At 39.7% G+C, this 213,950-nt stretch overlaps 21 protein-coding genes and 5 long non-coding RNA genes across 32 annotated transcripts; 12 read left to right on the top strand and 14 right to left on the bottom strand.

Moving 5' to 3' along the window:
• Window positions 1–22,286: 22,286 nt before the first annotated feature.
• Window positions 22,287–22,759, bottom strand: LOC120320754. Its single transcript, XR_005560295.2, has 2 exons — window positions 22,547–22,759; window positions 22,287–22,490 (listed from the first exon to the last, which is right to left on the bottom strand). It is a non-coding gene; the product is annotated as an uncharacterized LOC120320754 (long non-coding RNA).
• A 1,823-nt stretch (window positions 22,760–24,582) lies between these two features.
• LOC26534627 (uncharacterized protein DDB_G0292186) lies at window positions 24,583–25,600 on the bottom strand. The gene is made up of 2 exons (XM_015199043.2): window positions 25,346–25,600; window positions 24,583–25,290 (listed from the first exon to the last, which is right to left on the bottom strand). The coding sequence occupies exons 1-2, from the start codon at window positions 25,562–25,564 to the stop codon at window positions 24,583–24,585; spliced, it is 927 nt and encodes a 308-aa protein (XP_015054529.2). The 5' UTR covers window positions 25,565–25,600.
• A 25,724-nt stretch (window positions 25,601–51,324) lies between these two features.
• LOC6528972 (proteoglycan 4) lies at window positions 51,325–52,557 on the bottom strand. Its single transcript, XM_002089968.4, has one exon. It carries the CDS (start codon window positions 52,443–52,445, stop codon window positions 51,372–51,374), a length of 1,074 nt encoding a protein of 357 aa, XP_002090004.1. The 5' UTR covers window positions 52,446–52,557; the 3' UTR covers window positions 51,325–51,371.
• Window positions 52,558–54,097: 1,540 nt separating this feature from the next.
• On the bottom strand, window positions 54,098–54,997 carry LOC6528971 (phenoloxidase-activating factor 2). The gene has a single exon (XM_002089967.2). It carries the CDS (start codon window positions 54,995–54,997, stop codon window positions 54,098–54,100), a length of 900 nt encoding a protein of 299 aa, XP_002090003.2.
• A 14,245-nt stretch (window positions 54,998–69,242) lies between these two features.
• On the top strand, window positions 69,243–70,724 carry LOC6528970. Its single transcript, XM_002089966.4, has 2 exons — window positions 69,243–69,364; window positions 69,416–70,724. Exons 1-2 carry the CDS (start codon window positions 69,361–69,363, stop codon window positions 70,627–70,629), a joined length of 1,218 nt encoding a protein of 405 aa, XP_002090002.1. The 5' UTR covers window positions 69,243–69,360; the 3' UTR covers window positions 70,630–70,724.
• A 176-nt stretch (window positions 70,725–70,900) lies between these two features.
• Window positions 70,901–73,120, top strand: LOC6528969 (tektin-4). Its single transcript, XM_002089965.4, has 3 exons — window positions 70,901–71,389; window positions 71,475–71,749; window positions 71,815–73,120. The coding sequence occupies exons 1-3, from the start codon at window positions 71,030–71,032 to the stop codon at window positions 72,935–72,937; spliced, it is 1,758 nt and encodes a 585-aa protein (XP_002090001.1). The 5' UTR covers window positions 70,901–71,029; the 3' UTR covers window positions 72,938–73,120.
• Window positions 73,121–81,730: 8,610 nt separating this feature from the next.
• On the bottom strand, window positions 81,731–82,309 carry LOC6528968. Its single transcript, XM_002089964.4, has 2 exons — window positions 82,047–82,309; window positions 81,731–81,981 (listed from the first exon to the last, which is right to left on the bottom strand). The coding sequence occupies exons 1-2, from the start codon at window positions 82,155–82,157 to the stop codon at window positions 81,841–81,843; spliced, it is 252 nt and encodes an 83-aa protein (XP_002090000.3). The 5' UTR covers window positions 82,158–82,309; the 3' UTR covers window positions 81,731–81,840.
• Window positions 82,310–82,350: 41 nt separating this feature from the next.
• On the top strand, window positions 82,351–83,140 carry LOC120320766. Its single transcript, XR_005560308.1, has 3 exons — window positions 82,351–82,433; window positions 82,799–83,000; window positions 83,062–83,140. It is a non-coding gene; the product is annotated as an uncharacterized LOC120320766 (long non-coding RNA).
• Window positions 83,141–84,613: 1,473 nt separating this feature from the next.
• Window positions 84,614–85,238, bottom strand: LOC120320640. Its single transcript, XM_039370901.1, has 2 exons — window positions 84,960–85,238; window positions 84,614–84,894 (listed from the first exon to the last, which is right to left on the bottom strand). The coding sequence occupies exons 1-2, from the start codon at window positions 85,068–85,070 to the stop codon at window positions 84,763–84,765; spliced, it is 243 nt and encodes an 80-aa protein (XP_039226835.1). The 5' UTR covers window positions 85,071–85,238; the 3' UTR covers window positions 84,614–84,762.
• Window positions 85,239–91,473: 6,235 nt separating this feature from the next.
• LOC120320781 lies at window positions 91,474–91,884 on the top strand. Its single transcript, XR_005560334.1, has 2 exons — window positions 91,474–91,694; window positions 91,755–91,884. It is a non-coding gene; the product is annotated as an uncharacterized LOC120320781 (long non-coding RNA).
• A 6,183-nt stretch (window positions 91,885–98,067) lies between these two features.
• LOC6528966 (aminopeptidase Q) lies at window positions 98,068–101,919 on the bottom strand. Its single transcript, XM_002089962.4, has 4 exons — window positions 101,287–101,919; window positions 101,078–101,233; window positions 99,666–101,022; window positions 98,068–98,727 (listed from the first exon to the last, which is right to left on the bottom strand). The coding sequence occupies exons 1-4, from the start codon at window positions 101,790–101,792 to the stop codon at window positions 98,614–98,616; spliced, it is 2,133 nt and encodes a 710-aa protein (XP_002089998.1). The 5' UTR covers window positions 101,793–101,919; the 3' UTR covers window positions 98,068–98,613.
• A 3,018-nt stretch (window positions 101,920–104,937) lies between these two features.
• Window positions 104,938–105,477, bottom strand: LOC120320692. Its single transcript, XM_039371073.2, has 2 exons — window positions 105,301–105,477; window positions 104,938–105,235 (listed from the first exon to the last, which is right to left on the bottom strand). Exons 1-2 carry the CDS (start codon window positions 105,409–105,411, stop codon window positions 105,077–105,079), a joined length of 270 nt encoding a protein of 89 aa, XP_039227007.1. The 5' UTR covers window positions 105,412–105,477; the 3' UTR covers window positions 104,938–105,076.
• Window positions 105,478–110,889: 5,412 nt separating this feature from the next.
• On the top strand, window positions 110,890–111,993 carry LOC6528964 (phenoloxidase-activating factor 2). The gene is made up of 2 exons (XM_002089960.4): window positions 110,890–111,137; window positions 111,201–111,993. The coding sequence occupies exons 1-2, from the start codon at window positions 110,922–110,924 to the stop codon at window positions 111,963–111,965; spliced, it is 981 nt and encodes a 326-aa protein (XP_002089996.3). The 5' UTR covers window positions 110,890–110,921; the 3' UTR covers window positions 111,966–111,993.
• Window positions 111,985–117,962, bottom strand: LOC6528963 (CD109 antigen). Its single transcript, XM_002089959.4, has 9 exons — window positions 117,813–117,962; window positions 115,996–117,186; window positions 115,672–115,933; window positions 115,385–115,610; window positions 115,309–115,329; window positions 114,502–114,561; window positions 114,334–114,442; window positions 113,184–114,282; window positions 111,985–113,105 (listed from the first exon to the last, which is right to left on the bottom strand). The coding sequence occupies exons 1-9, from the start codon at window positions 117,872–117,874 to the stop codon at window positions 112,068–112,070; spliced, it is 4,068 nt and encodes a 1,355-aa protein (XP_002089995.1). The 5' UTR covers window positions 117,875–117,962; the 3' UTR covers window positions 111,985–112,067.
• A 3,589-nt stretch (window positions 117,963–121,551) lies between these two features.
• Window positions 121,552–123,129, top strand: LOC6528962. Of its 6 annotated transcripts, none has more exons than XM_039371100.2 (5): window positions 121,552–121,772; window positions 121,836–121,882; window positions 121,942–122,340; window positions 122,391–122,719; window positions 122,788–123,129. In XM_039371100.2, exons 3-5 carry the CDS (start codon window positions 121,970–121,972, stop codon window positions 123,072–123,074), a joined length of 987 nt encoding a protein of 328 aa, XP_039227034.1. In that variant the 5' UTR covers window positions 121,552–121,772; window positions 121,836–121,882; window positions 121,942–121,969; the 3' UTR covers window positions 123,075–123,129. The 6 variants fall into 6 exon arrangements, with proteins under 6 accessions (XP_039227034.1, XP_039227029.1, XP_039227033.1 ...); XM_039371095.2 differs by having other exon boundaries at window positions 121,826–121,882; XM_039371099.2 differs by having other exon boundaries at window positions 121,812–121,882.
• Window positions 123,130–124,924: 1,795 nt separating this feature from the next.
• On the bottom strand, window positions 124,925–127,120 carry LOC6528961 (retinoid-inducible serine carboxypeptidase). Its single transcript, XM_002089957.4, has 3 exons — window positions 126,521–127,120; window positions 125,458–126,369; window positions 124,925–125,272 (listed from the first exon to the last, which is right to left on the bottom strand). The coding sequence occupies exons 1-3, from the start codon at window positions 126,594–126,596 to the stop codon at window positions 124,977–124,979; spliced, it is 1,284 nt and encodes a 427-aa protein (XP_002089993.1). The 5' UTR covers window positions 126,597–127,120; the 3' UTR covers window positions 124,925–124,976.
• A 16-nt stretch (window positions 127,121–127,136) lies between these two features.
• On the bottom strand, window positions 127,137–128,558 carry LOC6528960 (retinoid-inducible serine carboxypeptidase). The gene is made up of 2 exons (XM_002089956.3): window positions 127,564–128,558; window positions 127,137–127,493 (listed from the first exon to the last, which is right to left on the bottom strand). The coding sequence occupies exons 1-2, from the start codon at window positions 128,528–128,530 to the stop codon at window positions 127,183–127,185; spliced, it is 1,278 nt and encodes a 425-aa protein (XP_002089992.1). The 5' UTR covers window positions 128,531–128,558; the 3' UTR covers window positions 127,137–127,182.
• A 2,862-nt stretch (window positions 128,559–131,420) lies between these two features.
• Window positions 131,421–192,116, bottom strand: LOC6528957. 2 transcript variants are annotated; one of them, XM_039370384.1, is made up of 8 exons: window positions 191,686–192,116; window positions 177,683–177,823; window positions 169,115–169,832; window positions 134,311–134,522; window positions 133,165–133,300; window positions 132,849–133,105; window positions 132,618–132,789; window positions 131,421–132,116 (listed from the first exon to the last, which is right to left on the bottom strand). In XM_039370384.1, the coding sequence occupies exons 3-8, from the start codon at window positions 169,182–169,184 to the stop codon at window positions 131,971–131,973; spliced, it is 993 nt and encodes a 330-aa protein (XP_039226318.1). In that variant the 5' UTR covers window positions 169,185–169,832; window positions 177,683–177,823; window positions 191,686–192,116; the 3' UTR covers window positions 131,421–131,970. The 2 variants fall into 2 exon arrangements, with proteins under 2 accessions (XP_039226318.1, XP_002089989.1); XM_002089953.3 differs by lacking the exon at window positions 177,683–177,823.
• Window positions 135,794–142,254, bottom strand: LOC120320536 (phenoloxidase-activating factor 2-like). Its single transcript, XM_039370385.1, has 2 exons — window positions 141,524–142,254; window positions 135,794–141,408 (listed from the first exon to the last, which is right to left on the bottom strand). The coding sequence occupies exons 1-2, from the start codon at window positions 141,704–141,706 to the stop codon at window positions 140,647–140,649; spliced, it is 945 nt and encodes a 314-aa protein (XP_039226319.1). The 5' UTR covers window positions 141,707–142,254; the 3' UTR covers window positions 135,794–140,646.
• On the top strand, window positions 144,844–145,630 carry LOC6528959. The gene is made up of 2 exons (XM_002089955.3): window positions 144,844–144,998; window positions 145,162–145,630. The coding sequence occupies exons 1-2, from the start codon at window positions 144,926–144,928 to the stop codon at window positions 145,464–145,466; spliced, it is 378 nt and encodes a 125-aa protein (XP_002089991.1). The 5' UTR covers window positions 144,844–144,925; the 3' UTR covers window positions 145,467–145,630.
• LOC6528958 (phenoloxidase-activating factor 2) lies at window positions 153,142–155,056 on the top strand. Its single transcript, XM_002089954.4, has 2 exons — window positions 153,142–153,387; window positions 153,449–155,056. Exons 1-2 carry the CDS (start codon window positions 153,175–153,177, stop codon window positions 154,886–154,888), a joined length of 1,653 nt encoding a protein of 550 aa, XP_002089990.1. The 5' UTR covers window positions 153,142–153,174; the 3' UTR covers window positions 154,889–155,056.
• LOC6528956 lies at window positions 171,310–172,746 on the top strand. The gene is made up of 3 exons (XM_002089952.3): window positions 171,310–171,966; window positions 172,028–172,323; window positions 172,382–172,746. The coding sequence occupies exons 1-3, from the start codon at window positions 171,410–171,412 to the stop codon at window positions 172,591–172,593; spliced, it is 1,065 nt and encodes a 354-aa protein (XP_002089988.2). The 5' UTR covers window positions 171,310–171,409; the 3' UTR covers window positions 172,594–172,746.
• Window positions 187,038–188,781, top strand: LOC6528955. Its single transcript, XM_002089951.3, has 5 exons — window positions 187,038–187,188; window positions 187,240–187,344; window positions 187,394–187,792; window positions 188,051–188,382; window positions 188,434–188,781. The coding sequence occupies exons 1-5, from the start codon at window positions 187,154–187,156 to the stop codon at window positions 188,685–188,687; spliced, it is 1,125 nt and encodes a 374-aa protein (XP_002089987.2). The 5' UTR covers window positions 187,038–187,153; the 3' UTR covers window positions 188,688–188,781.
• LOC26535593 lies at window positions 189,843–191,465 on the top strand. Its single transcript, XR_001454403.3, has 5 exons — window positions 189,843–190,129; window positions 190,187–190,276; window positions 190,351–190,495; window positions 190,569–190,709; window positions 190,783–191,465. It is a non-coding gene; the product is annotated as an uncharacterized LOC26535593 (long non-coding RNA).
• A 9,197-nt stretch (window positions 192,117–201,313) lies between the features above and the next one.
• On the bottom strand, window positions 201,314–201,881 carry LOC120320693. Its single transcript, XR_005560216.1, has 2 exons — window positions 201,556–201,881; window positions 201,314–201,496 (listed from the first exon to the last, which is right to left on the bottom strand). It is a non-coding gene; the product is annotated as an uncharacterized LOC120320693 (long non-coding RNA).
• A 9,307-nt stretch (window positions 201,882–211,188) lies between these two features.
• On the top strand, window positions 211,189–211,898 carry LOC6528953 (dynein axonemal light chain 1). The gene has a single exon (XM_002089949.4). It carries the CDS (start codon window positions 211,292–211,294, stop codon window positions 211,838–211,840), a length of 549 nt encoding a protein of 182 aa, XP_002089985.1. The 5' UTR covers window positions 211,189–211,291; the 3' UTR covers window positions 211,841–211,898.
• Window positions 211,899–213,950: the final 2,052 nt, after the last annotated feature.

Here is a 213,950-nt window from a genome sequence, read left to right as displayed (position 1 = left end):
GAACAAAGAGGACAAGTCATCGACTTCCCGCTTCTGATTATCTCTACTCCTCCATTCACTTTGCGTCTTGTGGTATAAAAATTCCAGCTGTTTTCCTCCACACATATGCATGTGTATAATCATCCGCATACGCAGGCTCTCGTCGGAGTTTTCCTTAATGTGCGGTTAACTATAATGAGCCTGGTATATAGAAGCGAACCATTGGGGGATTCTGGTTAGGCTGAGCTAACTGAAATCTTTTACGATATCAGTTTGTTCTTAAATAGGCCAATTTATTATGTTGGAAACTGAAATTATCTCAGCTACATAAGTCCTTTTGACTATAGAAGACTTGGTGTATTATTTTAGGTGCTATCAGTTGAAATAAAAACGTATATTGTCAACATTTTAATTTAACTTTATTTAACTTAAATAAATGTTAAAAAACTAAATTAAAAAAAGTTTTAAAATTAAGAGAAGACACTGCAAAGGTACTTGTAAACTTTTTTTTCATCTCTCATGCAAAACGTGCTTGCTTCTAACCACAAACCACGGTCCTCCCTTCGTAATACCTTCGGTAAATTAACTGCTCCACATTTGCAACTTTATTTGAAGGGGTTGTTCGCCCAGCCACGTGGCGCATATGTGGGAAAAAATTTGAGCGCTGTGACCGCAATAAATCACAATTGAATATGACACAGGTAAGTTGACTCTTAAAACACTGTGGACCAAAGACGGTTTGTTTGTGGGGCTGCTATGCACGCTTGTCTAATGAGTTTGGAAGTCGTGAGATATAACAATTGTGAGGCATAAAGTATGCAAGAGCTTCCACAGCTTAAAGTGTTTACCTTCAAGAGGGCGGACAATCAGCATAAACTCCAAACGCAATCAAAATGTTGAAATAAACTTAACAAATCCCAAGTAAAGTTTGTTGTTATTCTATTTCGCTGCACATTTTCTCCACCTGTCAGCGGGTAAATTTGTTCGCCATGTTTAGTTCGCCAACGCGTTGACTTCGCATCTCCTCCACGAGTTTCTCCGTTGTACACTGCGTATACGTTATAAATTTTACAATTGCCAGAGGAAAAGTGTCCGCAAAAGTGTAATTGTAATGTTTGCTCTCTGGCTGCCTTTATCTTAGACCGTGTGCAAGGTTTTAGTTGGAATTTCTTGTATTTGCCGAGGTCTTGGAAATGTGAGCGAGGACAGGTCCTTAATCTATGCTACGCATTTTTTGTCACCAAAGTAGTGTGTGCGCAGTGCGCAGTTATACGTACACGAAATTGCCAGCTTTAGTTTGTAAAAGGGTGCCAAGTGTTGACTTGGGGGTCCATTGATTATAAGGTTGTTTCAAGGTGTATACACAGGAATTGAGTATCAGAATCGCTTGAAATGAAACGAATTCTCAGCCATTGCATTGGCCCAACCTTTTACAAGTCCCCTTCGACTGTCCAATAAATGTCAGGCATACATCTTGATATCCAATTTTAATTTTCTTTAATCACGCACTTGATGACATACCCGACACGTGTCTCAAAGAGAATTCATTAAAAAAATTTTTTTGATAAAAGTACTAAAATCGGTTTGCAATTCATTAAACGATTGGAAAAGTTTCACTTGAATTTGACATGCGAAAGTGTCAAATTACATTACGTTAATTTGGATTCCTTTCGCAGGCGCACATTTTTTTGAGTTGCGAGCACTTGGAGATTTTTTTAGTAGCAGGACAGTTACAGTTGTAGAAATACGTTTTTTAATACATGTTCTTCTTCTTTTAAATTAAAGTAAACTAAAGTAAAGCGAATATTAAAGTGAATATTTATTCAAAAGGCTATGAAACTTAAAATATCCAGTGCTGAATATTTTCTGTAAAAATTGCATTATTTGTGTCCAGCAGCTCTTATTGCTCGTTGTACTGCCCAATTTATTTTCATTTTTAATATCCTGACGTTTGGGAGATTATTAAATGTTATTAGCTTACTAGTTTATTGGATTTCATGGTTTGCAGGCACGGTGTTTCTGTGTCATATTGACAGAGCTGGTTTGGTTGCATTTATGTACTGCAATCAAACAGAATTCTAATTTCGAATCCGCCTTTTAAAACGCAAACCCCAAAATGGTGTCCAGACTTTACATTTTACATTTTTAACTGATATAGAGTTCATGGTCTGATCAAATATCCTTTGAGTTGTGTTGCTAGCGTCGTTGCCTGACTAATTTTCGCTAATGCAAAGAAGAAGCGGCAGCTGAGTGAAAATGGGTAGGGGTGGCATAAAAAAACTAATAAAATTTACGTTTATCCCTGAAAAGGCACTCGAAAATGCGCGCCTAATGCGCCGCTCTTCGGATGACGATGATGCTGATGGGGATGTTGGTGATGATGATGACGCGAAAGGCAGCTGAGCTTGGAAGACCTTAATATAGACAAGCACAGGACATGCTCCAAAAAGGCGAGACCTTCGCCCCTTCCATCTATCCATCCATCCCAATCCCAGCTAAAGTGCCATCGAATTTCAATTCAATTTGCGAGGCAAGGCATTCGCTAAGGGTGCGAAAAAATTTCTATAGCATATTTTTGCGTGCCGCGTTTGACTTGAGCTGAATGAAGGTCGTTTGGAGGGGGAACGCGTGGGGCGTTGGGCGTCCTGAGCATGGGGGCGTGGTCCAGTGTATGAGTAATATTTGCGCAAAGGGTTAGCGAGATATTGATAGTCGCGAGAATAAGTAAGTCCGCTTTTGAAGGATTCAGGGTTTTGCCTTACAATTTCTCGTCTTTTCGCCTGTTTTCCTTTTTATTATATCACGTTTTCAACATAAATGCGTTAAGTGGGGACTTGGACTAACGGTTTGGGGGGGTGCTCGAAGGCGTATTTGAAAAGCGCTTAAATTCAGTTGAGCGGTCTTTCTTACTTATTTATTTTTTTCTAAATAATAAGTCTGGAGAATCTTCTGTACATCCTCTTAAATATTATGGGCGTGTGGGAGCCCTTCTCTTTGTTGGCTTAAAGTCATATGAGCCCTTCGGGCTTTCAATCGTGTTACTCTGGCGCAATTTTGATGACACTTGGGCCTGCTTTAGAGAGTTTGCTCTGCTCATACTGACAGGGCTTATCCTTCAGTTTATATTATAAGCTTCGAAAGTGAAAGAATAATTGAAAGGAACTTTCGTGAGTTGTATTTCAATGGAAATGGGATGCCACGTTGAAAACCGAAGAAGCCCTATAATGAAAGGTAAAAAGTTTTTAAATTATTTATCTAACTTATACTATTTATAAAACAAACAAAAATGTCAATCTTTAAGGATATGAAAGCATTTCAAACATTTGTCTTAAAATATTTAATAAATGACATAAAACTCTTAAAATTCATGTATAAAATGTAGTTTTTGGCATTGGTTTTAAAGTATTCTTTTTTGCTTTCATTTGGTGTAACGCCGTATGTTTACCTTCAACATTGCCGTTTGCCATTCCTATCCAGCATCCATACTTTTATTGTGCCAGCTGTTCCAGATTTATATGAAAAACTTGCAAGAAACCCAAGCATCGTTTTTCCAATTTGGCTGGCGATTTTTTCCGTTTAGTTGTGAGCAAAATGTGTGTTTTAGTGGCTTGGCATTAGCATGTTGGTTATACATAAAGCTGAGAATCTGGCACAAAAAGTCTTGCAGGGGGCATTAAAAAAAGGCTTGCAATGCTTTGCTTCGTATAGAGAAAGAAAAAAGGTATCAAAAAATATGGTGAAATTGGTATGTTTTCGACTTTTGGCGTCGCCAATTTATGGTCCCCAAGTATGTGGCTTTATTTTTTGGCCACACCTTTCTTGTTCCTCGTTCCATATAACTGTGTGTGTAAAATTACCATTTAGCGGCTCTTAAAGTTGGTTAATTTGGTTGTTAAATATGTTAATTTATATTACATTCTGAGCACACTACATTTTCGGATGGTGCCGTCGTCATCGATGTGTTTTGTCAATTAAATTTAGCAATTTTTCCTGGCCGAATTTAACGCCAAGTTGTCAATGCGTTCTGGACTAGACAAAAAAAAAACCTTTTATAAATATATTAATTAAGTTCTAGATTATTGTTTCAAAAGGAAATTCTTATTGCCGCTGAATAGCAATAAATAGAATTTATATTTCTTACCTTACCTTTATCTATTAGCAAACTAAATTTCAATGATTAGCGAATTCAGTTACGCTGGTAGTCTTGTCGAAGTTTGCGCAATAAAACCAACTTCTTTATGGGGAGTGAAGAGCACTTTGCCTTTGGAGTAATATCGCTACCATTATCGTCTCATTTTTCTTAGTTTTCCAACATTTTTCCGGGGCACCGTTGGTGGGAATAGGAGGAACTCTTTTCGCGCTTCGCCACTTCGACATTAGTTTCGCTTAGTGCGCAAAACTTGACCACATCGAACTGCAAGGCGTGCTGGAAAAACAAAACCACTCGGCAAACTCAAGTTTATTGCCATCTTCTCAGTCTTAGTCTTTCCAGGAGTTGTGCGAAAAAAAAGAACTTTTCTACACACGACTTTTCTGGACATTTTTTTTATATATATATAAATATTATATATGTTTGTACATATATGGAAAAGTTCTTATATTTGCCCAGCTTATGTTGGATACAACTTAAAAGACTTCATTCTGTTTTGTTATAGCTTAAAAGTATTATCCAATGTTTGGCTTGATGGTTAAGAAAGTTTTGGGTATAGAATGATTAGACGTTGAAAAGTATGTAACGTATAGAAGGAAGCGTTTCCAAACCTGAATAGTATTTACATATATTCTTAATCCGTCTGTTCGTCCATCTGTCCGTATGAACGCCTCGATCTTAGGATCTCTTTATAAAGCTAGAAAGTTTAGATTTAGCATGCAGATTCCAGACACATCTAGACACAAGCAGCCAATTTTTTTTTCTGATGTTGCCACGCCTACTCTAACGCCCGGAAGCCTCCAGAAACCGCCACCACCATACTTTTGAAAAGTGTTTTTAATTTTTTTGGTTTTATTATTTGTCTTTCTAATTTCTATCTGTACACAAACCGCCCAAAACTGTCGCAACCATTCTTTTGAACATTGTCATATTTTTATTTGTATTGCTAATGTTTGTTGATATGTCAGAAAATTGTACATTTTCTCGCTCGCACGTTCTTTTCTATCTTGTTGTCAATTGGAATACATGCATTTCTGAGCACACAAACTGGTTATACCCGTTACTCGTAGAGTAAAAGGGTATACTCGATTCGTTGAAAATTATGTAACAGTCAGAAGGAAGCGTTTCCGACCATATAAAGTATATATATTCTTGATCAGGATCAATAGCCGAGTCGATCTGGCTATTGTCCGTCTGTCTGTCCGTATTAACGTCGATATCTCAGATTAGGCATACAGACTCCAGAGACATAGACGCAGCGCAAGTTTGTTGATTCATGTTGCCACGCCCAACCTAACGCCTACAAACCGCCCAAAACTGCCACGCCCACACTTTTGAAAAATGTTTTGATATTTTTTCATTTTTGTATTGGTCTTGTAAATTTCTATTGATTTGCTAAAAAACTTTTTGCCACGCCTACAAACCGCCCAAAGCTGCCACGCCCACACTTTTGAATAATGTTTTTATATTATTTTATTTTTGTAGTCTTGTTAATTTTTATCGATTTGCCAAAAAAATGTTTGCCAAGCCCACTCTAAAGCCCACAAACCGCCAAAAACTGTCAGTATGGAAATTTCTCCTTTGCACTTTTACCAGCTGAGTAACGGGTATCAGATAGTCGGGGAACTCGATTATAGCTTTCTCTCTTGTTTTAATCTATTATTTACATGTTTAATCCATTTTTTTGTAAATTTAATTTTTGATGTTTTCAGTCCTTATTTTAATTGAGAAAAAATTTTTTTTAATTTTTATTTTATATTTTCCACGCATTTCTTTTTACAGTTTCGCATGCCATAATAACAACATTAAATTTTGTAAATCCACACGCCGAGGAAAAAAAATGTAACCCAACCTGGTAAGCATTATGACCAAAGCCGCTCTAAAGCGCTTTTGCATAAAATTCATATTAGGCACAAGGCCGGCAAAAGAAGATATGAAATAAGTATGAATGAACACCAGCGAAATTTTTATTCAAAAATATAATGAAAAGGAATTAATTATATGACTCGGCGAGTTGAAGAGAAGGGTTCCAGTGAAAAGAATGATAATATTTTGGCTCATAAAAACAAAAACATATAAAATATGAAATTTAAAAATAAAATATACATACCTCATGCGGATTAACACAGAGCTGAGTATAGTTTTAGCTTAAAGTCGAAATGAGAGTATGCAGATTTTGTTGCGGTTTATAATGCTGGAGTGGATTTCAAAGAATTTTAAGCGAGCTTTGACACAATTTCAGTGCGTCTTTTGTTTTCGCGGACTAATTGCTAAATATTTTTCATTAAAAATAAAATGCAATTTCGAAAAAAAAGTCTCAAATGCCACACAAAAAACAAAAAAACCGAAAATTAATTAATGCCAATTTGTAAAAGCACTGAAATCGAAAACTTTTTGTTCGCCAGCACTTTCATTACATTGCTGGCTTCAAACAAAAATGACCCAAAAAGTGAAAGAAAAAATTCTTTTCAACAAAAATTGTTCCTAAAGTTTTTAATAGAAATTACCATTTTGGACGCTTGGCCGTTTGGTCAAGTGTCAATAATTGGAGACCGAAGGACGCGTCCTGCAAAGCGCTATTCAAGGAAAAGCCGATTTCCAAAAGCCCAACCCCGCAATAATTTCATTTTCCCGCACTGCTTAAGTCGCCACTCTTGATTTCAATAAATTGTCAATGCGTTCTGGACTAGACAAAAAAAAAACCTTTTATAAATATATTAATTAAGTTCTAGATTATTGTTTCAAAAGGAAATTCTTATTGCCGCTGAATAGCAATAAATAGAATTTATATTTCTTACCTTACCTTTATCTATTAGCAAACTAAATTTCAATGATTAGCGAATTCAGTTACGCTGGTAGTCTTGTCGAAGTTTGCGCAATAAAACCAACTTCTTTATGGGGAGTGAAGAGCACTTTGCCTTTGGAGTAATATCGCTACCATTATCGTCTCATTTTTCTTAGTTTTCCAACATTTTTCCGGGGCACCGTTGGTGGGAATAGGAGGAACTCTTTTCGCGCTTCGCCACTTCGACATTAGTTTCGCTTAGTGCGCAAAACTTGACCACATCGAACTGCAAGGCGTGCTGGAAAAACAAAACCACTCGGCAAACTCAAGTTTATTGCCATCTTCTCAGTCTTAGTCTTTCCAGGAGTTGTGCGAAAAAAAAGAACTTTTCTACACACGACTTTTCTGGACATTTTTTTTATATATATATAAATATTATATATGTTTGTACATATATGGAAAAGTTCTTATATTTGCCCAGCTTATGTTGGATACAACTTAAAAGACTTCATTCTGTTTTGTTATAGCTTAAAAGTATTATCCAATGTTTGGCTTGATGGTTAAGAAAGTTTTGGGTATAGAATGATTAGACGTTGAAAAGTATGTAACGTATAGAAGGAAGCGTTTCCAAACCTGAATAGTATTTACATATATTCTTAATCCGTCTGTTCGTCCATCTGTCCGTATGAACGCCTCGATCTTAGGATCTCTTTATAAAGCTAGAAAGTTTAGATTTAGCATGCAGATTCCAGACACATCTAGACACAAGCAGCCAATTTTTTTTTCTGATGTTGCCACGCCTACTCTAACGCCCGGAAGCCTCCAGAAACCGCCACCACCATACTTTTGAAAAGTGTTTTTAATTTTTTTGGTTTTATTATTTGTCTTTCTAATTTCTATCTGTACACAAACCGCCCAAAACTGTCGCAACCATTCTTTTGAACATTGTCATATTTTTATTTGTATTGCTAATGTTTGTTGATATGTCAGAAAATTGTACATTTTCTCGCTCGCACGTTCTTTTCTATCTTGTTGTCAATTGGAATACATGCATTTCTGAGCACACAAACTGGTTATACCCGTTACTCGTAGAGTAAAAGGGTATACTCGATTCGTTGAAAATTATGTAACAGTCAGAAGGAAGCGTTTCCGACCATATAAAGTATATATATTCTTGATCAGGATCAATAGCCGAGTCGATCTGGCTATTGTCCGTCTGTCTGTCCGTATTAACGTCGATATCTCAGATTAGGCATACAGACTCCAGAGACATAGACGCAGCGCAAGTTTGTTGATTCATGTTGCCACGCCCAACCTAACGCCTACAAACCGCCCAAAACTGCCACGCCCACACTTTTGAAAAATGTTTTGATATTTTTTCATTTTTGTATTGGTCTTGTAAATTTCTATTGATTTGCTAAAAAACTTTTTGCCACGCCTACAAACCGCCCAAAGCTGCCACGCCCACACTTTTGAATAATGTTTTTATATTATTTTATTTTTGTAGTCTTGTTAATTTTTATCGATTTGCCAAAAAAATGTTTGCCAAGCCCACTCTAAAGCCCACAAACCGCCAAAAACTGTCAGTATGGAAATTTCTCCTTTGCACTTTTACCAGCTGAGTAACGGGTATCAGATAGTCGGGGAACTCGATTATAGCTTTCTCTCTTGTTTTAATCTATTATTTACATGTTTAATCCATTTTTTTGTAAATTTAATTTTTGATGTTTTCAGTCCTTATTTTAATTGAGAAAAAATTTTTTTTAATTTTTATTTTATATTTTCCACGCATTTCTTTTTACAGTTTCGCATGCCATAATAACAACATTAAATTTTGTAAATCCACACGCCGAGGAAAAAAAATGTAACCCAACCTGGTAAGCATTATGACCAAAGCCGCTCTAAAGCGCTTTTGCATAAAATTCATATTAGGCACAAGGCCGGCAAAAGAAGATATGAAATAAGTATGAATGAACACCAGCGAAATTTTTATTCAAAAATATAATGAAAAGGAATTAATTATATGACTCGGCGAGTTGAAGAGAAGGGTTCCAGTGAAAAGAATGATAATATTTTGGCTCATAAAAACAAAAACATATAAAATATGAAATTTAAAAATAAAATATACATACCTCATGCGGATTAACACAGAGCTGAGTATAGTTTTAGCTTAAAGTCGAAATGAGAGTATGCAGATTTTGTTGCGGTTTATAATGCTGGAGTGGATTTCAAAGAATTTTAAGCGAGCTTTGACACAATTTCAGTGCGTCTTTTGTTTTCGCGGACTAATTGCTAAATATTTTTCATTAAAAATAAAATGCAATTTCGAAAAAAAAGTCTCAAATGCCACACAAAAAACAAAAAAACCGAAAATTAATTAATGCCAATTTGTAAAAGCACTGAAATCGAAAACTTTTTGTTCGCCAGCACTTTCATTACATTGCTGGCTTCAAACAAAAATGACCCAAAAAGTGAAAGAAAAAATTCTTTTCAACAAAAATTGTTCCTAAAGTTTTTAATAGAAATTACCATTTTGGACGCTTGGCCGTTTGGTCAAGTGTCAATAATTGGAGACCGAAGGACGCGTCCTGCAAAGCGCTATTCAAGGAAAAGCCGATTTCCAAAAGCCCAACCCCGCAATAATTTCATTTTCCCGCACTGCTTAAGTCGCCACTCTTGATTTCAATAAATTCTTGTAATTAGCGTCAGGCGTTCTCATTTCTCATTTGGAGCAACATTTTTTACTCTTCAGTCGATTCCGCTGTCAAAATATGCAAATTGAATTTGTTCCTCACAAAAACTCACTCAAGTGGAAGTTCTGTTGGCCAAATAAAAGGAGTTGCAAAGGTGAATTGGGAATGGGTTGGTCGTCAATTCAAGTGACCTTTTCTTTCGCTACCCTAGCTATAAGCTGTGAGACTCTGGAATCTCTGTCAGGAATTTGGCACTGTGTTAATTAAGAAGCAGAGTGTATTTGATAACAAAGTTCTACAGTTCTTATGCTTATGCTTCCCTTTGGAATGTTCAATTATTTTGGGAACTCAAAAATAAAGTTATGCTTATCGCTATAAAAAATATGTTGCTAGTACTATTTATTAAAATATTAACCACAAAGCCGCAGATGTTTATTTAAATATCCTTGGGCAGTATTTTTGTTGGTCTGCTTCACTTTTATTTAAGGCAGAAGAAATACAAATCACAGAAAAATCATGACTTAACTAAACAACAAAGAAGGAATTACAATAAAAAGGGATGGAAAATGCAAAACTGATGTCAACTAGCGTCAACCTAGAATACAATCCATTCCTCCAAGCCGTTCTAACCCAAAGCCCTTTCCTATATCAAGTCAGACTGCTGGGTGAAATTCCTAAGCAAAAGACAAAGAGAACGACATGAAAGGGAAAATTATGCCTTTGGCAGTTTTTAAAACATTTTGCTGGCGATTTCCTTTGGTTGCTTTTTGTTCTTGTTCTTGCTGCCGTTGTATCCTTTTATCGCTGCTATTACTCGCATATTTGTTATAGAATGAATGTTTTCGCCTTCGCCCCTTTGCAAAACAATGCTCTTGTTTGTTTTCCATCTGAAGGGGAATCCCGTCCACCACAGCTTGTTATACGTGTGATCTGCATATGTAGCGATTTCTGGCAGTGTAATTATATATGTGTGCGTGCGCTTGTGCGCGAGATGCGGAAATGTACTGAAATGAGAAATTTCCGTTTCTGGTTCCGCCGTCGGAAGTAAAACAAACGCCGATAAAACAGTCCCATGACCCGAGCACAAGTGAAATGGGCAAAAACACTCGCAATGGAAGACAACTGAAAGGTATAAATGATTGCCACTGATAATAGAAGCATGCAAAATATTGAAACCAGTTGCATACTTTTCGGCGCACAACCAAGAATTTATGAACCATTTTAGCAGCCCCGGTCGGAGGGCATAAATCGCGACAAGAAAGGGGAGTCCTGGCTTCTACTGGGCCTCCAAATGCGTTTTGGACACTAACTAATGGCACATAAATAACAACTACTAACAAGTGATAGCGCGCAGCACGATCTGGGCGCCTTTTGTGTTCGAAACACTTTTTGGGGCTTTCGATTATTTAGGTAATCATATTAACATAATAAGAAAAACCTTAAAAAGTATATATACAGAACGAAAATTGCAGTTGTTTTTTTTAAGCTCTTACCTTATTTAAAATAATGTGGAGATCTACTTCGGAAATAAAATTAAAATTAAAATTTGTATAGTAATTAGTGATCACCCGAACAAGGATATAATTATTTATGTATAGCAGTATAAAAATTATATAAATTTCATTTTAAAACTTGATTTGTTTGTTTAATTCGTTAAAGTTTAATTTTTAAATATTTTTTGTCAGTTAGATTTTTTTGGATATTTAAGAAGATGAACAATTCAAAAACTTGTGAGTTCAGTACTTTATAGAATGCCAAATTATTTATAGGGTAATCTACGGTGGCGATAGTTCCGTTCATTAGTTTCATGCTTGTTGTTTAGTTTTCTGCGCAGCCACTTACAACTCACATTAAAATTATGTTTGCAGTAATGTAGTCCACACCTAGTGCCACCCACAATACGAACATAAATATAGGAGAAAGGCAACGCGTTCCAAGTGGATAACAGGATTGTGTTGCTTCTCTCGTGGACAGGGGACACTGGCAATTACCGTTGCCGCAGTTGTCAGAGTAACGCATTTCCTGCTTCTCCAGGACACAAGTCCCTGGACATCATCGCCCACTTTCATAATTCGCCTTGACTTGGGGTCCCCTCTCATAAGTATACCACATACCGCCTGCTTGAGGATTATTTGCGGTGCCTTTGGAATGCCAAGCTACATTGCGTATACGCAGCGTGTGACCATGCCGAAATACAATAACTGCGAATTTGATTGCCCCTGCTAATGTGTGCTCGCAATAAACAATCAATTTGTTAGAGAGCTGGCTGGCTATTGCTGCATTTGGCTTATGGTAATTAAATAATAAACAATACGTTACGTGGCTGCAAATTTATGTGTTTTCCTGTGCCATGCCAATTAGTTCAATAAAATATTATTAATTGTATTCTGAGAAGGAAGTTATTAAAACAAGGCTAAAGCCATTTTTCAGTTCATTTGGGATGAACTTTTCCAAATTAGCGCTCAGTTCTAAGCAGAAAACAAGAGAGAACGCTATAGTCGAGTTCCCCGACTATCTGATAACCGTTACTCAGCTAGTGTAAGTGCGAAGGACAGTTTTTGGCGGTTTGTGGGCGTTAGAGTGGGCGTGGCCAAAAGTTTTTTGGCAAATAGATAGAAATTTACAAGACTAATACAAAAACAAGAGAGAACGCTATAGTCGAGTTCCCCGACTATCTGATACCCGTTACTCAGCTAGTGTAAGTGCGAAGGACAGTTTTTGGCGGTTTGTGGGCGTTAGAGTGGGCGTGGCCAAAAGTTTTTTGGCAAATAGATAGAAATTTACAAGACTAATACAAAAATGAAAAAATATCAAAACATTTTTCAAAAGTGTGGGCGTGGCAGCTTTGGGCGGTTTGTGGGCGTTAGAGTGGGCGTGGCAAAAAGTTTTTTTGCAAATCGATAGAAATTTACAAGACTAATACAAAAATGAAAAAATATCAAAACATTTTTCAAAAGTGTGGGCGTGGCAGCTTTGGGCGGTTTGTGGGCGTTAGAGTGGGCGTGGCAAAAAGTTTTTTTGCAAATCGATAGAAATTTACAAGACTAATACAAAAATGAAAAAATATCAAAACAATTTTCAAAAGTGTGGGCGTGGCAGCTTTGGGCGGTTTGTGGGCGTTAGAGTGGGCGTGGCAACCTGAATCGACAAACTTGCGCTGCGTCTATGTCCCTGGAGTCTGTATACTTAATCTCAACTTTCTAGCTTTTGTAGTTCCTGAGATCTCGACGTTCATACGGACGGACAGACGGACAGACGGACGGACAGACGGACGGACAGACGGACATGGCCAGATCGACTCGGCTACTGATCCTGATCAAGAATATATATACTTTATATGGTCGGAAACGCTTCCTTCTGCCTGTTACATACTTTTCAACGAATCTAGTATACCCTTTTACTCTACGAGTAACGGGTATAATGAAAAACAAGAGAGAACGCTATAGTCGAGTTCCCCGACTATCTGATACCCGTTACTCAGTTAGTGGAAGGGAGAAGGAGAGTCTTAAACACAGTTTTTGGCGGTTTGTGGGCGTTAGAGTGGGCGTGGCAAAAAGTTTTTTGGCAAATCGATAGAAATTTACAAGACCAATACAAAAATGAAAAAATTTCAAAACATTTTTCAAAAGTGTGGGCGTAGCAGCTTTGGGCGGTTCGTGGGCGTTAGAGTGGGCGTGGCAAAAAGTTTTTTGGCAAATCGATAGAAATTTACAAGACCAATACAAAAATGAAAAAATATCAAAACATTTTTCAAAAGTGTGGGCGTGGCAGTTTTGTTCGGTTTGGGGGCGTTAGAGTGGGCGTGGCAACATGAATCGACAAACTTGCGCTGCGTCTATGTCTCTGGTGTCTGTATGCTTAATCTCAACTTTCTAGCTTTTGTAGTTCCTGAGATCACAGCGTTCATACGGACGGACAGACAGACGGACAGACGGACAGACGGACAGACGGACAGACGGACATGGTCATATCGACTCGGCTATTGGTCCTGATCAAGAATATATATACTTTATATGGTCGGAAACCCTTCCTTCTGCCTGTTACATACTTTTCAACGAATCTAGTATACCCTTTTACTCTACGAGTAACGGGTATAAATATCAAAACATTTTTCAAAAGTGTGGGCGTGGCAGCTTTGGGCGGTTTGTGGGCGTGTCAAAAAGTTTTTTTGCAAATCGATAGAAATTTACAAGACCAATACAAAAATGAAAAAATATTAAAACATTTTTCAAAAATGTGGGCGTGGCAGTTTTGGGCGGTTTGTGGGCGTTAGAGTGGGCGTGGCAACCTAAATCGACAAACTTGCGCTGCGTCTATGTCCCTGGAGTCTGTATACTTAATCTCAACTTTCTAGCTTTTGTAGTTCCTGAGATCTCGACGTTCATACGGACGGACAGACGGACAGACGGACATGGCCAGATCGACTCGGCTACTGATCCTGATCAAGAATATATATACTTTATATGGTCGAAAACGCTTCCTTCTGCCTGTTACATACTTTTAAACGAATCTAGTATACCCTTTTACTCTACGAGTAACGGGTATAACAATGTAACAACAACCTAAAAAGTGAGAAACATTCATCTGCATTTCATATTTCGGTTTATATGCCTACTCGCCCTCTGGTGACAAATAACACTAAATTAAAATTTTATTAGGGTCTTTATTGTGCGTCGCCAACGAAAAAGCACACAGAAGGGAGAGCCAGTGGGAACAAACGGGGAATATGTTTTAAATGTTTCGCAAAAGCAAATTTTTTTTTGGTGTCTGCCGTCTGTGTTTGCCTTTTGGGACTAACAAACAAATGACAATCACAAAGCTAAAAGAGAGGGACAAAGAAAGACTGCGAGAATTCCCCAAATTGATTAAAACTTCATAAATTTACATTTTTATCGCTAAAGCAAGCAAATGCCAAACGAAAAAACACATCAGAAAAATGGCACAGTGGTCTGAAATCAACCCCAAAAACCGGAAACAGAAAAAGCTAATTCAACACCTAAGGAAACAAAAAGAAAAATACCCCGATACCAACATGAATATTTACACATGCTCTGGCATTGCAAAACTCCATACGATGAGGAGAAAATGTTTGTCACCTGTTTTAGGTCTCTAAGCTGATTTGGATCCAAAAGCCAATGAATATGGCTATACCCGTATACGGAACGAAAAGGAGTCATTTGGGACCGAGCTTGGTGTTGGAGTTTTTGGTGGTTGGCCTTCTCCTAAATGGGCGATAAAAGTATATTTACATCATCACAAAAATTATTAAGCAATCAGCCTCTGTTTTTGTCTCTGCAACCCCAGTTTTGGGCATGTAAAACCTCGCTTTTCAAGGCGTTTGTTTACCTGTGCAAAAAAAAGGATTCTGATTAAGCGAAAGTGATTGAGTGCCACGAGAATTTTGAAATTAGGGGTTCAAAGCCTAATTTAAAAGTGTCCGGTTAAGAAGGCAACATGTGATAAAACTTATTTTCGATTGCTTAAATAAACTTTAGCTTCATTAATTTATTTATTGTATGCTGTAAGGTCGGCTATAGCTACTAAGACTTTTAATTCTAATAACATAATTGTGATTCAGAATTGTACTTAAAAATTGGTCAAATTAAGATTCGCTAGCAAAACTTTGAGGTAAATGCATTTGATGAAATTTCGGTCATGAAGGCCATGAAGGGAGCTGACATTTTGGGAGAGCTTAACAAAATTAAACGACAAAGTCATTAAAAGCCAAGTTGGCATTTTACCTAAGTTGACGGGTCCGAAACTCTAAAAAGCTTTCTTAACTTCCGCTGTAATTAAAGAGTCCTCCCAAACAAAAGGCTTAAAATATAGTTTTAAGCTTATCAAGTTTGTTCGCCGATTAGTGACTTTATTTCAGGTGTGGGTGGGGTCGATAAGGACTTTGCCTTAAGGGTAGCGTTTGGAGGTGAAAGCAGCGTAGTAGAGTCAACAGCCATTACGGCTATTCTGTTAAATGCAATTCAGGAGCACCACACACACACTCACTACTATTTATACGCACACAAGCAAACACGCAACCCACACACATTACAAAACATAGGCATGGCAGCAATTACAGTTTTTTGGAAAAGTGCCCAAAGGACACGCTTAGATTTGAATAGGCAAATTTTTGATACTCTTGAGCAAGTTCGATTGGGCAGTATTAATATTAGTTGAATCCAATAATTAACTAACAAAGTAATATTTTCTTTATAAAGTGAACTTTTTTTACAATCCTTTGGTGATTATTATTTTGGCGTACATATTTCTTATTATCCTTTAATTCTTCTTACGTGCTCGGACTTCTCACTACCTCTGAAGAGTACCCTTCAAAAGGAAGTGGGCCCAAAAAGAAATGCAAACAGAATTCGCATGAGGCAAAGTTTTCCCTGGATAACGAGATACTGCACAGTGTCGCACTGTGAGTACTAACCCCTCCTAGCTACATAGATTTCGGGGGCGAAGGCGGCTGAACAAAAATGCAGCCGATTCCCCGTTCCCTGGCAAAACAATACCAATGCGCAATGACCCAAAACCTAACACCGAAGACACTAAAAAACAAGAAAAAAAAGCTGCCAATCGAGTGAGCGCACGTCAAAAAACACTACGGCCGTGCTTTTCAGTTTTGTTTTTCTGGTTGCAGGGGCATCCGAAAAAAAGGGCGGGAATAGAGCCATATGACGACGTTCATTGCGACCGTTTTGCTGTTGTTTTCTGCGTCTATCAAGTCGGTTCCAAATTTCAAAAACTCCTTTTAAATTTTCGCGGTACCAAGTATATGCACTGCGTCTAAAAAAAAGGTATTCCTGAGTTTTATATTTATATTTTAAATATTATATATTATTTTTAAATTTTTGTAGATTTTATTTTTCGATTTTTCAATTTCTTTAAACAGTATCGATTAAATTGAATTTCAAAATCGGAACAGAACAAACTGTTTCTTTAAGTATGCATGTGGGTGTGCTGGCATAATCAACAATATTTTGAGTGCTTTTTGTGTGAAGTTTTGTGATTTTTTTCGGATGTTTGCTTTTTGTTTCGCGATTCGTTTTTAGCAGTTTTCCAGCCGCTGCTGATGTTTGACTATGTTTTTGTTTCTATTGCTATTTCTACCGCCGAAGAGGGTAACTTTTTGGGCATTGTCTGATGACTGTCAGCTTACTGACGAATTTTTTTCAGCTCCTATTTTCAATGAGTTGAGATCGTGTTTTATTTTTTTAAATACCCGACGAACGACCTCTGAAGTAGAATGTCGTGTGACATCATCCGGAAGTCTATTAACTGTTCCAGCTGATCAACTGCACAAAGAAAATATATTATATAAATATTTTTAAATGATTGGCATTAATTATTATTTCTGGTATTTGACCCTAAGTAGTTCGACTTGTAAACTTTTTTTGGTTACTATATTTCTTAGTAGGTTCTCTTTTAAGAGCCGTGGAAAAAGTTCTGGCCACAGTTTTTCATGCTGGTTCTTGTTATCTTGTTAAAGCAAAACTTTAACTTTGCCAACTTGTCTTTACGTTCACACAGATACTTAATTCTTTATCTGCGTGTGGGGTGCTTGTGGGTGGGATTGCGATTGTGGATGTGGGTGTGAGTGTGGAGGGCTGCAGCGATGCAACAACAAATGGCCAGGACTTGGACTTTGGGCTTAGGTCCCTTGTCTGGCACATATCAAAAGCAACATTTGCGCACCAATAGCCTGGCAGCTCCTAAGAACGGGAAGAAAAACAACATAAATTTCCACATAAGTAAGTGTTTAAAAGAAAGATTCAGCCGAGCGAAGACAGCACCAGACCTCTGATAAACGATGTCTGAGAAAATAAGAATGAGAGGGGTGAGGCCAGCAATGAGCTATTCCATTTTCCAGCACCTCAAAGGCGTCAGACTTACAGAATAGCAAGGGTTACTTTCTTAAAGGATTAGTTAAATCTATATATCTTAAGTTTATTTAAATTAAACATATTATATAACACAAATTTGCATAAAATAAGTATTACACAGAGCAAAGCAGTTATAAGCAGAAATTTTTTTTTTATAATTTTTACATTAGTATTAAATTTGTCAAGAAGGTATAGAAGGTATTCGACCTTCTACTTCGCAACTTCTTCTGTATTTTCCCAAAGCGTACTTGTCTTTCGCTCTGGCTAAGCAAATGTTTCCTGGTGTTTTGCTCCTCAGACGATCTGTGTGTAACTAACCATTTGGGTACCACCCTTTCGTCTTACGTATTCCTCTGTGGAAATATGCAAAAGTGCCAAGGCGCTCAGTTTTGAAAGTTTGACGCCACTTACTGGGTCTGGGGTCCGGTCAGAAATTTGACTTGGCGCTGCAGTTGAAGTTTTGGTTGATGGCTGAACTTCTGCGCTTAGCTAAAAAAACAAATAAAGTATGACGCACAGCAGCATTGGGGATCCGGAGTTGGAGTTTTATCCTGCTCCCATTCCGTAATGAGTACGATCCAATTGGGAGCGGAGCGGTACCTGAAGTGGGCTTAACTGACCGTCGAAATAACGACATGGACAAATCCGCAAGTAATCCAATGCGAACAGTTCGAATATTTGGCTAAAACGATAAGCAAGAAGGGGGCGGGGTGCCAAAGGGAGGCCCGCAGGCAACCCAAAATAGCAGAAAAATGTTTTACACCCCAAACTCAAACCCAGCAACGGATGGTAGAAGTGAAAAATCAAATGAAAAACTTTCTTGCAGTCAGGTAAAATGGCAGAGCTGCTGCTGCTGCATTTGAACTTTTAGCCTTTTGGTTGTGCGAGCTTGGTTGAGTTTTCTGCTGAAATGGCGGAAAACCCCGTGCAGAAGAAAGACGAAAATAGTGTAGAATGGGAAAAAATGGGGCAGAAGGAGGCGGCTGAAGCCAGAAAAGATGGGCAAACATTCCTTGGAGTTGAGTTTTGGGTATAGCTTTCCCATCCTAGCCATTCCGGCTGCTGTAAAGCATCGTTCCCCGAAAATTCCATGGCGTATCCACCGGCTCGGGATTCTCCGACTTCGGGGATTGGAAAGTTGTGGCGTGGAAACACATGCGTTAAATGGGCGGCCATTTTAAGGTTGCTGGTTGGGCATCAGAAGAGGCTTCACTGTGAGTGTACTTCCGCTGCAGCAGGCTAAACTTCCGGTAAGACAGCCCAAGCAAAATGAATGTGCGAGCATTTACCTGTGATGCTGCCGAGTCTTCAAGCCATTAAAATGCTTTTAATCAAATTAGTGCAAATATTAGCGTGTACGGTATAGAGTTACGACGTAAACCACAATTGCCTGAATACCGACGTTGAAATCAGTTCGAATTTTTCAAGGAAGGCGTTCCAGATTTCTTGTGCTGATAGGCAAAGGAGTACTGTAATTAGCCAAGAAAAATCGCCTCCAGAGTGTATATTCTATTAAACTAGATAGAAGGTAAAACTACATATCAAGCAGTTTTAAAAAAATATTGGAAATTGATTACATTTTTGGACAGAAAAGATAATGAAAATAAAAGCAGTGATAAGGAATACACTGTAGAAAAATAAAAGCAAGAATGTTATGATTACGATTATTATGAAAATTATATTTACTATTTTAGTAACAAAAGAGAAGAAATAAAAAGTTAAGCATGCATTTAGTATTTTTATTTATCTGATCCTACAATAATTATTATCAAATAAATATTATCATTCTAAATAGCCGTAAATTATTATGTAAAATATAACTAGAAGGTACATGATTACTTTAATTCAAATTTAATCCTATTAGTGGTTAATGTTTTGTTGCTTGATGCCGTTATTTCTCCAACAGAAGGTACAACGTAACATTTCCCAGTGTTTTCCATTTTTGGGACAATTTCCCAGTGATGTGGGACATTATTGTGCGAATTCGAATTCACCTTAAAAGCTCTGATTCTCTGTTTTGGTTGTGCTCCCTTTGTCGAACCTATACTCTCTTAAAAGCAGATTTTGCCACTGACCTACTACGACTGTTCTGGTAACAGGCCATGCCCAAGTACTGAGCACAAAGACCGATTCTCGATTCCCAATTCCCGATTCCAAGTCGCGTCTGGTTCGAGTCGAGTTACATACTTCAGCAAATGTTGTGATAGGTTGCGGACTGCTTTGGGCCTCTGAACACGCAGCATCTCTTTGGGCCAAGTAGATACGAACGCAACCAAGTGGGTTGTGGCTCAGTCTGTTCGCAATGAGTTGGCTAAAAGTTATAACTGAAATTTGATGGAAAGCGCGACTTTCATGCAATTTTTCTTGACAGTTGTTTTGGGCATTATGTGTTTTAAATTAAATTTAAATTAAAGAAAGTGTAGAAATTTAATTAAAAATGGGTAATAATAAAAATAATTCATACATATTGACTAGCATATAAATATAAAGCATATACATATGTAAATATGCATTTGCTGTAGGTCAATATACTCTGTTTATGTTTATTATTTTTTCGTATTTTTCGTTAAGTAATATAACTGCATATCCTTTTTCGTCGCATTACTATAAATAATCGCAATCCATTCGGGGACATTTGTTATATGGGCACATGGATATTTGGATTCTTTCTCTTGACATACCTCAAAATGAGTTTTGTTTGCAAACTAAGCGTGGATATAAAATAATTCAAGCTACCGGAGGAAAAAGTGAGAAGCTCATTAAACACTTGCCAAATCACACTTATGCCCCATTAGAGCACAAAATAAGCGAAAAATTGATGAACACACTGAAAGTGGGGGTGGCAGTGCCCATCAGGAGACCCACAGGCCCGGACTCAGATGCAGACCCACAATCCCAATCTCTGTCCCCGATCCCAGGGCGACCAGACTAGACCCGAACTTTGAACCCAACAAATAACCTGCGGCGCGGCAACTCTGGCAAATGGAAATGAGGCGAACCATGAACAGCATGGGTTTAATGCCAAAGCTGACAAAACTAACTCGGCTACTTTAACCCCTGCTGACCAAAAAAGCCGCTTGTGTGATAAACGGGGCAACAATGAAAAAATTTATCCAGCAACACCGAAACTGTGGAACACCGAAGCCGGAGTGGCTGGATCCCAAATAAAATTAAGCACATTAAAAAATGCTTCACAAATTTACAAATCTCAGGGAGAGATAAAACGCTCGATTAACGAGGAGAGTGGGTAGAATCCAGGGAATATAGAGCAAAACAAGAAAGAACGCTATAGTAGAGTTCCCCGACTATCTGATACCCGTTACTCAGCTAGTGGAAGTGCAAAGGAGAAATTTCCATACTGACAGTTTATGGCGGTTTGTGGGCGTGAGAGTGGGCGTGGCAAAAAGTTTTTTGGCAAATCGATAGAATATTACAAGACCAATACAAAAATGAAAAAATATAAAAACATTTTTCAAAAGTGTGGGCGTGTCAGCTTTGGGCGGTTTGTGGGCGTTAGAGTGGGCGTGGCAAAAAGTTTTTTGGCAAATCGATAGAAATTTACAAGACCAATACAAAAATGAAAAAATATTAAATTATTTTTCAAAAGTGTGGGCGTGGCAGTTTTGGGCGGTTTGTGGGCGTTAGAGTAGGCGTGGCAACATGAATCGACAAACTTGCGCTGCGTCTATGCCTCTGGAGTCTGTATGCCTAATCTCAACTTTCTAGCTTTTACAGTTCCTGAGATCTCGACGTTCAGAGAGACGGACGGACAGACGGACGGACAGACGGACATGGCCAGATCGACTCGGCTATTGATCCTGATCAAGAATATATACACTTTATATGGTCGGAAACGCTTCTTTCTGCCTGTTACATACTTTTCAACGAATCCAGTATATCTTTTTACTCTACGAGTAACGGGTATAAAAAGGTTAACAAGGGCAGAATATTTGTGAAAAATCAGGTGGTTTGCAAGGTTTATGCCCTGCTTTCAATCTCATTTTCAGATGTATATATTATATAAGCTCCCCCCACTCATGCATACAGTTGAATCTGCGCTGTTACAATCTCATTACTCCCCATACTTTAGTTTTAAATCCCGTCACATTGCTAATAGTTTTGACCTCAAAAACCGAGGCCCTACCACACAAGCATCGCACTTGCTTTTGCTCAAAAAAAAAATACATTGGTGTACATAACAGCAACTCAATTAAGGACTTTATTTACTCCGGCTTTTTTTTAGACAGCTACAAATATGCTTCGAGTAAAGAAGGTAAACATGAAAAATTAAATTTTGATAGTAGTATTCAGAAATGGGAAAGGTAATGTATGAATATAAAGTTGTTAAGCGTAATTTGAAGCTAAATTGTCAATCAGATTTGTTGCAAAGGTAACCCAAAACAGACAGTCACCCAAAGTCCCAGCAGAAATGAAATCAGTTACTCCGCACCAGAAAAGCTCGCGGGAAAATGGTATTGCCTACCGGGATTCCTTCATCCCACCCTGTGCACACAAATTATGCGTAATAATTTTATTTGCATGTTTTATTTAATTTTTCATGCCACTCTGATTACGAAATTGAATTGGCAGCTTAGTTTTATTCGCTCAGCTACTTGAACGAAGAAATGATTTCACGGGCCAGGTGGGCGAATCCCATCCCCCGTTGTCATACAATTAGCAAGGTCGGATGAATATTGCCAAACACCAACCCCAAACGCTACCCCCACCCCCAAGCACTAAACAAGGAACCGGCTACAACCGAATTCCACCAACTTTCTAATGATGTTCGTCCGAAATTTCGCTCTGGTCTCATCTTCAGTTTCATTTGCTTTGACATCGTTTCATTTTACTGATTTTCTTTGTTGCTGTTGGTGTTTCTGCTGATTTTGTTGTTTCTTGCCTTTCTTCAGTCACCCGAAATTTAATGCTGAATCATTACCAAGGAGAAAAAGTGGGCCGAGATGGAGAAAGCGTCCTCCTCCTCTCCTCCTGACTGGCAACTTAAATGCGCTTAAAATTAAATCTGATTTCATGAATATTGATTGATTGCTTTTACCTTGAATGAAAATCCGCTTCCGTGCTACTTTTTCTTGGTGGTTTTTTCTTGTTGCCTCCTCGTACCTGGCCGCACATCCTGTTTTTCGGTCCCTCTATCTCGGTATTGTTTGGTCTGAATTTCCCACGCCCACTTGGTTTCCTTTTTGGGTAAGTTAAATTAATGAGCTTTAGTTGCCGCCTAACGGTAGCTTTCTTTTATATTTCGGCCTACTTTTTGTAAAATATTTTGACCAGAAATAAGTTGATTTTATTAAGTGTAAAGTCTGCATCTTGTATTTAAAATGATTTTAAAACAAGAGAGAACGCTATAGTCGAGTTCCCCGACTATCTGATACCCGTTACTCAGCTAGTGGAAAAGCGAAGGAGAGTCTTCAACACTAGATAGAAATTTACAAGACTAATAAAAAAATGAAAAAATATCAAGACATTTTTCAAAAGTGTGGGCGTGGCAGCTTTGGGCGGTTTGTGGGGGTTTGAGTGGGCGTGGCAAAAAGTTTTTTTGCAAATCGATAGAGATTTTCAAGACCAATACAAAAGTGAAAAAATATTAAAACATTTTTCAAAAGTGTGGGCTTGGCAGTTTTGGGCGGTTTGTGGGCGTTAGAGTGGACGTGGCAAAATGTTTTTTGGCAAATCGATAGAAATTTACAAGACCAATACAAAAATGAAAAAATATTAAAACATTTTTCAAAAATGTGGGCGTCGCAGTTTTGGGCGGTTTGTGGGCGTTAGAGTGGGCGTGGCAACATGAATCGACAAACTTGCGCTGCGTCTATGTCCCTGGAGTCTGCATGCCTAATCTCAACTTTCTAGCTTTTGTAGTTCCTGAGATCTCGACGTTCATACGGACAGACAGACGGACGGACGGACAGACGGACAGACGGACATGGCCAAATCGACTCGGCTATTGATCCTGATCAAGAATATATATACTTTATATGGTCGGAAACGCTTCCTTCTGCCTGTTACATACTTTTCAACGAATCTAGTATACCCTTTTACTCTACGAGTAACGGGTATAAATATTGTTAATATAATAGTATATTTGTTACAGAGATAACCATATGCAGCCAACCCTCAAATTTGACCCCTCTTAAATATAAACTAGTTAGTTTCAATGCAAACGATATTAAAAATTAAATTAGATTTAAAACTGCTTTTAGATGTACTAAGTAAATTTAATTAAGATAAGTTTATTCATTTAGTTTACAGGCTTTTGAAGGGTTTTTGACTGCCGATTTCCCCAATCAGACGCAGAAAGTCGAAAAAAAGATGAAGAAAAACTGGTAACACAAATAAGCAGGAAACAAAACAACAAGGAAAACGAATTTCCTGTTGAAAAACAATAATAAATAACAAAGGAAGGACAAACCACAAGAAGACTGAGAAACACATGCAAACAAGCTTTGAATTAAACTGGGAAATACGGAAGAGAAGAAATGACAAATTCTCGTTGAAGGGAAACAGCTGGAAAACGCACTCGGAACGTCCTTCTATTTTCTATCCCTGTTTTCCCTTTTTTCTTATATTAAAATTTCTTTTGGTTTCAGCAGCTGGCATATGTTGGATAGATGAGAAGGATGGGGTAAAAAATATTTTATTTGTCTGTGGAAATCAAATTTCGGATTTTATTTTCTTATGGATTTTTTTTCCGTTATTTCTGCCATGCCTTGATTTTCTTTTCGGATGTCCTTGAGGCGCCTGTGTGAGAGTGCTTGTTGCTGTCAGTTTCAGTTCTGCTTTTTGGGACGCTAACTTTTCACTTCCTTTCAATAGTGACAGCTGCAGCGGTCTAGCTGACCTTTTCTCCATCGCTTTCCCCCGAATTCAAGACTGTTTTCAGACCGTACTTCTCTTTTCTTCAATCAAGCAGTAGACCAAGTCTTTTAACCAGACTAACCAATAAATCACTCTTATTTGCGTGTATTTGTTTAAATTCTGAGTTGCATTTCTGTATATACCTGTACGCTTAAGCACAGTATTAAAAACTAGAACGTCGCTGCCTAAGCTAGCACTGGGATTGTAATTAAGATTTTAATAATGATGGTGCTGTTGAAGATAAATGGTATTATATGTATTTTTAGTATTATCCGTAAATTGGTTTCCTAACTTTGTTTTTGCTGAATTATTGTTAAGATAATTATGAGCATGATTTGGATAACGATGGAGCTGTTGAAGATCACTTGGATTATTTGTATTTTTAGTATTCTCCGAGGATGGGTTTCCCCAAATAGTTTTTGCTAAATTATTGTTAAGATAATTATGAGCATGATTTTGATAATGATGAGCCTGTTGAAGATCACTTGGATTTTTTGTATTCTTAGTATTATCCGTAGATGGGTTTTCTAAATTAATTTTTCCCGAATTATTGTTAAAATGATTATGAGCATGGTAATTGGTATTGTGTGTAAAAGATTTTCTATCTGAATCGATGGGTGCCTTATTACTTGCAGTATTTGTTTTTCCACTCGCAATATTCAAGGGCTTACTGTACATCGTATAAGTAGGCGTTTGACTATTTGTTGTAAAAGTTTTATCTACCCCATTATTTGAATTTTGAATGTTCGTTACAGATGACAATCCACCCTTTTTTTTCGAGGGCGCGCTATTGCCACCTGCATTAACAGTTGGCTGAGTGTTTGTGCCAAAACTTGTTCCACTTGCATTGCTGATGGGCTCGCTGGTTTGTACATATGGACCTGGCTCATATTCTCCTCCACTGTATCGCATTCCAAAAATTATCTGAAGACAACATGTTTTTCAATGAAGTGCCACTCCAAAGGGAAACTAATCTCACCTTATTAACGTCGCAGCAAGACTCAAACGAGTAGCACTGCCTGTTAAAATGAGCAGCGGGATTTCTTTGCAGGCTGCGATCATCGGCACAAAATTGAGTAGGCACACACGCATATATCTTGTTTGGTCCACAATATGCTCCGGCTTGGGCGGTACTGAACAGAAATAAGCTCATTAGGAGAACTTCCCATTGCACTGACATGGTAACCCGAGAACTCATAACTGAGATCGAACTCGAGTAAAGATTCCCATTTATAGCGCTTAATGTGTTATCTCTTCTTGGAAGTGATTGCTTTGGGTCTATCAGCTTTAAATTAATCAGAACTTGCGTGCAATATTAATGAAAAACAAGAAAGAACGCTATAGTCGAGTTCCCCGACTATCTGATACCCGTTACTCAGCTAGTGTAATGCATGGCAAAAAGTTTTTTGGAAAATCGATAGAAATTTACAAGACCAATATAAAAATGACAAAATATCAAAACATTTTTCAAAAGTGTGGGCGTAGCAGCTTTGGGCGGTTTGAGGGCGTTAGAGTGGGCGTGGAAAAAAGTTTTTTGGTAAATCGATAGAAAATTACAAGACCAATATAAAAATGACAAAATATCAAAACATTTTTCAAAAATGTGGGCGTGGCAGTTTTGGGCGGTTTGTAGGCGTTAGGTTGGGCGTGGCAACATGAATCGACAAACTTGCGCTGCTTCTATGTCCCTGGAGTCTGTATGCTTAATCTCAACTTTCTAGCTTTTGTAGTTCCTGAGATCTCGACGTTCATACGGACGGACAGACGGACGGACAGACGGACGGACAGACGGACATGGCCAGATCGACTCGGCTATTGATCCTGATCAAGAATATATATACTTTATATGGTCGGAAACGCTTCCTTCTGCCTGTTACATACTTTTCAACGAGTCTAGTATACCCTTTTACTCTACGAGTAACGGGTATAACAAGAGAGAACGCTATAGTCGAGTTTCTCGACTATCAGATACACGTTACTCTGCTAATGCAAGTACGAAGGAGAGTCTTCCACACTGACAGTTTTTGGTGGTTTGTGGGCGTGGCAAAAAGTTTTTTGGCAAATCGATAGAAATTTACAAGACTAATAAAAAAATGGAAAAATATCACAAAATTTGTCAAAGGTGTGGGCGTGGCAGTTTTGGGCGGTTTGTGGGCGTTATTTATACTTATACTTATAAAAGAATGAAAATATATCACAACATTTTCCAAATTTTTGGGCGGTTTGTGAGCGGTAGAGTGGGCGTGGCAACATGAATCAACAAACTTGCGCTGCTTCTATGTCTCTGGAGTCTGTATGCGTATTCTCAACTTTCTAGCTTTTGTAGTTCCTGAGATCTTGACGCTCATACGGACAGACGGACATGGTCATATCGACTCGGCTATTGATCCTGATCAAGAATATACATATATACTTTATATGGTCGGAAACCCTTCCTTCTGCCTGTTACATACTTTTCAACGAATCTAGTATTCTCTTTTACTCTACGAGTAACGGGTATAAGAATATAAAACATTTTCCGTCTAGATATACAAGTCATTTTTTCTTGATCTCAGGGGCGAATGGTTAATGATCGCAACAACTTACACTTGTTTTAAGGTACGCTTGAGGTCTTTAAATAGTGCCTTACATATGAAATCTTTTATATTAGTATATCTACCGTAAAATTGTTTATTTTTTTTATCAAGCCCTGAAATGCAGTTGCGTATGTTTAAAATGCAATATCAAATACGTCTTTGGCCCAGTATGAGATACAATTTTTCGTTTCTTCAAAACAAAGCTAATATAGGCTTAAAAAAGTAGAGCAGTAAAGGGCATCCAGGCTCTGCTTTGCACTTTTGCGACACACAAATCCATCTCTTAAGGTACCTTCGTTAACCTAGATTGCATGGCAACAGAATTTCCATAGGGGTGCATTAAAGGCGAGAGTTTGAAGTGTGTGGGTTAGTTAGGACTTGAATGGAATCCCGAATAGAAACCCAAGGAAATGTAATGCACGCTGGCCACAAAAAAGCAGTATACTCTGGCGGTGCACTTGACTGTAGCGGCAATGCGTTTCGGATTGTTAGGAAGCAACAGAAAACGGCAGGAACGATTTTACAATCGAATCGAACAAGGGTTAACAATAGGAACTAAAATCACGGTAGTTGCTCAGATAATTTTGGTTAAGATTAAAGAATGTTTTACGTAATTTATATGAAAAAAACCGTGAGCCGCCGTGCAAACGGAAGAAGAATTAGCCGAATACCTAATACACCGAATATAAATCAGCTTAGAAGTCTGATGCATGGGTCAGAAAACTCCGTAAGCTAACAACAAAAATATGAAATAGAAATACAGAAATTAAGTGCATCAAAAATGGGAATTCACGAAGGCGCAGAATACGTTGGGACACTCACAATTTGTTTTCAAGTTTTGTCAGATTGTTTGATTTTTGTTCTCTGCTGGGCAAAAATACAATTTCCGTATAAGTTGAAAAACAAACAAGCTTCTTTCGTCTGCCAATTTTTAACGTTCTGCCAGACTTAACACAAAAAAGAGACTCTTTCTGCCTTGCTCGTCCTTTCTCGATGAAGCAAAAGTAAATTTCCACTTGCAGTCAATAATCAACTAAGCATAAAATAGTATTTGAACTATTGATGCAGCAAAAATGTGCTGTTTCCCTTCCCCGACTTATAGCCGAAATATGGCAAAAACAAAACTCGGAATCCGCTTTAACTTAAGCTTGAACTCTGCCAAAGTTGGGGGAATCCAAAACATTGTTTTTATATACAGTCGGTAATACGTATACTTGAAATTCTGCACATGCTCTCACTCAATTGAAGTTCAATTATTTTCTTGGCAAATTTCTTTTTGTTACGCACAGGTGTACGTAAAAATACTAGGAAAAGCTGAAGGCCAAAAAATATTCGGGTAAAAAAGTGGTAAGTGGTCGAATGGAATGGAAAAAGGGACAGCGGTGACCTGTGGGCAAAAGATTTCTAGCTAATTTGCGGCAATAACATCAAAGCTGCTTTTTGGCCTTTTCAGTTTCCTTTTTTTATCCCTTTCTCAATTGGCCTTCTACGCCTTTTTTTTTGGGTTATATGGACATTTGCTGTGGTACGTACAACCGATGGTTAAATGTTGCGATAAACATTTGTTGCCCCTTCCAGAAACGCACAGCTTTAAAAAGGCCTAATTTTAAAAGGCTCGTGAAGCAAAAAAAAAATTTAAATCATTTTGCTTGTTCGTGATATAAATCCGAGTTCATTCATTCATTCAGAACAAAAATAAATAATAATATCTTTATAAAGGAAATAAATAGATAACTTTATAAGTATAATGGGTCATCTTAGATTTTTCTGCCGCCTACCAACTTTAATAATATTCTGACACATGAATAGTTTGAAACAAGAGAGAACGCTATAGTCGAGTCGACTATCTGATACCCGTTACTCAGCTAGTGAAAGTGCGAAGGAGAGTCTTCAACACTGACAGTTTTTGGCGGTTTGTGGGCGTTAGAGTGGGCGTGCCAAAAAGATTTTTGGCAAATCGATAGAAATTTACAAGACCAATACAAAAATGAAAAAATATCAAAACATTTTTCAAAAGTGTGGGCGTGGCAGTTTTGGGTGGTTTGTAGGCGTTAGGTTGAGCGTGGCAACATGAATCGACAAACTTGCGCTGCTTCTATGTCTCTGGAGTGTGTATGCTTAATCTCAACTTTCTAGCTTTTGTAGTTTCTGAGATCTCGACGTTCATACGGACGGACAGACGGACACGGCCAGATCGACTCGGCTATTGATCCTGATCAAGAATATATATACTTATATGGTCGGAAACGATTCCTTCTGTTTGTTACATACTTTTCAACGAATCTAGAATAACCTTTTACTCTACGAGTAACGGGTATAAAAATAAAATTTAATTTTAAATAAATATACATTTCTTTAATTTTGTCTTATTTTATCACATGAGCTATTTCGCTTCCCCCTTGTCATTCTATTTTTTTTAACTCCCACATTATTTTTCCTTCTTTCCTGCCTTTCGTCTGTAAAGTAATAACCTTAAATTTTTGGGTTGATGGTAGGCTTGATGCCTCTTTTGGGTTCTCAGATTGAAACATGTAATAAAAAAGTATCCTTAGGGTGGGAAGTTCTTAGGGAACTTTATTTTAGAAGAGGAAAAATAAATTTAAAAATATAATTTTTTAAATTTCCTAAATTTTAATTTAACACCTATTAAAATTAGCAAATGACAAATCTATACACTCGCGTTCCTTATAATAAGCCGTTTACAAACCTTAAGCTAAAAGAATTTCCTAAATATTTTAGCGGTATTGCTCGTTGAGTAAACGAAATTTATAACGACTAGAAAAATACAAATCAAAATAAGCGGAAAAAAGGCAAAGGATTATTGGACACTGGCAAACAGAATACTGAATGGCACACAAAAACCAAATCCAAAATGCAATGAAATGAAATGGAAATGCAAAAAAGGAAAACAGAAAATCTATTTGCGAAGGGTACATCTGCACATATGAAGTTGTATAAATCCATGGCTATGTCCTATCCAACTCTATACGATAATTCATTAGTGGCTTCAACGGTCCGTAAAATTGAATTATGCTTTTGTTGATGATTTCATTTCGTTTTAGCCGTTTCACAATTTTCATTTTTCCGATTTTCATTTCGGGGCTCAACGAACAGTTGTATAATTAGAAGTTCGGTTTTTCGGCCTAGTTTACAAACATATTTTCTTTAGCTATCGGGAGCATTCATTTATACCTGTATGATAACTGATACCTACGTGGTATCTAACATGCACTTTATAATTTGCGTAAGTAAAATACTTTATGATAATTAAATGTACACCAAAAATATTTGGTTGGGCTATTTATTTCTAAATTTATCGTTTCAGATTAATTTAGTTTCCTTACAAGAGATTATATTACACTGTGGCTTCTTACTTGGAAGTCTTAAGCCTATAAATCTAGCTAAACACATTACTCACCAATTGGGCGCCGCCAACCAACAAATAACGGCGTAGACAGTATTTATAACAACTGGGGCTAATGACACCCCAGAGAGAGGCAGATATCTACCCCATTATCCACCACTCCTAAGGTAAGGTTCCTTTATTCCACTCCAGTTGTGCTCATGAAAACATTGTTGTTTACCTTTCTGCCGATGGTCGATGGCAACAGGAAGCCAAGCAGTGCAGCCTCAGAAGTGCGCCAAAGTAGCCGGTCGACTCCACTGGCCTCGATTCAATTGGGTTCCGGTCAGCGGCAGATACGGATACAGATACGCAGATACAGTTGCGGACATAGATCCAAGGCTAAAGCCAGATCCAGGGCGAAACTCGTTTGCAACAGGAGCGATTTAGGGGATTTTCACGTTAAGCGTTGGCTGTCAGCGATTGGCAAGCGGCTTACAGGTGGTCCGCCACGCCCTTGGTTGGATTCAGTTTTGTTCTGGACTATTTTCTACGTTCTCGGCCTGGTTTATGGGCTTAGACAGGAAGTGACCTTAGCTAAATGAATGCTGCACGAGAACAGAATATCACAGCAATATATACTCGTATGTATAGAAATTCGTTTTATTTAAATACTAATTTCAATACGTGCTTTTACATTTTACGCAGAGGTGAATTAACACTGAATAGCCTTTCAATACAATAATATATTTTCTATTGAGAAGCTATTGTTTTTGACAGTCCGCTGTTTTCTTTTGGCACAGAAATCAGCTAAAATAATTCTATAGGTTTATCATCTCCTAACTCATCTCCGTTTCGGTTTTTTCGGGTTAAGTATTGAATACAGCCGCCTCGAGGTTGCAAAATGTCAATCAATTTTGCCGTTAAAAATGAATAGCCCGGAATAGGAGAAAAATGATATACAATCTATTATATACTGTGCCGCCGAGTCAAACAAAATGCCAACTGACCTTCAGTCAAGAGTTAACCCTTTCGCACATTTGCATATAAAGAGGGGCCCGTGGAATGGGAGCAGGCTGTTAAAAGACACTTTATGTTGTCAAGAAAATTCGAGAAGGAGGATACTTTATCCCGATTGTCATCTGGCGGCCATTGACTTGTGTGAGGTGGGTGTTTGCATATGGGGACTACACACATTTATCAAGCATTATCTGTTTTTCACCCGCATCCTTTTTATTTTTTGTATTTATACTTATTTTTTTTATTCTTTTTTGTCTGCCGAAGAGATAACAGCTGCACTCAATTTGCATAACACACGCTTTGGCTGGAAAAAGTGTGAAAGCGAAAATGTTCAAGTTTATACACTCAAATGTGCGGGGAATTCTGCACAAGGACATACAAGCAATATAAATTATGAAACTTTTTAAAATCAGTTTGTAAAGTTGACGCATGTTGTCAGAGAATCAGATATTTATTTTTGTCGAATTCTGCCGTTGTCAAAATATTGAAGTATTGATAAAAATTAAATGTGATGAAGGTGATTTATATGAAGTTTCTGAAACGGTCATATCTTGGAAAATGTAAAAAGTTGTTGATTGAAAATTAATACTATTATGCTTTCATTTGCATGTGACGACTTGTATTCTGTTTTTTAGAATAGATTATCATATATATATGTACATACTAGAATGTTGAGAACTATTTAAAAGAGTTAATGTGTTTAAATTGTTCTAAATTTATTATTTATCTAAAGGGGTTATAGTACAGGTTTTCTTAATTAATAGAGGGTGGTTAAGTTCCTGTTCCCCAACTGTGGGTTACACCAGTTTTATCGATATTCGTAAGAGTTTCCTGTTGAAATAAAAGTTTCACATTTTCTGGATTCAAACACTCCCCTAGTTTTATTATTCTTTTCGCCATACTGCTATTTGTTGTGGACTTATATACCACGAATTTGTTGCGGCTACAAATTACAAATTGATTATACGTTCAACAAATGTGTTAATGTGACTTTGCTGGCAAACTTTTCTGGCCATGCAGGCAAAGGACATGGCGAGATGAAGGATGGAACTCTCCACTGACCAAAATATATTAGAACAGATCTGGAAAGCTGGCACACAAACACACCAGAGAGTGATATGTATTTCTGCAGGAGGGAAAAGTTTTTTCGGGCTTGGCCAGTTGCAAGCTTTTTAAAACACTGGAAACTCAAATACATGGTTACACAACAGTGCACACATAGCTAACTCGCTGACAAGCGCCAAACTTTTACTCAACTCTCACAATTTATTATAACGAAAGCCGAAGGTCAGAGCTGTTAAAGTTTAAGTTGCCTTTTAAGATTTTTAGAAGGTTCGATCTCGGGGACAAATTATATAGCCGATTGAATTTGCGATTTTTTTTCGATTGGTATTTGCGTCATTTAATTATTATTCAAAGAGTAAAGTGCGTCATTTTAATGTATTGTTTAAATCTTGTGTTTAACGTTGCATGGAAAGCTTGATTTGACTAAAAGATCTTATTCCAGTTTATTTTAGTAATCTGGACCTGGGTCTTGGGAAGCGTAATCATAATTGCCTAAAAATGGGTGTTCAATTGCTATTCAATTCCCACAGACATGGTAATTATTTAAAGGTACCTACCTACATATCTCTAAGACTCCCCTCCCCTCTGCTTAATCACAAAGTTCAACCGCAAGAACAACAAGGACATGCTTTGGTTGCTAAAGTTAGCTAAGCCAACTAAATCAAGGCAACACCTCATTGAGCTTTAACCACCATGACCTCGCAGTGGGCCATGTAGCACGAGCCATTAACGCACCGCATTTGGTTCTGGTGATTCTGAGCCCCAAAGATGGGTGGCCATTTAAAAATTTAATATGTAACGGGCCGATTGCTTTGGCATTAAACAGAAAAGGACGAAGACTCTTCAAATAAGCTTGGCTTACAAGAAATAAAAACCGTAACGAGCATACAAAGCATAAACATGAGAGCAGCAGACAAAAAGTAGCAGCTGAAAATTGTAAAAAAACCCTATGTCAGGTATTCCGACCCATAAATACCGTCTACTAATGCGTTGGAATTAACTCAAAGAGAAAAAATGCATTTATAATTATATAAGCTAAAAAAAAAGTTTAGGCAAACCGTCGGGGTACCATTTTTAAAACTAAATCTTTTCAATGTTATTTGAATGTTATTTAAATGTTAAGGGCTTTTAAAATAAAATGATTTGACTTATACTTCTCTGAATATACATATATGTAATTCTCTTTTGAACTAAAATATTCCCTATCACATTAAGAATATACCCTGGTACTGCAATATTGCACAGTACACAAAAAGAGAGACTGTTGAAAAAAGTGAAAAAGTGCACCAGGCTTTGGCTTGCAAGTCAAGTTGATGGCGACACTACGTCCCTACTACAGGAAATTATTTCGCCTTACTTATTTTCCAACCAAAAATGCAGACGCCAAAAGTCGTCGGCAGTCTTCGTTCCGCCGCCCAACTCTATGATGGATGCTTGGCATTTCGGTTTTGTAAGTGTCTTTGGGATCAACATCAAAATGGTTCCCGAACAAGGAGGACGACAAATAAGCCGGGCAGCATTTTAACAAATTAGTTTTCCCAGATAAGCCGGAAAACTGTCGAGGCAACTTTTCCCGCAGGAAAAATTGATCTGCAGCTTTGGTGAACATTTTTCCGATTATAGCACATACAACTCAATGCGCTTGACTAGCAGCAGCTAGTTTGATAAGTAATGACCTTAAATATTTCTTTGGCTTTAGAAATTGTAGTTTATTGCATGAAATGCATGTCGCCAAATAATGTTATCATCGCTGCGTCATCGATTTAATATTTGTGTACATTTAAAAAGAGCTTTTAGTTCAATTTGCCAAAATTATATTTTCGTTGCGCATTTCGGAATCTTGTTTTGCTTGTGTGGTGGTACGACCTAATGAATGTATTTAAGATTATAAATGCGTTAATAATGTAAGGCCTTTCAGTAAAAATGTTAATGTTTATTTAAAACCGCATCCTGTATTTAAATAAATAGTTCTGCCGTTCAACGGTCAAGAAAGTATTCCACCATACCGATATTCTAAAGAATGCTTTCCCTTTCATTTTACATCGCTTTTTACGAGGCGGCGGACGAATGAAAAAAAAAGTGACACTCAACTTTTCCATGTGAAGCAAATAAATCATCGTAAGTTTTCCGCTGGTGTAAGAGGCATAGTACTCCTCCCACCAGGTCTGCTCTCGAGTTAATTCAATTTAAAGGAAAAGAAAAACTTCACCGTGCAGTTTCATTCTTCTTTTGTAAGATGTTTTTCTTTTACGTTTTTTACTGTAAAGGTTTCGCTTTGTCGCTTCATTTTGCGCAAAGTTTGCAGTTCCACAAAAGTTGACACGTCATCAACACAAAGAAATTGTTGGCCCACCCACAGTGGCTGTTCGTTCCCATTCCAAAAGGCTATTTTTTTACAAAAGCTACCGCAAAATGTCCTATTGAAAAGGCCCATAAAACAATTAGTATGGTAAAAACAAGGAAAAGCGGACGGTGGAAATAGGAGAAACTTAATCTTGCCCATGAGATATATACTTAAAGTCTCTTAAGGTTTTTTTGAAATAATCATATTTTTAATATGACAAAAATTATTATTATCTCTAAGCTGTCTTATTCATTTGATTTAATTATTACGCTCTAGGAAAATATTAAAGCATTTCTATTTATTATTTCCCATCTTACAAAGGCGTATCTGATTGCTATTACGCACAATATTCCTTATCTAGTCGACAGATACCTTTTGCTTGTACAATGTACAAGGAAAAAATGTTGTGTGCTAAACTAGAGCTTGAAGTTTGTGATTCTTCTTTATGACTTTGCTCCCCAAAAAGCTGTGAAGTACTATTATAAACCCACAATCCAGCAATTTTCTGTGGCACTTTGGAGCTTTTTGTTTTGATTTGTTTGGCACGCATGCCAACCTATAACCCACACATCACTCCCGATTGATGCGAAAGTTATATGAAAAGTTTTGATTTGTTTTAGTGAATTTATTTCAGAATGAAAATTCCTTCCTGCTCTCCTTCTGCTCCGCTGTGCTCGACAAGCCGGAAAACGAACTCCTCAAATTAACGGAAATTCGAATCCTGTTCGCATTTTTTTATTTGTGTCAATATATTGTTCTCACAGTTTTCAGTTTACAGTTTATTGTTCTGTGTTATGTTCTGTATTTCTTTTCTTTTTTCGGCGAAATGCGTTTAAAGCTTTTCCATTTAGCTAGGTTAATTCCTGGATTTCCTGTTTCTATCTCCTCCAATTTCACTCACAAGTTTTCCGTTATAAACTTCAGTTATAATTGAAAATATTGCTACGAGTGTCTGGGCCTTCCCGTACTTTCCTTTCCTTCCCGTCAAGTCTTTATATAACACTTTTGTTGATTTTACTGGGGTTCTGGCTTACTTGGGGAGCAGCTGTGTTTTGGTTTTAATTAAATTTTCCTGTCCACAAAAGTTTAAATAGGTAACATGTTGAGAAATGAGTGTGTAAACAGAATCATTTGTTTACGTTAGAGGTGCTCGAGCACCACAACGTAGAACAATAGGAAACGGAAAATATAGATTTGACAAACGGCATGGAGCGAAATAACCACAAGGATCTGAGTAATGCAAGATATTGTGGGAAGTAGATTAATAGCTTCGGCTGTCCAGTTGTATACCCATTACTCGTTGAGTGAAAGGGTATACTAGACGTGTTGAAAAGTAAGAAGTAGCAGGAGGAAGCGCTCTGGATGGAGACCTCGTGCAGTCATTTAAGCAGTCTTTCTGCTGTTTGTATGTACATCTTTTTGTTACTTTGATTACTTAACTTACTTTGTTACTTAATTACCTACTATTAGATATACAGCTAAAGGAAGTGCCAGAGTGGTGGTAATATACACACGTACTACGTACAGCAAATCGAGTACTGTTGTAAAGAAACGGCTCAATTTAACAAACTTTTACTTAACTTTTAATAATAGAAACTTACTCCGAAACTTACTAAACTCCGAGCTGAATAATTATTTCGCACTTAGATAAATAACCCGATTTAAATATCAATTTAATACCTGCGAATATTTTAAACAAGTTCTAGATGGATGCATGTTTAGTGTTAGCTTTCGTGTTTTGGATCCATAATCCAAAAAGGCAAATGCCTTCTAAACTCAGTGGTTAAATAAGAACATCAATTAAAATCAATGTGTATTTGACATTCGAACATACACTATTATATGTTAATAAATTGACCGCATTGGATTCATTTGTTATGTCGTTCTTGAAAGAAAATAACTTGGACTGAGGAAAAAGAAAAGGTGCTTTGGTCTTGCACCTAGATGTAATATTTCATTTAAGAATAGTTATTCATATTACTTCCTGAACGTACACTGAATGTAGACGCTTACGAATTAAAGCACATATCCAATAAAATAGCAAATACTTTATTGCTACATTCAATTGGTTTTCGCAGTGGATGCATCTCGCTTTGTTTGCAGAGATATTTGGTTTACATATTTTCTATTCACTTTAATTAACACTGATTGAAATTTCAATTAGGGCATCACCACCGTTAGATTTCAAACTATTTTCTTAAGAATAAGGCTTTATTAAACATTTTAGGCTATGGCTACCGCCGCCTGGGGCTCTAGTTTTTGACCCGCCAGAAATCGTTTTAATAAAACTGCAGGCAGACAAACTTGCAATAAAGAAATCTTCCTCAAACTGGAAAAGTAACTAAAAACCCAGCCAAAAACTAAACTAAATGCAGACATAAATATTTTATGCTTAAAGCAAGAAACTTTTGCAATTTGACTGCTGCTGCTCCAGCAACTGCAAGTGATGTTGCTCCTGATGTTGTTGCAGTTGCAGTTGCCAAAAAAGCCCAAAATACAACCGGGCAAACAATGTGGCAACCGGCTTAGTTGGTTTGGCCCTTTTCCCTGCACTTCCACTTCCTGCATCTTTTTTCCGTTCTTCTGGATTGGGTAAAATCTAAACATAAGTTAGCATTTAAGTTGGCGCAGGGCGCAAAAGCATAAAACACGCCCAGTTACACACATGCTGGTGAAACGCAGATACACTTCAACAAAAAATATAAATAATTTGTATCGTAATTTAGGTTGTCAAGATGAAGAAATAATAATTACTGCACTCGTATAAAAATATTAAATATACAAATGATTTCTTATGTAATGCTAATTAGTTAAGTGAATTATGTTTTTGTTTGACCTTTAAGTTTGTCGGTTTGTTTTATGTTTCCAAATATAGTGTATCGCATTATGCATAAAATCTGACAAAATTCTAATATATTCGGAAGTTCTTTATATTCAGTGTGGTCATATCGCTCATAGCAATTGGGAAGCTGTCCGGGAAATTTGGGTATTATTTATTTCTTGGCTCTAGCCTGGAGTTATTAACAGTGTCTGCAATTGCACACAACAGGTACACACAAAACAATTCCGCATTGGGCAAGTCAAATCAATCGTTCTCCCCTTCTGTCTGCGGCTGTGATTTCTCAGGTTGAATTTGGAGGACAAATTATTATACCCGTTACTCGTAGAGTAAAAGGGTATACTAGATTCGTTGAAAAGTATGTAACAGGCAGAAGGAAGCGTTTCCGACCATATAAAGTATATATATTCTTGATCAGGATCAGTAGCCGAGTCGATCTGGCCATGTCCGTCTGTCCGTCCGTCTGTCCGTCCGTCTGTCCGTCCGTCTGTCCGTCCGTATGAACGTCGAGATCTCAGGAACTACAAAAGCTAGAAAGGTGAGATTAAGCATACAGACTCCCAAGACATAGAAGCAGCGCAAGTTTGTCGATTCAGGTTGCCACGCCCACTCTAACGCCCACAAACCGCCCAAAATTGCCACGCCCACACTTTTGAAAAATGTTTTGATATTTTTTCATTTTTGTATTGGTCTTGTAAATTTCTATCGATTTGCAAAAAAACTTTTTGCCACGCCCCCTCTAACGCCCACAAACCGCCCAAAGCTGCCACGCCCACACTTTTGAAAAATGTTTTGATATTTTTTCATATTTGTATTAGTCTTGTAAATTTCTATCTATTTGCCAAAAAACTTTTGGCCACGCCCACTCTAACGCCCACAAACCGCCCAAAGCTGCCACGCCCACACCTTTGGAAAATGTTTCGATATTTTTTCATTTTTGTATTAGTCTTGTAAATTTCTATCTATTTGCCAAAAAACTTTTGGCCACGCCCACTCTAACGCCCACAAACCGCCAAAAACTGTCCTTCGCACTTACACTAGCTGAGTAACGGGTATCAGATAGTCGGGGAACTCGACTATAGCGTTCTCTCTTGTTTTTGTATTAGTCATGTAAATTTCTATCGATTTGCCAAAAAACTTTCTGCCACGCCCCCTATAACCCCTACAAACCGCCAAAAACTGTGTTTAAGACTCTTCTCCCTTCCACTAGCTGAGTAACGGGTATCAGATAGTCGGGGAACTCGACTATAGCATTCTCTCTTGTTTTTGATTTACTTTTAACTATATTTCATGTCAAAAATGTAGTTATTGCAGATATGGCTCCAGTGACCAGCAGACAAGTCGACTTTAGTAAAAACAATATCCTTTTGTATTTATTCTACCGATATGGAGTTCTGTATCTTGACATATTAATAATTAATTAAACTGAAAATAATGCGTTTATCCGTTCATATAAAGAAAACTCAATACTATAGAAACGAAAAAGCTTAGCTACTTAACTTGGTTCGATTTCATTTTCTGAACAATCTATGTACCAAGATAACAATGGAAATAGAAGGGAAGAAAATCAAAAGGCAGAGAGAAAATCCATTATTTTGACCCTCGAACGACGTGGCTCTGAATAATTTATAGCTAGCGAACTAATTAAAATTGCATGACCACGTCTCGAATGAAATTCAATGAAAACATTTGATTTCGATGCTGTGGTGAGTTCGTTCTAGTCTAAGAATTAATGTCGCTGTCCTGAAAACTTTACTTCGTTAGATTGGTCGAACCATTTAGATAAATATTTTTTTTATTTACACGTATTTATTCGCTTATATGTATGCATCTCCGATTATTTAATTTTAATTAAAGATATAAAAGTTAAGAGATCTGTTTTCGTATCTATGTAACGAAAGTGATTTTGCTTAGACTTAGCATTTAACATTGCCATATTTGCAGTATTCAACAATGATTAAGGTCATCCTGCGACAGAGACAGCATTTAACCTACCTATTCACGGAAAGCTGGCCAATCAATTTCAGTGCCCGCAATTTGTCCGGCCTTGTCATAAATGGAACTAATGCCCCGCTATGGGCTCTCTTAGGGATTGCCCCAAAACCACGGCCACCTGTCAATTATTTTAACAAGACGAAAAGCATCAATGGACTGTGTTTCATGTGGTGTCCGACGGATTGCCTCGATTGATCTACAGGAGGTGCAGGGATCTCCTTATATGCGAATATGTGTTTAATATGAATATATACTCATGTATCGAACGCACATACGCACATCTGGCCAAAAAAGCTATCAGCCAGCAAAGAAACTGGAAAAAGAAGAAAAGGGCAAATCCCCTTAGCGTTGAAATGGCTTAATGTCACTTTGTTTCATCCGGTGTTGTCACGTTTTCTTCTTTGTTAAGTACAAGTCGGATCGGGAATATTGTTTTTGGAACCATGTAAAATAAATTTGTTATGTTTGTATATTATTATATACGTATTAAAAATAAATAATAATAATTAATAATAATACAATAAATATATTTAAAATAGATTTTATGTCGACTTTCTGGGCCATTAGATACGATTGAGAAATTGCATGTCGTTCAATTGCGCCTTTGAATATTTTAACGCACATTGTGCTCTTACATTTTTTAATAAAAATAATAATTATATTTACTGTTTTAAAATATCAATGCATATCTTATGCCGAAGTTTCAGTTTGATGTAAATTTCTGTTTTCAGTACGTCTATCAAATAAATAATTTTTTTGCTTGGTTTTAATTTCATTTATTAAGAAATGATTTAATTATCATTCTATTAAACCTCTAGGTGTAGACTTAGGTGTAAACTTAGCCATAAGCAGCTGGACGACAACTGAAGTGAGAATGGTGTGATTTCGTACAGTGTTTTTTCTTCGGCTGGCCTTGTAAGCGATGTCCATCAGTCAAATGTACGAGTATATCGATTTCCCGCCGCCTGTGTCACCCAGTGAAGCGTCCTGCTGGCATTAGTTTTTGCCAATCAACACGCCCCAAATAGCTTGTCAATTATTTGCCAATTTCGAATGCCCAAACCGGGTGACAATGGGATTTGCTCCGTTTCATTTAATATTTCTGATGCCAGCAGACAGAGAGCTGGGGATCTTGGTCGGTAGTGGATAGGAGGTGTAGTTGGTGGGGAGCAAAGTTCGCAGCTCGCAGCTGTTATAAATAAAGATTTTCGACGGCCATTTAATTCATGCAAAATACTCGTTTCCGTGAGCTTTTGGCCCCCGGCCCTGTCAACCCATTTCAATTAAATTGCCAAACTTATTTATATTTCGCTGTCCAATGTAATCGTCGTCGTGGGGATCACCATCAACCGCCTATCGATGGCAGTTGTAGGTTGGGTGTCATGCAAATTGAAAATTAGTAGCACTAAGCCTTTCACCCCGCCCACTATGGGAGTATTCAGTGCCAGGACTAATTGCCATGCCTCATCCCGTCTACCACCGCCCACTTTAGTCGGCAGGCAGAAAGGATTGACATTTGTGTGTTTCGTTTACAATTTTTTTCTGTTTTTGGTTTTTGGGGACAGGAAAGGCTCTTCATTCGACTGTTGATTTATTGAGTTGTTTAGCTCCAGTATTGCTTGATGTTTATGGATAGCAGAGAGCCACGTGATCTAAATACTAAAAAGAACTCTTTATATGAATTCGCTTTATCACTGACTTTTAGATAGCTAATTATGAACTGATAACTTGCATGTGTATGTTAATATGTAAAATTTAAAATAAAACAAGAGAGAACGCTTTAGTCGAGTTCCCCGACTATCTGATACCCGTTACTCAGCTAGTGGAAGTGCGAAGGAGAGTCTTCACCACTGACAGTTTGTGGGCGTTAGAGTGGGTGTGGCAAAAAGTTTTTTGGCAAATCGATAGAAATTTACAAGACCAATACAAAAATGAAAAAATATCAAATTAATTTTCAAAAGTGTGGGCGTGGCAGTTTTTTGCGGTTTTTGGGCGTTAGATTGGGCGTGGCAACATAAATCGACAAACTTGCGCTGGAGTCTGTATGTTTAATCTCAACTTTCTAGCTTTTGTAGTTCCTGAGATCTCAGCGTTCATACGGACGGACAGACAGACGGACAGACAGACGGACGGACAGACAGACGGACGGACAGACGGACATGGCTAGATCGACTCGACTATTGATCCTGATGAAGAATATATGTATATACTTTATATGGTCGGAAACGTTTCCTTTTGCCTGTTACATACTTTTCAACGAATATAGTATACCCTTTTACTCTACGAGTAACGGGTATAATTATTACAACTCTTTCGAGGAGGTTCAATAAAATATAGCGGTTGACATCAGTAATGCTATTTTGGCACAATTTGCACTTCTCAAAGTCTTAAATATTTGTCCAACTAAAACCTAAGCCCAACAAATCACAACACCTAGGACTTCTAATCTAGTCGAGTAAACAATGGAAAGGGCAATCTGACCACAATGCCAGTTTCTTTATTCAGTCTCCACGTCTCCCCGTATCAACAGTGAAGTAATTGAAAAAATAACTCCTACCATACCGACGTACTGGCGTTAAAAAATATATGCCATAGAATGGGCCTGCGAAATGCGCAAGGACAGGCGACAACGGACTTGACCGGCAAAAGGATCTGGAGCAGGAGTAAAAGCAGTAGCGGCAACAACAACTGGATGTCGGTGGCTCGTTGGTCACTTTGGCTCGTTGAGAAATTGACATTTAAACATGAAACTCCAGCAGCAAAAGTCGATGCAATGACAATGGCTAGGGCACTTTTGGGAATGTCCTGCCTGTTGTCCTGGCAATCCGTGCCCCGGCTGCAATCTCAGCACAGCAGACAGCTGCAATGGTGGGCAAACTTTATGTGCGTTCTGCTGAAAAAGAAATTGAAAATATATATCCCGATGTACGACTGGTTCCCATATGACTGTCTATCTAACTGTCCAACTACTACTCCACCCCACCCCCACCATCGCCCTTTTGTAACCGTCTGCGTGCACTTATCGATTGCTTATACGCGCACAGCCGAAGTGTTTGAAAAGAAAACTTGAATCGAATACCGCACAAAAAGGAATAAAGCCAAAAATCACACATTTTTAAAGAAAGCTGCTGGGGGGCTGAGGGGTGGAACCCATTAACACTAATCGCTTCCCCACAGACACATAAACAATTTATTTGACACACTCGCACACATACATACGCTCGTATGTGCCTTTTCTGCGAGGCGGCCGCAAGATCGAAGCCAGACTTTGGGTTTCTTCTTTTCTGTGGGATATTTTGCTTACGCTGCCGGAAATTTATCACGTTAACCTTTGGGAAATGCTTATATAATTTATCTTCAAGCGAGTGAATTCTACCCAGGAAAAGAAGGCAGTGGAAAAGCATCCACAACAGCTTTGCAAAGGTAAAAAGGAGCGACTGGAGAAGTTTTCCAACTGTGGCTGATTCTCTCACAAATACACTCGGGGGTCTAGGACCGCAGGTTGGTCGGTATGTGTTAGTAAAAAATTGCCAAGCGTTTGAAAACAAGGCGATGGGCTAACCTTTTAACTCAGACCTGTTTCTCGCACTCCCCAAACATTGAGTGGGTAAAAAATTAGGTTAATTTTGGGTCTGCTATGGATTGATGGGTCGCCATTTAAAAGCACTTGGCAAATAATTAATAAACATTAAACGTGTACAGAGGGAAAGTTATTTTTGTTAGCGCTAAAAAGAAAGATTCAAAAACTCGATTCACGTGATATTTTAGTGTAACTTCAACTGTTACTCGTAGAGCATTAGTGGTATACTAGATTAGTTAAGAAGTATTTAGCAACAAGAAATGAAGCTAGCTTCATAAAAATAGTACCCCTTTTCTATGTATATTAAAATAGGCTAGTGCTAATCGAAATGAAAATGAAATTTTTTTTCAATATTTTTATGTTATTCATATGGCAGCTATCTGAAGAGGTATACAAATATATCATAAATAAACAGAACACAGAAGAATTTATTTAGACATATTTTATCTTTTTAAGTATATAAGACTTGGACATACATACATATATTTCCATAAGAACATTCATAACGATTCACTTTCAGATTTACTTGTTTTATTTGTCTCTTGCCTTTTTTCTCAGAAATGCAATATAATATTCCCGTATTAAAGATAACAAGATTCTTAGAAACCGTTGTTTCCGCAGAATCGTCAAGTCTACTTTTTATTAAGGGCAGCTAAATGCAACGTACTTGATAGGCGTTCATGTGATGACTGTAAAAAGCAGGCTCAATTTCCGATTGGTTCAGTCGTGTCTTACAAACTTCGCAGCAAATAAATAATCAACATGAACTACTTCGTCATTTTGGCGCTGCTCTGTTGTCTTTTGGAAGGTGCTTTTAGCTTGAATAGACCGCGCATGGTATTTCTGCCAGTGTAGGAATATAGCCACGAATTAAAAGCCTGCGTTGGACTAAACAAAATCGACTGTTCGAAGTATCATAGTTATTATAAAAGCCGTAACGACTGTAAAATGTTTAATAATAGACTTGTATAATAATTATCGTCAAATTATTTCTTTTATAAAATAAATATAATAAAATGCAAGGCATTTTCGTCAAGGCTACTATTTTATAAGTGCAGCTAAATTCGACGTAATTGATAGGCGTTCATGTGATGACCAAAAAAAGCAGGCTTAATTTCCGATTGGTTCAGTTGGTCTTACAAACTTCGCAGCAAATAAATAATCATCATGAACTACTTCCTCATTTTGGCGCTGCTCCGTTGTCTGGAGGAAGGTGCTTTTAGCCTGAATAGACCGTGCTTTTAATATAGCCACGAAATAAAAGCCTGCGTTGGACTCAACTATATCGACTGTTCGATGTATAATAGTTATAATAGCATCCGTGAAGAATGTGAAAAGTATAATAACTTGTATAATAATAAATAAAAACAAGAGAGAACGCTATAGTCGAGTTCCCCGACTATCTGATACCCGTTACTCAGCTAGTGTAAGTGCGAAGGACAGTTTTTGGCGGTTTGTGGGCGTTAGAGTGGGCGTGGCCAAAAGTTTTTTGGCAAATAGATAGAAATTTACAAGACTAATACAAAAATGAAAAAATATCAAAACATTTTTCAAACGTGTGGGCGTGGCAGCTTTGGGCGGTTTGTGGGCGTTAGAGTGGGCGTGGCAAAAAGTTTTTTTGCAAATCGATAGAAATTTACAAGACCAATGCAAAAATGAAAAAATATTAAAACATTTTTCAAAAATGTGGGCGTGGCAGTTTTTGGCGGTTTGTGGGCGTTAGAGTGGGCGTGGCAACCTGAATCGACAAACTTGCGCTGCGTCTATGTCCCTGGAGTCTGTATACTTAATCTCAACTTTCTAGCTTTTGTAGTTCCTGAGATCTCGACGTTCATACGGACGGACAGACGGACAGACGGACAGACGGACGGACAGACGGACATGGCCAGATCGACTCGGCTACTGATCCTGATCAAGAATATATATACTTTATATGGTCGGAAACGCTTCCTTCTGCCTGTTACATACTTTTCAACGAATCTAGTATACCCTTTTACTCTACGAGTAACGGGTATTGTACACACTATAAACTAATTCGTACACTTAATGAGTTCAATTCGGGTGTTTGAATCTAACTAACTCGCTACTGCGAGGGCATCGCCTTTTATTCATTCTTACATAGGTTCTTATCATCTAATTATATAATGCAGCGCTTGTAAGACGCTGCAGTCTGCGTTGGTCAATGCAGCTGAGGTTTATCTTAAATCTATATTTGTGACCTATGACCGCGCTAATCACCTCCCGCGTGATCATACCTCTTACCACTTCGGCAATAGACCCCTGCAATCGTACTTATCTGTAGTTGCCACTTATGTTGTCCCATGCCATGTTTATTGCAGCCCATAAATAGAACATATTTATAGTTTGTCTACTTATCATGTCTAAACACATCTTTAGACAGGTATAAAAATAATAATAATAATAATAAATACAACTTTTATAACAATAAAGTACAACTTGATTTCCTATAATCTAATGTTTGCTCAGTTCTGATTTATTTTATATATATTTGATTTTTTTTCACAGTAGTTGGTATAAAACTTAGTCGCTCTTTTTTAACGAAGGGAATTTATTTAGCTACATTATTATTTTTAAGCGGCGTACATTGAAATAGTTGGGAAATCGACTAAAGCGATATCTAAGATTTAAATATATATTATATATATTTTTTTTTTGCTTTTTATGTGTTGGCAAAAGTAATACATTAATATTGTTCAACAAATAAATTAACATTGAATTTAAAATGAAATGAAATTATTTTACAATTCACCCAATATAAAATTGTTATGAGTTTGAAACTTTTTTAGCCATTTTCTTGACTCACTGGGGTACCTCATTTAGTATGCCTTCATTGCAAAGTTGTGCGCTTCTTGGGCTTCAGTAGTGCGATTTTTTGCCCACATTTCTTCATTGCTCACCACATTGTCGTCGCTTCATTAAGAAAGTTTTTCTTTACAGTTTTCCTAACATAAATGCTGAAAACTTAATTTCTTCTAAGTGAACTTGTTAAGTTTTACTCGTCGTTTCCCCCATTTCCCTCTCCATCTCTCGGTAAATTTTTTGTAACCATATAAGAGGGTGAGTTCCACGACGGGTTGGGGATAGTTGGGTCTGTTGTTTTGTGGGCAACTTTTATGTTATTCTTCGCCCTTAGCTGTCGCAGACACTTGGTTGCCCACTTTTAAATATTTTTCTTTTCCGAGACCAGCTTTAAGCGTATTAAAATAAGAGCACATGGAAGTGGGATGAAAGTGCTGCGGACTTAAAAATTAAGGGCGTTAAAAAATATATTTTGTTTGAAAATGATATTTCTTTTTAATTAAGTGACTGCAGAGAATAGTCCTACTTCAACAACTAAATATCGCGTCAAACTGAACTTTAGGTTTACATTCTCCTGGTGCCATATTTGTTTAAAACAATATTTGGTTAAAACACGCCATTGTAAATACTAATATACTCACATGACCAGCTAATCAGCAATTGCAGGTAAAAATATTCGCATCCCTTCTCTAAGTCATCTTAAAACAAATGTTTTCCCCAAAGTGTCATAATTAAGTGGTTAAACATGACTGATGTGTAGTGAAACACTTTTGCTGACTTAGACGGCATACATTGAAAAGTGCATCAAATTCCAATTAAATCAGACACACATCGGCACTTCATAAACACGAATTGAGTTTGAGGCCATGGTCGAAAAGGCTGAAACCCGATCCGACCACACTGCCAAGGAGACAATGCGAACGGAGGCAGGTTAGCAGGCGATGCACATTCAGTCAAGTTAAATGAACCGCATCTATTGACTATCTCCTTCCCTTTTCCGGCTATATACCTCTCTCCCTCTGACTCGGAGTCGCACAGTGGTATAATTTATAAGGATTACTTCTGACCCAATATTTATCGTATATGTTTACTTTTCATCAGTTATCTTAACTAAGTTACCCTTAATTATCTTGTTTAGGTATATCAAAGTATATCTACAAACTTGGCAAATAAATTAGGCCTATATTTAAAAAATATTCTATTAGATAGGATATTAGGGATATAAAGTAATAAAATTACAAAAAAGCTTTTGAAATTGTTTTACTATATAGGGATATAATAACATAAAACATACAATAAGGCTTTAAGTACTTATTAGGCACTATTCGGAAGATTCCAAAAATTAACAGATCATTTTAGCAATGTCTCACCACTGTGATTGCCTCCAATGCCGAGAATCAAACGACGGTGATGGCAAATTTTGCTTTTGAAGGCAACATAAATTTTTCAAACGATTGACTCAGCAAAATGACCATGAATGTGTGACATCAGCAGCGGCCAGAGGCGGTGTTGCTTGCCCCTTTCCCCGATTCCACCAGCTTCAACTCCCTTCCCCGGTTATCGTCATTATCGTCCTGCGACAGGACTAACAGACAGAGACAGACTGAGAGTGGGTGGGTGGGCGTCAGATGTTGAGGTGGCGGGGACATCCTTTTCCATGGCAGCCGGCAAATATCGAGAGGTAAACACGTGCATTGCCAGCTTCCGTTATCAGTCTGCTTGTTTGCCAGACAGCCGGGCCATTTCCATTGGACGCGCCCACCTGGTTTAGCTGGCCAACATATCTCCCCCTTCCCCATCCCACGCTATTCGTCTATATTTGTCTGCTTATTGACGCTTTGAAGTCGTACAATTTTCTCGTACCTGAGTAGCTGTCTTGACTCCTCTGTGTTTTCGTGTGTTGAAAATTAACTTTGAAAGATTTTCGCTGGCATGAAATTGCTTGACGTCGCATTTTCGGTTCAATGGGTCTGAATTTCACCTTCTGTGTATCGATCGAAGCTCCGTTTATGTTAAATGATGTCTTTCTTGGGTACACAGCGCGTATGATTGATTTAATTTGACATCAATGACCAAAGCGAAGTCAACACATGAATACGAGAACATCGAGCTTAGATTGGTAGACATTCCATCTAAATTTCTGTCAAATTAAATTACGGAATTTACTAGTTGGGTTGCATTATATACTTACTTCAAATTAATTATTGACAATGGCATTACTGTTCGAAGGTAAATAAATAAAACACTGCAGTAGAATACTGCAAAATGTTAAAATATTCGATATTTAAACTTGATTTTGATCCAAATTGTTTGATTTTTGGCTTTCTACATTTTCTTTTTCATTTATTAACAGTGCAGTATGTATTTTAAAATTTAAAAAAATATTAGTGGTAAAGTATTAAAATATGCTTCAGTTACCTCAGTGATAGGCCAACGTCGCCAAGGTAGTAGAAACTAATAAAACGTGCAGTAAATATTTATGAATTTTTATTTTATGACACCTCTGAAGCATACCAGCTGCGAAAATACGCTGTCCTCTGAAAAAACAAATATACAACCAAAACTGGCCATTTGAGGAGCTCACAATAATTTAAGCTAAGAAACAAGGACAAAAAATTAACATAAACCGTGAAATGTTGTCTACCAAAAAAAATAGAACTAAACAAAAAGAAAATCACGTTTTGTAATTATACAAAAGAGAATACACGGTCAAGGAACGCGCAATGCCATCCTCGAGAAGCCCGTATTCTTTTTCCCCATGAAAAACAGGCGACCATTGGACCTTGTTTATTCGGGTAAGCAAAACAAAGCACAGAACTGAAATGAAATGAAAATGCAACAAAATAATTAAAAATCGTGTGGTGCCGAGGTTGATTTCCCAACATGGGAACCTCCACTCGCCTTGTCGCCAGTCCGAAATTGCTTATGAATTGTAAACAGGAAGGCCTTTTCCCGTTCCTTTTCGGCCACCGCAGGTCCTGGCCAGTTGTTTGTGTTACGTGTGAATTATAGCATACTTTCAAGCGCGTGCAGGAAATTATTTTTAAATGGAGAGACTAAATGTAAATGGCTGTGCACAATGAACAGAATCAAAGCAAATTCATATCCACTTATTCGTGTCGAGAACCAGTATTTTCAGTTGAAATGTAGATGTTCATATAACTTTTAGTTTCATTTCATCATGTGAATTATACTAATAAAAACTTAATACATAATTATAATAGGTTGTATTCCATAAACTATGAAACTATAACTTAAACCTTTGAATACTATGGGATAGTTTGTAAACTTTGTTTTCCCAGTGTGCAGCTGTGCACTTTGGTCCACAAACTTATCCACTGCTCTCAAAACAAATCCCTTTGTAGTTGCAGGGCCAGCATAAAATGAGGAAAAACACCACGGAGCAGCCGCAAACAAATTGGGGGATCCCCAGCGTAAGCCTACCAAAAACAAGTCACGTTTTGAGGAGCAGAGCACACACATACAGTGCTGCACACATGCAAGCGCCGAGTTGCAGGCCTGTTCGCATAATTGTATTGCATAATTTTAGCACGCGCTCAGTCCCCAGCCCCTGTCACGCCTCCTATCCCCATCGCCCTCTTGCCCCCTCGCCCGCTTAGTCCACGACAACCATCATGCTATGTGACGGCAAACTAAGCGCAACCCATAAATACGCCTAGAAATATGCTGCAATATTTTTGTAGCTACCGCGCACACAGATGCACAGACAATTCGCACTACTTTTCTCATTACAAATTGGATTTTGCAGTCACATTTCGCTTATTACGTTCAAAATCCATGCAAATTTCTTTACATGCACCCAACCATCCCAACCCAAAGTGTTTCTCCCATTGAACCGCAGTTCTTGCGCCTTTTTTACCGCATTTTCATTGCTCACTGAGGAAAATTTGTGTTTTTTTGCAGCGATAAATTATAGGCACAAGGATTTATTCATTTGGAAATATCAATCTATATTGAATTAAATTATTTAAACACGTTTTTCTATCAACCACATGCACCAACAACATATAATTCTTTTTCAAGAAATGTTTTAATTTATAATATATTTTAATTTGACCAGGGATTTATTTTCCATAGTGTCATTTGGCTGGTGGGAACTGAAAATTGTGTAAAAGGAATGCTTGGTGTGCTTGCATCTTATTACTATTGCCCACACAGAACACACAGCTACAAACAAACAACTGGCAGAATAATAATATAGAGAGACGGCGGCTGCCAAGTTTATTGTGCAAATATAATTCAGTTTTGTTTTCCCTTTGGCCGATCTTTTTGTACCCCGTTCCCGTTCTCGTCTATGACTATATTCCACCTCCTCGCCCGTTGCTTGCAAATTAGCTGTGTGCAACGTGATAATGCCATTTCTGTGCATTTTGCCAGCTTACAAAGTGAGCTGAAAGAACTTTATTGTCTGCAAAAGTGTAGATTATATAATCAGGCTAGTGCTAGAACTCGGCAAAGGAATAAGTTGTTTAGGGCCTGCTGCGTCCCATTGATAATCTTTACTTAGGAAAACCAAAAACAATGGTTGTGTTGTATCGAACTGATTTAAGATTTGTGTGAATGCCCGACCAAAGAGAAGACAGAGTTTCTTATTAGAATGGCCTTTATTTAGTCACGCTTGACCAAAGGGAATCCTGCGATCCTCACCTTCGGATGCGCGTCGTCGCTCCTTCGTCCTCCTACTTCCGCGGGTCCCGCGTCACTCTCGACGGCGTATTCGTGCCGGCTGTCAAGCTGACGCTCTTCCCCGAACCACCTTTGCCGACCACTGACTCCACCGTCAGTTCTGTGTATACCAGGCACTCGTCGCTTCTGCCAACGGAGCACCTCCTGGCTCGTACGGGGCTTAGGATGATATGGGGGCAGGATGTATAGTCCGTGAGTTAAATTAGCGCTCTCGAACTTCGACACTCACTTGTCATTCACATGTGCCCCGTATCGCTCCGCGTACTTTCACTGTCTCACTGTCGACCTCCGCGAACTATCTCTGACTTACCTTATAGATCTCCGAGTACTATTTCTGACTGACTGTGTCCACACCTTCTGAATCTGCTCAGACTGTTCGGCCGCACGCCCGTTTTCTGACTGCGCGACTTGCGCCCGTACACTGCGCTTGCACTTATGACCTACGAGTGTTTAACAGACTGAATGTCCCGAGCTGCGCCCGCGCCGTCCCTTTATAGGCCGCGGGGATCCCGCTTTTTCCCTTTTCCCAGTCGTCTTCGCTGTTGCTAGGCCGATCTCCTGCACCCGGATTTGTGGGGAGTTTTAAGACTCCTGGAACCTACCAATTCAGAATATTGGTTGGCAATCTTATAAAAATCTTATTATCCTCCCCAACCAAGTGAAAAATAATTTTTTCGCTTTAAATCATGCTTTTATTTAGTAAAGCTTTGATGGCCTTACGAAATAAAACATTTGTTGTTCAACTTTTTTTTCTCTATTGTAGAACATTCGGCGGTTTCAAGAGACTTCATTACCACACTTGTGTTCATTTGGCTTAGATTAACAGGAGGAGCTTCATATGATTCTAGGTTTTTATCATTGAGATCTACTGCTATTGACTTAAGTTTCTTGCTGCGCGTCATCGAGAATGGAGATCCCAAATTGACTTGCAAGATATGCAGACGAGCCTGTTTTGGAGCTGGTTCCGATATATCTTCAGCATCGGAATTCTTCTTATTGGATACCTCTTTAGAGAAATGGGTGTTAGGAGAATTTTCTTTACTTGACACAGCTCGCTTAAGTGCGGACTTCACCGACTGCTTTGGCGAATTCATTAATAATGTAACAGGTGCTTCGACTGATAACACTTTCGGGGATTTCGATGGGGACATCTTTTGGGTTTCTGTTGGTAGTAAAATGGGGAATACAATTGATTCTTTTGGTGACATCTCGGTTGATTCAATCGGTGATTCCAATGTGGGCGTTTTTGGCTTCAATACTGGTGAGGAATTAAATGGATTTGCTGATTTTAATGGTGATTTTTTTTCTGTGTTTTGCAACTTCGTTGAAAAATTCGGTTGTAAAGATTTTGGCGTCTTTTTTGGCGTTTTCGCCGGAGTTTTCTTTGTGGTTTTCTTTTGAGCCGGGGTCTTTGGCTTACCAGAATTCCGAGGGGTGTAAAAAGGGGTATTTTTACTTGGGGTAACACGCACTGGAGTATTCGGTAAATTACGGGCTCTAGTCCTTGGGAGCTTAGGAGTATTTGGAGTACTAGGATCATGAATACCCTTTCGGCCTCGAATATGCCTGAATGTTGGTGGAACTCGATTCACCAATGACGAATTCCCTGATGTGAATGCTTCAGAATCCATCTGGAGCGATAAAAGCCTTTGTCGGTTGCGTGTCATATAAGTTGGCGTAGATGTGGCTACCGGATGGTCAGTGGATATTGAGGACTCCTCGGGGATCTTGCGAACGGCACCCTTAGCAGCTGAATTTCCTGGTGAAGTTACATTGTTTTTTGAACCCATTTTTTAATTGTTATAATTTATTTAGCTTGAAACGACCGGTTTACCAGCAACGTGCAACTGATTCTGAATTAAGATCTGAATTTCCGCTGTAATGTCAAAGTGATTCTAAATTAAAAGGCAAGGCTAAACTGATTAGAAATGCGAAGAGAAATTACAAAACAACGTTTTTGGCGGTTTGTGGGCGTAAGCGAGGGCGTGGCAAAAAATTTTTCTGCAGATCAATAGAAATTAACAATACTAAGAGAAAAATGAAAAAATATCAAAACATTTTTCAAAAGTGTGGGCGTGGCCAACAGTTTTTCTGCAGATCGATAGAAATTTACAATACTAATAAGAAAATGAAAAAATATCAAAAATATCATTCAAAAGTCTGGGCATGGCAGTTTTGGTCGGCTTATGGGCGTTAGAGTCGTCGTGGCAACATGAATCGACAAACTTGCGCTAGAAAGTTCAGATTAAGCATACAGACTCCAGAGACATAGATGCAGCGCAAGTTTGTCGATTCATGTTGCCACGACGACTCTAACGCCCATAAGCCGACCAAAACTGCCATCTGAACTTTCTAGCTTTAACGGACAGACAGACGGACGGACAGGCGGGCATGGCCAGACCGACTCGATCAGGAATATATATATTTTATATGGTCGGAAACGCTTCCTTCTGCATGTTACATTTTTTTCAACAAATCTAGTATACCCTATTACTCTACTAGAAAAGGATATAAATATAGATTTTAATAGCACAACATATTTTCGGAAGTTCTATTTCAGATATCCGCAAATCGTCTAAGGAAAAAAGTGTCATCTAACGTTTACAAGGTTTGCCAATTATATTTTCAAACATTCCCAAAGACAGGGGTGAGAAATGCTTGAAAAAATAGCGTCTCACAAAACAAGAAAAAACAGCGAACGGTATCAAATTTTTTTGAAGACCGCAGTCTGTTAAAAAACGGAAGATATTAATTAAATTTAATGCCTGTCTGGAGAAGCGACGACGGCTACTGGCGGGCAAAAGAGCAAACAGTAACAAGAACCCAAGGAAATAACCGCTGCAAAAAGTTTGCCAGCTGTATTGCATTACGCCTTTAATTTCATTACACATCCAGGGGGAAGGAGAAAACTCCCCCCCAAGTTCGAAACTGGTTCATAAAATCCAGGGAAACACTTGTGAAGTCTGCCGGGCGACCAGAAAGGGAGCTCTTTCCTATGGTTTCATATTGCATGGCGCCTCATCTCGACCGACACTGCAGCTCAGCAGGAGCAGGAGCCCGAGGAAGATTACGTTGAGGGTGGAGTTATGGCGGGGAATCGGGAAAAAACAGCGGGATCGAGAGGCTCCTGGAGGAATAGAGTTTATTATTTAATACTTTGAACGCCATGCGTTGAAATTAGCATCCATAAATCAATGAAACGACCCCAAGTCCACAATTAGCCGAAAGTAGCAGAATGAACGCAGCTTGTTATATGAACTAGCTGTTTTAGCTAATTAATACCCAACATCCCACGCTGGTTGATATTGGAATTAAATGTTTTCGGACGAACGGTTCGGAAATATCCTTATTTTTTTAATAACGGATGCTTTTACTTTCCGGTAATATGATCACTACTCTAATTTTAAGTAAATATCTGTTATTTTTAAGAACAGAACTTATATTACAAGTTTCTAAGGTATTCACTTCTTAGTTTTTCTCCATCTTCTGCATTTAGTTGTTGATAAGCGAATGCGTTCTCTTGGATCTGGTAGTCAATCCAGGGCCGCATTTTTGAAACATCAGTGTATACAGCAGGAACAGCACTTCCACATCCTAATCCATAGTTGACGATCCCCACCTGCTCATATCGATAAGGATCGCTTTGGAGGGGACAGGCCAGTGGGGAACCTCCATCGCCTTTGCACGAATCCTTGCCAATCTCTCCGCCGGCACACATCAGGCTGTTATCGAGATGGAAGCTTGCGCCCAAGAATCCTTTTAGTTGTCGCTGGCAACTAGATCTGTCCACCAATGGCACATAAATTTTCTTCTGAACATTCATGTAGGCGTTGTCCTCTAAGTTCTTCTTACCCCAGCCACTGACAATGCAACGGTTATAAATAAAGTTGCGATTCGATGGTGGAAGGCAAATGAGGTTTATATGGTGGGTCAGGTCCAGCGGTCTTTTGAGAAATAAAAGGGCCACATTGTTGGCTCCAGTTGTCCTATTGAAGGCAATGTGTCGTACAATCTTCCTGATGGGCACATCCTCATGTTTCCCTTGCTCTTGTTTGGTTAGCAAGTCCCATTCGCCAGCCCTTACAACTAGCTGGTCTTCGTTTAGTTTTTCTGTGATGGAAGTCGCTGTTAGCACAACATCTGGAGCAATTAGGGAGCCGCCAGCAAAATAAAGATGATTTCTAGCATACAGAAGAGCCACCATCCATGGCACTTCCGCCTCTCGGGCTGTGTATTGATTACCCTTCATCATGGAGGTCAGTTCTGGACTGTTAACGTGGCCACATTGAAGTGGACGCGAGGGATCAAACTTCGGAACTTGACCTATAAGCTTAAAATGCATTCGGTTATTTTATGTCACCAGTTTAGCTTAATCCATTTTACGACTATTACCACATTCGATTTGTGACAGCAGATTTGCGTAGGAGGACATTCCCAGTATACCCTGCTTAGATGGCGTAACTGACAGACGGGGAATTCAGTTTCTGCGGCGATCCTGCAGAGTTGCCTCGCCACACACGTGTTTTTCATAAAATCCCAGCAAGGAGTTGCACCAGAATCATACAAAGCCAGGAGTAGGCACAAAATAGAAACTTTCCTGTACATGAGATCCATTCTCGTCACTTGTACAATGCAAACTGGCTTCAAAAGAGTGATATTCCACAAAAACAAATAGTAAAGGGTTCTGATTTCTTTAAAATTTTAATCGCTGACGGATGAATGGATTGCATTATATACGTTTGTCGTTGTTTTACCAGTAATTCGTAGAGTAAAAGGGTAAACTTGATTTCGTTGAAAAGTATTTATCAGGTTGAAGATAGCGTTTCCAATCCAATAGAGAGCATATATATTTTCGATCACGATTGCAAGATCGACTCGGCATCCGGCCATTTCCATATGTCAGGTCGAATGGCCGTTTGAATACTCGATATTCACTCTTGATTTGAGCTCTCTGAATTGCGCTATTATAAAAGATTTGAATTTTACGTTTAGCGGAACTTTACCTAACTAATTTTTATGGCCATTTCAACGGAAATGAGTTAAGCAAACAAAATGGGAGCTACTACCCCGGCACACATTCCGATGGAATGGAATAGACAAGACAAACAGCCAAAGCCAGTTACAACAACGTCAGTGTAGAAAACTTCAACAAGACAAGACACAACACAAGGACAAGGCTACCAGCAGCGGCTGGGAGGTGGGTGGTTGAGTGGCTGGGTGGTTGGGTGGCTGTTTTGGTTGGAGAGTGGGAGCTGGTAGGGGAGAAAGCGCTGGGCTGTGGGTTATGGGCGGTACCACTGGCAGCATGTTGGAGCGTTCTGTGTGACGGTTACAGCATGGCAAACAAGATGGGGCCACTAGTCGTACTGGTAAACTTCTACAACTAATCCTGACTGATGTTGCGACAATATATATACAAACAGGCATCTGGATACACACTTTTATATAGTACACATCTGTGTGTATATGTGCACGTGGAGTGGCACAACACATGCTTCGACTGCTTCGCAGCTACGCTTTGCTGCCTTCTTTTCAGCCCCTGCCCTGCTTGTTTGCAATTTGTGCTGAAGATTTATGCGTTAGCGCAAAAGTTGCATTTCAAATGGATTTATATAAGAATAAGAAAATTATATCAAGGCGAATGCGCCGTTCTCTAATCAGCAATGGGGGATTTTATAAGCAAAACGCTGAGCGAGCAAATCTAATAAAGTGCATATTGAATTTTGAGGATTTGTATTGGATTACCTTTTAATCATAACGATGAGTAACTCATGCCTTCTGTTTAAGAAAAGTGTATACAATCTTATTGTAATGCATTTAATTAAATAAAAGTGTTTTTTCAATGGTGAAATACACGGTTAAAATAAAAGAATTTATTTTACATGTTATTAGTTTAATTATCTATAATTAATCTTTAATTAAAAAAAAAAGGGTTTAAGGCCAATATATCGGCAATAAATAAAATATGCTTTCCTCAAATTAATAATTTGTGACTCTTTTATTACATATACACTACTGTTTTGTATTAGTTTAATCTCCAATTCTTTTAACCTGCTAATTACTTCATGATAAAACCAAATTGGTTTTTTTGCCCCGCTTGGTGTAACACTAGCAATGGGCATTTTATTTTTCGCAAGAAATATTATTCGCTAAATATGAAATTAATTTATTGCTGACAGCCACAAAAATTAAACCAATTGGTTGTATTAATTAGGCGTGAAACGCATCATGACCTGGGACCATTAGGCAAATTAGACTGTTAACCTTATTTTGAAGTAAACAAAGCATAAATTGTGCATGGCTGATTAATAAATATACATTTAATTAGATTTACTTTGGACGAGGAGGGGCCGTTCTCTCAGCTGAAAACTATAAATAAAGTACGTATCCGGGGAAACTTTCAGAAAATGATTGAATGTATTTTCAAAGTCACAGCTGTGGGTACAAGTTCACCACACTTTCCACATCCTTTCCTTGCAATGCATGTGTGTGTGGGTGAAAAGTTGAGTTCGAGTTTTGAGTAATTCTGCGACACATTTTACGTCCACCCAACGAAATGGCAAACTTTGTTCCAGGGACCTTAAGGCGAATGTACTCGAGCACCCCTATATTTGTTCCACTCAACACAGTTGTTGTGTCTACTTCTATTCTATATGCACTGTGAAAATCGATTAAGTTACATTTTAGTGCGGACGAATTGACTAAACAATGAATGTATAAAACCTATAGTGAAATATAAATTTTAAGTTCTGCGCATGGTTATTTTACTTTTTGTATAATAGAGCGCACCTTTCTATTGATTTATGTCAGTGAACCATTCTCGAGTGTATCCTCTATGGTAGCTGGGGCTTAATTAAGTGCATAAACTTCTGGGCGAAAATACACGAATGTCGTCTCTTTCTATATTTGCCACTTTCCTCTACACACAAGCACACGTTTTCTGGTTTATGTTTGGGTCGTTTTACTGGTTTTTTAGCTCGTCATCAGTTGCTGTTGTCGCCGGTTTCTTTGGGGCAAGTTTTTGGGTCCGACGTATAAATTTGAAACGCTTTACATTGTTTACGCAATTTGCCTTGGTTACATTCACAGTTAGGAAGTGTGCAGGTGTAGGTGAATTGAACTTTATATCGTATACGTGGCACATACACTTGTGTGCATGTGGGTGTGTGTGATCCCGGCAAAGTCCCTTGCTAAAGTGTTGCAATTATATTGATTGAATTTTGCGGAAGCATCGCAAGAGCATCAGCAATATTATCCGTACACACCGCCCAGGGGAGGAATTTCGCAGAGGGCGTGACGTGGACGTGGCGGTACTTAACGCCAATGATAACCGATTCACACCTTTTGGCATCTGGGGCTTTATTCTCGTCGCAGAACGCTCCATCGACTCAATGAGTGGAGGGATTTTTGGCCAATTAACTTCGAATATAATTGGCAGGGATATCGAATTAATCAGGGGACTTAAGTGGCTAAGTCACTCGTTTTGATCGTCGAAAGTATAATATTATTACTATTTTTAAAATTCACTCTTTATCTTTATTCATTAACCAAAATTTATTTACATCATATACTCGTATGTCACTGGTTATATTATTTTAGCATTTAGACATTATACTTGCGACTGCCGGACTGCTGCAAAATGTGTGAAAATGCTTGATATATTTTTACAGCTTTTCTAATTAAAATTTTTATGCGTGTAAGCTTGCTGTCACAATGTTGACAGGGGCCACCGGCAAATAAACGAATGACTGCCATGCTGCAAACATGAAATCCATGTGTATAAAGGCGCATCGTAATTTGCATACGGTCACTTATTATGCCATATGTTTACATATATGCGAAAGAGGCTCGAACGCCCCATACATACATATATATTCGATAAACAAATAAATTAACAGAATTTTCAACAAATCAGCGGCGTATTTGGTTAATTTCCCAATATGCAAGCTACTGCGCTGGGCCACCATATGCAAATTGCCACAGCTAAAGTGCCAAAACTCTGTATTGGAGTCCGTATAATAAAGTGATAAAATATTTATGCAAACACAAGCGTTGTCGGTTAAGAGTGTATCGCACGACACTTTGTTCCTCTAATCCGTTGGTTTTAAGTATGTTATACCACTTTGTAATACATTGTTTTATTTCTAAAAGAACTAAAGGTATACTACTGCAAAATGTTTTTTAGGTAAACTAAATGTTATTTATTATAAAAATGCAACAAATAAGAGTATGGATATTTTATAACTTCATTACTGTTGTGGAAAATATCAAGGTTCATCAGGAACTCGGCTACCTCTTATTAAAGAGCATACATTATTCAGATTGTGAATTCTGCTCAAGGCTGCAGCTTACCTGGATGTGATATTTGCATAGGCCGCGCATTTTGTGATTAACAGCTTCCCAAATATAATTACGAAATTCCTGATTGCATTTGTATGTGAATGGATATGTGTGTATGAGTGCATTGTACGGCTCAATAATTACATTGTATTTATTTGAAACAGTTTTCCGATAGTTGCCGTGGGTTATTTCCCCACGAATTCCAAACGCTACCATTTCCAGTATAAATTGGAACAATTTATTTTACTGCTAAAATCTGCGCAAACTATTTGCACAACACACAAGCCTGCACACCAATATCGAGTATACGCATATGATGTTTAGTTTGATTTGCTGCAAATTGCATGAAGTGTTGTCGATTGGTCGGAATTGGGTTCGAAATCGTGGGTCGGGTTACTTCATTATATCCAGTTTCAGCCCTGCATGGGGTTTATCAATCAAACTGCATTGCCGAGTTCATGTATGAACATTTCGATGAGCTTGCAGTTTAATTTTATGGTTTGATTTGGCTCAGTCCACTGATTATACCTATTATGTTTTCGGCCGGCTTAATATTGCAAGAGTCGTCTAATTAGTCCCATGTCGGCGTAATTCCGGATATGATATGGTTTTAGAAAATTTCTGACTTTTACTAAATGTGGTTGCCCTTACCAATAAATAGTGCCTGGTATTAATGAGAGTAGTTGTGAGTTTTAATTACGTAAAACAATACATTCTTTAAGATTGTTTACAAACTTTTTAATAGCGAAGCGTCTTTCCTTAAATATGTGACGCAAAGTCAGCACAATCAACTAATTTATTTATATCCGAGTATATTTATATTTTTCCACATATACATTTTCTAATGAATCCCCCTATCAGCCTGTAACTGAACCTCGTCATCCGATGGCTATTTATATTTATTACTATTTATTGGCTTTTGAGTCTGACAGAATTGATATCAATCGCAGACAAAATAAAGTTCATTGTTTAAGCCGCTTAGTCTGCGACATAGGAAACTGCCTTAGAAGGGTAAGAAAACGTAATACCAGCGTAAGTATAAACTTATATAGCATTATAAGTATACACTGTTCTCGGCGATAAGTTGACTAAAGTCCCGGCACACAAAAAGCTGAATGGATTTTGTGCTGAATTTTCCGGTCTGCGAGCTTTAGGATGCCGGCAAAAATGTTCGTGAGTACACCTTAAGCGGCTTGTGGCCAATTATTATCGAGAGCCCCAATTAAATGTTGCCATTGTCCTTCGCCAATCGAAATCTCTACGAAGTTTACTTATTCAAGAGTGGCGCCGGGACAGTCTTAAACGTTTAATTAATTTTGAAATGAACGCAGAAGTTTGCGACTTTATCTGGGCAGGTGAAACTTTAAAGAGATAGGCCTTTACGAAAACTACGATAAACTTTTTTGGTAAAGACTCACGAAGACTTTAGATTACTTTGATGGCGACAGAACTTTTCTCAACATAAATTCTTAAGCACATTTTTTTCACAACTAAACACTTTCGGTGGAAAAACTTGTGTTCAAGGCGTCTAAAAAAGGTTAAGGCCTGGCGCCAGGATTTTAATTATAAGTCGGAAGAAAATGGACATAAAATATGTTGAATTCCAGCCTGACATTTTCAAGGGTTAATGCTTTAAGTTTCTCTGTCAAATCTCATGATTGGTAAAATGTCCGATTTTATCTTAAACGTTATCTTTAAAAGCTAAGATATCGTGAAATGCATCAAAAGTAACTTATTGACATAGACAGTTCGATTTTCATTAGAAAAGACGCGGCCATCAGAGACTCTTGAGGTGGAAGTTGAGAAGCCAATGACTTAGATTAAAAAAGCATTCACACGGAGGGAACAGCTTACCCCTTTCCTATTTTTAATTACAATCCATTTTTAGTTGCTAACTTAAAAATCAAAAAATGCATATATAAACCTTGAAATCACAGGCTGTGGCTGCTAAATCAATCACATTGGCATGCTTTTTTCTCAGTTTACTTGTTTGTGATTGCAGTTAGGAACTAGAATCTCGCTCCTTGTCAGTCATCGATGTGAAATCGTGTCCTTGCCGGAGAGCTGCTCAATGTGCTGTGGCTAGAAGCCAGCGAAGCAAAATGCTTTTAATTAAAAGTAAACAATATCAATTCGTTCGACAGTTATCCGGTGATGCTGCCAACATTGCTGGGTGTCGAGCATCCAGGCGTGGCGCCTGACGTGGCCAGGACCAAGCCAGGATGCATTGTTCTCGGGGGAGCGATTAAGCGGGAAGCAAAACAAAATTATCAAGTGCCACCGCCGAGTGCAACTTTGACATGGCCTGTTCATTATATATCCGAGCTCAAGCACTTTTGCACTCGCCTCCCGATTTTCCCCTACGATTACTAATTGTCTTGTTGGGATTATTTTGAAGTTCATTTCCTAGTATTTCTAGTAAGTTTGTTCTGGACTTTCTACATATTTTAGTTGAAACTTAGACGTGCTTACTTTTAATTTGTCTGCAACATCGAGAAGAGAGTTTTGCGATTGTTTTTTTGATTTCATTCTTTTCATATAAAAAATGAATCGATGAAGTTTTAAAAAGTTGGTAAAACGGACGATGTCCATTTATTAGATGAGAGCGAAACGCATTTTAAAACTTTGTTAGTTTTATAATGGTGGGGTAATTTTATTGTTGATAGAACTTAAGGATAAAAGTTTATATGACTGATACTGAATAACTATAGTATGTACAACAAATATTCTTCATTTTGACTTTCGTATTACAATTTAGAAATAAAAATTATTTGTTCCCAATTGTTACGTTCTTAGCATCTTTCAAATAAAAATCTATTTGTTGACAAATTATACAAAGAAATAGTCTGAATTTTACGGCTGCACTATCGCCGTCAACTGAAGTGGGTGGTGTCAGAGCAGCCCCATCAGCATTAAAAAACCAGGGGCTGGGTGCCTTTCTAGGGCACCATTTCCCAAATGAGGCGTTGCCTTGACTCCGTTTCGAATATAACTGCTCGATATCGTCGCTCTCTCCGTCCAACTATTTATTTTTATGACTTAATGTTGCTTCAGCTTCGTCTGAGTGTGTGGCATAAATGTTGTCATACAAATATGTGAAAATTGCTCATTTCACATGTTAGGAAAAGCTGAAAGCAGAGGGAAATTCGGGTAGTATAATGACGAAACATTTGGGTGGGTAAATGTGTATAGGCAAATTGCCTGTCAACCATTTTGTAGACAATTTGCTTCTTTTTTGTGCTATGTATTATTGTCGTTTTTTCATTGATGTACAATGCCTGATGCTTATCAAAAATGTTTGACACAATTTTTGTAATAAAAACGTATGATGTGTTTATTTGCTATAAGTTGTGTACAATGAAAGGTCGGCTTTAACATATCGCCGTTCCATAATGAAAGAAAAAGATATTTAATAATATCTAGTTTAATAATATTTTGCATAACATTAAAGCATTAAAAATTCATTCATTTTGAAGATTTGTCGACGAGGAGTAATAGATTTCATAAATTTTAATAGATTTCATGCTCTTACCTCAAACCTCTGTGCTATACTTGCTTTCGGTTACCACCGAATTTTGCAATCAAGCTAGATATTGTATGTACCCAAATTGGGTTATTCCCCATGCAAATCAATTATCCAAGAACTTTTGCGTCAACTTTCCTCATGTCCTTGCTTCCACAATAGTAAAAAATTATTTTCATATATTTTGCCGACTTCGGGGGTGTTAGAGAACCTAATGAGTTCGAAAGGAAACTTAAATCAATTAGTCAGCAAACGATGATGAATGAATGGAGAGGATATTTGCCTAAAACTTTTAATTTTAAAGAGCAGGAAGGATATTTCGCTTTAATATGTATGGAAAGAAGTCCCCAAAGAGTTTATTGTTGTTTTTCTGCATATTATGCCTCTCTCCTTGGTTGCATTTTCTATTTTTCCCTGGACTTCCTTTCTAAGTCCAACCTTTTGTGTCGTACAGCTGGATAGTCTTTTAAGTAAAGTATAATATTTAACAAGAACAACTTTTCGGAGGGGCAAATATGGTTTTAAAGTTGAAGAAGGTTAAATGTGGATAGGAAAAATGTAGTGAAATTTACTACAAGTAAGGACTTTAGTAGATAATTAGTACACCAGAATGTATTTAGAAATTCAAGAATCGACATTGATTAATTAAAAGGAAACGTACTACATAGTTGAAATACTATTTTTTTATCATTTAAATAAGCTCTTAGTTTGAATGGCTTGTTATTTATACAAAGAGTATTAGGAGTCCGTCACCTTCTGAGGAGTTTTGTTCATCGCTTTTCTAGTTGTTTTTCCCTAGGCTACTTTGTATGCAGCGCCTGGTGCTATCAGTTGTTGGATTTTCAATAGCCGAGTGCACTTTTGTGCCTCAACAAGCCCAAAAGCAAAACTCGGGCGCGGCCTACAGATATGGATGTACTAGTATGTATGTATGTGATTTCAACGCCAACAATATCAGCCATATTCTGGGTTAAAAAGGTGGAAAATGCAATATGAAGGCATATTCAAAATACCACCAACGATTGGGGAATTGTACAAAAAATCTGGTGAGCTGACGACTTTAAAGTCAGATTGTCCATTTTACATGCTGTATATTTTGAAGCAAGTTCCAAGTCTGCATGTAATTTGCTGTTTAAACAGCTTGTCGCTGGTGTCATTTTGGCAGAGCCACAACTGGGAATGAGACTGGCTCTTGGATGGGAGTCTGGGCCCGCCTAACTAACTTCCTGTACATGGCTGATGACTTGTTCGAGCACAATCCCCCAGATGCCTATCCCTGGATCCCAGTCGCTTGCCATCTTTTGTCCTGCCAAACTCGTGTGCAAGCCACGTTGTCGGTGACATACTCCGCCAAACGAGAGCAGATACAGCTCCATCCGAAGGAACCTGCAAGTAGTAGTGCAACTGTTGATGTTTGAGTTGCAGCCAGCATCTACACGCGGAGTAAGAATCACCCCGAAATACAGCAAATCACAATCATGCACTGGAAGAATCTTGAAATGGTTTAGAAAATGTAAATTGCACGCTCATAAAATTGATTTAAATCTAGCAAATTTCTTTATTTTTTAAATTTTTTCTTAAAAAGAAATGTCAGAATTATTAGCATATTAACATCCGACTTTTTTCCAGGTGTACTAACAACTGTCGTTTGGATAGTACAGTAGACTGGTCTTTCGGCACAAAACTGAAGCTAGCAAAAGGTTGGGAAAAGCCAAGGCTCAGTTATAGATACATCATGGTTGGCTTGGTTTCGCTTTTTGGCTTGTCCCTGCCCTGCTTTTCTATTCCTCGCTTTTTTGAGCCTGTGTATCAATCCGACAACGTGCCACTTGTTAACGCACAATGGAGTCCCTTTCAAAACCTTGATTGATATGCCCTGCCTGCCAGCGGTGCGATTTTATCCCGCTGCGGGGTTGGCCATGTGTAGTCGCAATTTAGGCGTATTTGCTTGTACAGTTGCTTGCTTAGTTCCCTTACTAGTGGAAGATTCAAAATCGATTATATTTTGAAGTCAGTTTTTGCGATTTAAAAAAATCAAATAAACGGTTTATTTTCATTGACTTAGGTGTGAACCACACTCCTTTGCCTTACTAATGAGTATAATTATCTACGTCCTTTATTCGTATGTGTAAGTCCTATTCAAAATATTTTCCTTTGCTCTGCCTGTGCCTATTTTCAAGGACTTGTAACGTTTTAGAAAATGTTTGAAAAATATTGACACAGCCATTATGTAGCGCGAACAAATTAATAGGAATGACAAGGTAAACACTTTAGCGCTGGGATGTCTTTCAGGTGCGAACTTTCTCTTTTGGCAAATCTCTTAAACGCTGTTTGCCTGTGTGTACGTGTCTGTGTTGGCAAATTAACACACACATTCAGGGGCATACGTGAGCCTACACAAACATATACACAGCGGGGCAAACAAAGCACCTCGCCAACCTCCTATATGCGGGCGGTGTATTTATTTGCGCCTTTGAGTGGTTTACGCCCAACTGCCTGCCAGCTATCCTGTGCCACATCCACATCCTCGTCCATATCCACATGCACATCCTTCCACTCCTTTCACATGTCACTCGCCAGTTTTCATGGGTTTTTTATGCGCCTGCAAATATATTTGCTTTCACTTTACACTTTTGCAAACAGTTTTTAAAGAACTTTGGTGGTGAACGAAATGCATGGAAAGGGGTTCATATTTATGAGTTTAATTGGAGAAGCGCTATTCATCGCTTTTCCGTTCTGAAAAGATTAAAATTCGGAAAATATTTTTAGGCCCCACGATGCTCTTAATAACTACCTGACAAACTCGGCCTGACCTTGATATCTTCGAATTACTTACATACATTGCAATTAATTTTAATAACGTATCACACCTATCACGGACGCCTCTATTCTTTCGCGCTTTTAATGTTATAATTGGCTTATTATGAGCGTTGTACTCTTTCCAGACTTTACTTTTAAATATTTCCTATTGTTCACCGTTTGTTGATCTCTTATGCATACAGTTACAAGTTTGTTGTGAGCTAATTAATAAAGTTGCGAAATTAATTGACGCTGTCTGGCTTGGTAAAAATCTTTTTAAAGTACTCATATTTTTCGGGGCTTTTATTTGGTTATGTTACCTCGAAAATAGCTGAGGTTTATTATTTATATTGAAAGTTTCACAAATGCTTGCGTTTAATTAGGTTATTGTTAGCCAGCTTGCCAGACAAATACAACTTTTTACCCATCTAGTTTAAAATCTATAAACAAAGTGGGTGATTTACCATATTTTCGGAATATTATGCAATGTAAATAGGATTTTACAAATACAGGAATAATAATAGAGTAAAATTGTGGATAAAACTTTGAAATGAAAAAGAAAAGAATTAAAATTATTCTAAAATGAAACAAAGCCAGACAACAATCAACTTTTACCACAGACTGTGAGCTCGGCGCGTTTCGCTTGTTTTTCAGCTTTTCCAACACACCTGTTACCACAACACCAACAATACAACACCTAGCCCCAAGTTTTCCGTTTTCACTGCAGTTTTCCCGAGTTTCGGGGTTTGTTTGCTTGTCAATGCAAAACGGCAGAAGGGAAAACATGGAGTGACTGTACTTGATAATACTCACTTGGATTGTACAACGAAATTAAATTTCAAAATAATTTGCATTTTATATAATAAAGCTGTTGTGTTATTCACAGTATTTGAGAAAGTTTGGGGACTGAATATGGTGATCTTAATTTCGATAACTTTGAATTACCAGTATAAATTATGAAATCAGAGCAAGAAATATAATTTGAAATTGAATAGGAAAGGTAGTACAACACAAAAATATTATTTTGTCCTCCAAATGACCGACATTTCGCTTACCGTTTTTTTCCTTTGACAGCTCATTACCGAATTAACTCCTTTTACTACTGGGAGTTTGTAAACATTGTTCCGTTCCAAATTGCCATAAGCGAAACATGACAATTCGGCTGGGAGTCGTGCCACTTAAACTTGACATGAGCAAAACACTAACATAACAAGGAGATGGCTTGCAAGTCCTTTCACATGAACAGCTCATAAAATGCGATGCGAGCTGACAACACTTTTGTGCTTTATGTGTTAACCGAGAACCTCCTAAGCGAATCCACCCCACAATCCCTAACCTTACCCCTTCTCCAGAAACCTAGTCTCAGGTTTCATGCCTGCAGCAGTCGAGAGTCCTTTTTGACCGCCCCCTCAACTTTCAGACAAGCGTGCGATATACGTGCATGATATATGGCATGTGTGTTTTTTAAGGTGTTCTCCCATTTTCTCCTTGGAATGGGGCATGTGTTAATTACAGAAAAATTGCGAAAATCTGTATTATTTACTTTGCTATCAGCACTGAAGCTGAGCTTCTATTTGCTCGGCTCTTCTTGCGTGTCTCGTGTGTAATTGCAGGTGTCTTTGTGAAGGACGATGTCAAGGAAATCTCAGACGCTTTCAGTTAGCTGACGAATACCTCAAAATACTTTTTAAAATGGGGTATTTTATATGTATAATATGGTATAAGAGGTGGTAAGGATATAAGCAATCATTGTTATAAAAGCATTAGTAAGTTTATTTAGATGGTAATTTAAGTATGTTTTACCAGAAATTTTGTTTGAATTTTAATCTTTGAATTTTAGATTTAGAGTAGTTTATCGAGCAAATCATAATACTCTTGACATGACCGAATATTTGTAAAATATGATTTCTACTGCGCTTGGCAATTATTTCTCCTATCAATGGCCAAGTTTGAATCAAGGTTTTGTATCATTCGTTTCGGTCCTTTGGAATTCTTCTTTGGCATTCCATTTTAATTGTCTTTTGCGATTTGGCCAAGGCGTACAGTAAGTGTGTGTGTTTGTGTATGAGTATTGTCCTTCCGATTCTTGTTCTCTGTACTTGGTCCTTGGCTCTGTTGTTATTGCATTCCTTTGCTTTGGTTTTTCGCAGCGCGTAAATAAATTTCATATCATGACATTTATTACTGACCCTTAAGCCCCCACCGCCACCCAATCCGCAATCCAAAACCCACAAGCCCGATACATGTGGGCCTGGAGATTACCAACAGTTTTCCTTATTCCGCCGCTCCATTTTCCCGCCTCCCCGCGCAGTTTTTCTCATTCCCAACGGTTTCCCAATGGCTTTTTGCACAGCCGCAGCGGTTACAATTTTCATTTAAGATTTGTTTTCACTTTTTTAGTATTTTTTTCTGTTCGTTTTTTTTGTGTCAGTTCCTCTTTGGACCCACACACACATTCGTACATTTGATTTATTTTAGCACTCAAGGGGCGTGCCAGTGTGCTACAGGCAGGTTAAAGGGCGAACAATGACGAGAAATGCAAAACAAATGCAGAGGAAATGAATGAGGCCTGAAATGAATGCGCAATGAATGACCCAAACGAATGAAAAGTGTGTGCAGATGAAGACAAAGATTAAATGTAAGTGGACGTCGCAGAAACAATTGTAGTTAATTTACGCGTAGAGAGAAATGCATAACAAATTAATGAGAATTCCAGCGCACTAAAAGCACTGAAAGAATATGTTTAATTTGCCTGTAAAATAGCTTTATTAATATACTGTTTTCTGGTACTACATTTACTAATAGCTTTACACGAACAAATTATATAAACATTCCGCATTTTATAGAATTTTTCAATGCAGTAACTTCTCAATGTTTATAATAATGATTTTATGAAATGTTATTAAAGTTTAAATATTTGGGAAATGTTCAGGTGCCATGTGGTTAAAATAATCCACTGAGTTAACTATTGACTTTGGCATTAATTCAGCATTCGAATGGCGATCGCCCCTATTTGTTCAGTGCAGGGTAAGACTCGGTCCTCGCCTCAGGACCTTGGACCTCCTTTGTCCTTTCGAGTATCCTCTCTTTCAAAGTTTACTTGACTGTGAAATAAGCGGACAACGAGAGATCTCCATCCTGAATGAAAAGCAGTGAAAGGAATAAAAAAAGAGCGCATTGTCTTTGTCTTTTGCATAATTTATTTATATTTTCATTTTCATCGGGCGTAATTCGCTCTGTTAAAATGAAGCAACGGGAGCAGGCAGATGCCTACATTTCCGGCTCAGCAAATAATTACAAGCTTAATAACAAATTTAATATTGCTCTGTCTCGAAGGCCAGTCATTTTATTTATTGTTTATCCTTTGTGCCTCCTTTTATCTGGGACCGTGTACGTGTATGTGCGTCCACCTTTAACTATTTACACTCGCACACGCTCCTTGCCTTTTAATGAGGCAACTACAAGGAGCGTGTCCTTCGTCCTGCGACCCTTTATGGTTGCCGGCCATTGAGGGTCCAACTTACATTCGACCTGTTTCCCTTCCTTACACTTGTCGCGTTTGTCGCTCTTTAAATCGTCTGAAGAGCTGTTGGCCTTGCAATTAGTTGAGGACCATGTCAGGCTTTCTGCTCTTTGTTCCGCCGCTGGTTGCAGCGCCAATTTTGATGGCATCATTGCACTCCGGGGCCACTCCAAAGTTGCTCACTTCTAGAAGTTCCCGGAGAGCGTTACTTAGACGCTCCGACTAATTGCCAAGATAAGTTCTTGGACGTCACACCAGGGGTAATCAAAACACAAAGTTTTGTCATGAATGTGGAGCAAAAATAACAGAAATTTGCGCAGTCTTTCAAAAGGCGAGGGTTAATAGAAGCGAAACAGTAACTACCGCAATATTTTTCAAATGAAATAATATATTAACAATAATGTGGCCAAGCTAGCTATGGCTTACAACTTTTACTGGTAACAGTCAGATAAACTAGGACACCTGAAATTTGGGGCAGGTTAACTTAGAAACACAAAAATTAGACTGTATAATCCAAAGAATGGGTACGAATTAATGTTTAATTTGAGAGGTAAATAATATACAACTCCCTGCAGATGCTCAAGGACAACAGGAGTTGCGGCTGGATCCGCCGCTTTTCGTGACCTGTGACATGGAACAGTTTCGAGATCCAAACAAGAAGCGTGCCGCCAACGATGCCTGCGAGGAACTGGACAAGCTGGATGCCCAGGATGAGATCAGTGTGTCAAGTATCATCTCGGCCCTTTTGCGACCGATTGAGCCGTCTGATGATCAGTTTAAGGTGTGCGACTGGGGCATCAATCCCAAGCAATTTATGCCCACCAAACAGGCGATAATTTTTAAGGAACAGTTGTTCATCTCGAAGCTGCGGAATACAAACTGCAAGTTGAATGAAAACCTAAAAATTTTCTTTGAGCGGGAACTTGAGCAAATTGGACGGTTCTGTTTAAATGTGGAGGAATCCTACGATGGCTATGTGATCTTCAGCAGCAGTAAGATGAAGAAGGGCAAGGGTCTGACGGAGTGTGGCCACCAGTTGAAGGGGAAGTACGATGATAGGTTCCTCCTTATCTGCGAGAAGAGATCGGAGTTCGATCGAATCGATAATACTCGGGTGGAGAAGACGCTGGAGCTGCGAAACCATGCTGACTTGATGCTTACCGCTATTCGCGAAACGAAAATCAACGAAGAAGTGCAGCGCTTTAAGGCCCGCATCGATATCAAGGATCGCGATCACGTGTTCGTCCTGGATGGCGGGATCATGCTGCTGATGAGACACCTGGTGTGCAACAACTTTGTGGGCGACTTCGAGTATTACACAATGAATTTGTATGGCCGGGTCCTTCGCTGCAATCTGGTGGTTTCCAAGGAGCGCAAGGAGGTGCGCATTTTCTATCGCACATACAAGAACGTCGTGCACATCTTCACCCAGCAGTGCTTCAACGACGAACTGCAGGATGTGGCCGAGACCTTCATGACTCCTGAGGGCCGGATTGTTCTGCACTATTGGCGCGGCTATAACTACCTTTTGCATGCGGCCTGCATGCCACCGAAGAGAAAGGAACCCGTCCTGCCCAAATTGGAACTGATGTGGCGCCAGAACACACAGTTGGCTCGCAAGTTCCAAGAACTCAAAGCCCTCAATTACGAGAATGCCACCAGCTATCTAAGCAGCAATTCACAGCTTGCCGATTTTATGCAGGATTATGTGCTCAATCTGCTGCGGTACAAGCCCAGCAATGTCCTCGAGTTCTCAATCATGTTTTTCCAGAATATGGCGAAGGGATAGGTTTATCCTGAATTAGGTATCTGGTGTGTTTTCTAAATTTCAAGTGCTCATTGGGCAATTAATCCTATAAATAGATTCAGAAAGGTCTTATTTAATGTCTCGTGTATTGTATTTTGTTATTAGAGTGTTAATTAAATTAAAATAAAAATAATGTACGGACATATAAAATGGTGTGATATTCTCAATTCGAGAAATACAATACAATATAGTAACCGTTGCCAATAGCCGAACTAAACAATGAGGCACCCCAGCAACCCATTTCTTTGTTTGCACCCTTCAAACAATCGTCAAAAATTTTCAATATTAGTCTTTGCCCAACACCAAACGCAAGTTATTCGTACACTTTACAATCCACCTGATATTTTCTTATTTTTACCAGTTAGTTATAAGTTAAGCAATAATGAATTGCTTGGAGAAGAAATCGCCGGAGGCGAATCCCGAGTGTAAGGGCAGGACCATTGAATTAAATCCGGGGTCCGCTTGCCCGGCTCCGCTAATCTGTCCCCTGCCGACGGAACCACCCTCGCACCGACTGAAAAAGCCACCGCAGCCCGCCCTAGTAGCCTTGACGCCCCACCCCGATGAGGCTGCTCAACAGCACCTGGTCCATAATATCATGGGTTCCGCCCAGGAGCATCAGAAGCTACAGGCGGATCTCCAAGCAGGAGTTGACCAACAACAGATGCAGTTGGCCGACATGCGAGCCGAACAATATATGCAATCGCACAAACCACTCAAAATGGAGGAAGTGCAGTTTGCGGTGAGCTGAGTTAATGGATAAAATGTTTAAAAATATGGCAAACATATATTCATAATTTACAAAATGTGGCTCTCTTTCTGCACAGCGTTCCATGAACCCCGAAGCGGATGATTTGCAAAATCCACCGTGCTACTTGCCCCAACAGGGTGATGAGTTGCCTCACAAGGACCAGCTGATGCCCATGGGTCCAATTGGTCCTTGGGCGTCCGGCAAGGTGGATTGGAGCCCCATGGCCGGGATAACGGGTACGAGACCCGTTGTGGACCGCTACTCGATCACCCGATATAGTCCCAATGAATGGCGGACCAGGAACCACGAGACTGTGCAGGTCGTCAACGGAAGCTTGGGCAGGGCGGATAAGTACGGATACAGAATATCAGGACCTCGAGTTACTAAACCGCAAAACTCTGAAATCTAATCCACAGAAACCGGTTTAGTTCGACCACCGAATTCCTAAGGCTCTCTGCCCTGGTGGCCAAGTCGCAAAAGGAAACCACCGACAAGCTCAGGATCCGGTCGCAGTTGATTGGTAAATGGAAGAATACATTGGAGAACGCCATCAAGGCGATGGCCGATGAGATATCCACAATGGAAGTGGAGCGGATAAAGCTGCGGAAGTCCATGGTGGTTTTGGGCGTACCGGAATCCATAGCTAAGGAGTGCATTGAGAAGAGGGCCACACGACCAGATACCGAGTTGGTTCGCGACCAGGTGGAAGAGGAGCTGGTCAACGAGCTGGCCCTTATCGCTGAAATCCGAAGGTTATTGATGAAAACACTGGACGACTTCAATACGCAGCAGGTTGAGAATCGCACGGCTAGGCAGCGCCTGGAATACGACTGGAGTGACAAGAAGGAGGCCTACGAGATTGATACCGTAAATACCGGGTTGAATAACTGCTCCAGGACAATCATGTTCCGACCGGGAGCCGTGCGTCAGCCACCGGAACAAGCATCTGAAAAGTACTGGGAACATTTCAGCATGGAGACCCTGGACGAATGCGAAAAGTGTCGCCTTAAGTCAGTGACTCTGCGAAACACTTTGAACTCGACACTAATGAACGCGGCCAGAGATATTCGCACACAGGCCGATGTCGTTGAAAAAGCCCTCACCTCGAGGATCAACTGCACCCAAGAGGCGGTGCAACGGTTCGAGAATGATCTCAAGAATATACTGCAGGGCCTAGCCGATGTGGAGAACCGCATTGAGCAGATGAAGCGACGCATTAGCTCCTTTGATGCCTCCATGAAGGTGGCCCAAACCCGCATGGACAACCGCAGCTATCGGCCAAATGTGGAGAACTGCCGGGACTTGGCCCAGCAGGAGCTCATAGATGGGGTGCACACCATCCAAAGCAGCGTTTCAGCCCTTCTTCATGAACTAGAGGAAGCGGAGCGGGTCAAGACGGACCTTGTAAATTCCCGTGCCCGACTCGAACGAGAGATTATGTTAAAGAGGCGTAGCCTTTTCATCGATCGGGAGCGTTGTATGCTTATGCGATCCTATTATCCTTCGGCTAATACATTGAGTGGTGCTGCCACATCTTAGAATGGCTGACCACAATGTCTAAATTTATGAGTTTAAACACATAACTCGCGAAGAAGTCTAAATTATCCAGTGCTGATTTAAACGTAAATGTTGTTGTAAATGTGAGTCCGACATCACATTCAAAATTTACAAGTAAATAAGTATTTGAATAAATGAAGGTTTACTTCCAAAACATTGACAATAGATATTGGTTTATTCAAATTTTTATTTGCTTAAAAGAAGTTGTTATCTTGTTATTATAACAACAAGATAACAACTCTAAGCGATAATTAAAATTCCAAGAAGTTATTTAATAATAAAACAAATGTAAAAGTTTAGTTTCGATTTCAAAAAACAAAAGCTAATTTGTATTATTTATTACAGCCGTTAATGTATTAGGGTTTCTTCAGGTGTTTAAGGCATTTCAAGCCATACAACTTAAGCTTCTAATTGCCTGATGTTCGTATTAGCCTTAAGTTATTTTTAATAAATGCAATAAAATGCCATTAGAGGGCAATCAGACACGTTTGGAAAACCATATAACTGAAAGAAATATGTTGCCAACTTCCCGGTGCCCTACACACACACACGTCCAACCAAACACACACATACACGTATTGGCCCAAGTACTTACCGAAACACGTTCAACAGCTAGAACAACACGTACTCAATTTAGAGATACACGAACGGGATGGAAAAGGGGGCGTGGCAGCGGACTGATATTGATACGGAGGTGCTTGAACATTCGTTAATGTTTGCCTTCCTTGTAGCGGCAAATATAGGGACAGTTTGGCCAAATACCCTCGCTCGAGGTGCTCGAAAACAATTTTGCAGGGAAGCCAATAAATTACGATGCAAACGGAGAACGGCATGCAGGAATTTCCAATTGAAAATGGTAAACGTTTTGGCTCATTCAGGTTATTTTCCCTTTTGCAAATTTAGTTGCCATAATTGTGTACTATTTCCAAGGGTCACAGCGATCCTATTCTTTTAAATGCACATGAAAAATAGATACCCAGAATGCGACGCGTCTTCTGTCTGTCTTAAGTTGCATGTGTTTCTGGTCTAGTCTCTGTAGTTTTTCTTTCTTCCGCATACGTGCAAAACATTCGCCATCCAAGATTTATTGCCTGGAAACGTGTTGTTTTTATATTGGCCAATGCTGCCATAGGATGGTGCTAAAGCTTGCCAGTAGGGTTGATGCTTTAGCGATTGTATCGCTTTGCTAATGTCCAGGTCAAGGACAATAGATGATTGATCTGAAGGTGGGTTTACTTAAGGCTATATTTTAATTGCTTGGCAAATATGTTGGTGTAGTAGGCGAGAACCAGAGAATTGTGTTTCTCCTTTGCAAAGCTTTGTTTGCTTAGTAGCATCATCAACATACTACATACAACTAATATAGCTTAATTTTTTAAAACCGATATGTGTCCTTACCTAATTTACATTAAATAAATTTATTTATCAAAATAGTTTTTCCGAAATTGCCTATGAATGACAAATATAGTATTTCATTATTTATTTTTGCACATGTGTATTTATTTTCAAGAGAAGTCCATTACCACTCAGCAAGTCGCAGGGCCATCAAACACCCATTACTCAAAATTTTCCTTCGCCTCTAGTAACTGCTTGTCTTAAAAAGCAAAAATCGTTTTTCTTATGTTTGCTGTATGCTGTTAATATTTCGTAATGCCGGTAAAAATCACAGCGTGTGGTTATCGCAGTCAACTAAAAAATAAGAGGAAAGTGGAAGTAAAAGGGAACATTGCATACATTTTGGCGGTGGAGCGCGCTTGCAAAAATGGTCGACTGTTTTTGTCCTGGCACCATGTGGCTAAGAAAAAATCTGTTGCATACTGTTTGCGGTGGAACGCAAAAAATGTTATATTTCTGCTACCCCGCTGGGAAACTGCGAGAAAGAAATCCGAAAACGTCAAAAAAGTACAAAAAATAGTCAACATGAGTCTTTAAAAAATTGTTTGATGTCCCGACGGATTTTCCTGTGCGTTTGTGTCTGAGTTTCTATTATTTTTTGTATGCCCCACAGCTGTATTCTACGGGCCTTTTAAAGCTGAATGCCAGATACTCCAGGTAAAAATTTTTCCTGAAACTATTCCCAGTTGGATATGTAAAGTTGAATGCCACACCTTCGACCCTGGGAGGCCATAATTTAACTTCAACGCAGCAAGACATGCAATTTAATTTTAACAAAACCTGACATTATCACACCAGCCAACAACGAGCCCCGTCTACATACCTCCACAAACACGCACGCAGACATACACAAGGAGTTGGGACAGAAGGAGTCGAGCTGTGTTGGCAACACAAAGTTAGTAACATAATAAGTAGCAATTTTCGGTTTCCGCTTTCCGGGCCAAGCGGCAGCAGCATCAGTGGCTGCAACCTACCATAAAAATACATAAAATGGCTCTGACTAAAAGAAAGCCCAGAGAGCAGAACGAGGAATACCCATCCGCACACACTCGGCGTACCGCCAGCATCCTTTCCAGATTCAGGGCAAGGAATGCCAGCCGAAATCGGAATCGGAGTAGGGATTGTGCGGCAGGATGGCAGGATGAACGGAGGGCAGGCGAGTCCCGTTGCCAAGAAAGTATACTAACGGCTTGCGGAGTAAATTGGTATTTTATAGTTGCAGCCTGCAACTGCTGCCCGAGTTGCCGAGCTGCTCACAGGTGCCAGCAGCTGCTCCTAGCTGAAACTGAGTCGTAGACGGTAACTTTGACAAGGAGTTCCGGCATTCGTTTTCGGCAGTTGGGAAGTTAAGGTTTGTCCTAAATATAGGAACAAAGCTCTGCATAATAACCCATTTTATAGTACGACTTTTTAAGTAATTGTAAAAGTACATTCTTATTGTTTTTCTAAGTTTTCTAAAAAGTGCCTAAATCATTGCCTTTCCAAAATGGTTTCACTCCTTCAAGGATGCTGCGAAAACCCAATTCCCAGAACACCAGCCGCGGATAATCCCACGAAATGAAATGCCGCTGACTTTGCAAAGGCAGCTAAATTAGTTGCCGGCCACCTTCCGCATTCATGCCAAAGTCACTCAAAGCGACGACATCGGCGACAACGACAAGGACGACGATGATGATGGTATAAAGGACGAAAGGACGGCCCACCAGAAGAGGCGCCAGTGGGCGTGCCAGGACAACAAAGGTTGCCGGGGCTCGTTAGCATTTTACAACACTGGCATCGGCTGCAGCACGTAGCTCCTAAGATGATTTGTGACCAGCTGCAACTTTTTGTTGCCGCCTCCGGCAGCCATTTTTGATATTATTTCAGAGCTGCCTCGGCACTTCCGTTTCCGCCCTGCCTGCGTTGCATGTAAATGGGTAGAATGAGTTTCCCTTTTTGCGATCGCTTATCAGGTCTAAAGGGAGTGCAGAGTGCAAGAGCTTCTGAATGCAATGGTGCGTGTGCGAGGGAGCGAATTGAAGTTAATGTGGGCGACTGATGATTTTATCTGCTGCTGTTGACTTGTTGACTTTGCGGGTTAACTACAGCACTGTTTATGACTTCATTATGCTAATAAAAGATAATATTTTTACCGCTTGTCAGGTTGTGAGCGGAGGTTCAACTTTCGCTTTATATCCACACGACTCGGTGGAAAGTTCGCGGTAAAGTGTTGGCATGCTTTTTAATTAGTGTTAAAATACAAATAAATACAATTGCAAATTCAACTGTTAGTTTTTAAAATATTTTAAATGCAGAAGCGGTAAATTATAAAATTTTCTAGTGCAGTCTTCAAAGAAAATTAAATATATTTCATGAAAAAACTCCGATTAATCTAAGATTGTATGAGTATTTGAAAACGAATTCAAAAACAAGTGAAAAAACAAAACGCTGTAGTCCCGGACTATCTAATACCCGTTACTCAGTTAAAGCGCGAAGAGAAATTTCAACACTGACCGTTTTTTGGCGTTTGTGAGCGTTAGAGTGGGTGTGGCAAAAAGATTGTTGGCAAATAGAGTTAAATATACAAGACAAACAAAAATGCGAAAAATTTTAAGTTTTCAGGTAGTTTGGGGCGGTTTGTGGGCGTTAGGGTGGGCGTGGCAATAAAAATGGCTAAAAAAAAAACATTTTTCAAAAGTACGGGCGTCGCAGTTTTAGGCGGTTTGTGCGCGTTAGACAACATGAATCGAAAAACTTGCTCTGCGTCTATGTCTCTGGAATGTGCATGCTTAATATAAGCTTTCTAGTTTTTATAGTTCCTAAGATCTCGACGTTCATACGGACGGACGGACAGACGGACATGGCCAGATGGACTCGGCTATTGATCCTGATCAGGAATATATATACTTTATATGGTCGAAAACGTTTCCTTCTGCCTGTTACATACTTTTTAACGTATCTAGTATACCCTCTTACTCTACGAGTAATGGGTATAATAGTAGCATACTCCAGTTGCTTGCTGCAAGTTAGACAGCGATTCGCTGGCTGCGAGCCGCAGACATTTGATGCATTTCATAGCATTTCACCTGCATCTGCCCCACCTGAGGCAAAAAGCCGATTAGCATATGTTTAGCTAGCAAGTTGGCCGATTCGACGTGGCCAGACCGAGTGCCACCCATGCCGACGTCATTCCCCAAATTCAGTTGGGTGGGTCAGCGGGCCGGAAATCAGTGGATCGTGTCAAATGCATCAACCGAGGTAGAGCGGCGGGAGCCACAAGCTTCAGACCCGCCCCAAAAACACGAAACCCGAAATGCCGAAACCAAACCCAAATGCGCTCCTCTGTGTCCGGTTTGCAGGCCCGGAACGCTGGTCACCGAGCGCTAATGCGGCGTGAATATGCAGGGACCGATGGTCGATGGACGGGGCGATGTCAGCTGGGGCCAGCTCGTTATCATCGTCAATGCACGATTTTTTGTTCGCTGTCAAGCCCAAATGTTTGCAGAGCATTTCCCAGCACATCCCCGGCTAATGTGCGGTTTGGCGGTCGCCTGGAGATTAGCCCCAGTCCATCAAGTTCCCAACCCACCCCATTCGCCTCTCCATTTCCCAGCACTCATCTTTTCTCCGTGTTGACGTTACCTGAAAAATCGAAATTCCAAATTCCAGCACGAGCCAGATTGTCGGGCATTTTATTACGAGGAATGTGTTGACGCTCCACCTTTAGAAATGATTGAATGACATACCTGAGGAGAAAAGGACCAAGTGAAGAAGTGTAAGACAGTCCCAGATTCTGACACGTTCTACGCACTTAATATATGCAATGTAATGAGGTGGTTTTTTAACAGAATTTTAACACAATGCTGAAATTCTCTGAAACAAATACCAAAAGGGGAATGCCATAAAAGTATATCTTCAAAAATTGTTTCTGAGCCTATCTTCTTTTTCAACTCTGTCTTTGTAATAATATATGCTTTAATTACAATCTATCAGGAATACAAGCTTACTATAACTTCCATCTTCTGCTAAGAAACAATAAAGCTTGCCTTATCTCATTTTTTTTAAATTTTAAAATCTTTAAATTACTTTTCTTGTTTAATACGTGGGAAATCATTAACAATTAACACTTAATACATTTCTTGAAATCCGCCAAATGATCATAGGTGACAGTACCACTTGCCTTCTAACGTAGCCATCTTAAATCCCCACACCGTTTCCGCTAAACTTCTCATTTACAATCTCTCCTGTCAAAGTGTGTAAAACTCAAACTCAGATGTCATAGCTCGACTGACTTTTGAGCCGGCAGAAAAAACTTGTTCTTCAGTCGCACCCATCCATTCTGTGAAGTCCTTATTTGCGAATCCGTATGTGTGGGTGTTCGCTTGCCAGCATTTTTGGGTGTGAGCCAGCATTGAGCTGTTTGTCTTTTAATTGTTTGCACTTAAGTCGTTGGTTTGTTTGTTCGTCTGCGTTTGTCTGCCTGGCAGGTTATGACTTTTGTGAGAAAAGTCGTTAGGAGAGCGCTCAAGCAAATTACGGCCACAAAGTATGGCACGTTTTTTCGGCGAAATTAATGCGCGTTTAAGGTAGGGCTTCCACGAGAAGATGCATTTAAATGTGGGGGACAACGGTATATGCATGCGAGTCGTATTAGAAACAGACTGCGATGAAAGCAAAGAAAATCTTATTATAGTAAAGCAATTCATTAAGAAATTCATATAATCTTCTTATCAATAGAATGTACATCTGGCTTTAATCAACTAAAGGTTTGAATTAAACTACGAGTATCAATAATTCCTTGAAATATATCTGCTTTTAATTTTAATTGGTTTAATAGTATCTTATAATAGGGAAAGCTTGGTAAGCGTGTTATGGACACTAAAAAAGCATCTTTGATCAACTAAATGCAGTGCCAACTGACTTATCTGTGCGGTCGCCTAATCAGCGTTTGGTATTCCCCTTTTCCAGCATTCGTTTTCCAACTAAAGCAATAACTACATGCTTACCAGGACAAACAACATGGAGAGCTAGGACAAATGCAATCCGAATCCTTAACCTTAACACTTGGCTAAATTGATACACACATCAAAGTTGCGTTGCAATAGCCTCAAATCTTTCCGTAAATCAAGCAAAATGCAAATTTCACTAAAAACTGAGGACGAATCCGAACCGGAGGAAAGCGGAGACCAAAAAAAACCAGCACACAAAAAATTCAAAAGCGAATGGCGAAAGGAAAATTGTTATCCAACTGAAGTTAGGTAGCTGAAAGTTTTGTAGGGGAAATAGCCGAAAATGGCTGCCAGGTAAACGGAAAACGTTGAGGTAGGAAAGAGCTGACCACCGAAAGCCTTATTTATCACACGTATAGTCCCGGTCTCGATTCTCACCCTTCCATTACCAGATTTGGTTTCTGAAATCGCAAACGAAGGTTGGCCAATTGGATTTGGTTACCCCAAGAGTTGGCCAAAGCCTGTGTGTGTTTGAATGGACTTTGTCCAGGTTTGAGCACGCTTGACATACAATCTCCCTTCTAGTGCACTGTAAATATTCGACAGAAGTCGAATAACTGAAATTATTAATAATCAATAATTGTTAAAATGAATATGTTAAGGAATTAAAAAACCCACTTTGAATTTATTACAGAATGACTCTGGTAAAAGTTATCGAAATATTTAGTATTCCATGCTGGAATTTTTTTTACTTACTTACTTTATTTATTTTTATTTGCATTACAATTTACATTTACATTTACACCGGTACAGAACGCTGATAGCAGGTTCAAGGATATCTGTAAAATTTATGGCTGGTCAGGCTGATAAAACTTATAAAATATGAACAAATGGGACGAAAGTTGTGCCAACAATATAAGTTTCCTCAAAACACTCTTGTTTAGCTAAAGAGCCTCAGCTTGGACTTGTGGTTTGACTTTTGTGCATATATGTTGTATGTATTGAAAGTGTATCCCCTAATAGATTTCCACAAAAGCAAGCTCTACAACAAAAGTAAGCATAACTCTTATCAGGTTTGTTATCTGTGTGAAAGTATGGAGTATGGTATTTTCAGAGCTATTGGCCGTCTTCTGGTCCGGGATTTCCCCCGCTGACCGGACCTTCTCTTGATGGCGAATATAGAAACCATGGTTTTGACCATGTCTATAGTTTAAGTTTTGGTGAATTCGGACCATATTATGCGTTAGGAACACCAACACCACCAGGTAATTGTTCATATGGCTGTCAAACGTATTATGCAGAAAAATATTCATAGAAATATTTTAATAAAATGACATCTGAAGTATAAGATTTCTTTTCCTCAGTGCTTGGTGGTTTCCTGTTGCTCGAGTTGCCCAAAAATGTCCACGCCTGCCGCAAAATGGTATCGAAGAATTTTCTCCTCGACTTCTGATCAAGTTTTCTTTTCGGAAAAGAGGGCATCATGATAATTTAAACCAAACAACTTCGTGCCGTTTGGTCTTATTTAATTAAGCCCGGTAGCGGGCATGTTTTATTTCAATCAGTAGCCGGGGAAAGTGGATGTTGCAATGCACAAAAACCCGTGCAAAATAATTAACTGCATGCAACAATTTCCCTGACACTCCTAACTGCCGAGCTGTTGCTGGTTGCCACGATATTGAACCGAATTCGCTGGCCTGGCTTACTTGCATGTACGAAAAGGGAAATCTGCATTTAATTTATTGATGCAACAACCACGTCGAGTGAATGGGAACTCTGGCTGAGAATTTCGATGTACCCGCCAGTAGCCTAAATGTATGCAGCGTAAAATTGTTAAATGCGCGCTTAATCTGCATATAGGCGTGGATTCCGCTGTGCGCCACGCCCCACCACCGCCCACTGCACACCCACCACCCGTCGTTGGCACCAAAATTGTTTCATTTCCCCATTAAAATGTACGGACGAAAATGTTAAACACTTTATTGGCTCGGTCCTGAACGCCGGTGGGCGTGGCAGGTCTACCTCCGATTGTTGCGGCTGTTTGCCACGTTAGCATATCTGTTTTTCATGTTCGCAGCACTAATCGGCCACCGTCCGTCTGCTCGAAGCCCGGGAATCCCCCGATCCACCGATTTCTGTTCCTGGGCTGGCAATGGGTTCATTCCAGACAGTTGCCACCTAGTGCACTCATACGTTTGCCGGACAGAGCTTTATGACTAATCGAAATCGGGGTACAGGGAAATCCTTAAGCCATTGAATTCCGCTTTAAAAGTGGATATGGCGAAATAATTGGGCATCGAACAGGAATCTTTACTCTAACGGTTCAAGGCTAATGGACCAACCAGTCCTATTATTACGCCTTTTAAGAACCTTGTTTTTTTAAATGCAGAAATCACTTTTTTAAAAACTAAATATCATTTTCAAAAATTATAAAGTCTGTGTGGGATTTTCATTTTCTTTCAAATCTTTTATTTTCGAATGTAAATCTATTTCATAATATTCATCTATAATTCAATTTATCATTTAAAACCCATTATTATGGACTCCTTCAGCGATTTCTAACTATGGCTTGGGCCTAGGTTTCCTGGTATCACGGATGTTACCAGCCAGTAGATTGGGCACGCAATCCACGGTGGCAGAACCACCACTGGCTTCAGCATCCTCAGCCGGCAAAGAGCCATCCTGATTCATTCGAGGCCTGACCTAATAATAATTATAAAATGTTAATTAAAATATTTTCCAAATCAATACGAATATTTAGTACTGACGTTTAGTCGGAGAGGTCTAGACTGCTGAGAGCGCCTGTTTTGCTGGGCATTCGCCATTCCTAGGAGAACGCAGCTGAGCAGCAGAATTGCAAGAGCGAATTTAGGAGACATCTTTAGCTTGGCTTGAAAGGCTGGAAGACACTGTGACTTTGGCTGGGAATCTTTGTTATTTATACAGATTTGTTAAGGGAACCGCAAGCTTATCTGCTTGCGTGGAATTCGGACTTCATGCATATTGCAATTCTTAATAAATGTGATAGTATGGTTTAAGTTGAAGAAATGTTTCAATGAAAATGCTATTGAATAGCTCAACATCAACGACAATAACGTAGAGTTCGAAGAATTGATTAAAGTTCATGAAGTCCGGTGGAAATTTGCATTTTCTTCGTAAGTCAGGATGATAAGACTTATGAAATATGTATAAATAAATACCCGTTATTTATAGAGTAAAAGGGTATATTAGATTCGATGAAAAGTATGTAACAGGCAGAAGGAAGCGTTTCCGAGCATATAAAGTATATATGTATATTCTTGATCAGAATCAATAGCCGAGTCGAAAAAACTTATTCCCACGCCCACAAGCCGCCCAATGCTGCCACGCCCACACTTTTCAAAAATGTTTTTATATTTTTCTTTTTTATATCAGTCTTGTAAATTTCGCACTTCCACTAGCTGACTAACGGGTATCAGATAGTCGGGGAACTTGACTACAGCGTTCTCTCTTGTTTAATATATCTTTATTATTTTACCAGAAATATGGAGCCCGAACTTTTGGTGCGAGTTCTCAAAGCTTTGAGTCGTTTAGTGGTCCGAAATTTCCACCGATGACCGGATCTTCTTTTGATGTCGGATATGAACATGTTATTGAACAGGGCTTTTCTTCAAGTTTTGATGGATCTTTTCCGTTACGACCAGAAATCTCTGGCCAGAAATCTCTACGCCTGCTGCAAAATGGTAATGAAGCATTTTCTTGACTTGCGATTAAGTTTTTTTTAAAGCGTGGATTTTTTATTAGATTTGATATGCATACAGGTGTGGATACTTTTTGGAAATTATAAATTAAATTGTTCTTTCAAACTTTTATGTAAATGTAAATGCACTCTTAAAGTGTCAAAAAAAGACAATTTATCATTTAAAATCAATTATTTTGGACTCCATTAGCTTAGTATATCGCTCCAAGCTAAAAAATATATATAAGGCAAAAAAAAAAAAAAAGAAACAAACTGGCTTTCGGAAACAGGGTCTATATGTGTGATCTTAACCCTAAGCAGACAACTGCAAGAGTTGCATTTTTGCCACCCTAATCACACTCAACAAATTTGAGTGTCGGGTGCCACTCACACCGGTCATCGCGGGTACTTACAAACACCCGCTCAAAATATTCGGGTGTCTGCAAACACGCATTGTCTTGGTAAACACCCGGGTGTTTCGGTAAACACCCAGGTGTCTGGTAGACACTCGCTGCCTGTTGAACATACATAATTATTGAAAATTACCGAAATAGATTATGCCCAAAATCTGTAGATAGCCTCCTTTTTTGGCATTCTTTTTACATAAATTTAACCAACATGAAATAGACATTTTTTTTTATATAATATATTTTTTTGCTTTGTTAAAATTTGTAACATTTGCTTTCCATATTTAACTTTGTAAATGTAAAATTTTTCTTTTTAAAATGATAAAAAAACAAGCAAGTAACAAAAACACCCGGGTGGCAAAACAACCGGGTGTTTGTCATTGCTGAAAATTGAGTGTCTACAAACACCCGGGTGGTGATACAACCGGTGTTTAGCGGGTGCACTTAGGGTGCCGGTGTCTTGCTGCAGTTCATTGACCCCTTAACTCTGAAGCTGACCAAATATAGGCCCAGATATAGACAATCTTACAGAGTACGATATATCGTTACAGAATGTTGTGGGAATGGTGTGGTGAAATATAATATAATTTTAATATGTAACAAAGTAAATTTAAAAAAAAGACCAACATAAGCAATGAAATACCTTTGGGTTACTAAACAGTGGTAATAAAATATATAAAGGCGATGTGATTTAAATGTATTTTTGTCAGTGGAAAATAAATAAAAAAAAAGTAAAATAAGGGGAAATATATGCCATGGCCGAATAAAAATCGAAAGTGATCTATAAGCTTTGGAGAACACGGAAACGAACCCGAATGTAATCTAAACCCCATATACCCCTTTTAACAGATATTATAAAAAAGATAAAAAAAACCGAATCATAAGAAAACTTTATCACAGAACAAAATGAAGTAAAAGTTACTTATTTAAGGTACGACACAAATAGTGAAAACGTTTTCTATGTTAAGTAAACTACATTTTTATCGATTTGCTAAAAGTCTTTTTGCCACACCCACAAACCGGCCAAAACTGAAACGGGAACTCGAGAATAGCATTCTCTCTTGTCTTTACGTAAGATACATGCTAAAACAAACTTCTGCCCTTGGCTACTTATTTTCAGTGGCTTATCACTTTTTCTTGTCTATTTTTATTACTTTTCATTTATCGGTTTAGCAATCCCAACAGCGGATATCGAAGAAATCTTTCTTTGTTTTAATACCGTAAATTGAATGTATTGGTTTTTTTCGTATGTAAAGGAATTTGATCATTTTACATTCATATATTTAGAATACATTTCTGTAGACCATATCTGCGTAGTTTTTTTCTTCGCTTCAAAATTAAAATTTTTCGGGTTTTCAACTATGGCTTGGGCCTAGGTTTCCTGGTGTCACGGATATTACCAGCCAGTTGATTGGGCACGCAATCCAAGGTGGCAGAACCACCACTGGCTTCTGCATCCTCAGCCGGAGTGGGGTAATTTCGAGGCCCGATCTAATAATGATTATAAAATGTTGATTAAAATATTTTTCAAATCAATAAGAATATTTAGTACTGACGTTTGGTCGAGGAGGTCTAGACTGCTGAGAGCGCCTGTTTTGCTGGGCATTCGCCATTCCTAGGAGAACGCAGCTGAGCAGCAGAATTGCAAGAGCGAATTTAGGAGACATCTTTAGCTTGGCTTGAAAGGCTGGAAGACACTGTGACTTTGGCTGGGAATCTTTGTTATTTATACAGATTTGTTAAGGGAACCGCAAGCTTATCTGCTTGCGTGGAATTCGGACTTCATGCATATTGCAATTCTTAATAAATGTGATAGTATGGTTTAAGTGGAAGAAATGTTTCAATGGAAATGCTATTGAATAGCTCAACATCAACGACCATAACGGAGAGTTCGAAGAATTGATTAAAGTTCATGAAGTCCGGTGGAAATTTGCATTTTCTCGTAAGTCAGGATGATAAGACTTATGAAATATGTATAAATGGGACAAAAATTGTGGCAAGAACTTCAGTTTTCTCATAACACACTTGTTAAGCTAAAGATGTCACCTAAGCTTGGACTTGTGGTTTTACTTTTGTGCGCCGTTCTCGTGGGAGTCGAAAGTTTCACTCCCCATAGAGCTCCACCAAAGCGAGCTCCACAAGAGAAAGTAATTATAACTTCAAAATTATTATTTTAATCTATCTTTATTATTTTACCAGAAATATGTTCCTCGAACTTTTGGTGCGAGTTCTCAAATTTCGGAGTCGTCTAGCGGTCCGAAATTTCCACCGATGACCGGATCTTTTGATGTCGGATTTGAACATGTTATTGAACAGGGCTTTTCTTCAAGTTTTGATGGATCTTTTCCGTTACGACCACCACCAGGGGGTTGTTCACATGGCTGTGAATCGTTTAATATGCTAGCAGGGAAGAGCAAGGACAGGTTTTCAAAAAATTAATTTTTGTAAAGGGATATTCTCAATTTCATAAAAATATTTAAATAAAGTGGATTTTCGATATAAGATTTATTTTCTTAAGGGCTTGCTGATTTTCTATTGTTGGTTTTGCCCAGAAACCTCTACGCCTGCCGCAAAATGGTAATAAAGCATTTTCTCGACTTGCGATCAAGTTTTCTTTAAAGCGTGGATTCTTGATTTGATTTGATCTGCATATAGGCGTGGATGCCGCCAACGTCCGTCTTGCCTAAGTCCGATTTCCCGATTAACAGTTTCCACCTAGTGCACTTATACGTTGTGCAGGACAGAGCTTTACGATTAATCGGAGTCAAACAGGGTACAGGATATTCCTTAAGCCATTGTAAGCCGCTTTTTAGGTAGATATTGCTAATTAATTCGATGGCAAAGTGCCGAACAAGTCCTATGATCATGTTATTTTTAACGACCTTGTTGAATGGATATTTTTAAGATGCAGAAAAGCAAATGTGGCCATTTACAATCACTTTGTATAGAACTAACTATACTTTTTGGAAACTATAAGGCCTGATAGGGTTTTGTTTTTCTTTTAAACACCTTATTTTTGAGTGTTAATTCACATGTTCATATACACTTATAATTCCACGGGTGTTTCCATGGAACATATTATTAGTTTAAATGATTACTATAAATTAAATGTTCCCAAAATAAACAATTTATTGTGGTATAGTATAAAAACATTTACCTGTAACACACGAATGGAAAGCTAAAGCTATAATTCACTTATATTGCATGAAAACTTGTATAATTGTAAAACACGATCCTTTTCATATCGTTTTTCAGTTTTGTGATAAGATATACTTATGTATGTATATAACGGAATCACTAAAATGGTTTTTTTTCCTAGTACAAACTGGCAAAGCCAGAATTCTTGAGCATATATGAATTTGGAAAAGTGACCAAACATCGGCAATAACAAGGGTCCTTTCCTTAAAGTTGTTAAACTTTTAGCTACAGTAAAATAAAAAATTATATAATAATACAAATATTTTCTAATTCAAGTTACGAGTGGGGTTCTAAAACCTTATTACAGAATGCTTTTGTAGCTCTTTTTTTTTAGATGGATTTCGTGACGTCAGCCATTTAAAAATTTTTAGTGTAAAGCATTTTGAACTTTTTGGAAACTGATTTTTTTTGTGCATGTTCCCCTCGGCCCATTGCTTTCATTTTGGCAGGTGGCCAAAGAACCTCCATATAGAGCCATATACATTTGTAGATCCAGTTCATCCCTGTAGTAAAGTGGAGTTGAGTCGCAACCTTTTTGATTAGATTACGCAACGTAAAACTGGTTTGCAAATTGAATAAATGACTTTTGCGTTGCCAATATAAAACGTGTTTGAAATTTTTGATTAGGCAAACACAAACTCAGGGAGCGCGATTTTCGACCTTTCAAACGTAGCAACGAAAAAAGTAAAATGAAATAGAATAGAATATAACAAGCAACAGCGGCAGTGACAGAATAAACTGAAAAGGCCCAGGACATGGAGGACAAAAATGTCCTGGACCCTGGCCAAACTCCATTTTTCCCCGTCACTTTAGAGAAGGGACTCTGCGAACCGAACGTAATTTGTCAATTTGGTTGGGTGGCAGCGCGGCACTTTGTGGTTTTGGGACTAGGAAGGGTCCAATTAAAATTCATTAAACGTAAATTAACATTGAAGTCGGGCATTATAAATTACCTAGAGGCCGCAATGAATGACCTCGGAAACCTGGCCAAAATAGAAAGCCAATTGAATAGGGATTTGTGTAGCTAGTACCTGAACAAGTATTTCTGTAGACCCAATTATGTAGCTTAGAAGACATTTTCCCATTTAATTCTTAAACAGTTTCATAATTTAAATTATGAAAGCATTCCTTATGAACGAATTGTTTTGCCATATTCACATTGCAGTTGTTCAAAAACAATTGATTAACTGCATACCCAATAATTGAAAGGATATCTATCTATGTAAACTTTTTACACAACAGAATAAAAGAATGTTAATACTGATGCATTTAAAGTTCTAATATTAACTACAGCTTTTTTTCAATTACGATTACAAAAAAATCGACGATGCCAAGTTTTTTCAGGAGCAAAAATCGTAGATGCCGAAATCCAATTCAGGCTTAATGAGCTGTGTAATATTTGCATTTTGTTCACACCCAGAGAAGTTATTTTGGTGACTTCGCCAAGAACTGGGCGAAGTTTAGTTTTCTTGGCAAAGTGCCGTCCTGCAAATGCTGCAATTGCTTCAGCGTTTACGTTAACATTTCTTTTTCTTGGCCCTTTTTGGCAATCCGGGAAATAGAAACACGTAGAGAAGAAATAGGGCGACATAAATCCATTACAGATTGTGAATGGGAAATTAATCAAAAGCCATAATTCAATATTAAATCACTCAAACGCCCGGCTAAACCAATTGCAAATGGTGAATGCATCTCGGTGGCACAACAAGAAGGACAATTAGTGTGTCACTCACTGCGGCGAAGAAAGAAGGGAAATGAGAAATGGGCTGTGTAGTCTCCGCTTTTAGCCAAATGAAAACCTCAAATGCGAATCCTTGCTGCAAACTCTTCTCGGGCAAAATCAACAAAATATTTCAAAATAACAAATGTGTCCTTTGTGCCGGGTAGCTGTGCTAGTGGGACAGTACCAGCTCCAATGACAAAGTGCTTGCAAACGCACAATATTTGTCTAGGTCATGCATATCACAATCCGGATCCGGTCGATCTATCCGAAAGGTGAGCATCCCGGTGAGAAGTGGGCGGTGCACGGCCCTTCGAAGCGATTTCAATCCAGTTTGCCAGTTAAATGCAAACATAAACACAAGGGCAAATACACACAAAACACAAGACATATTAATCAGTGCAGGACATGGACAGCGTGCGATTCAGAGGGAGACGGCGGTATGTAGACAGATATATAAGCGATTCCCTGCATTGGCTTTGGTTGCCCAAACAAATAACTTGCAATTTGTGTAATCTTAGCACCTAGGGCCAAAATCAATGGAGAACGCAGTCCTCCAAGCAGCACACCACATCGTTTCATGCAATCACTTTCGCATACATATCTTTCCATTGAGCAAAACCCGTGCAAGATCAATACATTTATAAATTAATGAATATAAATAATAGATTAGTGCGAATTGTTCGAATTGTCCACGATAACATTATCTTTATGAGGTAATAATTACAAATCTTACTAAGAGATTTAACAGTAAAAAAATATATCTTACACTATCCTTTTTTTATAAGCTACGCGTTTATAAAAACCATCATCTAACACACAATATAAGCCACAATTGGATATTCTTTTTTTCTCTAGTGTGGTCAAATATGTATGCAGGTATATTTGGACCAGGTGTGTGGCAAAATATTTACAATTAAGCACAAAGGCAGCAAATGCATTGAGACATCTATTGTTCCTTGTGATGTGGAGAAATGTCACCCATCGGCGTTCAAGGATGTTGAAGTTTCATTATATTAGGCAGTCGTGTATACGTATGCTCATATGTATGTTGGCCCCCAAGTGAGAAGGGATTAAATAGGATTGTGGAGGACTTAACTGAAGTCAAAATCGATGTTTGATTTTAATTACAGCGTGTTTTCTGACTTTACGAATTTAGGGTTGACGAGATAAAAAAGTAGTCTAGGTAACTTAACTAAGTACTCCTTTTGAACGAAAGCCTTTAATAAAATACTATTTTTTTTCTTCAAAAGAAGGTCAGTTGAGGCGACACTAATTTTATAAGTATCCTTACGGCTACTTTGTAATTCTTTCCGCAATATTCGCCAAATTGTATCTCGCTTTTAAAGCTAAATATTTATAAAGAGCTATCGCTGCGAATTTAAAATTTATTTACGATCTATTTTACAATGAAGGCTGTGCATATTAATTGTTTGATTATATTTTCTTTTTGATTTGAAACTTGACATAACAATTCAGATCACCTTCCTAAAAACCGTAATAACCCGGTGTAAGTGTTAATGATTGGCATTTATTGGTTAAATTCAAAGTAATCTAGATCAATAATCACCGTAAGCATATATTGAAAACATAGGATGGTACAGCTAAGCAATACAATAAAGTATATTCCATAAATGATCTTAAATCTTTGGCTTGTGTCCGTAAAAAGGCAGCACTCCAAGATGGCCCTGAAACTCAAACCCCGAGGGTCTTACCGGAGTGCTTAAGTGCCTAAGCACTCCATGATGGATGCAGGAGAGGTGGTGCTGAAGCTTAACCCTAAAAGCGCATTTTAAGTAATTCCAGAGCCTTGCCTATGGTCTCTTAACCCACTGCTCACCCTTTCACCAGCCATTTCTGCTGCGGCTTAAAAGCTTTAAAGGAATTTATTGCGAACACTTGAAGTATTTTTTGCTGCTCCAGGCTCTATGTACATACATATGTATATGCATAGGTACCTATGTATACATATATATATATAATGCGAATTATTCGCTTGGGTGTAAAGTGAAAGGAGCTAGAAAAACAAAAGCATCTGCAAGGAGCAACAGTCGCCGCTTTACTCGGAATGCGGAAAGGAAGGTCTTTGTCCATGCGTAGGTTATTTACAATGGGTATTTTATGGTGGGAACCCAGAATGGCAATCTTGGTGCAGCCAAAGCTTTCAATATCTTCACACTTTGGTTTTTAGCTGTACTGTTTTCCTCTTAATATATATGTGCTGTTTCACAGGACAGAAGCGATGAGGGTTAGGTCTCGAAAACGAAATACAATTGCATGTAATGGATGCAGTCTTGTGTCTCGAAAGTAAATAGTTTCGAGCTGGCACATGAAAAATTATTAGTCCGCATCGACTTTTAAGTAAAGGTCCTTATGTCTAGAACAAAAATATATTTTCTTCCATCGAAAATTTGTTTTGTAGAATCCGAAACGGTGAGTACATACATACAAGCAGTTGCGGAAATTTCAAATTATGTATTCGGCAAAAGCAGAGCATCTGATAAATAAATGATTAGCTAGATGACTTACTCTGGTAATATAATCATCTATAATTAACAGCAATTCAGCATCAACATTTTCGCACGTATTCGATTTTATAGGCGCTACAATTTTTGTTTTGCTTTATTTTGCCACTCTTTTTTTTCCATTCACTTTCATGACGGTCTACAAATTAATTATTTACCTTTTTTCGCGAATTCAGTTTTTCAAAGTACTTGACACTTTATAGAGTGTCGAAGAAAAAAGATTAAAAATCAGAGCACAACTTTTACGACCATAAATAAGTAATCAGAAATTCGTATTAAACGGGCATTTTAAATTTTTTAAAGTTTGTATAAGCTGTAATAGATTAATAAATTTTAGTATTTTTAGACCGTTATTAATATGAATTAAAAATTAATTAGCTACATATGTTTTTATTCACCTTGACAACAAGTAGTAAAGGATACAAAAAACAAAGTATTATTTGCCAGAATTCGATTGATACATAATTACTTACCTAAATACATAATTTGCGTTTTAAATTCGTCCCACAAAGATTATTTTACCTCTCTTGTTTGGCCTAATTAATGTCGTCCGTGAGCTCATCAGGCCATTGGATAAACATTTTTACATAACCAAACTGCATTTAAATTAATTTATGTTAATTACTGTTTAACAGAACGCGGCTGACTGATTGCTAAATTGATTTTAAATGAAATGCAAATACGGAAAAAATCCACTCCCCGGCAAAAAAAATTAAGGAAATCACCCAATAAGTCCCACTGATGATAATGACAATCTATTTTATCGCACTGATTGCTGTCAAACATCACTGATATGAAACAAGAGGTTTGGTTGGTAAATCGATGGGAGAATGGATAAGCCGTAAAAAGTGAGAAAACTAACCACATTTTTTGTTAAAATTGACTTTGTTTGTTTTTGTATCGCACAGCAAATTTAATAACTACACTAATCAAGACTGGAGCTTTGCCCTACAAATTTGTTACATATTTTAAATTCTATAAGATAAAAATAAATGTATTAGGTCTGGGTGACTTGGACCTGCTGCTTGTATCACCAATGTATAAAGCCAGGTTTTCTATGGTCGAAACTTTCTAATGTGTGTCTAATGTCTTATGTGTGGTTGTGTTAGGTTAAAAATATGTATTATTATAATGGAAACCCTCTTTAATTAGTATTTAGGGTATTTATAATAATAAAATGTGAGTTCTTTAGGGAGAAGTAAATTGAAGTTTTGGCAATGGGAATAGAGGCATCCCTATGAGGATATAATAAACGAAGGAGCTGATATGAAACAATCTGTGACTTTTATGGACTCAGTTAATGGCAGTCGCTGCGGCGACAAAAAGTTTCCAAAAAGAAACATTCCGTAAGCTTATTTATGGAATTTTGCCGCCAAGGAATTGAGGATATAGAGCCGGTGATGGTGGAGATGTGAAAAGTTTTTGCTGTTATATGCAACTTTTTAAATGCTTGAATAGTTGCGAGTCGAAATAAGCAAAAAAGTGAATCAGAAATCAAAAGTCTATAAGTGCATTAAGTGGAATGATTGTAAAAACCTTCCGCCTCGAAGGACATTTCCTTGGCAGAAACAACATTTGATTTATCACTCCTCCATTCATTATGGCAAGTTATTAAAAACGTATTGATGTTTACCATTGTGTTTTCGAGCATCTCCTTGCTTGTCGGTGCAATTTCGATTGGGGGAGAGCAATTAAGGACTCCTTTGTCTGCGATTAGGTAATGACATGAGCTGGCCCTACCGCACAATCGGCAATCGCCTTGTTGTCGGGGTCTTAGCTGTCAAAAGCAGCAGGTGGGGATATGGCAGGAGTCCGGTGATAATGTCTTGCAGCACGGGAAGGGGGGAAATGGAATGTCATGGCACTCCCCCGGCATATCAATGGTGTGGGGGCTGGAAAACCAACTTGCAACCTACTTGGCTCAGAAACGCACTCGAGTGTGTGTGTGTCTTGGCCAAATGCCAACGCACAAAACTTGCCATAAATCTACAGGCAGCGTATAATTAATAAGGATTAATTGTACACCAGAACTTGTGCAGCGACAATGCCAGACAGAGCCAAGACAAAGGGAGCAATGGCTGTGGATTGGGCTAAGGAAATGGAGATTGCATGGCCGTAGTCAAAATTTAATTAATTAATAGCACAATTTTAGTTGGCCTGCATACGTGTGTGTTTCTCAGAAAATGGGCAGCAAATCGATAAGCAAAGCTTGAATTCTCAAAATTACCTCCGTTAGGCGTTCGCCAGAAATATTCTCGTAAAATATTTTCCTTAATTAACAGATTCAGATCAAGAAGGTTTATTAGAGAGCCAATTACCGAAACATTCACAATGCATCCAACCAAACCTTATAAAATGTTTGTTCATTTATTTCATTTCTTTAGTCAAATTTGAATCGGCATTATTGCTTACAGATTTACCTAACAAAATGTAGCGTCTTATTAGTCTAAGTAAATATACCAATTATAGTTTGTAAAAATACCTTTATTATTTTATATATTAAGCGTTAATCTTATTTAACGCAATGTTATTTCCGCTATAGGCTCCATGAATTAAAAACACAAATATTTATGCATTGTTGCCAAAAATAGTCCCATTTACATTAAGCTATTTCAAGAGGCCAAAACTAGTAATTAAGCCCGCATTTGGCAGCACAGAAGATTGTCCACTTAATACGAAAGGAAGCTACAACTTTTTTATTAGCTCTGTAATTCCTTCGTCTTTTCGCCTCCGCATTTCAATTCCCCGAACTTTTTATCAGACCTTTTACAGTTTTCCTACTTAACTTTACGTTCAGTTGGACCTCGTTTTTTCCATCGCTTGGCAGGTGAGTGCAAAAAAGCACGACGGAAGGGAAATGAAAGACGGCAATTAATGTTAAGCCCTTGGCACGGCCCAAGGATAGTTGAGCATTTGGCGGGGCAAAAATGAGAAAAAATATAAAAAAATTAAATAAGAATACAAGTGCAGCGAAGGAGGAGGTTGGATTTAATTAGGAAAAGTGTTTTATACTCCAATAACATTATGGTAATCTTTACCGGATTGAACCTGGAAGGCTTGGAGTCATCGCAAAATTAAAAATGAAAGCTTACGTTTGGATTTGAGAGTGAAAATCAATAGTTTGCTGTTAAAGTAATTTGTGGCACAATATCAGATATACTCGTAAATGAAAACAAATCGGCACCTATTAATTCGATTCGAATTATGAATTTCCCAGCACTGTGCACTACAAAAAATTAAAGTTCTGAGCAACAAAACATTAACCAAATTGAATAATAATTATACCGCTTATTGCTGTTTAATAATATGTTGATTTATTTATATCTGTGTATGAATATTCGTCTCCACATTAGCACATTATTTATTATTTCTGAACATGTTTTTTATTAGCACATTATTTATTATTTCTGAACATGTTTTTTATTCTTCCTTGAATTTAGGTATATCAATTTCAACCGTTGCATATTATTATACGTATTGATTTATTCTTTCAAGCATACAGTTGGCCGTAAGTTAAGGAATATTTCAGCATTACTACTTTTTATGTTTTTTTTTGTTGTCGCTGGAAAGTTGGAGCCAATGGCCATTTGGTATTTATCTCTGTTTACCATACTTTATGCTTGACTGATTTCCACATTAAGTGAGAATATATACGAAGAAATAATTTTATTATAACAACAGACAAACGCCAATAAAACTAGAGATACAAACGGAACTTGGGTGTTTTTATTTTTCACTCATTTTGATATTGGATCCACAAAACTGTATTTAAGGCTTCATTCTCTGCTGTTTGCGATGCTTTTAATGGGTAAACAAGATTTTTGATGCGGCAATATTTCGCCACCACCTTCTTCTCATGGCGCGGAAATTTGTTTTTGACGCATTGCTGATAACGATGACGATGATGATGTCATAATTTTATTCCGCTCGTTCACATCCCGGCCAAAAGTCAAAACAAAAAGCGTTTAAATTTCAACGATCTATCCGCATTTGATGTAATTTGCATAATATTTTAATTTTGCATACTTATTGGCGTATAATTAGGTGGTTATGGTCGTGGGTAAAAGCCTTGTTGTTTGACTTTCAGCTCAATATTTATCAAAGTAAGAGAACATTTTCAATTCAATGTTCATAGATGCGACGAGATGTCTAGTTAAGCCCTAATCACTATGTTTTCATATTCTTAAATGTCATATCAGTGGGCAAGGTAATAATTAATTTTTTCAAATAATTTTTGTGATAGTCTCAGCCGTCTAATTGCCAGCAATTTATTTACGTAAAAACTACAACATTTTTTTCCACCAAATTCAAGGCACTGTCTGGATACTATCACCCAATACTATGGTCGAATTCCCCACTTGCCCTTATTTATTTGCTCTTTATTTACCCCTTGACCACATCGGCAAAAAAATAACCACAAATGTACATTCGCGTATTTTAATGGACTTCGTGTAACGCTCCACATGGCCCCACATCCTCTGGCAACTCGCAAATCGAACGAACCGTTTGGGTGCCACATAATGTTTGTCTAAGATCCACAGTGGTGTCCTTATCTTCAGGGGCGTAGTGAAAAATATTTTCAGCAGGGCTAACAAATATTCAAAAATTCCTGCTTGATTGATCTGTTGATGGTCTGGGAAATAACATGTTAACGCTGCACAGTTTGTTTGTAATTTGTGCAGAATGGTGGGCTCCACATTTTTTGGAAAACGTATATACGTAGGGTTCTGGCTTGGTCACAACCAGGCACCAAATCGGGTACTCCCTCTTCGCAGTTCCGCACAGTTTTTTCCCCGTTCTTTCCAGGATCCAACACAAACACTCGAGAGCTGCTGAGCGTTGCCGGATATTGACTTCATACACCGCCAGCCAATTTTAAATTGCCAATATTGATTTATACGCCGCATGCGTCGCTGCCACATGGGGAACGAAAGCCAAGTTAGTGGTAGTTCGAATCGCAGACCCTCTGAAGCATTGTTAAGTTGCAATTTTGCAGGTGGCGGTCGGGGATTCATTGCCAGAGATGGACGTGGGCCCCGAGTAAATGGGCATGGGATTTCACGTAGTTAACGCTGCCAGAATTTATTGGCTTGGCTTTAAAAGCTGCACTCACATGCAATGCAAATGTGTTTATGAATTTGAAATGAATTAAATGCACCAACTGAAATATTTTGTTACATATTTTCAATGTACCTCATGGGTGAAAATCGAATTAAACATTACAAAAATTGTCATATTTGTTAGTCTAACATTAAATTTGCTTAATAGATTTACCACTTTTTTTCTGTGCACAATCACATAAGCCGCATATAAACGATCATCTACAATTTTATATATTATTTCGACTAAATGCAATTAGATATCCCATCAAAGCGAAAAAATGGTTCGCCCACCGTTTGAGCTCGACATCCCCTTTTAATTTCACATCCCCATCTCTGTGCTCGGCTTGTGATTTCCCAAATCCCATTTAAGAATTCCCTTTGTGGGAGCCAGGGATTCCCGGAACACAGGCTCGCCCACAACAGTTGAACACACTCCTTTGCATAATTCATGCAAAAAATTCAACACAACTTGGATTCCGACTCCCAGAATGTTGGTTGTTTATTTGCTGAGAGATGTTTTTGATTCTCCTGCCGCTGTCCCCATTTATAGGGGCAATCGACATATGCTTTAAGTGCTCCAAGCCGTCAGGAAGATGAAGATGTGTCAACAGAATCCTGCCCGTTGGCGAACAAGCTGACATGAAGTTTGAAAAGGGCTTTCCCTTTCCCTGTTTGTAAGCGAATTCATAAGGGGTGTTTTGATTCTAGCTACAAGCGGCAATAAATTATATCATGAATATTATAAACTGGAAAACTGTCTGCTTGTATTTAGTTAATAAAACCTAAACTGAAATACTTTTAATATTGAAGTATATTATAAAAGTGAAAATATCTGTTTATGGAACTAGTAGTATACTTTTACCTTAAATTTGCGAACAATATTTTCAGTTCTAAAAAGTCGTCGTTAAATATGTGTTAATTTGTATGATTTTATATTCTGTGTTAAAGTTTCTGCTATATTATTTTGACGCACCTGGGCAATTAAGAGAAATTAATTGCCCGCTTCCATAATGAACGTCATTATAAAACTGTCAACTGCATTCAGCAATTGTATTGTGGCCATCTCTGATACAAAATTACATTCTTACTTGCTTTTACAATAACGACAATAATTGATTTTTTTAATGCAGCATAAGACTCATTGTTTTTATTGCGTCCAAAGTGAAAACTTTGGGGTCCTTTTATTTACCAAGAATGAAAATAAATAGCAACCTTAATAAATTTCCGCATTTAAAAATGACCACTGACAAAGAAAAATAAACAAGAATCAAATGAAAAACAAGTGACTGACCCGTTACTCAGCTAGTGGAAGTGCGAAGGAGAGTCTTCAACACTGACAGTTTTCGGCGGTTTGTGGGCGTGGCAAAAAGTTTTTTGGCAAATCGATAGAAAATTACAAGACAAATACAAAAATGAAAAAATATCAAAACATTTTTCAAGTGTGGGCGTAGCAGCTTTGGGCGGTTTGTGGGCGTGGCAACATGAATCGACCAACTTGTGCTGCGTCTATGTCTCTGGAATCAGTATACTTAATCTCAACTTTCTGGCTTTTGTAGTTCCTGAGATCTCGACGTTTATACGGACGGACAGACGGACATGGCCAGATCTACTCGGCTATCGATCCTGAATATCAATAATATATATACTTTATATGGTCGGAAACGTTTCCTTCTGCCTGTTACATACTTTTCAACGAATCTAGTATACCCTATTACTCTACAAGTAACGGGTATAAAAAGATATACGAATCATGTACAATAAACGTCAAAAAGAATAATCAAAAAATAAACCTTAAACGAGAACTAGTAAAAAGTTAACTGTTGCTCTTATCATAAAGTGAAAATATAATATAAAATTTCCCCGTTATCCAAGTGATTGGTTGGGAATAATAATAATGATATCCCCTGTTAAAGCATAGCGCTCAATTTGATTTATAAATATTCGTATTGCCGACGACTATAAACTAGCCATAGAGCCGAAAATGGGGAGTCAGAAAAATAACAATGGGGAAAATGGTAATATATTTTCCATTTAATTTGAATGGTTTTAGGCGGAATACGCTTCCGCGGTATTGCCGAAATTCCATTAGGGGTAAAACAAACTTTTTTTGTTCACACAATTTCCAGATTTTTAACCAACTACAATAGTTTACTTATATTTCTTTCAACATACTTCGTACTAAAACTCTTTGCGTCGACCTTAAAGACTGGACTCGTTGAAGTGACTGGCAAGTAGGAGTCCAATGCATTGCCATGGAAATTGCTGCAAACTACGTGGTCTGCCATTGTCTTTACCGCTGCGGAAAGGAGCATCGATACTGTCCTTTATTTCTGCCCAGTCCTTTTCGCGGCCCGCCTTTATTGTTATTTCGCCTGCATCATTATTTCAGTTGGCGCCTTGGCTGTAAGTGGAGCCGCAGTTCCCAGTGACTGCTGCTTCCTGGGTGCTTTGGCATTGTGCGAAGATGCCTTTGCTGTTGTTGCAGATAAAGATAAATAGTCTCAGATAACGCTCCGTTATTTGCAAACAAATACAATTGCGGTTCATTGATGGCGGTTTCATTTCGCCAGGTCCCAAGGAAGGAGACTTGCCACTGGGCAAGTGGGAGTGCATTTGGCCTGGTCCATTAGTTTGTGGTGCTCGCATGAGGCCCCATTGTTTCCGGTTAGTCGCGGTAGTCAAGGCTATTCAGATTCTGGTTAGGATCCTGAACCACGAATTTGTCGAACGTGTAACTGATGAACTCCGCATACCATTTTACAGCAACACCAAGCCATTTCTGAGGAGAAACCGAATACATTAGAGCTAAGCCAAGGGAATTTTTATACCCGTTACTCGTAGAGTAAAAGGGTATACTAGATTCGTTGAAAAGTATGTAACAGGCAGAAGGAAGCGTTTCCGACCATATAAAGTATATATATTCTTGATCAGGATCAGTAGCCGAGTCGATCTGGCCATGTCCGTCTGTCCGTCCGTCTGTCTGTCCGTCTGTCCGTATGAACGTCGAGATCTCAGGAACTACAAAAGCTAGAAAGTTGAGATTAAGTATACAGACTCCAGGGACATAGACGCAGCGCAAGTTTGTCGATTCATGTTGCCACGCCCACTCTAACGCCCACAAACCGCCCAAAACTGCCACGCCCACACTTTTGAAAAATGTTTTGATATTTTATCATTTTTGTATTGGTCTTGTAAATTTCTATCGATTTGCAAAAAAACGTTTTGCCACGCCCACTCTAACGCCCACAAACCGCCCAAGGCTGCTACGCCCACACTTTTGAAAAATGTTTTGAAATTTTTTCATTTTTGTATTGGTCTTGTAAATTTCTATCGATTTACCAAAAAACTTTTTGCCACGCCCACTCTAACGCCCACAAACCGCCCAAAGCTGCTACTCCCACACTTTTGAAAAATGTTTTGATATTTTTTTCATTTTTGTATTGGTCTTGTAAATTTCTATCGATTTGCCCAAAAACTTTCTGCCACGCCCACTATAACGCCTACAAACCGCCAAAAACTGTGTTTAAGACTCTCCTTCTCCCTTCCACTAGCTGAGTAACGGGTATCAGATAGTCGGGGAACTCGACTATAGCGTTCTCTCTTGTTAGAGCTTGTACTTTAGATATAACAAAAGGGGAAGATAAAGCATAACCTTTAAATACTAATCTTCTAGTATAACTTATTAAATATTCATTAAAAGAAGGTGTCTTGTCTCACCGCAATGCTAAAAGAACTCTCCGTCGAGATGCCCCAGAAACCATTGGTCAAGCCCACAACGAAAGCCATTAGAGGTTCGTACTCGTCCTCGTTGATGATGTACTTCAATACATTAAAGGCGGTGGACCAAGTATGTAGCTCTTGATTCCATAGGAATAGAATATCGCTGACGATCTGGGCACGGTTTAGTACATTAATGCTGCGAAAGTCGTTGAACAGCGTGGTGGCCAAAAGCTGCCAGGTGAGCTCGTCATAATTGACTCTGTAGTAGCCGACGGACCTCAGATTAAGAAGGATCCACTGGTTACGTGGAACGAATTCATTTAGTTTAAGGCTATGGTTTTTTGGACTTAGCCACGCCCTCGGCTCGAGGTTTTTGACAAAAGATCCGCCTTCTATGAGATAGGTGAGAGGGATCCACCAGAGCTGGGAACTGCTGCGGTTGAGGGCATGTCTCTGTTCCACAAACACTTCACTCCCATTCCGGATTACCGTGACTAAGGGATAGCCGCTTTGCACAATCCACGTGTCCATAATGCTTTTGACATCCCAGTCTTTATCAAAAGAGCCTTCCCTTTCACTGGCCAGTTGTAGGGATCTCCAGAAGAGATCAGGCTTGCTGCTGCCAAAGGAGTTCTGCCACATGTGTCGCTGAAGTCCATCGTAAAAAGTCACATTGCCCAAAAAGCCAATAGCCATATAAATTAGAGAAGTAGCTTTCTGGTACAGTGGCTTCTCTTCTGTAGGACTGACGACCGATGAAAGAGGCATCAAGGATATGCCGCCCACCTGCGATTCGTACATGATGGATGATTCGCGATACTTGAGCAGTATTCGACGACCCATTCCCGATTGGAAATGATCCACGGCGAGGCTTTTGAAGTACCCCGCCAGACCCTCCGTTAACCAGATATCGGAATACAAGTCCATTCCCAGCAAATTGCCAAACCACATATGGGCCATTTCGTAAGCGATTAGCTCGAGTGCCTGCAGTTTTTCCTTGGTCATTGGCCCATCTTCACGCAGCAAAAGCTGTTTGCTACTGTAGACGACGAGCCCGAAATTCTCCATGGCTTCTGTGGGAAAATCATTCACCACCAATTGGTCGATCTTCTCCAGCGGTAGGGCCACCTGAAGCAACCTGTCCAGAAACTCTAGAATCTGAGGAGCCATTTGGGCGGCAAAAGAGATCTCACGCACATCAGCTGACTGGGCACAGGTACGAAATCGAACAGGATTCGTACTGGCTGCTTGGCTATACCGGCAGGTGAAGTTGTTTACAGAAAAGGACAGCAGGTGTATGGGAATCGCAGGCGTAACCTCATGCACAGACCACACATAGTCCTCTATTTCACGGCTAGAAAAAGAAAAGCGTTTATTAATTACTAACAAACTATATGGATCAAACTCACTTGGGCTGCACAGCTCGGATATTCATATTGCTGTAGCTCTGAAAGCGCTTGTGATGACCAATGGTCACATTAAAAGTGGCCTTCAGGGAGGGCTCATCAAAACTAGGCATGGTGTTCCTTATCCAGTTTCGATTAAAATGGGAAACGGAGTACCAGCTGAAAAACGTCAATATTACCATTTTTTAACTTAAGAGACAAAGGAAGTTTACATTTTCTCCGAGGTTTTCGAATTTACATAGTGGCCTATAAAATAACCATCCCTCGCATCCATGGACATTGACCTACCGAAATCGATACTGAGGACATAGGATTTGCCCATCAACAAGGACTGGTTGAAAGTAACAACCATATATTCCCGATCCTTAATGAACCTCACAGATATAAGACGATAGTTGAAGGTCTCACCAAATAGTGTGATTTTCCTTGCCTCGATTGAAACTCTGCCAACATGAAGCACCACTTGATTGGTGTTTTTCTCAACATGAATGGAAATTTTAACCAAACCAATGTAGCTGTGATTAGCTGAACTCTCTAGGTGAGTTAACAGCCTAATATCATAGTGAAATGGCTTAACATTCGCCGGTAATCGGGGCTCATCGTATAGTTGAGTTTTAGCAGAGCATGCAAAGTGACACAGACATAATAGGAGTATCAATCGGTACAGCGCAGCATTTTTATAGCAGTTTTCACTTTCACTTAATAAGTATTCAAACATGCTGAAATAAAATTCTCTATTGTTGATCTTTTGAACTGGTTGCCAAATAGTTTTTTAAATTTTAAATTTATTTTCAAAGCAAAATTTACGACTATCTGACATACTGAGTCTGGTTTACTTACTGTTGGTGTTTTTGGAATTCGATTTATAATTAATAAGTAGATTTTATATATTATATAATTTTTCAAAGTCACGTATGTAAAATCAACATTAATGATAGCACAGTTACCTTTAAGACTTTACTATTACATTTAAGAATATTTCATTTTTAGCTTGGGGGCTGGAACATAAGATCCTTCGGAGGGGCACGGTGTGTCCAGACTTAGCGGCGTCTTGACTTACTTCTCTCCAGCTTTCACTTGCTGGCTGGCAAAAGTTTCCAACTTTTTGCGCTACGTGCGTTCCTCGACTTGCACATGTATCTGTTTGCAAACGTGTGAGTGTTACTGCCTGTGTGGGCCCAGCGCCAATAAGGATGTTAAGCGCTTTGGTCCCAGCTTGCAGGCGCACTAGCAGGACCAGATCCAGGACTCTTGAACGCATAGCGCATACGCGTACATATTCGGATCTGGTTTGCGATTTATACGTGCATGTAATATGTGTAATTTATGACTGACGGGATGTGAGCGCTTAAATTATGTGCAAAATGCTCGCAAAAGCCTCGGTGGCTTTTGGGGGCTAGCAAACTTTTGCTTAAAAGTTTTCCACCAGCCCCGCCTCGAATACCAAAATATTGGTAGTCACGTGTGGATTAGTTATTGGGATTGAGTTCAGTACGGGGGATTATTTTCCAAAAATTTGACGAATCAATTAGCCATGCAAAATTAAGGTTGCTAGCTATGATGAATTACTTCAAGATCTCTTATTTTAAAATAAGACATTTATTTATTTCTTGCATAGAAATTAATTTATTATATTTAAAGAAAGAATTAAACGAACATTCTACAATAAAGCAAAATCCTGCTTAGGCTGCAAAAGGGGAACACTAATAGCAGTGTATTAGTATTAGTATTAGTATTTTTTCAAAAGTCCGTTTCAAGTGATTGGTAACCCTTAAGAAAATGGTTGTCATGAGAATGAGTTTCTTCTGTCGTAGAAAAGTGTCCATTTGAAGGGCTCGTTGAAATGACAAAGCTCAATCGGATTATGCTTTATGCCCCTTCAAAAACCCTCAGCCCCTGCCCAGCGTATTTGCTCATCCCGATGCGGATCCTAAATGAATTTTCATTTCCAATTACTTTACAATTTTGCTTTTGTGTGCCTGATAACCGGGATCCCTCTTCCACAAACTGCCTCCCCTTTGTTCTTCGTCCTAACCCGGTTGGCATTACAATTCGATTTCCTAATTTTCAAACACTCGAGTCGAACAGCCCAGATCGAAAACAGGACAAGACCCGAGAGCCCATACCTAGCCCGGATCTGGATCCGGATCTGCATCCACATCCGCATTCCCAACCCCATCCCCACCCAATCGCTGCGCCATCCGTATGCAATGCCAGCCCAGAGACTTTTGAGAAATTTTAATTAAAATTGAATTTTCTTGCATTTAATTAAAAGCTTAGCTGGCGCGCATGAAAAATGAGAGAAGCCAAAGAAAAACTATGCTCGATGTGGATGTGGCTGCGGGCGAGGGTGCGGATGAGTATGCGGATGTGGCAGGGCAGTCGAGCAGAAATGCATGCACTGGCTGCACTAGAGATATGAGAATCATCATCGTCAGCTGGCTAAGGCGCTTCCTTGAAATCCTCTATATCCTTTCATGGATTCTATCGTAAAAGGAAACGGAGCTGCAAACGTGTGTTTACCCGGTCCAATAAGGGATCCTGGCCTCCCGGAGCCGGTGCTAAACGGAACACTGACAGCTCCTGTCAAAATAAGCAACTAATCTCCCTGCTGCAATATTGTTTGACAGGCGAGCACACAAACAATTGGGCCTGCTCCCATTAATGCATGTACCATTGATTTTGGACTAGAGACAATTGCAATGAAATTTTTGCCTCGGTTTCAGGAACAATCACCATCCCAATTGGATTTGGGATTGCGGCTGGCTAATTAAGTTTTCCAGCTCTTCGCCCCCAAAATCCATTGAAAATTGGCCCCTAAAACTTGCCTAGGCCGCAAAATTTTCCACCATTTCCGGCCACTAGAATGCACAGTTGCGGACCGGAAGTCGCAAAACAGTTATATCGCAGAAGGCGGCCATGCGGAATGATTCGTTCAATGATTTTGGTTTGGCTTAGCGATCATTTTTAATTGGCCGCAATGACCCAATAGCGGATCGAAATTGTCTACTTTTTACCCTTGCAGATGATATTTCAATTTCACTCAGAAGTTTGCAACGCAGTACAAAAACATTTGCTACTATATAAACATATGTGTATATTTATACCCGTTACTCGTAGAGTAAAAGGGTATACTAGATTCGTTGAAAAGTATGTAACAGGCAGAAGGAAGCGTTTCCGACCATATAAAGTATATATATTCTTGATCAGGATCAATAGAGTCGATTTGGCCATGTCCGTCTGTCCGTCTGTCCGTCTGTCCGTCCGTCCGTCTGTCCGTCTGTCCGTCTGTCTGTCCGTATGAACGCCGAGATCTCAGGAACTACAAAAGCTAGAAAGTTGCGATTAGGCATACAGACTCCAGGGACATAGACGCAGCGCAAGTTTGTCGATTCATGTTGCCACGCCCACTCTAACGCCCACAAACCGCCCAAAACTGCCACGCCCACACTTTTGAAAAATGTTTTGAAATTTTTTCATTTTCGTATTAGTCTTGTAATTTTCTATCGATTTGCCAAAAAACTTTTTGCCACGCCCCCTCTAACGCCCTCAAACCGCCCAAAGCTGATACGCCCACACTTTTGAAAAATGTTTTGATATTTTTTCATTTTTATATTGGTCTTGTAAATTTCTATCGATATGCCAAAAAACTTTTTGCCACGCCCACTCTAACGCCCACAAACCGCCAAAAACTGTCCTTCGCACTTACACTAGCTGAGTAACGGGTATCAGATAGTCGGGGAACTCGACTATAGCGTTCTCTCTTGTTTTAATTAGAGCCATGTCAGTTAAAACTTTGTTTAGAAATTTATTTTATTATTTCGGGAACCATTAATTAAATTATATGACGTACTTTTTAAATCGTTTTTAGAGTGTAAATGCATTTTTGGAATATCATATAAACATCAATTTCTTATTTCGTACCACTTATTGTGGACGCCATCTGCGTTCCTCTTTCCTCATTTCTCTTCGCTTCGGCAGTACAATTTTTCGGGCTTCCAACTAAGGCTTGGGCCTAGGTTTCCTGGTATCACGGATGTTACCAGCCAGTAGATTGGGCACGCAATCCACGGTGGCAGAACCACCACTGGCTTCAGCATCCTCAGCCGGAGGGGGGTAATTTGGTGGCAAAGGACCATCCTGATTCATTCGGAGTCCGATCTAATAATGATTATAAAATGTTGATTAAAATATTTTCCAAATCAATAAGAATATTTAGTACTGACGTTTGGTCGGGGAGGTCTAGACTGATGAGGGCGCCTGTTTTGCTGGGCATTCGCCATTCCTAGGAGAACGCAGCTGAGCAGCAGAATTGCAAGAGCGAATTTAGGAGACATCCTTAGCTTGGTTGAGAGGCTGGAAGACACTGTGACTTTGGCTGGGAATCTTTGCTATTTATACAGATTTGTCAAGGGAACCGCAAGCTTATCTGCTTGCGTGGAAATCGGAGTTCATGCATATTGCAATTCTTAATAAATGTGATACGATACTTTAAGTTGAAGGAATGTTTCCATGAAAAAAAGTCATGTGATCATGTTTGCATGAACTTGCAGAGAGTATACTGATTTCTACTTGATCAGCCAGTCCATATAGCCAGGATCGTGCGTCCGTTTCTACGCAAGCTTGTCTCTCTTTTTTAAAGCTACTTAGTCTTAGAATAATCGAAGAAAATAAAAAAATAATTTTTTCATGGCTTGTAATATCATAATATTCTACATATTATTAAAATATTAAATTTCTGCAAAGGTTTATAAAATATAAAATATTAAAAAATTTTACATTTTGGACGATAAATTCCTATTTAGACAAAATGTTGTTTTATAAATGGATATAAAAATTTTAAAAAATATAGAACAATTTAAGCAATAAATTTTTCTGTATTATGAAAATATTTCTTGAAAATTTTGTTAGTGTTATTTACGTTTAATGTAATCAATAATATATTTGGATACTCAAATTGGAGGATGAAAATAGTATTAAATATTTTGCGCACAAAGTAGGATTTTAATACATTTTCGGTTAGTTGCCTTTCTGCATTCTTGGCGTCAGCAACCAGCAGGACCCCAACGACCCATTTATAAGGAGGTAACCAATCAATGCATAGTTGGTATTCCTTGCTTTGGCATCGCAGAATGCCATGAACAATTTTTGGGGGAGCTGGCACCCAACTGACCAACCAAGCGATCAATGACCACCCATCCTGTAGCCGGAACGATGCGGCCAAAGCCACACAATTGTTTTAAATTTTTCATAAATTCCCCCGCAAAATGTTGCCCGATGAAAATGCGGCCCACCGCCCCCCACCAGCCGCTGTATGTAAGTAGTAGGTAAATTTTGCAAGTCTCGGCTTTCGAGCGCCATCCAGCCGAGACACCTCGAGATCCGGTGGCTAGGAGCCGAAAACCGAGTGCCTAGGACCAGGCATAAATAGTTTAACATAAAACGCAGACAACGGCCAGGGAAGGGAGCGTAGGCAAAGTCCTTGCCTCATCTCGTGCCCGCATAGTTTGTTCAGCTCAACCTCATCCTCCGCCCGGAGTTCTTGCAGCGTTTCTTTTGTCTTGTGAAAAGAGGGAAAATATTTAATGCACCCACAATATTTCGCTTGGCTGGCAAGTGATAATGCACCCGCCTGGGCCATCGGTTGCCTTGCCCTTTGGCAGAAGCACTGAGCACAAAGGACCCTCCAACCATCCGTCCAACCAACCAGCCATTCAAAGTGGGCGTGCCGCTAGTCGTCAAAGCAAGCCTCCCCTGCCGATTCGCTTTTTATATGCATATTCAACAGTGTGGAAGTAATAAAGCCAACTTGCCGACAGTTATACAGTAGTAGCTGGTGCAGTTGTCTGGAGACAGTCGGTGTGCCACTATCAGAAATCAGGAAGCACTCGTTGCCGGCCCAGACATTCATTGCCCAGGATGCTGGCTAGGACGGGATCCGGCGCGATTGGCAACCCGAAACCTTTGACACTCGTTTTGCGCGGTCTCCCAATGCACACAATTTATGCCATAATAACATATTTGTAGTTGCTTTAGACAAATGGTTTTATATAGGGTTGTTAAGGAAGCTGTACAAAACTATTTCTATGTACTTACTTATTGATTAAAACGTAGAAACTCCAAGATGTATTAAATCTTGAAATTGTGTATATGGGACCGCAAAGTATTGACATTATTTGGGAAGACAGAATTACTGTATTACTTGGTATTTTAAAAACTATTATAAAATTCATAGAAATATGTGAGATAACAAGGAAAATAGCTATATAAAAAGCTTTTTGGTGAGCAAGTAAGTGAGAAACAAAATGAGGGGAAAATATAAGCAAAGTACATGTTTTCGTCCTTCAGAATCGACCTGATGGCCATTTCTTTTGAATTTGCTCCACATGTCGCAATTTGTCACTTGACTTGATGCACAGCGTTCTGCTGACATAATTAAATTTTCCTTTGCTCCGATGGTGGCCTAAGAAGAAGAGCGTTTAGCAAATTTGGCATTCAACACACGCTTTAATCGAACCCACCAAAGCCATAGTACTGCCAGCCAGGCAACGAAATTGAAAGTGACATTTATGACACAGACATTGCCGACACGACATCCTCATTTCCATCAGTAGCGGCGTTCCTCTGACGAAGCGAGGCGGTGCATTTTGCCCTGTGGCACTGATTTGAATTCTGTCAACAATTTCACATCGTCGACATCTGCGGAGGTGCAAAGAGGTGGCTGATTGGCCAGCTCATTGCGACATCAGACAGGCAGCAAATTTAATTGTTGTCAATCCGACATTGCTAAATTGGAGCTGCCGACGGCTGCCTCCGTTCATTTTGGCCAGATTTGTCTCTGGGTTAGTCGCCAGTTCATTTTCTCATGTTTTCCAGGATTAATTCTATGGTCTATGGATACCAGTCTGCGCTCAATTTAGGTACGTATAAAGTAAATTTAATCACTTGTGTTAATACTGCTTTATTATCATACTATGACTGGTCTGAATGCTATGTTATCTTATTAGTTTGGAATTCTCAAAAATATTAGGATCTAAGTTTAGAGGCTAAGAGCATATCTACCGTAAACTTTGAACAAAAAATATCTTTGCCAGTGCTATGTCTGCATTATCAATCAAGCTTGTCCAACTCTACCCCTACAAAACTTTAAGTTATTTTTCAATGTCATGAGCATAGAAAATTGCCGACATACCCTGCGGCTCATTACCACGCTCCTGACATTCCCCGACTGTTTCACCATACCTCTGTATACACTCCTAATTTGCGGTTGACTATTTTTCTGCTGCGCTTTTCTACTCTGCATTATTGTGATTCGGGCCATAATTATTTTTCTGGCTTCCTTTGAAATGCACTGGACGTGAATTTTCCCCCAGCATGGCACCGCACCCTCTTTCCCATCGTCCGATGTCCCAGGATGCGCCAACATTTTGCTTGTCACGCAAATGTTTCGTGTCAGATTTCTCTCCTCCGGATACTTTCCTGCAGAAAATATTCATTTTTAGCCGTATATATATGAAATATATATGTATGTAGACTGCTGCACGGTTTGCCATTTTCTACATATAAACCATTATATATTTTCAACATTAGTATGTACGAGCTGTGTTCGTGGAAAACCGCGCTGCACGTCGACGGTCCACTTGCAGAAGGTCTGTCTGCCCACAGCCAACTGACCCATGTAACAACTCATTTCAACAGCAAAACTTGCCTATATAGCCACAGTGCTGTGAAATCTGTTAATTCTGGTCCAAACCTTTGGTTATGTACAAGTTAATATTTCGATTAAAAATGCTAAAATATTTATATTTATGTGGATTTCATTGTTCATGTTTATGATATGTGTATGTGGCTCAATAGTCAAGACAATAAAATGGAATAAGTCCACTGTGCATTTCTCGCTGCACGTCCTCTTGGTCGCACGCTATATTTTTCAATTTGTAAACATATCCTGCGGTGTCGGCGTTGAAAGCCGTTCTGAAAGGGGCGGCATTAGTTGGCCATGCCCACTACCCGCCACCGCCGGGGGTGAAATGCGTTTGCTTCATTTGTTTGGCGTGTATTTCATGTCAACTTAATGTTTATTAGAAAACGTCTACTCAAATCGCGAGGGGCAGCAGGAAAGAAGGCAAAGGACGCAGCTCCAGCTGTCAACTGATGCAACCCCTGCCCAATGGTGTTTATTCATCAGCCAACGGAAAGAAGAATTTTTGCCGTATTCCTAACTCTACTTGGGAAAGGTAAACTAGAATCATTCCAAACGGCAAGCGAGGTTTTAATCTGCCATCCTCTGCTGTGCTGAAAACACATCTAAGTTCAAAAGCCATTTTTTGATTAGCATAGCAAAGTGGATGAACTTAAAACAGTAATTAGAAAAAAATCAACACAATGCAAGGAAATATTTCAGTACTCAGACCAATATTCATGGATATTTTTCCATATCATCGAAAAAGAATTTTGTTCTTAAGCTTGATTAAGTTGTTACCTCAAATACACTTAACCCAGATTTGTTTTCTTATTAATCTAGCTAGTGAAATTAAAATCCTTAACGGAAATGTTTTGTTTGCTTATTTTAGACTTAAAAACCCCTATTCGAGGCAATAAAAGAATGCTTTGAAAGGCATTCGCGTTATCAGTAAATAAACTGGTAAGTCGATTCTCTGTTCTTAAGAAAGTAAATTCCCATCATTTGACTCTCATATATGACATATAACACAGATTTGTGTTCTTATTAATCTAGCTAGTGAAATTAAAATCCTTAACGGAAATGTTTTGTTTGCTTATTTTAGACTTAAAAACTCCTATTCGAGGCATTAAAAGAATGCTTTGAAAGGCATTCGCGTTATCAGTAAATAAACTGGTAAGTCGATTCTCTGTTCTTAAGAAAGTAAATTCCCATCATTTGACTCTCATATATGACATATAACCCAGATTTGTTTTCTTATTAATCTAGCTAGTGAAATTAAAATCCTTAACGGAAATGTTTTGTTTGCTTATTTTAGACTTAAAAACCCCTATTCGAGGCATTAAAAGAATGCTTTGAAAGGCATTCGCTGTATCAGTAAATAAACTGGTAAGTCGATTCTCTGTTCTTAAGAAAGTAAATTCCCATCATTTGACTCTCATATATGACATATAACCCAGATTTGTTTTCCTATTAATCTAGCTAGTGAAATTAAAATCCTTAACGGAAATGTTTTGTTTGCTTATTTTAGACTTAAAAACCCCTATTCGAGGCATTAAAAGAATGCTTTGAAAGGCATTCGCGTTATCAGTAAATAAACTGGTAAGTCGATTCTCTGTTCTTAAGAAAGTAAATTCCCATCATTTGACTCTCATGTATGACATATATGATTATCAAGTCATTGTGTTATACGTAGAAACGAAAATTATTTGAAAATGTTAAGTGATGTTTTATTAAAAAAAAAAAATATGTTTTAAAAAAAGAGTAATAACAGAGTACCATAAATATATTTACTTTGCACAGGCGTTAATACGTAGTGGATGTCGACTACGGCCTGTTATCAATTAATTTAAATATAGTGTACGTATAGTATACATACATATATGGATAAATATCTTATGTATAAAAGCACATAATATCAAAAAATGAAGTGCACTACGAGTATTAACTCACATATCAGCTCAGTACATGCAAATGTCTCTCCCAACTACGTTCTGCAGAAGAGAAGAATAAGGCTATACAAATATCATAAATAGTATCAAGTGTAGTCAGAAAAATATGTTTCTAATAACAATAAGTTTGTTAGCCTTTTTTTCGGGCGCTTTGGGAGAAGCAGAGGATATTGATGAGAGTGCAGATCTAGGCTTCGGTTTACCAGAGGAAATAATGAGCACAGCGACCACGTCGATCCCATCGACCAGAACTGATCCAATCCCTATAGCTAAAAAAAGATATTGCGGCTTATTTAGCAACAAGTCCTGTGTTAAGCGATCTGATTGCTCAACGACTGTGCGGAGTGGTTCAAAACTAACTGTAGATCTAAGAGTAAAGTCGACAAATGGTTGTCATTACCTTGAGGTTTGCTGTCATCCCGATGATATGGTAGGTTGTGGGGACATGGAATATAAAATAATTCTCTACAATTTTGTCTTGCCCTACTTCCAGCTTTCTCCAATGAACGGGACGATTCCTTTAGGGTTCAAGCAATGCGGCATTGGCAATGCTGGTGGCATTTTCATGAATCTATTAGGAGGTCGTCTGGAGACGAGCCTTGCCGAATACCCTTACATGGTGGCCATTCTCGACACCGGTCAGAGATTTTTATGCAATGGTGTGTTGATTGGCTACAAAGTGGTCCTCACAACAGCCACTTGTTTAGCGCCCGAGCAATCACTTGTCGTAAGGGCTGGGGATTGGGATCTGGCAAGTGATCGCGAGTTCGTGCCTCACGTGGATCTCAATGTCCAATATCGAATTGTTCATCAGCAATTTAATTGGGACTCGACAAAGCACAACATTGCCCTATTGATCCTTACAGAGGAGTTTCCCCGAGTTCAGCATATAATACCCATTTGCCTGGACCACAAGGGAGTGGATCTGGAATACGAGAGTTGCTTTGTCACCGGTTGGAATTACAGATTGATGAACAGATTACGACCGACTCGCAATATTGTCCTAAGGTTGGATATGGATGTCGAGGAAAACATGTTTTCAAACACCTCCACCAGTCCAGTGTTAAGTGCTGTTCCCCGAGCTGAGCAGCCCATGTATGCCAAAGGGGCTCCTCTAGTTTGTCCCACCGAGAGCAGCAGGTACTATGTGGTTGGCGCCTGGAGCACCAGCCTTAATGGAGCTATTCAGTTCACCGATATAAGAAAGTTCAAGGAATGGATTTATCAGGAGGTACTGCCGTACAATATTGTAATTTAAATAACATATAAACAATATAAACGTTAAATCATATATTTTATTAATTGTGCAGGGTATTTTTTTTTTTTTTTTGAATTAGTGAATTTAATGTATTAAAGCACTCTAGCACTCACTTCCGCACTCGTCGCCGTGGCAAATGTCACACAGAGAAGAGTCCACGTGATAAAATTCGGTGGCCATGCGTTCGGTGGCGTAGTAATCGTAGAGCCGTACCCAAGTTGGTTTCAGACTGGCCACCTGATGGGTGTATATGGCCTTCAGGACCAGGCACTTGCGGTCACCAGGCGACAGTTTTTCGAAATAGATATGAACCTCGGTGCCTTCTTTTTTGGTCTCCACACTCTTTACGTCTGAAATGGCTTTGATATCGGCGAAGGAATCAGTATCGCAAACATAACTAGATGGTAGCTGCACCTGCATCAAAGCCATATTGGTGGGCTTATTCCTTGCGGAGGCTGCGATGGGAGTGTACTCGCCGCAAATGTCGAGGACCAGTCGGTGCTTACCGGATTTCTTAGCCATAGTCGTTAATTTAAAGCTCGGACTCGCCTCCTTGGTGGCCACATTGTAGCGGTAACTCAGCTGAACTAGTGCACGCCCGTGCCCTGTGGCCACGAACTGCACCTTGTTAGTGTTTTCAGGAAGCGGGTGTGTCTGGACTTTCAAAGCATTTTTTTGAGTTACCATTATATGTTTTCTGGTTTTTTCCGAAAGTATAAGTACAAGGTCAATCTCTTCGGTCGATATATGTGTTTGGAGTTCTAACTTGGTTAAGGCCATAATACCAACAACAGTGTCCTGGGAAGAGACGAAACCTCCGTTGCTGTTGCGCTTGCTTATCAGCCAATCGACAATCGGTTTGGGTGGATCCATCACATCTTGCTCCAGAAGGGCGAGTAGCACATATGAGGTGATCTCCACATCGTGGCTCCTATCTGAGCCGGTCCACCACTTGTGGTCGCCAGCCCAATTGGCCATTTTTTCCAACTTGGCCAAGGCCCTATTGGCTTTAGGGTTTTTTGCTAATGCCAGGGCCAGGGCGGCAATGGCCAGATCATACGGATTACTTGATTGGTCCACCTGCCTAGCCACAAATTCCACAGCCCAGTCGATCGCATGCTGATATTTAGCTTGATATTCCTGCAGAGGGAGAAGTTTCGTAGTGAGTATCTAAAGAATATATTTTAGTACAGTGTAGGGGAAAAAATGGAAGCTCACCTTGTTTTCGAAGAATGTCAGCAGGACAAATGATGTAAGTGCCAACGGACTTCCATGACTATTGTGTATGACCCTGCCTAATTCGTTAAACTGCCCATTTGCACCCTGCCGGGACACGAGGAAATCAAGTCCCTCTGCCAATACCTTGCGGTCAATGTCGATGTACTTGGCAGCCTGGTGAAAAGACCGTATCACATATGCAGTAAGCCAAGTGCTGCCGGAAGGATCATCTTCGCCCCAAGCGCTGAAGGAACCATCGGAACGTTTGTAGGTGAGTTCTCTTTGATAACCAATTTCGACATAACTCTTAGCGCTATTCGCTAGATTCGCTTGATCACTTCGATTACTTGCTTCCAAATAGCTTAACGCCAGGATACTGGGTACAAAGTTGAACATGTTCTGTTCGCCACATCCATGGGGCGCGCGAACCAACCCGTCGAGATGTTCCAATTGAGGCGCTTGGCTATTTCCACCCACTTGAATATCAAGGAACGTGGAACCCTCAATAGCATCTTTGACTTCTTCCACGATAAGTGATTTTTCCGGCGGTGCCAGACTACGTCGCGTCAACCTTTGAACGTTAATTAATACGGCTTTGTTGACGTACTTTGTTACGCCATCGGCCTCCACTTTCAGTATTTGATTTAGTCTGTCACCGGCAAATGGCGAGATGGCGGTGATCTTCAGAGCGGTCAGACCAACTTTCTTCGGGCGGATCATGAACGATATGCTACGTCCGGTATTTGCCGGTATCCATATTATTTTTTCCCTTTGTACTCCAATTAAATACTGAGACACATTAGCGCTAGTGGTCTCAAGAAATTCGTACTGACCCTCAGAGTTATCCATTGATACTCTCGCCTCCACACCCCTTCCCAAGTAGTTAAAGACGACCACGGGAATGGCAATCACTTCACCGCGCTTCACAGAGTATGGCAAGTTGGTGGTTAAAAAGAACGGTTGAAACACACGAATTCTATTTGGATCCCTGGTCACAGCAAGGCCGGATTGTGTGCTGAGCGAGAAGCCGGTGATCACCCAGGAGGTTATCGTATCGGGAACTGTCTTTTTAATGATGTATTCACCGTTGGCCCCCACGCTGTAGACTAAAATGTATTTTGTGTGCTTTTGGAGAATATTAAAAACTTACTCTGTTATATTTGAAAATAGCCAGCTTTCTGGGAAGAGCTTACGAACTGGTGGAAGTGCACCTTGTGCCTTGTTTGAGCTGTCAGTGGGAACAGGACCAAGGTTCATTGCTGTAATTATTTAAGATGCCCTCAAAGAAGAGAAGGAATTTAAGCAATTGATTGATTACCTGATTCATCTTTTCCAAACACCGTAAGACTTATGAGGTTACCAGTACAATTCGTTTGGCCTAATATATAGGGATAATAAAGTACAAATCATTAAATTTTTATACCCGTTACTCGTAGAGTAAAAGGGTATACTAGATTCGTTGAAAAGTATGCAACAGGCAGAAGGAAACGTTTCCGACCATATAAAGTATATATATTCTTGATCAGGATCAATAGTCGAGTCGATGTGGCCATGTCCGTCTGTCTGTCTGTCTGTCTGTCTGTCTGTCTGTCTGTCCGTCTGTCTGTCTGTCCGTCCGTATGAACGCTGAGATCTCAGGAACTACAAAAGCTATAAAGTTTAGATTAGGCATACAGACTCCAGAGACATAGGCGCAGCGCAAGTTTGTCGATTCATGTTGCCACGCCCACTCTAACGCCCACAAACCGCCCAAAACTGCCACGCCCACACTTTTGAAAAGTGTTTTGTTATTTTTTCATTTTTGAATTGGTCTTGTAAATTTCTATCGATTTGCTAAAAAACTTTTTGCCACGCGCACTTAAACGCCCATAAACCACCCAAAGCTGCCACGCCCACATTTTTAAAAATTGTTTTGATATTTTTTAATTTTTGTATTAGTCTTGTAAATTTCTATCTATTTGCCAAAAAACCTTTGGCCATGCCCACTCGAACGCCCACAAACCGCCAAAACCTTTCAGTGTTGAAGACTCTCTTTCGCACTTCCACTAGCTGAGTAACGGGTATCAGATAGTCGGGGAACTAGCGTTCTCTCTTGTTAAATTTTATGTTCGATTTAAGAACTTACCAACAGTGGTATAACAGCCACCTAAAGGGTTAATCCAGTTTAGCAATACCAACAAAAGCTTATGAAAAAAACTTACCCGAGCTCTTGTAGATATTTATATTCGCGTTTGTTAGGGTCACCAAATCGGAGGAGTACGTGGCGAGGTTGTTCAATATATGATCACGGTTCAGGTCGTTTCCTGACCTTAAAAGCAGCACACTCTCGTCCACTCCAAGAAGACCGACGAAGGAATGGGGATCGGTTTTTACCTTTAGGCTGACTTCACCCCTGGGCCTTGCTTCCTTTGTTGTTATTATTTCAATCTGTCGGCAAGTGTATTAAAAATTAATTTAATAATCTTTTGTTAAATACAGAGTGGATTACCGTGTTTCCAAAATCCTTCTCGACATCGACAGTTTTTTCGTCAGACATCAAAACCCCATTGGAAATGTAATGTACAAATACCGTAGCTTGAGGCACCATTTCAAAGGTTGGCTCAAACGTATATTCGTGACTCCTTTGTCTGCCTTGCATCTTTACATATTCACTCTGAACTATGTTGCCCCGTGCGACAATAGTGACAATAAAGTAAGGAAGATAGGTATCCGATACAACATTGATTGTAAGATTCTTCCTTAGTTGCGGACTATGAAGTGAAAGGAGTAAGTATAATTTAGTATAACCAAAGGCACTAATAATTTTACTTACTTCTTGGTAATGACTGCAATCATGAGTGTCTTATCGAGCTTATATATGTACCGTTCTAATTTTGCTGCAGTGTCAAATGTACTCGTCACAAGACAACTTTTGCACGTTGAATCTGGGAGCATTATATGCTGGGTGGCAATGCTATTTTGAAGGGAAGCTTGGAAATTTCTAGAACGCTGACAGCACTTCACGTTGAAGTTAACCATCTTAGAAGAGTCCATAACAGGAGAACCATCCAAGTTTTTAACCACAGTCTGAAAATCATACATTACACCTGGCCTATAATGCGTTGGCCAAAACAGATCCACCAGCTCGTGGGGATGTTGGTGGAGGGTCACGTAGGCAGTACCGTTGCGTTTGAGGTCCGTCAGCTCCTCGGTAACAATGGCAGTTATTTTCAAAAGACTCTTGGCGGTCGCTAAAATGGGAAACTCCACATTCACCTCTCCATCAATGGGCAGGCTTTTCTCGGTCGAACTGCCCTCGATCGAAGCGACGACGTGGCCCTTTACGGGCTTCCTGAAGGTGTACCTGGCTTCTATCGTTGCCCTAATGTACCCAGCACTAGCCGCGACATCCTTGGCGGTTGATACGAGCACCTCGAACTTCGGCACCACATACTTGTCCACCACTATTTGTTTCGTCTCCTTGCCCTCGTCTCGCACCGTGACGGTTATAGTCCAGTTGCCTAGGACTGGGCGGTCGGACAGCTGGAGCTCTCCGGAATAGACACCCTTTGTCGGCTTGATATCCTTCCAGTGCTTTATTATATTTTTGGCTCCATCGCGTATCTTAATTGCAATGGGCTTATCGATTACGGCTGGTCGGGTGTGTTTGTCTAGGAGGAGTACTCTAAACTGCATCTTATCGCCGGGTTTATAGGTGGCCTTGTCCGATTGAATGTATATCCAATTCTTGTCGGTTGCGAAGGCCAGCTTGGTGGAGTTCCGGAATTCGAGGCCGCCACTACCCAGAACTTTGAGCTCGTATTGGCCTCCGGTTAGTTTCGGAATGTCAAAACTAACAGTTTTCGAGGACGTGGATTGAACCTCAACATTCTTCGTCGAATTAAATGAAGGTCCGGTCAGGCTGACTGAAACTTCAGTAGGTAGAGGTGCATTGTGGACGGCAACTACAACATTATAAGCGCTGTTGGGTCTTAGGGTTTTGGGTGCCACAACGGAATACAGGCTGCAAAATAAGAAAAAGGGACAATAAACATATATACCGATGGGCTTCTGTATATTTTAATTTTCAGGAAATACCTCATTGTCACATCTAAATTACTATGATTATCAATTTGAATTGATATATACATATGTTCAACTACTGTGTGCACATTTTTAATATTTAAAACAAAATATATTTTCAGAAATAAAAATTTCTTTATAAGCGCCAAAATATTATCTTTTGAATTTAATTGTTGCTGGAAGAAGAACTGACATTGAGTCGTTATCGGACAACTGTGTTCGTGATTATTATTGTGTTTCAAGAAAAACACAAAAGCTTAAATTGGGGAATTTTAATGGGAATTTCTATTTTAATTATATATTCATTTTAATGAATTGCTGATAAGGGCTCGTTATAGATCTGCAATCCGTAGTCCAACGATTTATACGTTCCTTTTCTTATAATTTATTTATTTAATCTTCAGAGCCACAAAAACAAACTTAACCATTTTTTTTAACACAACTGTTCGAACAAGGTTTATGCTATATAGTCGAAAATCTGCTTATATCTAACACAACAGATAGTTTTTCTACCCGTTTACTTATTTTATATATTAAATTTTATATTAACACAGCTTTAATACAAACCCGTCAGCATTGATTGTCGACACACAGTGCAAAATTGCTGAACTTATTATTAACCACAGCATAATGCAGCCTTTTCTGTATGTACTTTATCTTTCCCGTTTTTAAAGGAGCCACTGATTATTTTAAGACTTGCCAGCTTGAACGACAAAATATACTGAGCTTTTATTCTGAGCGGGACACTTTATATACACTCGACGCATTGCCACATACACGGAATAAGTATGTGTTTGGAGATTAATATTAATAAGATTAATATAATTAAATGTTTCAACCGCATTTTTATACACGTTACTCTTATAGTAAAAGGGTAACGGAACTAGTAGTTGAAAAGTATGTAACAAGGAGAATGAAGCGTTTCCGACTATATAAAATATATATATTCTGATCAGGATGGCTATTGATCCTGGGTATATTATAGTCTGTTACTCGACTATAGTATTCCCGCTTGTTTATTCTACGGGTTTGCCATTTTAATGCACTTGGCCAAAATGGTTTACTGGGTTGTGGATATTAGAGTGGATGTGTGATTATTTCGAGTAATACCATCGTGGTACTTAATCACAACTATCAAACTATTTAATATGATATAGACGTTCATGCAAGTAGCCTGACAGGAATAGCTATCAGATAACTGCAAGAGTGGCATTTTTTGCCTCCCTAATCACACTAACCAAATTTGAGTGTCGGGTGCCACTCACACCGGTCATCGCGGGTACTTACAAACACCCTCTCAAAATATTCGGGTAGTCTGCAAAGAATGCGGCACTCTATGTCGCGGGTGCCGATCAAAAAATCGACTAGGCTATTGATCCTGATCAAGAATATATATTCTTTATATGGTCGGAAACGCTTCCTTCTGCCTGTTACATACATTTCAACGAATCTAGTATACCCTTTTACTCTACGAGTAACGGGTAAAAAAAGTAACAAAAAACACCGTGGTGATGGACGCAAATAGAGTGTATAAAAACAACCGGTGCTGAGACACCCGGTGTTTAGCGGGTGCACTTAGAGTGCCGGTGGCTTGCTGCAGTTCTCTGATGGCTATTCTCTAAATCGTCGGAAAAGCGGATTTCGACTTGTTAAATACATTTCAAGCAATAATTGAATTGTTGTGGGTGTTCTAAAGCTTTTGCCATAACCACATGTGTTGAAACTATTGCCAACACAAGAACTCACAGGGCATTACCCCCTACAGATAAGCGCCCCAACGATATTTCAAATTTTATATTCTCCTCTTGCCGCCAGATACACCTACAATGGGATGGGGCCACAAATGTTTATACATTAGCAACATTTGTGCAAATTCTTGGGCGTCGTCACAGGTGCTGATTATATTGAAAACAAGAGAGAACGCTATAGTCGAGTTCCCCGACTATCTGATACCCGTTACTCAGTTAGTGGAAGGGAGAAGGAGAGTCTTAACCACAGTTTTTGGCGGTTTGTGGGCGTTAGAGTGGGCGTGGCAAAAAGTTTTTTGGCAAATCGATAGAAATTTACAAGACCAATACAAAAATGAAAAAATTTCAAAAAAATTTTCAAAAGTGTGGGCGTAGCAGCTTTGGGCGGTTTGTGGGCGTTAGAGTGGGCGTGGCAAAAAGTTTTTTGGCAAATCGATAGAAATTTACAAGACCAATACAAAAATGAAAAAATTTCAAAAAAATTTTCAAAAGTGTGGGCGTAGCAGCTTTGGGCGGTTTGTGGGCGTTAGAGTGGGCGTGGCAAAAAGTTTTTTGGCAAATAGATAGAAATTTACAAGACCAATACAAAAATGAAAAAATATCAAAACATTTCTCAAAAGTGTGGGCGTGGCAGTTTTGGGCGGTTTGTGGGCGTTAGAGTGGGCGTGGCAACATGAATCGACAAACTTGCGCTGCGTCTATGTCTCTGGAGTCTGTATGCTTAATCTCAACTTTGTAGCCTTTGTAGTTCCTGAGATCACAGCGTTCATACGGACGGACAGACAGACGGACAGACGGACAGACGGACAGACGGACAGACGGACAGACGGACATGGTCATATCGACTCGGCTATTGGTCCTGATCAAGAATATATATACTTTATATGGTCGGAAACCCTTCCTTCTGCCTGTTACATACTTTTCAACGAATCTAGTATACCCTTTTACTCTACGAGTAACGGGTATAATTATTGGTGAAACATTGCAGCATTCAGACTCCCGTGGAGTTGGGATAGTCAGTGTGCTAAAATGTTATGAAGTGTGCTGAAAGGGCGGTTTCCGTCGGCTGGGCACTGCATGTGGGCTATAAAAATTGATTGCATACTTTGCGGCGCAGTAAGTGCGCGCACTTGCGCTATGACTATTTGCGAATTTATGCGTAGGTTAGAATACGAGTAAGCTTATATTTAAAAGTTGATTTAAACCCTTTTGACGAATATGTGATTAAAAATACTTTGAACATGTTTATTTATTTAGCTGTAATTTTTAAACTGACAGACTGTTTGCATCGTAAATGGCAATTTCGAAAAAAATGTGAGAATATCATGACAGTCAGCATTTTATAAGCATCTTAAAAATTAGAAAAAAGAAAAAACTACATTAGAAACTGTACTCTACTTACCACTTATCCTATTTAATTATTATACCCGTTACTCGTAGAGTAAAAGGGTATACTAGATTCGTTGAAAAGTATGTAACAGGCAGAAGGAAGCGTTTCCGACCATATAAAGTATATATATTCTTGATCAGGATCAATAGCCGAGTCGATTTGGCCATGTCCGTCTGTCCGTCCGTCTGTCCGTCCGTATGAACGTCGAGATCTCAGGAACTACAAAAGCTAGAAAGTTGAGATTAAGTATACAGACTCCAGGGACATAGACGCAGCGCAAGTTTGTCGATTCAGGTTGCCACGCCCACTCTAACGCCCACCAACCGCCCAAAACTGCCACGCCCACATTTTTGAAAAATGTTTTAATATTTTTTCATATTTCCATTGGTCTTGTAAATTTCTATCGATTTGCAAAAAAACTTTTTGCCACGCCCACTCTAACGCCCACAAACCGCCCAAAGCTGCCACGCCCACACTTTTGAAAAATGTTTTGATATTTTTTCATTTTTGTATTAGTCTTGTAAATTTCTATCTATTTGCCAAAAAACTTTTGGCCACGCCCACTCTAACGCCCATAAACCGCCAAAAACTGTCCTTCGCACTTACACTAGCTGAGTAACGGGTATCAGATAGTCGGGCAACTCGACTATAGCGTTCTCTCTTGTTTTTAATTCAAACTCCGCTGCTTGCTGTACTTGACAATAATTTGAAAACTGATGATGTGCACACAATAAAATGTCATATATCGACACACATCAGCGCACCGAGAGGCCGACATCATGACTGCCGATGTGAGAGCTATAGAGACAGGACAACTTTGGCAGCTTCAAAAAATAATATAGAAGTACACACGTGAATCGTGCCAAGAAGCAATGTTCGAAAAAAGGCATGGAAAAATCTACAAAAATTGATTGAGCGCATGAAGCGAACGAGTTGATCTGAAAGATAAAGTGGTGCTAAAAATATAAGCCCCCTTCCCTTCTTAAACTTTTTTATTTTTTTTCTCTCTTAGTTTCGGCTGAAAGTATGCAGGTTGGTTGCCAAATTTGATCAAATTTCATATTTTAAATTGGTTAGATGAAAATGAAATTATGCCTGCACGTATTATTGCAGATATTGTATATATAATATTATCTCTACATAAAATTTAAAAAAGCCATCGAAAATGCTTTTCATTTGTTATCAATAACCATATACATATACAGGAATGCGTTAAACTTACACTTGGCTTAGACACTTGAGTTCCTTTAAATTGTTGCTGCAACACAAGACACCTGTTATGCTAATTTAAAACATACTAATTCGCGATTTTTTAGAGATGCTTATGCATTTTGTTGGGCCTTCTGGAACCACCATGGAAGAGGACGAGAAATCGGGTACTGAGTTATAGTAAGTTGAGGCTATTCCTAATTTCGTTTATAAAGGCAGCCCTTAATCATAAGCTTACACGAGGGGAAAAATCAAAGTTGCAAGTGGTCCTTGGCGGCGAAACTATCCTGGTAACACACTTCAAATTAAGAAAGGAAATACAACTATTAAAGACTCTTTTCCCGAATAGGACCCCTGTGCATCTGATCGACTACAAGATGTTCATTGCCGCTCGTCGCATCCAATCATTCTGGCGTGGCTACCGCGTCCGAAAGCTGCTCCTTCAGCGCTGGCAGGCGGCAATTGGCATTCAGTGCTGGTGGCGCGGCTTTCGCACGCGCCGTATCCTGTGTGAAAAAGTGGGGCGACGGTTGCAGGGTATGATTCTTGGACACTTCCACCGGGCGGCAATTCGCATTCAGGTTTTGTTTCGGGGATGGTTGGTCAGGAAGTTTATCCACGACGTTCGGGATCTGCACCGGATGCAATCCTCTGCCGCCGAGGATCTGATCAATTGCCTAATCCATGAGTTGCACCATATCAAAAAAACCGACTCCTTACCTGGGGTCACCTCGCTTCGAAATGCAGTGTAAGTGATAACGAGTTAGAAAAATTCAGGAGCTGAAACACTTTCCTAAGAATCATTTTGTCTTTCAGCTGTCTTTCAAAAGTCGAGAAGCTTTTGACCGCTATGATATTCCGATTCCACAACGGTCGCGTGTTATTGATGGTAGCCAACAAGATGTCACAAAGAGAAGAATATCGCAGCCACTTTAGGGACGGCAGATTTCTTACCCAGATTCCCTATTCCGGACCCAACTTTAATGGACTATGTTATGTTAGGGAGAAAGATCATATGGTACTAAAAGAAGTACCTAGAGATCTGCGTTATGCCGAAATAGTCACCGAATACGAGGAGTTCCAACTGCACGAGCATTTAAGAGAAACCCATCTGCGAGTTGATTCACGTAAGTGTTTAAAGAATTTTCGTATCTATGAATGTGTTCTAGTCAATTTTAATTCAAAAATTCTTTAGGATATTTAAATGGTTTTATATATTTACTTTTTTTAGGCAATGTTCAAAGGCAAATAGATCACATTAACTTGAAAGAACTGCATTTGAAGCTTAAGTTTTGCGCAGATGTTATAGACCGTATGCGAAAATGGACCTTATGGAGTAGCAACAGTGCTAACTATAAGAAAAATATTTATGAAAGTCGAAAAAATATGAAAGTATTTTTCAGGAGAGCAGAGCATCTGATGAGTGATTTCTGCGCCAGCTACGCCGAAGATCCCTACAATGTCTCAAGCTTCTATACTTAAATTTCGAGTCAAATATTTTACAAATTACACTAAATTCTTAAAACTGTCATTAAAACATTTATTTTAACTTTAAAAAGGCTTTCGAAACAATTGTAGAGCTTGGTTAAGTTCTCGTTGTGATTTAGTTCCGATGCCAGAACCTGAAGAAATGGCAACATCTGGCTTTGACTGTTTACTAATTAGCACCTATTTATTCACCTTTGCTTTCTTTAATTTCGTTCTACACTCACCTTCTGCTTACCCTGTCCACATCCAGCCGCCGCATTTTTCATGCGAAGAATTTTCCTTTGTTTTCAGCTGGCATTTAATTTATTTTACTCTTGCCCGGGCCAAGAAAGAGCCAGCATACGGGAGCAATTTGTGAGCTGCGTGGTAAATCTTGGCATGCTTCCCTATAAATATTTGACATGGCTACAATAGCCTTCCCCCTCCCGGTCGAAACGTGGCAGCCACACACGATCTGGCCTAGGCCAATATACCATACCATACCATACCATACCATACCCAGTATAGAGCCTGTGGCATACGTGCAGGAGCTTTATCCGCATACTTGAAGCGGCACGGGTCCTTATACGTGACTACCGTCTGCAGTTGGAGGATTCGCGGTGAGCATTTGAATGGACGGGGGGTCTGGCAAATTAGATTTGCCTATAATTAATATGCACGATATGTGGCGTTAACTTGTGTGAAAATTACTCGGCACCCTGACGTGACGGAGCGCGATTCGTGTGGAACGCGAGAACAAAGTCCATGGACTCCAATTACAATCTATCTATTCGGCACTAGAGGTCCTGGCGCTGTTCGATTGCTATTTTTACCCGTAAGTATTTCCTAATTAGTTGTTGATGACAAAAAGACGTGAGTGATTTCTGAAGAGGGGGAAAAGTGCTATGCAAAGTGCCGCACTAAATTAAGTATGTACGGAGCTGGGCCACTTAAATCAGTTATCTAATTGGGTTAATGTAATTTCCTATTGTTGTGCGACAAAGTGATTTCTTTGAAATATTTGTACTTTTTAAATATTACGTGGAATTGTTTTGAGCATCTTAATTACACTGGCTGATTGAAATTGTCGGATTCACATTGAAATTCAGAGTGCGGCCTTCCAAAGAAACAGAGATGTTTTTTAAAAACTTTGTTCTTGGCTAAACTACTGTTCTATTCGAGAAACAATAAATCCAAAGATGTAGGCATCGACAAGAAATACAAATATTCAGTCCCATGAAGGATTGGTCGGCATAGTCTGGATCGACAAACTTCCAGTTCCTGTCCCTGCTTGTTTTGCTTCATTCCGTCCAATTGAGGCGTTGCCGTAGACAAACTTTTAAGTTTTTAATTAATTTGCATTTGCTGCGGTCCCGGCCGCCGCAACGCTGCTTTTTTAAACTTAACCTTCGTCTGCTCATTTTTCCTTCGGTCGATGGAGGAAAAAAAGGTTAAGTGGTTTCATTTGGCAAACATTTACCCAGACCCGAAACGAAAAGTTCCCCAGCCGCTCATCAATGCCCAAGTGTGTAAGACTTTTAATGGGCTTTTGTGTGGAAAATAAATTGATGCGGTGCACCTGTAAAGCGCTCCAACAATGGGGCACCGCCTGAGCCAGACGAATGTCTGTCCGTGTGATGCGGCCAACCGCATCCCAGCCAGAAAGTTTCGAAGGGAAGGCAGTAGGGTTTCAGTTAATTTTGAGTAAATTGTTAGAGAATTGTTTGCTGCTGCTACTGCTTCTGGGCAAGGGCCTCATGTGGGTGACTTGTGGCCTTGCCTCGAAATTATGGCATTTAATTACCAAGTGTTTCGAGATACTCACGGCTGGGGAGGATGATGTGAAGATGATTGAAATTCTTGAATTAAAGCTGTTGTTGAGAAAGCTCTGCAATTTTATTGGAAAGAATTGGTACACTACCCATAGCTGGTGAAGTACCTTAAAATATACGCCATTGCCGCTGGGTTCTCCTGCTGTACCAGATGTCCCGCCCGAAAGACCCAGAACATACTAAGTCGTCCGCCGTGCTTCTCGTACCCCTCTAGCATACCGTCGATCCGAATGGCGGTACGGGGTGCCTTGGCATACTGCGAACTGCGGCTCCACTTCAGTCGGCTAATCCAGTTTACGGTGCCGGGCGTTGCGCACAGTAGGTCCAGAATGCCCGAATAAATGCCAACCTGTATCGGCGTCTCCTCAAGCAATTTGGTTACTGAAATTTTGTAAATGGAAACGTTGACAAGATAAAATTTCTTAATTTTGCCAATAAAAACAAAAAAATGACAATACATTAGAAGGAAACGTCTTTCGCAAGTTTTAAGTCCGAGTATTACATTTAGCAATAAAATGTGTACTTGAAGAAAAGAGCATTTTCACCACAAGCAAAAAATAAGTTACCGATATGATTCGCTGGCTTAAAAATATCCTGACTGAGTCGTTCGAAAACTGTGGAGTTTTGTTCCATCCACACGGGCATATCGGCGAGTCCCAGAGCCTTAGTCACGTTGGACCGCATGAAGTTGCTCATTTGTGGGTCTTCGCCGTACCGGTAGACCTCATCCACGTGAACCCGTCGCTGGGTGTTGTAGAGAAAGACGCCGCCCGCACTGGTGGCAATCTCATCCTGAACTTCGGTCCCCTTTATCAAGGCGCGTAGCCACTTCTTGCCATAAACAAGTGTTGCTAATTCACCGGCCAATCGCGATATTCGACGATAACCGTCATCATCCACAATGCCCGATTGGAGCAGAAAGGGGGCATATGACAAAATGCTATCCAGTGGAGAGGTCCAGGGATTGCCAACTACCACTGACTTCAGTTCGCACTCTAAGCCGTCCCTTTTTTTGGCTAAATGCAGTTCCAGTGCAAATTCGGGAGCCATTTTTCCGCCATAGCTCTCGGAGAATATATGCATTGGCACTTTTCGGAAATCGGGATACTTCATGAGAAACTGCTTCATCAACTGGACGAGATCAAGGGCAATCTGCCTGTTGTTTCTGGCATAGCGGCCGTGCTGCTCCACGTAAGCGAATCCCGTGCCCACCGGACTGTCCACAAATAGAACATTCACGTGCTCCACCCAACTGCTTTCCCGCGTCCTGCCCTCGATGTCGATGGGCCCCAACTGCTCGAAGATCCCGCTGCCGGTGGAGGCCACTCCGGGCCCCCCTTGCAGCCAGATCACGAGCGGCCTCTCAGTGAAATGAGTCACATTTCCCGTGGTGTACAGCAGCCAGTAAAAGAGGTGAGCCCCCTCCCGAACTTCCACATAGTCCCATTCCTGCAGTCCAGGTCCCAGACCAACGCGTCCTGCAACGATATATCTAGCTGTACTAGCTTGCAGTACTTTTCAGAGAAATAGAAATTTCTAGGGAATATAAGGAACCACAACAATGCAACCTATTTTTCACGCCTAAATTGTTGATCCCGTATAAATGTTTCAAAAAACGTACTCACACACCTTGCACGCAGGTCTGTGACAAAAAAAAACACAAGGCACACGCCCATATATGATTTTTATTTTCACTAAGGTGCATGATCGCAATGATCACAATTCGGTGGAAAGGAAAGTACAACTAAACTGCCTGCTTCGGCGGGAAATGCGCACTGATCTGACGATTCTTTTGCGCTCTTTGCTTACTTTACTAGGAAATACGTACATTTTTCCAATAAACACTACAAATGGGTGTGATGACCGAAATGGAAATCACCCTTTCTTCTATAATGTTCAAATTATAAAACGAATATATGTTTGGCTTACCTATTATATTTACTGATACTAGAAATTCTGCCAAATTAAATAGAGTGCCCCTAAACAGCATTTTAAATATCTTTGGAAAAGAACTGTAAGAGTGTGCTAAAAGTTTATACTTAATAAACGTGGTGGCAGTGCCTTTGCACCTGCGGCCGCGACACCAAAATGTAGAGCTCTAAACACAATCTAAACATATACGCTGCTTGAAGTAAACATTGACCCCCAGCCGATAGACCCACCCACAATACATATGTCTTAGCTCTGCACTTGGTTAAGACGTCAGCAAAAATACCGAAAGTGGGCATCTGGCATACAACGTCTATATGGATGAAATGTTTTATTCGATGTGGGTTAGGTTACTTATTAAATTATTCGGTGTAGTCGCTGTCATACTGAGTAACGGATTTGAGGACGTACTGCATGGCAACAGGATTATCTAAGGGGGCCATGTGGCCCGACCGATTTATCCAGTACATGCCGAAGTTTCCTCCGACCTTTTCGTAACCCTGCAGTATGCCTTTAATTGTGATGGCTGTGCGATTGGCCTGCAGATATTCCGACTTGTTACTCCATACCCAGTCCTTGATCAGAGCCAATGTGGCTGTGGTGGGCACTAAAATGTCCAACTGGCCAGAATAAATATTGATCTTAACGGAGGTCTCGTTCAGCAGGCGGGGTACTGAAATAAAAATTATAAAGTACGTAGAATGTATTAAGGGAAAAATTAATAGTTAATACCAATTACTCACTCGTATTAATTTCCGATTTGAGGCGATCTCCGTGAAGGCTAGATAACACTGCCATAACCTGTGAAGCAAAAACAGTGCCGTTGATCTGCAGGGCCTCACTCACATTTCCCACTATAAAGTCGATGAAATCATCTCCGTAGCCGTAGGTTCTGTCCTCTGAAGGATCCAGATGGGTCTGTGTGTTGTAAAGGTAGATCTCTCCAGTCAGCTGCTGCATGAGTGCATACCACTTTAAATACTCATCAGTGGCCTTATTAAACTCGTGTTCCTTTAGCGCACTTAAGATTCGTTCCTCCTGGGCATCGAGAAGTGCCACGCCATCCTCATCGATCAAACCATTAACAAACATATACTTGGAGTGCTCCCGGCTGATGGGCCGAGTTGATATCCAGGGATTGCCGATAGTCACTGACTTGAGAGTACCGGGCTGCGCCAGCTCACCGGCCTTCATGGCTGCATCAAGCCGGATGGCCAGGGCGGGGGCCATTTTACCACCATAGCTCTCCGAGAAAATGTGGAGGGGGACAGTCTTGAACTCTTTGTGCAACTTATAGAAGTGCAACATGAAGCTCATGAGGTCGTCGATAAGCTCTAAATTGTTGCTAACCAGCAGACTGGTGTTATCCGCATAGCTAAACCCCGATCCCACGGGATTGTCAATAAACAGCACGTTGACATGCTGTACCCAGTTCCCCTCTCTCGGCTCGCCATTCTTGTCCACGGGTCCTAGTTCCTGGAAGTTTCCTAGGGTCGTGGAGGAGCCACCAGGTCCGCCCTGGAGCCATAGGACCAGCGGTCGATCAGTATAACTGCTCACGTTGGCAGTGGTGTAGTATAGCCAGTAGAACATGTGGGCCCCATCGCGGACGTCCACGTAACCCCAGTCCTGCTCGCCAGGCCCAAATCCTTTGCGGGCCTCGGAAATTCCGAGCAGGAGACACACAATCGACAGGGAGCCGCACCACATTCTCAATGATGAGATAGAAAATCACTGGACTCTTCGCGATTCAAATCGCGGCTATTTATCGACGTGGAGAGCATTCTAGACCGGATGGAACGTGACCCTGAATAAGGTTCTCTTTATATCAGATAAACGTATGTTTATAAAAAAAAAGTAAATTGCTGTTCTAGGCGCACTAAAACACTCTAAAGTACGAACGTATTTTGGTAGTTGAACAATGATATTGCAATTAAACTAGAATAAATAACAATTAATTATTAATTCAATTAAAAAATATAGAGACAATAAAGCAGAATAAATAAAAAATCCATTTTTGGACAAATTTCATGTTTCATAAGAAGTTATTTTCATCTAAAAAATGACATTGTGATCAAGTATAACCAAGTATATTGGTATACTATGAACAAAAAGTCAGGAAGTTTAGATTAATTATGAAGATTCTAATGACGTCTACGCCGTATAAGTTTGTTTTAGACACGCGAACTTTAACGCCTACAAATCGTCCCAAACTGTCAAAATATTTTTTGTAAAAAATTTTGAAAAATATATATTTTTTTTTTGACATCGAAAATTTTATTTGGCACTGTCAATAGCTGAGTAACGGGTATCTGATGGTCGGGGAACTTGACTGCAACAATCTCTCTTGTTTATTTATTAAATTGAATACCATCCTCTCATTTGTTTACTAGATCACAGCAAAAGCATCATTTCTTTAAGTTCACATATAAACATCACTGCTTTTAATTTCCTTAATTATTTACCCTGCTACCCTGTTTTTACCCTGCTACCCTTTGCTCTAATATTATTGACTGAAGATTGCACGTTAAGTGAAATGGTTTTCGTATATTGGGTTGGGCAAACTTCAAATTACATAAGCTGCATACATACATATGTATTTAAATACTATGTAAAGAATGGATCGGATTTATTTTAAATAATCATTTTAATTTAGTTATCAAATTTAAAAACCAATCCCTATTTTAATTTTACAGACCTAGCCGATGAAATTTTTTTTTTTTTTGAAGGTAATAATAATTTTATTTATTAAGGCGATGAAATTGATCGGAACTTTAAACTAATTTTTAATTATTGTAACATATTTTTGGGCCTTAAATTTTTTGTTTATAAAATAGTGTAACATATTCTTGGGATGCTTTAATAGAATACATCAGTCTAAAGCTCTGATTAAGTTTGATGTCCTTTATATACCATTAATTTATGTTGATTTTATCAAAATATAAGTTATTTCAAAAAAACTCCTCCTTAAACATTTTCCATTACTTTTGTAAGCAACTTGTCTGATTTTCACGTCCAACGCCGATGATTTTATGTCGTAATTGACAAAGTTAAAATTGCTTAATTTCAATTTCTACGCGTGTAAAACAATGGAAAAATCCTGTGTCCAAAAAGGAAGAAAGGAACCGACTGTCCGACAGCAGGACAAGAGGAGTGGATAATGAATCCGATTTCTGTTTTCTGTGGCTGCACCCGAAAAAGTAATTAACAAATGTTTGTTTGTTTCACGCAAGTCAAAAGCAGGACGACAAAAAAGCTTACGATGCAAGCAGCTCCTTCGTCCTCGGCTCGTTTCGACTGCTTTTGACAACGGCAAGTGGTTGCACCCGTCAGGACCACCCAGCGACCAGGCCAAAACGAAAAGCTCCCAACCAAACGACCCACTGCAGTGCAGTTTTAATGAGCGCGCCACCTGGCGGCGGCTGCTGTCATCAGGGGCCAGTTGACGCTGGGATGCGACCGCAAACGGAAATCAATTTGCCACGGGAGCAAAACCGAAATTGCCAGTTCAATGCGTTTTCGATTGTCCATTGAGCAGCTCCGGCAGCTCAATTTTGTCCCGCTGCCAAAAGTCATTTTCTAGCGGGCCAATTGCTAGAAAATGACTTTTTGACTGCCCGACTGGCAAACCAATTCTACGAATCCGAACGCCTTAAACGAGTTGGTTGTAATACTGATTATATTCTATAGCTTCCAAACAAATGGATAAATGAATTAAAAATAATAAATTATAGTTTCGATGTGTAGCACGCCAATTGGGAGCATGTTACTCTCTCAAAAAGAGGCCCTCCCTAAAACGGAGATTGAAAGAGGAGCTGCTTGCGAGCAGCAGATCACCTAAAAATTAGCAGTGGAACGTGAAAGACAAATAAAACGATATAAAAGGTAAAGCGAAGGTTACATTCGGATATTGACTGTTGTAACGAAAAATTATCTATTACTTGAATTTGCAATACTACACAAAATATACTTACTCCTTATGGCCAGAAAATATTTTTTTTGCCGACTCTTTTGGTGCGCCTTGTCACTATTTGAGCCGGCATCCACAGTTTTTGCCCCTATGATAGTAGCTTAAAGGCGCGCTGGGATGCAGATATGCATTCGAGTGCGACATTGCAAGCGAGGGCAACAATGAGATGAGATGAAATGAGCACCCCACCCACCCGTGCAGCGCACTGTGGAAAGTGGATGTTGCCAAAATCAGCACCATCCATTTGGTGCTGTTTTTCATGTCATTCCGCCAATTGCGACTCCAATTTCCATTCCTGTTGTTAACAGGGCGTTGTTTTTGTCACGAAAAATGCAAGTTTTCCATTTGCGGTTTAACTTGAGAACTTGGTCCTTTGTTTTCCCGCTTCAGCTGGTTTTTGCACATAAACAGTAATATTTGACATTAAACTGAGAAGGGTCAACCGAATAAAAGATGCCAAAAAGAAAGGATAATGGCACGGGAAAAGCCATGCATATATCGGGAGCTTAGGTGGCCGCAATTAGCTATTGTAATTTGTGTGAGTGCAGTTTAATAATCTGAATGAAATATGTATTTAAATACAAATAGCTACTTACCAATTCGAGCCTTAGCATTGAAGAGAACAGCAACTAAGTGATCAAATAAAACCATCTTTATTTGGCTTCCATCAATACGCACACTGTCAACTTAAGATCACACTAAAGTTAAAGCTACGGCTAATCATTTTAGTTGTACAGACAAAGACGAACACAACAATGAATCTGTCTAGAAACCACAATCTTAACAATAAATCGTCGAAAACCCAACGAAAGCAAACATTTAGAATCCAGCTTAGAGTAGATATATATATATATATATATATATATATGTATAGATGTATGTAGTATATAGTCCTGTTGGGTATGCGAGGAAGTGCTCGTTGTCTATTTACACTTTACTTAGGAATAGAGGAGTATGGGTCTTTGGAAATGCATTTGTCTTTACAGTTACAGTTACGCACTTAACATAGATGTATGTAGGTGTATGTGAGTAGGTATATGCGGTATGCTGAGGACCTTTCGCTGTTGATTTGCTAATCGATTCGCTAGATGTGGGTTCCGTTATTGCCGAGTCTGAGCCGGGACTCTCATCCGTCTCAATTCCCGCCTGAAGTCCATCTCTCCTGCCACTGGCCATCCTATCACCGCACCGCCCTGCCGAGATGTCGAACCTCCAACAGGTTCCACAGCCAGTTCTCCCAGTTCTCCCAGGCGCCCAAAACCCAATAACTTGGCCACAACAGCAAAAACATAATCGGATGCCAGGCAAATGGTCCGCAAGCCGCATCTGAAATAAAACAGAACATAACAGATTGGCTTAGGCGGGGCTAGAGATTGAAATCCGCTTCGGAAAGGGCACTCGCCGGTGAAATTAATCTTTGAATTAATTGCTTCCAGCTTAGCGCAGAGCATTAATAAATCGCTGCCGGTCAGAGGGCCAAACACACGAGGATAATAAGGTGCCGGTCCCTTTTCGCTAACTTTGATTTAATGCCCTACAGTTTATCACTGTAATGGCGGGTGTACAAATGTTTCCCCTGTGCATATACATATATATGTATGTTTGGCTTGTAAAAACAAAGAGGAAAAGATCTTCAACCCGCTTGGGTCTATTGCCCCTTATCTGTCTTTCTGTGGTTAATTTTAGGCAGAGCTTACCTATTAACGACCGCACGTTTATTTTATTTATTGATTGCTTTGATTTTTAAATATTCTAATGTTTGAAACAGTGAAAGGATACTTCCTTCTTTTTCCATGAATAAAATTGTAGATTTATAATAGTACTTACTTGAATGTATTAAGAATAGTTCGTTATGCCCGTCTCCATCCCCCGGCTGATCGAATGGATACATATTCATATCGGGGGATCTGCCAGAGGCCAGAAATCTGGGACGATCTTCCTCTATTAGTTTTTCGCTTTCCTGCGCGTAGATTTCGTGTATCCTTGCCGAACATTTCAACTGTAAAATGAAACGATTGTTTTGGTAGGCTCCACATATGGTATCGAATGCCAGCTCACCTTTAAGCGACTCTTGATGAAGTGATGCACTGTCACCACGAATTTGATCTCCAAAACCGCCGACTCTAGATGCTCCGCCACGTGTCGCTGAATGTCATAGATGCGAAGGTAATTGGGTGGCACCTGTATGTCGTTGATCCACCAGGTGAGATTCGCAGCCGGCTTGGAGTAATCCGATGAGCAGTTCCCATTTACAACGTCCCCCAGGCGGTATCTTGAATGGATGCCGGTAATTATGGGTCGTTGGGTGGGCAATTCTTGGGGAAAACACTTGGGGGTTAGAGGAAGGGTGGTACAAAAACACTTGCTTACTCACCAACCACCTCCATGTCGGCGGCCACGATGGAAGTGTCGAAGGTGGGTGCGTCCGCGGACACTTCGCAGGCAAATTTGCCCGATATCGAGGTGGGAACATTTCGCAGGAGAACGTGGCTGGCATTCGATTGGGCAGTCTGCAGAGTGTAGTTAATTTGAAAAGTAAATATGAATAAATAATCAAATCGCAACTAATCCTGCGATATGGTATATAGTATAGTATATATCATAATAATAAATTAATTGTGATCAGATAAACAGAGCTTATAAGGCAACCACCAACTTTTTTCTTTAAGCTTTAACGTAAGTGCTTACATAAGATAGGCGTAACCTTCTTTGCTCTGCATCGACAATATTTAAATATTTTTATTTATTTTTATTTCATGCGGTTTTTGTACTTTTTCCCGTTTCAATATCGAAATGTCAGCTAAAGTCAACAATGAGAGCGCAGCAAATGGGAAGTCAAAATTGTTAATTAAAACTTTTTAACATGCATAAAACCAACATGGATGCACACATGAACATCGAAAACAGGTCGATTGTTTGCAATCCCCCCTGCTGCGACTGCTGCTGTCGTTAATACCATCAGCAACATCGCAGTAGCAGCATCTGCAGCAGCAGCAGCAGCAACAAAGAAGCCCATCAGCAGTACTTTGCTTTCAGTTATTTAAAGCAATTTACATTGGCAACTTTTTGCTTTCGTTGCTTTGCCCCTCCGTGTCTGTCTTTCAGTTTCAATAAAGCCCGTCATCATCATATCACAGCACTAAGCGAGTGTTGCCAACTTGGCTATTTATAGCAATTTAAGTATTTTAATCGGGATACGGCAACCAAAGAGGGAAACCAAACGTGGAAGACTAGACTATATACGCCTTTATAAGTTTTATTCTTTAAATGGGTTAAATCCTTTCTTTATCAAGTTGTCGCTGTAAAACCCTTTGCTTTCTGTACTTTTACCACTTGTAAACATTTTTAAATTTTATTGTCGATCGCTGATTTATTGGGTTCACTATTATACATACTTAAACATTTTAGCATTATGTGACAACACAATGACCCATCTTTTTTTCCTCCATAAATGTAGATAGGAAACATTCTAGCCTTTTAGGATAGACTTTAGCCACTTGGTTGTCATCTCTGCACTCACCTCGACATCGATTTCGTTCGTTTTGGTAAATATTTTCCAGGCCGGATTCTCCTTGGGGGTATAGCGGTAGAACTCCCGCCTGCCCCGATACCATTTTACCGTGTAGAGCGTGTCGTTCTCGATGTCATAATTGCAGATTAAAAGCGCATTATCGCCACGCTTAACGGCGGACGGTATGCGAACGTTGACGTTCCGCAGCCCCACAGTGAGACCTGGAAAAAGAGGACGGGAAAAGAGGAACGCTGTAATGAGTTGTTGCCATGGAATCGGAGTAAGCTGAGCAGAAGCAGCCCGGAGAGGCTTAAATATGACAAGTTATTGTGGCTTAATTATGATCCCCTACAGGATTACACGGGATTCCACGAGTACGGCACAACTTAAACTGCTCCTCACCAAGGAGTAAATCATGGGGAATAAGCCCAACAATAAACAAACTTTAAACATTTAGGTAAAACTCACACTTTTTACACCTTCACACCCAGAAGTATATTGCGACATCTTAAGGTGTAAGTAAGGTTTATGAAACAAAACATCTGTTAAAGAATACTGTGGATTAAAATATTTTAATTTATTTTATTTATTTTATTTATTACTTAAGGTTAAACAATCTATTTGAGATCTACAACATTTTGTGTAGTAACTAACCTACATATAGTCATTATTAGTTGTTATTTTTATTTATATTTATTTCTGAAATATTTTTCTTTTAAAACTCATTTATTGTTTAACGTCTATACTTGTTTCGCAGTGTACCGCACCTCTGCTGCGTTGAATAAAAAGTAGGTCACCGACCATGAAACCCCTGAAAAAGGCCGAAAACAAAAAACTCCACATAATACGAGCAGCCCGCGTGTGTGATAGAGACAACCATAAGAGTCGCCCTCAAAAAGTTGATTATTAAACACAATTGTGTGATCAGCGGATGGAGCGCGTGCCTCGAGCTGTTCGCCTGTTCGAAATTATAAAAAGCTTCCTAGAAAATTTGAAACCGAAAGTGAATGCTTCAGAAGGGGCTGACCCTCCCCGAGAGAGCCGTAAATCATATAGAGGCTCGATTTTTTCTGTTACAACCTTCGCTCGTCAGCGAAGTCAAGTCCACCATATAGGAAATCGAGTTGGGGCAGGCGACCAGGTGCCCAGAAACTTTAGATGGAGCCCTTTGTCAAAGGTTGCTGGGCAGCTCGGCGAGTTCATTGACCTCCGGCAAAGAAGCAAAGATTTTGTGGCTGAGATCACATTATATCAGATGACGAGCAAGTGTTAGTTTATGAGTGCGTATGTGGTGTTCGGGTATCTCAAGTGGATAGTTTCTCTGTGGTGAGGGCAACCTTTGAATACAGTATGTAAATGAATTCATCACAAGATAAATTTGCAAAGGAGTTTGGTTAGATATTATTATAGTAGGGGGAATGGAATTTGCCATGCCACATCATTCAATTTAACTGAATGCTTCTCTAATGTAAATAGCTTATACTACATCATCTTTGTTGCTTTTTCGAACATATTTATTAGGTATTTTTGTTTATGCCAAAACCTCGCTCAACATATTCAATCATCTACGAGCCAAGTGGCTAGTAACCAGGACTTGCTTGTTCCTATTTATAAATTGTTAATACTAAATGGGAAAAAAAGAAACAGTAACCGGTTTCTAGGGGCCCAACGTGGGGTCTGTTTAAACAATTGCTGGTCGGTCCCCAGTTGGCAACTCAGCTCGTCGTCGACTGTTCGCGGTTCGTTTCTGGTTAACCTTGAATGCTAATTGTTGTTTCACGTTGATTTTAATGGCACTGGCTGCGTAAGGTGCGCGTTGTCGTTTCGTTTTGTTGTTTCATATCAGCATAAAAATTTCATGCTGCCCCGTCTGCTTGGCAGCTGCTTTTTTCCATCGCTGAACGCCGGATCGAAATAGTACGAAAAAACTAATCTCATCCATATTGCCGGCTTTTCTAGCCGGCCGCCGTTTGTTGGCCAGCACAAATTTGCGTAAACAGAGCACTATTTGTTTTGCCGAATGGTGAGAAGGGTACCTCTTGGGACGGGGAATTGTGAGCGTGCGAGCATAGAAAGACTATTTAGAAACCGTTGCTGTTCTATTTTGGCCAGGCCAACAGAAGAGGGCCAACAGCGCTGCTGCCAACTTGGCGGCAAACGTATTTAACTTAAGGAAACCTTGGGCTCGTCGTCTCGATCGAACTGGAAAACCTTGGAAAACCAGAAGCGGGGATCGGTTTGGAAAAAAAAAAATAATAATAACAACTGCAAATGAATCGGAAAGGAGTCCATGAAAATTCAAAGGGCACTGGATAAGAGTAGGTAATTATAGTAAATAATATTGAGTATTGAGCTCGGTGTGCGGACACGTAGAAGTAATTTTGAACTATGAATAGTAAGAAGCATTATTAGTCTTGTTCTAATTCATACAGGCGCCATTATCCCCGGTTCAGCTGCTAAACGTGAACAGAAAATGAACTCAATGTTGAATACGAAGTTCTCAGCTATAAATTTCCAAAAAGATCATTATGAAAATTATATACCAGATGAAGCTTTATACTTGTAGCAACTTATCTACTTCCCCAATTTAGGTAGCTAGCTCATTGATATCCTTGCCTACGTTTCTGTCGTATCGTTGTTACTGTTGTTACTTGCAATGCCCATCTTGCAGACTTGACTTGACTTTGTATCCAAAGTCATAACTCCAGTCCTAAGGTCATGTTGCTTGCACCTGATTTCACGGAATCCCTCGCCGATGCTCCACACCGTGTTGCCACTTCAGCGCTGCATTAAAACCAGCATTACAAGCGACCTGCTCTGGACGTCGCTTTCAATCGCCCCTCCCTGTTCACAATCATTGCTTTAGTTTTGACACAAATAAAAAAAAACGAAACACAACGAAACCAAAAAGGCAGCGATTGGAAAACGAGGCCACCAGAAGCGAACGGCCAACTGGAACTGAAAAGCGAGCCACTTGGCATTATGTTGGCCTGTTACTCGCTGCCCCTATATTATCGATCATGATTTGAAAGCGAAAGTGAAGGCGGTGGTGGCGATGAGCTCAACTCATCCACCGCCGCACAGTGTCACATCGATGCTTTGATAAAATCGTAACAATGTTTGGGGGAGCTCGGTTCGGGTGGATTTATTTTATTTCACTTGTGAAACAATAATAAAACAACAAAACAAGGTGTACGATTATTTCCAGTGTAGCTATATAAGTCTTTTAAGAATGCGGAGCTAAGTATCTGTGTAGTAGTATTACATAAATGTTATATAAAGCTGAGATCAGCTATAAGCTGATTTAGCGTAAGACATTAATATGTATGTAAATGCAGAACCAAATAAAAGTCAACATATTCAAACTAAAATTAAAAAAAAAAAAATTTAAGTTATTTGCATGCGTTTTTTATATACTGATCCATATATCTCAAATGTGAACTTTCAATACACACACAATGTGAATGTTTCTTTGTTGCTTCGGTCCACTGTGCGTGGCAGATACAGATACATTCGCAGATACAAACGCAGTGTGGATTCAGATACGTTTCGTTGACTAGCTCTGTCTGCTCGCCTGGTCGTCGAGCAAAGCCGGCTATCGATTTCTACATAAAAAACGAAAGTGAATTCCATCCGGACGGCTGCGCGTTGGATGCTCTTCGCTGACCCACTTTTTTGGGCGCGTTCGCTGACCTCGGTTGGCCCAAGGTTTGACGCTTCAAGTTGAGTTGAGTGGCCGCCAACGGTGTCACGTTCAGGGCCCGTCCCTGACCCACCGAGGGCTCCACCAGCACCACCGAAAGCACTGGCACCCAACGATCGACGATTGAAAGAAAAATCAGACGTCTGTTGCGCCAGCCAGGCGATCAGCAAACTCAGCGCGTGACTCTGTAAAAGTAGTGCTTTTTTTCGGCGGGTCAACGAACCCGGGCTCCAAATTTCGGAGATCGTTGACCGCCACGGTGGTGGGTGAGTGAGAGAGACCGCAGTTGGTGGTGTGAGCGAAACCGCAAGCGAACGACTATTGCGTCTGAGTGAGAGGGTGAGTGCAATGAGAGCGAGAAACGAGTTGCTCGTGTTCAGCGGCAGAGAAACCGCTGCTGACACACTTACACTTTTGCTTCCCTCAGCAATCAGTTCCACAGTACGCACTACATAGAGAAAAAAATATTCTTACTTTCTCAGCACATAAATTAAAAAAATAAATGACAAAACTAAAAAGGAAAACCCATCGTGGGGTTGATGCTTGATCTAAAAGCTGTAACTTTCAGTTAAGAATTAGTAAATTGTAGATCAATTATTGTGCTTCTTCACAATATCGAAGTTTTCCTGTAGCTTATTGCATGGTAGCCACACTAAACTTTGTATTTAAATTACGAAGCAACAAATTTTTACTCAGACCGACAAAATTCATGACTATATCCCAGCAGCTAAGAGTCATTAAATTATAGTTTTCCAAAGAAGACGCCCGAAAAAGCAAGAGCAGCGCTGGAAATGTTTATAAACTTTAATGATCGCCTACCCCTCATGCAAAAAACATTATTTTTTTGTTAAATACGAAATCATAAACTTTTTATACCAAGCGCCCAGAAACCGTTTGAAAGCCGTTTGTCGAGTGCATCTTGCACGCTCCTCCACTTGAGTGAATAAGTGCCAAGGTTGAATTTGACTTGTGTAACAGAGCTATGGAGCACGGGGGGCGTCAGCGGAGGGGCAGATACCCCGCTCATAAGCTATGACACACACAGCTATAAAGAGATCGAGAATGATGTCGGCACCAGCCCTAGAATTCCCAATTTCCGAGTCGGTCGTTGCGCAATAGCTTCAAATACATTTTGTATCCGGGGAGCCTAGAAATCAGCTCCTCCACGCTGACCATTTATCCAAAATCCCAGGCGTTCAGTGATCTGGTGGAAGTACTTACGTTTTGGATAAATGTGATTTTTACTGTGCACTTGGAGAAAACAGTAATTATGAACTTAAATAACATTAGGGCAGTTTAAGATTAGATTTAAAGCAATGCCCTAGTCATTTTGTTCTCTTATAATAAGAGAACTACAAGCCTTAAATTAACGAGTTTAAAAAATATTGTGTATACGAAAACTGAAATCATGTTTTTTCTGTGTTTGTTTGTTTGTTTTTATTCACCATATAGCCGACTAGATATTTTCCCAAAATTTTTGAGTAAGTGTATATTTGTTATGAATAAAATATGAGTAAGACAAGCCTTATAAGCAACTTAGAACTTTGAAATACTTTATCAAAACAGCTTCGTCAACAAGATTGCCACAGATTTTTTCAGTGCTCTTTTGTTAAACAAATTAGTCTAAAGCTTTGTGAGAGTGCCAATAAGCAAATTAGCCCAGTGCCAGACCCCCATTGGTATAAAAAGCAAACAGATAAATACATATGTACATATATATACATATATTTCTATACACGTGCGCACACAATCAGTATCTGAACACAAACCCATATCGGTGTATGAACGAGCGTATGTCGGTAGTGTGCGAGTGTGGATTCAGTCATATTGCCACTTATCAGTGGGTAGACATCGCCATGCTTTTAAACGCTGCTCGCCTATTCGAATTAGTACAAAATAATACCGTATTTCCTAGAAGCTTACGGATTCACCGTTACGCCGTAGTCTCCCAATGGATGTGAGAGGGACGGCAAACAGCGAGGAGAGCAACAACAAAAGGGCAATTTAGTACGCTTTCCGTACACACGTTTGTACATATTACGCATACGCTCCGCTGCCTCGATCATAAACAAGTGCCGGTCGCCCCTGGGTGTGTATGTTTTTATTTTGTTTATATCAAAATTTAACAACAATTCGGATGGAAAAGTTTAAAACATTTTAAATAGTTTGCTAATAGAACAGGCGACCAGCACATTGAAATAGCTTTCGGTTTCACCGAAAAAGCAAAAAAGGCACCCGGTCAACGAATTGAGTTTCACATTCTCGTCGCTGTTTCGGTTTTTTCAGTAAAAGTTATGCGTCATCAGTTCCGTGAACTCAACAAAAGCTGATATGCGTGTATGCGGTAAAATAAGTGTGTGATAAGCATGCGATTGTGGATAGATCGTCACCAGCCGCTAATTTAATACGCGAATCAGACCCGCTTTGGTTTCAGTTCCCAGTAAGAGAGCGGTTATTTATGTATTTGCTTGCGTTTAATCCCGTTCAAGTACATATGTAGGTCGAAATTCTGGCTTTATGAATTTATGATTGATTTGTTACATGAACTGGGTGATTGGAAAATATTTTCTGTGAATTACTTATGATGTGACACAAAGCCTTCATGAGTTTTACTAATTACAAAATAGTATAGAACAATCTTTTTACAGAGTAAAGTTTCTTAATACCAATTCATCTTTGATCCAATCCACGTATGGGGAAATGTTGAGAAATAGAGCGGGTCTAGTATCTGGTTCCCAGTCCTTTCCCGATAATGCGAGTCCAGCCAGGACGTATCGCCCAACAAAACAGAAAAGTCCGCCTCCAACGTTGTGGGGGCTGAACTCGTTAAACAAATCGGCTCCACAAAGAATATTCGTATCGGAATACGATTCCGGTGGCAGTTCAGCGCGGCAGTCTTCACGGGTCATGACGGCGTAGTTCCTGAACCACAGGATATCCGATTGGTTGGTCAAGGATAAACTCTGGGAGGGTTGTCCCCAGCCAATGGTCCGGCAGGACTCCTCGATAAAAACTGACTCCTGAAGAGGCAAGCAGATGGGTGAAATATGCGTGCCAAAGAACGGGGCATCCAGGAGGAAGAGGGCCAGCTGCTCGTGGATCAGGATGCTCCTTACCCCACGGCTGTAATGCGGTTTGCTCTCCACCGTTCTGAGTCGATCCCAATCGCCAGCCACCACAGAAATTTGATCCTCCGGTGTGTTCTTAATCGGATACGCGGCAGTGATCACTACATCGTTTCGGATCAAAGTGGCTGCGGCTACATATATCCCATCGGCATAAATAGCTGCCATCCATGGACTATCGCCGAATTGTGTTTGGAAAGTTTTGTTGGTGGGAAAAGTCTCCTGACCAATGGAACGCAAGCCGCACGTATTCAACCCACTCAGATTCAAGAACTTATCCTAAATAAATAGTTTAACAAATTGGTTTTTATTTTCGTAGAACTCCATTTTAGGACTGCAATTTTTAAATGAGCTTTTGTAATGGAAATATTTGCAGAAGCAATTCCGTTCTTACTTTTTTTTCTGGTCCCGATGTGGTTCGCTCTTCAAGATTTTCAGGTCGTTCGAGACCCAAATCTTCATCATCGTCATGTTCATAATCATATTCTTGGGGCAAAGAAATCGCACAAATCTCACAAATCGCTAAAGTGGAAACTAAAAACCGTGTAATAAATTCTGGGTGGAATAAGGTCCTCATGATCGGAGGCTAAGATTTTAGAGATAATTTTTTCCAACTTCGCCAGTCGGAGGCTGCCAGCAAACTGAGATGAATCAATGGGCAAGTTTTTATTAACGCACAATCAGGTTATTATACAGCTTTCGGGCGGGTAATTCGTTGCGAAGGAACAGCGCAAGAGTTATCGTTCATTACACGAATTTTAATATCAACTGGACCAGCAAGGTTTCTCGCTTTGTAAGATTAAATCCATGAATTAGGTTTCCTATGTACACAAAAGCCGTTCACAAACTTATGTGAGTTCATAAAGTAATGTTTGTTTGATGTTGAAATCTATACGCCTCTCTTAATACCAACAAGATAGTGTTGAATTTAAAAAATGTTGTGTGGGTTTTTGTGCAAAGTCAATATAGGCTTTCCGTTGTTTTTCATCATATTGGTTCCTATTCGGTATACGCCAGCATTTTAAAATTTATAGTTGCTGTGCTAATTAAATTAAATCGGACGACTTTATTAATATATAGCTGGCCTAACTGTTTTGTTTTTAATTTTTTCTTTCCGCATTGATTACAGACGAAAAATTTATTGAAAATATTGAAAAAGTAATACATGTTTCGTATACATCAGTGGATTTTTTTAACACATATTAACAGCAAGGGTATATACCGGTACGCCGAAGCTCGCTTGCTTGTTTGTTTTTCTTAGATTTAAAACAAGTTTAAATTCAATGTCTATTCAAAGCGTTTGTAAAGAAAAATAGTTCTTTATTTTATTGAATTTATGAGTGCAGCCAGTTTTTCTTGTTAAAGTAAACCACATTGACCGAAATAAGTTACTGACAGCCGCCTCTGGCATCTCGACTCTTCCACGATATTTCTGCAAAAATCACGTGTAAGCCGAACGAGCCTGCAGCTCGAAGTCGACGAAGGTGAGAAACCTCCGTCAGTTGCCCTCAACCTCGTCTTCGTCCTCATCCGCAAGCCTCTCCTCGACAGTGCTCCTCCGCATTGCTCGAGGGCTACTTTACACGGTGTCAGACGGTTTGGTCCTGCTGCCTGTTGCACTTTTTGCACATAATCACGTCACATAAACGGACGTCAGGCCAGGATATGAACAACAAGCTGCCGCTCCCTTTCATCCTGGCGACATGTGACGCTTGGCTTTAGATGGTCGCAAACAAAAAAATAAAGCGGGATAAAAATAAAAATGAAGAGCAAGGGGAAACAGGGCCAGGAGTCCAGGGACCTTCCAACTTATTTCCCGACAGCCTGCTCCTTTCTCGCCGGGCTTTTCACTTTATGTTTATGTTGTGTGTTGTGGGCTGTGACGTTGGCCACTGACACTTTGCTCCTGCCACTGCTCTTCCTTTAGCTTTTCCGGATCCTGTCGCCTGTCTCGTACTTTTCACAAGCGGATGCGACCAGGACACCTGGACAAGCCGGGTGTTAAAATAACAGGCACCGAACATATTGACTTTTAAAATAAGCATTATGGCGGTAAATTTTTATGAAGCCCCGCCCTGTCACTCCTGTTCGGATCCTTGGGATCCTGCTGCTGTGTGCGCCGGACAGCTGAGTGATTTATATATATTGTTTAATATTATTACAGCTGGCAGGTGGCCATTCGAACCCGCTTTTGCCTGGGCCCCGTTCCGGCCGACGGATGTGCAAAATGCGAAAAATTGAGCACATTACAAGCTCGGACTCCGACTCCTTATCCCTATCTGTGTCCATGTCCATGTCCAGATCCTTGTCCATGTCCACGTGTGGTCGGCAATAATTGTTAAAGTGTGCGGTTGGTTGGGACAAGATGCGGGGCGAATGATGAAGTGATGGCCTCTCGAATTGAAGCCAGGAAGCGTGGAAGTTTTCTTGCCGCTTGTCAAGCTCGAGAGGATTGCGCTCGTAAGCCTTGAGAGCAGTTAATGGTAATTGCAATTATCCAGCGAGCTTTATTGGTTAATGAACGAGCACAGGCTTAATGTTCTTGGGCTGGACAGATGATAATGCTCCCGGCAATTGCCCATCTGGAGCTGAGGGCATTCATCTAAGACGAATATCGGAAAGCACAGAACGCCGTCTTAAAAAGTCCTTATTAAAGAATACTCAATGTTTAAGCAGTAAGGAATAAAAAGAAAATTCTGGAACGAAAAAGGAAAAATTATCGGGAAGGGCTTAAGCTGTAACTGGCTCCTAAAAAACATTATTATTTTGTTGCCCAGAACAAGGAGAAAATAAATTAAAAAATAAATAAATGCGGCCACAATTATATTCCACTTCGCGATACGCCCGCGACGCTTGGGCGCCCAATCGATTGCATTTTAAATGTGTTTTTTCGGCAGCTGGATGATATTTTGCATTCGGCCAAAATGTATGCCGCATATAATGCCACATTTTTTGCTCTCAGCTTTCCACCAACTGAATCTTTTTCAATCGCATAACTGCTGTGTGTTTGCGCGTGTCCTGGCAGATCATTTTGGTAATTATCGTGTGCAAAAAATGTTTCTGTGAAGAGGGCTTAACCATCAGTTCGACTTGTGTAACCAAAATGACGGTTTAATGTTGTAAGAGGATTAATAATACGTTTCAGCAATTAAAAGTGGTAAATAAAGAGCAGAAAATCGTACAGCCTACAAGCAAAAGGACTTAAATAGCTAAATTAGGTGCATTTCATCACTTTTAAAGTACATTAAACGGGGTTGAAGCTTTTATATATGTATATGTAAGACGCTGAGTGGTTATTACTGATTATTTACTGCTTACTGAGAAAAACTAACTACAATAAAAATAATATCATCAGTATCGACAGTATGACTGTTTTATTTAGAAACTTAGTGAAAACGGTATAGGAAAGACTTTAATATTTTAGTTTGTAACTGATGATCTAATTAATAAATTGAGTTGTTCCTTTGAAATATATATTTAAGATCCTTTTAGTGTTACGTAAATATTAACCTCCCTTATATTAATGAATGTTTAATTTCAGCCGACTTTAAATTGGATTCAAACAATATGGCTCAAGTCAATAGATTTATCGACATTACACTAACGATTTCAATGCAAAGTGAAAGCCGCACTGCCAAGCCAACTACAAAGTGCAATTGAGGTCTCGTGGTGACTGATCGGAGGTTTTAGGTCGGCGGCGGTGCCAATTAGGATCTAAAAGTGGGGGTGTGAGCCATTTCAAAGGAGTAGGCTCCGCTTTTCCGCTCGGTCCTCAGTTTGAAACTCAGCTCGAAAAATGAAATTGAAGTACAAAAAGAAACACCAGCCGCTTGACCCAATTAAACAAGTTCTTCGAAAATTTGCACGTGGTGAGTAATGGCACAAATATGGCACCCCGTCGACCTCAAATGAAAATAGTCAAAATAAAGAGAATTGCCAGCTGAATATAAATTTAAGGACATGCTTTCAAGGCTATTCAGTTTTCGGTTAAGCGGATTGGCTTTTAATGCTTTCTTCACCTTTCTCCAACAGTACTTGGCAAGGCCTTTTTATACCTCGGCACCCCACCCCAGTGTCCACTCCACCAGTCCAGTACGTTAAACCTACTGCACTGTCACTATCTTGGCGTCTGTCCAGTCTGCGCCCTGAGTTCCTTTTCAGGAAGCGGTACATCATGTTCGAGTCCGTATTCTTCGTGCTGCGGCAATTCTACAACTTCGTCTGCCCCATGCAAATCTTCTACGAAATCGAGGAGGCTGAACAAGTGGGCCACCAAGAGGAGTGGGATATTTGGAGAGAACTTTGAGATTCGACGGCATGACAACCAAACGAACTGATTAATGGCGGGCTGGGCGGAAGCTGTTGGCAATAAAGAGAACTCTCGCTTTTCCTGGTAACCCCACTCCGCTACGCACATAATTTTCGCATAAATTGTCAAATGTTTAAAGCCTGAGCAACAGTCAAGGTATCCAAAGCCTGCGGATTAAACTTATTGCTTCTAGCTTTTGGGTTTGTAGTGGTGGGGGTGGTAATGGTGTCTGTTATCAGGCATCATTGAGTGTCATTGAAACGCCAGTAATTGCGTATTAAAATTACACACCAGGGACCATTTGCTTAATGAAATGAAGCCGTGTCTAAAAGCTAATTAGGTTGTCATTTCCCTGGCATTTATGCAAAGTAATTGAAGAAATACACAAAAGGGAGTAGTAGTGGGTACGGGAATAGTTCCCGTAGTCCCTGATCAGGATTTTAATTTTCCACTCCAATGAAGATCTTTAGTTAGCACATATCTGTGTATTCATTACGGTAGGTGTCACTATCGAGCTGGCTGCTTAGCAATTCAAATGTGGTCTTGGTTGCTCACCTTTGACCCCCATTCCGATTCCCATTTCCCAAACACCGTCTTTCAATAAGCCGGTCCGAGTTGCAGGACCAGCCGTCAATCTGCCGACTCGCATTCAATTTGTTTAGTTTGTCGAACCACCCACATGTCGAAAAGGCCTTGACATGTTTTCCGCCCTTTTTTCAGTCTTTTCTCGCCGCCCCAACAGTTGACACAATTTGACTTTTGGCATCCGAACGTTCGAACAACGCCCTGAACTTTTGAACTAATCTATTTGTATTTGTTTAGCTTGCTAGCAATGGCAACTTTATTGTGTGGTTGTGCCATCGTGTGTGTGTTTTTTACCCTCGGGCAGGTGAGCCAGGTGAGGCAGGTCGTTTGAGTTCCCATAATGGCTTTCTTAGTGGCACTGCCCCATCAGAGAGGAACAAGTTACTTTGGATGAGCAAACAAATATGTTTTGGTTGGCCTTCCTATTTTTCGCGGTATGAAAGTCTAATGATTTATAATTATAATAATGATAATGATTAGGTAGTACACTTGTAACTACGCTACCTCTGAAGAAGTCGCGCCTTAAGTGTTAAAGATATTTGAAGCGAGGTTGCTTTCCTAAGATTATCGCAATTGCATTACCGATAGAGATATGGCATTGCATTGCCAATTATGGGGCCATTCGAGCCCCGGCCCTTTCCGTTTGTTGCCATTAATACCACAAATTAGCCCGGAAAGTGGAAGTAACCAGAGGGGAAAGCCTGGAGTCAAGGACTGAACTAATAACTTCTACTTGCGTGAACAGCCCGTAAACCAATTTCTTCCGGCTGTGCTTTCATTAGCGCTGCCTCAATGGCCAAGGCACCACGATTTCGAAGATTCGTCCTTGGCTCCGGCTCGGACCAAACGATTATTGGGCTCTCCACTTGTGCTAAAGTTTAAGCCTCTACTCCGCTGATTGCCAGATTTGTTAATTATGCACGTTATAATTAATGTTCGCTATCCCGTGTTCACCTGCCACTCCCTTTAACGCACTATCACCCACCCCAGCAAGCCCCCTTCCACTAGCCAACTAATTGTCAATAAATTTGCCAGCCCAAGACATAATTTCCCAGCCGAGAATCCGAGAACCAACCATACCCATGTCCATGCTCAGGAAGCTCTGTGCTGTCATGCTGGCTGTCAGTTGCGCTTAATGCTTAAATGAAATCTAATCACGTTCTAATTTCGGTTAAGTGTGACAGCGAATTGTGACCCCCCCCCCCCCCCCCCCCCCCCCCCCCTGTCTAGATCACCAATACCTCATCTTTGATCCCTCCCCTTTTAGCCCACTTCCGTTGCTCGTCTCCTTTATTTCGTTTCCCCCATTTAAGTGGGCCACTTCCACTTCGCCTGCTGTTTTATTTTTTTTTTTGGCAGAGTGCCAGTCGGTAAAATTTGCATTCAACGACGGCTACTCCCCTACAGTCGGAGGGAAATTTTTGAACGACGTATTAAGAATTTTAAAGAGAGCTTTAAAGAAACTAGGCAATTAAAATATTGGGGTGATTAAATTCTTTAGTTTCCCCCCTCAGTAGAAGGTATGAAAAGCAAATTTATAAATTTATATTAATCTTCAATTACGCAATGCCTACATCTAAAATTTACCTGACTCAAATTTACTGTTTAGAGGTTTATTATCTCGTGTTTCGTTCTCCCCGCTAATGATCAGAGTTAGACGGTTTTCCTCGGCTGATGGAAAAGTTATATTTAATAGCGCAACTGGCGTTAAATCTCCCATGACCACATCCACCATCACTGCATGTTTCATAACTTTTCATTTGAAAACGACGCCAGGAGGGCAGAGAAACTATTTCGTTTTCAAATTAGCTAACGGTTTTCCCTTTGAAAATCTAGTTAATTAGCGCTTAACAACAAACAACTCGGGGAGAAAAAGCAATAGCGGTAGAGTCATCTCTATCATCGTCATCATCATCATCGTTTCGCGCCAGTCGAGCAACTTTTTTGGCGCAAAATAGTTAAAAAACTGGGTGGAAGACTGCATGCAAACCACCCACTGGACTCCGAAAAGTATGCAGTGCGAAAATGTTCGTGAATTAAGCAATTAGCCAAGTCGAAGAAAAGGGAGAAATACAAGCTGGGAATTGCGAATAAGCCGGTATCCCAAGTTGCCTATATTGTTGCACAAGTCTGGCGCTGACCCACTGCTAATTGACCAATATTCCCGTCTTGGCCATCATTATCATCACGATACGGGTCCCGGCTTGGGTTTTGGTATTGGTATTGATCCCCGTTTGGTATCCGTTTGGGTCTGGCATTGGCATGGTAATTGCAATTGCTGGCATTCCACTTCCCCATCGAAGCCCAGAGGTTGCTGTGTCCCCCCCACAGCATAAATACAGCCAACAAATGGAATTTATTCCAGCCAGCCACGAATTCCAATTTTGAGCATTAGCTTCCCTTTCCTTTGGTTCTTTGAACGAAGCCGTAGTGGCTTTTATGATAACCGGGTGAATGCTTCGATTTATTATAGGAAAAGCGCATTTATCTTTGTGGATTTTTCTAAAACATGTGCTAACTTCTTTATATAACTTTCTAAGAATGGGGAATTGCGCTTCTTACACAATATCTTGTTTATTTCAAGTTTCCCTGAAGTAGAGTATCTAACATTCGAACTGAGTTACATTGGGATGCGTCTTTCCTTCTGTCGACTGCTTTTTGGCACATTGCTTATTGATTATTTTTACTAATTTATGTGCTAATAAAATTGTCAATTTGTATGCGTGCAGCGGCAGTTCGTTTTGGAGCGGATTTCACTCCAGTGAGTGGCTGGATATCGTTGCGAAGGATTTCAGAGAGGAGTGAGATGCTAAGGATGGCGCAGCTGACAAAACCATTAGACTTAAGTGTCTCCTGCTGCCCAGAGGCGCCCTCTCTTGCTTCCCTTTTTGCTCAAAGCCGTCGCCCTGTCTCATTGTCAGAGGGCAGATTGCCAACGGCGCTTACAAATGACGCTTCAGGACATTTCTGGTAATGATTTCCCGACGCAGGCCAACCAGCTTTGGCTTTAGTTTCACATTTTCGCCGGGAACAATCTCACTCATTCGCTGGCCAATTCAATCCTGTCTTTCCTCAGGTCCGGGAATTTAAACTGGCTTATTATGCCGCATTTGAGTTTAAATACGGCCGCAAGGATTTCGCCGATTGCCACAGGGCTATTGATAATCTTTCGCGCAGTACCTATGCAAATGTTCTGGAGAATTATGGCTTGGGAATTGAATATCAAACGAACAGAGTAGCGTTAAGGCAAGCTGCGCACATTGGTCATCTCTAGGGAATTTTAGTTCAAACTTCACTGGAACTTATTTGGGAGTTCAAGTAAGTATTGCATGACATCCTTAGCCGGCTTTATCTAAATAAATATACATTGAATTTCATTGAGTAGAGCCGATCTTTAATCTTGAATTATGTGCCTTTTCATTCTTATTTATAAAATAACTTTCTTTATATTTTCTGGAAAGCGATTTGCATTTATTGACGGATATTTCGAATAAATGTGTAGCAAGTGATTGAACCCAAACCTCTAAAATAATGTTTTTCAAAGCTTTCTAAAGCCATCGTGTTCAACTTCGATATACTTTTTAGGCCAACAATTCCATCAGAGGAGCCCAATCTGCGTTTCGCCGCCTCTGTGCCCTGATATAAACAATATTTTTGCACATTTCCCCAAAGCACCCACTTCCACTTAGCAACCTTCTCCGGAGGACCGCTGCTTTTACACCATTTGGGCCATTTGAAGAGGGTGGGAAAGGGGGATCCTTGAGCAAACCACTTGATGACGAAGACATTTCGCCAGCTAAAAAATCGTATTTACAATATAATTTACACTCAAAGTGAAGAAGGAGGGGAGATGGCCAGGCTGTGATGAAGAGCGGGTAAAAAGGGTGAACCTGGAGCAGTGTGGCCCATTCAAAGTGGTACCACTCAAGTGCCACTTTGGCGTACTTGTGCCTGACCAGGATCCGTCTGAAAAATGGGACAATTTTATGCCCTTTAATGGCAAAGTTTTAGTGGTCAATGCAATGGCTGCCGCGACAACATCATCAGGATCCGGGCATTACCAGGGTCTTTGTAAAGGAGTGGCGACTGAAATGAAGCTCCGTTCCTCACGTTAAATTATGTAAAAATATAATTCTCCATAAAAGGGAAGGGAAAAAGCATTTGGTAGCTGGTATATGGGAAAATGACGGAAAAGGTGAAAATTGTATTACACGAAGACAAGTCGAGTTCTGCACTTGCTGATGCTTTCCGCTTGCCGCCCTTTGATGTCGTGGCGCGAAAATTGAATAAAAATAATTTGTAATGCGTTTGCTCTGCGGCAGATGGCTGGTGAGTTTGTGGTTGAGCGCTGAATGAAATGGAAATTACGGGAAATTTTGTAAATTAATGAGATGTTAAGGGGGCGAACCAGCTTGACGTAATTAATGAAGAGAATTCGAGTGCGACAAGCTAAACATCAGAGACAGCTGGGACCTTGAATCGGACCACCTGTCTCTCATCACTACATTAAAAACAGAAGCCACACAATGCACTCAACGTAGGCAACTTCTTAGCAAACACACAAATGTAGCTGTTTTCAAGGAAGAACTATGTAGATCGATACGCCTTAACATTAAGATCAACTCTGCTGATGAAATTGACGACGCGGTAGACCTCTTCACTACCAATGTGACAAATGCGGCGAGGAGTGCAAACATGCACACTGTAAATAATCATAGCAGAGCCCTCATACGCCACTCGAATAGATTTGATCCAACCATTGCAGAGATGCTAGTCCGTAAGAGAGCACTGAGAAGACGTTATATTCGAACGCACAGTCCTGAGGATAAAGCTCAATGGCATAGATGCGCCAGAGAGCTTCACGTTGCCATGGCTGAATTGAAAAATGCGCAATTCGAACATATGCTAACCAATATGGATTATTCTAATGATTCCACTTTTAATATGTGGTCCTTTACCAAAAAAGTAAAAAGAATGCCACAGAAAGTTACGCCTCTGAAGAACAGCAATGGTAACTGGTGTCGCTCCTTAGAAGAGCAAGTACAAACATTTGCGGAACACCTTGGCGACAGATTCACTGCGTTTAATTTCGCATCCGAGGGGGATATCAACAGTATAAACGAAGTACTACAGCGCCCATTCCAGATGTCACCTCCAATAAGACCTATCCGTCTGGAAGAAGTCTCAAACATGATACGTACCCTCAAAAGACGAAAGGCGCCAGGTCACGACCTAATAAGCAACGCAGTACTTAAAATCCTTCCCAAGAGAGCACTATTACTTATCACATTGATATTCAATGCGATACTTAGAGTGCAATACTTTCCCAAAAAATGGAAGAGTGCTAGAATCAGTATGATTCTAAAGCCAGGGAAGCCGGAACAGGATCCAAGCTCCTACCGGCCTATCAGTCTCCTGCCCTCCTTATCGAAGGTAATGGAAAGGCTGATAGCTTCCCGACTTATAATACATCTAGAAGACAATGATACTATCCCAATGCACCAATTCGGATTCAGAGCTGGCCACAGTACGATTGAGCAACTGCACCGTGTAGTCAATCATATCCTGAAGGCCTATGACCATAAAGAATACTGCAACGGAATCTTCCTCGACATTCAACAGGCATTTGATAGAGTTTGGATCCCGGGACTACTAGCCAAAGTCAAAACAGCGCTGCCAGCCAACCTGTTTGAGCTCATCAGATCGTTTCTCACAAACAGAGAGTTTTGCGTCCAGTCCAGAGACGCAACCTCTGTAAATGTTGCCATTGCAGCTGGCGTACCTCAAGGAAGCGTCTTAGGACCGATACTTTACTCCATCTATACAGCAGACATCCCCAAGCCAAGCTATTATGAAATGACCTATGACAACAGCAAAATGCTGCTGGCCAGCTTCGCTGACGACGTCTGCTTTCTCAGCTCCTCGAACAGTGAGACCGAGTCGTCACAAATGCTGCAAACTTATCTCAACGAATTCGAGAAATGGGCCATGGCGAACAACATCAAAATTAACGAAAGCAAATGCGTAAACGTTTGCTTTACGTTACGCCGTAAAACAACTCCTGCGGTACACATTAATAATGTGGACATAGAGCAAGCAACTAAGGCGAAATACCTAGGCCTCACACTGGACAAACGCCTAACCTTCCGAGATCATATTGCCAGAGTCGTCAAAATGTGCAACCTAAAGCGTAACCAACTATTCTGGATGCTAAATAAGAAAAGCAAACTACCTTTAAGATGCAAGCGTCAGATTTATCAGCAAATTATCGCACCTACTTGGAGATACGGCATCCAAATTTGGGGAGTGGCGGCTGCGTCCCACCGAAAACGATTCCAAACCGTCCAGAACAAAACATTAAGACAAATCACTGGCTGTGACTGGTTCGTTAGCGGCCAAACGCTTCACAAAGATTTAAACCTGAGCCTTGTTGAAGACCAAATCTCGTTCTTCTCAAGCAGATACAACGACCGACTAACTGCCCACCGTAATCGTCTCGCCCGGAGATTACAGGGGGCTATCCCAATTCGCAGGCTCAAAAGAAGACATTTTGGGGTGCTTCTAAGATGATAGTATGAATATATTATTTACCTGAAACCTCACTACTCGAAATTTGACCTATTCCTATATATTAAGATGAAAACAAATTATATTTTATAATTTAAGAGATTATTTACTTAAGACAACATTTAGGTTAAAGGCTTTAATTGACCTGTTCCTGAATAATATTAAATAAAGATGTTAATTAATTTAAAAAAAAGTGCGACCCAGCAATTCAATATATATCGGTAACTTATTTATAAATTGGTGATATTAAAGCCAACCTATGTTCTATAAAGAATAAATAAATATTTATTTTTAATCTTTCCATGCTTTTAGGTATTTGTTGTTTGCGTAAGCGCAAGTTATACAAATTCAAAGAAAAACACAGTTCTGAGTTTTACATACATACATATATGATTAAGCTTTAGTGCTAACGCTTTATAAGTATACACACGTCATCTTTAAATATGCCCGACATGCTTGATCTAAAGACCTTATCGTCGTCAAGAGATTCAAAGAAGCCTTATCAAATAATAAATAGAATGTTCACTGGCAATAAGTTGGCGGTTCAATGGCAAACGGCAGTCTATTGAAGACAGGCGCTTTAAATGGATCGCCTTTGCATCCTGCTCCTCGTGCTTTTGGGAACCTCTCGGATTCAGGCCCGTTACTGTGGTGGGTCCACGGCAAACATGTGCATCCAGCGAAACCGTTGCCGTATTGGAACAGAAACGGGAAAACCAACCATAGATTTTAGAGGACTTAGTAACGGTAATCAGGGATGTGAATCTGGGCATACCTGCTGCCCGATAACAGAAATAGTAATGACGACGAATAGCTATCTCTTAAATGTGTTTTTTTGACAATCCATTGTTTTTGCAGTTACAATACTCGGTACAGACAGACAATCAACAGATTCCTCTCGACTGTGGCCACGCCAACCGCCAAGGAGTAAGCTTCACCATAACTAACGCGAGAGACATCGCGCAGGATGGCGAACTGCCATGGATGGTGGCTGTGCTCGATGCCAGAAACAGCCAGGCGATTGGAGGTGGCTCTCTTATTAAGCCGGATGTGGTGCTTACATCCTCGTCGAAAACCTCAGAAATTCCCGAGAACTACCTCATTGTGCGGGCTGGCGAATGGGACTTTAAAAGCTACACCGAGCTGCGACCACATGTGGATGTTCCGATCAGAAAGATCGTTCGACATCCCGGTCTCAGTATGACAAGTGGTGCCAGTAATGCGGCCCTTCTGTTCCTTGCTAGACCGCTTAATCTGGACCACCACATAAATCTCATTTGTTTGCCTCCGCCGAATCGAAACTATATCAATAACCTTTGCACCGTCAGTGGCTGGGGCAAAAAAACCGTCTCGGACAACTCATACATGAATGTCCTGAAGAAGATCGAGGTGCCCTTGGTGGAAAAAAGTGTGTGTCAAACGCAACTGCAAGATTTCGCCGGCAAAGAATTTTTTCTCGATAACAGCCTGATGTGTGCCGGAGGAGAAGTTGGAAAGGATTCGTGCAAAGGTGATGGAGGTGCCCCCCTGGTCTGCCCACTGCAAAGCGATCCAAATCGGTACGAACAGGTAGGAATCGTCAACTTCGGATTTGGATGTGGAGAGCCCATTCCTGCTATCTACACTGATGTTTCCCAAATTCGAAGCTGGATTGATTATAGTATCCTAGAGAATGCAGTCAACTATTCTCCCCCATCACCTGGTCGAGTCGTAGAATCTATTCGGAATGAAGGCTATGGGTCTGGCGGTCTTGGATATGATCCGAATGGGATTCAAAAACCTAATCAAGGTGGAGGATTCATTTCGTATTTAGGCCAAGGATATGAAGCCAATGGACCTCTTCCAATCGGAAGACATATTCCAAGTGTGCGCCAAGAATACAGTGGCAATGGATATGATCCAAATCCTGAAGTCGGATATCCATTATTTGCTGCATCTGGTGCCGGAAATCAAAATCCAAATATAAGGCAAGAAAATTTTGCATCTAATCAAGTTGAAGTCGGCAGAAATAGTAACGATCTTGGTGGCAGAACGGTAACTGGAGGCGGTGCTTTTCAGAATCCCAACAAGATTAATGTTAATAATCCTGAATTCGGAGATTTTCCATTTGGTGTATTAGGTGCCGGAGATCAAAATCCAAATATAAGAGTCGGCGGAAAAATCAACGATCTTGGGGGCAGAACTAGAGGCGGTGCTATTGAGAATCCCAACAAGATTAATGTTATTAAGCTTGGTGATTTTCCTACCACAACGACTACTCCAAGTCCACCTGTCAAAATGGTAATAGTAAAGGCTTAACCTAATTAAATAATAATATCAGAGAGCTTTTAATATATAAATTACCTACATATAAAGTAAATATACATATAGGCATTTTTGTAATATTATATTTTTGTATTATTTAACGGACGAAATTGTGTTTATAAAATTTGGATTTTCATAAACATTGAAAGCACAGAAGTAAAATCATAAATTGTTGATTTGTTCTATTAATAACATTAGGTCAGATAATCTCATTATTTATTTAGTGGTAACCTTATGGACATTTTAATCCATCTGAGCTGAAACTTCCGACTGTGTTGGCTTGATTTGCTTGCATTGCGCATTACAAACGCGCTTATATATTGGCTACAATACTAGCTGATATCGAGTTAGGCCATCAGCAGCTTCACAGGCTCTCATCCAATTGATTGTGTGGCCCACCCAAAATCCGGCTAATTGTGCCCGAGCTCGGCCGGAGTTTATTGCGAAGGAAGCTGGCCTCAAATAGGCGCCCTCCAGATACAACCAATTTCGCAGAAAACAACGCACAAAAACTGGCCCAAAATGGGGGCTTACTATAGTTACTTGGCACTCAGAGGTGAACGTCGAATGTGGAACACATTGTGGTCCTATTGCTTTTAGCCGGAGTTCGCTTCTTGTTTATTTGTTTGTTTGACTGATTTGCTGTTGTTTATTTTGATTTCCGGCTCAAATGCCGAGTGGGCAGAGGCGGATCCTTGTCGATTTCTACATTGATTGTGTTGTCGCAGCAGGAGTTCGATTTCCTCTGCGGGAGTGTGTGTATGTACTGGTGCTTGTACAGCAGCAGATTAGTGTTGACAAACAGTCAAATGGCAAAAGGTGATGCTGGCTCCTGCGACATCATCATCAGGCCCTCCATAATCCCATAAACACCTCCCGCACACAGCTGGAACCATTGAAAACCTTTGTTTGCCTTTCCACGCAGCATCATCAAAGGGAAACTGAATCAAAATCCGAGTCTACATGCGATTCCAGTGGGCCAGTGAAAATGGCATCCGATTGGCCCCGATAGGGAGTTTACTGCGCTTTTTGCCCTCCAACATGGTCCATCGGATAGTTGAAACTTCTTTATTATTTTACATAAAAAATGCATTAATATGTCACAAAGTCATAACTTCTGTTTTACTGTATAACATCAACTGAGCTCAGCTCAGACATGGAATAACTTTAAGTGGTTCGGTAAAGAAGCTTAATATTTCACGTTTATGTGGGGATTTTTTACGGCGCGTCGCGGCGCCTCGAAGCGCCATATTCTAGCGAAATTTATGTTTATAATTTGAATGGGAGCGATTTAATAAAAAAAACTTAAGACTAATGAATCGGGATTACAAGAGACAATACATATTAAAGGCTTACGAGTTAATAAAGACTATCTGAAAGGAAGAAAATGGTTTTGCAAAAGTAAAATAATATTATAAAATGAGAGCCGCACACTTAGGCCACCTAAAGGCAACTTTGTTAAAATTAAAATAATTTGTTGTCTATGTACATAGACATTGATGTACTTGCTTGAGATAAGAATAAATACAATTATATTACTGAATTATATTTTTATATTTGCATGAGCATTTAACGCAAAAAGTCTAGGGAATTGTGTTTGAATATCCTTCATTCCCCGGCTAAAGTCTAAAATGACCAATTAAATAAAATTAAATTATAATCATTCAGTGGAAACAAAGTCCTATTTGTGTTTCTAAAGAGAATGAGAAGAAACTCGTTGCAGGCAGCATGGATATCGACTCTGAATTTGCACCGAATATACTTTATTTTATTTTTTGCAGCTGTATGTGCACATATAAATTGTAAGCAGATATATTGTGCAGAACCGAACTGCCGAAAAACTCATTAAGGCTGCAAATGAAAAAGAAATTACAAACAATTATTAAAGTGTCCACTTCACGCATGCATCCAAGAACAACGAAAAAAACATAGAGGAGAAACAAAAATAATAGCAAACTTTTGCGCTGCAAACTTTTGCAAGCAATTAAATATATTTGTCACTTCAGAATGGCTGACAAGCCAGGGACCTTTTTGAAACCGCAACAGAATCGAGTGGTACCGGGTGGTGCGGATGGCGGTGATCGTGGGACTGTCAAACATTAAACTGAACCACATCTCCGTAACAACTTCTAGCCACCTCCCGGCAAATGCAAAGAAACCTTTAACCCTCACATAAAGTTGCCTAGTAACTGGCACTTGTGACAAGTTTCGGCAAAGTTTTCTTTTCGCCCGCCATTTGTACTGCAGTTAACTGCAGTAGTTAAAATTTATAAAGTTTTAATCATGTGGAGCATTAGCCACTCATACTAGGCTGTGTGTGTGCACACATCAATCAAGATGTCCTAAAGTAAAATGTATAATTTTTCAGCAAGCTATTTAAATGACGAAACCAAATAATAAGGGTTTAAATGAATAAAAGATAAATAAGCTTTTATAAGGGGCATTTGAAATACTTCAATCACGGAATTCTTAGTTAAAGTTAAAAGAAGTCCTTGGTCCACATAGCCAAGCCAGATGGCAAACAAAACCAGGTTTTCGCTTATCGACCCCAACCGATCCCCAGGACGATTCTTCCTTCTCCGGCTGGTGAGAGTTTCCAGCGGCAGGGACACCCTAAAAGCAGCCAAGTGGAATCAATTAATCTTTGCTCGCAAACATTTGCCAGTGGCCCAGCCGAAAAAGCAACACCAGCATGCTGACGTCTACGGAGTCCAAGTCCGAAAATATGTAATGGGGGCTCTCTGCCGTTTCTCGCTCTAGTGCTGAATGAAATGTTTCAAGAAAAGTGCAGCTTGCAGCTATGAAAAATGATAAATTTCACTTTGCAGCTCCCATTCCGGTCCCGGCCCGTTGCCGCCTTCCCGATGCTATTTTATTATTTATCAAGCTTATTACGGAGGCAGCAGCATTCAAGGGGGGACCTTCGGGATTCTTCAGCTGCGACTGTGCAACATCCTAGCAACCCTGCCATGGGATTGCCGCTCGGTTTGATATTGAAAAATTATTGCTTTTTATGAAATAGTGCCATAAATTATTCGTAATACATTAACAATTATTTAGTAGTTGTTCGCCTCTCTCGCTCGCCGACATCTACTCAAATGTGTGATATATAGCTCGTACTTACTCAAGCGAGTCTCGACACACGAGAGGCAGAAATTAATATTATTTTGAAATCAATTACCTAAAACGAGAAACGAGAAAGAGGCTTGCTTTTAGGGGCTACAAAAACTTGAAATTATAAATAAATTCAATATCATCTTGTTCAATATTTTAACAAAGATAAAATCTTTTTACCTATAAGACCAAATAAATTTATTTAATTCATTTATTTCAGAGACAACAAAACTTGATTATGACAGAAGTGGAGAGTATTTGGCAATGTGTTAAAATAATAATAATTATTTTACAGGATATCATATAAATATGAAGGAGCGTTCAGAGTGAAGTTGCAGCCAACTGACATTCAGATAAAAATGTGTAAATATTGTTTTAACAATTTCCAAGATGTAAGTAAGTATTGTCATCTTTTACGATAGTAGTGTTATTACATTATCGCCACCACCACAACTTATCCCGGAGTTCAGATACAACCTACACTACTTCACTCTGGATCATCCTGCACACTTTGCAATAAGCCGAAGATTAATCTTGAGCCAGACTTTATGTCACATAATGCTTCCCTTTTTTGGCATATTTACATCGACAAGGGAAGCCATCAGGCGGGTAAACACCCCCAGTACTCCTGCCCAGGACACTTTTATTGATTTATCACGTCTGGCGTGAGTTATAATTGGATGCCACGCGGGGCTGAGGATGTGAAACTGGGGATCTTAGGGGGACCTGACTCCCATCAAGTGCAAAGTCGAGACGCAGCAAGTGACGTATCCTGCGCAAATTTATGGCATCTTTTACGAGTGTTGCCGCTGTGCCTTGGAGATGGCTTCTTAAAGCCCTTCTCGGGTGGTGGTGCAAATTGTGTGATTAGCTGATGAAAGTGTAATTAAATTTCCGAGGCAGCACTTTGAGACGAGTGATTTATTTGTAAAGTGCCGCACAAGATTGCTTAAGTTTATTAATTATGTGTAATTAATTAACCGACTGGTTACGGTGTCAGATGTTTTGTGTGAAATTAGTGGGGATGCTGTCAAAAATGCTGTTTTTTTGGTTTTCAAGTGTGTATTTTGGTAATTTAAGTATGGATGGACTCTTAAAATGAGGAGTACGTATTTGTATAATCTGATATACCTCACTTTAAGGCAACTGATCTAGCTTTAAACTATACTTCGGAAATTTTGGCTAAAACCCCAAATAGAATACAGACATTGGTATTATATAAACGCCTATTTTCCAGATGTATATTTTTGGCATGCGTATATATTTAGAATGGCTAGCAAAACATTTACAAAATATTGCAGACACCGCTGTGAAAATATAGCACAGTTACACAACATGATGGAATATTTTAAGCCAACCATTTTTAATCATGCCGTTGGCACCTGAAGAAAAACAAACACCCATGTGACGAACTGCAGTTACTGAATTTTCGGCCAACCAGCAATTGTTTACCATGTGTCTGCGGCAAAATAGTTATCAAAATACAAACAAATTCTGGCGAATGCAATTAAAGAGATATAGAGCGTTGTGAGGCTTCTGCCACAAAACCATCTGTGGACATAGGGGCCCTCATGGAGTTCCCTACTTGTCAGGCGGCCCTGTTTGGGATCAGGAATCAAGATAGAATCCATAAGAGGGAGAACTGAATACATTACCCGTAATATTACACACATTTGCCCAGCAGGGTGCTGTTTCGCACCGCGCACTTCAGGAGCAGTAGGTGCCCCCTGCATCCCGCCCAGAACTTTCGAGACCCAACACATATGCTTATAATGGCATTTTGCAACTGCCACTCTACCCCCCATCCAACGGCAACTACCAGCTACCAACCAGCCACCAACAAGGAACTACGTCCGCAGGGCTAACATCACGAGTCTTGGCTGCTGTCGAGTCGTCATTGTTGTCGCTGATGTTTTCTATTGCCGCCAGAAGAGTTCATCGCCATGGACATGGATTTGGACTTGGCCAGGAATAAAAGCAGCGGTTACTAATTAAATTAGTTTAGTCCGATTTTTGTAATACGAATATAATTAGATTACCTTATTAAAGTTGTGTAAATAAATGTACTTTGCAAGTTCTTCAATAACTTGTTTGATCTAATGTAATTTTCCTTGAACTTTTTTTACTATAAGTTTAACCAAAACCATTTAGCAAGGGTATTCACTTCGCACTTACTCTACAGTTTTTGCCTTTTCCCTTTCCCTTCCGCTCTGTTATATCCTTGTTATTGTCATTTATGTAGCTGCACTTGGTTGTTGTCGTGTCCGTGGGTCGTGTTCTTTAATTGCGACTTTTGCTGAAAATGTTGTTAAAACACACACACGCACATACACTAACCAGACCGGAAGTCAATGACTTTTAGCCGGGTCCTTCGAGCGGTTAAAATCCATATAGAGACGTTAGCACTAGCTTAAGTAAGGCTCTACATGGTGCAATTGCTGTTATTGCTTTTGCAGATAACACGACCTTCAAAGGCACGTAAGGATGTGAGCGGGACATTAAGTCGTTTAGTTTTATTAGTCACAACGCTCCCGGGCAGCCTGGGGTTAAGCATGTGGGTTAATTGCACAAGTTAAAGCCGAATGAAGCCGCGATTTAAATTATTGCATACCACGTGTGTCCCTGAGATGGGCAGAAAAGAGCGAACCCCGGAGGAAGGTGGCAGCATAAATCATTGTTGGCATTTTTAAATTGGCTTTCTGGGCCGACACATTTCGCTCCTGCTGCTGTTGCGGCTGATGTGGCCGGTGCTCTTGGCCAGGATTAAGGCCAGGCCAAGGGAGGTCCCATTGCGCCAACAGCAGGTCCACAAAAAGGAAATGCCATGAAAGACACGGCGAAGTAAACGGAAATTTGACCAAAAATTAACTCAATTTGAATAAGCTGCGAAAAAAGGGCCAACAGAAATATATAAAAAGAGAATTGAAGGTAAACAACAGCAACCGAGGCAAGATCAAAAATCAAAAGAGAGGGAAAAATTAGTTAAAAACCTATCAGTTTTGGGAAACTCTATATTCGATTTGGATTTATTAACCGAAGAAATGATAATTTGTTCGCTTAACTTTCTTTTAAATACTAACAGAAAATACATTAATTATACCCGTTACTCGTTGAGTAAAAGGGTATACTAGATTCGTTGAAAAGTATGTAACAGGCAGAAGGAAGCGTTTCCGACCATATAAAGTATATATATTCTTGATCAGGATCAGTAGCCGAGTCGATTTGGCCATGTCCGTCTGTCCGTATGAACGTCGAGATCTCAGGAACTACAAAAGCTAGAAAGTTGAGATTAGGCATACAGACTCCAGGGACATAGACGCAGCGCAAGTTTATCGAATCATGCTGCCACGCCCACTCTAACACCCACAAACCGCCCAAAACTGCAACGCCCACACTTTTGAAAAATGTTTTAATATTTTTTCATTTTTGTATTGGTCTTGAAAATTTCTATCGATTTGCAAAAAAAACTTTTTGCCACGCCCACTCTACGGCCACAAACCGCCCAAAGCTGCCACGCCCACACTTTTGAAAAATGTTTTGATATTTTTTCATTTTTGTATTAGTCTTGTAAATTTCTATCTATTCGCCAAAAAACTTTTGGCCACGCCCACTCTAACGCCCACAAACCGCCAAAAACTGTCCTTCGCACTTACACTAGCTGAGTAACGGGTATCAGATAGTCGGGGAACTCGACTATAGCGTTCTCTCTTGTTTTTATAATTATTTTGATGTTTATTAGCTAAGCCCTAAAATCATGATTTTATAATTCTGTGCTAATTAGGTGCTATAATCTGCAAATGTTAATCATTCACTATTCGACTATTTAGCAATTAATTATTCCTTTATTGAAATTTAAACCGGATATTGACACAAAGTTCAATCAGCTCTTGGTGTATCAATTATTATTTTGCTTCCGAAGGATACGCCGAAATTCGTGTTGAGCGTCAAAGTTTCTCATGTTAAATCGAAATAAGTTTTCAGCAACATTTTGCCAAGTTTGCCAAACACTTGAAGGCGTCAGCACGCACAAACAGACTGCCACGCAAATGCTGTCAATTGTAGCGCGAAAGTGTGCAACACGAAATTATGAGAGGGTCTGGAAAAGTTTTCACGGAGGCGGAAAACCCTCGGACAGCCAACGTCCTTTTGTCCGGAGTTCGATATAGAAAGAAGACCTTCACGAAAGGGACGATGTTGTAGGGCTGTCCCATGCCTTGATTGATGAGCTTGTCATGAACTTATGACACTGATAGTTATAAATTATTATTATTTCGACATTGTGCTCTTGCCTGGAGATAAATGCATAAAACTTCTTCTACGTCGGCATCTTTCTTTCTTCCATCGGGCCAAACATTTGACATCTAATTGACATTTAAAGTGCGCCCAGGAAAAAAGAAGTCGAATACTAATGATTACCGTCGTTGAGGTCAGTCAAGTGATGAATCGTCTTGCATTCGAATGAAATGTTTTCTTAACGGCTCCCTTCAAAAACAAATGCAAGATTTTTTTTTGCAAAAAAAGTTCACGTTTTTTAAATGTCCATCTAACAAGTTTGCTACACATAAATGTTTTTATTTAGGAAAACCTCTTTAAAGAGGCCACTACTTATTCATATTTCTCCTAAGCAGCCCCGGAAACCTTTACTCTACAATTTCTTTAAAGCCATAATGACCAAACACATTTTCTATTTTCTGTTTGTTTGCGATTCAGCCTTGTCGCATTGCCATTGTTTTTGTTGCTGTTTATCATTTTGGCATCTTCATCGCTGTCATTAGGCGCACATTAAGCTGCCCACCTGCCAGTTTCAGGATCTTTCAGTTTCAGGATCTCCCAGGAGCTCGTGCCTGTTGCCCATTGGGCGCCTGCCCACCTGCCGCTTTATAAATGTTTCAAAAATAAACCCAGCCAGCAAAAAGAAAGCAAGCACTACACAGTCTTAGAAAAAAAATGTATAAAGACGAAACTTGATAAATGCTTCTTGTGGGTTTATTTAATGTGCGCCAACTGCGTTCATTGTGTGAAATCATAAAAAAAAGTAAGAGGAAGAGAAAAAGAAAAAGAAAAGAAAAACCCCAAAGGGGTGGTCGTCGATTTTTATCAAAGCCCACAACACCCTTTTGTGAAAGTAAGCTAAAAAATGTACAGTCATATTTACACTCTTGCAAAGCGTATGTTGACTTCAGAAAGAATTTAGCAATACAAAAAACAAGAATATGCGAGAATATAAATATTATATATTCTCGATCAGCATTAACCGCCGAGCTTATACATATATCTGACTGCATTAAACCACCCTAAAAAGTATTACAAATGGTACATACATATATGTAGTACATATGTAAGTCGGAACATGACGGATCGGACAATTATTATATTATAATGCTGCCATTGGAATAATAAAAAATATATATTTTTAAACAAAAAGGTATCTTTTTGCGTATTGATCATATGATGATGAACATCGGACTACTATTTTATGTATCTGTATAGAAAAGAAATCATGCTTTCGTTGCTATTCAACATTTTTATACCCGTTACTCGTAGAGTAAAAGAGTATACTAGATTCGTTAAAAAGTATGTAACAGGCAGAAGGAAGCGTTTCCGACCATATAAAGTATATATATTCTTGATCAGGATCAATAGCCAAGTCGATCTGGCAATGTCCGTCTGTCCGTCCGTATGAACACGGAGATCCCAGGAACTACAAAAGCTACAAAGTTGAGATTAAGCATACAGACTCCAGGAACATAGACGCAGCGCAAGTCTGTCGATTCATGTTGCCACGCCCACTCTTACGCCCACAAACCGCCCAAAACTGCCACGCCCAAACTTTTGAAAAATGTTTTTGATATTTTTCATTTTTGTATTAGTCTTGTAAATTTTTATCAATTTGCCAAAAAACTTTTTGCAACGCCCACACTAACGCCCACAACCCACTAAAAAATGTCAGTGCTGAAGACTCTCCTTTGCACTTTCACTAGCTGAGTAACGGGTATCAGATAGTCGTGGAACTCGGCTTTAGCGTTCGGCTTTAGCTCTCTTGTTGAGCTTGTGAGGTATGCATTAATTCGTTTTTAAATATATAATTACTGCTAGCTTTAGCTAACTACCTTTAACATAACTTTCTTACTGGATACATTGATTTTTAGATAATAAATAAGAATTTTAATCACTTTCATATCCAATTCTAATAATTCTATTTCAAGCGAAATTTGTGTCAACCGGGCAGCCACTAAATTTTGGATGCCTTAAAGCTGCCAGGAACACTTTCTCGACGCTCGAAATGGAATTACCATTATTCAAAATAATTCCACCGCTATGAATATGCAATGTGAAATTCATGGAACACGTTCTATGGCTTTGTTTGACAGCTCGGTCGAAAACTATTAATTTTCATGAGTGACATTGGCCATATATGACGTCACGATTATGAAGTTGGCGATAGGGGCAAAGTTACCGCTGCTATCGCTTTCATTGGAGGCCTTGAATTGCGTCTACTAAGTGTTAAAATGGGCTCAAAATTATATTTATGGTTATTTTGTTTTGATGGTTAATTTTGTTTTATATTAAAGAACTGTCTGAGGCTGTGCGCAACTATTTCTTCGATATTATGATATACAATTTTGATGTTCAAATTATGGATTCGAATTTTGATCGCTTCTGTTACGAGATTAGGATGGGATTAGCATACAATTTTCTTCGTGTACTTATCAGCTTTCCGTCAGCAACGTAATATTATTAAAATGTTGTTTTTAAATCACTCAAATTAAATCACTCAAATATAATAAATACTTTCAATTGTCTGTGAATGCTATATGTATATATATTCTCTGTTCCTTATCGGGGGATTATAAATACACAGAAAATCATTATACAGACGCATTCATTTTCAATCCGTCTGGTCGAACTTCAGATGAGCCGCACACTTGCCCGTCATGTTGTGTTAATATGGTGTCTTTCGTTTACCCTGGGAAACACCTATTATCAGCCACCATATAAATGGGGTTACGTAAGTATTTGATCATCTTGTACCGTTATTTAAATTGAACCACATATTGCTTTACTAGCGATATAACTTTTTTAATGAAGCTAGTAATCCAATTACCAACTCGACAACCGAAGATCCAAATAATAAATATGCGTACCGTACTGTACTTGGAGGTACAAATTTAAATATGAAAGGAACTCACAGGTTCCATGCCATAACCGATCCATGTGCTCTCTACAACATACAATTTTATTATTGGTTCCGTGAATCAATACCACGATCGTGCTGGCCTAAACCAATTAAAACTACATGTACTATATGAATAATAATAATTAATAAATCAATTTTCAAAAATTTTCAATGCGGAAGCCTTTTTTCTGGAATAACATAATTGCCAGATCAACAATACCATGGTGGTACTGTGGCCTAAATAAAGTGCGCACTTTCATTAAATTTACCTTCTGCTATTGTATAAACGAAATATATATGTATTCCATTTTTTGTTTGTATTGGCCTTTGTTTTTAACAGCCAAGCCACGCCCCCATTGTCTGCCGCATTAGCACTTGGTCCAGTAAACCAACAACACCAGCCAGCAGCAACAATAAAGCATTTCTTTCCAGTACGGGAACTTAATGAAAATAAATCTGAAAAAATGCAAACAAAGCAAAGGCGTCGAGGAAAGGGGGCGTAACAGGGAAGTCGGCTGTTCACAGGTGTATGAATTAAAGTTGGGACCCCCAGGATTTCTTGATGACGCATTCAACAGCTTGGAAGTAATAGACCCTAACAAACAAACCAAACAAAAAGCATTCCCGGCAGAAGAATGGCGCTGCCCTTAAAAAATGTAGTGCCAAATGAGAGCAGGAAAAAATAATTCAACAAGGAGGTCTAGAAATTTAAGGAGGACACAGAACTTAGAACTTAGCTAGGCAGTTTCTTTACAACTCAAGCACAATTACGGACTACTTAGGGCATATAATATACGTTTTTCCACAGAAATAGGAAGCAATTGCTATAATAACAATGACTTATTTGAGTTTCTCTTTTGAAAGTTCTTTGACAGTTATTTGATCTGCACTCCACCTTTTAATTAATAATAAAAAAGAGTTAACAAATTTAAAAAATTTTAAACTTGCCGTAAACAGTTAATATATTAAAGCTGCTTTTAGACATAAGAATTTCTGGCAACTGATTAACTTTATATGCCCAAGGGAAACCACACATTTTAAATCAATTACGAATATGCTACGTTCCATCTTTCAATCAATCAAAGTGAATTGGTTGCCGTGGCTTGTTTTTCCCGCTCACTTAATATTGAATGCCATCAATAACAATAATTTTCATAAATATGATAAGACATAAATCACACAGAAGCAGGCGCCACGAAGTGCCTGGCCAAGGGTCTGGATTTAGTTCCTTCCGACAGGACCCTCAGTCGGGGTCACCACCCACCACCCACCGTCTGCACTGTCACTTGGTCATGCGAGGCACGCGCTTTTCTCAAAACGACAACGACACAGAAAAATGAAAAAAACAAGGACATGAGCAAACTTTCAAAGCCCGAAACTTATATACCCTGGTATTAATAGAATAACATTGACTAGTCTATATTCACTTTTATACAGAAAAGGACTTAATTTACTTCCGTTAGCCTATATCCTTGTTTAATTACTTTAAAAACAAAAAAGTGAAGTTTTTATTTTCGCAGCCTAGCATAGATGGCATTGTATAAAATGTTTTTATTTCTAAGAACTGTCCTGGTATCTCAGCCACTGTATTAGATCTTCCTGTATAAATCCATTTGGAATGCATTTGAATACAAGACACCCTTTGCACTAAAACAAAAATTCATAAGCAGGTGCTTAATAACAATATATATCAGACTAACATTTCAATACCCTTTGCAAGGGCATAAAAAGAGTAGCTAAGCAGGGACCGCCCATTTGGAGGCGTTGGGTGGTGGGAGGTGGTTGGCGGGAGGACTCGGAAGGACGCGACAACGTCACGCGGCGTTGTCATGGCGCAATAAAAATAAAAATCTAATTAGTATGCCGTTGACAGTTTAATCGTGATTACGCTGGCAAAAATGTCAGCTAAGCGTGGCAGAAGAGGTGGGTGGCGGTTGCCAGTGGGTGTTGGGTTGCCGCTGGCTGGTGGGAGGTAGTGGGAGTGGGAGTGGGGGTGGGGACGAGGCGAAGCGTCAACATCAACATGCCAACAGTTGATTCCTGGCTTTGTTGTTCCTGCTCTTGGACGTTGAGCTTGGCATTTCCGGCAGACGCCACATGCATCGCGTGCGTGTCACAACAACAAGTGTGTGTGGGCCGGCAGACGTGTGTATATGTGAGTGTTATGTGCGGGTGTCAAAAGTTTAGCACTGAAAATTGCCCGCCGGTTCGTTTTTGGCTAGTTTCCCGAGTGGGCGTAGCAAAACGTTATAGAAAAATATAAGACATAATAAGCCATTTGTGGTGCAAAGGGCCTCAATGTGAACTGCAATGCGAGATGCTGTTCGATAGTAAATGAACATAAATCGTCAAAATTTTTAAACAACATTTTCTTATATAATTTTCATTATAAGTAATGGGTTTACAGCACTGAACGGCAATAAAGAATAACATTTTATAAAAATTAATAGCTTAATTACAGGAATGTTTCCAATTTTGCCCTCTAAATAAGCTCAGAGCTTTTTCCTTTTCCTTTTCGGGCCTCCTATTTTTTTTAAATGTGCTCCACGACCAGACATTTACTTTTTGGAAGCCCGCCTCAATGTCGGTCATTGAAATGCGTGTCTAGTGAAGGATCCGCGGGACGTGATTGGAAGTTTTTAGCAGGTCCTGTTGCCGTTTCCCCTTTGTTTCGATGGAATACAAGGGGTGTGCACCAGACTGGTAGGCGATGGCACACGTCTCTTCGCCAAATTCCAGTTAGTCCGAGCTGAAGGAGGACGAGGCCCGAATTAAGAGCATGCAAGTGTAGATCTAGCCCAGACCGGAACCGGAAGTTGCTGTGATTAATTGCTTTGCATTGGAAGTTGCTTCCGTGCCTTTAAAGGCGGCTCTCCAAGTTCAGTGTACTTCGCTGCTTGAATCTTTCAGTTTTTAATATAAAATCCCAGGGATTTATGAGCGCCTTTTTTAAAACTGTATTATGCCCCAATCTCACAATGAATGGCGGGCTGAGCAGGAGGGGAAGCCGACAAGCCAAAGAAATATGAAACGAAATTAAAGCTGCCGGAAACGCAGACAAAGCGTCAACTCATTGCAGCAGCTATTTTGCCTGGAGTTTCAGACGATGACTGGAAAAAAATCCAGAGTAAAGTCAGAAAACTGAAATGAAATCCGAATCATATTGCATTTGGTAGGGAACGTCAAGAGTGACAAACAAACAGCTAAATGCAAGCTGCATTCAGGCACTAATTTTAAATTAAAATCCAGTAAAATTATTAATAAAGCGCCCTTTAAAATGGGGAACTTTGGACGTTAACTTATCAATGAAAATTAGCCGGGCTTAAATGGATAGTACAATGGGCTTATATGGCAGTAGGTAAACATAATACTAATATAATAACAAACATTAGTCATTTTAGTTTTAATTGCAGTCCGATATAAAATTCATAACAAAAACGACTGCAAACAAATAGAGTTATGAATTTAAAACAGCGGAAATTCGTACATCTGCTTTGTTAAAAGCATTATGAATTTACTATTAGTTATAGAAATAAAAATAGCCAAAACTTACAAGAACTTTGAAATCGCATAAAAGCAGCAACAAATTACCATACTGAATAAGTTGAATGTGTTATTCGCCACTTTTTAGTTCCTAATTCGATTTGTCATGGCGTTTTTAAAAACAAAAATAAGGAAGTACACGTTCGGGGTTCATCAACCGCAAACATAATTGAACCACAAATGATGTGGGAAGAGCAGTAAAACAGTGGGTGGCAAATTGTTTGCCAGTTTGAATACAACATTCCATTCCCATGGCTATAATTTTCGATTAATAATTCAGGGCAACTGCGTATGCTGGGAAATTTAAATTAAAGCTCGAGTGTGGTCAAATAGTTAAAGGTGATGAGGGCGTGATAGTGTTTGATTTTCGTATTTAACAAACTCACCTGGCAAACTGGCTATGTAAACTGCGGTAATGATGAAGAGTCTACGCAGTTTAAGCGCTGGCTTTTGCATTTTATGTCCTTTTACCCACAAATACGATGGTTTATTTATAAATCAGCTAATTTTTTATGTTACGCCGTCCCTTGCAACCGATTGACGTACATATATGAGCAATATCCGCTATCCAGACCGCAGAAATCAATTTTTATATTCGCTAACTGGTTTTGTCATTCTTTTGTTTTGCTCTGCGCTCAGTATGTGCAATTTCCCTTTTTTTGTCGTTTGATTGGTTTTACTCTTTGCTCTATTTTGTGGCTGCATTTAATGCATTTTTCATGCGACGCTTTTGCTTCTTCGGTTTACCAGTCAGCCACAATTAGCTATCTGCACAGTGAGTCGCATTTGTATTCGGACTGTGACCAGGTCCTGTGTGCCCCGAACTACCTGAACACCACTGCTGTTGCCTTGCATGTGAAATTGTGTAAATACGCTCGGCTTAGAGTTAGCTGCATTTCTCATTGAACTCGATTTGGTTATTTGCATTTTTCATATCCCTTCTGCCCTTTTTTGCATATTCATTTCCTGCTTTCCGCAATTTTTCCACTTTGCTGCTATGTATTTTATATGACTTCGGCTCACTCCCAGCTTTTTCTTTTCCTGTATGGGAATTCCACAATGTTGCTGGATGGTGATTGAACTGGATTCGACTTCCGAATTAACCTACAAAATTGAAGAGCAGAGGGGGATAGAATTAGATCCAGTTGTAAACTCATAAATAATTGAATTTATTGTAATTTGAATTGCAATGCAATACCACTGCATTTTATGCACAATTTACGACTCCGTTATTATCATAAAATCTTAGGAGCTGGCTGGTTCAAAATTAAAATGTTGAATAAATATTTATTAAATATAAATATATATACTTTGTTCAGTATGCTATATAAATTCGGTATTTCATATTTCTGACTTTTTCCGTTGACATTATTCTTCAAAGCATTTACATTTTTATACCCGTTACTCGTAGAGTAAAAGGGTATACTAGATTCGTTGAAAAGTATGTAACAGGCAGAAGGAAGCGTTTCCGACTATTTAAAGTATATATATTTATACAAACATAAATTTCCTTTACTTTGGACATATGTACTGAAATGTATTTATTTAATCCTCTTAAATTTGTGGCTTGTTTATCTCTCCCATCTAAACAACTCCAATCATCATCAAAATCAATATCCCAGGCAAGGATTTACCGTCTTCGACTCGGAGAATCCTACGGTTCTAAATCATTGATGGACGCTTTAAGCTGCAATGGATTTTGGAGTTTTGGGAAAAACAATACACACGCACAGTGCATTTTCCAACTGATTTGAAAATCCAAAGTTGCCCATTAGCAAACCAAATACGCGCAGTTGCCACCGCAAAGGAGAACTGGCATGGGCAGAGGGCAGGAGAAGGGAATTTCGACTTTGGCGCCACACGAAAAGCCGACTGACTTTACATGGGAAATTGGCAAAAGCCAAGCCATGAAATTGTACAACACGATTTTCACATTTCGTACATGACACCATTTCGTTTTCGACTGCCGAGAACAGGGACAGTGGCACACATGTGTGTAAGGCGCCCGGGTGGCTGGGTTGCCTAGTTGACATGCCTGTGTGCGTCGAGGAAAATTCACTTATGGAAATCGAAGATTTTCTCTGCGCCCTTCGTTCTTTTTCGATTTTTTTAGGGAAAGCGAAGGAAAACTAAACTGATATGAAGTATCAGCATTCAGTATTCAATGTAAATCCTTTAAGCTGCAAGTGCGTTCAAAAGGAGGTTCTCCGCCACGTATTCATGGATTCCTGGCTGACTGACAGGTTGACTGCGGCTCTGAGTGGAGTTTCTGCCCCATATTTGGTGGGTAGTGCGGGAAAAAGCGGAATGCGACCCGAGTGTGATGAAGGCTGAGAGGGCGGTGTCTATATCCAACCAGTTACCAGTAACCAGTCAAGAGATGCGGGCCAAGTGGCGCAGCGGAGGGATAACTTAGTTCTCATGGTCGTACTCATGCTGTGTGCAATATCACAGAAAATAAGCCCAACATTTCAGCTGAATCAGTGTAATTCGCCATAATTTGACAAGACTGTCTTGTAAATTTTATGGCACAGAACTAAGCTCCTTTTTCGGAAAGGTGTTTTTTTTTTTAGAAATTACTGTCAAATACTTTTTAAGAATTCAAATAAACTACATAGAGCACATTACCGCAGCACAGTGATACACATAACAATAAACATAAACAAAAACGAGGCTTGACCATGTTCCTGCAATGTCCTTCGGTGTTGCGAGTCTCTAAACACATTGCACATGACACTAGCGAATTCAGTTCTGGAAGCCGTCAGAACACGGACACTTTGAGCGATTGCTGGTTGGAGTCAAATAGTAGTCAGGATTCCTGCTCCGGGCAATCTAGTCGACTGAAACTTGCCCTCCTGGATTACAAACAGTTCAACGCTGCAAGGACCGTTCAGTGTCATGTGAGGGGGTTTTTGACCAGAAGGAATCTTAAAAGGCAGATCGCTGCTGCCACCACTATTAGCAGGTGGTGGCGTGGCTTCTGGGTGCGCAAGTCAAAGTTCTCCTTTATGCAGCAGCTGTTGCAGCAGAGGATCATCCAGTACCACCACGATATGGCCACCAAGATCCAGGCCCTGTTCCGCGGGTGGATGACTCGCCAGTACTTCCAGGACTTCCAGGGCATGAAGTCGCTCCGAATACAGTATGTGGAAGATATGATTAGTTCGCTTTACAGAAAGCTCCACAAAATGCGAAAGGAACATTTGCTTCCGGGCATTTATGCATTAAGAGAATCTGAGTATGTCCTTCAAAGTGGTTTTTCATTCCATATTCTTATTGCCGTTGTGTTTTATTCGCAGCTTACTTAGTAAGATCGAGGACCTTTCGTGTACCTTTGGCTACCGCTTCCATAACGGACGAGTCCGAGCAGCCATTGCCATGAAGCGATCTTTCATAAACGACAGGCGACATGAGTTCCGAAAGGGAAATACCTATTCCAAAGCGCCTTATCCGGGACCCTTTATAGAAAACCTTCCCGACTTGGAACTTACATTGCCAAAGAGAATGACACCGCGCTTGCAGCGTACGATTTTGGTATATGACAAATCGATGAGGGATAAGTATGTACAGAAGGTGTACATGAACTATTCAACCAGTAAGTTTGCCACCTATACTGTTTTTTACGATAAGAAAAACTCAATATTTTACTGCAGAACGCCGTATGAGCATGCATGTGTGGCGAGAAAATATGCGAAATCGCTTTTGCAAGGATTTCGTGAAGCGCATTATGGCTAAAAGGAACATGGCACGAAACGCATATGAGTACAAAAGCACTAAATTCTATCTTGACGATCTTCTTACGACCGCCGATGAATATAATTGTTTTTGCAAGCCCCAGGTAAAAGAAGATAGCTTGTGCCAATAGGTTGTCTCAGTAAGTGCTGGGAAGATCTATTTTCACATTCGATCTCTTTTGCATTCTGGGTTCTTCAAATTGTGAAGCTGTATTGAAAATAGTTGAAACATTAGCTTACAAATGAAATTAAATTTACCTATGAAAAACTATAAAATAATTTTTCAACTAAATATTTTTTAAACTTTCTTACTCTCCTTCTAATTTCCGTATGAAGTCCATAAAGCTAAGGCAACACCTTGTGGATGATTTACATACTTATGAACAATACTCCCGGCACCCAGTCGGATCTAACTTAGACCTCTGTCCCACCTTCCACTTGACCATTCAGAGTGCCCGGAGGAAACGGACAAAATATTTCCATTTCTTACTGTCATCAGTCACAAAATTTCTGAAATTCCTCGACATAAAACTGATTTTGTCCCTCAACTGAAGACGAATAAAGCAGGGCGCTTAAACTTTTTAATGTCAAGGCAACAAAAATTGGAGCAAAACGAATTCCGTTCTCCTTTGTGTGGATGACTGTGCGTTTTTAGCAGCTCGCAATTTATTTGCAAACATTTATTATAGTTACTTTTGTTTTATTCGCTTTGAGTACTTTCGCGTGTTGAGCGATGGATGGCAAAAAGTAGGGGTCACTTTTTTATGCGGCATTGTTTTATGGTCGCTTCGTGGCTGAAAATGTAATGCCCCAGCCATAAAGAAAGTCCAACACCAGCCCTGGGTTGATAAGTCCTGCGAGAGAAGGAAGCAATCCAGGCTAGGAAACAAATTAGTTTAAAGATAAGTCGGTTACACAAATTCGAGTAGCATACTTTGTGGCATTAAGTGGCTGTCTTGATTAGTTCGTGCAGATGACTGACTGAGTGAATGTCTCAGTTGGAAGTCGGACAGGGCGAGAGGGCAAATACAATCAAGCATCAAGGCTTCAGACTGCACGTGAAAATGTATAACAGCCGTCGATTGCAGGGAAAGGGGCAGATTGGGGAAAATGGCATAGAGCAAACATCCTGGGAATCGAGCAGCAGCTCCAGAGCCCTAAGGACAGGACTCTCCAGAGGACCTTGAGGCATGCGCGTAATGCGCCTTTGGCCAAGTGCACTGTAAATACCAAAGCAATTTTCACTGCAAAATTAACCAGCACCAAACCGCAACACAAGCCCGAGGTGCTGAAGTGGATTGGCTTGGCTAGAGCCCAGTTGGCTAAGACGCCTGCCATACGTACTGTTACCACTAAGTCGAGGCGTCCTTCTATAATGAATTTCCCAGCCTCTTCTCCTCTTTGTCGCCTTCAACGGTTTATTTGCCCTTCTCATTTTTCCTGGCGCTGGCTCTTCCGACACACGAATGCAATTAAGCTGCCCAGCTAGAAAAAATTGAAAGTTTACAGGATTCCTATCTGCTGTGTATTAAATAATCAAATCGCGGGTTAAAACCCGATTCTTTTCTAGTCCCCTTATAGGACTCATCCGATTCCATACTCTTCTTGTAAGCCAAGAACGTGTAGGTGTAAGCCATTCATGTAGTTAATTGTTCATATATAAATCGCATGCTTATCCATACCCCTTTACACAAAATTAAATTTGCTGCTGTCCATCCAATGATAAGCTTATATTCATAAAGGAGGCCATGATAATTTTATGATTACTCTCCACATGGCTAAACAATTTGCAGTAATCATCCAATTAAATGGCACTTACCACAGCAAGTTGGGCAACAAACTTGGTAAGGACTTTCAGTTTCCATTCACTTGAGTATTCACTGTCCATTAGACGAAGACACAAAAGAATTCAATTTAAAGGCCTTAACCTTAAACTTAATTATGGGTATAACCAGAACATGTGCGCGAGTGACCGAGATGAAGATGAGCCCGCCGACGACCCGATTGGACCATAAACTAACACTGAACTGCCGAGTGCCACCAAATGCTTGGGTCATCAAAATGTGTCAGGCCGGTCCATGCAAATTTTCCAACTTAATCATGGCAAATTATATTACGAGAGGCGGCCATTCCATTCCACAGGCCATTTTAACCCTTTGACTCTGGCCAAATGTCCGTTTATCAAATGACCCGTCCCACAACAGCTGTTGGCTCCAGAATAGTTTCCTTTATTCGGGTTCCTTTGCTCGTGGCTGTCAAATGAGATTAAAATAAGCTCTTCCGTCAATCGAAATCATCGACTTGGACTCTGCTGCTCCATTCCCCACACGACAATAGCAGGGTCCCCTGCTCCCAGTTCCCATCTCGCCATTTTCCGGTCCCGGTCTCCCCGTTTCCAATTCCGAATTCCCCATCCCTAAAAGCCACACCCAACGAGCAATATAATGGGCCAAGCGAATTTATAGCAATTGTGCACTAAAAGGGTTTTATCCACGCACAACAGCTTGACCAATAAAGCAACTAAGCGCATTTGTGCACCACTTCACAGAACCCGGATCGTGCCTCATATATACTATATAGTATCGGTTTGGGTTTGGCTTTTGGGTTTGGGTTTGGAGTTCAGGGCGTGGCAATCGGCCCAGAGCTCTGAGTGCCAGTTTATTGCCAAATTGAGTCCTCGGCGACAAAACGTCGAGTGTATGGAGCGTTGTCAACAACAGCTGCACAATTGAGATAAACTTCAATTTTCGTAAATTGTTTAGTTTATTGAAAAATCTGCGACATGTGAAGACTGCCAGCGGATCTAGGCGAGTGTGTGAGTGCGTCCTGTATGTTTGCGGCACATTAAGCGCTCTGAATTTTAATTCAATTTAACTTTAGTTTCAGTTTTGCTGCTTGCGTTGCTAAAAGTGGAGACAACCATTTATTGGCACATTTTATTTACGAATTTATTGGCTTTGATGGGTCCAAACTAAAATGAATTGGACTGAACTCGAGTCAGTGGCAACTAGCAGCTGCAAAATATTGCACAGCAACTGTCCATGGGACTTTTTTAACATCGTATTAAGATTGAAAAAAATCAACTTTAAAATTAGTATTCTACACATCAAAGTTAATGGCTGATATCGATGTTTTAAGAATTCACTAAGGATTTTTCTGCATTAAATGTGATTCTCACCAAGACTTTTAACTTTCCAACAACTGGTTGACTAGTACCCTTTTAGTTTTCTAGTTACGGGTATAAGACAATTCGAAAGCAACTTAAAAAAAGAGAATACTCTTACTGTTTTCCCATCAGTCTCTACTCCATTTGTATCAGAACAACAAGGCACAGATCGAACTTTTTTCACCTAAAGCGACCAAATATACACTTCTCTTATCAAAGGACCCAAAGGTCTGCCTAAGGCTTTTAGACATTATCCGAGGGCCCCAACCAATCCCTTCACCATGTTCTCGCATTCACGTACTCGCATTTCCCTTGAGAAAAGTGCCTGTGTGTGCTGAAAATATGCGCATGTCGTTGGCATCTTTTTCTCGGCACAGCACGATTTTCAATTCAAATGTTTTTCTTTTCGGGGATTCGATTTCGCCGGCAGAAGGTGAACGATGCGGTTACACTGACTCGGTTGGCGAAAACTTTTCGCATAAAATAAGGCAAGATAAATTGTTAATGTGTCTGTGGGGAAGCGATTAGCGGCAAATGTGCCGAGTTTACGTTGGAGTTCGTTTTGAATCCCATTTATTGTAAGCAGTGCAATTTTAATATTATTTTCCGTTTCCTTAAAGTGAAACGGGAAGTACATCGATTTGAAGCAGAAACAGCTGCAACAACCGAATCAACTAATGTCTGGCTGGGACCAAAAAAACACGAGTTCCCCGACTATCAGATGAGCACCAGGCTCAGCTAGTGGAAGTGCCAATAAAAAATTTCATAATTTTTCTGGCATATTGTTACACATTAGCAATAATCTTGTCTAGCGTCTACGTCCCTGGAATCTGCATGCCTAATCTCAACTCTCCAGCTTTTATAGTTCCTGAGATCTTGACGGACAGACGGACATGGGCAGATCGACTTGGCTAGTAATAATGATCAAGAATATATTTACTTTACATGTTATATACCGTCGGATACGGTTCCTTATACCTGTTACATACATTTCATTGAGTTTAGTCTACCCTGTTACTTCACGAGTAACGGGTATAATTATGTATATGTATGAGAAAAACAAGCAACAAAAGGCGAAATCAGACTGTCGTTGCCATTGGCAATTTATTTCCACCAGTCAAAAAAGTCCAGTTCAGGGACTTTGTCCTTGGTCAAGGCAAGTCCGGACAGCCAGGATTAAGAGGCACTTCAGAACGCATTCAGGTGGGCAATTGGCAAATGCAAGAGCCACTGCACCTCATAATAAATCGTAATGTATAATTTGTATAGTAAGCGGAAAATGTAGTATATTCTTGCGTTGTCCTGACCAATAGTGGGATATGTTAAATAGAGAAGGAAAAGGGTTTGTAAACCAAGTAAATTGCAGTGGCTCCAACTAAAGATTTTTTAATACAAGAAATGAATATTAAATTGTGAAAGAGAAAATCAATTAAAATATGTAAGGACTCAAGTCTTTTTTTCAGCTTTTGTTTGTCGTGAAGAAGATTCGCAAATTAGGAATATGAAACCAATGTTTTCCGGGACTAATATTCCAATCCAATTAACACTACTACAATTTATTATTATTATTATAACCAATTACAAACTTTTGTAACTCGATGCAGATAACTGTATAGGTATGTCGTTGTCGGGCATGTAATATTTATGGATAATTGAATTTTTAGTTAATTTCCAAAACACAATTTCCAAACCACAAGTACAGACAAATTTAGCTTGAAAGCTTTCAGGTGTTTAGTCAAACCATTTAATGGTAGTTATCATTTAGATCGCTATCATATTTCGCTCCATCTGGAGCTAAAAGGAGGGTTCGTGTCTGACCCAGAGTCCTGGCCAAAAGGAGGTAAATAAATGCAACTGTCAGTGGCAGCAGAGTTGCACGGTAAATGTCAGCGGCGGAATGCCAGTGACAAGTTTGGTGGAGCAGACAGTTGCAGGACTTCTTTTTCTCAGTAGAAAGGACTCGAGAAGGTAAGTGTGCCCACTTTTGCGTCCTTCACTTTCCGTCATAGAGACCCGGCCCAACTCCACCTGGTTTTATGAGCCTGATAAATTACCTGGACAAAGTTGCGTTACGAATCTGGCGTAGAGACTGAGGTTGGCGGACTCTCCAATGGCAGATGCTATTGTTCATTATGATTTCCAAGCTGGCTAAAAGCTGCATGCGACTATCCAACATATATAGAAGTCTAAAACCACTGTAATTAAAATATCCAAAATGTAATACTATTTGTACATTCTTTTCCGAATTCAGGTTGAATGAAAACAAGCTGAATTGCAATTGCTAAATTTAGTGCCATTTGCTGAGCCTAATCATATACCTTTTTATATTCAGTGTTAGCGTAAACTTAAATGTGTTCTTTATCTCTCGAAAGTTCCTTAAGAAGTTGGGTTCTCCAAATTTATTAAAGCCTACTTCTCTAATTCTCTAATATAATATCCGCAAAACCTCTAGCTCAATTTTGACTTTATATTTATTGATTGAAACTTTAGAAACTACTTTGGATCAGAGCTTTTGCCAAATGGTGTGGGCTTTGTAAGTGGCTAAACCAAGAACCATTCGGAAACTATTGCCTAGGCGACAATCAAATAAATCACAAGTCCTGTGTCTAATTAAACTTAAGCTGCGCGACCCTTAGCTCTTGAGCTTGGCCCATTGTCTTAGCCGCATTCTCGCTCATTTGCATAGGGACGCGCTTGCCGCCTACCAGCCAAAAGATCAACCGGGGAGCCATTTTCAGCCCCTATAGCAACGACCCCTCTCGCCAAAGATTTTCCGACACTCGAGATGTGTCTATGCATATGAGAGAAACTTTGTCCTTACCATCCTGTGCCAATGGCCCCTTAACCCCAACTGCCCCATCTCCTCCAAACAGTGTGTCACGCTCGCGTTTTGTGTCATATGTGCCAATTAAAGTTGCTGCCACGCCCAGTCACCGAAAAAGGGGGTTGAGCTAAAAGAAGAAAAACAATGAATAAGTTCCGTCGCACACTGCCCAAAACGAGGAAACCTTCAGAAATGCAATCATAATTTTCGGGCACTAAAAAACAAGCTGTTTATTTGTACAAAGGCACAATTGTCGCCTCATTTCATTCCCTTAATTTTAATTCATATTTAATTCCTTAGAAGAACTAAACATTAGCTTTGCTCGCAATCAAGGAACTATGCAAGTGAATAAGGCTAGCTTATTATCCTTCCACATCAAAGTACAGTGTATGGGGGCCCGATTGGCCTGCTTGACTCCTGCTCTTCTTGCTTTCATCCTGCTCCGTGGTCCCGACTCCTGGCTGCTCGTTGTGCGCATTATTAGCTGTCGTTTATTTTACGCAAACAGCCACCAGAAGGAGGCGGGCTGCAAGGACCTCGTGTCGGGACCTACAGCTGCTTTGTAGGGGGGCGAAACAAATTTCAGTTGTCGTCGTCATCGTCGCTCTTTGGCTCGTTGAGCTCCTTCTGCCTTGTGGAAAACTCACTACATATGCCTTGGAAGAAAGTGGCTCCACCATCCTGCTGCTTATCTTGGTACACTTTAAAGTCATTAGCCACCCTGGCTTCAACTATATGCCTTCCAGGAAAATCAATGCCAGCCCCTCGTCTGAAAAAAGTCACTAAAAAAAGCGGGCCGCCAAAGCAAAACTGCAACTGCTGTCAAGTTAAGAGCCAGAAGAGGCAGACGTCGCAAAAGAAATTATAAAATGAAAACAAAGTGCAAATATTTTTCTAATGTCTGACAGCAGCTGTTAAATGCTACGGAAAATCCCGACACAGAAAAGCAGCAAAGGGAGAAAAGTGCTGGTCAGAAGTAGCAAAAAAGGGGCCTTGAAGAGGGGACATCGCACTAATGAACTATGAAAATGGCAGACAACATAAAAAAACAAACCGAAAGTAACAAAAAGTCGTGTCCACGAGAAGGCAACTTAAAGTACACAGTGGAACAGAAGACTTAAAAATAGGTTTGTTCTTTTTATTTTTTATTTATTTTTGCCACATCAGGCACATTATCGAAAATTACTTCGTACAACGACTACGTTTTGCAAGATATAGCATATAATGTGAATTGTTTATAAAATAGTTCTTTTAATTAATAGGTTTTTAAAAGTCAAGTGAAATTGAAACGCACGAACTAGGCCCCATATTTTGAAATTCCAATTTTCGTATTATCCTTTCTGTCTTGTTTTGTTTCTTGAAGAGCAAATCCACAGTGCTGCATAATTAATTAGAAAACAAAAGCAGTTCACCGGAGAAAGCAGAGAGAGCAACAAGCAATCACTTTCGGAATGGAAAAAATAGAGCAATATCCAAGTGCGGACTTGTAGAATCCACTCAGTAGTGCAGTCGCCACCGGAGGAAGCGGAAGTGGGCGGAATCGGTCGAAAGTGGAAGTGGGGTGTAGCCACTACTCGCCACAAGATGGCGCTGTGCACTTACTTTTCTGCAGCTTGACAGCGCTCGAAATGAGACAAGTGGCAACAGCACGCGCTGTGAAAACGAGGAAAAAACTCAGACAACGGGGATGAAGAGGGGAGTGCATCGTCAAAATGCTAATGCCAAGAATGCAGAGGATGCGACGGGACGCCCGAAGGTCGAGCATAAGGTCGGCGGTGGGGCAAAATCGAGTAAAATGCAATCGGTTTGTTGCCAGGGCAACTCAATGCGTTCAACTCGGTTTTGCTCTATTTGGTAATTTATGTGGCGACATTTTCGCCACCCAGGAAACCCACCAGGATTCCCGTTTGTTGTTTTTCGTGTTGTTATTGTTGCACAGTCAACCACAAGGAATAAAACGAAAGCTGACGGGCAGCATTTTTGTGACAAGTGCACAAGTTTCACGCTTCAACGTGCAACCGAATGGCAAGTGTGGAGGGGCACAAGGATATAGCCCACGGATGCCTGACCTGTCCCCCAGTGGTAAGTGAGTTAGAAAATTAAAAGCACAATATGTTTGGGCTTGTTTGCTGCTATTTTTAGTCCCTTCTAACACGCTTTCATTGACATATTGACAAGCATTTGGAAAAAACGTAAATTTCAAGGATTTGAAAAATAAGGCGTAGCATTCAAATGATATTATTATTATTTTATTATTTTTAGCTTAGAAGATAGTTTTACTTTTAATTTATCATACACCCCGTTGTGGCTCATCAATGGGCAGTTAAGATTTTAAAAACTTTGTAAGCTATCTCTTGTAGTCTGGCTGACCTAAGCCATATGAAATATTAGGAATTTTGGATACCCACGTCTGATATTCCACTCAACGCTCGTACGAGTGTAGCATTAGCCCATGCACACTGATTTATTCCCACAGCTCGTCCTAATCTAAAGCGTTTAAAGGTGTAGCCGCGTTATACTTATTTCTGTCATATATTTCCTGCTACCTGATGTGAACAACTTTTTCTGCTGGCGACATTTCTTTCAAGTTTTCGGGTCTCGCCGCCCGATGGCGGCGGCTGTTGTTATTATTATTCAGTTACTCTGTTTATACAGGCAAGATATTCATACATTCATGAATATATATAAAGCACGTATCTTCCTTTTGGCGCTGCCCCAACACACAGGGCGAGAATTTGCATAAGCACCAGCGTACAACAATAACAAGATGTGTCTGTGGGTTGGCCAAGGAAAAACGTGAAAGGCGGGAAAAGCATCCGCAGATAGCGCGAGATGCGGCTTGGCTTACTTTTAAATTTGTACTTCTCGTATGTGCAATATACCCTGTACATGTGGTAGCACAGAAAAAAATATTTTTCATCAGCAAATAATATAGGTTAAGATGCAGCTGTGGAAACCAAAAAATAACTTTCATTTGATCAAGGGATAACTGTTAACAATTTCCACAGAAATCATTACTTGTATTTTTTATAGATCCTGCTAACTAAATACATATACATATATTTAAAAACTCTTTTCAGTGCACATAAGTCCGTGTTTCCTTCGCTACCACTTTTACGACTGCGGCTGTACGTCTATATGTATGGGGACTTATCTTGCCAGAGTCCTCGGAGTCGTATGCATGTTTATAAAATTGTCTAAGTTTCCACAAGTTGATTTAAACTTTCTTCGCTTGCCTCGAGCTTTCGGGTATGTATGTTGGTATTTTTCAGAAATAAAAAATCCTTGCCTTTGTTAGTTAGATGCCCGGTGGTGCCGCTCAGGACTCTAATGCAAGTATCTCTTCTCGGCCCTCTGCCGGTTTTCCTGTTTTTCCGACCACCTCGCGTTTAGGTTGTATTTGTGCAAAATCCAGTTGGTTGCACAGAAGCAGCAAAAAAGCGGAAGTATCGTACATTGTATTGTTGTTATTTCTTTGGTATCCCTTTCATTGTAGAAAATGCTGCAAATGCATTCGGCTATTGAAATCTGAACCGCAGTAGCAGCCCACTATATTCGGTCATTTGTCCTTTTTTTTGGTTTTATATTGAAACTTTATATGTGCCTGCCAGATATAAAGAAAGACAGCAGACAGGTGCCCGTAGTAAGGAAAAAAAAGTTATGTGAATTAATTCTGAGAAAGATTCTTTTAAAACATTGAACGTGCAGTACGGTCCTTAAGCCGAACTAAAATCTAATTGGCATATAACGCTTAAGACCGCTTAACTGGAAATAACATATTAGTTTTCATAGAAACGGTTAGCCAAATAATTTAGATTTGTAATAACATAAACAATTTGTGCCTCAAAAAAAAAAATAGAAAAACAAGTATTTAATATTTTCATTTTACGGATGCAGCAATTGTAGGGTTATGTTTACATACAATTTTGTTTGCCTTGCAAACTTTATTTATTAATTTTCTTCATGGACAGATTTTATTTTAATATCGAAATAGATAAATAAATATTTTTTTAATAGAAAAAACATTTTGAGGTTTGTGACATGGGTATCGTAATAGGAAGATGTATATTTTTTTCCGAATTAGATATATTTAATGTAAGGCAGTGCGTTTCAATATAGCTCGCATGGTTTAGCCTTTTTGCAAGCCAATTGGCCCACTTACACACTTGTTGCGACGTGATCAAACTAATCTTCTTTCCAACATCTGTTTATAGTTTCAGCCAAGGACGAAGAGCATCTGGGCCTATTTGCCATTGCACTTGACTGAGCTTTGGCCCGGCGGCGCTCGCGTTCGCACTGTCACCCACTCAGATGAGAAGCTTTTTAACCAGCTAACCACTTCACTCGAGTGTTTGCTCACTTTGCGGGCTGTCTCCCCGACAACCTTTCTCCTGCTTTCTACCACTTTCAGCATGCCGGTAACGCTTCGGTTTGTGGTTACTGCTCGTTTCTCGCAAATGTTTTGACACGCCCTATTTTTGCGCCCAGATGTTTTGGCTCCCCAACGATTTTCTGCGTTTTTCTTTGGTTTTTGTTTACGACCCCTCCAGCCCCCTGATATTTCCATTGTCTGTCGGCTTTCACTCAGTTTATTTGTACTCATGCATCATAAGGGTTTAATGGATTTGCCGTTGGCCTAGGCACGGTCTCGTTCCCGTTTGCTTTGCATCATTTACCCACTTTTCACACGCCCCTAAAAGCAAGGAGCGTGTGGACTACGCAATGATTATCATATTACGGCCATTGTGTCTGGGACCACACCTCGCTTTCCATCCATTCCGCACTTACCACTTGGCTTTATGACTTTATTTTCGCCTCTCCTTCTCGACGGCAGTTAATACATTTTTATAGACTTGCCAAACTACTTAACAACCCCACTTTCGGCTTATTTTCCTTCTTCTGGGCCGTATCTCTATTAGCTTTTCGCGTGCTTTGTCATTGCCGTTAATAGACTTACTTTTCTTCGTGCCCCAGTTTCCGAGGCAAAGCTTTGCAAAGTAGCGACAGGCCATTAAAGCCAACTGCCCACCTGACCAACTGACCACCTACTTCCCATAAAAAATTGCTCAACGCGGCGTATTTGTTTATATGCGAATAGTTGAGGGATTCTATTTTACTTAATGACAAAGATATTTAGGGGCTTCAATTTTAAGGTCGGACGTCAATTTATTAAAACGATTGCTTTTTTAATGCATAAAGTAAAATTGTGCTGTAACTACCTGATATATTAAAAAAGTACCTAATCTATATTGGTACGGTACACTAACACTTAAAAAGAGTGAGTGTTTCCCGTAATGGAATAAAATGGTAAGAAAAACGTATTAATCTAGAGGACGGTACAAATTAATTTCTTTAATCACCATCTAATGCACTTAGCTGAAGTTTTGGAAACGGCTTTCGGCACTCTGTTTGCTCAGAAATTCCGTTTACATTTGCCAACATTTTTGCAGACCTCAGCAGCATCTGTAGTAGTCAGATCGAGGAGAACAAAAATGAACACGACTACTGGTTGCTTTCGGTTGCCCATGTACTTGGCTTGTCGTAGTCTGAATCTGTCCTCAACACACATCAATGGCATTATTAACACCGCATACAAGAGCACAGATTCTGAATGATGCCTTCAAGCTGGCTCCGAGGCCAAAAACCCAAAACATGTGTCGTTGTCCTTGTTGTGTATATGTACATATAAGTGGCTCTATGTGCGAGCGTATTTATGAACCACTGTAATGCGCCATACCACATATATATTTACATCCACACAGCTAGCTGGCACTGTAATACATACCCATGTAAACTGCTTTTGGCGTGCAGTAAGTGGTCTTAACATCCAAAGCTAGGACATTCTGTTTGGGCTTAAAGAATTTTTGTTCGCCCACTTTGCAAGTACGTCTGTGCAGTCAAAATTACTATATCGCTGTGAGAGCCCATATAATTTCGCACGCATGTTACTAAAACAATGAGGTGTAACTCAGAGCTCGCGAAAACTAAATTTAAAACTTAATGCTTATCCAGGCCCTGAAAATATATCTTTATCTTGTGACTTCCTTACCTCAAATTTAATTTTTCGCTGTTCTTTATTAGCAAACAAAATTATAACAGAAGCTCAAATTTATTCTTCAGAAATTTGTACCACACCATCTGATTTAAGATGTTAAGTGGCACACATGCTTTTTATTTCTTTCAACTTATCTCACCTGAATATTGATTAAATTTGTTCCACCTTACCTTCCCTTGCAACTTTATGCTCGCCCCATGTTCAATACACGTAATCCTACCTATTTGGGTTGTCTGGGCCAACTTCAAATTTACAGCTGGCAATTTGAAAGTCAGAACCCGTCTGACCCTTTTTTCTTTTTGCTCATCAATGAACCAATAAAGTATTCTACCAAAAAGGGCCAGCAATTGATGTTTTATTTCCTCGTTACATGTGTGAGCCATACAAATGCAGTTAGGAAAATGTATACCTCTACATTTGGCACCACTGTTTGTTCTGCGAAATCAGGTTAACGAAGAGTTTTCTCTTGGCCAATTTAGATGCGTGCGGAAAATTCTCCGATGAGAAGGAGGTTGCAGTTTTCGGCAGATACAATTAGCATTGCGAGTCTAGAATATTCACGTCTAGAGCATTCAACGAATTTTAGGAATGCCAGGGCCCAGATGATAAAGATGGAACTGGAACTGGAGCAGTCTGATAAATTGAAATTTGAGCTGAATAGTAGAGCTGTTCGTCACTTTGGTGCAGCTCTTTAGCCCCGATCCAGCCACTTCAAAGTTTGCGTTGTCGCCAAGTTCGGAGAGTAATGAAAGTTACGTGCCTCCTTGTCTGACGGGGTAGCACTTTTACGAACGAAGAAAAGACCCCACAACTACAGGATAAAGGACAAGGACGTGACGGCGTCATGTCGCAAGGCGGTTGCATTCAAATTAAATAGCATTTTGATGAATATTGATTGATTGCCTTTGCCTTGGGACAAATTAGAAGCGCAAACCGACAAAGTTTTTTGCTTGTGCGCCGCAGGCGATTTCACCTAGTTTAGCCTTGAGTTTTACTTACGGTGCATTTGATTTCGAATTCTTTTAATTTCAATTTAAAGAAACTGTGAATTCTATTTCGTTCTATAAGGTCAAAACCGAAATTAAAACATTGATACAATATCAAAAGGTCTAACAGATGTTTTAATTGATAAGAAATTATGGAGTATTTATGGCAAACCAACAATAAAAAATGTTTGCCCTTTCAAGCTACAGTAAACTTTAGACAAGTTACAAGTATGCAATCGATCTTACGAAATCAAAACAATATATATAAATACATTTTCAGCTTGCAAATTTTTCGGTATATATTTCATTTAGCGGGTGACGCTGTGCGCCTTGTTAAATATGAAAGGATTTCCTGGCTCTAGTTGCCGAACCAACGTTAAACCATTTTCGTAATGCAGGCTACAAAGTGCAGCAGTCTTCGCAGACGACAGAGGACCCACAAGGCACGGCAATGTCCTCCGGACGAAACACAATGCAAGCGGCAACCGGAAATGAGTAAACAAGCGTCAAATAGTGAAAACAGCGGACCCAAGTACAATGCAATACCCAGTAGTCCTGGCTCCTGGCTCCATCAACATCCACTCCTCGAGTCCTTTTTCGTGCCTCGGTAAGAGAGAACAAATAAATGAAACATTAAACAAGAGAGAAGGAGCGGCACGAAAGGAGAATAAGTAGGGCTGGTAGGGGAACGCGCGCCGCATAAGGACGAAAAATGAGCACCGAAGACAACAACGGGATATCCTGGAACTTTATAAGGAGCTCCCCAGAAGAGGACAGCAACAATAACGGCAAGGACAACGAAGTTTATTTTAACTTTTGATTTCCGCCTTTTTCGGCGAAGCCCTCGAGTGCATTGGCAAATGATTGCATTGAGTGGCAAAGTTGCGCTTTCAAGAGAATATCGAGTAAGTCGGCTCAGCATTAAAAATGAATTAAACTGACAATATTCTGTTGTGTTGACGGCAGCGGCAAAGGAAACGGAATAAGGTACATCGGTTATTTGCCCCTGACACGAAAACCGCGACGTTCCACCTGATACATACCTTGTAATGTCTCCAGTATACCTTTTACAGTTTATAGTTTTAGAAAAGGGATTTATATTCTTTTTTTAAGTGTAAGATGAAACAGGTGTTCCTAAACATGACCAGACAAGTCGGGTCTAGTGATCCTGCCTTAAAAAAATATACAGTAATAGATCGGAACCGAATCTGTCTGATACTTTAAACTAATACCCTCTTAATATACGATCCTTGTCTATTTAAAAGCACACATTTTCAAAAAATGTAGTATATTCTCTTACTGTAGCAGTAACGGGTCTAAATACCAAACATTTAATATCTTTAAAGACTTTTACCTTTATTACTTGACTTGACTTTTACCTTGTTCTCGTTACTTACATGAAAGACTTGTGTGTACTATGATATTTCTTAGCCACGTTTTGAGAACAGAATCTTTGATTAAACAGAGAATATTCCGCAATCCAATCCAATTTTTAAAGCGTGGTTACCACATCCCAATAAGCCTTGACTTGATTGTCAACACTTCTTTATGCCAAAAGTCTAAAGACTTTGATTCTTAGTGACATTCAAACAGACGAGTCTTACACATTATAGTAGTATAACCACTATCTCTGGAAGAGCTTTTTATATTTTATGTTAAAATGCCAAGGCCCTCAACACATGACTCCATCTCGATGTAAGAATAGCTAACCAAATGAAATTTATTGTAATATTATTTTCTTTAAAGACAATTGAGTAACTCGTCAGTTACTTTTGAAGATGACCAATGCGAAAATCTAGATGAAGAGTTTCTGCAAAGAAAATGCTTTAGTTTATCCTCCAACTTAACAAGGTAAGTAATTGTCGTAACAGTAAATTCGCAATAAAATAAGTTTAAATAGAGTACAGAGTGTTCTTTTGGACTACAAGCAGTTCAAGGCGGCTCGCACAATTCAGCGTTATTTTCACAGGTGGCTAGTTCGCGATCATTTAAGAAAACTTAAAAAGTCTGCGGTAATTATTCAAAAATGGTGGCGTCGTTTCCAGGCTCAGAGAAATTTACTCTATGTTGCCGAAACGGCCTTGCAGTCGGCTAGCTTGGCCCATTACGAGACGTCTGCCACCCTGATTCAGACCCTCTATCGGGGCTGGTGGTCGCGAAAACACATCTTTGACCTTACCATGCTCAAGAGCGTGCAGAATACTTTGGCAAAGGACCTCATTCACACTTTGGTCAAGTACTTGCACTCGACCAAGGATTCCGATATGCTGCCTGGCGTTTACACTATACGAGACTCGGGGTAAGTGATTGGTCATTCGGTTATATGGTTTAGAAGATATAAAAGCACTGCACACGGATCCAATTATTTATCCAACTATTTGTTGTTCCTATATATGTAAATAGATCATTTTGTTAATCAACATTTTTTTTACTATTGTATCATTTACTTTAAATAATTCCTAAGCGGTATTGTGCTCGGTGCTCACAGACTCTACACTGAAAGTATTTTAATTTAATAAATGATCATTTAATCTTTCGATCCCATACATTTTTCTAGCACTTGCCTGAAAACGTTGGAGGAGCTGATGTCAACATTTGGCTTTCGATATTATAATGCTCAAGCTTGCTACAAAATGAGCAAAACATTGTCAATAGTGGCACAAGGCCGAAAAGCGTTTACGGCCACGTTACATTTCACGGATATACCATATCCCGGCTTTAATGATCGCGGATTTTGTAGCGCTCGACAGTATTCTACCATGTCTTTGAATACGAGAGATCCAGATCATTTTGAATTCATTCACACATTTCTGTCCGGTCGTAGGAAAGTAGGCATGACAATCACGGCTAAGTTCGAACAAAAAATGGCCAACCTTGCAGAAGAAAATCGTAAGTTTGAATTGCAATTTGAACGAGGTTTAAAAGACTTTAACTTTACAGGCTTAAATATGTTGATAAAGAGGGACAACAAGAAAAAGGGCTTTATGAAACGGATTTATCTTGACATGAAAAACTGGCATTATTCAAATGGGGATCGAATTCTTCCCATTAGATTGTTCAAAACTACTGAGATGTCTGTCGTCCTGGAAAGTGCTCAGAAAACTCTGGAATCAATTTTCGGTGAACTGGAGCCATGTGTTTGTCCAACGAACAAAGACATATCTTACCTTATATATTCTCTTAATGATTCTTAAGGAGTTTGTAATCTTTGTGTACTTTATCTTTGTAAACCTTACGAATATTCCGTAATAAAAATAACCTTTATGATATGTGTTGTAAAATCGTAAATGTGATTTTGTTTTGCTTATTATTGTTAATTTACAAGCCAAAAATGTTTCCAATACAACTCGACTTAGCTATACTTTGTACACTATAACTTTGTTTTGTCTTATACTTATAATTAATATATACCCGTTACTCGTTGAGCTAAAGGGTAGACTATATTCCTTGAAAAGCATGTAAGAGGTAGAATAAAGCGTTCCCAACGCTATAAAGTATATATATTCTTCGTTCAGAATCAAAAGCCGAGTCGATCTGGCCATGTCAGACGTTATGAAAGTCGAGCTGTCAGGAACTACTCCAACTCGTTCTCCCACAAATGAAATTTTTTCTTTACTAATTTCTATCGATATGCCAAAAGAATGTTAATTTTTTACGTTCGCACTCCCAATAGCGGAGTAACGGGTATGTGAAAGTCGACTGTAGCGTTTTTTTATACTAAATCTGACTTTCCTCGTCGGCCCTTTTCCTTTTTGTTTATTCCGCACACACAAGCATAAGTTCAATATTGGCAGCAAATTAAATTTAATGATGTTTGCTGCTTGCAGCCAGAAGAAAAACCGTAGCAAAAAGCCAAGCAAAAATTGCGAACTCTGGTAAATATTTGCCAACCGACTCTAATGAACTTAAGCATACAAATAGGGAACTAACGTGGAGGGCCATGACTTTGAGCAATGCCAGTGTCGTGCAGAATAATTTTCCCAAAAGATTTTCAGGCGATCTATTGAGCTTTTATTAAAGATTTCCTCCTCTCGCCTCATAAAAAGAAATACATTAGAAATAAAAGAAAACTAGCTGAAGAGCGGATAACGTGTTTATGCGAGAAACGCCCTTTCTATTAATTAAATGTGTTTGCACTTTTCTCGTATTTTCGTGTGGCATAGCGCGTGGGTTCACCATTGTGATGCCACAAAACTCAGAAGTTATTTGATACATTTCACTTTCAGTATTCTCAGTAGGCAATGAAAGTCTATGTATAGCTCTGTCTAACCTTGTTGAAAAAAAAGTAATCACATGTGCTGAGACTTTTTCTGTCAATCGAATTTCTCTACCTAACTAGGAACGGGGACAATACCATTCAGTTGATTCCTGAAGTTCAAACTAGCAACACCTTCGGAAATGAACTCCAAATTCTAAGTGATTTTCGGTTGCCTTACAAAATTTAAATTTCTCGGCTAGTTTTAAGAACAAAGTTTCGTTTTTTAAAATTATTCTTAAGCTCAAAGTGATATTCTTTCCACCGGAAAAGTCGTATTATATCGTAAACACCAACTCAGAAACACACAGATGACTAGACTCTTTTCTTTCTCCTGGTAAATGGTAGCACCATCACTGAATACTCTTCAATCATGAGCAAGTATTTGTTATATTTAGTATTTTAAATTTCGTGCCTTACAGAAGCAATTTTTTGCAGTCTTTTTACACTTACTTATGTTGATTCATACTTCCTGGACGAACTTACATAAGCGAAAATAATACTATAACACTATAACCTATAATACTGGTGAGATTATTTCAATGGTCTGCGTATGCATACTGCTAATTAAAATTTAACTCGTTTTCCCGTATTGAAAGCAGATCAACACTTAAAGCTCTCTGGACTCAACTGAATACCAACCCCAGTTCGTGGGATATATATGGTTATATTATACGTTAATTCATACATCCCGGACGAACTTACATAAGCGAAAATAATACTAAAACACTATAACCTACAATACTGGTGAGATTATTTCAATGGTCTGCGTATGCATACTGCTAATTAAAATTTAACTCTTTTTCCGTATTGAAAGCAGATCAACACTTAAAGCTCTCTGGACTCAACTGAATACCAACCCCAGTTCGCGGGATATATATGGTTATGTTATACGTTAATTCATACTTCCCGGACAAACTTAAGCGAAAATAATACTAAAACACTATAACCTATAATACTGGTGAGATTATTTCAATGGTCTGCGTATGCATACTGCTAATTAAAATTTAACTCTTTTCCCGTATTGAAAGCAGATCAACACTTAGAGCTCTCTCTCTCTCTCTCTACCAACCCCAGTATATGGAATATGTTATACTAAATAATATAAAAATAATAAATGTACCTTTTTACACTTAAAGCAAATGAATTTATTTGGGGACCAAATAAATATAAAGAATGGTAATAGTTAATTAGGCCAAAAGTGGGTCAGAAAAACAACAGTGAACTGAAAACAAGCTAAAAATGGGCGGCGAAAAAAAATGGGAGGCCGAATTAACCCAAATATGCAAATAAATCTGCCAACAGAAATGGAAACGAGTCTGAGCCAAGTTGCACATTAACTTCCGCAGCTCATTAAGTCACTGTCAGCCCTTCAAAGCGGGAAGCTTGCTGGAAGTACATATTAATTTATGTGACGCCAACTGGACGACCACTGTACAAGGCCCCAGAATCAACCAAGAACGTCTCTCCGAGCTGGAAAACAACAAAACATTGTTGGGAGGTGTTACCAGTACACCCTGCGTATTTAGATAAATGTACAGGGGTCGAAAAAATTGCTGAAAAAATTGTAATAAAAATGTCGGCGCTTAAAATGAAATACCCAGAAAACAAAAATATGACGCGACTCGCCCCCGTTGCCTGATATTTAATTGGGTCGATTGCCTTATATTGCCTGCTTGTATTTCGTTTGACCAAAATAAATGGCTGGATTTTTAAATTTTAATGTTTTGCCAAGCGAGGGTCATGAGCATTCCTAAAGGGCCAATGGTCAAAGCAGGCACAAACTAATTAGTGGCCATTTTGTGGGTGCTCTCAATTTGATTAATTTTAAATGTGAATTTAATTGAAACGCAGTAAAGCAGGGGATCTCTTTAAAACTTTTAATGTACAAAAATAATATATTTGTCAAAACCTCAGAATTGGGATGCGTTACTTACTATCATTTTGAATTGCCGACATTTTGCGAACTTTATTCGATTTCAGTTGTCTTTGTGTTTATATCATTATCGCGCCAATTTGAGGGGAAACTCAAATTGGTAGCCACATGCAGATTGTACACGATTAAATTAATTTGCTGGTTTCGTTGTTGCTTTTGCCATTGGCACAGTAATCCGCATGAAGCTATATAATTAAACACACGCGCTGCGAAAATACGAACGAAGAATCAATGAACAGCGCATCGGTTCGAGAAACTAGACCTTGGTAGAATGTCAGCATTACTTATAAGCAAAACACGATATAGCGCATTAAGACCGATGAAACATTTTATTTCTTTGTCTACGAACTTGCAGCCCCGTTAACGAATTTTTTTGACAGTGCAGCTGGCCGGCGTTTGCCTGAGATCCAATTCGTTGCGCGTTATCAATGAAACTGCTGATTTTTCTCGTCATCGTAGCCAGCATCGCCCCAGAAAGGAATTGCTTTCGTGGCGACTCGGCTTTTTGCATGCTCCCTCTCTTTCGCTCTTTGGCAGGACATTTTCTCTCAACTTAACGAAGGACTTCGTAGAGAGAGAGCCCAGTAATATTTAACGCTCGGAAGGGTTCTGAAATTGGTTTACTTGTTTTTCTTTCATAATAACCAAAATATTTCTTTTTGTTTTAATTTTCTTAGAAATTATTTATATACATCTATATTCTATACATATTGATTACAGTTTTTAATGTTAGAAATATATGTTCGCCTAACGAGTTCGAATAAATAAACGGTAGCTTGTCCCAACACTGTTAAAATACAGGGAAATTATTTCACATACTTACTCCTGCAGGTAATAACATAAGTGAAACCTTTGTGATTAAAATAATTTAAACCTAAGCTACACAAACATCTTTAGTTGTAATTTTAAGTAATTATTTATTTCTTTGTAAAAATCTAACCATATAAACGTCTAGGTATCAGGAACTATAAAAGCTGGAAAGTTAAGCAAGCGGATTCTAAAGACTCCCAGGCTAAGCAAGTTTGTCAACTTCCATCGATCTGTTAAAATCTTTCAAATAAATATTGATAAGTTAAAAACGATTTTTTTACTCTTTCCCTTGCATCCTCAATAGTTGAGGAACAGATATCTGACAGTCGAGGAATTTCGGTTTTCAATTAAAGCAATAAACAATCAATGAAAGTCTTAATGAAACAAGTCATATTTTTCATAATACCTTTTAACTGGGAATCTATTTTCATTTGCAAACTAAATCGCTGGGTGAGGTTTAATTAATTGACATTAATTAGGGATAATGCATTTACTGCTTAGTGCCAAGTCAAGGAATTAGGGTAAGCCCCTATAAAGGACCTCCCTCACTCGTGAATTACGGTATTACCCCACCTTTCGTAAGGTTTTAAGATGTTTCAATATGCTGCGCTCTATGCCACATAACCGACTGACTCCCGCCTACTTAAAGTAAGGAAAATCTTTTATGACACGTTATTAGTTGGCCCTGAGCAAAGGGAAAGCCGCGAGTTGTGCGATATATGTATATTTATATGTATATGTTCATATATGTGTATGGAGAAGAAGCAGCGACTCAGACGACGGCGAGCTTTAATATGCTTAATGTAATTATGAGAATCACATAGAAGGGCACCGCATCCCTGCATACAAATGAAAGCGTAATTCGCAAAAGGATGGAGGGTGTCAGGTTGTAAAAAATGCCGGGGGACTTTCGTACCCGCGGTTGTCATAAAAACACGCAATTTACGTATACAATACTCCGATTTTTTATTGTTGCGCGAGAAAAAAAGATTGCATTTTAAGGTCGGTCAATTACAAATTTAAATATTGTGCTTTAATTTATGATGCACTACAACTTTCCCAGGAAAACAGTTGAAAATATGCCCCGAGCATTTCGCAGCTAAAAATAGAATATCCATTTATTACTAACTTATTGGTCAGCGCACTAAGCATCCTTGCATACATTTTTTGATAATTTTTTTGACAACTCTCGAAATCCATTTGTTAAGTGTCCATTTTCTTATTTTTGTGTTTACTTCTCGTACTTTACCTTACGAATCATCACCCGAGCCACATTTAAGGCAAAAAAAAACAGTAGGACAAATCGGAGATCAGGCGTCCTACTTATGTATATTTACATTTACATTGCAAACATATTTATTCCTTCGCTCCGAAATTCGTAAACTGACTTTGCGGCTAATGCAAATGGCAGGCGAAGCGAAGCGTAAAATGCTTTGTAAATTATTACGCCAAGTCTAAAAAATGGGGTGGGTCCCACGACCCCACATACATAAATATTTTTCCAGAGATAAACAAAGTATTTGCGCAGCGGGACGGCATGTGTCATAAATTTCAATTGACTTATGAATATGGAGGGCAATCTGTTCCCTTAGAAAGTTTTAGCGCCAACACGTGCCTAAAAGCCGATGAATACTATTTAAATTTATATGCCATGTTGCATATTTTTTATGCTCTTATTGGATAAAAAATATTAAGTCAACTGTTAATGAAAAGTAAAGTTTATAATGAGTCTACGCTTTAACATATATTTGGTTTTCATCAATCCATGCACCCGCCAACTTCTTATATATTTATGTGTTTGTGAAATCTCTTGCCGAAAGCAATAGAAACTTTCGTCCGAGGCCAATGCATCATTTTTATGTGGAAAATTTTAGAACGGCCTAAGCTCTTAATGTGTCCAACATCTCAGTGGGGCGAAAAGCCCTTGGCCAGGTCTTCCAAATACTTTCAACGACAGTAAGAGGGTGGTTGAGAGCACCCCAAAGGATATTAACAATAATCTAACCAAATTAACCCAAAGCACTAAAGTGTAAGTGACATTAAGTTAATTTTCGTGTGCGCCAGCGAATGAATAAACGAAATGAAAAACAAAACGGAAGAACCGAAACAAAAGAAGTGGTAAATAGGGGGGAAAACTTACGTTTTATTTTCCGTATTCTGTGTTTTTTTTCTGCTCCTCTTTTCTACTTTTTTCTTTTGTCCCCGCTGCCGTTGGTTGCATCAACTGTGCAAAATTTCCCACGAGATCAATCAGCCACAGGCTGGAAAACAGGACGGCCAACAACAACAACGACGCCTGCGATGAGGTGGGTTTTGTGGGTGGGAAAAACCAGCAGGAGCAGCAGTTCCTGTCGCTCCTTGTTGTGGTTTTTGTTGCTATTACTGCCTCCGTTCAAGTTCTTCCTTTTGTGTAACTTTGACCTGCTCGGCTCCCAGAGCTTTTCTTTTTCTCGCTGGGTTATTGTCTGCAAGTAGTAGCAGCTTCTTCCCGAATAAATACGTATGTATGTATGTATCAGGACTGCCTTCCTTTTTTCACCTCTTGGCATTGGCCTTTGGAGTGTGCAGCTAATGAAGCGGGAGCTGATGAGCCAACTCGGGTCAGGGGCGTGCAAAACTCAGTGCGAAGGGGTGGGCTTAGCAACTACTTTATAAGCCATAAGTTGGGCAAGGAAATTTGCACCAGAATCTGAGGTTTTAGCGAGGGCTTCGGCTCTTTTCATACTCTTACTGAAAAGATTTACCTTTAATTCATACTTGAAAATTTTTAAAATATTAATGCTGTTTTCAATGTTGTTATTAGATTATTAAAAGGCTGTCTATAGGATGCTTTGTTGTAATTTCAAGCTACTAAATGGTTTGGAAGCTAATAAGGTATTTTAAAACTTCCCTTCAAACCACTCCTCTGCCTGAGTCATCATACAGAAAACCAGAATGTTGGTCCGAAGCCAAAAGTGGTCGCTCATTAACGGAAAACACTTGAAAGAAGCGCAAAAGTCCCGGAACTGGGCTCTAATTGTCACAGTGTGCGTGTGTGAATTCAGGAAAATATGCCGCCAAAAGAAAGCCACTTGATTGATTAATGGATGTAAGGCGGCAGTGTCGAGGCGACAAGTGACGAAGTCAGGCTGTACGGGGATTTGCTGGCGCTAAATGATGTGCCAAGTTAGACATGGACTGGCAAATAAGGCTGGCTGCCTGGGGACAGCGATGATACTGAGGTCAAAGGTGGAGTTTTCCCAGAAAGCATGCCAAAAGTGGATGCAATAAACCGTCGAAATGGCGCCCGGCAAATGACAATAAAATTGTTTGAAGTTCCATTCCGAGATGTCGGTTCGTGGCTTGTATTTCGGCACCCCTTTCGGAAACATTTAATTTTGCTGCCACCCAGAATTCGATGCAGAGTTTCTTGCACAACTTGCACTTCCGTCTACTTTTGCATTTCCGCTGCATTTCGGTGGTGCGGATGACGACGACCTGGGCTATTCCGATCTCGAAATGGAGTTCGGGTCCATTGCGGATGTCCGCGTGGCAATTTTAATGCAATTTTTATGCGCCCGCTTTCAGCTTCCGATTTTTTATTTAACCCCCCGTTTCGCTGCCTTTTCTCTTCTTTCTCTGCCATTTACTTTTTATCGTGTGCCATAATAACAGTTTGTCTCTCCCTCGACTGCAGTTTGTGGCCGGGGGAAATGGCAGCCGAGTCCTGCATCCTGGGGAGCGGAAGTCAGGTATGTAGGGAGCAGAAAATTTCGGTTGTATTTCGGTTTTAGTCTGGGGTGGCTTGGGGCCTTAGCTTGTCTAATTGCGTCCTTCATTACATGGCAAAAAAGAGATTAGAGTTTGCCAGTGCCATGGGTGCGGATATGAGCCAGAGATAAACCGCACTCATATTAAGTCCGTGTATTCTAATAGTAGTAAAATAGTTATATTATACACCGCTCTTTGAAACCCAATCATTTATATATATCAAACATAATGTGTTCTTATAGTACGTACTGAACACCTTCTATGAAGACACCAAAATATTATTTCTTAAGCATACAAGAACATAACATACAACAATACATCCCATGAGTTTAACAAATTGAGTAGCTGGCATTATTTCCTGATTGATCATAATCCATTACAGGGGGCTGGTTTGCCATGGCGGAAATTTTCCACTCGAAACTTTTAAGCAGTTTTCCCAAAAATATACCCAAAAAACTAGCAATGGTAAATTTTTGCATAAAACCATTTTGCTTGCAGCAACCGCAAGACAATGTTGTAAACTAAGACCAATACTCCCCCGACACCCCGTTTTCACTCTGCTGAGTTTTTCCGAAAAGTTGTTGCTATTCAAGAGCCCAAGAAAATTTCTATAAAAAGGCATAATAGACGTCAGCAAACGTCTGCGACAGCAGCAACAGAGAACTACAACAAAAGCATCAATAAACAGTCTAAAAGACAGTTACTGGGTTGGAGTGCCAGAAGGAGAGGATGGCATTTGGTGTTACAGAGAGGCGAGAACAAAATGCACTACACAAAACAAGCAATTAAACCAGACTTATTCTAGATCTACCTTATTTATAATGTTTAAAATATTGCTATTCTTTTTTAAACCATATCTGCAAAAGCAAAAAAAATATGTTCCCTGACTTATCCGACATCTAGGTGTCACGTCGAAAGTTAAGCTTAACTGTTTTCAGTGTGTTGGAAGGGACACCTCTGGACTTGAGGTTGCGGCTGAGCTCTAAAGCTTCCGTTTATATTTTTATCGGAATTGGAAGGGTTTTTCTGTTGGCGATACCCGCTCGCAAGGGAAAGGGTGATTATGGAGCGGCGTAAACCATACGTCAAAGATGCTTTATTGAGCGGGACAAACAAAGGCCGTATGAGAAAGGGGTGTCCAACAAATTTAAAGTTGTGCGGTTGCCGCACCCCGGGCCTGCTCGATTTTCAAACCGCCCACAGAATCAAGAGCTGGCCACCAACAGCTGCCAATGATCCAAACAAACAAAATGCTCCGGGCGGGATTTTAAAAAGCACTTTACGAAGGCCAACAGAATATCTTGTGGGATGATGGGCGTTGGGAGGCGTAGCAGTTGCCGGGGGCCACTATAAGTCGTGTGTGTGGTGACAGGGGCGCAACGAAGGGGGTTTTTTTGGGTAGCAGGCGGCGGGTTTGATGGAAACACAAATTGGTAAAGTATTGACAAGCGAATCGTCTTCGCAGCGGCATAATTTAATAAATAAATATTTTATTAGCTGCAGAATATGCGTATGCAGATGGCAGGAGGGGCGTCAATTGCCATTTTGGTAGGAAAGCAATCGACTGCGGAAGATGCCCTGTAGTACATTTGTAACTATAAGTTACTGGTAACGGGTATAATAAATGCTGTGCAATTTTTTGGTTTTTTTTCTTGTTGTATCTGACGCTTTACGCACTCGGCCAAAATGCCCAACTGGCTGCTCTTTTCATTACTTATTTCTTTATGACGCTAATGTCCTTAATTCGTCAGTGTTAACCTAATTTCGCAGAATGGCAAAAGCGACGCTGGCGGGAACTTGAGCGGCAACACGACGACAGGCGAAAGCAAAATAGAAAGAATTATGCCAAGAAAGTTTTCTATTTTGTCGCAGCGGGCAAAAGTTTTGCGGCCAATGCGACGACTCGCCTGAAAGTATACTACGTATCCTGGCCAAGTCCTTTGTGCGACACTCGCAGTGTCGGCTGTCTGTCCCCGATTTCTGTTTCCTTCTGCACTCTCTGTCCGAACGAGAGTGTGCTAGTGTGTTTTAGTGCGCATTCCCAAAGGCCATATAAATCATAATAATTTTGCAATGTAGCATTGGCCAAAGAGCATCCGAAGAAGCGCCGGCATATCCTTGTGGCATTTCTTTTATTTGCTACGTGTTGATGTCCTTTTGATGGCTCTTCTTCGGGTCCCTCATTTCCTCAAACTCCCAGTCTCACTCCCATTCCCCATCGCATATAGGCAAAACCCCCGGGGACAGATGACAGCCCCACAAAACCGCCGACCATCCGACCATCCGACCGTCCGACGGACAAACCGCCTTACCGTAGAGTCGTGCCTTTGTCCTGTTCCAGTTTGCGCCTCAGTTTCTGTTCTAGGATCTGGTTATGGTCCTCTGCTCCTGTGCGTGCGTGCGTGCCGCCTTGTATTTGTAATTCCGGACGGCATGTCCAGCATAAAAATATACTTAAGTGATTTCTCTTGATTCACTTACATAGATTTGGGTTACATTTCTGCTGGCGCTCCTATTTCTGGTTCTTCAAAGCAAATAAATAATTTTTATGATGGCTTGGCTGGGACCCAAACCCCAATTCATTCTGTGCCATCCCGACTGATCCTTCATTTAATTTCGCTCAAAAGCGTCAAAAGTTAAGCTGTAATCATTTAAATGATTTATGTTGCTTGATTTACCATATCCCTTAGCTATTTTGCTTGGCTTGACATTTTCTCTTTTTTGGAGCAATGCACTATGGGAAATTTGACCCCTTTTTCTGGCCAAAACCCATTTTCTGAAAGTCGGAATATTACAATAATATTTAGTGTACGCATTCATAATTGACCAATCTTTAGTGGTGCATACCAGAGAACTGCAGCAAGCCACCGGCACCCTAAGTGTACCCGCTAAACAGCGGGAGTCTCCGCACCCGGGTGTTTGGAGACACCCTAAATTTAGCAATGACAAACACCCGGGTGTTTTGCCACCAGGGTGTTTTTTGTACTTGCACAAAAAACACCCGGGTGTCTGCTGTGCAAAGAAGTTTAGGGTGGGTGACGCGCAAGCAAGGAACGGCCGCAGGTACTTTTCTGTATGCATAAAAATTGTATGGGTGGAAGCGAGACACGGTCCAAAAAATTTAGGGTGAATGGAAACACCCGAGAAAAAGGTCGTGCACGTGTTTTTGCGTTTTGATGTATCTAATGTCTTAACAAAAAACAAACTTATGTATTATTAAATAATATATTATGTATATTATTAAATAGTATTTATACTTAATTAACACAATTCTATTGTTTTTTTTATCATTTTAAAAAGAAAAATTATACATACAAAGTTAAATATGGTAATTAAATATTAAAAATTTTAACAAAGCAAATAATATAAGATATAAAAACGAAATGTCTATTTTGTGTTGGTTAAATTTCTGTAAATAGAATGCATAATTCTACAGATTTTCGGCATAATATATTTCGTTTTTCAGTACTTAATGTACTTTTCTTTTTCGTATATTACCTACCACAGGCACTCAAATGTCTACCAGACACCCGGGTGTTCACCAAAACACCCGGGTGTTTACCAAGACACCCGGGTGTTTCCGAGAAAAAGGCACTTGCCTTTTTCTGCATGTTTGCCTTCTCTACCCTTCGTTATGAGTGGCGAGTGTGATCGGTACCCGCGACGTAGGGTGCCGCATTGATTCGGGTGCGCAGGCACCAGGGTGTTTGCAGACACCCGAATATTTTGACCGGGTGTTTGTATGTACCCGCGAAAACCGGTGTGAGTGGCACCCGCACTCAAAATTGTTGAGTGTGATCAGGGTGGCAAAAAATGCCACTCTTGCAGTTCTCTGGTGCATACCAGAAATTTTAATAGATGGCGCCACAACAAAGAAATCAGCTGTTTAAAACAGCTGTTGCGCGTACACAAGACAACAATCTGCAACATTAAGTTTTTCTTTCGTTACAAAAGTTCTAATATCTTTGGAACCAAAGCGTTAATTTTTATTCTGTAAAAAGTATTTTAATCAGTGGGCCTTCTATTAGGCGTTTGCAACATTCAATAGAAAAAAAAACTAGTGTTGTCCCAGTAATTTGGTAAAAATCTTAGTTGCTTTACAAAAGTATTTTTTTTTATAATGCCTAACTTTGAATAGAGATTTAAAGTGATTGCAGCAGATTGCATCAATAAAATATACCTCATATTGTAGCTTATTTAATTCTTGTTCAGATTATTGTAATTTTAAAAACCACTTTTACCGATTCTGGGAGAATTTATAGATTTTAGACTTAACCCTACTTTTCCAAATTCAGAGTAATCTCATGCTAAACGGGAGTTAAACAAGGCGGTTGCTGAATTGTTTCGTTATTTTTATTAGTACTATTGTTGTTAACTTCTGTAAAATAATTAAGTATATAAACTCTATCACGAAATCAGTTGTTTTTGCTGAGATTAGAAAAAGCATACAAAAAGAAAGAAAGCCTCTACGAAAATTAATAATATAAATATAAGGGACTGTGCCACGCCCCCAGTTTTTGGAGTACGTTTAAATATGGTCTAGTGCAAATTATTGCAAAAAAAAAAATGAAATATCTTTATTCGTTCTGGAGTTATAAATTACAAATAATAGAAAGGGCGGTGCCACGCCCACAATTTTTGGTACCATAAAAGATATGGACTAGTGTAACCCCATACAAAAAACACCAATTGAATATCTCTCCCCGTTCTGGAGTTATTAATTTAGGCCAGAAAAAGTGGTCAAATTTCCCATAGTGCAATGGCTTGGCATCTCCCTCGAGATTTATACCGACTTTCTTACGGGTTGGAGGACACACTCAATGATAATTTGTTGCGGCGTCAAAGTGATTATAATAGATTTATATGCGTATCGCTGGCAAAAGGTAAAATTTAATGTGTATTTTTGGGCTAGCTAAGAAGCGACGAGGGTTATGCGATTGGAGGTGATGTTATGCAGCATAGAATTTTATTTATTTAATAATTTATTATTCAACAGCTCATCAGAGCAGTCAAATTCGAGATATTACTGTGATCGAAACTCGTCTATTAGAAATAATCTTTTGCGAAAATACAAACTGCTTGCTAATTAGATTTTATTCAACTCTGGAAATATTACGTCCAGGAACATGCCATAGACTTCCTTCATTATTCTCTTGGGGAAAAGGAAAATCACTTTTCGATAAATATTCGAAAATATGCAACAACTTCTGGCAACAAAAGCTAGCTCAGCGCTTATCCTTGACCTCAGGGAGCTGGAAGTCATTAGGAGATTTTTGCATTGCACACAAAAATTGTTTTAATTGTTATTTACTTTTCCGCTTTCTGCCCCGCAGCAACAGCAGCAACAACAGTGCTGGAAAACAACGCTAATGACCAACTTTTGGAAAGCAGCTAGCAAAAAATGCATGCCATGCAATGCAGTGTTGATCCTGCTTCCACTCCGCGTCCTTTTCCCTCCCCTCGCCCATCGGATGTTCTCCTTGTTGCTATTGGCATAGTTGTAGTCGTCGAAAACACTCAAAACCCATTAGGAAACACTTTATGCTTAGTTTGAAGTTTGAAGGCACAAAAACTGCCATAAGGACAATATCTGCCTCTTTCAGCTTTAATTTACCCTATCATCTATTGGTAATAAATATTTTATTTAATTCTATAAGATGTTATTTTCTAGGCGTCTCTGTTAGAGTTTTGGGAAGTTTCAAACTGCTATATAATTACATTTTTCTTCATTTCCTTTTTTTCTAATTTCGAAAAGTTTATTTAGATCTAAATGCAATTTTGAATCATTTAATTGACGTAAATATTGTTGTTTAAAATGGGACTAAAATAATTAATAAATTACTATTTAAGTCGAAATGTATAAATGCAATTAATTATTACTTTAACTAGAATTAACAATATGCCCCGATTTTGTAAGACTAGTGGGCATATGTAAATACACACACACACAAGCTGAAACAGAAAAAAAGAGAACGTAGAAAAAGACAGAAAAAACATAAAGTGAGTTTTGCATATTAGCATTGAGCGGGTTGGTTGGTTGAGTTTTGGGGCAGAAATATGTTTGCTGGCACTGTAAAAACGTTGCTCAGTTATACAAGAACAGCTACTTCGAGCAGTGACTGCTTACGAGAAAAGGGGTCGCCAAGGGGCGTGGTAGGGTGCATTTAAAATGCAATTGGCATACGCGACGACGGAACACTAAGGCGCAACACCCGTGCAATGCAAATGAAGGGCCACGCCCCCAAGGCCTACGCCCAACCCAAAGTCTTCACGCCCCCGAAAACATCGCAACTTTCAAGGAAAGGAGAAGCAGCTGCTCCAGGCGATGCGTTTACATTGAAAATTACCCCACTTACAGTGTTGACAAACGAGCTGCAGACGAGCTCACACGAGAAGCAGATGAAGTGGAAAAAGCTTTGGGTGGTCTGGGGATTAAGCAAGGCTGTTGAAAAGATCAGTCGATCAGAGGAAGGCACTAGGAGAAGCACTAGGACTCTAATCACTTAATTCTTAGACTAAATTACTTTAAAATGTATTTTACTTCGTATAACTTGGCTTTAAAATATACTTAGACTTATTAAAATGAATGGATGCTATCCGTTGCAAGTACGTAATCTTATTTAATTTTTAATAGTTAAATGAAAACATTACTTTATAACCTTTTTGATTTCTCTAATATTTATAAAAAATACAAAAAAATACCCAATTCTAGAATTTTCTAGTTTTCCTTACATGGTTAGGGCTTTTGGGCTCATCACTTATAGCCGGCCGACATTAACATAAATCGAATGTGCGGTGATGGACGGGGTCCCACTTCGTCCTGACTCCTTTGACACTCGCAAATCACTCAACGCCATGATAGATGCATCCTGCAAGCACCACCTTTTCGTCCTTTCCCCGTTTATCCGCAACATCGTTTAACGCAACAGCGCCAACTATAAATTTTAAATTAATTTTGAAGTGCAGCCGAAGCCGTTGAGCTATAGGACTGACTCCCGGAACAGTCGGCGCACACTCGCCAAAAGGCAGCCCATCAACGTGTCCATTGGTAGGGGGCGTGGCACTGGACGGATAGCGGAGGGGCGAAGGGGCGGTGAGGCGATTCAGAGTGACGACACTCCCATGACACGCATTTTATTGCGCGTCAGTCGCCGCAACTGACTGAGGACGGAGCTGTGAGTTGGGTCCTTCGTTTTCGCGACAGAATCCTCTTTTACGCTTTCGTGGGTTTCTATTGAACAGAGCTGGGGTTCGATCGATACATGTTCGATACATGAAGTTCGAGCTAATTTCACAAGAAGTTAAAGAACTATTTAATCAGAATAAGTTATTTCATTTATATATTAAAGCAGTGAAAAAATGATTATATTATTTTAAATTAGAGTGCTTAAGACGCGTTGCGTAACTACTGTGTGTAAAATAAGAAAGAACTTGTTTAGGTTACGTTTAAAATAAAAGGTAGCAGAGCTGGCAATTGAATGAGAAGTGTATTTAAGGCGTCGGCGAGGCACAGAAGGTATTTATTTTCACGCAATTTTTTTTGGTCCTTCTCGGATGACGACTCCTGGCTTCTTGAACGCTTTGTTGTCTGTCATTACAAGTGCATAAATTATTGTAACCACATTTGGCGGCGACAGAGAAAAGCATTGGAGCGAGTCGAGGAAGACGAAGTCTGCACGATGGTGGTGGTGGTGGTGTGGCTGTGGTGCAGTTGTTGGTGGTGCAACTGCTGGTGGCGGCAGTGGTGGTGCCATGGTGGCCATTGCAACAGTTGCCAGTTTTCAGTTTCCAGTTGCTGATGCCGCTGATGACATGACAAAATATTTTCCCAGCTGACTTTTGTTCAGCCCTCCATCCGCTGGGAGCAAGTGTACCATTTGACTTTGATGCCATTGCCACGCCAAATGTGTCACCACCCAACCACCCAGGCACCGAATCCACACACTCCCGCGTCCCCCTAACCTTTGTAGTGTTGATGTCAGAAGGAGTTAAGGATACATATATGCATTCATTTGGGGTGCAGGATGCGTATGCATCCTCCTACTTCTTCCTAGAGCCCTCCTTTTTGTGCATTTCATCGTAGATTCTATCATTTTCTGCTCGCATGCTTCAGCAAATTTTGGAATTTTCAATTTGTTCAGAAATTTTTGTAACAACGCCCGTTTTGTACCGTTCTCGAAACCAAAAAGAATTTATTGAGTTTTTGCGGGAAAGAGAAGTGGGTACTAATGTATGTTGGATATGGGTATGGGCACAAGTAGGCGTTGTTTGTTTGAGACAACTTGTAGTATTTATAATAGAAGTATAACATAAATAAGCTACAACATAAACTTTTAGTATATCCACACTAACAAAGTTGAGAACACATTAATATTTTATCTGCACCATATCGAATTACATTGAACTTATGTCGAAACGAGTCAATTAATTGACTTTCAAACTTTTGACCTTTGCGCTCCACAGGAAAATGGAAATCAAAACTCAACGCCAAACGCCCAACATTTCTTACTTATTAACCTCAACTCAACTCGAGTTCAAATTTATTGCTGACCCAGAATGACTATAAATATAATTCACAAATGTATTCATTTAAGGCGAAAACTTATACCAATGAAGAGGCAGCCCAATACAAGATACTCGTATTTATGAAAATATGGCCAAGCACTGTCAATAATAAAACGCTTGATAAATGCCTTGAAAATGTGCGCAGAAATGGTTTACATGCGAATTAACGCAATAAATTTGATGACCGACGAACAAAGGGCACACAAAAAGATTTGTTGGCCAGACATTTGTGTGGGCACAGAAAAAGTTTGATTGGGAAAAGCATTTGTGATTTATTTGCGCAAACATTTAATAAATTGCCATCGGAATATATTTATTTTATGCGACTTGGCCGGACCAATGACTCGGCCTACTCTTACGTAGCGCAGTAAATCTCCGGTTCTCCAGCGCCGGGCAAATAACTTGATTAAAAAACCGCAAAAACCTATTTGAGGGCCCCGAACGACCGCAGTTCCTTTCGTCCCTCCCCTTTTTGGCCACAAAGTTATGGCCGCCGCAATCCGATTCAATGTGTAATTTAACACGAAATGGAAAGCGATTGGCAGGAATGCCCATGTGTGTATGTGCTTCTGTGTTTCTGTGAGTGCACAGCCATCAGTGCACCTGTTTTGCCCACCTGAGTCGCCCTGCTGAACCGCACACCTGGTTTTCCCAGGGCCCCAGTGCCGGAGTGTTCCGGTCGAGGCGCCCGGTGTGTCCATCAGCGGCCTTCTCGTGTTACCCGAAATCTCAGGCCAGGCGGACCAGCCTGCCTACCACACTTCCAGGTCACTTTATTGCTGTTGCCGGAGTTTAAGGGTCGAATTCACATAATCCCTAGGGATTTGTCTTAGCGAAACGCGCACATAGAATTTCGTTAGGTGTAGCTGGAGGGCTTACGAATATTTCCATGAAGGGAATCTATTTTGTAACTGAATTATATTTATATTTGGGGTAGAATAGAACTTAATCCCCAAAATATTGAGTATTGATGGAAAAGCGACCGTTAACGAAATGATTCTGTAAGCGTTATTAACTTGACGAGAAAAGCCCTTAGGGCAAAGTTTATAGGGATTAAATTGGTTAATATTAATAAAAAATATACCTTATTGACCATGGGCGCTGGGACGTTTTAATATAAAATAATCTAATTTAAATAAATTTAATAAAATGTAATTAAATATTATTATTATGGAAACCTTATAATGAGCTCAGTTCATTCAGTTTTGATAATGATTTAATTTTTTTGCAAATCGATTCTCGGCTTTTAACTAGTGCAGAATTTCGTTCTCCCTCTTTTTGAACCAGACCACCATTAAATAAAATCTCTATTTGAAGCCTTGGAATGGTGAGCACATTTTCTGCAGACATTTTCGATTAAAATGCGTTGCATACTTTTATGCGCATATTCTCACAATCACTCACTTACACACACAGCCACAGATCTCCATCAAGGACTTCAGAGGCACAAATAATTAAGTTTTTCCCTAACTTTTTTGGTACACTCTGTTAGTTGGTCCTGGTTGTCTCTGTGATCCTTCCCCTCGACACGTAACTTTCAATGGGTAAAAACTTTTTGCATTTTATGTCCTGCACACCAACACATGCAGGAACACAGGAACATCAGAACACCCACAGACAAAGAGCGGTGCATAAAATGTTTGTAAGTGACGTTGAAATTGAGACACTTGTCGCTTAATTGTTTTTCGAGTTTCCACACATAAAAAGAGGGATGGCGGGGCCGTCTCTTTTCTTTTGTGCTTTTTTGTTGGATGCTGAGACGTGCCAGGGAAATTGAAAAGGGATTTGCCTTTTGCCTTTTTAAGGGGAATCATTTACACTCCTCATTTATAGGGCCCTACTGCCATTAGATACCTCCCAGTTTGTACTTCCCTTGATCTGTTCTGTTTGCACGACTTCTTAGACCATCGTTTCTGGGTGGGCGTGGTCCTGGGCCGGATTGCATTCGCCTGTGGTTACTTGTCTGCAGATTATTTTAAGTAATTATCAAGCGATTTGCGTAAAGGTCTTAAGTGTTCTCAACTTCTGAAGAGGTCTCTGATGACGTTGCCGATGATGATGACGATGGAGGAGATGGGCGTGAATTAAACATGTAAATTTAAACAGCTAAGTGGAAGACAGTTGCATGTAATTGCGGTGGCATAGTGCCAGGGTCAAAGAGGAACAAATTTTATATTCAGCAGCCATGAAACGGCGAAATTAAATTGTAGTTAGAAAATATTTTTGTACCCATCGTAAGTGTCAACGGGCTCAGGATTATTGATTGTACGTTAATTTCGCTCTATATTTGCTTTTATAAATGCACCTCAAAAAGCGTGACTTTTTCTATTATATTAAATTTGTTCAAGTAAATAAACACTTTATATCTTGCATACTAATAGTGACCTAGTTATGGTTTAATTTTTTAAATTAGCTTATATCGGAAAAAAAGGATTATAAGATCTTCAGGTCTACATTTATAAAAGCAAATTTTGTGGCTTAAGATAGTGGTTTGAAGTGGAAAATTGGGAGTGTGGGCCCATATAACCCATTTTGGAATTCCAAACCGTTTCAGCCCTCTTTTTGGACTCAATGCAAACTAGGCTCTGAAATCAGCCTGTTAGGTGTGGCCATTTTGAGCTCAGTTGTGCTGATGGATAAACGCTTTACGGTCGGTTAAATTACCTAAACACAGAACATTTAATACAATTTATTGTGGTGTGCGGATTCTATTTAATGGCGGAGAAGGAGACTGGCTGACTGACTGACTGTCAAGTTATGGCTTCTCCGTGCTGAGTGTGTGTGGCTACTGCCCTATGTTATATAACTTATTACGACCATAATTAACACTAAATTCCCCAAATGGCAACGGACAACTGTCAGCTGCAAAATCATTTGCGGTAAGGAGTCGGAGCAATGTTCGCATGCAGAATGACTGCGTTGCGGCTGTCCCTGTTTTTGCTCCCTGTCATGTGGATGTGGACTCAGGATTCGGCTAGAGAGTGCGCCTGATCCGTGTCCCAGGACTTTTGCTGACTTATGCGATGCGTCGTGCTGCAGCAAATTATAAAATGTTTGTACTGCTGCATTTTCCACACATCGCACAAGTCATGTCCTGCAGGCCGCTCGGTTGGCCATAAGACGACGGGTACTGCTGCATTAATTTCCGGTTTCCTTCTCGTAATCAAATTAGGAAAACCAAGTTAAATTGGGGTCACTTCTTGCAGATGCAATTTCTTAGGCTGTATCCAAAATAAATTTTGCAACAATCATAGATTACCAAATTATACAATATTTGGATTCGATTTTTAGTTTTCCAACATCTAAAGATACACCTGCATGAAACTCCTTGCACAGTTAATATCTTTCAGGTAAATACACAAATTATGTATAACAACGAGCAGGACCAACTAATTTTCTAAGCCCTGTCAGATAATATTCAATTTAGCATTTCAACCATATTGATTATGAACATTAATCCGGACTAAAGCAAGAGATCGTGTCTGTCTCTACTCATCCCTGACGCTATTGGGATATCCAAGACGGCCCGGGCATTGATGGAGAATTTCGTACGGCAGGAGCAAACAAACCCTCTAATTGAAGGGAGGGTGCTGCAGGTCTTCTTATTCGGTGAAATCGATGCAGAGCCTCACAAATTCCCAAATCGGTAGGATCCGAAATCTCATATATATTACCCAACTAGACAGGGCCCCGCCCACTGCCGCACACATTCAATTGAGTTTTGAGTTGCGTAAGCGCAAATAGACAAACACTCCTTCCAGTTGAGTCATCAGGTTTCATAGGACGGGCGACTAGCGTTTTGGCGAAGACAATCGTGTTTGGTGTCTGTTGGGGAGCCTCTGACGTTTATGATTGCAGCAAACAAAGGCCTCGATGAGTGCACTTGAAATTGATAATTACGTTGGGAAATATTGGTCCATTGTCTCTGCATATATTAGGCTTTTGAATGCGAGTCGAAGTGCTTTATATTTTACCCATCATTTCATTTTAAAGCGGAGAAATAAGTAGTTACTTTGATTCTTCAGGAATGCGAGTTCTCCACCTAAGTTGAAATATTTATATACTTACAAGCTAGAACTAAAAAAAAAGTATTAACTGAAATGAAAGGCAAAGTAATATTTAATTATTCAATACAATTCAATCGGTTAAAGAAGTTTGCTAGTTAACCTGAAAGAACTGTAACGAAACGAAAGGAAAGGATACTCAACTTCCAACAACCTATCTCTTTTATCAGACAATTTTCCACCGTGTTGTTTGTCCAATGGCAAAGTTTTCAATATGCAAACGCTTCTATGGCACTCTCCTCCTTTCTCAGTATGGCCAGGTGTTTTATGCGGAAAAATATTTTCTTATGCACAAGTTTTATGACAAGAAAAACACTGAGCTACAAGCGCAAACTTGACTGAGTCCTTGACAGAGTCTTGTCACTTATGGCATTACTTGGCAAAAATATAAATATATAAATTTAGATATATTTTTAGGATATTGGGCGCGGACTAAGAAAATGGATATCAAGGTTAGCTGATTAAAAACCGTTAAAGGCTTTGTTCTGTAATGAGTAATGCTTTCTATGTTTCTTAAACTTGACTTTCTGTCGGAGGCTTAAACTGCAAAGCATTTTTATTATGGCTGGTTTAGGCAGCAAATTAGTTCGCATCCTTTGCCACCATTCTTTTACTATCTCAAAGACAATTTATTCCGCAAATGGCTGACTGGAAAAAAATTAAGTAAAGTGCGTGACAGTTGGCTGGCCATTTGGCTGGTTCCCGGCACAACCCCCCTCTCTCTGCAGCGCGTCTTGTTAACTGAAACTAAACAGTACAAACACGATTGTCAACAACTGCAACATTTACCGCATGTCCACGTTCAGCTCGGCTCTGGGTGACAGGACATGTTGTGGCTGCTGGGGCTACCCGGACTCCCAGCCCACCCACAACCGCTCATATTTGTGTGTCCATATGGCCGCCGGGGTTTACCAAACTACTGCCACTTTTTGCCCGAAACTTAATTGGTCAAATGCATTTTAGGAACGCTTCAGCTACTTTAAGCTTGTCTTAGCCATGGCGAGGTAACTACATAAATTAGAAATAAACTGAAATTACGTTTCCTTTTACATATCTTATAGACACTTTAATTGTAATAGATATCAATGTGTAAACACTTTTTATAAATGTAATCGTATTACCAGGATTACCTTCATTACAGGATTTCGGAGTAGTACTTGTCATACCTCTTTAAAAAGTTTAATATATTTGCTTTGCTCGTGGTCATTGCAGTCCCGGTTTTGAAAATCTCGGGGAAATGACAGCTTGGCAGTTTTTAAGGGACTTCATATTGGAAACACGTTATTCGGCAACTTTATCGCAAATACTTCCATGAAAACAGCCGCTTCGCTGGCCAACTTTTCTAGCCATTCTTTTGGCTTTCCTCTGACATGTTCCACTTGCCAAATATAGTTATATATATATAACCTACTCATTCGAGTACCTTTCATCGCTGGTATGCCTTAGGAAAATTCATAAATTAGACTTTGCATGCAATTTCGAGTGATTTTCCATCCCAGCCCACCACTTCCAGTGGCCTATATGTTTTTTTTGGATTCCGTTTTGCCGCATTGAACATGCAATTTATGGGAGCACAAATTTTATTTGAATTACAAAAAATAAAACCGAAAATAGCGGAAAAGAATCAAATATGTTTTTACCAATTTCTGGACGATTATCAAGAAAAATAGCAAAAAAAAAAACGCGTGGCCCAATTTAAACATTTTCTCGTTGGCGCTATTTGGACAAATAAATTCAATAATTTATTGCCGAAAAATAGCTTGCTGTGCCCGAGATAACAGCTGTAGCAAATATTTAATCAAAATGCTGTGTACAATTGAAAGTGAACTACAAATAAAAGAGGAGGGCTCGATAAAAAAGCAAAACAAAAGGATGGCCCCTTGGGGCGAAATGTGAACTGTATTATCACCTCAAATGTGTGTAATAAAGTGCCGAGGAGTCCTCTCACCCAAAGCAGCTCGATTCTCCCTCCACAATTGCCAACATGACGCAAAGGCGGCAAAGAACACGAAGGGTAGCATATGACAAAGGCAGCCCCTCATCCCGCAAGTCAGTCTCCAATTTCGACCAGGACAAAGAACCCGGCCAATGAAGTAATCATTGTGCGCCAGACAAGTCAACATACGAGTACAGCGATTGGGGAACGGCGGGCACATGAGTCAATAAATAAATTACCCGTGGGCTCTAATCAGCCACACGACCTTAAAGGTAATTCAGGATTCATATCATGGAATTTTCTATAAAAAAGACTTTTAAATATACTGTATTTTATATATTTAATACATAATACAGACAAAATCCAAACAGGTATAAGAAGGCGTAGAGATAGAAAGTAAATTATATTGGGGTTGCTGATACTAAGAAAGAAATTCATTTCTCACTTAAAAATAACCTTTTAAATACAAATTCATATTTGTCATGTCGAAGCCGACAAACTTAAAGGACGCATTGGCCAAGTGGGAGGATCGCAATAAACAACCAGCCATCACTGCCAAGGAGATTGGACTTCAGTTCCAGTATCCGCCGATCGAAAAAATGGATCCAATTCTCAACACTCTAACCGAGTGCCAAAAGCTCAGCTTGTCCTCAAATATGATTGAGAAGATTACTGGAATTTCGGGAATGAAGAACCTGAAGGTCCTGAGCCTGGCACGTAATAATCTTAAGACGCTCAACGGCATAGAACCACTGGCCGATACTCTGGAGGAATTGTGGGTCAGCTACAACAACATTGAGAAGATAAAGCCCCTGGAATCGATGAAGGCCCTGCGGGTGTTTTACATATCCTTCAATATGATCAAGGACTGGGCGGAGTTCATGCGCATGGGTGTACCACCAAACCTCGGCGAGATCACATTTGTGGGAAATCCTTTGAACGAGAACATGGACCCGTCAGCCTTCACTGCCGAGGCAGTCCGTCGTTTGCCCAACATGAAGAAACTCGATGGGGAGCCTGTCATTCGTTAGGGGAAAACCAGCTTTTACGGTTGTGTTGTGTTTGAAATAAAGGAAAGTCGAAAGTCGACTCGAGCCTTTGACCTTAGTGTTCGACTAAATCACAGACAACAATACATGGCTAGCATCCAGAATTACTTCAGCAGCTGAACGTATGTGATAGGCATTTAAGCAGAAAACATGTTCCATTGAATTGTCTTATTTTTGTGCTTCGGCACAGCACAGAAGTGTTCTTTCAATGTACAATGCGTTCCCATGCTGCTGATGAGCTCCATTGTTTTGCCTGTCTCATGTCGCCTCCGACTTCTAACACAGGTCCATTTAAAAAAGTGGCTCTGTGTGAAACTGTAGATACTCTGCACCCAACTGGAGTATTACTTAAGGCGCATTTAGTATACTATAGATGCATTCCAATATAAATATCCAATTTAAATAATTTCAATTAATAAATAAATTAAATTATTTATTAATTATTAAAATTAAAAGTTACTTCAGCCGAATCATTTTATTTTTCATTATCTGATCAGAAGATTCTTCTGAGAAGAAGCTTGAACTCCTGTTTTGTTGTACTACATTGCTTGCATATTTAAGATATGTAAATCTCCAAAAGTACCATAAATGCCTCAGCAGGAATTTAATGTAAGTCGCTGGATTATATATATCAACAGTAAGTAATTCATCAAGAAGCACCAATTAATTTTTTCTATTAAACCATAAGCCGACAGGAAAATCAATAAATAGCAAAGTCAATTGAAGCCTGAAGGGACCTATAATTTCGACTGGATGTGCTTTCTGTCGGCACATGGTATTTGTTTTCCGTGCATAAATAATCAACAATAGTGAATGGATGGGGATGGCGGCCAGTCATAGATTTTTGGCAAACAGACAACTAAACCAAATATACGAGAATGCGAATTTCTGTCTGCCAAACCGGGACACCAGATAAAAATGTTGAATAAAATCATAAAAACGGCAGCCAAATCCCTGCCGAACCCCAAGCAAACTAATGCAAACCAAACCAATTGCCAGACACGAAAGTTTAATGATACTTTTATGTCTTTTCAATTTAACAACTTCTCTATTATGGCTGTTCTGGCTGCTGCTGTTTGTATTTGATAAACAATAATATTAATGTAAACATCAAGGCCGTCCATAGTTCGACATTTTGGCAGACAAACAGAAAACGAGACAATTGTACAATCGGTTGAACACAAAAATATTTTCTGGCAGCAATACTTGCCGCTTGGATTAGGCGACAGAAATCGAAGTATAAGCCTCCTTTAAAGTGTAAAGTAAAATTTCATTGTCCAATTTGAAACTAGTGAAGAAAAGCATTTCGTTGACTTTTTTGTCATTATGTTTGCACATTTTATTATATACATATTTGTATTGTTTGCTTTTAAATTCATTTATATGTGAAAATTAATATCTGAGCATGAAATCCTTAAGTTCTTCTTAGCACTTTTAAGCTTTATTCCATATTTTATTACTAGATAATGTTAGGGTGGGAGTTCGTTTCGCTGTATTAGCCTTTACTAGCTGAAGTGTATGGCTAGTACGTGTCTGGCCTTGTATTTAACTGAACATATGCTTTGAAAAGATACCTGAAAAATAGCTTCCCCTCCTGCGATTGAAAAATACTGTGACACCCATCTTAATGCCAAATGCCGAAACAGTTCGGGGCTGTGTGTTTGCGAGGGCTTATACTAAATTTACGTTACAAGTTTGTGTGGCCAGCTCTGGCCCATGCTGTTTTCTAGTCGTTGGCAACTCTGGCAATGACAACACCGAACCGAACTACAACGTTCTCTTCCCAGAATAATCCCGCCAGTATATGTATGTTGGTCAGGACGGGCTTGGGAGAGGCAGTCGGTATGGGTGGGCAAAACTTGGAGTGGTTTTTACGCTGTGGTTGCGCAATCGTCTGTGTTTGTGCTCTGCGGGCCGGGTTTTATTTTTCACATTTTTGCACTTGCTGTGGTCAAGGGTTGTGTCGGTGTTGCCAAAGTGTTGCCATATATTCTAAATATGTTGGTTCGCCCTTGTTGGCCAGTTGCGGCGGCAAAACGTAAGAGTGGCTAAAACGACAGTTAAACGCAAAACGGTCGAAAAAGCCACTTGG

This window comes from Drosophila yakuba, chromosome 2L, assembly GCF_016746365.2.
Source record: "Drosophila yakuba strain Tai18E2 chromosome 2L, Prin_Dyak_Tai18E2_2.1, whole genome shotgun sequence".
Classification (NCBI taxonomy): Eukaryota; Metazoa; Arthropoda; class Insecta; order Diptera; family Drosophilidae; genus Drosophila; species Drosophila yakuba.
Note: the sequence above shows the minus strand (reverse complement) of the source record. Positions and strands in the feature narration are given on the sequence as shown.

Bases quoted from the DNA above. Each gene is read 5' to 3' on its own strand.
- LOC6528962 (XM_039371095.2), top strand. From the start codon at position 121,702: ATGCTTATGCATTTTGTTGGGCCTTCTGGAACCACCATGGAAGAGGAC. The intron at 121,773-121,825 runs GTAAGTTGAGGC...CTTAATCATAAG, and splicing joins AAATCGGGTACTGAGTTATA to CTTACACGAGGGGAAAAATC. The intron at 122,341-122,390 runs GTAAGTGATAAC...CACTTTCCTAAG, and splicing joins ACCTCGCTTCGAAATGCAGT to AATCATTTTGTCTTTCAGCT.
- LOC6528971 (XM_002089967.2), bottom strand. From the start codon at position 54,997: ATGCATTTTAAGCTTATAGGTCAAGTTCCGAAGTTTGATCCCTCGCGT.
- LOC6528972 (XM_002089968.4), bottom strand. From the start codon at position 52,445: ATGGGTTCAAAAAACAATGTAACTTCACCAGGAAATTCAGCTGCTAAG.
- LOC6528963 (XM_002089959.4), bottom strand. From the start codon at position 117,874: ATGCTGTGGTTAATAATAAGTTCAGCAATTTTGCACTGTGTGTCGACA. The intron at 115,934-115,995 runs GTAAGTAAAATT...TTCACTTCATAG, and splicing joins ATTGCAGTCATTACCAAGAA to TCCGCAACTAAGGAAGAATC. The intron at 115,611-115,671 runs GTAATCCACTCT...ACTTGCCGACAG, and splicing joins AGAAGGATTTTGGAAACACG to ATTGAAATAATAACAACAAA.
- LOC6528969 (XM_002089965.4), top strand. From the start codon at position 71,030: ATGAATTGCTTGGAGAAGAAATCGCCGGAGGCGAATCCCGAGTGTAAG. The intron at 71,390-71,474 runs GTGAGCTGAGTT...CTTTCTGCACAG, and splicing joins TGGAGGAAGTGCAGTTTGCG to CGTTCCATGAACCCCGAAGC. The intron at 71,750-71,814 runs GTACGGATACAG...TCTAATCCACAG, and splicing joins AGCTTGGGCAGGGCGGATAA to AAACCGGTTTAGTTCGACCA.
- LOC120320640 (XM_039370901.1), bottom strand. From the start codon at position 85,070: ATGTCTCCTAAATTCGCTCTTGCAATTCTGCTGCTCAGCTGCGTTCTC. The intron at 84,895-84,959 runs GTCAGTACTAAA...AATCATTATTAG, and splicing joins CTAGACCTCCTCGACCAAAC to ATCGGGCCTCGAAATTACCC.
- LOC6528956 (XM_002089952.3), top strand. From the start codon at position 171,410: ATGTTCCTGCAATGTCCTTCGGTGTTGCGAGTCTCTAAACACATTGCA. The intron at 171,967-172,027 runs GTATGTCCTTCA...TTTTATTCGCAG, and splicing joins TATGCATTAAGAGAATCTGA to CTTACTTAGTAAGATCGAGG. The intron at 172,324-172,381 runs GTAAGTTTGCCA...ATTTTACTGCAG, and splicing joins GTACATGAACTATTCAACCA to AACGCCGTATGAGCATGCAT.
- LOC6528961 (XM_002089957.4), bottom strand. From the start codon at position 126,596: ATGCACCTTAGTGAAAATAAAAATCATATATGGGCGTGTGCCTTGTGT. The intron at 126,370-126,520 runs GTGTGTGAGTAC...ATATCGTTGCAG, and splicing joins GTCACAGACCTGCGTGCAAG to GACGCGTTGGTCTGGGACCT. The intron at 125,273-125,457 runs GTAACTTATTTT...ACAAAATTTCAG, and splicing joins TAAGCCAGCGAATCATATCG to TAACCAAATTGCTTGAGGAG.
- LOC6528964 (XM_002089960.4), top strand. From the start codon at position 110,922: ATGAGCACAGCGACCACGTCGATCCCATCGACCAGAACTGATCCAATC. The intron at 111,138-111,200 runs GTAGGTTGTGGG...CCCTACTTCCAG, and splicing joins GCTGTCATCCCGATGATATG to CTTTCTCCAATGAACGGGAC.
- LOC120320692 (XM_039371073.2), bottom strand. From the start codon at position 105,411: ATGTCTCCTAAATTCGCTCTTGCAATTCTGCTGCTCAGCTGCGTTCTC. The intron at 105,236-105,300 runs GTCAGTACTAAA...AATCATTATTAG, and splicing joins CTAGACCTCCCCGACCAAAC to ATCGGACTCCGAATGAATCA.
- LOC6528955 (XM_002089951.3), top strand. From the start codon at position 187,154: ATGCCAAGGCCCTCAACACATGACTCCATCTCGAT. The intron at 187,189-187,239 runs GTAAGAATAGCT...TTTTCTTTAAAG, and splicing joins ACACATGACTCCATCTCGAT to ACAATTGAGTAACTCGTCAG. The intron at 187,345-187,393 runs GTAAGTAATTGT...AAGTTTAAATAG, and splicing joins TTATCCTCCAACTTAACAAG to AGTACAGAGTGTTCTTTTGG.
- LOC6528966 (XM_002089962.4), bottom strand. From the start codon at position 101,792: ATGTTTGAATACTTATTAAGTGAAAGTGAAAACTGCTATAAAAATGCT. The intron at 101,234-101,286 runs GTAAACTTCCTT...GACGTTTTTCAG, and splicing joins TCGAAAACCTCGGAGAAAAT to CTGGTACTCCGTTTCCCATT. The intron at 98,728-99,665 runs GTGAGACAAGAC...GTTTCTCCTCAG, and splicing joins AGAGTTCTTTTAGCATTGCG to AAATGGCTTGGTGTTGCTGT.
- LOC6528953 (XM_002089949.4), top strand. From the start codon at position 211,292: ATGTCGAAGCCGACAAACTTAAAGGACGCATTGGCCAAGTGGGAGGAT.
- LOC6528957 (XM_039370384.1), bottom strand. From the start codon at position 169,184: ATGCAAAAGCCAGCGCTTAAACTGCGTAGACTCTTCATCATTACCGCA. The intron at 133,301-134,310 runs GTGAGTGCAGAG...TACACTCTGCAG, and splicing joins CGAACGAAATCGATGTCGAG to ACTGCCCAATCGAATGCCAG. The intron at 132,117-132,617 runs GTAAGTACTATT...GTTTTATTTCAG, and splicing joins ACTATTCTTAATACATTCAA to ATGCGGCTTGCGGACCATTT.
- LOC6528968 (XM_002089964.4), bottom strand. From the start codon at position 82,157: ATGTCTCCTAAATTCGCTCTTGCAATTCTGCTGCTCAGCTGCGTTCTC. The intron at 81,982-82,046 runs GTCAGTACTAAA...AATTATTATTAG, and splicing joins CTAGACCTCTCCGACTAAAC to GTCAGGCCTCGAATGAATCA.
- LOC6528958 (XM_002089954.4), top strand. From the start codon at position 153,175: ATGGATCGCCTTTGCATCCTGCTCCTCGTGCTTTTGGGAACCTCTCGG. The intron at 153,388-153,448 runs GTAATGACGACG...TTGTTTTTGCAG, and splicing joins GCTGCCCGATAACAGAAATA to TTACAATACTCGGTACAGAC.
- LOC6528960 (XM_002089956.3), bottom strand. From the start codon at position 128,530: ATGTGGTGCGGCTCCCTGTCGATTGTGTGTCTCCTGCTCGGAATTTCC. The intron at 127,494-127,563 runs GTGAGTAATTGG...TTTTTATTTCAG, and splicing joins CAAATCGGAAATTAATACGA to TACCCCGCCTGCTGAACGAG.
- LOC6528959 (XM_002089955.3), top strand. From the start codon at position 144,926: ATGAAATTGAAGTACAAAAAGAAACACCAGCCGCTTGACCCAATTAAA. The intron at 144,999-145,161 runs GTGAGTAATGGC...TTTCTCCAACAG, and splicing joins TCTTCGAAAATTTGCACGTG to TACTTGGCAAGGCCTTTTTA.
- LOC120320536 (XM_039370385.1), bottom strand. From the start codon at position 141,706: ATGAGGACCTTATTCCACCCAGAATTTATTACACGGTTTTTAGTTTCC. The intron at 141,409-141,523 runs GTAAGAACGGAA...CTATTTATTTAG, and splicing joins CATCGGGACCAGAAAAAAAA to GATAAGTTCTTGAATCTGAG.
- LOC26534627 (XM_015199043.2), bottom strand. From the start codon at position 25,564: ATGAGTTCTCGGGTTACCATGTCAGTGCAATGGGAAGTTCTCCTAATG. The intron at 25,291-25,345 runs GTGAGATTAGTT...TGTTGTCTTCAG, and splicing joins CTTGCTGCGACGTTAATAAG to ATAATTTTTGGAATGCGATA.